At 43.4% G+C, this 249075-nt stretch overlaps 1 protein-coding gene across 8 annotated transcripts; it reads right to left on the bottom strand.

The window, feature by feature from the left end:
• Window positions 1–11155: 11155 nt before the first annotated feature.
• On the bottom strand, window positions 11156–224493 carry RBMS1 (RNA binding motif single stranded interacting protein 1). Of its 8 annotated transcripts, none has more exons than XM_075284498.1 (14): window positions 224366–224493; window positions 83012–83187; window positions 57578–57636; window positions 52571–52662; window positions 42077–42234; window positions 41838–41917; window positions 33467–33582; window positions 32832–32890; window positions 32081–32174; window positions 28225–28275; window positions 22903–23013; window positions 20833–20913; window positions 18943–19027; window positions 11156–14205 (listed from the first exon to the last, which is right to left on the bottom strand). In XM_075284498.1, exons 1-13 carry the CDS (start codon window positions 224438–224440, stop codon window positions 18950–18952), a joined length of 1230 nt encoding a protein of 409 aa, XP_075140599.1. In that variant the 5' UTR covers window positions 224441–224493; the 3' UTR covers window positions 11156–14205; window positions 18943–18949. The 8 variants fall into 8 exon arrangements, with proteins under 8 accessions (XP_075140599.1, XP_075140601.1, XP_075140603.1 ...); XM_075284500.1 differs by having other exon boundaries at window positions 11156–14201; XM_075284502.1 differs by having other exon boundaries at window positions 32844–32890.
• Between the last annotated feature and the right edge of the window lie 24582 nt (window positions 224494–249075).

Below are 249075 nucleotides of genomic sequence, written 5' to 3'. Positions count from 1 at the left end.
GTACAGGGATAATACACAGAGTGATGTCACAGTACAGGATAATACACACAGTGATGTCACAGTACAGAGATAATACACACAGTGATGTCACAGTACAGAGATAATACACACAGTGATGTCACAGTACAGGATAATACACACAGTGATGTCACAGTAGAGAGATAATACACACAGTGATGTCACAGTACAGGTATAATACACACAGTGATGTCACAGTACAGGGATAATACACACAGTGATGTCACAGTACAGGATAATACACACAGTGATGTCACAGTACAGACATAATACACACAGTGATGTCACAGTAGAGAGATAATACACACAGTGATGTCACAGTACAGGGATAATACACACAGTGATGTCACAGTACAGACATAATACACACAGTGATGTCACAGTACAGAGATAATACACACAGTGATGTCACAGTACAGAGATAATACACACAGTGATGTCACAGTACAGAGATAATACACACAGTGATGTCACAGTACAGGGATAATGCACACAGTGATGTCACAGTACAGGGATAATACACACAGTGATGTCACAGTACAGAGATAATACACACAGTGATGTCACAGTACAGGATAATACACACAGTGATGTCACAGTACAGGGATAATACACACTGTGATGTCACAGTACAGAATAATACACACAGTGATGTCACAGTACGGGGATAATACACACAGTGATGTCACAGTACAGATAATACACACAGTGATGTCACAGTACAGGGATAATACACACAGTGATGTCACAGTAGAGAGATAATACACACAGTGATGTCACAGTACAGGGATAATACACACAGTGATGTCACAGTACAGGATAATACACACAGTGATGTCACAGTACGGGGATAATACACACAGTGATGTCACAGTACAGATAATACACACAGTGATGTCACAGTACAGGGATAATACACACAGTGATGTCACAGTACAGGGATAATACACACAGTGATGTCACAGTACAGGATAATACACACAGTGATGTCACAGTAGAGAGATAATACTCACAGTGATGTCACAGTACAGGGATAATACACACAGTGATGTCACAGTACAGGGATAATACACACAGTGATGTCACAGTACAGGATAATACACACAGTGATGCCACAGTACAGGATAATACACACAGTGATGTCACAGTACAGGATAATACACACAGTGATGTCACAGTACGGGGATAATACACACAGTGATGTCACAGTACAGAGATAAAAAAAAGTTATGTCATAATACAAGAAAAACATTTCACTATGACATCATAGAACAGGCACAAAAAGATGTGACATCACAGCATATGAATAAAGTAATTATAATGATGTCACGTTCAGGTATTATGAAGTCTCAGTATAGTAATGGAGGCACATTCAGTTTTTCACATCCCCTTCATGAATTGCCCCCTCAGCCCCCCTTAGTTGTGGAGCTCCATAGCAGGCACTATTATCAGCCTGGTAGTTACACAGTTGATAGCAGATCCCTAAATCCAGTCTGCCCTGGTGACAGATTTCTTCTTTATACCCCGCGGCGGTTGCAGGATGTACAATCTGCTGTAGTAGAGATTTCCTCTTTATGCTGCACAGACTTGTGTCAGATCTCTCTACAGTTCAGCCATTGAGCAGTATACGATGCCTGTATCTGAGCAGATATCCCATATATTACCATACTTTATACTTTCCTACATAGTGTGTATCTGATACTGACCTATCCAGTATCCAATGTGTTATGATTAATAGTGCCGTATACAATGTACTATATAATGTGTGTCTGCACCGCAGCCCGGTGCACAACTGGAAGGATGTACAGTACATGAAATGTGCGCGGACACTTCAAATGAACATAGGAACAGCTGAACAAAAATGACACAAATAGCTGTCACGTCTGGAGCAATCCTCTTGTGTGAACTTATGTCTAGGTCTGATATGGGTCAAACATCAAAGTGCGGCAGGACATTAAAGCTTCACATATGTACAATAGGATTAGCTGCGGTGAGAAAGCAACTGCGACCAACATCTGAGAAGATCTGTATCGTAACGCAACGTTTAGGAAAAATACATCGAGCGCCCCCAAATATCAGGATCTAAGAGTCTTAGTCATTCCCCAGATTTTCTCTATGTCTCATCTATCATGGTCTTATAAGGAATGCGTCACCAATTTTTACATTTTTATAATTAACCCATCTTCTGATTGAAGATTTTTTATTCTATTTACTGCATATGATACTGGGGGCGGCCATCTTGCTTTCCCTGCTTTCTTTACAGCATTTAGTGATCTGCTTTGCAGCACAGTCATAGCCATAGGCAGCAATAGACTGGAGCTGACGCATTGAGGTCTACAGGATAGGTCTCTATACACACCGATGAGATGGTGGCCTCAGTCAGGCAGGTCTCAGCACACAGACATGATGGTGGCCTCAGTCAGGCAGGTCTCTGCACACACAGATGTGATGGTGGCCTCAGTCAGGCAGGTCTCTGCACACACAGATGTGATGGTGGCCTCAGTCAGGCAGGTCTCTGTACACACAGATGTGATGGTGGCCTCAGTCAGGCAGGTCTCTGCACACAGATGAGATGGTGGCCTCAGTCAGGCAGGTCTCTGCACACACAGATGAGATGGTGGCCTCAGTCAGGCAGGTCTCTGTACACACAGATGAGATGGTGGCCTCAGTCAGGCAGGTCTCTGTACACACAGATGTGATGGTGGCCTCAGTCAGGCAGGTCTCTGCACACACAGATGAGATGGTGGCCTCAGTCAGGCAGGTCTCTGTACACAGATGTGATGGTGGCCTCAGTCAGACAGGTCTCTGCACATAGATGTGATGGCGGACTCAGTCAGGCAGGTCTCTGCACACAGACATGATGGTGGCCTCAGTCAGACAGGTCTCTGCACATAGATGTGATGGCGGACTCAGTCAGGCAGGTCTCTGCACACAGACATGATGGTGGCCTCAGTCAGACAGGTCTCTGCACATAGATGTGATGGCGGACTCAGTCAGGCAGGTCTCTGCACACAGACATGATGGTGGCCTCAGTCAGGCAGGTCTCTGCACACACAGATGTGATGGTGGCCTCAGTCAGGCAGGTCTCTGCACACAGATGAGATGGTGGCCTCAGTCAGACAGGTCTCTGCACACACAGATGTGATGGTGGCCTCAGTCAGACAGTTCTCTGCACACACAGATGTGATGGTGGCCTCAGTCAGGCAGGTCTCTGCACATAGATGTGATGGCGGACTCAGTCAGGCAGGTCTCTGTACACAGATGTGATGGTGGCCTCAGTCAGGCAGGTCTCTGTACACAGATGTGATGGTGGCCTCAGTCAGGCAGGTCTCTGTACACAGATGTGATGGTGGCCTCAGTCGGACAGGTCTCTACACACAGATGTGATGGTGGCCTCAGTCAGGCAGGTCTCTGCACACACAGATGTGACGGTGGCCTCAGTCAGGCAGGTCTCTGCACACACAGATGTGATGGCGGCCTCAGTTAGACAGGTCTCTGTACACACAGATGAGATGGTGGCCTCAGTCAGACAGGTCTCTGTACACAGATGTGATGGTGGCCTCAGTCAGGCAGGTCTCTGTACACAGATGTGATGGTGGCCTCAGTCGGACAGGTCTCTACACACAGATGTGATGGTGGCCTCAGTCAGGCAGGTCTCTGCACACACAGATGTGACGGTGGCCTCAGTCAGGCAGGTCTCTGCACACACAGATGTGATGGTGGCCTCAGTCAGGCAGGTCTCTGCACACAGATGAGATGGTGGCCTCAGTCAGGCAGGTCTCTGCACACACAGATGAGATGGTGGCCTCAGTCAGGCAGGTCTCTGCACACACAGATGTGACGGTGGCCTCAGTCAGGCAGGTCTCTGCACACACAGATGAGATGGTGGCCTCAGTCAGGCAGGTCTCTGCACACAGATGTGATGGCGGCCTCAGTCAGGCAGGTCTCTGCACACAGATGAGATGGTGGCCTCAGTCAGGCAGGTCTCTGCACACATAGATGTGATGGCGGACTCAGTCAGACAGGTCTCTGCACACAGATGTGATGGCGGCCTCAGTTAGACAGGTCTCTGTACACACAGATGTGATGGTGGCCTCAGTTGGACAGGTCTCTGCACACAGATATGATGGTGGCCTCAGTCAGGCAGGTCTCTGCACACAGATGTGATGGTGGCCTCAGTCAGGCAGGTCTCCACACACACACAGATGTGATGGCGGACTCAGTCAGGCAGGTCTCTGCGCACACAGATGTGATGGTGGCCTCAGTCGGACAGGTCTCTGCACACAGATGTGATGGCGGCCTCAGTTAGACAGGTCTCTGTACACACAGATGTGATGGCGGACTCAGTCAGGCAGGTCTCTGCGCACACACAGATGTGATGGCGGACTCAGTCAGGCAGGTCTCTGCGCACACAGATGTGATGGTGGCCTCAGTCGGACAGGTCTCTGCACACAGATGTGATGGCGGCCTCAGTTAGACAGGTCTCTGTACACACAGATGTGATGGTGGCCTCAGTCAGACAGGTCTCTGCACACACAGATGTGATGGTGGCCTCAGTTGGACAGGTCTCTGCACACACAGATGTGATGGTGGCCTCAGTCAGACAGGTCTCTGCACACAGATATGATGGTGGCCTCAGTCAGGCAGGTCTCTGCGCACACACAGATGTGATGGCGGACTCAGTCAGGCAGGTCTCTGCGCACACAGATGTGATGGTGGCCTCAGTCGGACAGGTCTCTGCACACAGATATGATGGTGGCCTCAATCAGGCAGGTCTCTGCACAGTGTGTTCTATCTATAGATCTCCATTAACTGCACCTTTTACCTTACCTGGCCCTGCCGGGTTTGGTTTTAATGGTTTATGACTTGACCGCAGTTTCTTAGTATATTGGTATCATTGTGAAGGATTATACAAAAAGGAGTGGAAGAACCTCAGATATTCCTGTGATGGTGAAGTACGACGGTCATGATGAAGATGTCGTGTCCAGTGTCTGCACATCGTGTTATATCACAGGGTCATGTCCACAGGTCCTATATAGAGATGATCTGAAGCCATAGTGATTCATATGCGATGAACCACTAAAGTTTCAAATTTGCTCAAACATGAAATTTTTGGAAATTTTATAACAAATCTGGCTCATTCCGAACCATTTCTCTAATCTTCAGTCTCATCCAATTGGGTACAATTTTTTACTAAATGAACTGTAGCTGAATTGCCACCATAAGGTTATAGAATGCCAATCCCCAGCGGGTCACGACTCCCCCCCCCCCACCTCCATGGCTCCTTCTGTTCATTTTGATAACCCCTGACCATTGCCATCATTCTACTTTGCAGCTGATGTTACACATTGCACTGCATTCCTTCCATCCTGCAACTTTTTTCTTTGGTGTTATTTCACTTTCACTTTTTTTGTGCCACTTAATAAACTTTCATTTTTATTTTCCTAGTCCTAAAAGTGACAGAGTGAACTCCTAAGTGACCTCCAGATCTGCTGGTATTTTCGGCACAGCTCATGGGAGCACCTGTCATGTCATGTGTCCGCCTCATTCACTATAAAGTAGAAAGTCTCTTGCATCCCCCAGTGTCTAAAAAGTGTCATTACTCCTCCACCATCCGCCCCTGACGTGCTCAACTCCGGATATTACAGCAGTTTAATCCTTGCTCCTCGGTATAATACCAGACACCAGATCTTGCTCAAAAACTAAGACCTAAAGAAGATTACCGATCTCCACTGGAATTACATATTGAGGGTATTTCTAAGACTATATGTTTTTGAGATTTCTATCCTCTATTAAAAAACAAACAAACAAAAAAAACCCAAAACACAATTTGGGGCAAATATCCAAAAACATTGAAGAAAAGGGCAGAGTGGTTGTGTTAGATTATTACTCAGTGTAGAATAGATTTGATCAGAAATTTTTTTTAAATTTGGTGAGGTTTTTAAAAATGTTACATGTTTTTATCTATATTTTAAAATTTTTTAAAAAATTTGAAAAATCCAGCAGTTCTGACTCTGGCTACTAAGTCAAATAATATGTTGAGACAGCTTTGTTTGTGAAGGCGCATTAACTTTAGTAATTTTACCCTATAGAATATCTAAATGACTTTACAGTAGCACTCGGCTCAGATACAGAAGTCCGGCCATGATTATATCTGATATTTCTCTGTCAGGTTGGACAAAATAATTTTTCCTTTAAAAATATTTCTCCCATGTCCAGACAGGGCGCCTTGGAAACAGTCATGGGGCGCAACACTCTGAGTTAGGAAGATGACCGTGCGCATTCATGTATCAATATCTGCATCCTTGTCTTTTGGTAACGAATATTTGGTAGGGGTGCCCCAAGTCTGATAAGGAAGGGAAACACTGGCATAGATATTGCTTTCACACTGATTGTATATGGGCGGTGCAGTGATCTCCCCTATAGTGCTAGGCTATAAGCATCAGCTAGAAGCGGCTTCTTCTCACCAGCAGACGCGTGCTCACTATAGGAGCCCTAGGGACACATGGTCACATTTTTCATCGTGTTTGTAACGTGAGGTATAATAAAGCTCAGATTTATTACTAATATACAAGTATACATGGGAAGAATATGCAAATCTGACTTCCATGATGTAATTAGGAAGCCAGTGCCTCAAGTATGCACACCAATAGAGGGCGCTGACTGAGAATGTGCAAGTCTATCTTCCATGATGTAATTAGGAAGACAGAGTCTCAGTCAAGCAAACCAATAGAGGGCGCTCCCTTTAACATCATGCCGACCTTCTCAGAGGCCTTTGTTTGCAATGATGTTGGGATTATACCAGATACAGTCTTCTCAGCCAAGGACAGCCGTTTCGATGTTCTTGCGTCTCGTCAGCTTGGCGCAGAGAGGACTGACCTGGCAATATATAAGTAGGACTTCTTTAGCCCTGAGTACAGTGGGATGCCGGACTTGAGTGAGCGCGGCCTCATCGGCAGTCACTTTGACTCTAACATCACCGACTCTGCTGTACTCCAGCTGCAAGTCCATAGAGTAGAACAGAGATGGTCATATGACCGACAACTGGAGAGTAAGCAGGGGAACCAATGTTACACCCCTCTGGCTGCTGCAAAAGAAAACTTCAGGACTCTGGGGGACATATTATTAGAGAATGGCATGAGCATCTTTGACATCATCTGAAAATATCGTCTCCCAGTCTATATCCAGTCTTAGTAAGGCCCAGGAAAATTGGTCTTTTTGAAGTTGAGCGATTTTGCCCTTCTAACCTGTGTGTTTACTTCTTTTTTTTTTACAATTTAGGTGGAATTTGATATTGTAGTCGCCGTTACCAAGGTTTTCACAACAAGTCAGCAGATCTACACAGCATGGACTCTAGATGGATCTTCTACAACTAACTCTAGTCAATATCTCACCTGATCAGGAACATGTAAGATACTTAGTAACTATGTTGTATGAAGATTCTGCTGATAATTTACTGATATGTCTTATAAGTGAGACACCATCATTGCGTTATATGTAGGGTTGAGCAATCGGGATTGGAAAAGATCAGATTCTGATCGGTGATCGAGTAAATTTCACGATCGTGATCGGAATTCCGACCCGATCTTTTCCAGCGCGATCGAGATCGGAGGTTATCTCAAGATAGTCTCAACCCTAAAAGTGACTTTAGCATTGACTAGGGTTGAGAATCGGGATCAGAAAAGATCGGATTCCGATTGGCGATCGAGCAAATTTCAGGTTCGAGATCGGGATCTGCTGGAAAATGATCGGAAATTGGATTTTAAAAATCGATCTTGAAATCTCAAGATCGGCTCAACCCAGTTATATGTATCTGGATATGTAAGGTAAAACCAGGGGAAGACTCACAATGCACAAGAAGTAAAAATCTCTCCATTATACTCTGTTCTGGGGTACAAATACTGATTCGATATCCTGACCAAATACTGATCTTGTGAAAACGGCCTTAAGGATCTGTTTATTGTCATTGATATTTGGAATGTTATCCCAAATCCTCATGGAAAACTCTTTGAGGCCGGGGCCCCACAGGTCAGAAAGGCCAGGGGAAAAACTGCAGAGTTTTACAGTAACTGCAAAGTGGATGGGATTCTAGTGAAGCCCATGCCCACTTTGTGGTAAGAACAACTGTGCGGACACGCCACGATTTCCAAAACCAGCGTCGCTGTGGGAAGAACCACAATATGTTCCCGCTGCAGTTTCTCCTGCAATGCTTTATTGCTGCGGGACGTCCTGTAGGGTTATTATAAAGTGAACACCATTATATATAAGTAGGGGCTATTATTTTAAATCAGGATAGGGCATCACACTGGGGACCCCTGCTGATCAGCTCTTTGAAGGGACCTTGGTACTTGCACGAGCTCCATAACCCCTACACTATTTACATTGCACGCCATCTGTTCTATAGCAGCCGTCTAACATTACAGGTTGTAATAACATTGCACGCTCGCTATCAAAGAAATGTTGTGTGATGCAAATAGTGAAGGAGTCCTACAAAGAGCTGATCAGCAGAGGCCCTGGGTGTTAGACCCCCACTGATCTATTGGTGACCTACCCTGAGGATGGGTCATTAATACATAGGAACTGGAACACCATGTTGAAGGGCTTCGCCATCTTTTAAAAATTGATGGCACATAATTAAAGGGGCTCTGTCATTGGGAAAAGTCATTTTTAACTAATCACATCCTTGCATAGCCTTCAGAAAGTCTATTCCACACTTACCTTTAGTATGTAGATTGCCTCAGTGGTTTATGAATAAGTCCGTTTTTATTCATATGCTAATGAGCTTCCAGCCAGCACAGGAAGTTCCCAGCAGCACTCGTCTCTGCTATTGTCTCCTATGTGTGTGCAAACAGGAAGCTGAGTCATCATCATAATCATCAGCAGCCTGTGCCTAGGAAACAATAGCAAAGGGGGTGCACAATGTATCGTGCACCAGTCTAATTAGCATATGAATAAAAACTGACTTATTCAAAAACCGCTGAGGCAATCTACATACTAAAGGTAGGTGTGGAATAGACTTTCTAAAGGCTGTGCAAGGATGTGATTTGTAAAAAATTACTTTTCTCAATGAGAGAGCCCCTTTAATATAGGATACCAATTTTAAATCAGCCAGGGTCCGAAAGTTAGGACGCCACAGTTCAGCTTTTCTCCATAGCATGCAGCTCCCAGTATTGTTTACATGCTAGATACCACTGCAGTGCCAAGAAATGCTGTAAGGAAGAGAGTAGGGGGCTCCAGTCAAACTTTGCACCGGGTTACACCACTGGATGGACATCTCTGGTTTGACCGATGACTTTTAATGGGTTGGACTCTCTCTAGCCCCACCTACAGGCAGCTACTGCATCATTAACAAATGCACTCAGGTTACCCAAGTCTGAATACTTAAAGGGAATGTGTCAACAGAAAATGATTTACTTTAAAAATGTTAAACATAAAACTTAATTAAGAAAGAATTTTTGGTGAAGTCTTTTAAAATTTCCAAGTTATTAATTCTGCAGTCCTCTGTCAGGACTCAGTAGATCAGGGTAGGCAACCTTCGGCTCTCCAGTTGTTGTAAAACTACAACTCCCAGCATGCATACTTGCCCTGCCGTTCTTGGAACTGCCATGGAAGTGAATGGAGCATGTTGAGAGTTGGAGTGCCGAAGGTTGCTGATCTCTGGAGTAGCCCAATGGGGGCATGCAAGGAGGACCTGTAGATATGAGTGTGTCCATAATTCAAAAATAAATTCTAAAATGTTACAACAGTATCTCTTTTGAGTAAACTTACCTTCTACTTATGTTCATGAGCATGAAAGGAAATCTACTTAAGGACGTTCCACATTATTAAGCACTACACACGGTATGAAAGCATTAGATAAGTTATGAAAACTTAAGTGTGTTCATCATACTGTGAAGAGATTTCTGTTTGATTCAGAGCACAGATGGGTTCGTGCAGATAAAGGCAGAATGAAGATGATTTCTGCCAGACAAATTCATCAGATTAAGACAGCAACTGCTCAAATACCAAGCAGCAAACAGGGATTTGGGGGTGCTGGTGCGAACCTCAAGGTAAAGGATGTTACAAAGGCTTAGAGTTGTGCATGAACCTACTATGTAGCCACCCCTACACAGCGATCAGAAGCAGAAGCCCTTACTGTGGGCCCAGACATACATGAAGTTTACGGATGAGTGCCGAGCAACTCTGGATGGTTGAGATGGATTATCCAAAAACCAAGAAGTTCAATGCATGCAAGAACTGTGAAGATGATATTAAAGAAGGGCCCTATGTTATCAGGGAACGTGGCCTGTGCAGATGTTTTATCATAACCAGTAATCCGGGTTAGGAGCCTTTTACATCTCGTACGGGAGATTTCAGTCATGGACTTCATACTTCCAGATCACAAAGATGATCTGGCCCAGTTCACGGGATCGATGATGTGCTAGGTCATGACCTATTCATGTCTATAGGACTGTGAATTACAAGGTCACGTCTGCGGGCCAACAGTCCGCGCCGCAAAATATGGAACAGCTCCTATTCCTGTCCGAATTTGTGGCCCTACTTCCGTGGCTCCTATTCATTAAATGAAAGCATGCCCGGCACATGGAGGACATCCATGTCTCGCCTGCACGCCACCCGTGCAATTTGTTAACGGCTGCCGGTTAGCACACGACCGGAAGAATCCATCTTTCAATGTAAAACAATGGTGAAGCGGATCCCCTGTACGTGGGACACGTAACCCAGTTATATTTCATATTTTCACATTTGATTCCATTGAATACTTCATATATTTTCTTGGCGTTATATTTTATATGTATTTTTTTGCACAAGAAGCGACTTGTTCCGTAGAGTTCTGTAAACAAACAAGACACAGTTTTTTTTTCTTTTTGATCTTTTTTATTCAAAAGTTTTCAAAAGAAACAAAAAACAGAAAAAAAGCTAACAATCTAATCAAATTTACAGTTCAAAAATTTTATTTTGGCGTTTAACAATAACTACAGAGTTGTCTTGAACCGGACAAATAAGTTACCACTGGCAAGTTTGTGGCACTAGTAAAACAAAAATAAAAAATTAACTCTCTTGATCATATAGATATCTCTATGAAAATCTTTTTTTCAATCTGTACAAAAGGTCTTTCTTCATAAATTAATTTTTTATAATTTAATGGCTGTCTACTATGTGATGTTTAACTGATTATTTTTTTTTTTTTTATGTACAGAGGTTATGTTTTTTTTTTTTTTTTTACGTTCCAAATCTTACCCAGACACAAAGTATGGCACCTTGTTCAGACACTTGCAGCATTGTTTATTCCGTAGGATGGGACGACTTAGAATATTGCAATCAATTATCTTAGTTTTTATGATAAAAAAAAAAAAAAAAAAGCAAAAAAACTAAAAATTTTGAAATTTTGGAAAATAAAAATTGCTGCATGTCTGAACGTTCCTTCTTTACTGCTCCGGGGGGCAGGTTTAGCCTTCAGCACCCGAAGTAGCAAAGGTGTTTCTTTAAGGATGAAGCCCCACGTTGCAGAAACGCAGCTTTTTTTTGTTGTTGCAGATTTTGTTGCGTTTTTTTGAGCCAAAGCCAAGAATGGCTACAAAAGGAATGGGAAATATATAGGAAGTTCTTCACCTTCTACCTTCTGCTCAATTCACTCCTGTCTTTGGCTCAAAAAAAAAAAAAAAACGCAACAAAATCTACAACAAAAAAAAGCTGCATTTCCGCAACGTGGGGCCTCAGCCTAAAGCAATTTTCAACCAGGGAGCTTTGAACCAATTATACCACAACTTTTTTTTTTTCTATTATTTTTTTATTCCTCTGCAAAAAATAAAAATTAAGAAAAAAAAAATAATAATACACTTGTGAATATGTAATTTTTTTTTTTTTACTAAAATCTAAAACTTAGAGCAGCAATTGCTTTTGAAACTATGAAATGTCTCCACTGGCTAAAGTCAAATACATGCAGTTTTAATACTAAAAATACTTAAAATAATAAAAAAAATAAAATAAAATAAAAAAAAAATAAAAATGTCCTTAAAACTGCTTAGCCCTAGCTCCAGCTAGGAGGATTTGGTCAGTGGAAACAGGCAGTGCCAGCAACCTGTCCCAATAAAAAAAGGAAATAAAGTTTTTGAGGTAGATAACTGATCACACTGCTGACCAGGCAAGTACACAGTTTTGGAAGACAACATAATTTTTTTTTCCTTTACATATGCTATTAAAATAAAACCATAAGCGCCATAATATAAGCAGTGATCGATCTAATGTGTTACTAAAATGACGTGTGTATATATACATATATAGGTATAGAGTATATACAGATATATGTATAGCGTATATAACTAAAATGCAGTATTTGGCCAATTGGAAATTTCATAGTTTCAAAAATTTTATTTTATTTTTTTTAAATTTATTTTATCTTTACAATTAATACTTGTAGTGATGATGTGAAGTGTGGCACTGCTTGGATCCAAGTCTTCCTTCATGCTTTTATATTGTGTCCATACATCTACTAAAACGATTAAAAAAAATGCAAATGTACAAAAAAAGGCACATTCTCCTAACAGCAAACTGGTCCGGCAAAAATAAAGAGTACAGAAAAAAATTTCATGCTGAGAATAATCTGGAAGATTGGTTACTGGCTCTTTGTTCTTTGGTAAAGTTACCTTTAAAAGTGCCAAGTCTTTTTTTTTTATTTTTTATTTTTTTTAATTTTTTACTTATTTTCACCTAATAGAGAGCCGAGTACCCAATGCATTGACTATTCCGCTTATATCTCAGCTTTTTTTTTTTTTTTAAAGTCCTTTAGCTTTTTGCCACTTTTTTTTGTTTGCTTGGTTTGAGCACAATCAACTATCTAAAGCACTAATCATTAATCGTAAAAAGAAACAAAAAGAGCGAGAAAAGGAAAAAAAACAAACAAACAAAAAAAAAAACACATTCACTGACAAATCCCCATCCCATTTCCTATATTCTACCGACACTAAAACATCAAGTTATCTCGAAAAAAAAAAAATAAAAAGCAAAAATTTTTTACATTGCATCTTACAGCAGATTTCCTAAAATCGCATAGACTACCAGAGCAAATGATTGGCGTAAGGCCTTACAAACAATTGATTCTATTAAAACATCCCAGTCAGAAAAAAAATGTGTTTCACACAAAACATTATCCCTCCTCCCGGCCCACCCACAGCTTTTTTTTTTCCACATTACCATACATGTTACGTGAAAAAAAAAAAAAAGCCCAAAAAACATAATTAAAAACATCTACACATTAAAAAGCCAAATTTTCAGCAATTTTATTGACTACCTTTTTTAAAAGCCCTATGCTGCTGTTTTACAAGGCATAATTGACCAGCTTACTTGGTCAAAAGCGATCTACAATTTTTGAAATTTTTTTTGTAAATTTTTTTTTTGAATTTTTTTTTTACTAGTAATTACGAGGAAGGAAAAAAAAAAGCTACAGCATTAAAAGTTTTAAGGCAAATTGGAATTCATTGAAAAAAGATAAGACACTTCACGCTATGAGAAACAATTACAAGGAGTCGGAACGGACAGCAACTGCAACACTGCACTACAGCAACACTCACACTGCAAGCACAGAGGCATCGCCAAAGATGCCTTTTTTTTTTTTTATTGTAACCAACTGAAAATTTGAGAAACCAGGAATTTTTTAATTTTTTTTTTTTTTTAAGTTTTGCAATGACCTGCTTCGCTGGTTTCTTGCCAGTAAAATTGTTAACCTTCAGAAAAAAAAAAAAAAAAAAAAATCACAAACAGAAGAAAAAACATTCTTAAACGGTAAAAACAAAAAAAAATTCTCAAAAATTTTAAAAAAGGAAAATAAAATAAAAAAATAACACAAAAAAATTCTGTTATGCACACGTATTCAAAGCCATGGCCACCTGTGCATAGCCAGAGATAAACTCAGAGTCTGTCTCTTTTTGTGTTACGTTACTCGATAAAAAATCTCATAATAAAATAAACCTGTTCAGGGGAACAGCCACTAGATGAATTGAAGGATTTTTTTTATGCACCTCATAGAACTTATAGCAAAAATAGTTCGAGTTGATTTCATTATAAATAACAATTTTTTTTTTCCGAGAACCTGTGCAAAACTGTCAATTCATAAAGCTTGATTGTTCAGAAAAATCCGTGATTGTTTCAGCGTCTGAACCTCATTTCCCCCAATCAAGGTCTTCATTCTATCTGCAAGAGAAGAAGAGAACATGAATATAGATCATTCCATGGTGTCCGAATATACAGTGTGTACCAATGTGGCAAGTCATAGAGGTAGAGCAGACCTGGACAATGTACGAGCCGCGGGCCACATCTGGCCCTCTGATTGCTTCTGTCTGGTCCGCATAGCTAGAGGAAGTTTTTTCAAGGACCTGTGATGATGTGATCACAGCCTATCATCAGGATAGGCTATGACTCGTTAATGGGTGGAACCACATGGGACTATGCGCTTGATGCAAGCTGCCGGCAATGGGGGCTGCAGGATGATAAAGTGAGGAGACAGCATGTGTGAGCAAGAGGGGGGAACTAGGGGCAGATGTAGGGGGGCAGTTAAACTGAATGCACATGGAGGGGGGACATTAAACTAGTGGGCAGATGGAGGGTGACATTAAACTGGGGCAGCTGGAGGAAGATATTAAACCGTGGGGGGTAGCTGGAGGGGGACATGTCTGCCTCTAGTTGCCACCAGTTTAATGTCCCCCTCCGCTGCCCCAGTTTAATGTCCCCTCTAGTTTCTGCTAGCTTATATTGGGGCACCAGGAGAGGGACTTAATACTGTGGGACATTTGGAGGGAAACGTTATAATGTGGGGGTGTATAATGTTAGGGTGACTGTAGGAGGATTTTACTTTGTGGGGCACATGGAAAAATTCTTGAGAATGGGCGGAGTAAGCAGAGAAGTGGGTGGGGCTAAATTTGCCATGGCGCGCATGGCCCTCTAGAACCATTACAATTTCTCATGTGGCCCCATGGGAAAATTAATTGCCCACCCTTGGGGTAGAGGAAAGTCTATGTTACGGTTGCACCACTGAGACCCTTAGGCCGGGTTCACACGGGGTATTTTGGTTCGGAATTTGAGGTGGAGGTTGCCTCAGATTCCGGACCAAAATAACAGTAGCTGCAACTGGATGCCGATGCAGTGGAGCGGCATCCAGTCATGCACTCTGCTCCATATTAGGCCCAAATGAATGGGCCTAGTCGGGATGAGGGAGTGTCTTCAGGCGGATGTTGCGAGGCAAATCTGCCTGAAGAATGAGCATCTCGCTTCTTTTTTCCGGGAGCCGGAACAAACCGCTCCTGGAAAATTGAACTGACCGGACCCCATTGATTTCAATGGGAGCCATTTTTTTTTTGGTCAGGATAATGAGGCGGATTCCACCTCAAAATCCTGACCAAAATACCCCATGTGAACTCAGCCAAACCCAGCAAGCCCTCTTACTAACAGACTGGAAAGTAAAGAAAACCTTAGAACCAATGGTGCCCTCCTGTTATGGGTCCTCTAAAGTGAATCTAGATCATCACTGAAGGCAACAACCAAACTAGAGACTCCAAGAGCTGTAAAGGGGGCCTTTCACCAGACCACCTCTTTCCAATCTTCAATAGATGTAGATCCACTGAGTCCGGTGCACTTAGAATTTTTTTTTCAGCACCCAATATGCTAATTAGGTTCTGTACTCTCAGGTGGGCATCTCTGCTCCAATCAAGGACCGCCCACTTGACAGTAGAGAGTTTAATGAAGCCTATGGAGTGGTAAAACTAACAGCACCGATTGCTCAGGAATGGTGAGCGTAGAGAAACAAAGTCCAAGCAGTGGAGCCGTGCCTACTGAAGGATGCAAAGAGTATCTATGGAGGTGGTGAATGGTCCACTTTAAGGGCTCATCGGTATTTCATGCCAACTGTACTTTTGCAGTAAAAGTCTACAGATTGAAGCCGTTTGCAGATGACCGTGCTGCAACCAGCCGGTCGTGAATTATATGCAAGGGCTGCTCACGGGGGACACAGGGATGTCGCCATGTTGCCCATGCTTCCACATCCCCTTTCATTAAATGAACAGGAGCCACGGAAGCACGAGCCACAAAGTAGGACCTGTTCTATATTTTGCGGCCCGGACTGTCAGCCCGCACGAGGCCTTCAGCCCGGGTGTTCGGCTTGTAGGTCTACCTATCAGAGACTGATTCCCAAAAACTTTCCGAAATAGCTTTTATTACTAGATGCCACTATTGTTATATTAGTTATTAACTAGCGCCCCCTGCCTGTAGCCCAGGTATTACACCAAGCCATCATTTTATCACTAGGTGTATAGTCCTATACCGTATTCAGATTCGGTTTTATATAGATTTGTAAAGCTCCTGAAGGCACCAGCGATGTGAAGACATTTGCTTACACATTTATAATTATTTCATGTATAATCATTTCTAATTAATATAATTAGATATAATTATATACAGAACATAGAAAATACTAATTAACACCTATTTATTTGTAAATTATATTCAAGGTAAAATTCATCTATCTTGGACGTGTGAACGGGAGACACATCATTAACTACTACTTGCACTAGTGAGTAAGATCTTAAAGGCAATGTGTCACCAGAAAATCACCTATTTTTTAAAATTTTTTTCCCCTTTAAGGCGGCAGATGTAATAAACATGATGCAGCGATACGGACTGGCAGCTGGATCCACTGACGTCATTTACTGGAAATGGTTTCTGCTGCTGCAAAGTCCCCGTCCTGATAAATGGATTACTACACGTCTGAGAAGAGACAGACTATGGCGGCTCCAGCTCACATTATCCAGAGTAATACGGCTATTTACAGAGCGGCCGTGTTGAGTGTCTATGTACAGATGCCATTGTGACAAGAGCAGCGAGGGGATGGACGGCGGCTATCAAGTACAAGGCATCCTAACAATGCTGCTCACATAAGCCGTGTCTGAACTCACCTGACCTCTCATCCCTGTGTGAATATTTGGCTGACAATTACTACACGATACAACGAAGTCAGCGGAGCTACAACCAAGCAGCAGAAACGGCCTTAAAGTGGTATTCACCTTTTTTGTCACCAAATTAGCAGATTTTTGTGATATCATACAACAAAGTGATATGCTACCTTTCCCTTATTGCTCTGTGCAGCCACCCAGTGGCTGTGATGTGAATTGCATGGTGTGATACTGTATCGAATTGATTTGTGAGACCTCTAAGACTCCCACTAATCTAAAGAAAAATGGGGCAAAAGCCATTTCACCGTTTTCCTAACCATCCATTATGCAACCAGCGATGGATAAACTTTGCAAGATTTGTCTCTTCGATATTTGAGACGTTTGCCTGCAACAAGTTCGACCCTAATTGGGAATGCTGCTATAATACTTTGGGAACTCTTTAGACTCCTGTCTATTAGGCGAGGTGAGAAAAATTATTAACCAGCTCATTTTCCCTCACCAATCCCGATTTCTGCTGTGGTATCCGGTCTTCCCTACCGGCATCCTGTGGCCTCCAGAATGACATCAATGCAGGGGCGTAACTTGAGCGGGTGCAGTCGTACCGGGGCCCATAAGCACTGGCATCAGTATTGAGATTGTAACTTCCATCTGGCCATTAAACCAAGGAGACTCACCGATGACCCTAACCACACTAAGGTGGATTAAACTTCTTAGCATCCGTAACCATCACTATCAAGAATTCACTGTAGGGATGAGGTAGGGGGCCCCGGACAAAAGATTGCACCAGGGCCTACAAGGCTTTAGTTACGCCACTGCATCAGTGGCCCTCTGGGTCACTGCTGAGACTTGTTATTGGGCTCAATCAAAGGTGACCTGGGGCCGATCATGCAAAGACTGGGAGAGAAGACCAGACCGAGTATAATAATGATTTGCAAGCAGTGAACCCCAAAAATGTTGGGTCTGGCCAAACCAAAATTTTTGGTGAAGTCCTACTGAATCCTGCTCATTACGAGATGGTGCACTCATTCCTAAGTGAACGGGGTTGTGTTGGTTCCCTGCACAATTGGTGGCCAGGAGCAGTGCCCCTTCTTCAGGGGATCATTAAGTGATAGAATATCGACATTCTATCACTTGTAAGACTGGGAGAACCCCTTTAAGAAACGAGATGAAATACCGAGGTATTTGCTAAATCCCTATCATTAGCTCTAGTTTGGCTCCAGGGGGATTGTAGTTTCCCGTTCGGCTTCCCGAAGTGATGACATACCGGTAGGCTACGCCAACACTATACGCTTCTAACCACTCGCTATGACGTGGAATAGGCAATGCCGTGTTGTGGTGCTGACCCTAGTCTGTCATCCTTCAGACTCCTGACATGGCAGCAGAGCCCTGTTCTATGGACACCCTTGGTGTTAACGCAGACCAGAGCCAGCGCTGCAACATGGCATTGCACGCAAATTGTGCTATAATTGTTGCCCCGATGACTCCAATTGTTATATGGGGGGAATAAGACAAGATAGCTTGCAACCGTCTAACAAACAAATCAGCCATGTTGGATATTTTTTTTTTTACGATGGTCCCAATTGTTTTAGTTAAATCTTTTATTTGAAAAATTGTTAAATGTACAAAATCAAGTACAATAAAAAATTCCACATAACAAAAAAAAAAAAAAAAAAAAAAAAGGATGCAAGTTTGACTGTAACTTCTCTTACATAGAGAAACAATAGAACCAAGCTGCGGTGACAACACAATTCACCGCCTGTCCCAGGTAACGCCATGTTCCAAACCCCGGTATCCTTTCAGTAGGGTCGGCCTCAGACACACTGTACAAGTTTTAGAGTTTACGCCTTTGTACTTCCTATGACCCTTCCCCCACATCCCCTTTAAGGCAGGGTAAATTATTAGGAATCACCATAGACACAATAAATCTGTAACATGTCCAGCATTATACAGCGGTGTCAGCGTCATGGCACACTAGAGATCCTCTGACCTTAGAGTTACTTGTTTTGTTGATAGGTGTACTGAGAATGATCACTAGAGGTCTCTACTGTCACCGGCTGCTGACCGCTGGGCTCCTGCGGAGAGGAAGAATAGATTAGTGCCCGACTACAGAGGAGCGTCAGGTCAATGAGAGTGGAGGACACAAGCTCAGTGTAGGAACAAGAAACATAAAACGTTTAAGCAAGTAATTGTCCCCTGTTATCAACCAATCCAAGCAGGAATATTCAACCACAGACGTTACTAAAAGACATGAAAGACCTGATTGTTGGTCACTCCCCCAGCTCCTTTCATATATTCCGCCCTTATATCTCTACAATCCAGCTTCTCCCCACTCCTAATCAGACACCATTTTGGCTTTCATTTTTCTCTTTGCTCTGCTATCGATTCAATGAATGACAGCTAGAGACTGTACTATGTACCTGCTAAGGGCAGAGTCATTAGCTAGAGACAGTACTATATATACCTGCTGAGAGCAGTCATTATCTAGAGACTATACTATATGTACCTGCTGAGGGCACAGTCATTATCTAGAGACTGTACTATATGTACCTGCTGAGGGCACAGTCATTAGCTAGAGACTGTACTATATGTACCTGCTGATGGTAGAGTCATTAGCTAGAGACTGTACTATATGTACCTGCTGAGCGCAGAGTCATTAGCTAGAGACAGTACTATATATACCTGCTGAGGGCAGAGTTATTAGCTACAGACTGTACTATATATACCTGCTGAGGGCACAGTCATTAGCTAGAGACAGTACTATATATACCTGCTGAGGGCAGAGTTATTAGCTACAGACTGTACTATATATACCTGCAGAGGGCTCAGTCATTAGCTAGAGACTGTACTATATGTACCTGCTGAGGGCAGAGTCATGAGCTAGAGACTGTACTATGTGTACCTGCTGAGGGCAGAGACATTAGCTAGAGACAGTACTATATATACCTGCTGAGGGCAGAGTCAAGAGCTACAGACTGTACTATATGTACCTGCTGAGGGCAGAGTCATTATCTAGAGACTGTACTATATGTACCTGCAGAGGGCAGAGTCATTATCTAGAGACTGTACTATATGTACCTGCAGAGGGCAGAGTCATTATCTAGAGACTGTACTATATGTACCTGCAGAGGGCAGAGTCATTATCCTTCTCTCTAGATTCTCCTAAATTATCTAAGAGCCTATAACTATACAGGGAGGTTGAGCTGTGAGATCCTTCCATTATCGACCTGCCCCACCAAAGGATCTTCCAGTGGGCTTAGGATCTAACACAATAATAATCAACAGAAGACACGCACATTTTAAGGGTTATTATGATTTATTTCTTGTGTTGGGGGGTGGCCCCCAGAATAATTTTACCTGGTGGACCCAAAGAACCTCAGCCCAATACTGGCTCCTTCATTATAACTATGTGAAAGGAAGTGTCTGCTAATCAATAGTTAGATACAGAAATTTCTTTCCGCACTTCTGACCAGGTATAACCCTAAAAAAGTCTCTTTTAAAGGGGTTAACCAACAAAAATTTGGCCTAAAGCCGTAAATGGGACATAATAATAAATTCCTTGGTGCTTATGTGTGGCTGCAACGATGATGGTCATACATGTGCACATGACTACAGCGACCGATCCCTGGGCTCAGCAGTGGTCAAACGGGTCATGTGCGCCTATACATCACATCACTTCAAGATGAAAGCCAAGATCAGCAGTGCTGGATGTAAGAAGTAATTAGAAACATTTATTTTAACCCATACCCTTCTCTTCACATCCCCTTTAATGCTCATTTGCATAAGCCACGCCCCTATCAAGGCTCATCTCTCAGGATAAACAGGAGTCTTCTGCTCTTATAAATGCTGTGGATACAATTCCAATAATTCAGATACTGACCTCAACAGAAACTGCAGCTGTCTGGACGTGTGTGTACTGTGGGATGTACGCTCCTTGCATAGCTGTTGTTGCGGGCATATACTGGAAAAACACAATGGAGGAAAAATGATTTTCAGTTTAACACTTTTAATTTGTGCACAATTTTGCAATAAATTCAGGGATTCACATACATGTTTTTTAAATTGAAAATGGATATTAGAAACTTCCGCTATATAGGGCTGAAATATCTGTCTCATCATATAAGTCCAGGAATGATCTATGGTCAAGGCTTTGTAACTAATAGGGTTACTGTCACCCTAATAGTGTCCTGTTTCTACAGTACGATGAGGTCACCAGAGACGGGTTTGGTACAATGTTATTATAAGAGTCACACGGGGATACCTGTCCTATGCCTGGGTGTGGTATGATATAGTAGAGCTCCGCACCTCCACTGTATCACCCAAATCTTTTCTTAGAAAGGAGGAAAAAGCTGCAAAACCAGCTGAGATTTATGGAGACTCCTTGTGAGTGGCAGAAGATACAGATCACACTCCTCAGAGATTAGGGCTGACATTCAAAAATTGTAGAAAGTAGAAAAAGTTACAATGTATTTCCTTAGAATATTGTTTACAATTCATATTCTATTCATCATTATATCCTTTACTATGGACTGCATCCCTGTCCAAGCAAACCGATCACTCTAATGTCATTCTTAGGCTTCGTGCACGTCCGAGCCTGCCAACCAAGGGGGTGTCTGATGGCCTGTTCTGACCAAAATAGAGCAGGTCCTATTTTATTGGAACAGATGGAATCGGAAGCTCCCATAGAGGTAAATATATCACACACTCCAAGTGTCATCCAACTGTAAACTCAACCTCACATCGGATTCACACTCGGTCATGTGCATGGGGCCTTAAGGTGGCCATCCACCTACAATAGCTGTTGAAGCCAATAGCTATTCCTCTCAACCCTTCCATATACATGCATGCTCAGCCAAAAGTGTGTTTTCAATGAGGAGATGGGTGTAAGCCACTACCAGGCACCTCCATAAACCTCTTATCTTCCCTAAAATCAGGTGTTGAAATCTAACATGCCTCCTCTATCAGGGAAGAGTCAAAAAGAACCACCCATACACATGGGATAATTGGTCAGTGGGTCAGCCAACTTTGTTCTACTGTGTATCGTGCTTTTACTTTGATTTATTTATAGACAATTTAAAAAAAATTATATATATTAAACAGGTTTAAATTTTTCTTGCAAAACCGCACCGTGTCTGGTATTGCACTTTATTCCCCATAGGCAAAAAAGGATTAAAAAAACCAAAAACCTAAATAAAATTTGAAAATAAATCTCCATTTTACCATTAATGCACAATATTATCACATTAAGCTCCACCCATTCTGTGGCGTTTATGATTTCCCCCTTCCAGCCAGTAGGTGTCACTGCATGCAAAAACATCTATAAAAGATTTTTTGTGCCTTTCTCCATAGTGACACCTACAGGCTGGAGCAAGTATCAGCAGAACAATCACCTCTGATGCTATTGTATAGACATGCACCAGATATGACCATGTCACAACCTATAAGCTACTATTTATTCAGGCTTCTATAATAACCCCAGAACAACAGGTTCCCTTCTCTTACTATCGGCAGGATGAAATTTAGATGAACACGGGGGGATAACGCAACAGCTGAATAAATGATAAGTCTCAGATGGAGCTTGGAGCACAGGGTCTAATTTTGGAAGTTACAAGGAATTCAATCAGCCTCCCATTATCTGCTTCCCTCTCTGAATGTGCATTAAAAAGTAATAAAACACACAGGCGCGGTACGGCGTCTGCTCTGATCATTTCCGAGCCGACAGTTATTTTGGAAACAGTGAGCTCATGGATCTTTTTGCCACATAAATCCCACCTCTCCAAAACTTAAAATATGCATCAGATCCAGCATGGCTCAGAATCGGGCTGTGTGCGTCATGTGAATTACTACATGGAGAACTGGAGCCAGAAACATGTAACGGAGCCCATTATATACCGCCTGCATACAGATATAGAAAAGTGTCTGCCGTGCCGCTCCTCAGATGGACACTTACTGTTCCACTGCTGCTTAAGGACAGGTGACTCATCTGCTGGGTCAGAGGACTGATCATGGATGCCGGCTGTAGTGACATGGTATGGTCCATGGAGGGAGTTAACACGGCCCCCTAAACAAGAAAGTAACAAGGAATGAAACCGTGCAGAGAGATCCAGCACAAAATCAATATATAGTGAGGACTGTGTAGAGCAAAGTCAATATATCTTATCACAGTTCTACGCACAAAGAAAGGGTTAAACCCTAAACCGTAGTAACAATAGTATAACCATTATCTGAGAATAAAGCGCATGTTCACATTTGTACATCAGGTTACAATCTGCAGTAGGTGTAAATTTAATAAAACACTTTGGAAATATTTAGATGTGTCTTGTATAAATCTTGATACATAATATTTTATAGCAGAGAAAGAGATCTTGATGGTTGTTACTGGAATCTGCTGACATCTAAATTCTTAGCTGTAGTGTTCTACTACAATGCTCACTGTTGGCCCGCCGCGCTCACTGCTGTCCCGCTACACGCTCACTGTTGTCCCGCCGCGCTCACTGCTGTCCTGCTATGCTCACTGTTGTCCCGCCGCGCTCACTGCTGTCCTGCTATGCTCACTGTTGGCCCGCCGCGCTCACTGCTGTCCCGCCGTGCTCACTGCTGTCCTGCTATGCTCACTGTTGCCCCGCCGCGCTCACTGCTGTCCCGCTGTGCTCACTGCTGTCCTGCTATGCTCACTGTTGGCCCGCCGCGCTCACTGCTGTCCCGCCGTGCTCACTGCTGTCCTGCTATGCTCACTGTTGGCCCGCCGCGCTCACTGCTGTCCCGCCGTGCTCACTGCTGTCCTGCTATGCTCACTGTTGTCCCGCCGTGCTCACTGCTGTCCTGTATGCTCACTGTTGGCCCGCCGCGCTCACTGCTGTCCCGCCGCGCTCACTGCTGTCCCGCCGTGCTCACTGCTGTCCTGCTATGCTCACTGCTGTCCCGCCGCGCTCAAAGCTGTCCCGCCGCGCTCACTGTTGTTCTGCTGCCACCTACATGAGCTCGTTCTTAGTATCTTATTTTTTTAAGCTCTATTCACATCTGTGTCACGGTTTCTGTCGAGAGGGTCAGCACGCACCTAATAGACCCCAATGACTTAATATGGTCCCATCAAGCTGTGATGCAATCTGTGGCTCAGGCCTTTATTCATTCCTTCAACAAAGATGTGAACAAAGCCTAAGGGCCCTTTCATATAGGTGTGATCAGGTCACAAGATATGGCTCACATTGGCTGCATTTTCTGACCAGACTGTGATTTGTATGGAGGAACTCTCAGGAGGTAATACACCCAAAAATATTCGGTATACAGAGGCAGACCACATGCCAAGGCGATCATTCCCGCAGCAGCAGGGCTCATGTGCTGCCAAAACCGGGCGATCATCCAACGAGCGGGCAGACGATTGTCTGCTCTATTAGAACGATCGATTATCAGGATGAGCGCCTTCACGAGTGCCCATTCCCAATAACAGGGGCTTCATTTTTAGTAAAGTATGTAACAGATATCATCATGTGAAAGGGTGAAAGATTCCTTCAAAAATTCTTGGTTTTCCAGGTAAGGTTTTTCGCTCGGGAACTTGTCTGGCCCTTCAATCTATCGCATCAATATCTCTGTTGCAGGCGAGTGACTGTTCAGTGTTTGCTTCTCATTAGGAGAGCAGAGTCAGTCGATAAGATTTCGGAATACCATTCGGATGACATCAGTGAGCGCGCTCGTAGATGCCGGCATTAAAGTCTCTCGCAGCAGATATTACGGCTCTAAAAATGGAGACCAGTTCTCAGAATTGCCGTAACTCTCTTTATGAGAAATTCTTTCATCACCCATTACACATTCATGTCAATGAGCTCCTGGGATGGAAACCACAAGTTGGCAGGCAAATTTGTAACACCAGAAAGGAGGGGGGAGGGGAAGAAAAAAAAAGAAGATAAGAACTGGAGAAGATGGCCGGAGATGTCGTGTGCTCTTAAAGACTCCGAAGAAGGAAATTGCTGAAAGCCCGGTCTGTGGTTAGTGATGTAAGATGAAAGAGGGTTTATAGAGTGACAGGATCTCACAGTCAGAGGTTTTGAAAGGGGATTTAAAAAAAAAAAAATTTTTAATTACTAATGAATAACAAGAAGCAGAACGAGACATTGTGCAAGAATAAAACAATGTAACACAATGAAGGGAATGATTTTACAGATGAATTAAGGTTTATAGGAACCAGTTAAAGGGGAATTTTTGTGAAATCTCATCACTGGGACCTGAGGAGAAAACAAAGACTTTCCTCATTCAACCGAGTGCAGGAATTTCCACAATATGTAGATGCGCAGTGAATGTCATAGAAGCTCCTGGCAGTACAATCTGATCTTTTGAGGGGTCTTAAAGGTTTTTTTTTGGGACCTGCATATTGGTGACTTATTCTTAGGATAGATCATCAGTATGTGAATTCTGGGACCCCACCGATCTGTCCCCCACCCTTAGTACATGCACTTAAATGGGACTGAGCTGCAGCTGTATTATGTGACCTATGAACATGACGTCATCAGCTTTGGGAAGAGGCCAGAAGGCTCAGGAGATTAATTGGATCGTATCGAGCTCCACTTTCTTCATCACTTTCTTCATACCCATCGGTCACATCGCAATGTTACAGCTCAGCTCCATGTAAATGAATGGCACTGAGCTGCAATACCAAGCACAACCACTCTACAAAGTACGGCGCTATGCTTGGTATGTAGTGAAGACACTACAGCAACCGACATCAGAGTCCTGGAAAATCCCTTTACCACTTCACTAACTAACCTTAGCCATTGCAAACCTGATCAAGGATCCTGCCCTAGTAATGCGAATGTTACTAGACAACAGTGTGATAAAAAAACAGCCGCCCTCCCTGCAGGTCCAGTTCCTGGAAGCCGTATTGATCTGCTCTAATCACCAGGAGAAGCTCACCATGGCCATTCATCTTCCCTGCAGCCCATGTAGAATCACATTCTAGCAATGTAGCAGGCATTTACTTTATCATCATCTACGTACTTATTGCAGTCATTCAGATAGCACCAACATATGCCACAGCGCTGTATTCACACTGGGCAGTGCTATGCAGTCAGTAGCCCAATCCAACAACTCTACATCTTGACCGACTCTCATGGACATGACAGCTATGGTCAGATCCTCTAATTCATGAAAAATCTAGTGCTCAAATGATTCCTATGACCGTGATTATGTAACAAACAATGTATCTAATCAATTATATTATCAATAGTTGTATCATAGAATTAACAATCATTTTATTTTTACGCTAGACTTGGGGTTGGTATCTTTTCCAACTCAGACTCCACCTCCTTGATTATGACTATGAAGTTCTGCTTCTGGAGAAGAAACCAGACCATGCCGAAACACGAAGACCATACAAACTCCATGCAGATATTGGCCTTGGTTGGATATAAACCCAGGACATCAGTGCTGTAAGGCAATGATGCTACGACTTATAGAGGGGCCATATCATATAGGACCCTCCCGCTATATCATATAGGACCCTCCCGCTATATCATATCATATAGGACCCTCCCGCTAAGACATCTATTTGCCATGACACACTGCATGAGACAATTGAACATTGCTAGAGAATGAGGCAATTTGTGCCTGACGCCTCGGGCATGTTTTGTTCTTCCTACCCCAGGTCTATAGATCTACCCCTTCATTCAGGTAGGTGAGGTGCACTTTAAGAGTCTGAGCCCTAAGCCAAATCCATCCAGGATCGCTGTGCTCTAGTGAGCGAGTAGAACAGATGTGAGAAATGAACGGTCCCTAGGCTAAATGAATAAATATGGAGACGATGTTTACTCGGCGAGGTGCGGACGTGCGCAATACGAAAGAGCGAATGTATGAATGAGAGGTTGTGGGCAGGTAAAAGAATCGCCTCATTTACAGCACACTCCATTGCGGACGCCTCTGTATATCAGGTGGCGAGCTTATGGGTACTGGGTATTGTTAAGGGCGAGTCCGTCTTATGGTTTCTATTGTTGTAAGGCGCATGCTGGGAATTGTAGTTCACCTATGTCTGACCACAGGCTGCCAAAGCTGGCCTTAATAAGACACTGCAGTTAGTTTCAGAACCAATATGCTAGTTAGGCTCTCTACGGTCAGGTAGGCGGTCCCTGACAATCTGCTCCAACCCAGGACCGCCCAACTGACAGTAGAGAGCCTAATCAGCATATTGAGTGCAGAAAATAACAGCATGGATTTCTCAAGAATGGTGGGGACTAGAGAAAAAATTCCAACTGTGCAGGAATCAATGAATCAGAATCTATTGAAGTATGCAAAGGATTTTTGCACAGTCAACATTACATGTAGATTTCCACTGTAATATATTTAAAACCAGTGATCTATTCCATAGGACGTCAGGCTGCAGCAAATAGAGCAATATTAAATAAGTTAAAAATAAATAAATGTATTGAATGGATTATATGAAAATTAAAAAGATGGATTTTTTTCTTCTCCAGAAACAGCGCCATCTAAAGGCTGTGTCTGGTACTGCAGCTCTGCTCCATCTTGTGGTAAAGCAGTAATGTAGCACTAAATGTGGATGAGTCCATGTATTTACTGGCGTTGAATCCTTTGCTTGTGTGGAGTTGACCACATGCTTAGGTTGGGATCATTTATGGTCTACAGGACAAATACAGCCAAGTCAGTGACGGAGCAGATTTAGCAATTGCTCAATGAACGTCTTGTGTGTGACTTACGACTGCTGGCTTGTATTCAATTGGGTAGAGAACGAAACATAGACGTGTCCTCTCCGCTGACTATTTATATGGGTGGCTGCAATAGTCTGTGCACATTCATTTTGTAACAGATCTGCCCTCTACACAGCAGGACAAAATTCTGGTTGCCCGGAGCCACAGCTAGGGGGCGCTCACTGAGACAGATTTACTATTGAATGCACTGCATCAACTTAAAAGGGTTTCCTAGGCATACAAATGACCCATACATAGGATAGATCATCAGTATCTGATTAATAGGGGGCTCCGACACCTAGTGCCACACCGATTATATGATCCGATGATAATAGTGGAAGGAGTCGGAAGCAGCTATTCACCATGTGGTGGCGCTACTTGAATAGGAGCAGCGCTGTTTCTAGCTCCATGGGCGACGGGTCCCTCCTGAGTCAAGGTGTCGGACCCCCACTGATAACCCAGACCTACAAATGTACAACGTCCATAGAGATGTGTTACAATGTAACGAAAAAATAACAGTCTACACGTAAACGCATCGCAACATATGGCTGCTAAGTGACATAAGGAATATTAGAAGGACTTACAGCATGTTGCATGATATATGGCTGAGGCTGCATCCAGGAGGGACTTGGCACCTACAAAAACACAAAGGAAGAAAATCAGTGTTAAATCCAGTCTTCCAAGATAAAAACCATTCTGGATCCTGTCTCATTCCTTCCCTCCGAAAACACGTCCTTTTTAAGATTCACACCATTAGGCTCCGGTCACACGGTGGATTTGGTTACGGGACATGGAGATCACAATGCTGCATTACAATTACATCTAATAATTGACAACCTGATGTGACCGCAACGCAACGAACAAAAAAATCCAAATCTGTTGAGGAAGGGAGTAGATCAACATGCAACAACGTTTTGGTGAAAATTTGGGGATTAAGGTATATACCGAAACTAGACAGTCTGCACCATATTGATCATCCAGCCTCAGGCACTGTGATAAATCTGTCTGGTCTAAGTTTACGCTGTCTAAAACTTAGATAGGATTAATAAATCTGTCCCTGTGCGCTAGCACTGACAGCGTCCCATGGGTGATCCTCTTAAACCCCCACTGATATTCCAGACTTTGGATCTCACCTATTGGGATGATTTTAGGATTCATTTATTGACTTATATTTCCAAAATCAAAAGAAAAAAAGTGAAAGTTCCCAGCCAACAGTAGCAGTAAATATTTAATGTTGTCCCGGGGTTAAAGTCCGCACACTATACATTGTTTCTGCTCTGCCATCTGTTTTGGAGATCATATAGTGCAGGAGGAACAGAAGGAATCGAGTCTGCTCGGTGTCTAGACGCGGCAAACAGAACATTTTGTAATTCTGGAGCAAGGATGGTAAAAACATAGAGAACAAAATGAATATAAAAAGCAGAGCGTTTCTAACATCTGTATCAATGCCGTAAGAATGGGGTGAGGGCGGTGTTAAAGGGAAACAGGCACATGTTCTGTGAAAAATCAAAAAAAAAAATATCAAAAATTATATATATATATATATATATATATATATATATATATATATATATATATATATATATATCTCCGTGGTGTGGCCGGGTCGCAACCGTGGTCCGCAATATGTAGAACATGTCTGTAATGGCCGTGAATTGCGGCACTGCACGGACTCGCCCATAGAACTCTATGGGCCAGTGCGGAGTCTATGTTGCCGATCAGCAACTTGCGGACCGTACATTCAATACGGTCATGTAAGACCAGCCTAAGAACTACATGTACAATGTAACCACCGCATTGTCTCCTACTTCTTCCAGAGTTCTATATAGGTGTAGTGTATATACAATGGCCGTCTTCAATGGATATACAGCAGGTACCCCACATACTAGATCAAAAGGAGGAGTCACCAGTTTAAGGCAAACTCCCAGACTCCTTAGGAGAAATATGGCTGACCTCTGACCCGGCCCGCCTGCCCACATCACAGCTCAATATACACACATAACTGGTGGTCTGTGGCCAGTCCTCCGACCCGCATTTTAATTGGACTTGCACATACCCAAAATACCATGGAAGTTTTTAATCTAAAATTATAAATTGCCATTGTCCATAACCGGAGCCTTCAGTCAAGCTGTAACCACGCGTGTCCTAGGCCAAACCATGAGGTTGAAAGCACAACCCGACATCCCCATCCTTGCCAAGCGGAGAGAATAATGAGTTTCCAGTTTTATGAGCTGCTGTGGTATGGAAGCCCAGAATTTGCTCTAAAGAATTACCTTATTTTTTTTTTTATTTCTAAATTTCACAATTTTATTTGCACGATATTTCAAGATTTCAGTTGTAAAAAAAAAATTAAAAAAAAATTGTAAAACGTCTGTAAGTGCAATAACTGGCAGGACGAAATGTCTTTAAACTAGATACGACGGTTTCCTGGTTTGGCTTAAGGAGGAATTTTTGGGGCCCCGCTCGGTTTTCACAGCACTAATTTTTTTGGACTAATTTGTCTGTGTTGCATATTTTCAGCTAAGCAAATCTCATCCATTGTCTGCTGGAACTTGGAAATCTAAATAAAATGCAATTTTTTGGAAGTCGTGCATTGGGCTACACAAGTCTTGCCAGGACAGACTGAGCATCTATGTCATCACATCACTACATTGAATACTGTATGTCCTGCCAATTCACCAGTGTAATGTAGGAGGGGACGGGATTATCTGGAACTTTATAGAGGTTTCTTTTAGGAAAAACTACTCTGTGCTTGGGAGAGGTCACTGTGGTGTGATCAGTAGGGTCCGACCGTTGCCTGTGCCAGATTGGAGACCGTCCTGGCACAATCGTGCCATTATGTCTTTGAGTTAAAGGGGTTCTCCAAGTAGTTTTAAGCTTTAACTCCTCTGGGAGAGCTTAAGGTGCTGATTTTGCTTGGCTGGTTTCAACCCCAGGTGACTGGACTAAATGGAGCACCCAGTCCCATCTGCCTCCTCCATGTTCACCACCATCTTTACCATAGTCTTCCAACCCCCATAGCACAGGTAACTTGTGCACGTGGGAGAGAAGGAAGGAGATGAACGATGTGACCCAGGGGGAGTAAATCTAAAAAGAATCCCCTTTAAGTTTGCAAATTGGTGGATATCTTGGGGTCGGACCCTCAATCCCCATGGCCACAATCACACGTCTTAATTTAAGTTCATCAAGTCCTATAAACAAATCCCTTAAAGGGGTGGTCTCATCATAGAAATCCCCTTTTCAAAGCTTTGGAAAACTTTGAAAATTACATATTTTACATGTTTAAAGTTTACAATAACTTTCATTCTGCAATTTTCATTCATTCACAATCTGACAATCAGTTTGCAACCCGCTCCTTGTTTTACTTAAACCCATTCCCTCACAAATATTACACGATATAGGAGTCTTCACCCTGTGCCGATTAATCCTCCTCTGCAAAATTTGCCATTAGTTCTCTGCTTTTTTCACATCCTATGTGATTCACCTTCCTCCTCCTGAAAACTACCTTGGATGTGATTTCTTTTCTACAGTTATGTGATCTGCCCTGCCCTGATGACTTGGATGCTTTCCCTCTCCTACACACTACGATCTGCCATGTACCACCTACTCCTCTTCCCTGTTGCTATTTTTAACATAGATAAGAAAGCACAGGAGTCAACAGAGCCAATACAGCCAGGAGCAGTGAGCTATAGTACCAGATATAGCCGCACAGCCAGCTAGGTGAAGGAGTTATGCAAGGTTATGCAATTTTTTCATCTTAATAACATTTAGCAAAGTTGCCTAATTTTGCATTTAGGATGCAAATTAATAATAAAAACAAATTTCTGTTCAAAGTTGTTCATTGTCTGTACCCTGAGACCTGTGTAAATAGCTCTTTTTGTAGAGGGAATATTTAGCAGGTTGTCAATTGTGACTTCAGTAGCAGCTTCAGGGACAATGTCATCCTAGCAAGTAGAGATCGGCGCTTCAACACCCTGACAAATCTAACTTTTATGATGTGTCACCAAGTGATCAGAGAAAACCTTGTATACAGACAAGGCTCCATTATCCTTGTAGCGTTGCAATACAAATACTCTCCCAAAAATTAGCATTAGAGCTCGGAGACCATTAAATATAATAAAAAACAGATTTCCATGTAGGACAATAATAATAAGAATGACAAATTGGCCGCATGTAACAAGAGGCTGTCAGCCAGCACACTGCGGGTCCGAAAATAAAAACAGAAAGGCTCTGGAAGGCTGAAACTGGGGCATGTAATAGATCAAAGTGAACGGCTACAATGCACAAGACACGAATCTTTAATTATACCAATTTAAGTGATAATGGACTCCGTCCCGCAGCCTGGTCAGCCCTAATGAGAGTGATCTTTGTTATCACTGCTGAAATTAGCAATCTCATTCATTCAAGCAATTGGAGCCTCTCTGGTTCAGAGTAACTTACCTGGTACGTGGAGACAGGAGACGCAATATAGGGGGTGATGGACGTCTGGGTGATCATCCTGTTTGTGGCAATGCTGTATGGCTGGGGATAGAACCTGCAACAATACATAACCATGTCAAATAAAAGCCTAACGTGTCATCCTGTAAAAATAAAAACGGATACAGCACGAAGACCTCTGGGTCTCTAAAAGGGACACTATAGGTGAAACAGATACAATGGGGGGAATCCAACAACCCCTCTACGTCAGTTTTCCGCCATAAAGGCATGCTATTGTGGCTCTTACTTGTGCTAAAAGTGTGTCATTAGCCCCAATCCAACCTCGCTCGCCTCATCAAATAGCCAGAACAAGTTGGGGGTCGGGGCAGGGCACCTCGGCCCAACAGATTCATTTTAACTCATTCATCTACGCCATTTCCATTCCGGCGCAGGGAAGTTTGAATGATTTATGAAGAGGCTGCAACCTACTCCTAAATCACTCGGTCCCTGCGCCAGTTGAGCACATTGTTAAGACTGGCATATGTTTATCTACATCCATTGTGGGCTCTGAGGACGCAGTCCAGGACACAGGGGTTCTGTCCTTGGTGGATCACACCCTTTCCATACACATGGATAATCTCAAGTTGCAATAAGAGGAATGGGCTTCCTAAAGGGGGTGCAGGAATGAATTTTGTTCCTATTTTGTCTTATGATAGTAGTGCGCTACATGGACGAAACAAACATGAAATAATAAGTTTAGAGCTGGGAAAATCACCTTCTGACATACCCATTTTGAATAGCAGCAGTGGGATCATACGTCAGCGTCATTCCAGCCTGCGAAGAAGAAATACGTATGTGTGACAGTCTTATACAAAGTACAGAAAAAGATAACGAAAAACAGTGTTCTGTGTTTTGAGACGAGATCAGGGGGGCATCAGTCAAGTGAATTATATCTCAACCTATTCTGAGGCTTTCAAACTATTTTTCTCTATTAGACTGTAAGTTTCCTGTCTGTACAAGTGCATAGGGCTGTGAGGAGTAATACATCTACACTGCTGGGGAACCAAGACGAACTGCAATTCAGAACTTGCAACAATGTATCAGGACAATGCAAGGACCTATACATAAAATGCAACATGTAGCAGAAAAGGGGCATGCCCGGGAAGAGAGAACTCTGACCAGAACATTCACCTTTGTTTGCAGAGTTAAACTGCATTGGTGTGAAAAGGTCAGGGATGAGCATGGGAGCGAAGCGCAAGCAAATCTCCAGTGCGAGCAGCTGCAGAGAGGAGGGCACCAGCCTGTCACACACACCCAAGCCATGCTTACTCCAAGCCAAGAAGTCTTGTGAGTCATGTTTTTAAGCTACTCATTCATGCCCCCACCCTGAAATTTTATGGAAAGACTTACAAGTCTCACCTCGCCCTCTCTCGGCCAGGCTCTTCCATTCTGGACATATTTGTTCTGGGTCTGTCTCTTCTTCTGTCCTCCGTCAGCAAACTTGCACAGCAGGGCTTCTGTGGGAGCTGCAGGAAGGAGCAAGAGAAAGTAAGAGATAAGCCATCTATCTTGTGTCCCTAAGGAGAAAGGCACTAAGAGACTGCTCAAGATGTGAAATTGTAACCATTAAGTCATGGACATTCTTCTGTAACAAGACAAACCCAACTCCTGAGAATATCATAAAGTAGAGCTTATATAGAAACCCAGCCCTGTAATAGATAGGTCCTAATATATTCTGATGGGTTCACCAAAAAATTCTGGTAAAATCAAGTCTTCGAGAAACCAGTCTCTATGTGTTAAATTGGTGCAATGAGAACAATGGTGAAGTCCGCAATGCATCAAACAGCTTATTAGCAGATCAGGGGAAAAAAAGCAAAAAAAAACCCATTGAACACCCAATGCATATAGTCATATGTTACTGCAAATTAGGTAAGTCTTCCAAGTCATATTATAGGGCAGCTAGAAGTATGTGCTAAGCTTGAGAAAATATATTTTTTGAGATTTATTTCAGTGTTCACTTGTATAATTGCAACCGGGACTCTTATAGAAAGCCTGTGAGCCCTGCTGACCCCATAGTCATAGAGAAGCCTGTGCACCCTGCTTACCCCATAGTCATAGAGAAGCCTGTGCACCCTGCTTACCCCATAGTCATAGAGAAAGCCTGTGAGCCCTGCTGACCCCATAGTCATAGAGAAAGCCTGTGAGCCCTGCTTACCCCATAGTCATAGAGAAAGCCTGTGAGTCCTGCTTACCCCATAGTCATAGAGAAAGCCTGTGAGTCCTGATTACCCCATAGTCATAGAGAAAGCCTGTGAGCCCTGCTGACCCCATAGTCATAGAGAAAGCCTGTGAGCCCTGCTGACCCCATAGTCATAGAGAAAGCCTGTGAGCCCTGCTGACCCCATAGTCATAGAGAAAGCCTGTGAGTCCTGCTTACCCCATAGTCATAGAGAAAGCCTGTGAGTCCTGCTGACCCCATAGTCATAGAGAAAGCCTGTGAGCCCTGCTGACCCCATAGTCATAGAGAAAGCCTGTGAGTCCTGCTTACCCCATAGTCATAGAGAAAGCCTGTGAGCCCTGCTGACCCCATAGTCATAGAGAAAGCCTGTGAGCCCTGCTTACCCCATAGTCATAGAGAAGCCTGTGCACCCTGCTTACCCCATAGTCACAGAGAAAGCCTGTGAGCCCTGCTGACCCCATAGTCATAGAGAAAGCCTGTGAGTCCTGCTGACCCCATAGTCATAGAGAAAGCCTGTGAGCCCTGCTGACCCCATAGTCATAGAGAAAGCCTGTGAGTCCTGCTGACCCCATAGTCATAGAGAAAGCCTGTGAGTCCTGCTGACCCCATAGTCATAGAGAAAGCCTGTGAGTCCTGCTGACCCCATAGTCATAGAGAAAGCCTGTGAGTCCTGCTGACCCCATAGTCATAGAGAAAGCCTGTGAGTCCTGCTTACCCCATAGTCATAGAGAAAGCCTGTGAGCCCTGCTGACCCCATAGTCATAGAGAAAGCCTGTGAGTCCTGCTTACCCCATAGTCATAGAGAAAGCCTGTGAGTCCTGCTTACCCCATAGTCATAGAGAAAGCCTGTGAGCCCTGCTGACCCCATAGTCATAGAGAAAGCCTGTGAGTCCTGCTTACCCCATAGTCATAGAGAAAGCTTGTGAGTCCTGATTACCCCATAGTCATAGAGAAAGCCTGTGAGCCCTGCTGACCCCATAGTCATAGAGAAAGCCTGTGAGCCCTGCTGACCCCATAGTCATAGAGAAAGCCTGTGAGCCCTGCTGACCCCATAGTCATAGAGAAAGCCTGTGAGTCCTGCTTACCCCATAGTCATAGAGAAAGCCTGTGAGTCCTGCTGACCCCATAGTCATAGAGAAAGCCTGTGAGCCCTGCTGACCCCATAGTCATAGAGAAAGCCTGTGAGTCCTGCTTACCCCATAGTCATAGAGAAAGCCTGTGAGTCCTGCTGACCCCATAGTCATAGAGAAAGCCTGTGAGTCCTGCTGACCCCATAGTCATAGAGAAAGCCTGTGAGTCCTGCTGACCCCATAGTCATAGAGAAAGCCTGTGAGTCCTGCTGACCCCATAGTCATAGAGAAAGCCTGTGAGTCCTGCTTACCCCATAGTCATAGAGAAAGCCTGTGAGCCCTGCTGACCCCATAGTCATAGAGAAAGCCTGTGAGTCCTGCTTACCCCATAGTCATAGAGAAAGCTTGTGAGTCCTGATTACCCCATAGTCATAGAGAAAGCCTGTGAGCCCTGCTGACCCCATAGTCATAGAGAAAGCCTGTGAGCCCTGCTGACCCCATAGTCATAGAGAAAGCCTGTGAGCCCTGCTGACCCCATAGTCATAGAGAAAGCCTGTGAGTCCTGCTTACCCCATAGTCATAGAGAAAGCCTGTGAGTCCTGCTGACCCCATAGTCATAGAGAAAGCCTGTGAGCCCTGCTGACCCCATAGTCATAGAGAAAGCCTGTGAGTCCTGCTTACCCCATAGTCATAGAGAAAGCCTGTGAGCCTTGCTGGAATCCATGATACAGTTTATGCCATGTTACTGATGGGGCAATTGACTAGTTTTATTCGTCATGTGTCAGGGGATCCCTGCAGCATCTATGATGGATTGTTGGTGGATTGGAGACCTAATTTTTTTTTTTGGTTCGTTTATAACATTTTCTCCTGTTTTAGAGGTCAGAAAACAACCATAAAAGTACAAAAGCAATAACTAAAACACAACCAGACCCAATAACAGCGACTAGTCTACTATTGGGTCATCATTTTAAGACAACCGCTCTATAATGAAGCAAATCATATGGAGAGTCTACTGGTGCGGATTGAGGTCCTCAGGCCTTTGTGTCCCCGGGTAGATTTCTGCCACGACTGGCAAACACCTCATTTGTGGGAACCTTCAATCGGCTTGACTATACTTAATGTCTGTTTACAGTCAGTCAGCAGAGGCGTCCCTCACATCAGCCTTAAAAATGTTACAGAGTCAATTAACACATCAGTCCGTTCCCAGAGTTTGCAGTCGTGTTAGGACACATCTTGCCAAGTGATATGCAAAAAACGAAAAATATATCTCATAGTATCCTCAGGACTGGTGAGAAGCAAAGAGTCCTAGCTGGCAAAAAGCAACGTGGGCTTAAATCGCTGATGTTAAGAGGGCCGGTGTTACAGATGATTTCATAAAGCAGAATGCAGCTCTCTTTGGGGCTAATTTAGAGCTTGCGGCCCTGTACCCGAGCGTCCCTGTTCTCCAGTCTTTAGCTGACATCTACAGAACGCTCCCCGTATACCTGCTGAGTGCGGTGCCGAGGGGAGCGTACAGCAGCTCAGCCAGGCTTATTATTCCATTTTATCCCCTCTCAGTTCAGCCCCCGTGAACGTACCACAGCCTCCAGCAAGTTAATTTCCTAACAAAGGGCTGGAAGAGACGACATTTACATCCGGACTCAGATATAGCTTCACAATTAAAGCACTGCTAGATAGGACGGAAACAAAAAGCGGCGGCATTCTTATTAACAATGGCTTCCTAATGGCTATGCAGTCAGGGCCTGCTCATATTGGCAAAGGAGACAGCAAGGAATGAATTCAAGGTAGCGTCCAAATGTATTACTAGGCTGCGGTGCAATACAAAGCTGGGTCTATTACCAAGATGGCCGGGAAGGGGGGGAAAGGGGGCAATTTAGTCCATTATAATACAGTCCATTATATATCTATTTTATTACTATGTAAATGCAACAATAAAATGTTTTAACAATCACTTCCTTTCCGAATAGGAATCTGTATGGAAGTCTTGGGGGACATAGAACAGAGGCAACACCAAAGCAAAGGTCCAGATGGGCTCTCATGGTCTTTGGTTTCGCCACCCAGGACTGAAGGGCCCGCTTTTTTGCTTTTGCCCCCCATATTCTTTTGTCAAAGCCCTATACTCATGTACACTAGCAATGAAATTTGTCTGGAGTGAAAGTTCTGCACAGGTTGTCATCACCCAAAAGCAAAAAGAAGGAACCAGGGTCGAGGCCCCTCTCTCCCAGAGGTCTGCAGCAGCTCCACTGTCTGTCTCTATGGTGTGCACTGGTGCGGGTTACTGCAAATAAGTCAATGGGAGCTGAACTACAGTGATCTGGCTCAGAAATTACATAGAAAACAGAGAAGTCTGGGAAAACATGGTGGCTCAGTGGTTAGCACTGCAGCGCTGGAGTCCTGGGTTCAAATCCTGCCAAAGACAACTGCAAGGAGTTTGTATGTTCTCCCCGTGGATTTCCTCCCATACCCCAAAGACATACTGATAGGTAAAAATTTACATTGTGAGCCCTATATGGGGGTCACAATATACATTAAAAAAAGAGACAACCCCCCCCCCCTCCCAGAGGAGTCTGTTTTGTGTATGTTGTAGCACTGATGGCTGATGGGGATAACTCATGTCGGACCACCATGATCTGATGATCTAAAATTACATACTGGTTACTCAGACCATAAGATGGCAGAGAAAAGTCTAATATAGAGGGGGTTCCTATAGAAGGTTGACTATAATGTGCGTTGCGCCCTAGTAGGTCATATGGAGAAAGGTGGTGTTCTTGAAACAACCCCTTTAAGCGTTATACCTTCAAAGGGGTTGTCCAAGACTATATATATATATATATATATATATATATATATATATATATATATATATATATATATATATATGAGGTGTTGAGCTGTAGTAGCGTGGCACGGCCACTACACAGTATATGGAGCTGTCCGCTTCTGACTATGCGTTCTGCAGATATCAGCTGATCAATGGGGGTGCCAATAGCCGAACCCCAACCAATTTGGCACAGAGGACCTTTCCTAAGAATACATAGTCTTGGACAACCCCTTTTAGTTCTGTACCTTATACAATCTTCTCTAATATTGCATTTTATGGCCAATTACGAACAAACTTCACCCCTGCAAAAGGCTATAAAACTAGCTCTATAAAGCTTTGCTATATCCAACACGCCTCAGTATACACATCCACCTCATGAGAGGCGTGACCGCAAATACTCCGGCAGAAATAAAACATGAAAGGCCGTCCCGTGATAATTCTGATATAAATTACCCCTTATCAGTCTGACACGGTAACGCCAATAGTGATTCCAGGACTAATGTAATAATGTTTCATATCCTTTTTTTCCCTGCAAGTAGCTCATAAATCTTCCCCCGTCCTCGGCACGTTATAATTACTGGCGGCTCGGATTCTCTATCTGGGAGGTGCGCCCATTGATGGTGAATCATATATAGTTTCATTTACTTCGAGATCACTCATCCTTCTGATTCACAAAGCTGAGACATACTGTACACGATCAGAAGATCCCTGTCAATGACACCAGGAAGGTGTGCAAACAAAAAAACACAACACCATAAAAAAATAGAATCGATACAGATACGTCGTTGATATCTCCCGGAGCAGATGACGGTACGATCCGGAAACAATCCCAGGATCCAGTCATCAGCTCTTTGGATTAATATAGACTTTGTCCCGCTGACTCTTGTGCGTGGCATCTGTGGGATTTCCTGTTATGTCACGTTATCAAGGTTTTCTCTAAAAGGTCTGTCTGCCTGTACTGATGTTCCAACCCCCTGCATGTGCAACAGTAAATGTCCAATTTACCTACAGCGCCTCTAAAGGGGAAATGAAGTATTACACCGTTCCAATTGAAACCAATTGTATGGGAATGTAGTGCACACTCTTATTATTCCAGCTCCCACTCCGTCTAGTAGATGAAAGCCAGGACATAGCACCCCTAAATTTTTTTTGGAAATTGTAATCTAAATAGAAAATGCTCCCCCCATACACAACTTTGATGTGACTTCTCCCTTCCATTGCAATGTACCTGGACTCCAACCCCCATTTTAAGGGTGGATTCACATTGCTTCTTTTAGAGCTATTTTTAAAGATTTTCGGCCTCAAAACATTAAAATTTTCCTACTGAATTTGCTAGTTTTTTTTCTCTTTCTTATCTTTTCATATCTTAAGGAGAAAAATGCTCCAAATCATTCAGACGCTTCAATACAAGCACCAAAAACGGGCTGAATTTTTTTATTTTTTTTTTTTTGTTTTAAAACGGATCTGACGTCTTAAGCCGTTTTTGCAGTTTGCCATACGCAGCAGTGTGAACTCACCCCAAACATGGAGCCACTTTTCTTCAAACAGACAATTGTTACCATGTCAATTTCCACTAGATGCAAGTGTCTACTGACCATAAACCGAATGCAAAGAGTCCCCGAGCTGGGACCCCAAGCTCTAAACTATAATGTGTAGGGAAACCTGGTACTAAGCAATTCAATTCCTCTACAGCAGCACAACATGGAGAAAATAATGCATTACACTGCGTCTATTCACACCAGTGGGTGGCTCCATGCAGAACAGGACTGGCCCTTCAGAGGCGAGGGATGGTCCTTACAGCTGCTCTCTACTCTTCCAAGAAATCAGGACCCCAATCTATTAACTCAGAACATACACAGTGCCTTTACTGTACCGCCATATGAATCCAATGTCATAAAGAGGTATACAAAGGATGCTATGTAAATCTAACAGGAAAAAGTAATGGTATGTGATACTGCACGCCATGTGAACAGGGCTTTCCCTACTAAAAACATAGAGAATTGTATCGTGGCACATACTGTCCTATAGGGCTCTGTGGTATGGTGCCTTATGGGATTGCATATACTGCCGTCACCCTCTATGCCTTAGATCAGTGTCCTTGTTAGTGATACAGCAGAGTATAAAGAGTTAACACTTAAAGGAATGTGCAATATCAGCTTTACATTATAAACACTTGAATTCCTACGTTCCAGGAAAAGCGTGACATGTTGCGAATCGGCCTCAGAATTCATCGCTGGGGCTCATATTAAAAAGATATCATCTGTTTTATCGTCTTCCTAATCTACCGAGTGGAAAACATACAGTTAATGTGACTCCATGTATGTGGGGTTTGTTTGTAGTCTGTTATTATGGAAACATGTTTGCATAAACATAAAGATACAAAATCAGAGAGGAATTTTATGAATATTCTATGCAATGCAGATACATCTTAGGGGTATACAATACCTATATAGCATGGAAATATATATATATATATATATATATATATATATATATATATATACACACACACACACACACACTAGCATCTGCCTGCGACTTTGTCTGCGGGTTGGTGTTGGCGCTGAGCTGCTTATATTTAGCCAATTGCTGTTGTGGATGATCCGCCTGCTCCCGCGTCTCAGCTCTGCTGCATCGCAGCAAATGCGCAGCATACTCAGTTGTATGTACATCCCTGTATATGGACAGTGTACTCAGCTGTGCTACAGCGCTGCCTAAGCTCTGCTACATCTGGCCATTTGGATTAGAGGGGTGTTCTTATGTCAGTGTGAGAGCAACTTCTGTGTTGGAAATGGCTGAACAGATGTTGCAGAAATTTGCGACATTTCGATCAGCTTGCTCCCGCGTCTTGGCTCTGCTACATCGCTGCATATGCATAGGATACCCAGCTGTATGTACATGTTTGCATATAGAGAGCCTATAGAGGTGTGCTAAAGTGCTGCCTAAACTCTGCTACATCGAGCAATTGTGATTATAGGGGTTTGGTTATGTGACTGTCTGAGCAGCTTTTGTGTTACAAAGGGCTGAACAGATGTTGCTGAAATGTGCCAAAGTTCTCCCCCCTACCCCATCAGAGGCAGAACAACACATTCCCTGTAGTACTCACTGAAACTCTACACCCAATCTAGTCCTCTTGCCCACACACAGACTGCATGTTCTGTAGTCTCCTGAGCTTCTATGAGACTCCATTTTCTTCAACTTTCACACTGTCCAGCTTCATCCTATATAGCTCCGCCCGCAAAATAGCATGTAGCTCCGCCCACCGCCTAACATGATCCTATCTGAGAATGGCTCAAGGACCTGTGACCTGATGGCGTCATCACAGGTCCTTTCGTGTTGTGTGAACCTAAATTCCTTCACTGCGGTCGTGTAGTGACGTCATTTACTGGAATAAAAAGTAGCCTATGTGTTAAACGGGGTTCCTATCTATGTACGTGGCAAATTTCATGCAAATCCGTTCAGCCGTTTTTGCGTGATTGAGGAACAAACATCCAAACACACAAACTTTCACATTAGGATAGGATAGTAGGATAGGATATATCTTATATTATATATTATGCATATTATACACAAATTCAGTTACATTGAGCTACTTCTTGCGTTCGCCTCATAAAAGCCTCCAAAGTATCATTATTGATGGAGAATACAAACCTGATACACCAGGAAGTGTCTTAATAAACTTTCCATTAAAATGATTGATGACGGCTTCACATTTCTCCGTCGATTCCATCCTGATGGGGAAGAAATGGAAAAACTAATATCAAGTCGCGCAAAAAAATAAAATAAATCTAAAATCCTACAGCTCATGATAATAGCTCAATATTGAAATCTGTATCAATGTATTTTTACAGTATTTGATTTTTTTTTTTTAATTTTCCAAAAAGTCTCACCTTGCGAACCCAACTCCACGACTGGTGCCGCTGGAATCGCGAAGTATCCTTGTGGATATGACCTGCCCGAATGGCTTCAACATATTTTCAAGCTCTTGTTCGTCCATCGATAACGGCAGGTTGGATATATACAGGTTCGTTGGGTCTTGCTCTTGTTGCTAAAATAAGAAAAATACAGATTTAGAATGGATTGAATTTATCATTGGAGCAAAAGAAGATATTAGACATTCAGCCTATCTAGTATAGCCAATGGCATATCAAATAGAAACATGGCAGACGTTGGGCAACCAAGGGTTGGGTATATTACATGTCAATATGTCCTATCCTTTGTTCTGGTGAGAGATAAGCTATTGTCTAAGGTGTCTGACAGCAGCCTAATTCCTCTCTCTTTATGGAGAACACATGCATGCTTGGTCGGTATGATTGTGCGTGTGTATGGAGGGATCTGCACAAGCACATATGGCCAGTTTTCTATAGATTTGACTACTGGTGGTCCGTCACAGAACACGTTTATGATTTCCATGGGTCTGTTCTTGCATCAGATACATGGAGAGCGCCGTTGTACCATTATAAATATCTTCGAGATTGAGAATTTCTTCAGAACGATTGCTTTGTCTACTTTGACGTCAGGTCATATCTTCAGGTTCAGTATATGGAATCTATAGCATGTCAGCCATTTTCAGGCTTCTAGACGACACCTACCAGCATGTGAATATGAACAATCTCCACATATCAGGCTTGAAGCGTTCCAGCTAAATTTACGTTGCTGTACTCGGCCTTGTTTAGACTATGGATATTGGAGATGTATCTGACAGTAAGAGAGAGTATGTGAAACAATACTGCAGGAAACGTATTGAAACCTTTGCAATGGAAAAGCAAAATTGACCAAAATTTTGCAACGACATAACTTTGCCTTTGGAGTTGCGATGGGTTCAGCATGACTTTTCTTGGGTAGTCTGAGCCAGTGCTGGTCAATGTGGGCCAAAGGCAGATTTTGGACAAGAGTTAAAGCCTCTTCACCGCTCCCCTGGCACAGTGCCATACATTGTATAGTGGCTGTTCTTGGCATTGCAGCTCAGCCCTACTCATTTAAATGGGACTGAGCTGCAACATGAACATACTGTATGTCACGGCTCCGTAAAGCAGAAGTAACACTTGTCTGAATACCGCAGGCACTTCAATCAATTGATCATGGGGGTCCTGGGTATTGGGTCCCTTCTTACCCGATATTGATGATCTATTCTAAGAATGTCATCAATACTAAACTTCCTGATACATCAGAAGATCTGACATCTTGAACATACATTCTGCACACTTAATGCCTAAGGTCAGGTAACACCGGGGGATAGTTCCTGTACCTTTGTGTTTATGTTGCCCTTACAACCTGACAGGTATCTGGAATATTTGGACATAATTCAGATTACTTGTGAAATGTTTTCTGCGAGCATACATTCCTTAATTCTTCATTTTTACAACTATGTATGTCATGGCAGATACCAGAGAGAAGAGGAAGGATTTACACGAGTACCTGCTCTGAAAAGCCCAAAGACATCCATCATCTAATCGGCACTGGCACCCTGAGCATTGTTTTTAATTTATCCAAATCTGTTCAGCCATTCCTCAGATATAAGCCCCGTTAGTGTTGGTGTAAATTACAGTCTATTAGCCAAGTGGACAGTAATCATGCATGACATCAAGCACACAGAGACCCCGCCCCCAGAGTAACCACAGTGTTACCACCCACTTGTCCACTAGTTCCTAATTTACATTTACACTAACAGGGTTTATATCTGTGGAATGGCTGAACAGATTTGGATAAAGAAAACATCAAAATGCTCAGGGTGACAGCGCCAATCAGTAAAGTTGGTGATGTGAGGCAGGAGCGGGCAGGGGGACAAGAGTCACAGCACCACCCACTTGACATTAGAGAGCCCAGTGACCTATCAGGCAACAAAACTAACAGCATTGATTTCTCTTGAATGGCGGGGGCTAGAGAAAAAATTCCAACTATGCTGGAATCAGTAGAGCGGAGCCTGTTATAGAATGAAAAATTGGTGGAGGTGGTAAGAGGCCACTTTATTATTAAAGCAATTCTACCATTAAAAACCTTTTTTTTCTCCCTAACACGTTGGAATAGCCTTAAGAAAGGCTATTCTTCTCTTACCTTTTGTTGTCTTCTCCGCGCTGCTGTTCGGTTAAAATCCCGTTTTCCGCCGGTATGCAAATTAGTTATCTTGCAGCACTAGGGGCGGACCCCAGCGCTCAAACAGCACTGGGGGCGGGCCCCAGCACTCAAACAGCACTGGGGGCTCCCCAATGCTGCAAGAGAACTCTCCAGCGCCGCCTCCATATTCTTTAGGAACGGCCTCTCATTGCGTCTTCTTCCGGCGCTGGCTTCAAACTTCTAGGCCTCGGGCAGCCTACTGGTCATGCCTGCCGGCAATAAGGAGATGGCCGCTTACAATACTGTGTAAGCGGCCATTTTCTTGTGGCCGGTGGGCATGCGCAGTCGGCTTTACCCTAGGCCTAGAAGTTTGAAGCCAACCCCTGGAAGAAGACGCGGTGAAGACCCTGTTCCAGAAGATGGAGGCGGCGCTAGAGAGTTCTCTCGCGGCATTGGGGACACCCCCAATGCTGCGAGAGAACTAATTCGCATACCGGCGGAAAATGGAGTTTTAACTGAAGGGCGGTGCGGAGAAAACATCTAAAGGTAGGAGAAGAATAGCCTTTCTTAAGGCTATTCCGACGTGTTAGGGAGAAAAAAAAAAAGTTTTTAATGGTAGAATCCCTTTAAGTGAACATGGGTGGCTTAGTTTTTGGGTCCCTTAGCAGGTGCCATACCAGTTGTTTTGGTGGCTATACTCATGATTATAGGAAAAAGTTTAGCAAATAATAATAGCATAATAAAAAAAATTATTATTATTATTATTATTATTATTATTAATAATAATAATAATAATAATAATAATAATAAATTTACTTTCTCGGCCTTTAGTTAAATATTTGCAGGGTCTCATCCCATGTTCATCCATACACCAGCAGACAGTTACACGGTGTACGCCAGAGCGGGTGTTTTCTGAAGGAGCAGAGAACATAGGCAAAGAGGGGGGGAGACAAGTGACTCAGCCGAGTTCATATTCGGTTTCTCTCGCGTCCACTCCCTCCTCCGCTTTGAAGTTTTAAAGTGTTAAACTTTGTACGGAGACTTTTCAAAGAGCTGGCTCTGAACCCCTGCCAGTATGGGAGCCAAGCCACAAAAACATGACGGGCCCGGGGAGTCTCACCTCGGGAAAACATGCGAGGATTTAAAGAGCCTGACTCATTGCTCTTACACAAACGGCATTACTAAAACTTCCTGACCACACCCAGGACAGAAAAAATAAAAACGTAAAAAAAAAATAAAAAAAATTCATTGATCAGAATGCAATTTCCTCTACTGTGAGTGACACTTTACTGCTGCTGCAAAACGTGACCCCCTTGGGCATTCCTTGGAGGGAGGGGGAAACCAGGAGGACAAGGGCATATAATTGATTTTGTATATTTTACTCCACCCCCAGCGAGCTTTTAATTTACCCCAGAGAACCCCTTTATTTGTCATTTACAGAGGACCCATCAGATACCCTTTCTATTTTAGCAATTAATTCAACTCTACATTATGCCCCTCTGTTATTCCTCCTGGAAATCTAAGTAAATTGACAACTGGTGGTAAACTGATCACTGGTGACCGTTTCAGATTGTGCTGGACCCATCCTACTAAGAGGAGGTAAAGCCCTACTGTCACTTTGGTCATACAATTCCAAGAGGAGTAACAGAGGAATGCACAATGTAAACATCACAGTAATTGCCCCAGGATTGTTAGAAGTATTTGCTAAAACTAACATGTCTGGAGAAGTGTAGGACCCTTTTAAAAGGGATATTTATTCCATTTATTTTTTTACTGGAGGACATAACCGTGTCACTTTAAGAAAAATATACTAGTAAATATGATTTACTATAAGATGTTCACGGGCCCCACTAGTAAAATATATCATCCTAATTGATTTCCCATCAATGACAGAAAGAACCTGACATGGAAAACACATCAGCCATGGCCATACTCCCCTTACACTGGACCACACGTCATACCAGTAGGGGGCAGTATGTATTTACAAGTGATATTTTTATGCACAAGCCTCTACTATATGACCTATGTGCTGTGTATCATAGCTATGATCCTGCAGTGGGGTCACTGATTTACTACAGAAAATCACAGGAGGGTCTTGGAATTAAAGAGGTCGGAAAAACGTAGCAATCTCGGGGAGAGACATCTTCATGGACACACTGAAAAAAAACCGTGACCAGTGTCTGACAGTAGGAGTTATTGACTGATCGACAGTAATCGATGATGAACCTTGGCTGTAAGTGTTCAATTTCCCTGCAGCGCCACCACAGGGGAAACCAAGCATTACAATGTGCTCAGTTATATCAATGAGGTTGTTTGTGTAATTCAGGACAAGGCAGGTCCTCCAGAGAAGACCTCCTTAAAGATCCTCAATTAAACCCTTATTAATTCCTTAAAGGGATACATGAAATTGGTTTAATGATAGAGTGTTGCAAACACGGCGGTCTCTTAATAGCAAATGCAAATCAAAAAGGGACATGAATTGAATGCAAATTGGCCATTTAAAAAAATACAAAAAACTGACTAATGCATCAATTTTTTCACAGCTGAAAAATGGACATCCATGTGAATAAGGTCTTATAGGTAAAGGTTAATGAAACCAATGAAAAGCCAAAAGCTCCGCACACTGACAAGGTTACCATACTGCCATCTGTCAGCTAAGCATTATGGGAGATGTAGTTCACCGCTGACATGATAAACCACTTAGACCAATCCTAAATATAAGTAAGAACAAAAAAAAATCCCACACTGAGAATAGATCTTGTCATCCCTGGTTCAGAATAAGAAGCTGCAAGCCCTTGGCTCCGGTTACCGCACAGAGGAGGAACAAACATCTCTAAATGGATATAAAAAAAAAAACCTCAGTCATCTGAAAGAAATTAAGAAAACCTCCCTGTGCGTGTGGAACGGTTCCTAAAACACAGCGAAAGAAGAGGAGGAAGAAGAAGAAAAAAAAGAGAGACTTGGCATAAGCACAAAACATCTTATTTCTCTTGCTTGGAGAGTTCGCTCACCAGTAACAGATCGGTAGTGGCCCCTGTGCGGACCCCGTACGGGAAGACACAAGACAGATTGGAGACATGTCTCCTCTGAACGGGTCTGCTTCTAATTTATGTGTTGGTCATATCCTACATGCGAGACTAGATCGCTACGCTATGTATACAACTCACAAAACATTCATATTGTGCAATCGAACAAACCAGTTTGGATTCAATAAGTGCACCCAAAAATGGCCGAGTAACCCAGGAACACCAAGTCAACGGATGTGTCTGAGATTCCGTTCTTCTGGTCCATTGAATGATCAGAAGAACATTAAAACGGATGCAACAAATCCGTTCTATGGCAGACACAAATGATACTTGACTTCGTAACGAGTGTCCGTTTTTTTCGAGGTTTTTTTTTTTTTTACACGGATTGGTTTGGTGGATGTGCCCTTACCCAATAAGTCAAGGAGCCTAGAGTCTACAAAGATCCTGTATAATGGAGGGAGGAGAAGAAAGTCTATATTCAAGACTGTCCACTCCTTTGTTCTTTCAGACATAAGCGTCCTCTGAAGTACATGGCAGCCGCTGATCTCCGATTCCTACTGGAATAAACAGACACGCTCGTCCAACTGGGTCATGTAGATTAATGGAGGGGTCAGGAAGGAGGACTTCTCAGCCAATAGTTATCTGACGCTTCACACCATCTACAGTGCTGGATCCTGGAAGAACAATCTCATTGCATAACAAAATACTCGGCCATATTCTCGCTGGGAAGTTGTTCCTCCAGCCAAATTACAACACTGCAATGTTGTGTCTAAACTAAATGTTTACTGACCACTGATTCCCAGGACTTCACTGCCAATGGCAACAAGAATATCCTACATAACATGAACGATCCAGAATGCTGCAGACTACTGAATATGAAATACTGAAAAAAAATGGGAGACCGGTGAATTAGAGGTGACTTTCTCACCAGCAATGGAGGCATTTTAGATGTGGGGACTATGCATCACTTGGAGGTATATATGTGGCCCCCAATTATGTGATATTGAGAATTTAGGTGCAGAGGAGGGTACCATGAGAACCTCAGAGGCCAGGCCGTAGCTGTGAACACGCCCTCTACACCTTCTATGGTCCCACCCCTGCTTAGATAGAAGCAGCTCAGTACAGCAATCATGTCTCCAGACAGGCAGTAGATGCAGTTATAGACATTACTTATTTCCAGTTAGGCAGTGTAATACCGTAACTCTCTCGCAGATGCTATGGAGGACTCGTCGCCACGTCTGACAAATTGTTCTGTAACAGACTCATTTGTAGTTGTGAAATAATAGCCCTCGTGCACTTGAAAGGTGCGGCGCGCTGAAGTTGTTTTTTCTCTTTTCTGCTGTTTATCAGGCAATGACTTTGAAGCTGCTCCTTTGAAGCGACATATACGGTATATAATGAGAAGCGGCTTTGTACATGTGCATCTGTTGACTTATTTATGATGGCGTATACCAGCAGCCTCCAAACGACACTGGATTCCACTGAAGATGGAGATCTAAGGGCAGTCGGGAACAGGCAGATGTCTCACCCGCACCAATGGTTGTCAGGCCCATTCTCAAAACTCCCTTTTAACTCAGAGATCCCCAGTGATACTTGAGCAAACCCTCATAATCTACTCTGCCCCCATGCTTTATACTGCAGCCCAACTTCTGCATCTGATAAATTAGATGTATCTAGTCCTTTATTGTGAAATGTAATGTCTAATGTATATGCTAAATGCTACCGATGAGACTCCTCCAAGACATTTGGATACCTACTTATTACCCAACAATGTTCCTAAAAAACCTAGGAGATCCCTTTAATTTTTTTTCTTCTTTTGCAAAACCGCTACTTAAGAGGAAGGAAGTGATTGCGTATCCCAATGTCAACCTAATACAGTCATAGAGAAAGCGCTGACATGGGCAAAATCGCTTACATCATTCGTGGTCACTTGATCTAGGCACAGATTTGATTTCCGCAAATTGACCAGATGACATCATGATGGGGTAAAAGTCAATTATCTCCATTAAAGATGGCTTCACATTTATCAGTCTTGGTCAGATCCGTGTACTGTCTAATGTGAATGAGGCCGAACAGTTTTATTGTCCATCGGTCAAATTGCAAATATACAATGCTCCGCGGAAGAAGCGTAACCTACAGTAAAGGGAGAGATCCTACACTTTGTGCACGGGGCCCTTTTCGCTCTCCTCCAAAGGAGAAGCAAGAAGGAGGCATACCAAACCTCAATATGTTTGATCCTACCATCTGCCAGAAGTGTTGTCTCCTCAGAGCCAAGACATCAGGGAAGACATCTCCTACGTGCATGATCAGCACAAGGATGCATGCAAATTTCCCATAGATCAGTGGACAAAATCTGCTCCAAATTTTGCACAAGTTATATGAAAAAGTCACCCTGTGCACTGCAACAAAGGAAATCCCAGGTCTCCTTCTCTAAAGATGGTGATTTTTGCAGTAGGACCCACCATTCAAAATCCACCGTGAAAATATTCCTGAAAGATTTCCTGTTCCTGTTCACTTCGATGAGAGGTCCGGGTGGAGAACATGCGAAGACCAGGCAGGAGGCTTCTTAGAAAGTGAAACATTGGCCTTTTATTGACAGCAGAGTTTTTCCGCCATACTCTGGTATACTGCAGATTTTCTGCTAGATGGACAGGCATCCACCCCCAGTGCTTGTCAATGGGCCCATCTTCAAGTGTTACGATATTTTGTATTGACTTTGTCACATGTTCTTCATTTCAAACACAACATACACTTAGAAAACTGTCATTGTAGAAGAAATTGGTAACTTCTTATATGGCGCTATATACAGGGAGACTATAGATCTCACAGATGGATGGGCACCCACATCTCACAACTTTCCACACTTCTAAGTTAGGCCGCTGTCCAGGACAACAACCCCTGATTTATAACCCCCAGATGGTGGGTGTAAACTGCAGAATGCCGAGCTGAAGATTCACATCTGTAAGGTTCATGTATTCAGTCTATCTGTCTCGGCCTCCTCTCCCAGTGACTTACATATGGTTCTTTTTTTCTGCAGTCTTGGCCAATCTCCAAGGATGCCTCTTGTGGTAGAGGATTAACACTTTGTGCACCAAAAGAAGTGAATGACACAGACTTCAAATGAAAAGGAACAGCACGAAATAAAGAGAAAAAACCGTGAGTCATTCTCGAATTCTGCTGCAGGAATTGGAGCTTTTGTGACTTATTTCTGTTCTTGACTCCTCTAAGATCTTACAATAAAGTAAAATGATCTGAAGATCTAGAAGCGACATTGCTGACGGTGGTTTCGAGGCAAATGAGCGATTGTTTGGGAGCAACGTCTTGAGGAGCGTACTTCTCCTCATTAATACTCCATCGGTCTCTTACGTGTATCCCATGGGGTGGTGGTACGTGCAGGTGCATCACATTTCTTGTAGATAGTTGTTTTATCCTTGTACTATACATTATATAGGTATCGCCTTGGGAGCTACTTACGTGACTAAGGGGTACTTGGTTAGGGACGGTGTTACATTGTGACCTTGGTTTGGACAGACATTGAATAAACTCAACATGGATGTAGAAGTCATTGTACCAGACAATCGCCAACCATCTGTAGATACCTGGTCCAACCATCTGTAGATTTCTAGACCAACCCTTGTAACATTCAGAGCCAATGCCAGAATGTGATGGAGAGATATGGGAACCTGTTCCTGGCACCTACAGCAAACAGATGATTGAGCCGGGAGAAGACTCAGCCAGCCGGGCATTTGTCCTACAACGGCTGCTGAAGTATTCCAAGGTGGCCTTCCAGAGGACTATATGGTTCAGGTCCACCATAACTTACAGAGCAGTTCGCCTTTCTGGTTCATAAATATGAGTTCAGACTATAACTTCCATATGTCTTAATAATAGGTCATATGTACAGGGGTGGTCTTCACAAGACAATCCATTTCATAGTCTAGTTTCTACAAGACTCTCATGCCAAGAATAAATTAAGGAAGCATGGACTTCACACCACGTTGCGGAGATCTGATCTACCAGCTACTTTTAATCAAAAGGACCTCGACACAAGACTAACAGATTTCCCATGAAAATATTAGGGAGTGTTCCCCTTCCTTTGTGATGCAATCCAAAGGTACAAACCTTCTTTGATCCAAAAAAGACAGAGAAGAGCAGATTCCCCCATGGGATGTCCAGCTGGGAAAGGCTAAAAGCAGAAAAGAAGTCATCGCCTTATCAACCCCTTCAGTTTGTTACGTCCTTGCTGTCCCTCTTCGTACATGCCCAAAGCCCACTGAGCCAATCGCTGGCCACACGACTCAACCCAATGTCTCACCGACTTGGTGAGCATTTCTCAAGTGTCGAGATGGAACACATAGTAGCGACCAAGTAGGCATAAAAATAGGAGGAGAAGGGGTTGTTCACCGAGTTGATCATTATTTCTTTGGTTTTAACCCTCAAAAATATTCCCTCCATTAAACACCCCATTTGAAACCTTCTAAGACAGCAACTTAATGTTAAGAAAAATAAAAAGTCTTAGTCACACAAATGAACTGGGCAGTAATTCTGTCTGAAGAGACGATGGCCTAGTAGACACATGAACAGCAGACCCTACAACCTTGTGCTTTCCACCAAGCCTCATCTAATATTGGATATTATGGGATCCTTGGAGAGTATTGCACTTTTTGAGACGTCAGTGTGCAAACGGTTTGGGGAGCAGTAGGAGTTGCAGACTCTACTCCGTCCATTTTTTTCTTTGGAGGGGCACAAAACTATAGAGTGAGAAAAATGAACAACTGGGACAATAATCTATTGCTAACCATAGATTCCAATGTACTGGGCATTCACCATTGTTAAACCTACAGCAAGACATATGGTATAGGCCTGTGTCCATCAACTATGGGGCTGAAGGCTTTGAGCTTCTGGTTTATCGGATAGTTTACATACATACTAATGGTGTTTAATCCATTCTCCACTCCAGTTGACAAACTGATGTAGACCACAGGTGTTTAGAGAGCTACATTGCCGTCATTGATTTTCCCTACTTGACCTCCATGTTGGAGATGACGGCGGGGGAGAGAATGGATCTAACAATGCAAAAATCTGAAATCCTCTTTACCAGTAATAGATGGGGAAAGTCAGGGCAGTAAGAAGAACGACAGAGCCTCCACTCCAACAACTGGAGCTGCTCATTAACATCATTTAAGAAGGGCCGACTGGGAACAAAACACAAGGAAAGAGACATGTTTACAGAGAAAACAGAAGCGACTTCATCCCCTGACACCTCTCCTGCAGGAAAAGATCTCGACACTTATTGAAAGGTACCTTTGCCATCTGTGCTTGGACTCCAGTCGCCTTCAGAGCCGAGACCGCTTTCTGAGCAGCTGCCGGGCTGTCAAAGTCTACAAATCCATAACCTGCGGATCATAAACATGACAATTTATACACCTATCAAAGGAAGACGCCTGTGCACACAGATGCTCAATGCATCACAATTCTACTGGCTGACTGTGCTGGAATAAATGAATGCTAGTCAGCTATGGAATCTACTAAATAGATGACCCCGCTTCTCTTCCCAACCCGACACAGTGAGTGAAGCCAGAATGGAGGAGGTTGCGGCTGATAACCCTGGCCGGAATGTAGCTGGGTGGAAAAAAAGAGCCCCGGGAGGGTGTGGAGGGGCAGAAATTGCAAATGGAACTACGGAATTTGCACAAAAAGCTTCTAACTACAGTCCAATGGAGAACCTTCAAAATCGGCAGATGGCCGCCATGATGACATCCATTGAAACAAGTCATCAACAATGCACCGGAGGCTGCAGGATGTCCTTGTTTATGCTCAATATGCACTTCCCCATAAAAAATTAATTCTAGACAATTTTTCTTTAAAGAGGACCTGTCACCAAGTCTGGAAAGCCCTGGCCATCAACCTCAGCATTTGGGTATTTTAGTTACCCAAATCTGTTTTTCCAAAGATATAAGCCCTGCTATTGTTGATACACATCAAGGTCTTTTAGACAAGTGGGCGGTCCTACTGGGGTTTTTCTAGGCCTGTGTGTGCTATATTATAGGTCATGTAGTGTTACCGCCTACTCGGCTAGTGGACCCAAAGATTTTTTGATTTTCTGACCATGTTGAATATGGGGTAGGCGTTTGTCCAACTGCAGAGAAAGCGAGGTCTTTATAATATATCTAATATCGTATTTTAAACGAATCATTGAATGTAAATTTTTTTAATTTTTTTTTATTCGACTGACGCAGGTGGAGGTGAATCAGGACATGACCATGTCCATCAAGCTGTGGCCTCTCTGGGCACCCGCCATACATTTCCTTCTACCTTGCCATCATATAATGACCGTGCAAATGGTTAAAACACTAAATAATGGGAGGCGGCATAAGAGTCCTAAATCGGAGCACTAGCAACCATAATGAGCGGCTATGTATGTGACCATGATAAGCCACCGCGGAGGCGCTGTCAGGAATAATTGCAGGATCGGTGCTGACATGGTCAATTAAAGCCATAGTGCCAATTACTTGTCATTTCCAAGGACGGCAGCCAAGTCTATACGGCTGGGTAGAGCTGCAGCTTAATATTTAACATTCCTCTCAGAAAACGGACATGCTGCAATACATCTCAGCGCCGAGGAGGATTCTAATTAAAGGGAAAATTTACTGCAGAGTGAAGAGTAAATCCTGCGCCTCGGCTGTCACTCCCCAACAAGTTTTTTCATATAAAAAAGTGCAAACTATATTGGTGTCTGTGTGTCAGTCCTTGAAGGTGCTGAAATTTGTGGTTGTTTTTTACCATCCTCTATATCCCTTCAGTAAAGTTTAACAACCTGCCGCCTGCAGGAAGGACAAGTTGTATAAAAGACAAGTAATCTGCAAAAAATAATAATAAAAGTTGAAGGGAACTGACCCCTGTATAAAGATTACATTTGTAAGAGGACACGGGACTAGCAAGCCTCATTTGGTTACATAAATGGGTCCAACGTCACACCAGTTCGCACATCACGCCCAACTTATACTTAAAGGACATGTGTCACCAGAACCCCAGCCCTGCAGATAGGTTAGGGTCACCAGAATCATCTATCTATCTGGGGTGATATGCTGGGTCTGGTGACAGTAACCTATCTATCTTCAGGGCTGGAGTGATATGCTGGTTCAGGTGACAGTAACCTATCTATCTGCAGGGCTGGGGTGATATGCTGGTTCTGGTGACAGTAACCTATCTATCTGCAGGGCTGGGGTGATATGCTGGTTCTGGTGACACTAACCTATCTATCTGCAGTGCTGGGGTGATATGCTGGTTCTGGTGACACTAACCTATCTATCTGCAGGTCTGGGGTGATATGCTGGGTCTGGTGACAGTAACCTATCTATCTGCAGGGCTGGGCGATATGCTGGTTCTGGTGACACTAACCTATCTATCTGCAGGGCTGGGGTGATATGCTGGTTCTGGTGACAGTAACCTATCTATCTTCAGGGCTGGAGTGATATGCTGGTTCTGGTGACAGTAACCTATCTATCTGCAGGGCTGGGCTGATACGCTGGTTCTGGTGACAGTAACCTATCTATCTGCAGGGCTGGGCTGATACGCTGGTTCTGGTCACAGTAACCTATCTATCTGCAGGGGAGAGGAGTATAGGAAGAAGTATAGGAGGAAGTATAAGAGGAAGTATAAGTAGTATAGGCACTTATTTTATATTTCCCATTCCTTTTTCAAATCTTGGCTCTGGAAAACAAGGGAAGATCTGCAACTTTTCCACGATGTGTGGCTTTAGTCTAAAAGTATTTGCTGTACAAGAATATAATATATATATATATATATATATATATATATATATATATATATATATATATATATATATATTCTGACTCTGCGGAGCCACAAATGTATTAGTACAAGCAGGCCCGGGGACGGCTACAGCGCTCCAGAATGTGAAGATGCTGCCAAACAACTCGCCATATCTCGGCTTCCCGGACCTCAGTGAATGTGACATGGGGTAGTCATTTACTGAGGGTAACCGCTGTCAGACTTCTGACCGGTGTTCGATGATCAGTTGCCAAACTATGCACTTGCCTCCCACTAAAGGACTACTGGAGAATTTGTTGATGCCCCCCTCCCCAAAGTCCTGTGCTGCTTACTCATGGGTGAATAGTGAAATCAGGATCATCTGACCAAATTCTTTCCTTTGCCCAGTCATCATCCCCCTCCCGCCCCCACCTTAGTGACACAAATAGCCAGGAACATGACGCCTTAGTATGTAAGGTCTCTGCCTCCCACCCAGACAGGATCTGTTTAGATCCGTGGCGAGTAGGGGGTTAATGCAGAGGCTTCACGTGATATTGGGAATGAAGGCACTGCTGAGGAATAGGAGATACCCCCCTGCTTGCCTTATAAAGGACACACCATAATAGCGGTGGAGAGCCCGAGCATGTAATTACAAAGCGCTTAAACCGACCCCGGCCTAATTAGCCCAGCCAATTTGCACAATGTGTAATCCTGTCAGATTTCTAATACCGCTAAACGGTCGCCGTGACAGGGAGAGAAACTACGCCTCTCCTTAACAAGCAAAGCGCTCTCTGCCGGCGCCGCGTACTGTCAGCAGCTCTACAGGGCGAATTTCTGAATTATAATTAAATAAATAAAAAAAACCTACTGTGGATTTTTTCATCTTTTATTTCCCTTTATTGCAAAATAGACTTCTACAGCTCTGTTCACATTAGGCCGATTCTGATGCCTTGAGCACAAACACAACAGTAGACGGCAGTGCAGAAAGAATACTCTGGGTAATAGGTACCAAAATATGCTTTCAGGTGTTTAAAGGGGAACTCTAATGACATCCATCATCTGATCAGTAATGTCACCAGCCTAATGACATCCATCATCTGATGAGTAATGTCACCAGCCCAATGACATCCATCATCTGATCGGCGCTGTCATCCTGAGCATTTTCCTTTATCCAAATCTGTTCAGCCATTCCACAGATACAAGCCATGTTAGTGTTCATGTAAATTAGGATCAACTCTGCCAAGTGGGTGGTATCACTGCATGACATACAACACACCAGCCCACTTGGCTAGTAGACCTGAATTTGCATCAACACTAGCAGGACTTATATCTGTGGAATAGCTAAACGGATTCGCATATACAAAACATCATAATTAGGGTTGAGCGATCGGGATCGGAAAAGATCGGATTCCGACTGGCGATCGAGTAAATTTCACGATTGCGATCGGAAATTCCGACCCGATCTTTTCCAGCGGGATCGAGATCGTAGTTGTCTCAAGATCGGCTCAACCCTAAAAGTTTCCCATAGAGAAGCATTGACTAGGGTTGAGGATTGGGATTGGAAAAGATCAGATTCTGATAGGTGATCGAACAAATTTCACGATCGAGATCGGGATCAAGATCGGCTGGAAAATGATCAGAAATCGGATTTTAAAATTGATCTTGAAATCTCAAGATCGGCTCAACCCTAATCATAATGCTCAGGGTGATGGCGCTGATCTTTTGAGACCTTGTGACAGGTCCTCTAAGTATCTGAGAAATTTTTGGTACCTATTGGAGACCAAAGCGGGTCGGGGTGAGGATTCCTTGGACCAACAAACTTACTATAACTATAATCTGTTCCTGGCATAAATTTCGATCCTGGTGCATGGAGTACGCCAAAATGATTAAGAGGTTGGTGCATCTCACATCAATGCGGAAATAGACTAAGACTGGCGCACTAAATCCCGGCCTTAATAAGGACCCCCATTTTGGGTCAAACCCCTTATTCAGAGCCGAGTGTTCCTACCTAGCAAAACTAGACAGATGTATTCGACCATGGTCACTAAGCAATGACCCTTGTTGGAGCTGTAATCAAGGCTGTAATGGTCGCTCAGCTTTCCCAAAATTCATTTTGCATGACAAGGGCGGCTAAAGAATTTTTTATTTTTAGTTTAGTATAAAATATATTTTTATCTCTAATCCAATGCATGGAAAAATACCTGGCGTACATTTAGGGAAATGAGTATTCAGGTTTCATTGGTCTAGCGTTTTATGACCCCCCGGCCTCCTCCGTGCAGGTGGGTTGGCTGCTCGCCCCTTTGTGAGTCCATGTACCAACGCTCTAATGGCCCTATAACTCCGTATCACCTGGTACTGCCTGTAGACAAATGTCTGCAGCCAGCTGTAAAATTTACAAGATCTACATTTACATTCTATCTTTTATATGCAGCTTGTTCCGAGGTTGCGATTCCCGCTTGGCTTTCTATTCCCTTTTTTGACTAGTATAGAAGTAAAAGAAGAGCGTAAGAAGGAATCATTGCTATGGAGACGCCATACCTTTACACTTGTTTGTTGTCTTATCCAGAATCGCCTTTGTGGAAACAATCTTGCCATATCTGAAGAAACAAAATAAAGCCACGTTAGTATTGAGAAACGGCACGGGTGACTTAGAATGCGAGGTTAGAATAATACAGAACGTGAATAGGATCATAAACATGATCGTCCGCAGAAAGTTCTTCCACAGGACAACTCAGATGTACCACAACGTAGAGGTTTCTTGGATTTAGGCCCGGTTCACATCTGCGTTCGGGCCTCCTCTCTGCATGAAAAATGTGGAAAGAAAAACCCTGCAAGCAGCACTTTTCACTCTGCATTTTTTTTGCATTATAGTCTATGGCAGGGGTAGGGAACGTACGGCTCTCCAGCTGTTGCAAAACTACAACTCCCAGCATGCATACTTGCTCTGCTGTTCTTGGAACTCCCATGGAAGTGAATGGAGCATGATGGGAGTTGTAGTTTCACAGCAGCTGGAGAGCTGAAGGTTCCTTACCCCTGGTCTATGGGGTCCATGGGTTTACTTAGGGCTAGTTCACACGTGAGTATAAGGGGAGGTTTTTGACAGCGGATTTCGCGTCCAAAACCTCCCCTTATAATGGTGGTCTATGGAGACCGCCGGGCTTCTGTTCTCCGCTAGCGGCGAGCTGCTGCTAGCGCAGAAAAGAAAGGACATGTCCTTTCTTCAGGCGGAAGCCGCGCAGGCTCAGCCGTGCGGCTTCCGCCCCCGGCAGCTCCCTCCTATGTCGGCTCATTCATTTGAGCCGACAGCAGAGGGTTAAGCCGCGACAGCGATGGTCGCGGCGGGCGGGTTTTGACAAGAGAGAGACGCGGCTCGCCGCGTCTCTCTCTGTGTCAAAACCCACGCGGGCAGTTCACGTGTGAACTAGCCCTTAGTTTACTTAGGTAAGTGTTTTGTTTTTTTTATACGGATTAGGTTTCCGTTTGTGGCATAGGGTCCCCAAGCGGACTCCCAGGCCTTAGAACATGAGGATGCTAGGGGTTCACGCACATCTATGTTGCAACTCTCACATAATTGGACCAAAAAAATTCACATTTTCCGAGATGTTCTGCAATGGTTTCTAAAATCCCATAAAAAAACATATTGGAACTAAAAATTAACGTAAGGGTATAGCTAACTGTACACATACCATAGCTGGCTCAGTTGACCGGTATCTCACCCGATTCCCACATAGACGTGCAGACTCGGCTATGCATCTACGTGCCCTGAACAGGGAGAGAGGAGGAAGACTCTGCCTAACTCCTCTGGCATTGACTGATCTCCTCGGGATAAAAAGAGCTGATGGCTGAAATCCAACTGCTGGATCCTTATCTAGAAAGCTGATGTCAAGGAACAGTCAGGAGGCCCCTATACACATAAGATGGCCAGCCAGTCTGGAGGCAGCTTAATCCCCTCTCCCAGCTGAGTGTGCATATGTATGGGGGAGTTGGAAGGGTCTGCTTGACAGTTGTCTTACGGGTATGGTCATCTGTAAGGCCGCCGATTAACAAACTATCCTCAGGAAGGGTCATTCATTTGAGTTCAGTAGGAGGGGGTGGTAGCAATCTCATAGCTCATGGGGTGTTGGACCCCAGGGATAGGTCATTAATGGCGAGTCTTGGAAAATTCCTCTAAACTTTGTGACTACACAATGACATTTGGCTGCACTCGACTCAAAGTTAAATTACGGATTATCAATCTAAGTGTTTCTCTATGGGAAAACAAGATCTCGTTGACCTTTTGACTATTACAAAATCCTGTTTATCCCGATTGTCTCAGATATGGAATCATGGAGAACAATAATCCCAAGATATTAACTTGTGTGTAACTAAATGACGGTCAGGCACGGTCTACGAGAAAACCAATAGTCATGAAGAGATTACGGTATGTTGGCATTTGCCGATCCTCATCACCTGGCCAAAGCCCAAAGGCATAAAATAGAATTTAGGACATAACTTTACAACATTGATCGGTGTCCATCATGACACCTAAGACTATGTTCACATCACTTTAGCATCTATGCTTGGAAAACCGCGGACATATATGATGAATATATCCATAGGATTACATCATCTGAATGGAGGCCAAAAGACTATGAACATGAATGGAGTAGAATTAGACCACACTACAATGGTTTCCTAACCGAGATGCCACTGTATGGCTTCCATCATAGGCGTATACACCCTGGTGTATATGTTAGATGAAGGCCATAAACATGATGTGAATGGATCCAAAGTTTACGACGGCCATGAAAACCATTAACCACAAAGCTAAATTGTATTTCTCCAGCATGGAGGAGCGACCACACATTGTAAGAAATACGGCCCTATACTGTGGAAATTCTTCCATCAAATGGTTAAATCTGAGAACAATGCCCTTTGTAGGTTTCATTTCCTCTTATTACCCCTCCTCAGCAAGATAGCAGTTTGTGAGAAGGCCCGGCCCTACATTCCACGGCACGTCGCCCAACCCACGTCCGCCGCTTCGCTGGATTATATCACTGACAGGAACATGGCTTGTACACTGATGTACTTGTCCGCACTCAGAATAATCCTAAGAAACCAATAGTGATTCATGTTTGCTTTAAAGACAATGAGAGAGGCGATTCGCCATGTTTACACGGCTTCGGTATCTGCCCCTACGAATAAGCCGGGCGAGCATCGCATTCCTTTCTTCTAGAAGGATGCCACAAAGTAGAAGATTGTGACATCCTTGTGTGCAGAAGGATGGGAGATGGTCGCTGACTACCACTGTTAACACAGAAGTGTGCTTAGAGCAGTTGTCACTTCTCTCTCCGACATGAGGCCTGGAAGACGCTCAGACTGTTCCATCCTGGCACTCCAGTAGCCAAAACCAGTCAAACTCATCACTTGGTGGGCCCTCAAAGGTGTCCAGGCTACCTGAACGCAAGCCATGTGTTATTCTCCATTCACAGCCAACATAATCTCCGTAAAAAATGGACGTGGCCAAAAATATTAACAATTAATATCGATATGATATTGGCAGGGTTCTGACCACCGGCACCCCCATCGATCGGCAATTCACTACATCCGATCTACATAGCGTGCAGCGGGAAGCAGGCAGCGCCATTCACTGTGTAGTGGCTGAAGCGTGTCACTACAATTTAGCTCCCACTAAATGCAAGCCGATCACTACAATTTAGCTCCCACTAAATGCAAGCCGATCTGTAATACCCGGTCTGGCCACGACACAAAGGACAGCGCTGTTTGCTTCCCGCTGCACTCTATGTTGTGAATTGCTGAATGATGGGGGTGTTGGGGGTCAGAACCCTGCCAATCTCATATTGATATCAATTGTTAATATTTTTGTTTATATTTCTGTTCTTTTACAAATTTTGGGATTATTGAATTTCCTGGACTTTTACCATTTTAATTGCAGGAAAGGCTAGTAATTGATGCAGACTGTAAGGCGCTGCAGAATAGGTTGGTGCTATACAAGTAAGAGGAATAATATTTAGGCAGTTTCGAGTTTGCACACCATGGCATCTGGATCATGGACTGCTGGGCCCACCTGCCTCCTGTTTCCAGGCCACAAGGACCAACGAGATAACACAGACAGGAAGCAGCCACCTCTTCCTTCCTCCAGGGATAACATGACAGTAAGGGCCGGACATAGTGGATGCAACGGCCAATCTCACGGATGACCCAGCTCTACAGCTTTTTGGATGAACAGACTAGAAAGCAACAAGCAAAACTAGCAAGTAACAATCGCAGGCAGGATACAGCCCTGGGAGACATATACGGCACATTTAATGGAAGGAGGGTGGATCCTACACCCCAGTACCAATAGATATGGCCTCTCCTTTTATGCTGTGTATTGTAGAAATACTGCAGTGTAGCCCGGAACGCGTCTGCAGTGAGTTACGAGTAAGTTTTAAGACATGAACATTGCTAAGATATTGATCGGAGGTGGCTCAGAAGAGAGAAGCTGCCACTAGCCGCAAAAAGATCGATAACCGTAAATTTGTAGGCGACTTCCACCAACTACCAAAAAATTATAACCAATAGGTAAAAGACTGTTACTTGTAAGGTCATATCGGTAACATCATAGACCTTCTCAAGACCTCTTTGTACCCCAAAAATATATCCAATGATTAAGGGATCACATACAGATCACCCTTTACAAGCCTCTATGCAGCCCACCCACCCACCCAAAAACGCATCCATTGACAAACAGTACAATTTATATGATGAATCCTGTAGATTTCCCCGGGCGTTGGACCTACTAAATCTCTTTACAGACCCTCTTTCCACCCAAAAATCTATTCACTGAAGTGTATGTGTTGTACATGAGTGATCCTATGGGGAGTGGGTACCCCAGAACTTTACAGGGCATTGCATCCCCCCAACCAAAAAACAATCACCCCAGTTTTCTGGTGCACACATTTTGCCATGATCGTTTCGGTCAAAAAATGTGCAACACTTTAGAAAAAACTGTGCTAGCGGTGTGTGGATCAAGGTGTGCCAGGATGGGGACATCTCAGCCCAACAGATTTACTATGACTTGTGCCAAAAAAATGTGAGCGTTACAGCTAAAATCTAAACTAGTCCCTAAATGGTCCCCCGAGATGTGCCGGAGCTTCTTTGTAATTCTGGACCGTTTTGAGCCAGTGGGGACATTTATAATGTAGACAGCGCCCCGGGACTTATCCAGGGTCTCTCGGCCCCTCACCCATTACCTTTATATGAGCATACATATCTAAATAAAAGCAGAAGGTTAATAAATGCGCTCCATACAAGCTTCAATGGAGGACAGAAAATTAGGGACATGCAGGATACCCTGTTCAGTGCAAGGACCATATGGGGTTCCCCCCCAGTACTGGTATCAGGGGCCTCTCACTCATAAGGATAGCTTCACCAAAGCAAGCAAAAATCTGCTTTCCACTTGCATACAAAAAAAAAAAAAAAATCTAGACCATATTTAGGTTCGTGTTCCCACCAGACACATCATGAACTACTTTTTAACACCTGTCCAATACACATTCTGGCCCGGGGCTGTGCATTAGATCCTCCTCCGGTCATATGCACAAGTTTGCGGTTTTGATCTCCCCTCAGGCAGGAAACGTGACAGATTTGTTTACATTACATCTCCACGCCGTATCTCGCCAACAATGGCATCTGTGTGCAGAAAATTCTAGGAAATGACAGAAATCGTGTCAAGGTATAGAGACAAAAAAAAAAAGAGAATAACAACATGAGAAGGGAATTCTAAACAGGCACGAAAAAAATCTCGGCAAAAGTTTAGCTTCTGGCTTGGGCGTGCCTTTGCTCGGACATGCACCTGATCAGCCATAACATTAAAACCACTCAGTGATATCACACATTTTCTCGATGGGTGGTAATAGTTTGCATTGTTGTTTTGCAGCACTGGAGTCATGGGTTCGAATCCTGCAAAAAGGACAACATCTGCAAGGAGTTGGTGGGTCTCCTCCAGGTACTCCGGTTTCCTCCCAAACTCCAAAAACATACTGATAGGGAATGTAGGTTGTGAGCCCTATATGGGACAGCGGCTGATATATGTAAAGTGCTGCGGAATATAATGGCGCTAGAAGATAAAGAACTAAAAACAGGAAAGGTGGGCAAGTATAAGGACTGGAGCAAATTTGTCAGGGGCCAAATTGTGATGGTGAGACGACGGGATCAAAGCATTTGGTGTGTTCCCATTATCCCAACGGAGTGGTTCTTGAATACAGAAATGTTGCATAAGGTAGCACACAGGAATATGGTGTACCCGTGCCCACCGATTGGTCCCAGGAGAGGTGTCCTTGTGTACCCTACAGCGCTTCCTACTCAACTTGTTGGCCCACCAGTGCTTTTTGGGCTCAGCTTTGTCTTGGGCCAATCTCGTACCTCTCCTTTACACGCGTTTGCGGAGACCTCGCTTGAATCTCCGTGCAAGACATAATATTCTTCCTATGTGTCTGATGAAGATTTTTTCGAAGCATAACCATTATTGGAGTGCCGTTCAATTCTAATTTTTGGTACAGTTCTTGGATACAGAAACCTGGGACCTGTAAGCCAATGAGCAAGCAGCTTCTTTTGCCTCTTAAACATTAGTATCAGACGGGTTCCTTGCAATGGGAACCAAAGGGATGTTGGCAGTCCTGCAAAAATTGGCCAAAAACTGCAGCCCAACAGTTACCCTCAGAGTTCCCTCCTTGGATTTTAACCTGTCTAATCCAATGTGATGAGCAGCGTCCGAGGGGTCCGGCAGCCCCTCCATAGCAATAACTCGCTATCTGGGAGGGATCTGCGGATGACAACAAGCAGGTAAACAATAGCTCAACCGACAACTTATCTTCTGTTTATGTCCAGCTAAGAAAAGCCTCAGCATGAAGACAGGGAGGATTTAACGCTGGGTTCCTGTTCTCAGTACGGGTTTGTTTGCCTTGTTACACCACAGCAAGAGACAATACTACAAAAGGCAAACACCCAGATGACTCTCCTAAGGGCAATGTTGCTTGGCAAGCGCAGATAATTAAGAAACATTATTCTGCTGTCATCTTAATGGGGCTCGCCCATCGGACCTCCAAGTAGCTCATGGCTTCTCCTCGTAAATCCAGAGATATTGGTAAGGGAGGGTGCTTAGTAATTAACTGGTTAAAGAAATCCTGGGATAAAAACGAAAAAAAGAAAAGAAAAAAAGCAGGCGTGGAAAAATACAAGAGCCATTCCACATCGGTATGGATCACCACAAGAGAATGTTTTCACTCAAGTTTTTCCCAGAACAGGAAACAGTTTGAGGCCTACGTAGTCTGCAGAGAGATGAGTAACGTCATGTGATGTGCGGACCCTCAAAGGGGAGAGAGGGGGCAAAGAGGAAGCCAAAAATATTACCTATTAGGACCATTCAGTTCTGAATCAGTTTGAGTGGCCAGAAGGGACACAGGGGTCCTCATGTGAGCCGTTTCCAGTCCCCAGAGTCTGAACAAGCGGAATGTGTCAAGCAAGATGTCCAAAAGCCCACATATGCCTATACCATGGAGAATCACACTGGGTTTCCACCCTAAATGGGCAATCCCGAGAATTTTTTTTTTTTGCCTTTCTCAAGACCTTGTGAATCACTGCAGAATTCTTAAGAAACTACACGAAAGTCACAAAATAGGAAGTCGGTGGTATAAAAGTGCTCGTGAATCCGCCGTGCTATATTTAACAGTCTGAACAATCCGAGGGTGCCTTGTGCAACCACACCCATAACCGTACAAAGATGCCAAGCTCAAGTGCACGGGCGGGACAGTGGAGTGAAAGTGAAGGGTGTTTGTGCTCTCTGGTGCAATCCTTGTAGGATACAAGAAGTGCATTGTTTCCCAACCCAACGCGTCTCCATGCACAATATCCTTCATTAGGAAACATTTGTGCCATTCTTGCATGTAACCGCTGCGGGGAGGAGGAAGGGCTGCGTAGCCGCTCTGTCTCTGGTGCTCAGACAGTAAACAGACTGACTCCTTTGCTCTCGAGTACAAACAGTAAAGAACATCTGAGCATGTAAGCAAGTCATTTAGAGAACATGAAATGTGGAATCATGTAAATGCCACCTGCTCCATGGCAATTAAAATGGGGAAAAAAAAAGTTTGCAAAATAGACCTTTTTCTGCTACGAAATGTGGTGAAGGAGAGTTGGAAAGAATCAGAAAACCACATTTGCACTTAGAGCGGTTGCTAAATGCGGTGATCGCAATGGGGGAGGGGGGGGGGGTAAAAGAAAAAAGAAAAAAAAAATGTAAATGAAATATGATAGCGATGGAGGGGGAAACGAAAAAAAAAAAAAAAAAGAATGGAGAAGACAAAAAAAAATTAAAATATGAACGAAAATTTTTTTAAATAAAATACGAAGGCAAAGGAGGGGAGAAAATAAATTGAAAAACGTAACAAATATGACAACAATGGAGAGAGAGGGGCAAGTAAAAAAAATAAGAAAAAATGTAAGTAAAATATATAATGGCGTGTGACAAAATAAAAAAAAAAAAAAAAAAGTAACAATAACCCCAAGCAAATAAAAAAATAAAAATAAAAATGTATAGGATATATCGAATTTTGTCTAGATAATTTTAGCACTAGACAAGGCCAAGAATAGACACATAGTTTTACAGGGTGTTCCATGGTTTTAAAGATTTATGACTTGTCCCTAGGGTAAGTCAACAATGTGTAATGGTTGGGAGTGGGGGGGGGGGGCACAAATAATTACAAAACAACAAAACTCAGCCCCGTTCCCTTGAATATTACTGGCTTACGGCACCAAACACAGTAACCATGAACGGGCCCGTGGTGCAGTCTTTTCCCATTGTCACCCATAATTGCCCAAACACCCTTAAAAATAACTATAAAACGGAGTTGTAACATACGATTGTGGGAGGTCGCTGCTGCTACGGCACTGTACACACCAGGTAGGATATACACAGAGACTATATTGTGCCAAAGGGCTCTATTAGGGCGGAAGAGATCAAGAAATGCCCTTCTGGTCTCTGCATGATGGACATCCGCACTAAGGTAACAGATAAAGCATATACTACGCAGTCTAGTTATATTCACAATGGCGGCCATCTAAAGGAACATAAAAATAAGAAATGAATGCTGAAATTATTAAACAAGAAAATATAATCGTCCCCAATGTTTGTCATCTGGAGCAGGTTCTGTTTGATCCTGGCACAAAAAGTCTTATAGAAATGGTGCCAGGAATAAAAGGTGATAAATCTACTAATCGGCTCAACGGGATGGACAGTGACACAGAAGGAAGATAGTTTTTTTTATACATTTTTGTAATAGGTGACAAACTTGGACCAAGCAATGGGATTTGTTTTGTGTGTTTTTTTTTTTGTTCCTTTAATTTACAGCCAAACATCGCCTTGAAAGAAGGAGCGAGGAATGACTGCGCTCGGGACACATACTGGAACGCTAGATCGTCTGCCTGCAGAATGAGGCCCCACGCTGCAGAAAAGCAGCTTTTTTTGTTGCAGATTTTGCTGCAGTTTTTTGGAGCCAAAGTCAAGAGTAGATTGAGCAGAAGGGAGAAGTAGAAGAACTTCCTAAATATTTCTCTTTCCTTTTGCAGCCATTCTTACAGCAAAAAAATCTGTGTTTCCGCAATGTCCGCAGGGTCACACCTTGTGTTTTTGCTAAGTTTTTTGAGCCAAATACCAAGAATATAAAGAAAGCGCTTATACGTCTCCTCTAAATGCACTGGCTTTGGCTAAAAAATGCAGCAACCTGTGTGCTCAGCCTTAAAGACAACGTACTGCCACTCCTGACAGGTCTTACCTACATTTCTATAAAGTGACAAGTCTGGAGCATTTTAGCATTTAACAAGAGGAATGGTAACACCCATGTCAATTTATTCAGAAATATTCAGGAGGAATAACAGAGGAACAGTACAATATCGGAAATGTCCCCACTGTGGGACTATTAAAGGATCTTATTTACAGCAAGCTCATGGCCAAGAATAGCAATATAGTCTTGGGTGGACTCGTTGAGATCTATGGGAAAGTTTTCTAGATGTGCTCGGTTCAGGAAGTAGGTGGAGATAGGCTGTGACATCATCTATTGTCAGTAGTGATGTAATGACGGCTCAGTAGTGTTATCCATCGATGTGTTATCTCTGGTAATCCTGCGATGTAAATTAGGTGAGTATTGCAATGAAAAGTGTCAGCCTATTATTAGGTCTAGTAGCTAGAGTGAAAATTGCAGGTTTTTTTTTCTTTTCATTTTTTATTAAAGAGTAGGAAAATGAAAAATACAAATATTCTTAAAAATGTTTCCCGTAAAAAAAAGAGATTTTGTATTTGTGCACATTTTGTACATTTCAATGCTGAATTTTTACGACTTTTTGGACAGTACAAGAATTAACTTTATATAGCAGGGCGATTATTCCTGTTTTCTCAGCTAGACCCGGTTTTAGGACACGTCCAATTTGCCAGAACTTCAAGAAAAATGACATCCAACCACTCCAGAAACATAACAGCGAAGGTCTTTCTGCAGCTGGTGACAGCAGAGTAAATTAGCTATTTAATTTCTTTTAAGGCGATCACGTTGAAAGGGTTACAGAACATCGCCAGTACCAAAGCTCTTTGTCAATCAAACACAAACACTGCAAAATAGGCCTATTCAGGCCTCGAGTGTGTATTTAGTGAGCCACCGAAGTGTACACATTTAACACACTGAATGGTTTCAATGACACAAATGTGTCAGCTCGCCGTACAATGAATAACAAAAGCGTTCAATACCCTGAACATGGACAACAAACTGTACAATTGCACATCTATAGAAAGCTTTGTGCAGCGGGTCTGCCGCTCATTACATATTGGAAACTGTTTAATCCAGGAGTGCCAGGGCTGCTCTTTTTGGCATTCTGGTAAAATGCAGACAGCGCTGGCATCGGAGACGGAAAAAACGTACAAACCAAAAGATGAAAAACAGGTGAAGAAATAGAAATGATGTCCTAATAATTCAAGGAAAAATAACAAGGTTTGAGATTTTATTTTATTTTCTCTTCTTTTTTATGGGGAGAGAAAAAAAGAAATCTCATCACAAAGGCCCGAAGGACAAGACTATAGGACTAAGGCAAGGATAGGGAACCTTCGGCTCTCCAGCTGCTGTGAAACTACAACTCCCATCATGCTCCATTAACTTCCATGGGAGTTCCAAGAACAGCAAAGCAAGTATGCATGCTGGGAGTTGTAGTTTTGCAACAGCTGGAGAGTTGTACGTTCCCTACCCCTGGACTATAGGATGCCCGTGCTTTATAGGGAGCTATAATATGTGTGCAAGGTGCAGAGAAAATACAGAGGTCGCCTTCCGTTGGATTCCGTGTGAATTAGACAGGAAAAAATACTGAATACATCATTGCTTTGTTGTATTGAGGGGGGATCTCCCCCCCCCCCCCAACATGGCACATGGGGTAAAATATATTAAACTATAGTCTCAATTTTTGACCCATTCAATTTTGCTCAATAAATGGCAAAGGTTTGTCTTTTTATACCCGATTTGCCGCTTTTCCAAAAAGTTATCAAGTCACAGCCTAACAGGTTGGGGGTCATGGCCCAGCAGAGTCACGATTTTCACCAGAAGTTGGCATTACCTATAACTTATAAAAGTTTTTGTCTAAAAATGTATCTAATTTATTAACAGGACTCATAAACCTTCCCCAGCACAGAGAGAATTAAGTCTTCAATGCCCAAGATTCTCCGAGCCTCCTACATCAGGCCTTGTTGGGTATGATGGGTTTTTCCGATACGGTACATTCACATGACCCCCTAATTTGCATATTGCACATCCCACACTAAGATATTGCTCAGATTTCTGTCATGGATATGTAATGTGATATGCCACAGCTTATAGCTAACCATGAGCAAAAAGAAAAGGGCTGAACACATGGAGCTACATACTACAAAAAACTCTTTAGACTGAGGCTCCACATTGCGGAAACGCAGCTTTTTTTGTTGCAGATTTTGCTTTGATTTTAGAACCAAAACCAGGAGAGGATTGAGCAGAAGGAAGTATAAGAACTTTCTATATACTTCCCGACTCATTCTTGGCTTCGACTCAAAAAAACTGCAGCAAAATCTGCAACAAAAAAAAATGCATTTCCGCAACGTGGGGCCTCAGCTTCACTGTGCCTTGTAGGACTAACTCTGGGCCGGTCAGTAATAAAACATCAGTAAGATAATATACATGTAAACAATGAATCAATAATATGGATAATCCATTGGACGTAACTTCCATAAATCGGAATCAGTGGAGCCGCGCCTAATGAAGGGAGGAGGTGGAGAAAGGTCGTCGACAAGTACCTCATACTAGATCTTTATGTTTAAGCTGAGGCCCCACGTTGCAGAAACGCAGTTTCTTTTGTTGCAGATTTTGCTGCGTTTTTTTGAGCTAAAGCCAAGAATGGCTACAAATGTAATGGGAAATATATAGGAAGTTCTTATACTTCTCCCTTCTGTTCAATCAACTCTTGGCTTTGGCTCAAAAAAAAAAAAAAAAAAAAAAAAATCGCAATAAAATCTGCAACAAAAAAGCTGCAAAGTGGGGCCTCAGCCTGGAAGGATTTTTCCCATAGGAACTTGTACATCATTGGGACTCGAATGATCACATCCCCAATGAACAGGGAATGGGACGTTTCTCCCCCCTCCCATTCTGAATGGAGTGGTTGTTGGACTGCCATTCATTTCAATGGAAGTGCTGGAGATGGCATCCCCCATTCTCCTGATCTGTGGCAGTCTTAGCAGCCGGACCCTCACTGATCTGTAAGTTACGGAACAGGGGATAACTTGCATTTGTGGGAAAACCCCTTTAAATAGTAACGGGGCAGATTTATTCGTACAGGCCCAACAGGCAGATGATATTCGTGAGTTATCAAGAGCCTCCGGCGCCCTAATAAATAAGGTGTACGCCCCTGCGCCACAACGGAAATCTAAGACAGTCAGCAATCATACTGTTTTGTCTACGCAGATACGGAAAGCCCTGGTTAATATTACACATTACGGATAGCCATATCTTCAGCCCCATGGAACATGTCTGTGTATGGCTGCAGGTGACAGTAATGCAAACAAGGGAATGAATGAATGAATGAATGAATGACTGGAAGGAGATGAACAAATTAATGAATGACTTCAATAGACTGGATAAAAACATGTCCTCCCCCCCATCATCTGGAGAACAACCACGAGGATGTGTCACGAATCCTCCCATTTCTTTATTATATCTGATTACTCTAATTAGAAATCTTCGGCTCTAGGTTATTTATGTTCCCATCTTCCTTCCATGTAGTTTTTTACGCCTGGGATGTGAATCATCGAGAGCAAAATTTAATTTACAGCGCAGCTCGCTTTCCGTGGGCCGCACACAAAGCAAACACCAGGCTGGGTACACACAAGGCTTCTCCGCTGACAAAGCTTTTCACCAGGTTTTCAGGTAGATCTTTGGCCCAGATATTGACATCTGGAGACATTAAAGGGGGAGGAGGGATATCTATCTAATATCTATCTATCTATCTATCCATCTCCTATCTATCTATCTATCTATCTATCTATCTATCTATCTATCCATCTATCTATCTAATATCTATCATCTCTCTCATCTCTATCTAATCTATCTATCTCTCCTATCTATCTCCTATCTATCTATCTATCTATCTATCTATCTATCTATCTATCTATCTATCACACTGTCTCTACGTTGTTCAAAATTGTTGGGGAACCCAAACAACCGAGGCGGACCCCTAAATGGCGGTAACCCTCGGAGTCCATCGGATCTCATTGACTATAATGGGGTCTGTCGGGTGTCACTCATGAATGACTCGATCCAAACAATTTTTCTACTCCATTAAAACGGATTTATTTTCATAGTTCATCCATTTTTTTTTTTTTAGTGACCATCGCAGTAACAGATTTACTTTTTTCCTATGGATTTAAACAAATGGGCGACTCTGATCGGAAAATCAATATATTCACTTTAAATAATGCAACAAAGCTCCGGGTCGTCCAGTAAAGTGGTGAATAATATATGAGGATAATAGTCAGAGACGGGGGAGCTGGGGGTGTCGGGGGCTTCCATTAATAACTAAGCACAGGCGCTGGTGGGGGCAGCTCGGGTAAGGAACAGTCTCAGCAGATAGCGCCGAATTTAATTGTCCCTGAAGAAACATTACTAAATGTCATTGAATATCACATCGGTAATTCGGGGCCTTTTATGCAAACAATATTTACTCAAGACGTTCCTTCATTATGATGGGGGGGTGGTATATCATATACACAAGTCACTATATACTGCATTCAGGCAATACGGATACTGCTGAGGAATCGTACAAAGCTCTATAGGTGATGGAGACGTTATTAAGGAATTCCCTTGATCCTACCAAATACGGGACACCAACCCTGCAGATTTCTAGCTCAACATACAGGATTGGGTCGTATTCACTAAACATAATGCAACAAATGAAGAGCCCTTCCTTCATTAAAGGGGTTACTATAGGTTAGAGGGTAAATTGGTGATTGGTGCGGGTCCAATCACTAAGACCCCGATCGTTCCTGAAAACGAGTAGTGTTTTATCCACCCACTGTGAACACATTCACGTAATGTTGGCAACCCTTGTTCAGCCAGTAGCTAGTCCTTGTGACCGATCCCTACACATGCTCCTTTGGCCAAGTGTGCATGTACTTATTATACGCAGAGGAGATACCAGACACCTACGGCGATGGCTTATGTCCATAAGTAACAGGGTTGCCAAAATTCAATACGTTCACCCTTTTTATTCCAAACATCTGTTGTCAGGGCGCCACCGTGGACACTAGATGGTGGCCCACTTGTACCAAAATTAGCAGATTCAACCAATACTCATTCCTAAGTCCTGGTATTAAAGGGGAACTCTCCTTATCTGTTCATGACATGTTCCTCTAGGTTAATTATCATATTGACAAACACAACATGGAGAGCCCACCGCCTGATTCAGGTGACCCTAAACCTAACCTATCTATCTGCAGGGTCGAGATACTTTCCGTAAAGCCAAAAACGTGCCGACCATAGCAGGATAGGTGGTACCAAGGGCAGATGTTTCTGCTCTATTTTCAATCCACCCCTGGTTTTGGTATCAAAAACCTGCCCTAAAAACCCAACACGATCTCCCCCTGAGCTATACACGGTCTATGCACATCTAATGTATATATCTATGTATATCTAACAAAACAGCTTCCACCGCTATGAAATCTATATCAGAGATGGGCAGATGTTACCAGTTTTTTTTTTTTCTTTCTACAGATATTTGCCGTAATTTAGTCTTAATTTCCAGCAACAAGTCGTCAGGATGATCTATGACAAATCACAGCGAAACGCCGCAAATGTATTATGCAAATCTCACAGTATGGAGGAGACATGAACTTCGACAGCAAACATTACCACTGAGAGACCTTTATTCCTATAATATAGTGAAATCCAATAACCAGGCAAGACTTTTGTTGCATTATGAAGATTCAATGTTCCATCCTAAAACAGCACAATGGTCTGCAGGGGTAATTATAGCTCTAATTGTATTACTTTCTACCAGCAGCTGTCCTAGTTTAATCCAATTAAATGACTATCTTCTACCCGCCGCAGTGATAAAGCAACATGCAAAAAACATCGGCTCAGGCAAAGTATCGGCCATGAGACCACTTTATTGGAAAACACAATATCCAGCAATATTATATCATTGTAACTGATCACACAGCACAATCCATAGACAAATCACATTACATAAAGGGCGTACACGTTTAGTACAGAGACATCGGGAAATCTGGGGTACTCTGCAAGCTCCAGCAACCTTTATGGCCGAATCCCCGGCCACCGAAGACCTGGAACTGGAAAGTAATCCCTCAAGTGTTGGGATAGGTTACTGTGGGTGCCCTGTGGATTTGACCACTCACAGTTATCGTGACGTCTGACCGTATCCTTACAGTAGTGATCTATGAAGAAACCCCCCTCCCCCGCCAATGTATCACAATGAATGTCACTCAATGCAACAGTGGAACCGCCGCTGTCTGCAACTTATGTGTGGGCGATCTGCTGCACTTGGGGAGGAGAATAAAAATTGAGATCCGCTTTATATGGGAAAATTAAGGGAGTCTGCCAAGCAAATGGGATTGTCCTCATGGCGATTCCAACCAAGTTGGCATAATGGATTAAAGGAGACCTTTAACCACTTCCAAATCTTTCTATCCTTAAAGGGATCCTATCATTAAAACTCAATTTTTCTGCCTATCACGTAGGAATAGCCTTGAGAAAGGCTATTCTTCTCCTATCTTTATGTGTCTTCTCTGCACCGCCGTTCGGTATATAATCTGGTTTTCGCCGGTAAGCAAATGAGTCATCTCACAGCACTGGGGGTGGTGCCAAGCACTCAAACAGCACTGGGGGCATCCCCAATGCTGTGAGAGAACTCTCCAGCGCCGCCTCCATCTTCTTCAGGAACAGCCTCTTCATACGTCTTCTTCCGGCGGTGGCTTCAAACATTTAGGCCTAGGTCAAAGCCGACTGCTCATGCTCGTCGGCCACAAGAAAATGGCCGCTTACACAGTATTGTAAGCGGCCATTTTCTTGTGGCTGGTAGGCATGCGCAGTCAGCTGCCCGAGGCCTATAAGTTTGAAGACACTGCTGGAAGAAGACGCGACGAAGACTCGTTCCTGAGGAAGATGGAGGCGGCGCTGGAGAGTTCTCTCGCAGCATTGGGGACACCAACGCAGAGAAGACATCTAAAGGTAGGAGAAGAATAAGGCTATTCCTACATGGTAGGCAGAAAAATTGAGTTTTAACGATAGGATCCCTTTAAATAGTCCCTGCTCCACTGTTTCTAGTGGGAATTGTAAATTTTTCTTTATACCCCTCCATTCCTGAGCAATTAGTGCAGTTAGTTTCAGCCCCCAATATGATAATTAGACTACCTACGGGTGACCATCAATGCTCCATAGACATTGAGTTGAAGAAAACACCATTGTATGTAGGGGAGCACCACTAGTGGGGGCTAATGAGCATATTGCATACTGAGTATACATGATACAACTTTATGGCTATAGGCCTCGAAAGTCCTTAATATAAGTACATGACAGTCCTAAATGCAGGCAACATGAATGTTATGGCCTTGGATTATTCTAGGGAATACAAAAAGTACGACTTTGCAAACCCATATCCTCTTCCTTATCAAGGGCTGGCAAGGATCGGTCCCTCAAGGAGGATTTTGATTACTCTCAAGAAAGTTGGATCGTGACCGTCTAAGATAATTGTTCCGCCGATCCCCGCTTGGCCTGGTAGAATTATATTCATGTCTAGCTCCACTTTAGGCAACGCAGAAGGAAGCCGGGAAGATAAAGCGGCGCGTTCTGTAACCTTTACCGTGAAGCGTCCACTCTGAGCAATCTCATGAATATACCTGAAAGACCAAAGACAGCGCCGTAACAGTGCGAGAGATTGACAGTCGCTTTTTATGTGAACAAAAGCATAATAAAGTGTAGCGGGACTGTGCCGGGGGAAGCCGTGAATGTGCGGGTCAGAGCCGGCATTTTATTCAGCTGAGCAAACACTGGGATGAATAGGGAAGCTTTAAAGCGACAGCGAGTCAGACAAGAGCTTCACGGTCAGGTCACAAGTGATGGCCCCCCCCTCTTCAATACCCAGCCATGCTTTCCCGGGGGCTGCAATATACAAGCAGTGCGGAACATCTACATGGCTGACCTCAGAGTAAATATGGGGAAGACAAGGAAATTCTCCAAACAGAGAAACATCTGTGTAGGTAGAAAAGCTAAGCCATTGGTAAAGGAGCACATAGGGTAAAGTTCATCGTAGGGTAAGTATCTCGATATTCCGAGAACCACCAAAGCAAGGTACGGGACTGTGCAAAAGATTTAGCCAGGTATGGAAAAAATGCGGTACATCTAGAATGGTTTCAGATATAAAAGGGTTAATGGTTTATTTTAGAACGTTAAAGAAAATAGAAATGTAAATGGCATCAGTATTTGGTGTGACCTTTACCCTTTGGCTTCTTCTTGATACAGAGTTTTCGGCAGAACTGGACATGGAGGTTGTTCCCGCCACCATCTTGGAGAACTAAGCCCAGATCTTCTGTGGATATAGGCTTGCTCCAATCCGTCTGTCTCTTTAGGTCATCCCAGACAGACTGGATGATGTTGAGATCAGGGCTCTGTGGGGGCCGTATCATCTCTTCCAGGACTCCTCCTCCAAAGGGTAAAGGTCACACCAAATATTGAGGACTTTTTTTTCTTCATTCTCAATAACCAACTATTAACCATTCTATTTCTGAAAGCACTCTCACTGAGCAGCATTATTTCAACATCTGCCTAAAACTTTTGCAGAGTACCATTTGCCAAAGATATTGTTAAAGATACAAGAGGTTCAGACTACCTTGTTCTGGCAGATGGTCTTGGTGTTTCAATCACATTCGCAAAAAGGGCTTTTGGGACTTCCAAACCCAGTAGAGGGGCTTTCAGCACTTACAATACAAGCAACAATGCAAAGGAGGGAAGTGGTCGGGGGCCATCATTGATTTTGGCTTTCAATTTGCAGGGTGAAAACTGATGCCGTGGAAATTTTTTGTCTTCCTTCATGCAAATTCTGTGAAGGTCTGGGGGTCTATATTAATATCTACTACCAAAATCTATCCTTTTTGGGAACAAATCATTGACTAGAGGAGATCAACAACTTGGAAACCAAATTCACCACTTGGGTCTTCGATGTGGCCTAGTCTAAAAATAGTGCAGAGCGGGGTGGTCAAAACACTATACAATGAGTGCTTGTGCTGGATTTAGAAATTTTTTGCAAGGGATGGTTTTCCAAAAACAAGTCTGCCTTTGATGTGTTCAGGTGAGACATCTGCCAGGGGTTAATGGCTGCCCGGCTGTGTGGCCATATGCTCACCCTAATGTTACAGGAGCCGCATTTTGCGGCTTTAATAAAACAATTAGATGACCATCGTATTGTTAGGTTGTATTACAGGAAAGCATCGTAGACAATGGCAGCTCTGGATGACCCTGGTAAGAACCCAAGGGAAAGAGACCTGTCTCACGACATACCAGATGGGCCAGAAGTTCTCGACTACCATCATATGGAAATGCTTCAAGGCAAGAGCTTTCTTGCAGATTTTGTAGGAAAATGTGAAAGGGATGGGGGTGTAACAAAAACATACATTAACTTTTTAATCAAATTAAGTAAATTATACTGAAGACTGCCATCACCATCGAATGAGAGGCTACGAAGAGCTCCCAACACCCTGGATGACCCAATGCGTCTAAGTTATATGGGCAGTCCACTGAAGGAATGACGTAATTTGCTTTCCACCCCCCTCCCCGGTAGGAATCTGTATACAGAAATGTAATATTTTTCCAGGTTCATCCACAGTTTAAAGGATTTTCCGTTGTCCGATCCGTTGGGGTACAGCACCTAGGACCTGCCCAGATCAGCTGCTGCAGTAGCCTCTGGGTGCCTGCTCCTACTACGTTTACATCTGTGGCACAGTCTCAATTAGAGACCCCATCACGATGTCCACCAAAAATCAGTTTAAGGTTAAAGCCCTACGTTGCGGACATGCAGCTTTTTTGTTGCGGTTTATGAGTCAAAGCCAGGAGTGGATTGAGCAGAGGGGAGAAGTAAAGGAACTTCCTAGATATTTCCCATTCCTTTTGTAGCCAATCCTGGCTTTGGCTCAAAAAACCGCAACCAAAAAAAGCCGATTCTCCGCAAAAAAGGTGAACACCTAAAGGATCCCATTATAGTCAATTGAACTCCATGTCTTATCCTAGGTTCACACCTATGTTGCGGTTTCCGTCCTTCAAGTCCACCTGACCCGAAAAAAATGGAAACCCAATCTGCTGAAAAAGCGGCTACCCCTGGATCCCATATAAAGGGGTCCGTCTGAAAAACGTGTCCTTTTTCAATCAGAGTGGGGGACGGGAACCCCCGGACGGCGATGAAACGCAAAACGGACCCAGCGTAAACGCTATTTTAGCAGCCTGAACAACGCTAGCTTAACAGGAGCAGCACCGCAGCCCTCGCCACTGCACAGTGGTGGTACTTGAATGGGCGCAGACTGCACAATGTCCCCAAAATTGCAGCAGCTTCAGACCCCCACAGATCAGACACCACATGGACCCTTTGGAGAAAATTTTCATAAAGTTCAAAAACATTATCCTCTCTCAGTTTCTGTGTTTAGGTCAATTAATGTTGAATAATTATGTCATAAAAGTAATAAAAATTTACAATATTATAAATTGATTTCCCATTTTTCGTATTACAATACATTTTTTTTAGTCTTCCCTCAAACTGACACCTCCATTTGCATTCCCTCCCAATGACTTTGTACCTTTACAAAAGGGATGAAACATTTTTTTTGTACCTGACTGATTAAACAGTCACAGAGAGAATTCACATTTGGGTCGTATATTATGCACCTGACTGTATCGGCCATAATTTGAGAAAACTAATTTTCTTTTATTGTCATTTCGGTCTATGGTGGATTTATTGTTTGCTTTAGTGAAGTGCGGCAGAGGGGGCAGCGCCAGGAGTTTCTGATCCTTTAATCATAAGCCCTTACGATGTCGTAATTACCAATGAAAAATTTGCCATTATTTTTGCAACGGAAAGACAGGGAAAAAAAAAATTAATTTGCAAATGTTAGCAAGGATGTAACGTCGTATTTATCTGTCTAGACGAACTGCAAGGTCACCCGTTGTAGACGGTCTATGAGGTCATTTTTCATGATTCCCAATTGTTTCGGACTTTGACGAATGGGAAAGAAGGTCAAATTCAGCAAAAAATTGCAAATTTGGAAAAGACGACATTTATAACCTGTATTGATATTTTAGAAAACAGAAGGGTGGCTCAGTGGTTAGAACAGCTGCCTCGGAATAATGAGGTTGTGGGCTCGTATCGGCGGCCGTAGACAACGCCTTAATGGGTTTTGGATTCCTTTAGGGTATTTCAATTTATTCCTCGCTCCAAAAGGTTAAACGACTTTCTATAAAATTTGGCAAGAGGAGTGTAGAATAGACAGGGACTGATATGACATGGCTATACGCCCACCATACCACGGGATTTATGGGCGTTGCAGACCGAATATTGTTGCACTTGGCCCATCTAGAGTGGGATTCCATGCAGGGGGCCCTGTTCTTCAAAAAGGTCCCCTTGATAAACAGGGCTATGGAGTTGGTCACAGCACCGACTCGTACTCCTCCATTTTTCCACAGCCCGACTCCAACTCCTTCGTAAACGACTGACGACCACGGTCGACTTGATACCTACCATATATGTAAATAAGTAGTACGGTATACATCTAATTAATTCTATAATATTAAAATTGCAGAATGTAATTTAAAGCAATTAATACATTTATTATATAAGTCGGTCATTTTTCCCCCCGACTCTACCAAAACTGATTCCGACTCCACAGCCTTGTTAGCAGGCCCCAAAGGGTGAAATAATTTTGGTCGTGGACTGTAAGCCCTGACAGAGCCATGTAACCTACGGACCGGGACAGTTTATTGACATAGGACTTATTAAAAGAGAAGTGAAACTGTAAAAGTGTATCAGGGAGGGAAACATCAGTTTTGGTTCTTTGAAGGATGTATAGTTTTCACATAGATGTGATGGACAGGAGAGGGAAGAAATTGCTAAGAAGCATGCAAAATGGCCGCCTCCTCTGCTATATGAGTAAATTGAAAGGAAATAAATTCAACTTCATCTGACAAGAAGCTCAATACAAGTATTCGTCTCTTACCTTTAGACGTGGTCTCCGCCGCGCCGTTGCTTAGAAATACCGGTTTTTACTGGTATACAAATTAGATGGGGGTGTCCCCACTGTTGCTCAAAAATACGCTCCAACGATGCCTCTATCTTCGACTGGATCATCCCCTTCTTTCGTCTTCTTCCTTTGCGTTACCTCCGACGCCTGCGCAGTTGGCTCTGCCAGTGAGACACCAGCAGAGCCGAGTGTGCATGCCGGCCGGCGACCATTTTTGGGAGGCTGCTCCTGTATTGAACTACAAGAGCAAGAGCGGCCTCCCAAAAATGGCCGCCGGCCGGCATGCGCACTCAGCTCTGCTGGTGTTTCACTGACAGAGCCAAATGCGCAGCCGTCGGAGGTGATGCAAAGGAAGACGACAAAAGAAGGGGAGGATCCAGTCGGATAGAGGCGTTGCTAGAGCGTGTTTTCAAACAGCAGTGGGGATGCCCTCATCACATTTTCAGCGCTGGGGCCTGCCCCCATCACTGTGAGAACTAATTTGCATACTAGTAAAAACTGGTATTTCTAAGGAACGGCGCAGCGAAGACCACGTCTAAAGGTAAGAGACGAATAGCCTTTCTAAAGGCTATTCTGACGTGTGATCGCCAAAAAAAATTCATTTCAATGGTAGAATCCCTTTAAAAAAAATTCACTGTAAAATTTCAATTAATTAAAAAAAATAAATCACTTACCAAAAATAACAAATCTATCCAACTTCTCTCAAACACTCCAATTCTTCATAAGATCACCAAAATATATTTCAGTCAAAAAAAATTATTTTTGGCTACTGGAAAACGCTCTACAAGGGAATTTAGAATGATCCAGAAATCTATTTCTTCAGCGATTGATCCCTTGTAAATAAGGCCAGTTTGCAATATATTATAGAAACAAACAAAGCTCAGAATTTTGCTGCAATTTTTCTTATTTCCTGACAATTTGATTATTTTCCAACATCTGCGCAGATACACACAAATGGGGAAATGTGAAACACTCAGGATGTACGGAGATGTAGAAGACAGACCACACACGTTCCCATAGAAGAGTATTAGCCAGCGTTTCAATGATCCGGCATATAAACCAGTTGTCTGGATTAGTAAACCCACTTTCAATTATTATCCCTATTATTCGGAGCTGGTGGGGTAGGGGTTAATTGTCCAATACGTCCATCATTTACCCATGTTGGACAAAGAATATCTCTGACTGGAGGACGAGGACACAGCAAGATTATGTTTTACATGACAAATCCACTAACATGACAACATGTAATGCTTCAATCTCCCTCTGGAGGTGCTATCAGGAAATTGAGCACTTGCTGTCAGGTTCACATCAGAGGGCAGCTTGTGATCAGCTTCTTTTTGGGTCCTTTAAGGGTTATTTAAATAGAAAGTGACACCAGAAAATGACCTATTGTTTAAATTTTCTTTTTGATGAGGTTTTTAATTTTTCATATTACCATCTACATTTTAAAAAATCCTAAGACTCTTGCAATTCCAACTCTTGCCACCAAGCTCAAACAATTTATGGCTTCCTGTTCCTGGAGCTGGACCATGGGTCATAGACACAATGCTCTGAAGCAGACCCTATTGACTTCTATGGGAGTTTTTAGGCATACTCTGTGACCTGTGAAGAGAGGGGGGTAGATGAGATGTGACATCCCCTATTGTGACTGCTGGATTCTGTGTCTTATCTACATAGACATGATAGCCGTGATCATCAGTGTGCTGTAAGTGAGATGACTGCTGCAAAGAAAGTTCCTACAAAAAAAACAGGAAGTATCAGCATATTATATTGCTTAGTGGCCAGAGTCAGAATTGCAGGATTTTTAGAATTTAAAAAAAAAAAAAAAGATAATATGAAACATTTTAAAAACCAAAAACTGTTTAAAGTACGTTGAACATAAAACTTAATTGAAAAATAGGTAATTTTATGGCGACCCAATGCCTTTAAGAATTCGGAGAATGTATCACTAACTGGCTGTGTAGGACAATCTGTTTGAGACCTTTGACTTATTTTTGTTTTGCTTGCCAAGTGAAGGGTGAACTAAACCACAACAAACAACGGTTCTCCTTAACAAATTACAGGTTCAGCTTCACTTAACCATAGGTTTCTAAAATCTGCCACCATTATGTATGTGAAGTTTTTTTTTTTTTTTTTTTTTTTTTTTCAGGTCCACAATAAAGATTCCAGAAGAACAAAAGCAATCACCTTCCATTCCTCCTTGAAGTTACCAAATTTTTTTTTTTTTTTCTTCAAATTGTTTCACCTTCCCTGGCCTCTTGCCATATGCTGTAATTCCTGGACAACCCCTTTAAAGGGATTCTACCATTGAAATGAATTTTTTTGGCGATCACATATAGGAATAGCCTTTAGAAAGGCTATTCATCTCTTACCTTTAGACGTGATCTCCGCTGCGCCGTTCCTTAGAAATACCGTTTTTACCAGTATGCAAATGAGTTCTCTCGCAGTAATGGGGGCGGGCCCCAGGGCTGAAAATGTGATGGGGGCATCCCCACTGCTGGTCGAAAACACGCTCCAGCGACGCCCCTATCTTCGTCGTCTTCCTTTGCGTCACCTCCGCCGCCTGCTCAGTTGGCTCTGCCAGTGAGACACCAGCAGAGTCGACTATGCATGCTGGCCGGCGGCCATTTTTAGGAGGCCGATCTTGCTCTTGTAGTTCAATACAGGAGTGGCCTCCCAAAAATGGCCGCCGGCCGGCATACGCACTCGGCTCTGCTGGTGTCTCACTGGCAGAGCAGACTGCGCAGGCGTCAGAGGTGACGCAAAGGAAGACGACGAAAGAAGGGGAGGATCCAGTCGAAGATAGAGGCATAGCTGGAGCACGTTTTCGAGCAGCAGTGGGGACGCCCCCATCGCATTTTCAATGCTGGGGGCCGCCCCCATCGCTGCGAGAGAACCAATTTGCATACCGGTAAAAAACGGTATTTCTAAGGAACGGCGCAGTGGAGACCACGTCTAAAGGTAAGAGACGAATAGCCTTTCTAAAGGCTATTCCAACGTGTGATCGCCCAAAAAATTCATTTCAATGGTAGAATCCCTTTAATGACTAAGGGTCAAGGAAGCCAAACTAAAAAGGTGGTAAAGGGAATATGTCTGGGTGGTAGAAGATGCTCCAGCAACGGCAGATGGTTTGTTTCGGTTAGTAGTATCACTGGAGTCTTCACATTCATAATCATCACATTTCTATAGTCTTAAAACTATATCTTTCTAAGATATCCACTCACAGAGTAGAAGTGTGCAAAGCTCCTTCACCAACTCAAGACATATTTCCTTTAACTGGTTTCGTATTTATGTAGTAAAAGATATTCGGTACATGACATCATCAGACTGGGAATAAAACATAAAAATTCACACAAACAAATCCGAAAGAATATTTGAAACTCCAAGGAAGGGTCTACAAACACAATAAATTCTGAGAACCAACCTCTGACTCAGAGAAAGTTTTTCCAGAGCTGGCAGACTGGAAAAATACACGATTTACACATAAGTAAAACTCGGCATGGGATTAGGGTTAGGGTAGTGATGGATTCTTGTAATGTGGTCATAAAGGTCTATGTCAGGGTGACCAATGCCAAATTAAATTTTCAAGACCACTGGAAGAGTAGAACGAAGCTAAGATAAGTCGAGAAGACCCGGGGCAAAGACTCAACCCCATTCCAGGTCTTCAATTCACACCAACAATTCCACCATTCTCTTTCAGAAAGAGCAGGGAGATGCCATCAAAAACACTTTGGACATTACTCTTGCAAGAATATAATTGGGGAACAAGTTCAAGCTGTGTCAAGTCCAAGAGATCCTGTTGCCATTGACCCAACACACCCAAATGTTCCTCAAGTTCAACCTATCTACGTTCACCCTTGCGTTGTGGCGTAATAAAAGACGATCAAATGCTCTACCAAATCTACTGTACGTTGGATCCCAACAGAGCCAGATGACTTACGATTTGGTCCATCAGGTTCTAGAATGATGTTGTCAACAGTAAACAGAGGCGCAAAAAGAGTGGCCCAATACATGTAACACAATGCCAATGTTGAGACACGCTAAGAACGAGCTAATGGCTAGAGTTGAAGTATCAAACAGAACACCCAACGTGTCCATTTCTGAAACCTGGACTTGAGCAGAGGCTAAGATAAGGTGGTACTTACGGCTGGCAGAGCTTCACTAGGTCCTGGTCTGTGGTGTTTGGAAGAAGTCCTCTAATATACAGGTTTGTTTTGCTTAATTGGTCCCAACCAGAACTGCTACTGCTACTGCTGCTGTTGTTGTTGCTGGTCGTGCTTGGACTTGGAGGAGCCATGGGGTGAGCAGGCACAATGGGTTGCTATAAAAAAAAATAAGACAAAACCAATATTAAATCAAAGGACGACAAATTTATCAGATTAACCATTTGTTATCCCAAATGAAAAAAATCGAAAAAGGTTCTGAATTTACAGTGGAGGAGTATATATAATATATACCATTTGAGGTTACAGGTCACCCCCTTATATCTTGAATTATAGGTCATTTTGTTATCCTTGTAGGATATTTGCAATTACTTTAGTAACAGATTAAAAGAAGCTGTGCAATGGTAGGGTTAGGGCTCGTTCACACGGGACAAGAGGGGGCGGATTCTGAAGCCGAATCCGCCGCTTCACAATGGAGGTGTATGTAGTCCGCTACCTTCCTTTTTTCCGTGAGCGGTATTTTCCGGCTAACGGAAAAAAGAAACGAGCTGCCCTTTCTGAATCAGCCCCGGCATCCGCCTCGTGACAGCACCCCCCAGACTAGGCTCATTCATTTGGGCCTACTCCGGAGGGGGAAGCCACGACTGTCAGAAGCTGTGACAGTCGTGGCAGGCGCATTTTGGTCCAATTCTGATGCGGCTTCCCGTATCAGAATCAGGACCAAAATATTCCATTCCATAACCAGTGTGATCTAGCCCTTATAGAGAGTGGGAACATGACCACCTACATGTGTAGGCAATAGAACAAAGACAAGTACAGCCCTGTACAAATAACAATAAGGAGTCGGACAGTTTTGGCCAAAAACTGGACCTGACTACGACTACACAGCCCTGATTATGAAAGCCTACAGAACACCAACTGAAGACTACTTTAGGCCACAAAATGGCTGCCACTGCCTTTTATATTACCACACCCATGATGATTTTTATTCACCCTCTAAAGCTCTATATGAGCTCGATGGATAAGGAGAGAACCCGAATGAGTCACGCACCATTTTTAGTAGAGGAGAAGAAGAAAATGATATACGATCGGCGATCCAACGTGACGTGTATAAAAACACCGTGTACCACTCTATAAAGGCAATGCCCTTCTCACGGCTAAAGAGAGCGAGCACGTAATATAAAGGTTTCCAAATACAGAAATAACGTGCAATGGATGCTGGGTTACGAGAAGTGGATCTCTGTCCTAACATGAGCTAAGTGAATGAGCCAGACGCGGAGGGTCCTTCATTAGACCAGACAATGTCACAGATACAAGGAAAGGACTATGTATAGCAAAGGGAAGAAAAGGCCTGGAAATTGAAATAAATTCAATAAGTGACTCCTGCAAGCCATGTGTCATAGGTACTAAGTCATTGCTACGTGAGCGCAAAGCAAAACCTATGGTAAATAGGCTACTGGAAGCTGATCATGAACAATGTGGCCATTACTGCGTATATATTATGTATTCGAGGTCTTATCGAGTGGAGAAAGATGGGATATTATAGAGGTTAGAAGTGGTGTGTGCTTAAGATGGCGGCTAATGGATGGGCATCATTCATTTGGCGACCCTTTGTTAGAACCTATAGGCCTTCATGGGTTCCTTGGCCACTTTCAGGTCTATCGAGATGGTGGGACTACCACCTTCAATCTACGAGCAACCAAATGGACAACCCAAACCTACTCCACTGGTTAATGGTCCAAGGTTCACCTGCCTCAGATGTATTAGAAGGTAAATGTGATTTCACCAGCACCGCCCAACCATCTAGCGTGTACGGACGGGGGGGTTGCATCCTCTAGAGCTTGCTCTGCTGTTCTTGGAGCTCCCATGGAAGTGAATGGAACATGTTGGGAGTTGCAGTTTCACAGCAGCTGGAGAGCCGAAGGTTCCCTACCCCTGCTCTAGACTTTCCAATGATGGCAGATGTCGGGGAGGATAAGATTTCGGCATTTGGATTTTGACTGCCTGATCCTTTAGTTCTCAGGGAGATAAGACAAGCTTGCATGTGTATGGGAAGATCGAACAGAAAAACAGACTTCATAGCATAGATGTGAACAGATCCTAAACCCCACTCCATAAAGCTCAACAGTGAGACGTTTCTTCTTTTTGACCAACAATCCAATAGGTCTTCTCCATTACATACAAAAAAGTGAAGAACCAAAAAACTGGGGCTTGGATTATCCACACAGAAATTCGTTGGCCACCCACATAAAAGCATCTTCTAATATCACGAAATACATTTTTGCCAATGCTAGATACTTGGAACTTTTACAAAAATTTTTTGATATAGAATGGTCTTATGAGCGGAATTATCTGCAAGTCTTTAGTCATCTGAAAGATTCTTCAGCTTGGGAGTCACCTAATAGATTATTAAGATCTACCAAAAGCTGTATGGGTTTGGTATCTACAATCCCACCAAGGTTGGAGGTCCTTATTCCAGGATTCATCGATAAACTGGATTGCAAATTGGCAAAAACGCTCTCTCTCTCTAACACAAATGAATTCAGTGTATTCTATACAACAACCCCGATGACTATCCATGAATATTAAACTTTCCTCTGCCCAGTTTGCACTCCTCAGATCACATGTTTCTCATGAGAAGGATTCATTCAATACGCTGACGTGTCACACTTTACCATAAGCCAGAAGCATCGCGGCCGGAGGCCATCCAGACCAGCTGACAATTATGATGATCCCAACAAATTAGACTTGACTTAGAAATGTACAAAGCAAAGGCCTGGATAATAAATGCAAAAATACTGATAGAAACGTAAAGAGGTCAGAAAAGGTGGAGCCGTGATGGCCAACCCGTACTGCGGCCGCCACAAAATAAGGAAATTGGATGACACGCCAAGTATGAAGAATGGCGTCAGCCAGGAATGTAACAAGACTACAGGAAGGTCAATGAACCTTTTGCAGAGTCTTAATCTTAATTTACTTAAGAGTAAGAAGACTTGGCATCCAGGCGGTTTAATGTGGTTTTACAGTACTGTGCAAAAATTTCAGGCAGGCTTAATAAAAATGCTTCAAAGTAACAGAACGTTCACAACAGCGTCTTATAGTGGAGCATTATATTAGGAGAGGGATTCCCCCTACAATCAAATGATTAGGGATTATGAAGTCTTCCTTCTTCTGTTCCTTAGCTGCTATGGACTCCTAGTATATCTTCTCTTCTCAGTTTATGTGTGTCTACGTCTGTATTATATTACTGTGTATTATCCTGTATCTGTATTACTATGCTGCTGTAACATACTGAAATTTCCCCACTGTGGGACTATTAGAGGATTATCTTATCTTATCTCTTACAAGCAGTGCTCCTGTGCGGAGTCTCTCTGTAATATGGCACCCTATGGCATACAGAATTGGACAATAGACTTCTATACGGCCCCCGGCCCGCACACAATCTTGGACAGAAACACAACAAACCCCTCTTCCTAATCGTTGCATGATGGTTCCATTTCCTTCATATCGTCTTCTAGTTGATGGGTGGAGCTTACTGTACTGCTGTTCTACTGTAGTCAGAGGGGGAGGGGCTCCTTTGAGTATTAGTTGCTTTACAAAAAGACCCCGGTTTACGAGAAGGAGTTGTGGAAACCTATGTAAGAACCTTTCTATAGGGCCCGGTACCTCTAAATATGATAACCAAGAGTCATGATCACCAACAAAACCTCTACATTGTAATTTATATTAACATTGCTGAGGTACAGAAATTGTCAGTTCTCCAAGACAATTGTTTTTTTCCTTTACAATCCTCTGGGAAAACAAACTCCAAAATCTAATGAGATAAAACATAGAAAACCGGAGAAAAGGCGACTGATAGAAGCATAATCCTATATAAATTCAATGGGAGCTCAGACTACTACTCAGCATGTGCGAACGTTAATCACAAGCAGGATCGGGAGGAGGCTTTTGTACTGCAGTTATCAGCCAGTTCTACAGACGGTAATTACAAGAGAAGACGACACGGAACAAGCCCCTGAACGCAACAACCAAGAAAAAGAGAGAAGGCTTCGGATCCTCGGAGTAGAGCGGATTACAAGCACAACATGACGAGCCCCAAGGGGTGACACGACAGCCTGGGGCTCTTCCATTTTTAGGAATGTCTTTCCTTGTTTAATGCAGATCAGCGAGGCTATTACGGGACGTGATCTAGGATAGATTTCTCCATTGTTAGCATCTACAGACGTCTAGAATTTTACACGGCATGACATTCAACAAAAGATTAGAGAAAGCCAAGGCCGCGGCAGATACGTCATGTTACCGATATATAATGTCCACCTCGGTGGAGAGGTCTAATATTTCTACAGCTTACCATAGGTAGGACAGGGTGGAGAGCATTCCCAAACTTCAGATGTCCTTCTGTCTGTGCAATATTTTGGAGACAAATTGTGACACCGTAGACATCAGAAGCTCAGCGACAGATTCAGATTAGGTGGAATCTGGTGACAACCTAAAGCTGGCCACTCACCAGGAGACCTTCAAAGACGTTACATCTTCTACAGATCCTTCCAAATTTGCGAATCTGGACAATTTTTATTGCATATAGACAATTATGGTCAAGGTTTTTGAGGGTGGGATCCATCAACTAATGGTCACCATGCACCGTCAATAGATCCAATGGCGGACAGCCATTTGTCCTGTTCCCTCCATACACATGCAGGCCCAGCTGAGTCTGCATGTGTTCTCAACGGGAAGAGGGTTATAAGCTACCAATCGCCACGGGCAGCAGCTAATCTCCCCTATAAACAAAAGAATGGGGGGTTTGCACTGCACTGTATAGTAAACTTATACAAATCAAAATTACGGAATCGAGCGATTTCCTGCAGACTCGCCGCCCTCTGTACAGATTCTAAAGCTTCTTGTCTATTGATTTCCATCCTGAGGCTATAGATACATCCTGAGCGTCTTCCATTCTACTTGACTTATAGTTCCATGCCTAAGACGGGATCTAAAGTAGGGATCAATGGTTCCTACTGGGAGGCTATTTGCAAATTTTTGAAGGTTTAACGTAGGGAGGATGCACAGGATATCGAGTATTGTCCTCACCATAGGAAGAGGATCGCTTTTGGGTAAGGATTAAAAAATATCTTAATTTACTCCACACAAGGCTGGATGAATGGGAATACCCTTGTGATGGGGGGGGGGGGGGGGAGGGTCACCCCGCAAACACGACTAGATCGACAGGGATGTTACTGAGGTTTATAAAGCCTTTGGATTGGTCACACCTGTATACAAGTGACTCTTCCTCGAGGACTCCAGTAGTCACGGTTTTATACGGCCTGATGTGTGAGTATGCCGAGGGTGTATATCACAAATGCATGAGATTTCAAGGTGTGTTTCTAGGTGTGTGCAACATAAAACATGACAGATGTCATTGTCCATATCAATAGATGCCTTGGAGTCTTCTCCAACCATAAAATTAAGCCATGACTAAATGCCTGAACCTGACCTATTTACTGAGGACTTGTCTAGGTCGGACCACAAAGACAACTATATATACTGTGAAAGCGTATATGGTCAGGAAGAGAATGGGTGCAAGCGTGAGCAATATATAAGGGTTCACTGCTGGTCATTAATACAAGAACGCAGGGCAAAGTCAGCAAACAACTGTTCTCAGCAGTCAATAGACAGAAAATGGAGAAGGAAGCAGACAACACCGTTCTATGTGTAGTGGCTGAGCCGTGTCAGTGCAGCTTAGCTGCCATTGATGTGAATAAGAGCTGATCTGCAGTACTCTGGTCTGGCCACTACACAGAGAATGGCGCTGTCTGCTTCCTGCTCCATTCTCTGTATCAGCTGCTGACAATAGCGAATCAATACAGTTGAAGCGGGTGGTGGTGGTGGAGACCAAAGAGCATGGACTCTCTAAGAGCACGGACTTATGACTCTCTCTGTCTTTGACACGACTTTGGTGGCCTATTCAAACTGCTTTACATACTTGGCACTATACCCTGCTCTACCAAGAAATAGCAATATACACCTTGAGCATTTTGCTCCCACGCAGGCAGGCGCAACCCTTGCACAGACAAGTAGGAAAAAGAGTCGCTCCAAACCAAATAGCAATAATAAACTACACTGATATTAAGTCCAAGGATTAAATCCACGACTGGTATACAAAAAGTTTTTGATAAAAAGAAAAATCTAAACTGAGATACAGCCCATAATATTTTTTTTGCATTGAATGTGATTATAGAATCTTCTACAGCCAGAACATAAAAGTATAAAATTAAGGTCACACTTTGAGTCTTGCATACAAGAATATGTTTGCAGGAAATATTGTGCCACTGAAGACTGGCCATATACTTGGATCTCTATGGATTTCCCACGGACATGCCCAGCGTGCATAGCTTCTGAATTGGGAGAGATGAGTAAGTCGCCTCTGGCGTCAGAAAAACAAAAAGATGGGGAATGTTGATATCCAACAGCCTGATCCTTTTTTCCCCTGATACCGGTCTTTGTTGGAAAAATCAGGGACAACCCAAACACAATAGAATTGTGCCAAAATTGAAAATGCAAGGATAGGTCATCAATACCAGATAGTAAAGGATCTTAAACCCGACACCCCTATCAGTTACCTATTCTCAGGAGTCGATACACAGATAATGGAACAGGAAGCAGACAGTGCTGTTCTCTGTAGTGGACAGATCAGGTACTGCAGATCAGCCTGTATGTTCTCCCTGTGTTTGGTGGGTCTCTTCCGGGTACTCCAGTTTCCTCCCACATTCCAAAGACATACTGATAGGGAATGTAGATTGTGAACCCTACACGGGAAAGTGACTGTCAAGGTCTGTAAAGTGATGTGGAATATGATGGGCTATACAAGTAAGCATAAATAAATTCACTAGTATAGGAGCTAACCTGCAGTGCCTCCGTTCCGCCACTACACAGAGAACAGTGCTATCTGCTTCCTGCTCCGTTCTCTGCGTCTCAGCTGTTGAGAACAGCTCATCAATGGGGGTGATGAATGACAGACCCACACAAATCCCATATGAGTGACCTATGATTAGGATAGGTCATTAATATTGTCCCTTTAATGTAATTAGTGGGCACTGAAGAATATGGGGTCAAGATGGCCGATCTCATTCCAAAGTTAAATTAGCCACTGGTTTGGTCTACAAGTCCACCGACCACCCAGGACCCTTCGAAATAATAGAGAGAGCGTAGAATGAAGATCTGAATATTGACCATAGATGAAATGATCGCCATCAATCCATGCATCAATTATCTCCAATGATCGAGTGGTCGCATTCTGCACGCCGCCGCGACTTGCTCTGATGTATACATTAAAGCAATTCCATTCTTGGGAGACATCAGAGTCTTTGTAAAGGACATTCTCTGGGGTCCAAGAAAGGCTATAGACGAACGCGAGAGAGATCGCACATCACAGACGACAACATGTCCCTCAACAGGGCAAAGGAAAAAAAAATTAGATTGACACAATCCATTAACCCGCTTCAATGTCTACGGATGAGTGCCATATTAATTTTCACTTCGTGTCATGGAATAGCAAGTGTTGGCTTCATATAACTAAAAATAAAACGGATAAATACGAAAAAGTAATTGAAAATCGTGCGATAATAATTAAGTGTAATTAAAATATATTATTATACATGATAACCAATTAGCCAGCAAAAGCATAAAAATAAAACAAATTAAATTAATAGACTATAAAAAGCTAATTATTCTAATCTGAGATACCCATGTTCTTTATTCTGGACCAAAATCCAACAAAGAGCAGATAAAAACACCCCAAAATCCTCCCGGTCTATCGCCTGCCCACCATCAGGGTATGATTGACAGCATGACGGCCCGATTACAAAGCATCTGTTCTCCGTTAACAAGGACCTAGTTTGGCAATAATGAAATCCACCTCCAACGCCAGAGCTTTGTTACCGCGCAGACTAAATACTCTCTGCAAGTGCAATTATTCCCAAAGAATTTTTTTTAATGACTCACTTCCATCAAGAGAATCTCGGGCGTCATAGGACTCAATTACTCAGAGTAAAATATACAGGATACAATTAGAATAGCACACAAGTTGGTTTCCCGTAACAAGTAATGCACATAGGGTTCTAATTTACCGTAGGTTATATAACGTTATCCAGTTACCGACACCTCCGCAACAGAAGCGGAATGTGATACACCTATAGATAATATAGTGGAAGAGCCTCATGGACAATCCATAACATCATAGACATTTCCAGGACTGGACTGGGCCTTACTAGAGATGAGCGAGTAGTGTTCGATCGAATACTACAGTATTCGAAATACTCATACTCGATCGAACACTACTAGCTGTTCGAAGTTTAAGGTTCGATGCAGAACCAGCAGTGATTGGCAGAATGCTATACATTGCCAATCAACGCTGGTTCTTCTCTTACCTCCAGAAGTCTTCTCCGTGCAGCATCCCCGCGGCGTCTTCCAGCTGGAATTCACTCTGCCTAGGCATCCGGCCTAGGCATCGTCGACTGCGCATGCGCGGGCATGCCCTCACATGCGCAGTCGGCTCTGCTCAGGCGTCGAGCCGGGCAGAGCCGACTGCGCATGACCGCGCATGCGCAGTCGGCTCTGCCGAGGCCCCGATGCCTAGGCAGAGTGAATTCCAGCCGGAAGGAGACGCGGGGATGCTGCGCCAGGAGAAGACTTCAAGGAGAATCCAGCCCGACCGTCACTCGTGGACTTGGTAAGTATAATTTTGCGTACCCCTGAAACGAGCATTTCCCCCCATAGACTATAATGGGGTTCGAAATCCGTTCGAACAGTCGAACAGTGTGCGGCTGTTCGAATCGGATTTTGAACCTTGGACATTTTAGTGTTCGCTCATCTCTAGACCTTACATTGCTGAAAGAAACTGAAAACTAGTGGGTATTAGGACTCTGGAGAAGGAAATCATATGTGGCCCCCAAATGGAGGGAGAGCAACTTATCTCAACATCATCCAATCTGTCTGGGATGACATAAAGAGACAGACGGATTGGAGCAAGCCTACATCCATAGAAGATCTGTGCTTAGTTCTCCAAGATGGCGGCAGGAACAACCTCCCGGCCCAGTTCTGCCAAAAACCTGTCTGTACTGAGAAGGCAAAGGGCAAAGGTCACACCAAATATTGAGAGGATTTACACTTCTCTTTTCTTTATTCAGTAAAATAAATTATTGATCCTTTTACCTGTAACTGTGCAACCTCCCCTGCCTAAAGCTTTTGCACAATACTACCTATGTATTCCACATACATATATTTTAATGGAATGTGATTGACCCAACCGTACCAGGACAACTCGTCCCTTCTTATACAAATGACGAAGGTCACGTCATAAAGTTGTTAGCCGGATCTTAAGAAAATGCTCTCCTGAAAAACTGAATTGACTGGCACAAATCCTACCTACAGGGCCCATGAAGCGTTCCGTCCTTCTGCCTCCACAAATGCTGGCCGTGGCCTTAAGAAGAGCTCGATTAATTCTCTCTCCAGATAAGTGGCTGCGGGTGAACAGGATTATGATCCCATTGATGTGCGGCCATGCCTTCCTCTACACTGTTTAGCCTTCAAACATACAATGGACAAAGGACAAATGACAACTTGTTTAAAAGGTCCGAAAAGATCAATGGGGAGATGAAACGCTAAGCTGGCACCGAATCAATTAAGACGGATGCAAAAAAAAGCATTTCAATCGGTATGTTCCTACGAACACATAAAACAATAAAGATATCAAGTGCAGCACAAAAACTAAAATAACCCACTGGTCTCCAAATAGTACCGAGAGGTAAAAATATATATAACATGTAATTCTCACTATTAGACTCCGTTCACACCAAAGGAATACAAAACTTTTTAGCTACCCCCATGGACTGCACCCACAGATACAATATTGCTCTTTTTCTATATCCTCCTCCAACTCCATGAATTGCATCATGCTCCATCTGGTGTGGATCACCGAGGCTCCAGGTCCATGAATAGAATGCCAGAAATGCCATACTGCCAGACTCACTGATACACACATGCCGGTAGGGGAGCGGACGCACAACAATGCAGAATTGTATGTCAATCAGCATTTGTCGAGAGACGGGCGACTTAAGCAAGGGTCATTAATATTGATAGATTCTGTGCAGGACCCTCTTGGTGGTAACGTCGTACCCCATCGCAACATAAAAGGCAGGTCCTGCGGCGCTCTATGAATATTAATGGGCTGCATCCTCTGTGTGGCCATCACTAGGAGGAACAAGTCTGAGGAACTTCGGAGACCTACACTGGGGGTGTTTTTTAGGAGCCATCGTGTAACCCAATATACAAATCGGACAACATCCAACCCTCAGATAACAAAGTTTTGTCTATTTTTTGGGCCCTTATATATGAACAAAAAGTGAGATTTTACCATCTAGTTCTAATAAATAAAAATATTGGCGATCCATTCCTTTTAAGACCATACATAGCGTTGAAGTCCATATCAATCTAACGAAAGTGCGACCCACAAAATATAAAGGATCGCCCATTGATTCGCCTATTGTTTGCTCTTCCTTGCCAAGTATGATGTGAAAGGAGAAGACTTGACCCTCCTCTGTCCTTCCGATGTTCGAGCCCTTTCCACTCTAATTTTATGTCCAAAAATTCCTGGTGGGACAGTCTGCCAAAATGAAAAGCTAAAGGGACAAGACTCCGCAAGATTGACAGGATCATTTGGAATCCTCATTGTATCTGTTGTCAAAAAGTCTACAATTTGACACGGACCACAGAAGACTGACACTTCCTGTTCTATAGAGAGTACATATACATAATATAGAATCCACCCTTCACAATAGGTGAGGTCACCAATCACCCCCTCCTCCCTCCCTGCCTAGTTTCCCAGTATACGGACAACACCCTCCCAGTCAAGTCCATGACCCACCTCCATTCTACAAGTTCCTATAGTCCGGGCAATTGCTGCAAAGCAAAAGCATTAACTGCTCTGATCGGTTGCTTGGTCCAGATGGCCGCCCCCTGTGATCATGTACAGAAAGAAAAATACAATACGAAAATTAAAAAACAAAATTTAAACACCAAAAAACACTAAACTGTGATAACAGTCATTCATTCTATCTGGTTCATGTATCTTCTCCTCTGTTATTAGAGGCTTGCTATATAAAAATCGGGTCTTTATGAGTCCCGTGTGACCCTACCTGTTCAACCATGACCTTTCAATGACCATGTACAGACCCTGACTTTAATGGCTCCAATGTCCAGATTGGGAATTTCTAGCTGAGCAAGAAAACGTCAGTGTCTTTAACAAGTCATAAAGCAAAAAGGACATGGACATTCACCAGGAAAGGCGAGGATCTGGTGCAAAGACAGCACATATTACAATTTGCTCTGGGAACAGGGACCCTTTCTTGTGACTGGTGGACACCCCAAAGGTCAGACACTTACCACCTATCAAATGATGATGGCCTAATCCAAGGAAAACCACAGAAGACAAAGTCTTGGATCCCGTTTTCCCTATACCTCCAATCTTGTGTAGGCTCCCCCCATTGAGAGGGAACCATAGCCATATACAAGATGCTATACCTTTACTATAGCACCAGGTCCTCAGTAGGGTGCACAGTGTCTACAACTCTGTTGGAACCCAACTTTATCACCCTATGGAGCTCCAGGTCTTTGTCCCATTCCTTCCAAACATACAGAATTTCAATGAACCCCACAAAAAGCAGAAGTTTTCCAGCACATTTGCCATTCTCCGTGTGCTATAATGATCCCTTCAATTCTCGTACACGGCCCACAATATAGGAAGTATAAACTCAAGCCTGGTAGAATCTAAAAAACAGCAACATTTTGCTTGTCGAGAAACACAGAATCGTTGCAAACGAATCCCAGTGTAATTGTTCCGAATGTCGACCTTGCAAACCTGCTATTGACCGAACTGGAAGACAATGTTAGCGCGAGGATGGCTGCAATCTATGGTGCCATTCCAACCCATCCATATCCTCCTCCTCCTCATACACTGCGAATATCAGAAGCAGAACAAGCGTACTGATGAACAAGATCTCCCTCAGACATAGCATCTGGTTCTTTGGCAAGCGCCCGTGAGCTGGTGTCACAGTAATTGTTGATGGTTGTTTGTCATAGGGTTAGGCCACAGATGGGTTTTCTGGCTGACTATATTTCCGGGAATTTATTTGCTACTCGTTCAATCATCTTCAAAAAAATATTTTCATGCCAATCTGAGGGATCTGATCTCCAACAGGGGGGACACAGAGCGGCAGGTTCGCTTCTGTACGATTTAGTTCCAGCACTATTCCCACTGGTGTCATGGCTTCCGTATTCTAGATGGTGACCGCTCAACCCAGAGGGGTAATTTAGGACTCAATCGACGGTCCCAATGTTTTGCACGAAGCGCTATTCTTACCATCAAATATGTTGGTATATAAGATGTAAATAGAAGCTAACAGAAATTTTCAGATTTTACAAAAATTTGCTAAACAATTTTGGAAATTGAGCGGTGGAGACTTGCCCGGTGTGTCGCTCATATTGGAGAGCATCGTGACGTGACTTGTGTCGTACAGAGAACGCTGTGGTCACAACGGATTTTGTTTCCTTGACTAACAAAAGGGTGGTTCTAAAGGGTTAATGAATCATTTTGACTCCGATGAGCATTTGCTAGGTTGGTGAACCCTTCATGTCATAGACAGTCTATCGTGAAGATCTCAGTAAATGGTTCCCAAATTTTGCTGGCGGCTTTGTAGAGCAATACAGAAATAACTTAAAAATGGGAAATTTTTGTAATGGGGTAAAATGGATAATAAATTTCCATCACCCATCCCCTGCTGCGCCCAGCAAAGGAAATGCCCACTCAATGGTGACCTATCTAAACCAGTGACTAAGTGGGTATTCCAGCGTATTGAGGGGGAACCGGAAGGCCGACCTTGTAAGCGTCAAAACAGTAGTGGCAGGGATTCAGAGAGGTGAGTAATGCTCATTTTATTTTTAACCCATTCTGTACTTTGCAAAAAAAAAATTCCTTTTTAATACAACTTAAATTGTAGCTGAATATCTATATCTTATATCAATATACGTGCACATCTGCAAAAGGAGAATAAGTCACAACCAAGCAACTCTAGCAATGACAAAAGATTGGGCATGCAAAAATCCAACATGCCCAATCCCTCTTTCCGTTCGTCAACATCTGTCTCCATATAATAGTCTGGACATTAGATCACATTAGATCGCCATGCAACTTTGCAGTCTTGGCTGATATTCCCCTAATGTGTATGGCCACTAGTGATAGGATACGTGAAATGAAGAGTTCTCGCCGACAGACATTTTTTTTCCTGGACTTCCTATCAGTAATCCCTGCAGTCAGCCGCTCACCGGCTTGAATGGGTTGATAACGGGGAACAACAGACCATAATCTCCTTCTGTTGTGTGGTCGACTATCAGGGACTTATCACATTCTCCTCATGTATGGACAGATATACGCCACTGGTTTACGATCCAAAAAGAAACCCACAATATCTTGGGATACTACCACACGGACTTCGTGTTTTTCCTTATTTGTAGACATCGCATGGAAGCCGCCGTTCCTATATTGGCATTTGACTGCATATGTAAGTGGAGGAGAAAACATAAAACAGCCGACAACATCATCTGTTATGAGAATACATGAAAACACCAAGAGCCAAGAAAAGAGCCAAGCCGAGAGACTAATTAGTGAGATTCGCGGGCGAGCGCCAATGGATCGCTTCTGACGGAACAGATACGTTTAGATAACAACATGCCAGGACTGAGCCACTCGCACTGACTAGAAAGGCTCATCTCAGGTCCCACATCAAGAAGGATTTTTTCACGATTCTTCTGTAATAAGGCAAAGTATATTAATCTGCTATTTCTAGGTAGCCAAATCAAAAACATTCGTTATATGGCCCCATTATATCGCCTACGTCACAGCTGGAACTCCATAGACCCAACCAAAGGTCACAATGCGACATCTAAGTCCAATCTGATATAGTCACTGTGGGTCCGGGGATGACGAAAACAGCCCTAGAAACCTAAAAAGTTGGCTACAAATTTCTTGGCCCATTGGCCGTCTGGGTTATTGGATGAGTTCATCTTATTTTCAATGGTACCAGCCTTTAGCTATGCTCAACTAGTGAGTCCATCTTGGTTCTTGATGGGTTGGTGTTCAGAATATGATCACATATGTATTTGTTGCAGAAATTTTTTAGGCTAAAAAATCCTTTGGGGTTGTTAAAGCGCAGCCTCGAACCTCTTTACAACGCAACGCTAGCATAGCCATCTATGCACATGGCAAAAATTGAAGACATTCACCCTTATTTTTCACCCTCACAATTGCATTGAATCGATCAGTCATGGAGGTGGAACATGAAGTAACACGAACGTATCGATGTAGCATCAACGTGGGTAGACTCCATAGGTTCTTCATATCCTCATCTTTCAATGTTGTGGTTTTTTTTCTGGAAATATCAATGATGATCTATCCTACGAATAGGGACCCAACACCTGCAATCTCCATTGTGCTTAAGCTGCCGAGTTGATCAATGGGGGGTTCTGGGGGTTTGTCCCCACCAGTCTGATATGGGTGACCAACTGTTAGGATCAGTCATCTCCTTGGGGATCCCCTGAATAGAAACAATCCGCATAATAAAGCAGTTACCTTAGGAAACCGGCAGACCCCGTAGACTATAATGGGGTCCATGTGGTTTCCGCACGAAGAATGCTGCCCGAACGCAGATGTGAACCAGGCCTTAGATAGCTCTCTTTAGGGCTTATCTACCGTAAAAACAAGAGGACTGTATATGTTTAAATTCAACAGTCCAATCCTTGTTTTCCTGACATGACAGTCAAGAAGCCCCCACACAGAATTGGCCGCTATTAAGGTATATGGCCAGCCACGCGAAGATATCTTCAATAGTAAGGCTAAAAACATACAAGAAAATGTAGAGAAAAAAAAAACATTTCTTGTTTTTCCACAACGCAATTGTGAACGGACTGAAACCTCCAGAAACCCGCGGGGCGGTCAGCAGGCTACGGGTTCTACTTCTACAGGACAAGCACTTTACGGTCAGTCTAATACGCCACAGTGTGAGTCCATTTACTCGAGCGCTCAGCAGAACAGTCAGGAAACAAGCTGGAAAGCTTTATTCTTTTAAGATCTCGCAACATGGAACGACTGTCAAAGAATCTGCGACCGGAGACCAGGAATAAATTGTCTCCTAATGATTTGTTTCTTCAATAACACAAAATTTCAGCTACTGATAGTTTAGATGAAAAGCCGGGACGGAGCGAGTTAGGTTAGAGATCTCCCGCGTGTCTGAATTGAGAGGCCAAACTGAGCTAAATATAGTGGGATGGTTAGTAATTGCTAGTTCGCAAAAATAACCAACGTGTCCAAAAAAACCTCTTTAAAGGGACTTGTATAAAAAAAATTGACGTTTTTTTTTTTTTTTTTTTTAAACTTTTCCATATTATCTAAATTTTAAAAGATTCCAACCAATCCTGTAGTTCTGACTCCAGCCACTAAACTAAATCATATGCTGAGAATTCCTATTTTCTTTGGAGTTGCCAACTCTCCTATAGAAATCTATAAGGTCTGCTCCAGACCATTGTGTCTATGGCCTATAGCGCATCTCCAAGGGGAGGAACCATGTTGAAGCCCAACAGGCCAATCATTTTCCCAGATGAGAATTAGGAGACCCTCATAAACATTACATTTGTCTGGCGTTACCCATGTGTGTATGACCAGCTTACGCTCCTCACGTGACATGGTATATTTCGTCTTTAGTGTCCTGGACCGTCTGTATAGACTGAAATCAATAGCAAGAACAGATTGGGCACCAGAGAAATGGCCCACAGACCCAAGGGGCCCTCTAGTATGTCAGCCCTAAAGTTGGCCATAGAGCTATACAGTATTGATGCCAATGGCTAACTCTATAATCTGCGAGTCTACGGTAAAAAAAACGAACATTGATAGAAACTTATCAGACAAGACATTTATCTCCAGATTATCAGTAACTCCACATTCACTATACAATTTCCTTTGCAGAAGTGATATTGTGAGATATTGTGATATCGTCACATATTGTGTTATCACAATCACAGTATATCATATGGGAAAGTTTTTTGGGCCAGGGACAAATACACATTGTGGTAAAGAGGAAAAGAAAAAAACAAGCTTGGAGATTCAGGACCAACAGATCGCTGTCCCGGACGGATCCCAGAATATTAATTCCAGGGGGATTCCGGAACACTGAGGCTTGCTGGGCTTTCCAGAACCACTCGTGTATAGACCGGTTCTGGTGGCCATATACCTTCAATATCTATCTGCTGAACACTGGTTCCGTCAACAGCTATTCCCTGCAACCCCTCCATGCACATGCATGCTCAGTGAGGTTACTGCTGCAGTACAAATAGAGCTTGCAGCGGTAATGGCCGCCCAGCACAGGAACAGGGGAGGGCAAATCCACTTTTATGTTATAGGCCCCCCATCTGCGTGTAATTTTTTTTTAGTCCTGGACAACACCATCAATCATTTCCATGTAAACATGTCCATATTGACTAACAATATGGATTTGCTATATCTATAATCGATAATTCATCTGCCCTGGCGGAGAACCCTTCCCATTAAAAAGCATGCACATTCAGCTGAGGATACTTATTTTATAGCCCTCTACTACAGACTGCATGACCCATGGGGTGATAACCAATCTAAATCGAAAATAAAATCACCAAACTGGGTCCTCCAGAGCAGGAAAAGTTCTTTGCCGCCAAACTCTACCCTAATAGATAAGACCCTGAAGGGAAAGGTTTTTTGTTTGCACCTTTTTGATGCACAAGCATTGTAATACCAACCAGGCCACCAGCGTACAAAGGGTTACACCAGTGTATGTAATGGACTTTAACCATTAAACAACTTACAATTCCTGGAACTCTCCATAGGCAGCCCTGGAGATCGTTGTGCTGCCCAGAACCCCTTTACTACCAGCAATCCACCCCATTTATTTACCAGCAAAGTGGATGACGCAAGCAATGTTAAAAATAGCTTGAATAGCAAGCAAAGCCCAAGCCAGGAATGTAGCGTCAGTAATGGCGTGCACACATAGCTGTTGTTAAGCATTATATACAATGTGTGACGTCAGAGGGCTCTGCAGAGAAAGGTGACCTGTTACGTCCCCGGCCTCGGGATTATCTATAATGAGTAACCAATTGTGAACAGTTACCATTACTGGGTCATTCTTAGTGTCATCGTAAATGTCCAGGCGTTCCTCAAGTGCTTAAAATAAAAGGTCATACAAAGTAGAGAAAAAAAAATAATACAAAAATAAAAGCCAAAAACAACCAATAGAGCGCTCTATACAGGGGTAGAAAGGTCAAAAACAACCAATGGAGAGCTCTATATAGGGGTAGAAAAGCCAAAATCAACCAATGGAGCGCTCTATATAGGGGTAGAAAGGTCAAAAACAACCAATGGAGCGCTCTATACAGGGGTAGAAAGGTCAAAAACAACCAATGGAGCGCTCTATATAGGGGTAGAAAAGCCAAAAACATCCAATGGAGCGCTCTATACTGAGGAAGAACTGAATAAATGTATACTATAATAACTAGCACTAAGCAACTGATATACAGGACTAGAAACGTCACAATGGGTCAATGATCAAAATAACACATACCACTAGAAACGTTACAATGGGAACCAATACACAGGACTAGAAACGTCACAATGGGGACTAATACACAGGACTAGAAAAGTCACAACGGGGACTAATACACAGGACTAGAAATGTCACGATGGGAACCAATACACAGGACTAGAAATGTCACAATGGGTCAATGATCAAACTAATACACAGGACTTGAAACGTCACAATGGGGACTAATACACAGGACTAGAAATGTCACAATGGGTCAATGATCAAACTAATGCATAGGACTAGAAACGTCACAAAGGGGTCAATGATCAAACTAATACACAGGACTAGAAACGTCACAATGGGTCAATGTTTTATTGAGATACCAATATAGTGGAGTACGAAGTTGGATTATTATGAAGGCAAAATGACAATTACTTACTTATGGGCCGCCTTGCAGCCTTGGGTCCCAGGAAACCATTTTAGCATCCAGGTTTAGCTCTCCTATAGGAGGTCCATATGCCATACTCAGACATATAGATATGTGATTGTTTTAATGAGATATTATAGAGGACTTGTCAACTACTCTGCCTAATGCAGTTTTTTTTCCTAGAAATTTTTTAATAAATCGACTACTGGGTGTTACCTGTTGGAGCGTGTCCCTGGATAGTCTGAATTTGTCTAAACCGTGTTGCCAGTTTCAGATAATGGAGAGACACAGCCCTTCGACAAGAGAATGGTTCCACCCAGTTGTTAATTCATTCATTAACATTCTGAAGAGTAGGGTGTTGGGTTGACCTCCAGCACCCCCATTTTATTAAAGGGAGGGATTCCAATCATCAATCTCTTAAGACATGGCCGCTTTAGACTCTACTATTAACACCATTCTACATCTTACGGGTCAAGATGATGTGTTTCTTTTATGAAGGTTACAGGACCCCTTGTACAAGCTTTTTTTCTTGTTCTTTTCGAGCTCAACGGTAAATGTAGACAAGGCTTCTCCGGTAAAGTTCACAAGGTAAGGCCAAACGTATAATAAATCTGTGCTTACAAAGTCTGTACAATAGACCCGAGGCCGAGATTCTCCAAGAACCCGAGAGGCATAGAAGAATTGTGGACCATCACGGCATGACAGATCTCCTCAGCCGGATTAACAATAAGAACACGAGACGTATTCGCGGCTGACGGCACAGACAGGCACCACTGCTCCGTTAAGGAAGAAACACGATCGAAAACCCAAGAGCTGGGGCTGAATCACTTCAATTCACATGATTTTCCGACATCCTATTCACATCAAATCTCCAATCAAAATCTCTCGAGTCCGGACTCTGCACCGACCACTCAGCAGAAGGCGAACTGTAAGGAGGCGAAATAAAATAAATAGCTCTAAAAGGCTTTCAGATCTGTTAAAAGGGACGCGGCTCCAACATAATAGTCCTCAGACAACAAAAAAACCCCTAAGGACAGCCACAACAACCAAAACAGGACATCAATCACCACATGCTGGGGCCGACTCTGACCACCCATAATCATTCTGAATGGAAAATATGACTGTCAACATGGCCCGTATCCAAAGAGGTGACACCTACAGTGCACAATCCCTGAATAGGACCAATGGCCTACAGCAAAGCAAGAGAGGATTGTCGAGAATTCCCCTGAGGATAAAACAAGTGGCAAAAAAAAAAAGAAAATTGTAGACTTGGGGTAGAGATGGCGTCCTTGTAGAACCTCATACAGATCACGTTGTCAATGGCACATCCCAACCAACAATGATTTGTGGGACCTTAAAGGGGCTAAACAGCTTTTAAAAACGGATAGCCTATCCTTAACGTTGGCGGGAGTTTGATGGTTGAGACCCCGCAGATCAGCTGTTTCCCAAAGCATTGTGGCAGTGTCCCATAGACTATAACAGGACACCGCTCAAGTACCGATGACCACTGCACCATAAAGGGACAGCAAATGAGCCACCAAGAAACAGCTGATCTGCCTAGGTCCTGGCAGTCACACCCCTGCTGATCTAAAACTGGTGGTGTACCAATTTTTCATTCCACATGGGGTAGATCTTTCCACTACCAATCTCATTGACTTGTAGACTACAGTGCGAAACACAGGTATGGATTTCCAGGGTCTTATAAGGTTGATCCCTACCCAGCTATGACCCAGGTTAAGTAACCACGTCATGACCTCAAAATCTCTACGTGACCCTCTTACATAGATGAAGAAGGTATTAAGATAAACGGCTCTAGACAGGAGGTGACTTGGGGAGATGAGATTTTCTATAGGCCTATATACATTTACACACAAAGTTCAATACCTTTGGCCGCCTGCACTGCATTGACGTTGGTCGCGTTCCAAGCTCATTTCCCCATCTATCACCGTAAGGTCATAGGAGGTCAATTAACCAAAATCTAAAGCTAAATACCCAATGTAACCCATGTGAAGATAAGGAGAGCGTACAACCGCCATGCCCAGGGTCCCAGTGCTGCAATGAGCCGCAATATAGTCATATATTATATATCTAGGGAAAGTTTCCATGCTTGCCTAAAATTTTCTCATAGTGCGGTTTTGGAGGCCACTAAACTACAGATAGATATCGGCATGTCCTGGAGCTTGAACCACAATGTCCTCCCCTTATTCCTTTGTTATCAGTAATAGTTTCCATGCTCGGCAGTGAACACGATTCTACATGACGTAATCGTACAAAAAGAAAAAAAAATAAATTTATGTATGAACCATCCTTGGAAAATCAATAGCTGAAGCAGCAGCACGAACTTAACCTTGTCATCGCCTCGGCCCTGCACAAAGGAAGAGATGACACAGATGACATCACCCTGTACACACGGATATCAATGACATCATCGTAGCAGAAGACTAAGCAATTAGTGCGGGGCCGATGCAGATCTGTCTCATTCTCCTACCTCGGCTATGACATGTTCTGCGAGGGTGTGGGTGTGGAGCAGATCGGGTTATGATAGAAACGTCTCTATGTTTTGCCAACTTGTTCTTCGTGCAACAATTATCCAATCAACGGGGGAACGTCGGCGTCTCGTGGACATCTCTCTGCTGCGGACGACTTCTGCTTGCACAAATCATAGGCAGGAAGGAAGCTGGGAGTTTCCAGGACACTTTGTGCTTTCGACAATTCAAAATGAAACCTTGGTGACGTAGAAGGGCCAGAAATTTATGAGAAGATTTCATTTTATGACATGAACAGGGGCAAAATAATAAAAGCGCCGTGACGCATCAGAAATAGAACACAGATAGCGAATCGTAACAGTGTTTAACCCTGGATGCAATGCCCAGATATGCATAAATTCAGCCCAATAGAACTGCCCAAAAGTTACATCGGAAATATGGGCACACCGCGCCAATCTGAAAGAGGTCTTACACTAGCGAATACGCCCGAGATGTCGCTTAAGGCTGAAGCCCCACGTTGTGGAAACGCAGCTTTTTTGTTGCAGATTTTGTTGCGTTTTTTTGAGCCAAAGCCAGGAGTGGATTGAGCAGAAGGGAGAAGTATAAGAACTTTCTAGATATTCCCATTCCTATTGTAGCCATTCTTGTCTTTGGCTCAAAGAACCACAGCAAAATCTGCAACAAAAAAAGCTGCGTTCCCGCAACGTGAGCCAAGTCGGCAGAAAGAAAGGTATAAAATAGTCGGAACTCAGCAGACCCCATTATTATTATTCTGTGGGTAACTGCGGAAGGGGTTTCTGGCCTTTGGATCCCCATGTGGACCCCAAGGACAGAAACCAAGCGCTAGTGCCTTAGAGGGGTTTCAATGGAGTTGACCTATGACACCAAGCACAAGCATTATAAATTATATCGCAGGAGCCTTGTTTTATATAAAGAGGCTGCACCACCCAAAATTTGAAGTCTCTATAAACAGCTGATCAGCAAGGACCTTGGGTGTTGAAGCCCCTGCCAATCTTCAATTAATGACTTATTCCTACACCTGGACATAGTCTCGATAGTGCCCACACCCCTTAAATAATGGTTGTCGGAAAGCTGTTCTATCCGACTCCTCTCCATATGAAGAGCGTCGCATAAATGATCTGTAATATGGTGTCCTTGGACTGTTACCGATCCATACTGTACCTCAGGCCTGACCCAGGTCATTTGGCAAAATGGAGGTCATCGCTTTTGGGGAAGAATATCTTGCCCCAATACCACACCTGGGCTTGTGGATTCCCTACAAACGCATAATTTGACTGTACGGGGTCCATAGATCACATGTATTAGCCTTTCACCTCATCTTTTTGGGAACACTGTTCCGATACCCACACCCAACATATTACAGGTGCCCGTACACAGTCTAGGAGTTCATGTATGTTCGCTGGACTGGTGTAGGGAGACGTTAGGACTCTCCCTCTATGGCAGGAGAAAGAAGGATGGGCCATGTTGGAAGGGTCTGATGGCCAACTCTGCTCCTATTGAAAACTGAGCCAAGTGTGCATGTGTTGAGGAGGGGATTAGAAAAATAGATGCTGAAGGAATGAAGGCTTGGTCCATCACTATCATGGGACTGTCCAATGTTTACAGACTGTATAGTTTTGCCTATGCACGTACCAAATTCTTCCCAATATTTAAGTACTTCCCTTAGATATATTTCTTAGACATCCTTGCAGATACAAACGTTACTCCCAAGGCCACATTATTATAATGTCAGACCTGAATCCAGGGGTCGATATCTGTCCAGTGTCCACCCTAACCGGATACTACATCCGTACCGGTCACATGACTGCAGGGCTTATTATATCCTGTTACCTGGGATGAAGATGGCCTCAAGCTGCGCTCTTCAAGGGCCGCCATAGATCATCTTGTGATTGCATTTTTCCTCCTGCCTATACAGGATCATCAATCTGAGAGACAAGGTATCCGTTGTATATACGGCCATATACATCCACGTTGTGTCTATAGCACACTCTTAATGGATACCTTGATGTATTAAGAAAAACAACAACGCCCTGATCCGAGTCGTAGAAGACTCCTTATTGTGGAAATCATCTTAGACGTAGCGGTAAACATTTCCGGAGACAACGTAATTGTCTCGACCAGACTCTAAAGATGTCAGAGTCATTTTCCCCTAATGCAATTCCAAGAATATCAAAAATCTCTGATTATGAAGGTTTCACCATCAGGGCTGAGCAGATTCCCACAAGGGAACCGATAGACTGATCCTCGATGGAAGACAACTCTGGATTTGACTTGCAGCAGCATAGGATGTAGCGCTGTACAAAAAACCAAGCGCATCTCTACCCTAATAATACCGCTATACACACAAAGACTCTATTCTTTGCAGCAACAGATATCTTAAAAGCAATGTGCTGACAGCTATTTTTTAATCTAGTTTATGTTACATATATTTTTCAAGAATTTGTGGGGTTTTTTCCCCCTATTAACCACATTTTATGCACAAAAATCCTGCAGCTCTGACCACCAAGCCAAATAATATGCTAAGATTACCCGTTTTCTGTAGACTTCTTTGCAGCAGTGACCTCATTTACAGCACGCTGATGATCACAGCGATCATGTCTATGTAGATAATACACAGAATCCATGAGTCATGATAGGTGATGCCACATCTTATCTACTCCCCTCCGTCTGAACAGGTCACAGAGCAGGCCTAGAAAACTCATAGAAGTCAATAGGGTCTGTCCCAGACCATGGTCCATCTCCAAGAGACAGAAAGTCGCAGTCTATTTTAGGCTTAGTGGTAAGAGTTGGAATTGCAAAATTGAGGATTTAAAAAAAAAAAATATATAGATAAATAAAATATGTTTAAAATAAAATATAGGTCACATTCCCTTTAACACGATTTTGTTCTTTAGAACCAGAGATACAAAGTTGCAACCTTATCAGCCTATGGGCAGCTGGTTTTGGTCACGTTGCTTGTTCAAAGCTCAGTCCCATTCAAGTGAATGAGGTTGAGCTGCAATACCGAGCACCGCCACTATACACATGAGAACTCTTGTAAAGGAAATATAGGGAGTCCGATATTCCCTGCAGGTTCTCATTTCAGGAACAGAATATTGTACAGTATTAATCTCGTCAATACAACCTCTAATATAAGGCAGACATACATACAGAAGGGCTGATTAATTAGTAATCCAAGTAGCCCATCATTGATGCCAGCTTTAGGTGGATAGGTGTCGTATGCAGTATTTTAAAACCATATCGTGCTATAAAAATAATATCGCCATAGGCCTTCAAGAAGGAGTGCGGGATTGCAGGTACAAGCATTGGGTGTCCAGACTACCAGAGCCAGTAGCGCCCCCTTCAGGTGATACTACCAGATGCCTATTAGTAGGTTTTCAAGGCGGAGATGCATAACAATTAGGGTTGAGCGATCGGGATCGGCTGGAAAATGATCGGAAATCGGATTTTGAAATCTCAAGATCGGCTCAACCCTTAAAGCGACTTTTCCCATAGAGAAGCATTGACTAGGGTTGAGCGATCAGGAAAGATCGGATCCCAATCGGCGATCGAGCAAATTTTATGATCCCTATTGGCTGGAAAATGATCAGAAATCTAATTTTAAAATCGATCCTGGAATCTCAACCCTAATAACAATATATATATATAGAGAGATTCCAGCTCTGGTCCTGGCGGTTATTAATACCATTCCACCTGTGTGTTTCTCTTACGTTGCCGTCTGCTAGTTGCCAATGTAAACCGTTCTGTATGTCACATCATTCGCTCTGATCATATGTTTTTTCACATAGAAAATGAAACTTCTTACAGGTGCATTTTTCGCTGCCAAGTATCTCTTATTTCAGGCATTATTTACAAAACCATCTCGTCCGTTTCTGAATCGCTGCCAAGGCAGATTCACGGGTGACACCGTATACAATCTGCTACATCTGTAATCCTAAATTGAAAAGGATTGCCAAGAACGAGACAGACGTCCTCTTTATCCGAAAACCTGATTAGTCATTATTTTGTTCCTGTCGTCCAGTACGGTGCAGATGCAGACACTTATTGAACACAAAAGATTGATAATATGGCGGCGAACGTTCCATCCATCCAGACAATGCCCTTCTGGACACCAGGAATCAATACATGTAGCGTCTGATAATCTGGCATATTAGAGCGCTGGTAGGTGCCCAGGCCATCGCAACCACAAGAACTAATGTGGCTCCAAAAATTTGAGCTCAACGTGGAAGAGGTTGCTTCAAATTACAAAAACTAAGAATTTTTTTCTAAAAACAATTCTACACCGATACTGGTGTGACTGGTACTCAAGCTCTGCTCCACTGCGATGAAGAAGACTAAGCAAACAACCAGTTTATAGAAGCAGCCATGTTTTTGTAATCCTGGACAACACCTTTAAATTTATGCACAACATCCTCTAGGCATCGGCTCTCGAACGCGTTCTACCACTGAATTCTAAACAAGACGTAAGAGCTTTGATTTCAAGTCTTCTTCAACCAGGCCATCAAGTTCCTTGACAGACAGAAGACGCCGCCGCCACATCAGGAAACACATCTGTACCATCCAAAAAAAATCCATCCTCCTAGAGGGCACCCAACGTCCTGGGTTTGACAAATTCAAGGAGCCTGGTAGACAACGGCCTAAGAATTTTTTTGCAGGTGCCTAACATTTTGAGTTGACTCCGATAGCTACGGCAGTAACAATTGAATCGGTTCTTACCATGGTCTACCTGACTTCTAAGTCTTCAGTAAGTTGCCTGTCCCGTCTACCATAGATACTCCCATAAAGACATGATTGCTTCTGAGAACCCCATGGTATGACTCCGCCCAGATGGACCATAAACCGTGAACACTTAAGACATGGCGTGCATTTGGAACACGATGTTGATAACTTAAGATGTAAATGAGTTAAAGGGATGTTCCAATATTACGCTGCAGAGGCTTAAAATAATAGTATTAAAAAAATAAAAAAATAAAACTATGCATACTCCTCCTTTGGCCAGGGATCCAACAGAGAGTCTCCGTTTAACCCTCTGCAGGTTGAAATGACTTGGAATACCAGTTTCAGCTGGATATACAGTTGGCCAAATGTGTGATTGAGCATCAGCTACTTGACGTGACTCCCCTATACACAAGCACACTTGGCTTGGCTGAGGGGTGCAAGTCCTTGGAGCTGGGAGAAAGCCCTAACCAGACTCTCTGGCAGTGGCTCATCTTCCCAAGAACAAAATAATTGGGCAACTGAAATCCAACGACCTGATCCCCATCTCCCCTAACATCTTCCGTGGGGGTAGAATTGGGAAGTCCATATACACACACACTACATGGTCAACCAACAAATTTAGAGGATACCCATCTATTATGTATGGCCAACTCTACTACTGACTCCAGGAGCCACTCCCATGGCTATCCATACAAAAATATCCAAAAAGTTGCATATCAATTTCATTGGCGACCTAGCCATCTGCAATTTACTTAGTCTTGTGCTAATGGCAAGGGAAATGTGGAAAATTTACCATGTGCTCATGAACCTAGGAGTAGAAGAACTGGAGAAAGTGATCAGTCAACATCCATTAGAAATGGCCCACGTCTAAGACATTTGGCCCACTGTACAACTGTTTTTGGGACACTTTTGAAGTTGGTATAAAAAGTATCAAAATGGGGGACAATATAAGTGAGGGTCACCTCATTGAGAAGACTAAGCCCTCGATCCAGACCCCATACACGGTGACAATATATTACGTTGTGGCCATCTTCTTAGTGAAGACCAAGGTTGGGTCTTCACTTAAAGAAGTCTTACTACATCGTATTATTTTAGGGTTACTTTTTTCATTTCGTGCGGCAAATGTTTTTCAGGACTTAGTTTTTTTTTTTTTTATTAGACCTTTCCAGACAATAATCCAGAAGAACTTTGAGATTCCAGAACTCTAAGTATGACATATTACGCACATTATCCAGATTTCCAAAGACAAAAAACATCTTCATACATTTTTTTTTTTTTTTTGCACAGTCACCGACAAAGACTTCCTTTCACAGTCTAGAAGAAACAGTAGGAACCTTCACAATCAAGAAAAAAAAATAAAATATGTGGCACTGTATCTACCCACGGCGTCATAAATCATTGTCACGGAGGGCTCTGTACTTCAATGTGCAGCAAGTATCTGAGAAAGCCATGATCCTCTCTCTCTGCTTCACAAGGCAAATTGGAAGAAAAAAAAAAATATCTTGTTCCGGGAAGGGCTGCTGCATATGAGAACATTTTAGCCTGGTCCTATGGGAATTCTACAAACAATCCTCTGTACACTGCAGGTCTTCTTGACCGGAACGACTTCCATGATCTGCACTGGGTGGGAACTCCAGCTGCTTTGAAGAGAGATTTCCAACATCTGTTCCACAATTACACAACATAAGAGAGAACAGAGCTCTGGAGTCAGAACCTTCGGACACTATTTTTTCCTTTGCCAAGGGGACAAAACGCTTAAATTAAAAAAAAAAAAAAAAAAAAATCCTTTACTGCAAATCTATAGACTGAGTTTATTTCTTGGGACACAACTTAAAAATTCCCCTTCCTCCTCGATACGTAGATCGTACCAGGCATTCCCATCACCACATAATGAACCCATTTTCTCTTACGATTTTTTTTTTTTTTTCGGCGGTTTAACGTCACGTGCTGTAAAGGACTTCACAGGAATCCTTGTCACTCGTTTTAGGAAATCTTACTTGACACTTCCCCTGAGGAAGCCAACGATTAGGTAAATCAATATTTTACGAAATTCCATCATAAAGTTTCCAGTAATGGGTCGAAAAGGTTACAAAAAAAAAGCAATAACATTCTTAGAGTGTAAATGGTAGAACTCCCTGTATACTTTGTTTTATGTTAATATCTATGTCACGGGATGGTTAGAGTCCGGCAATAGGCAATGTGTAATATATATTTCATGTGGAATGTATTCTCTAACCTGTTATATACATCAGTGTGTAGTTGGCTGATTAGGGTCTAGTGTGTTAGCACATTGTATGCAAATACCTCTAACTAGTGAGGACAATGGGTGGAGATAATCTGATCAGTGTCTCCAAGAAGATGTTGGATGGTGCATTGTCCATAGTAGACAGGGAGTCTGCTCTCCTTGGTATAGGTGAGGGGGGAAGGATCTGTGACTCAGCCCTTCCCACCCCCAGATATAGGAAGTAACAGTTTAGTATATAGATGTAGCTAGCAGTTAGTATGTGTTAGCCGGCCTGTGCACAGCTCTGCAGAGAGCCAGGATTTAGTTACAGGACCAAGGAGCCAAAGCTATCATTGGATTGTGACTTCTGTGGACTTATTGTTATTACGGTTGATGTGACCGCCGCCGGCTACTAACTTTGTGGATTACAATAAATTGCTGTTGTCTCCCGACCTCTTGCGTCCGTGTTGATTCAAAAGACCATCCGGAGGAAGACGTATACCTTTCCTCCGTGACAACTGGTTGGCAGCGGTGGGATCAACAGCGGACAGCGAGATGGACTACAGCAGCTCAGCGATTAATGGAGCCACAACCTCAGAATACAGGAACTGGACTATGGCAAGTCTACAAGTAAGGGCCCGGGAACTAAACCTGAGTTACCAGGGAAGAACGAAAGAGCAACTGATCGAGGCACTGGAGGAGATGACCCTGCAAAGCGACCATGAGGAGGGCTGCCCCCAGGAGACTGGAGAGATACGGGAGTGGCAGGTACAGACCCAAAAGAGCAGATGGGTTGTTTTGTATGAGGAGGAATTGGCAGTGCTGGGGCTAGGAGCAACTGCAGAGCAAAGGAGTAGAGCATTACAGAGGGCTCAGGAAACGGAGAAGGAGGAACAGAGAATGGCGCATGAAAAGGAAAGAATGGCGCATGAAATGCGAATGGCTGAGATAACTATGAGGAATTATAATCAAACGTCGACCCCCAGCCCAACAGTGAGAGAACCACCATATGTCTCCCATAAACACTTCAAGACCTTTGATGAAGCGGCTGGGGATGTTGATGGATATTTTCAGGACTTCGAACACCAGTGCCACCTGATGGAAGTCCCAGAGAAGGATTGGGTCCGGTATCTGGTGGGGCACCTACGAGATGGGGCTGCGGAAGCTCTCAGAGCCATGGACCCTAGTGATCAGCGGGACTATGAGGCCATTAAAAGAGCGGTGCAGAAGTATTATGCAGTCACTCCAGAGACCTACCGAGTTCAGTTCCGCTCTTTGTCTTACAATGGGGGAAGCTCCTTCCACATGTTCGCCCACAAGTTGAAGCAAGCATGCAAGCGCTGGCTAGGAGGAGAGGAGGCTGTCACAGTCGATAAGATCCTCCAAGTCATACTTAAGGAACAGTTCTTTTCCCAGTGCCCCGCTGAGATCCGTGAGTGGGTGCTGGAACGGAACCCAGCCACAGTGGAGCAAGCTGCTTCCCTTGCAGATGAGGGCCTGACCATCAAGCCGCAGTGGAAGAGGTTGTTTGCAGAGGAGCGGAAAACTACCACAGTCCGCCAGACACCCTTCAGCCAGCCACCCACCTTTCGTGTCCGGCCTCAGGATTACAATTCCCCCTCTACCCCTGCCCCAGCCCATCGGCCTCCAGCTATGAACAACCCTGTCCCTAGACAACGACCCACTGGAAGAATGCTAGAGCGCAGATGTTTTGGGTGCGGGCGGCCTGGACATTTGCAAGCTAGTTGCCCTGCTAACATGGGGGCATGGGCCACCGTGGCATCCCGGCCTATTCACTACCTGGGAACCACCCCTAGGACAGAAAGTTTGGCCCCATTTCCAGATGACTCCATGAATGACCCATCTGTTCCACCTCCAGGGGTCTATGGGATTCAGCCTTCCACCACACATCCCGCAAACCTTCAGCGGAAACACTTGCAGGAGGTCCTACTGGATGGCCGAACAGTTGTTGGATTCCGGGACTCGGGAGCTTTCCTAACGGTAGCGGACCCCCGAGTGGTTCGACCCGAGGCCCTAGAGGAGGGCCCTGGCATTTCTATCAAGTTGGCAGGGGGTACTCAAAGACGTATTCCTAAAGCTACCGTGGAACTCGACTATGGTTATGGACCAAAACGATGCACAATTGGTGTGATGAGCGGGCTGCCGGCCGATGTTCTGTTAGGCAACGATGTTGGAAATCTACAGTGCCACTTTGTGGGAGCAGTGACCCGAAGCCAAGCTCAGGGAGAAGCCAACATGGATCCACCGGATTTTCTGCCAGATGCCAGCCCTTCAACTCTACAACTTTACCATTCAGTACCGCCGAGGGAACCAACACCAGAACGCAGATGGGTTATCCCGGCAGGAGGACATATGAGCTATAGAGACTGATGTGCATTCCCCAATTTACCTGTGTAGGCCAATTGTGTCATGCACATGTTTTGAGAGGGGGAGAGGTTGTCACGGGATGGTTAGAGTCCGGCAATAGGCAATGTGTAATATATATTTCATGTGGAATGTATTCTCTAACCTGTTATATACATCAGTGTGTAGTTGGCTGATTAGGGTCTAGTGTGTTAGCACATTGTATGCAAATACCTCTAACTAGTGAGGACAATGGGTGGAGATAATCTGATCAGTGTCTCCAAGAAGATGTTGGATGGTGCATTGTCCATAGTAGACAGGGAGTCTGCTCTCCTTGGTATAGGTGAGGGGGGAAGGATCTGTGACTCAGCCCTTCCCACCCACAGATATAGGTGTAACAGTTTTAGTATATAGTATATAGCTAGCAGTTAGTATGTGTTAGCCGGCCTGTGCACAGCTCTGCAGAGAGCCAGGATTTAGTTACAGGACCAAGGAGCCAAAGCTATCATTGGATTGTGACTTCTGTGGACTTATTGTTATTACGGTTGATGTGACCGCCGCCGGCTACTAACTTTGTGGATTACAATAAATTGCTGTTGTCTCCCGACCTCTTGCGTCCGTGTTGATTCAAAAGACCATCCGGAGGAAGACGTATACCTTTCCTCCGTGACAATCTATCTATCTATCTATCTATCTATCTATCTATCTATCTATCTATCTATCTATCTAGTGGTTAGCACTGCAGCCTTGCAGCGCTGGAGTCCTGGTGTTCAAATCCCACCAAGGGCAAAAAACCATCTGCAAGGAGTTTGTATGTTCTCCCCGTGTTTGCATGGATTTCCATCCCATATGCCAAAGACATACTGATAGGAAAAAAATTTGCATTGTGATCTCTATGTGGGGCTCACAATCTACATAAAAAAAAAAAAAAAAATAAAAAAAAATATAATTCTGCTATTTATACGGCTAAAACTCCCTTTGTCAAAGGGGTGTGTCTGTGCAAAGGCTGATACAGTGAGCCCTGATTGGATAGAGTCATATAGAGAGACGCCCCCTATTGGTAACACCCACCTTTATACATTTCTAGCAGGAATAGCACTGCACAGATTTATGAGAAAAGAACGCCGAGATCGGTTATGTGGTGTATTTTACTACGGTAGATGGGTCGGGAGAAGTGACGGATCCTCCTTAAATTTATTGAATTTAAAAAAAAAAAAATAAAAAAATAAATAAAAAAATAAATAAATAAAAAAAATTTTTTTCAAAATGTATCTATTTCCGAATGAAGCAAGAAATTTTTTAAACCTAAATTTTTGAATTCTCTGTATAAAGCTACAATGTAACAATTTGTAGCCATTTCCTGTATAACCAATACACGAGACCGCGTCATACACCTCCTACCTGACTGCAGGACACCGATAATAATCTAGTCAGATGTGAGGCATCCGTACCCTATAAATACCCCTAAAAGCTCTTATCTGGTTAACACATATGTCAGGGTCCTGCCCCGAGTATTTCCTGCTGCCTGCCTCTTTAAATGTTATGGTTTCGGTGTTACAAATCATTTTTATTCTCTGCTGCCCCGGGTTACCATAGGAACTACAAATTGCATCGGGCACTGGGGAGGCATCCATTATATCTACCCGGGAATTTAATATTTCAAATACACACAAAGCCAAGCAAACTATTGGATAACCATTCTGTTTGGCTTTTAAACAAATTGCACAAAGGGCCAGAAGACCATAAAAAATTTTTAAAAAAAATATTTAAAAAATCCCCAACCTATAAAGGTTTGTTCCAATTTAGCGAGTCATCTCTGCTACAGGACAAATTTCCGATAAAAATTATAGGATCTTGTTCCTTAGTTTTTATTTTCATCATGCTAAAATAGTCCATTAAAAAAAAACAAAAAAAACATACATGTCCTGAACATATATAAATTTTTAAGGGCAAAAAAAACAAAAAACACAAAAATAGTTAGAAATGGAAATATTAAAAAAATGGAATTTAGAAATGGAATATAAAAATTTCTAGGAAAATATGATTTTTTTACATAAATTTTTTAAAATCGTCTATTGTGTCTTGACGTGAAAAAAATTCATCAAAAAAATCTTAATACAACTACAAAGTAGTACCCCCCCCCCAAAAAATAAATAAAAAATATATAGTAAAAAAATAAATAAAATAAATCGCTATTTAATTGTACATACATAGCACAAACATATTCCGCAGTGCTGTACACCAAACAAAAAATTTAAAAAAAAATAAAAAATTTCACTACTAATACTGGTTTCTATAAAAGGATATAACCCCTACAGTAACAGCCATGACATCATCCATCTCAAGAACACTTCCAGTGTGCCTCGAGAGCATAAAGACAAACCCACTTCTACGCTAAGGGACAGATTTAGCTATGAATTGGGTGGGGGGGGGGGGAGTGTGAAAGGCTTAATTCAGCAGTTTAGTGCATCAGTTTCTATCAAGGCCAAACACTAGAAGATACTGCTAAATTCCACACGTGCGGTAACACCCAGTTAATCTGCTTGAAAGCCAGGCTAAAAAAAAACAAAACAAAAAAAAAAAGAAAAACAAAATAAAACTATAAATATATAAAATTTAAAACAAAAAAAACAAAAACATTCTGCAAAATGAAAAAAAAAAGTGAATTGAACTGAGGATTTTTCTTTTCGCCTTTATTTTGCAACCCAGACTTGCTCACCTCTTCATCGCCTCTTTTGAACCCTCCCCACCCCCCAACATGGGGTCAGCAACAAAGCAAACAGATTACAGAGCAAAGAAAATCCAGTGCAACAGTGAATGTTTGCAGGGCGACAAAAGGGCTAAGGATATATTAGTAAAAAAACAGATGGGGGGCCGACCTTATTCCGCCTGTTTGCAAAAGTTTTAGAACCCACAAAGCCCTAATTGGATTTCCTGTAGATCTCACAGCTATGAATGGCGAGTGATGGGTTCGGAGTATGGGGCAGACTTGTATTCTGTGCATGTATAGGAAGTCAATGTTTACTGCCAAACAAAATGTTCCCGCCAGTCCTCCCTGCTGGGATGGGATTATGGACAGTGAATATTTTGTCTATTAAGTGGAGTACAGTGCCGCTGGGAGACTGAATAGGGGGTGTGGTGGGAGTAGACGCCTCGCGCTGTCACCCTGGATGTCACCCCCATGATATACTGGAGATTTTCACGCCCTTTAGGGCAATTCACAGAATGGGATGTTTAGGACACAGAAGTGCAATTACATTTGTCACTCTTTGTACATTACTGAAATATTCCAATGACAGAGTCAGCTATGCCAGAACAGACTATTGCAGAATGTTGGGTTTTTACTTGTTTTTTTTCATATTTGGGAACTGCAAATGAGTTTAGAATTTTTAAGAGAGTTAAAAAAAAAAAATCCCTAAAAGTTTGCGTTCACCAAGTCGATGAAAACCAGTATACACTTTATACACTTGATAGAACTCCTCTACTTATTGTATACATATGATATGATGCTGCTATACTTATGGCATAGATTCGATATGACTCCGCTATACACTTGATATAACGCCTCTTTACTTTTGGTATAGATTTGATAAGAGTCCGTATTACTTATGTAATACATTTCATATGATTCAATATTACTCATGGGATATATTTGATATGACTCCGCTATACTTATGATATTCATTTGATAAGACTCCGTATTAGTTATGTAATATATTTGATAAGACTCCATATTACTTAGTTCACTTTGAGCTTGCCAAATTTTGCCTAAAAATTAAACCTCAATTATATTCAACCTTATATACAATTCTCAAAAAGTTCAGTGAGCAGTCTATACGGGAAGGAGTCGGATATCTCTGATGCATCTGATGCGTCCTACCCCCATCTCTCTCTCCTATATATATATATATATATATATATATATATATATATATATATATATATATATTTATATTATGTAGATTGTGAGACCCATTTAGGAATCACAATGTACATTTTTTTTCTCCTATCAGTATGTCTTTGTAGAATGGGAGGAAATCCACGCAGACACAGGGAGAACATACAAACTCCTTGCAGATGTTGTTCCTGGCAGGATTCGAATCCAGGACTCCAGCGCTGCAAGTCTGCAGTGCTACCCACTGAGCCACCACGTTGCCCCTTCCTACTCCCCAACTATTGACCATAGTCCGCAGTGGGAAGAGAAAGCGGGCACGGAATATATTGGACTCCAGGCAACAATTTCATGATTCTGCTCAAAATCAGAATCCCGATTCTTAAATTTGATCAAATTTCTGTTTTAATTAGATTACATGTCTGGCCCTAGTGTACGTAATTTTTTTTTTTTTTTTTTTGCAAAAGCACAGAACAGATCCCAAAAAGGGAAATTTATAAAAGGAAAGGCCTATACTTGTGTTAAAAAATTAAATATATATATATATATATATATATATATATATATATATATATATTACACACATATCTAAATAAAATATATAACATATATATATATATATATATATATATATATATATATATATATATATATATAATATGTACCGTAACTACACTGTGTAAACCTGGCCTAAAGGGGAGGGGTGGGGCTATAATATATATATATATATATATATATATATATATATATATATATATATGATACATTTTTACAAAGAGCTTAAACAAAAACATTTTGAAATATTGCAGAAATGGAATAACCTTTAATAAAACTTTCCGCCAATTATTTCACTTTTCCTGTAAGTTACAGCAGAGCAGCGGTTACAATTGGTATAAGGAAAATTCATTCTCTTTGATGCCAAAGATTTTAAGATTTTAGCAAAAATAGACACAAAAAGATACAAAACAAATCTCAAAAATATATTCCCTGATATTACTAATATGATAAAAAAAAATGGCCGCTTTAGCCAATATGGCTCCTAGGATACATTCACATGTCATAGTTATATAGATTTTTCCTTCTTGTTGCCTAGTTTTTTTGGGGGTTGTATTTAAGCATATGTTGCTACCAATGAGAAAGACAGGAAATCCTACAGAACTGAAAGGACTCCAGGGGTCAAAGTGTCTTTGGCAATGAAGAGCCTTCCAGGAATGGCTCCTGTCTGTTCCCATCACAAGCCGCACTCTGGGACTTTAGACTCGGCCTCACTACACTTTGTCATGTATAAAAGTAAAAAAATAAATAAAAAAAGTTGCATTTCACAAAAAAATACCCAATCCTTAAGTGAAATGCACAAGTTTATTTACCCTTTATCTCAATGATATTCTAAAATTTTACAATAGAAGAAGCAAATCTGTTACAGATAACAAGTTATTAAGTCCTAAAACCGTTTGACACCTCCGGAGGAAGCGCAGCACCTGTCGTGGCCCAGGGCACCTTATCCATCAAGATCCTAAGCGATGCACAACATAAAGCGGCCACATACAAGACGACAAAAACACCGCTATATTATAATTATGAAGCAACCAGATACCTAGTGCAGGACCTGCATGATGTAAAGAAGGTCCTGCCTCTAATGCACTCACATTAATATGTGATAGGTAACCGCCAAAACGCGTCAGCACCTTCATACCACCCACAATATTGCAGCTATTTAATGATTCTGTCCTGTATTTGTTAATTGCGCCTGTTACATTCTCCAGCAGGTATGGCTTTAATTTGAACAGTCACCTAAAAAAAAAAAAAGCAGTCACGAGAGACCTCCCCACTATTCCCAGGCTATGTGCACAGGGCTAAGCTGTCACTTCTCTCTCCCTGAATGATGAAACACATGCACAGAGACTTCAAGGAGAGCTCTAAAATAAACTACAATTAAACATTTGCTTTAATGGTATTTAAGTACACATTAGCCCGCTCGCCATTATTCTGTCAGTGCTATAGGGAAGTTTTTATTTCTATTTTTTTTTTATATATGCAGGCAATACTTAGGCTGACTTGTCACTGAATCCTTTATTTCTGTAATATCTAATATAACAACATTGTCAATATAAAAAAATAAAAAAAGTGACGTTGGAGTCAGAATCACCCGTGTGGTGTGACCAATTGTGCAAATACTGTATGTCTAGTGGCTTGGCTAAAGCAAATGCAGGCCATAATGATACAGTGGTGTGGCTACCCATCTGACCCCTGCTATATATATATATATATATATATATATATATATATATATATATATATATATATATATATATATATATACACACACACACACACACGTTTATTCCTTCTATAGGGACTGCAAGACACATATATATATTATATATATATATTCCTTGTACAGGGACTGATAACCACATATATATTCCATGTATAGGGACTGCTAACCACATATATATTCCTTGTATAGGGGCTGCTAAGCATATATATATATATATATATATATATATATATATATATATATATATATATATATATATATACATACATATATATTCCTTGTACAGGAGCTGCTAACTACATATATATTCCATGCATAGGGGTTGCTAGGCACATATATATTCCTTGTATGGGGACTGATAACCATATGGTAACAAAAAGGAGCTTTGAGACAAATGTCACCAGTACCCTGACAGTAAAACGTACATTGTACCCGCTGCAATGAATGAAAAAAGGGAAGTGTGTAAATATATATATATATGATATGATACGTGTGTGTGTGACAGTATACAGTATATGTGTGCGCTGCTGATTCATAGAGCCTCTATGTAAGCTCTGAGTCTTATCTGCATACACAAGACTAGGCAGAGGACTCACATCCGCACACCACGGTACAGCCCTTCCAGTAAGAGGCCTCACCCTCAGCAGTTTTTTTTTTCTTTGCATCTCAATGCTAACACCCTGTGGTGCACCGACAACAAACACAACCTAAAGGGTGCACCACTTAATTAAGAGTTACAGGTGGAGTGAGAAAACCCCATACACCCTGACTAACAATTTGGCCTTTACGGTGTAGCTACAGAGGGCAGGGTGTGTTCATACAATGTCATTTTATGGGTTTTCTTTGTTGAACTGAATGGAGCAAAGGAAGAAAAAAAAAAGAAACAAAAATGGGAAAATAAATAAGAAGGCGGACAAAAATACTAAATATAAATCATAGTAAATATGTATCTACCATACACCTGGCGGGAAAGACCTACTGATGTGTCTCCAGGGCTGGCAAAGGTAAGAAAACATCTGGGGCAATAATCTTACAAAGTATCCCTGGAGTGACGAGACACAACGCTAATCCCACTCCTATTATTGTCCTATAAGGCGGCAACTTTGTATCACACTTTAGTATAAAGCAAATATCAGCCAGATGGGATTACAATATTGACTGGATGGAATCAGATTGCATTGGATCTGGCCGGATAGATTCAGCAATGACAGCAGCCTAGAATACCCATCAATGTAATAAAAGACAAGGTGACCGCGGCATACGTCCTGGAAATATAATGAGGCATATACATCAGTCCCTGCCCATATACATCAGTCCCTGCCCATATACATCAGATCACTTACAACCTAGAAGGAAGATAGCAGCCGCCGGCCGGACACTGGGTCACAAGGATTTCCAATGACTCAGAACAACCAGGCGCCCCCCAAGAAGAGATCATATAGACCTGGCTCGGAACCACTATAGATGGTGATTGTATATAGTCCAATGCAGCATATTATATATACTTGTATAAGATGTGATGGACCTTCTATAGTCCCAGCGTCCATATACAGTCAGAACACTATAGACACATGGTAGCCACATTCTTATTACCAATATATGCAGAAAGTTGGAGTCTATATAAGAAGTGCCTTATATCCAGCGGCCCCTATATAATGAGGGAAGCAGAACTGCACCAGACCCATCCCCCAGACATATGCTACATGACCCCAAAAAGCTAAAGGATTGCAGGAAGAGCTCACTATACCGAATATATCATGTATAGTATATACTGTCCACATACATTGTAACAAACAGCTCATATTATATAGCCTATGACGTTATACAACACTTATAGCAATGTATATATTCCACATCACACTTTATAAAATCAAATCTCATAAGATCACATCTGTACAATGAGGACATCCACAAGACTATGTTAATCTCATTTATATCAATCAGATCTGCAACATGATCCCATCTTACATCAGAACTCCAGATCTGTACAATAAGATCTGCATTACATTCCTGCCTACAACCTGATCTGTATAAGATGTGCAACAGATCAACCTATACTATCAGATCTGCAACAGATTACAATCAGATCTGCAACACATCTACTCCATATAACATATCTGTACAATAATACTTTCAGTAGATCACAATGTACTATCAGATCTGCAATAGATCACACTCTAGCATCAGATCTGCAATAGATCACACTCTAGCATCAGATCTGCAATAGATCACACTCTAGCATCAGATCTGCAATAGATCACACTCTAGCATCAGATCTGCAATAGATCACACTCTAGCATCAGATCTGCAATAGATCACACTCTAGCATCAGATCTGCAATAGATCACACTCTAGCATCAGATCTGCAATAGATCACACTCTACCATCAGATCTGCAATAGATCACACTCTACCATCAGATCTACAACACATCTACTTTTTAACAAAATGTACAATCAGACCTGCAATAGGTCACCTTACAATGAGATCTGCAACACGAGTCTAACCAGATCTGCCAAATATCACTCTGTGCAAATATATCGATCCTACAACACATCTGTACAAGTAGATCTGCAATAGATCGTTCTCCACAGCCAGATCTGCAACCTATCGACCCTATAACACATCTGTACAATGAGATCTACAAGAGATCACTGTATAAAACCAGATCTGCCTCCCTGCCAGCAGGATATCCCTTCTGCACAACGAGGTTAACAGCAGATCTCATCCTGTGCAACCAGATCTGCACCCTGCATGTACAATCAGGACGGCAGATGGATCGGTACGACCAGCTCGGCAGATCTTTGTCTCACCTGCTTCCTATACGGGGTTCTCACAGGGTTACTGCTACTTGGAAAAATCATTCCTGGTCCGTGCTCGGCTCCGGTAACCTTGCTGTGCCCGTGTCTATCCTCCAGCACAAATAAAGGCAACTTTGTCGGTAAGTTTCCCCAAGTCCGTGCAGCCTGGGCTACAGGGCGGCCACCACACCCGGCTGTGTCCCCCTCACAGCACGTTACACCGCCCGGCCGGGTGACTAATGGAAGCCCCTGTGATGATGATGATGAAGAAGATGATGATGATGATTATTGTGTGCCCCTGGCGCTCCGCTCAATTGGCCGACACTGCCATCAAAGCGACTTCATTGATCTGCCAGAGACTTCCCCGCAGAGCCGATCCCACCTACCACGGGACGTACCAACACACAGCGACGGGGGGAGCTCCCTCACAACGGCGCCTAGTCTTCACCGGGTAATCGCTCACTCCGTACATTTATCAACCCGGGACATAGAGAGTATGGACGAGTGACATGAAACGTGAATAACCGCTGACTGCCAGTGCCAGAGCCGTGTAATGGGTCAGCGGGCAGCGCCGGGCACCCCCGTGGCAGAGAATGGAGTGTCCCGGCAGGCATACCACACATTCCTCAGAGCAGCCATCACCTCCTTCCTGTAGTCAGCAGTGAGAGCGCGGCGGCGGCCGGGTGTGAGGGGGCAAGAGCTGGGGCTGGGGGCTCACCCTGCTCCCTACTCCGGCCTCCTGCTCCTCAGCTGCTGCAGAACCTCTTCACTCAGTCAACTCATTAAAGGCTTTCTGTGACTCTTATGACTTGTAAAGTTGTTTTGTGGGTGTTTAGGAGGAGCCCTGTATACACCCGGGGCCCCTCATGTCCAGCCTAGCTATAGTGGGGCCCCTGAACCTCAGGGGGCTCTGAAGGGCCCTATGTCACATAAAATACACTATTGTAATTATGGCTAGGGGCCCCATTAAAGATATTGCATTGGGCCCCTGAAGTGTAACAATAGGGGGTGCTGAGACAGTAGACACTACCGGGCCCCGGACCCTGCCAGGGCCCCAAAGGACCCTCCGCCACATAAAATATACCACTATTGTAAATAGACACAGCAAATTGGGGCCCTATGACAGATTTTGCATTAGGGCCCAAGAGTGTAACTATAGGGGGTGTAAAGGAAGCAGTCACAATCGGGCCTCGGACCCTGAGAGCGCCCCAAAAGACCTTCTCCCGCATACAAATATACCATTATTGTAAATGGACACCGGAAGTTGGGGCCCTTTTAAAGAGTTTGCATTGAGTCCCAGGAGCGTAAATATAGTGGGTGCAGAGGTAATAGTCACTACTGGGTCCTGGACCCCGAGAGATCCCCAAAGGACCCTCTGCTACATAAAATATACCACTATTGTAAATCTACACCGCAAGTTGGTGCCCAATTACAGATTTTGCATTGGAGCCCAAGAGTGTAACTATAGGGGGTGCTGAACTTGTAGTCACTCCTGGGTTCTGAACCCTGAGAGGACCCTCTACCACAGGGGTAGGGAACCTTGGCTCTCCAGCTGTTGCAAAACTACAATTCCCAGCATGCATACTTGCTCTGCTGTTCTTGGAACTCCCATGGAAGTGAATGAAGCATGCTGGGAGTTGTAGTTTCACAGCAGCTGGAGAGCCGAAGGTTCCCTACCCCTGCTCTACCACATAAAATACACCACTATTATAAATGCACACAATATATTGGGGCCCTATTACAGATTTTGCATTGGGGCCCAGGAGAATAAATATAAGGGATGCAGAGGTAGCAGTCACAACTGGACTTTGAGAGGGCCCCAAAGGACCTTCTGCCACATAAAATATACCACTATTGTAAATGTACACAGTAAGTAGGGGCCCCATTACAGATTTTGATTTGGGGCCCAGGAGTTTCAAGTTGGGCTTTTACATAAAACCTATCAATTGAAGTCTGCAAGAGTTCATTTACATACTTGTTCCCAGGGTGCATTGCTTGTAAAATTGATCATACATTTTGGCTGACTCCCCCATACATATACACAAGTCCATAAACATTGTGCCTCGGGTAATGTCAGAGATGAGCTCCGCTAGAAGAGAGAAAGGACCTTTCACCACCTCCACCAATACCAGTTCTTAGTATCCGTTAATATTTGTCCCTCCATAGCTTCCGGTACAGTTGAAATTATTTCCTCTGTCCCCCGCCATTCCGGAGCAATCAGTGCTGTTAGTTTTGGTGCCTGATGTGGTATTTCAAGGTACAGAGAATAAATAGTATATCAGACAACAAAACTAACAGCACAGATTGCTCAGGAACGGGGGGGGCTAGAGAAAAAATTCCAAGTGTGCCAGAATCAGTGGAGCGGGGGCTATTAATAGATGTAAAGCACTGGACTTTCTGGAGGCAGTGAAAGATCCTTTTAGTTTAGGGTGGTAGACCTCAGTTGATCTTTAACGGACAACCTTTCCTTTATAAACTGATACGTCCCACTGAACCCCTTTAAGACCCCATGACAGCTGACACCTCCACCAAGAGCTGTGGACGCACAGCAGTCTCATATAGCGATGGCGAATCCTGAAATTTCCAATTGACTCCCCAAAATATGAATCAGTTTTCCTATTCAAACAAATTCTACCTCCTTATTGAAAGCTTAAATGTAGGGATCACAGCCCCAAACACTTGTCTCATAGATTTGGGAGGGTTGTCGGGTGCCGACTTGCTAAAGACGCTACCCATATACCGTACTCTTTTATATATGGTGCTCTGCTGGAGACTGTCATGAACTTTGTAGGTTTCCATAAGGCGATCCTCCACAAATTTTTGCAATAAAAAGCCTTAAGAATTCCTGAATTGTTGCGATTTTTATTTATTTTTTTGCTTTTTTTAGGCCTTTTTTTTTTGTTCACACAGTATTTCAAGATTTATTTTCTATAACCTATAAAGAAGTCTATAGGAAAACACTTGAAAAAATTCCAGGAAAGCAAAAAACTGCAGAAATTTTACAAAAAACTCCAAGACAAAAGCACACAAAAAGCATGCTTTTCCTCAGGAGTTCCCATGAGATTTCCAAAATTAAAATTTCAGCTATAACCGAACTCGGTTTTCAGTGATGTTTACTGAGTAGATCAGAAAAGATGCAAAGTGTCGCATTTTTGGCACAATTCATGACTCTGCACCAAAGATGCATCACTACAATAGTTTTTTGTCTTGTATCCCTTAGTAAATACCCCAATGTTTGCAGGACTTTTCATACATTTTTTATTGACTAACCGGTAACATCTGGACGCTTAAAACATGGCAAAATTGTCAAGACAATGTAGTGTGCAAACAGCCCCAGGTAGTGAGCCGCAGCCCAAAAACGCTGCAGAACAGACCGCAACAGAAACACATTGCAGTTTTTTCCGCAGCATTTTTCACAGAAAGTCCGCAGAGTTTTCCTGTGCAGACTTTCTGCCCCTGTTATAGCTATAGGGAATATGGCAGCGTTCCCGTACGTATAATTGACATGCTGCAGTTTACAAACACATAATTTCCACTGCGGATTTTTTTCTGCAATGTATGCATGGGATTAGCCAGAATCCTGTCCGCTTTGCAGGTAATGCAACACAGTGTTTTTTTCCCGAAGCGTTTCCGCCGCAACCAAAATGCATTTTCATAACATGGGGTCCCGGCCTTAAAGGGGTTTTCCACATCATAGGTGATGACTGTATGTTAAGGGTCAGTTCAAACGGGGTTTTTTGGACTAGAACCTGATTTCAATGGGAGCCGTCTTTTTGGTCAGGATTTTGAAACCGTTACGGCCTCAAAATCCTGACCAAAAACCCCTGTGTGAACTTACCCTAATATATTTGTATCATTAGGGGTCTGACCACCTGATCCCCCGTGTGAATGAGGGTTAGTCCACATGTGTGACCATCACTCCGGTCACTTTGATGGGACTAACAAAGCACTGTCTGTGTCAGGTTCCTAGAAGTGAGTGGAGCAGTTGTCAGACATGTGCCCCTCCTCTCTATTTACACAGGGGAACCCGTTCTGATCGGCAGGGGGTCCCAGCGGCCATACATAACATTGGAGATTTTAGTGTTTCTTTAACCCCCATCTGAAAACAGTGACAATGTTCAGTTCTACGTCCTAGAAGTTCAGCAGCAGCTGCGGCTATCTGCCTGGTGCACCGGCATGGTGGGCTAATTGTTAAAAATCACACTTGCTTAGCTGGGGAGGGGACAGTGACCACCAAGGACAGTCTGCCCTTGGTCACCCAGAGCTGGTCTGTTTAGTTTACATGGATGCCACCCACCATATGTTAGGGACTTACCTGCCATTAAACATAATGCCTTTGCTGCCAGTAGAAAAATTTAACCCTTTCTTGTCAGAGAAAAAAATTGTCAAGGATGAAACCAATTGCAATCTGCCGGCCTGCTGCCTACTGCTACAGATCTATTATTTAATTTGCATAGGGGATAGACTAGATAAAATGGATTTATGGGATCAGTTGTCAAGGGCATGCTATCCCTACTAGAGGTCATATGGATTGCTGGGCTTTAAAATCCACTGACAAAAAGGATTTTCATTTCTTCTCTTGTGAAATCCAAAACCAGCCTGAAGCTCACGGCCGAGGAAACAGCAACAAAGCTCGCCGTATTTATAAGTTAAAGAAATGTTGTTGCGAATTCTACAACTACAAGCGCAGAAAAAAAACAGTATGAAAAACAGACACAATGAGCAGGCGGGTAAGAAGACCTAGTGGAGCTTATAAGGTCACTGAAGCTGGAAATTAGATTAGTTTCAATACAGCGTGATATGAATGGTACAGTATGGCCATACACAGGCAGGTATTAATAATATGCTAATAACAATACCTGGGGTTTTGCATGCTAAAAGGAAATCTGTTTGCAACTATTAATCTTCCGGCTCTGCAGCTAAAACCCTGGACTCATTTTTATAGGGTACATAAAAGTGTGCTGCAGGGGATTGCACCTGTCATAGAATTGGGAAAAAACCCATAGCTAGGTCTGCAGTATTATCATATCTATATTTTATCTGCAGATTGAGGGTCCCTGATAACAAATAATTCACTACTTGTGCAAAAGTGAAGCTGTAGGGAAGCTATAGATTTATAGTAGGGCTCATGCACATGGGGTAGCCCCCGAGCCGAGCCTCAGTTTTTCGAACGATCGTGTGTTCTGGTACAGGTTGTGAAAAACTCTAGAAGTTTAGTAAGCAAAATGTGTCAGAATTCTGGCATAATGTGCGACAAGAAACTGTCTAACACCGGAAACGCCGCAGGAAAAATTGCAGGGTTTTACAGTACTTGCAAAGTGGATGGGATTCATGCGAATCCTATCCCCACTTTGCGGAAAAAATTGCAGCTCGAATTGCATGCTGCAATTTCCAAAACCGTTGCCGTTTTGAAAATCACAGAACTTTCTGTTCAAAGCGCTGCGGGATCAACCGCGGCTTTAGTGCGGTGTTTCCGGTCCGTGGGGCCTGGGTTTACACAGGGTTTTTTGGACCAGATTTTGACGTAGGAATCCGTCTCAGAATCCGGTCCAAAAAACGTCTCCCTCGGCTAGCGAGACTATTGCGGCCTAGTCGGGAAGGGAGTGTCGCGCCGCATCCGTCTGTGGCTAATCCAGCCTCGCAATCTGCAGCAAGAAAGGACAGCTCGCTTCTTTTTTTCTGTGAGCGAGAAGAAACTGCTCGCGGAAAAAGGAAGTGAATGGCTTCCATCGAAGTCAATGAAAGGCGGTTTTTCTTAGGCGGATTCCGCGTCAAAATTCGGTATGTGAACCCAGCCTAACGTGCCTTGGGCTGCATATATCAAGTGTTTTAGACACTTTATGACATACAATAAAGAGGTGTCACATCACGGGAAAGTGGGCGTGATCTAAACTGTGACACTGTGCGCCAAAATTTGGTGTGTTTTTTTGGTGTAAACTAAGCCAATTAAGACTAGAGAATCTTAGCTTACATGCACACAAACATGTTCATCGTAGGGTATGTGGGTAAGTGGCCCATGGATGATATCCCTGTGCTGTCTGTGCCCACAATCCATTCCAGTAGTAGCCCAGGCTATAAAACAGGACCTGTGCTGAGTTTTGGCCCAGGTTCAGGGACCTGAAATTGTTTACATGGATTAGTAGAGATTTCCGCAATTCTGCATATACCTAAAGAATATTGTAGTAACCGCTGAACAGCAGACAAAGAGAAAAGACAAGGTCAAAAAGACGTAAAAGAAGAGATAAAACAATTGTCATTGGCGCATTTATCATCGAGCAAAACACCTGTTTATGGGTTATGGATGATGAAACAGCGATAGGGGGAACGGCTGCACCTAACAATTAGTGCCCACTAAGTTTAGCTCCTACTCCCTAGGATATAATGCTGCAACAAGCCATCTCCTTAGAGACACTCTCCTTAGTAAGCTGTGCTCAAGTGATCTGTGAGTGTGAGGATATAATACTGCAAATATACTAGTGCACTGAACGTCTATGGAACAAATATGTACAGACGCAATAGCTTTATATACATACTGTATATATATTTATTCTATATATTTGAATGGGACTGAGCTGCTGCTGTACCCTGTGACTGATCAACGCGATTTCACTGACCTGAGAAAAGGAAATCAAGCTCTCCCAGGTACTGCAAGGTCTTCAAACAGCTGATCAGTGGGGGTACTAGGAGTTACTGACACAGTATAACACTACAGTACCTGCAAAGGGGCTAATCCCATCTGTTCACAAAATCTGCAGCGGAAATGCTGTGATTTCAAAAATGCGTCTCAGCACGTCTATTCTATCTATGGAAAAGTTGGTGTGTTGGTGTGCAGGGTTGTCTTTGAGAGTGTATCAGAGATTTTGGTGTTAAAATAAAAAAATTCTAGTAAAAAGCAGTAATGGCAGTGGAGAGGAAGAGCAAAAAGATTCTACTAAAAAATTTCTATTCACTGCTGACTGTTTGGCCATTTTGATTCATTCAGTTTGGCGAAACTCCAAGTTCTTCGTTATTGTTTTATAGAACATGTTCTGAAACTAATTTATAAAAAAAACAAAAAAAAACACCTTTTCAATAAATCCCTGTTTTTGACTGGTCGGTTTTTAGATTCTAACAAGTCTTTAGAAGTGTTCTAAACACAGGATACAACAAGTGATGGAATAAGCGAGAACATTATAGGAACCGTCTCTGGCAGAAACAAACTGCGCAGAATCTATAAGGCAATATTTTCACCACCGTGCCCGATTTTACCAGCCATAGTGCATCCATTCTGCATCTGCTCCATGTCAGTTTGTCTACCTTGATGACCCGGGGTCATCTGTTTTGCATCCATTTTTAATAGACTCTTTTTTTTGTTATTGCCCAACCTAGTGATCAATTTTTAATGGCCATCACTTCGATGCCAATTTATTGTGACAGCTGTAGGGTTGAGCCAATCTTGAGATTTCAGGATCGATTTTAAAATCCGATTTCAGATCATTTTCCAGCCGATCCCAATCGTGAAATGTGCTCCATCGCCGATCGGAATCCGATCTTTTCCGATCCCGATCGCTCAACCCTAGTCAACGCTTCTCTATGGGAAAAGTCACTTTCAGGGTTGAGCCGATCTTGAGATTTCAAAATCCCATTTCCGATTATTTTCCAGCCGATCGTGAAATTTACTCGATCGCTGATCGGGATGCAATCTTTTCCAATCCTGATCGCTCAACCCTAGACAACTGTTAAAAATTCACCCATTGCCTTTATGGCTTAGGCCCAGTTCATATCTACATTTGGGATTCCGTTTGCGGATTCCAATTGGGAACGGAAACCCATACACATAGAAAAGGGGTTACCTGGGAAAGCACGTGGACCCCATAGAGTATAATGAGGTCCGTGTGGTTTTTGCTCAGTTTCCACATGAAACATGCGGAAAGAAAGGTCCTGCAAGCAGGACTTTTCTCTCCACATGATTCATGCGGAAACCACATGGACCCCATTATAGTTTATTGGCTCCATGTGGTTTCCTTTGGTAACCTCTTTCTAATACATATAGGTTTCCATTCGGGGGGTCCTCAAATGGATTCCCTAAACAGAATCCAAAACGCAGATGTGCACCAGGCCTAAGGTCTCATGTAGCGGGCCACAGCAATAAACCGTGGTGGCAATACAATTTTTACCCGCGGTGCGTTTCACAGAACGTCTGCAGAGGTTTCCTCTGCCGTCACAGGTACAATTGACCTGTGACCCCTCTTGGACAAGCCCCAGGATCTGGTCGTTTAAAACCTGCAATAGACGCGACTATATCAATACTATGCAAAATTCTGAGAAGCGATTTTCCCTTGTAGTTTCGGGTCTTCCCTGCAGAACACCACAGTCATTTATCAACATCATCCCAGTAGCGTGCATTGGGCTGAACTCCCCGAGGTTCTGCAGCAGTTGTGATGTATAATGAATGACTCATTAGTATAACCCAAGGGTAGGCGGTGGTGTAATCGCAGGGCAGAGTTTCTCCACCTTTCCCCAGGAATCCCCCTGCAATCTCTATAATGAAGAGTAGTTTGTCAGGTTATTGGTTCTGCCTCAGTCCCATTTTCTTATATGGAAGAGGCGGCCATGCATTTAGCAAATCATGTGTAGCAGAGCTGCATCAGTCATTTAACCCTTTGGGACTGTATCGTTTGTGTATTATTTTAGGAGTTCTGACAATCTGAGCTCTGCTACATGTATAGCATGTGGCGTTTCAGTGCACACCTATCCATCTAATGATGCAGTTACCTGTATAGATAATGGTGAATTCAATTCTTCTGGTCTAGGGTAGAAATACAGTATATCACTATTCGGATCCAAAAGGTTTTTCAGCTCACATTGATGTTTACTGTGGTTTCAATCCTCAAGCAGATAATGGCGATTCTCAGATATTTGCCATTGCCCAAATTATAGAGTGAGTCAAATATAGGGCGAGACCTTAATATCTGTCAGACTATCTGTCAGACAAAGGCTATCATCTGGAGCCATTTATTTATTATTAATACACAAGTATTTTGCAATAGATTTTTATTAAAATGTTGCCTTATATTGGCTTCTGCAGCTGCTATATTTTATGCTGCACAGCCCGCTGCAGAGCGGCGTTCATAAGCAAATCCATCAGACTTCAGCAGGCTATACACATCAGATTGTGATGGCCTTCATGCATCCATTCATGGTCACATATGATCCCACCATCAACATTAAAGGGATCCATCACCCTGGCGTCACGGCTAAAGTCTTGTGGTCAGTATTATATTGAAGACTGAGGATGAAGAGTCAGGATAAGTTCACACTGAGTTTTTTTGTCAGGATATCCGCCTCAAAATCCTGACCAGAAAGACGGCTCCCATTTAAATCAATGGGAGCCGGTTCGTTCTTTTTTCTGGGAGCCGGAAAAAGAAGCGAGATGCTCATTCTTTCAGGCGGATTCGCTTTGCAACATCTTCTTGAATACACTCCCTCCTAGTAATCCGGAGCGGCACTGGCCTCCAGTCGCAGCTACCTGTATTTTGGACCGGAACCTGAGGCGGCCTCCGTCTCATGTTCCTGTCCAAAAAACCACGTGTGAACGTGTGAATCCCGAACGGATTACCAAATGCAGATGTGAATAAGGGGTTAAAAGGGTTTCCCCATCTCAGGGTTTCTCCTCTTCTTCTGTCTCCTCTCCTCTTCCCGATTTTATTGACAAGTGGATGGGCGGTCTGAGTTTAGACAAGCTTCTCTCTGGATAACAGAGGCCATGATCAGCAATGTCCTACCCTTATCACACTGCGGAGCAGACATCAGGCTCCATCAGCCATCAATCACATTGGTGGTCATCACCAGCCTGACCACTGCAGCTAAATAGCAGAGGTGGTCTGTAACCAACATCTGTAACCAGATAGGAATACTTTAACTGTCTGGTGTCTCATTGTGGGTACTGGGTGTTACCAGTCGGGGGTGTTTATCCTTACAATCTCACAATGTCCCGTCAGTACTTTGACCCTGGGAATGGCGACACCCAGTTGTCAATTTATTTATACATTTCTAGAAGAAAGAACAGAGGAACGACACAAAGCTCTAAGGAAAGATTCTCCAAAATAGTTTTTCATTTCATGGGGAGCTCAAGAATCTACTCACCAGCCATGTCAGAGGAGGTGACGGTTTTTCTAAGAAAACATGACTATGTTGATGATGTCGGGCACGGAATTACCATTACATAATAGCCATTTTTTAATACTTTGGTGTAAATAGCAGCACTGACTTTCACTGACACTTCCTAATTCTATGACTGGTTAAGCAGATAAGCCTACAGCGTTGCGTTCATCCAATTACATGAATTCTCATTTCCTTTCACTTCCTTCACTAACACATACATAAGAAAAGCAGAAGTGTTACCCAACAAACACAGAATATTGGAGATATTGCCAAATCTGATTTTATTGTATACATCAGTCACATTCACAAATACAAAGTTCTTGGTGAGCCGCACAAAGTGATGCAAATCACAGGCCAACCATTACGCTTCAGTACGGTAAGCTCTGAACCAACCTGTTCAGACCAGGCATGAGGCCAAACACTACGATCCTATAATTGGCGCACAACACCGAGTGTATACATCGAGCCAAGTTTTTATATTGCTCTGTGTTATCTTAAAACACATAAAAATACCAATAAACACTTTAAGGCTATATCCACACAGGACTGCTCCACTGCTGACTTTTCATCATGGAAATTCAGCATCAGGTTTTCTTGAAAGCTGCTGCTGCAGAAACCCTCTGGAATGGGGTGGTTGTTGCATTGGCAAACCTTCTGGAATCACAGCTGCTTCCAACCTGACTACAAAGCCTACATTGACCGTGTCCTTTTTGGACCCGCTCTACAATGTATAAATGCTTTTGTACCCTTTGTTATTGCTCTATGCATCTAAAACGAAAACTGTAGTAATATTGCAACTCATAATAATAATATTTGGTGCAGACCTGTGTTTCTCTATGGTTACAGACTACAAACAAACCCTGAGTGTAGTCTGATCTCACAGTCATGCGTTACTACCTTCATTCATTTTCTGCCTGACTCCCAACAGTTGTCTGGGGACATGAGGCTAGGGCATGCTGAATTTCAACACCAGTCTTTTTGTACCTGGGGGAGTACATGTGGAGGTGTCAACACATGTAGGCTCGACCATGTAGGACATACATGTTGTGAGAAGATGAATCCCGCTATATCAGCCTCAGATTCCTGATTTATGTGTGGTCCGGGGGGGGGGGGGGTCTGCAAAAGGTTACAGCCCCAGGTGTGGGTCATGGGCTTGTTACTGGCCCATAAAAGGGTGCAGATCCTGGGAGGAGAGGAAGTACCTGGGTCTGTCCTGACACTGAGAGCCTTGTGGTTTTTTTGGTTGATTCATGTGGCTGGCAGTAAACCACACGTACAGTTAGTATTTTCTGTTTAGTTAGTGCTCAGACGAGCAGGATTTTGTTTGATGTTATTTTGCCTGACGTTAAGGCTGTATTTTGTTTTGCTTATTTTTGTGCCTGATGTAAAGGTTTATTTATTTTGCTGTTTTTCTTAAATAAACTGTTTTTTGCTGCAATATTTGTGTCCCTGTCTCTGACTGATTGTATCTGCACCACTGCTTCTATCGAGTTACCTTCCCTACCTTCAATGCGTATGGGTGACTCAGGAAGAATAGCCGTCAGCCGAATGTAAAATGATGTGACATAAACCCTATAAAAAAATCACTAATGTCAAAGGTCCATCATTCTGTAGTGAGTCCACAAGATATTGGAGCTTCTTCAAGGATTCCAGCACTGGAGGTCTCCAAGTCAACATCATGATAGAGCACCACTATTGTTATAGGTACAACCCAGCCAGTGGTGCAACCCATTCATAATGGGACAAGTCATAAGATAACTTTAAGCAGAACCTATAGAATTCCAAGAACTACTGTCTACGTAAAGTGACATTTTGGGCGAATATCCGCTGAATTATACTTAGATTACAATGAAGCGATATAAGAAAGTCCTGTTCCATTTTATGAAGTAAAAGAGAATTAGTAATATGTCTAATTATAATGTATATTGAATCCTGTTCTCAGTTCACTGCACATTTTACCATAATGGTTTGGAGGAGTGTGTGATCTACAGATTCGGGGTTATTTTTAGCCACTTTATTCCCCGTACAATGAATGGAATTACTCGACTCCAGATTGCAATTATTGTAAACTGCAGAACTTTTTTAATGAGCCAATAAAATCAGGACATCCTCTAAGTGCTTTGTTATGGAAATCAGAATATATTTTATGCAAAGGCATTTCCAATATCTGTCTAACAAGGTTTGGGAGGTTCGGACAGATTTGCATATCCCATCGTTCTGCACAGGGGACGTCAATGTGTTGCTCTCAGTGGCCTGCGGCGGTAAGAAAAATAACATTACCTTGGTGCATGGAGTAAGGTCACTTTCAACAGGGGTTATACTGTAATCCTCCAGAATGGTTTCTATTGTTACGCCCCTTTCCTCCTTTGGACATTAGTGGTCCACACCCTGCTGACATCACCCTACTACCACCTCCATAGGGAATAATGTGCTTATTCTTGCCACATAACCGTGCACTGCCTCCCTCAAGATCAGCACACTCCTCTCCTGGTGCTGTCGTCACCTCTTTATTGGCTACAGCTTGCTCTTTCCTTGCCTATGTGATTGTTCTGTCTGTCACCTGCAGCCCTGTCGTCAACTACGTTATTCTCATAAGTTGCCTACAATAAGATCAGCACACACCTCTCCTGCTGATGTCATCATTACGATCATTTGGCCACAGTATGTTCTATCTCCGCTTATTGGATGGTATTGTCTGTCACTTGTAACAATGTTATCGCTAACACAAACACATAAGTGGACAAGGCACTGCAATAACAAAATCAGCACCCATCTCCGCTGCTGATGTCATCACTGACATCATCTAGCTACAGAATATACTATATTCACTACCTCTCATAATATCAGTACACATCTCCCCTGCTGATGTCATCACTGACATCATCTGGCTACAGAATATACTATATTCACTACCTCTCATAATATCAGCACACGTCTTCTCTGCTGATGTGATCACTGCCATCATCTGGCTACAGTATGTTCTACATTCACTACCTCCATACGTGTGCTCGCTTCGGCAGCACATATACTAAAATTGGAACGATACAGAGAAGATTCACTACCTCGCACAAGATCAACACATGCCTCCCCTACTGATGTCATCAGTGCCATCCACTGGCTACAGTATATTCTGTATCTGCTCATTTGAGGGAGTTATTTATCATATGCAGCCATATCATCATCAACATCCTATCCTACTAATATTATAAGGGTCAGTTCACACGTGAACTGCCCGCGCGGGTTTTGACACGGAAAGAGACGCGGTGAGCCGCGTCTCTCTCTTGTCAAAACCCGCCTGCCGCGACCATCGTGGTCACGGCTTTCCCCTCCGCTGTCGGCTCAAATGAATGAGCCGACATAGGAGGGAGCTGCCGGGGGCGGAAGCCGCGCGGTTGAGCCCGCGCGGCTTCCGCCTGAAGAGAGGGCATGTCCTTTCTTTTCTCCGCTAGCGTCAGCCCGCCGCTAGCGGAAAAAAAAAGCCCAGTGGTCTACATAGACCACCATTGTAAAGGGGCAGATTTTGAAGCGAAATCCGCTGTCAAAATCCGCCCCTTTGTTCACGTGAAAGTGCATGTGAAAGTTGTTGTTTTTTTTTGTGTGTTAGCATGTTTGTTACTCAATCAGGCAAAAACCCTGGAATGGATTTGAATGAAACTCGGAACATAGATAGTTTGTAACCTCAATTAAAACATAGGCTACTTTTTATTCCGGTAAATGACATGGCTTCACGACTGTTATGAATTTATGTTCACTATATTACACTGCTCTTGCAGCACCTTATCACAGCCAGGGCTGTTATCTCTCTGTGTAAACACACAGCTAACCCTCAGTTGATTGTGTACATGCATGTGCATATTATCTGATCAGCTCCAGGCAACATGCTGACATATTGGATGGGAAAACACCTTTCATACAAATTGGCAGTTTGCTACTTTTAAATATGCTGGGAAAAAGAAAATCTAATTTGTTGCAAAATTCAAAAACAAAGACAGCTAAGAAGGAAGCCAGAAGTCACAGAGTTCTCCTCTAGCGGAGCACAGGGTGGATCATCAACGCCAATAACATGCTCATTATATGACGTCCCAGTGAGTTGCTGAGATGCCGGAACAATCACAGGCACGGTGTAAGGAATGAGTTCAGCAGCAGGACAGCTTAAGAGCTGCCGAAACGCAGCAGCAGGCAAACCATCGATGGCAGCAAATTCCTGAATATAGGCGGATCATCGACGCCAACAACCCACAGAGGCTAGTAAATATATAAGTGAATAGGTCACTGCCTCCCACAAGATCAACACACTCCTCTGCTGCTGCTGTCATCATTCCCATCATCAGATTGGCTACAGTGTCTTCTATCCCCATCTAATATGTATGTCACCTGGAGCCCGGCCATCTAATCTAATCCCATAAGTGACTGTGTCATAGCCTCTCATATAGGCTTGGACATCCACAGATCCCATAGATTCCGCCAGCTATTCGTTGGGTTTCCGCCATTTTTATACTGACATAGTCGGAAAGAAAAGTCTCCCGTGTATGCCTTTTCTTTCCGCCAATATTCTTCGGATTCTGATACGGAGACTCTGACGCAAATGTGAACCCAATACTCTCCTCTCCTACTGCTGTCATCAATCCATAAGCCATGGAATCAATCACTGGATTATTACTGAATTACTGCTTCTGCCTGACCATGGTTGTCAGCTATATATATATATATATATATATATATATATATATATATATATATATGTACCGGAGTTGGGCTGTGGGAAAATAGAAGAGTTGGAGTCAGTACTTTGACCTACCGACTCCTACAGCCCTGGTGCAAGCCATATATAGATTTAATAGCATGGACAGTAATGAAGCGGAATCAACCACCTCTATATGAAACAAAACTGGATTCTTAGTTAAGTGGTTGGCAGGGCATTCTGGGACCTTTAGTTGCCCAGCTACAATACTTATTGAGGATGCCTTTAATAAGACCTTAATAAGATATGTTGGAACTGTTGCTAAATCAGGAATGTCTCATTTTCATCCATATGATGTATGATATAGTATTGCTGTCATCCGCAGATATGGACTCCGGTCACAGGGAGCGCCTTCTACCACAGCGTGATGTAACTGTTAATTATGGTTCACCGGCTCCGATCCCGAGCTTTACTACAACTCAGCAGTCATCTCCATTTGATTAAATTACAATCAACTATAGCAGCCGCTTCATGTATAGAAACCAACATCAGCCCTGCTGTCAAAATGTCAAGGAAAATATATAGCACCAAAACTAAGCGGATTGTTTATTTATGACACTGACATTAATTAATGGAAGAAGAAAATCTGGAAAGATGTATATACGTGTCACAGAGTACTGCAAGGATAGGTAGGTGTACCGCAAATACAGTATACAGGCAGCAATAACAATAGCACAAGGGTGGTTACAATAGTAAATGTATAATAACATGTAGGATACTAAATATATAACGTGTAGGATACTAAATATAATGTAACATGTAGGATACTAAACATATAGCAGATGATATATAGTGTCCTATCTGCAGGTTATAGAGCAGGAGGAGCAGACTGTATATAGTGTCCTATCTGCAGGTTATAGAGCAGGAGGAGCTGATTGTATATAGTGTCCTATCTGTAGGTTATAGAGCAGGAGGAGCAGATGATATATAGTGTCCTATCTGCAGGTTATAGAGCAGATTGTATATAGTGTCCTATCTGCAGGTTATAGAGCAGGAGGAGCAGACTGTATATAGTGTCCTATCTGCAGGTTATAGAGCAGGAGGAGCAGATTGTATATAGTGTCCTATCTGCAGGTTATAGAGCAGGAGGAGCAGATTGTATATAGTGTCCTATCTGTAGGTTATAGAGCAGGAGGAGCAGATTGTATATAGTGTCCTATCTGCAGGTTATAGAGCAGGAGGAGCAGATTGTATATAGTGTCCTATCTGCAGGATATAGAGCAGGAGGAGCAGATTGTATATAGTGTCCTATCTGCAGGTTATAGAGCAGGAGGATCAGATTGTATATAGTGTCCTATCTGCAGGTTATAGAGCAGGAGGAGCAGACTGTATATAGTGTCCTATCTGCAGGTTATAGAGCAGGAGGATCAGATTGTATATAGTGCCCTATCTGCAGGTTATAGAGCAGGAGGAGCAGATGATATATAGTGTCCTATCTGCAGGTTATAGAGCAGGAGGAACAGATTATATATAGTGTCCTATCTACAGGTTATAGAGCAGGAGAAGCAGATTGTATATAGTGTCCTATCTGCAGGTTATAGAGCAGGAGGATCAGATTGTATATAGTGTCCTATCTGCAGGTTATAGAGCAGGGGGAGCAGATTGTATATAGTGTCTTATCTGCAGGTTATAGAGCAGGAGGAGCAGATTGTATATAGTGTCCTATCTGCAGGTTATAGAGCAGGAGGAGCAGATTGTATATAGTGTCCTATCTGCAGGTTATAGAGCAGGAGGAGCAGATTGTATATAGTGTCCTATCTGTAAGTTATAGAGCAGGAGGAGCAGATTGTATATAGTGTCCTATCTGCAGGTTATAGAGCAGGAGGAGCAGATTGTATATAGTGTTCTATCTGCAGGTTATAGAGCAGGAGGATCAGATTGTATATAGTGTCCTATCTGCAGGTTATAGAGCAGGAGGAGCAGATTGTATATAGTGTTATATCTGCAGGTTATAGAGCAGAAGGAGCAGATTGTATATAGTGTCCTATCTGTAGGTTATAGAGCAGGAGGAGCAGATTGTATATAGTGTCCTATCTGCAGGTTATAGAGCAGGAGAAGCAGATTGTATATAGTGTCCTATCTGCAGGTTATAGAGCAGGAGGAGCAGATTGTATATAGTGTCCTATCTACAGGTTATAGAGCAGGAGGAGCAGATTGTATATAGTGTCCTATCTACAGGTTATAGAGCAGGAGGAGCAGATTGTATATAGTGTCCTATCTGCAGGTTATAGAGCAGGAGGAGCAGATTGTATATATTGTCCTATCTGCAGGTTATAGAGCAGGAGGAGCTGAGCAGATTGTATATAGTGTCCTATCTGCAGGTTATAGAGCAGGAGGAGCAGATTGTATATAGTGTCCTATCTACAGGTTATAGAGCAGGAGGAGCAGATTGTATATAGTGTCCTATCTACAGGTTATAGAGCAGGAGGAGCAGATTGTATATAGTGTCCTATCTACAGGTTATAGAGCAGGAGGAGCAGATTGTATATAGTGTCCTATCTGCAGGTTATAGAGCAGGAGGAGCAGATTGTATATAGTGTCCTATCTGCAGGTTATAGAGCAGGAGGAGCTGAGCAGATTGTATATAGTGTCCTATCTACAGGTTATAGAGCAGGAGGAGCAGATTGTATATAGTGTCCTATCTGCAGGTTATAGAGCAGGAGGAGCAGATTGTATATAGTGTCCTATCTGCAGGTTATAGAGCAGGAGGAGTGGATTGTATATAGTGTCCTATCTGCAGGTTATAGAGCAGGAGGAGCAGATTGTATATAGTGTCCTATCTGCAGGTTATAGAGCAGGAGGAGCTGAGCAGATTGATGTATATTGTAGTTATGTGGGAAAAGATTCAGTATAACCTGTACTTTACTTGTATATACAAGCGCATCTCAATAAATTAGAATATGATCAAAAACAATTTTTTTCCTTCCTAAGTGTTTAAAAAGGTCCCTTAGTCTGATTCAGTAGACAACACAATCATAGGGAAGGCTTCTGACTTGACAGTTGTCTAGAAGGCAGTCATTAATACGCTCCACAAGGATGGTAAGCCACAAAAGGTCGCCTCTGTCTACCGCCCAACCCGTGTTCTCCGTTCACTCAATGACCTAACACTTACATCCTCTATTATCAGAACCTCCCACGCTCGTATACAAGACTTCTCCCGAGTTGCACCACTTCTCTGGAATGCTCTATCCCAGACAGTCAGATTAACTCCCAATTTTTGCAGCTTCAAGCGCAAACTAAAGACACATCTTTTCCGTTCCATAATTAGAATCCCTAAAACTGACCCTCCTCTGTTCACACTCAGAGATGGATTCCACCTCACAAAATCCGCCTGCAAAAAGCTGTGTGTGAACTTACCCTTATAGGTTTTTTTGATACGATACCTGGGGGTAATGGTCTGGTTCCTACACCAGGTCACATGATCAGAACATGCCTCCGGGTCACTCCGCCTGCAGTAGTTATCTATGTTCTGGGAGCTGGCAGACTATAATAAAGCAAGGCCTCATAGCCACAGGTAACTACTTGTGAAAACTGGAGAGGAAGAAGGAGGTCAGAGCGAATCAGAGCCGGGTGCTCATGTGAATCGAGGCCAGGACCAGCCTGGAACCCCCAAGTACCGCGTCCAAAAATTTCGACAGAATGAAGTAAAATAAGACTTCACCAAAAACTTTTTATTCTTTATCATAACCTGGATAAACCTTTTAAAAATGGCCGAAAAACCATAGAAAATTCATGTTTTGTAGCTTCCACAAATTCTCTCGAGTCAGACACTCTAAGATATAGATTTTATATCACCGGCCACCTACTGAGTCGCGACTGTGCAGACAACAAAGACCACTTACAGATATTCTGTCACTTTTGAGAATGCATTTTGCAGGTAATTTTCAAAAAGCGTCAACATCTTCAATAAAGCATCGACTTGCATAACTGGAGCCAATTTTAGTGTCCTGGAATAACATTGTGTATGCAAATTAGACAATTGTTAAGTCGTCCAGGGTCGTCCATTGTGGTTTATCAGAATTTCCAATTTGCCCCCTTGTTTTACCCCCAATGGAAAAGCGATAAAGTACAGAATTCAGAATAGGTTATCGGTCCATATTACAGAGTCAGAGCCAAACTACGTGCTGCCCTATGGTGCCCATGTTAAAGGTATGGGCCCATGTGTTTTGTTTAGCAGACTAAAAGTCAAAAACTTAACCAAAATGTTGTGTTATAGATTGCTTAGATGGTAGCGCCTACAACATGAAGTTTACATGTTCTCTTTAAACTTCCCGAGAAATGAGAGAGCAACATGAGAGATTTTGTTCCATTACCCATAGCGCCACTCACCCCAATATTGCTGTCAACCTGGAGGCCTGGAGGCCATCTGCATGATGTCAACAGCAATGACATGTTTCATCCATGAAACCACTATAGCGGCTGAAAGAAGAGGTTTAATGATCCTTCCTCCACCACTTGTTGAAATCTGAAAGTAATTATATGACTAATGGGAAGCAAAAACATAAATACAGACATTTTCAGAGAGAGCTTTGAGCTATTCCTCGGTGTTACCCCGGGCCATTATCAGCGGCTCAGCCTCCTCTCTTATCTTTGGAACACTTCATAGCATTTAGTTCAGAACATACAAAGTTTTGGATTATTTTGGTCTCTGACCTCATCATTTGTTTTATACTTGTCCCACATCAGGGCATATACATTAGGGGCATATTGACCAAACCCTTGCATACATACATGCATACATACATACATACATGCATGCATAGAGTCAGGTCACCATGCCACCATTACCTTTCCCAGCAGTTGGTGCAGCTTCAAGGACCTTTTTTAACATCATCCAACATCATCTCATAGTCTAAGGTTCTGGAAGGTGCATTGCAGCATTAGCTCTGCAGTCTTTTTCCAAAACAGGATATAAACATGGCTACAGGTCCTAGACATGGGTCACAGCATCAGCAATGGACGATTTTTAATCTACTTCGATGGCTACCTTCCATAGCTATAAAATTAATTTCTGGACGGTCACTTTAATCTGCCCTATCCATTAAGAATATATGCATGCTCGGCAGACATCTAAAGTGTATGGCCGCTTTAAGACTAAATCCTCACGCAGTAATGCAGCTTTTTTTGTTGCAGGTTTTTTGAGCCAAAGCCAGGACTAGATTGAACAGAAGTTAGAAGTTTAAGAGCTTTCTATATATTTACGATTCCATTTGTAATCATTCTTGGCTTCAGCTCAAAAAAAACGCAGCAAAATCTGCACCAAATTCGCTGCCTTTCCACAACGTGGAGCTTCGGCCTTAAAGTGTTTTTCTGAGATAGCAACTTGTCACCTATCTAGAAGATCAGTGAGGGTTTGACTGTGGAGACCCCCCACTAAATGATAAGAATATCACTTGTCCCCTTGTGTAAATGGATCAGTGACTGAACGTGTATGTTGCATTTATCATTTACACTGTATGGGATTATCGTAGTATCCGAGTGTTGTACTTCCTTGGCAGTCTCATAAACCTTGAAGGAATCAGTTGAAGGAAGAGACCCCTTCTCATGAACTGTGGTATAATACATTGCTATCTTGGTAACATGTAATTGATTTCAGATAAAGGATAAGACACATGCTTTTATGTCAGATAGTCTTTTCCTGCAATAAAGCGAACATCCATACAATATAGTATATAGGAAAGGGAAGACGACCCTTGTTAACGTATCTGTAAAGGATCTTGTAATCCACACCTACTGATAGAAATCAATCTGTCTAGATTAGGAAATACAAGAAAACAAAAAATGACAAGGGCCCAACCAATTCCTCCCTTGAGCTAGAAGCCGCCATTCTGTGCATAAGGTCATCAATTGGACATGACCTCTGTTCTTCTAGATCTCACACGAGCTGCCATAAGGTGACCGTGGAGCGACCTCATTACTCTCCGGAATTAGAATCCAAATAAGAAATGGACAGTTTTGAGACTTTTTATTTTGACCCATTGCTTCTCATTTTGTTATAGTTTTTTGCTGTATTTTTTGGTATAAGGCTGTATTAGGTCACACTGGGGTCATGAGTTCCATGAAGTGATGACGGATCAGTTCAGATCTGTTTTGTACTGGATCATATCAGATCCCATAACTTATAATGGACAGAATAATTCAGATTATGCTATTCTGCCCATGACAGAGAACAGAAACCTGATGAAAGAGAACCATAAAGTCAGTGTGAACAGATCTCAATACTGCAGGTCCTTCTAAAAACAGAACAAACTACCTTAGTTCAGTTTCATCCCATACCCCAAACCAAGAGGCAAGCAAATCTAGATGGGTCCTGTATGCTCCTGAGACATAAAGAACCACTGGTATATAGTAGAGAACCAACCTTTAAAGGGGCTCGGTCTAGGCCCCCAACATCTCCTTTATCTGCGGAATAAAGGGACAGAGATGTCCACATGTATGTAGATGTGACTACTGTGGGTGCCCAGTCCCAGGGACCATAACCAATTACATACCATAAGGGAACAAACCATGTGGATCTGGTTGTATTATGCCTAGTGTGTGCAGTGTGCTTGTATCTGTATTGGCTTGGCCTGGAGTGACTCCTTAATGTTTGAAGGAAATTTAGAGCAATCCATAGACTAGGAATGTGTACATAGAGGTTTGTGTTAAGCGAGAAGACAATGCAAACAATAGTCTATAAGGCAGGGGTCCTCAAACTACAGCTCGTGGGCCACATGTGGCCCACTGAGAACATTTGTCTGGCCCGCCACATGGGACCAGAGTGCCGTCGCCAGGATCGCTCACTAACGGGGAATCCAATACAGGATTTCCCATCAGTAAGCTTTTGCTGCTTTCAGTTGTTGGATGACCCCAGAACCATTTTCTTTAGTGGTACCAAGGTGTCCCTGGCCAATACTGACCACTATGGCACTGAAAGCTACAGCAATGGAGAGGGAGAGGAAACAGCTTTGCTCCTTGTCAAGTAATGGAGCTGGAGCTACAACCCCGTCCTCTGTATAGCGGTGGTGCCAGGTAATGCACCTCTGTGCCTATTACTTGAAAAGAAGCCAAGACTGCCTCTACACCTAGATCACCGGATCTGTGTTGGGTCCAGGTACTGGATGACCTGTGGATAGATCTTCAGTATCAAATCAAATCAAAAAAGCTTTATCGGCATGTCCGAATACACATTTGGCATTGCCATAGCAAAAAGAGTGATTGGGGGTGGGCGTGGATGGGTTTGGGGGTACAATAGTCCTTGGGGTCTCGTCGTTCTCCTCGTTTGGTGGCAGGTGGACGATGCACATGTGGGTATGGGTGGGCGGAGAGTGGATGGATGATTAGATGGGGTGATAATGGGGTATAAGTTTCAAAAATGCATTTAGTGCCAGATCACCCCTTTAACTTTTTAACCCTTATGTGCCGGAACCATGAGCGACACAAATCGCTTTGATACTGAATGGTCTCCTTTGGCTCATGGTGCACATTAAATCAGAATTCCTATAGAAATTGCTCCTTAACCCCATGTATTCTGCACAATAGAATCACGCCAATGTGGTTGACCCCTTGTATAAATTGACAATGAATGTGCAACATCAGTAATTGTGCTTCATATTGTATGCAGAGGGGCTACTGAGTCCACTTTCATTAGTATCTTCAGCCTTCACGCTGCAATGTCATTATATGTTGGAGAACATCTGTAAGACAGCTTCTTATGCAAATAAGGATGTAGAAGAGCAGGAATGCTTGTAGTGCTGCTGGCAGCTAGATTGATTGAGGAAAGTATCCCCCCCTCCTCCCCGAAAGGGGTCTCTTCCCAGGCAACATCCTGTTCATGAGAGATTCCCGGGGGACAGTTGCAGCTGTGTTACGAAATAGAACACAAAACTGGCCGCATAGTTTACACATATGGTACCGCGCACAGTGGGAGCTTAGGGCTCAAATTCGAGGTTTTATGCCATATTATACGCGTTTGGAGATAGTTTACCAAGAACCTTTAATAACCATAGGGTGCTAAAAGTCGCCCGAGAATAAAGAGCCGATAAAAAGCACTGCAACAAACTTAAGATAAAAAAACAACCCTCAGACCTCTTAGTCTGTGAATGATAGAGCTAAATAATAAGACGTCCGATAAAGAAATCAAACAATTCTATAATATCTCGGAGAATAAATCGGTAATATAAGATCGGCCTCAATGTAAAAAGTTCTACAATATGGGAAGTGTTACTGTCCGGCCAATGTGTAGACAGCTGTGCTTGTGTATACAGAGATGTCCACATATAGAAATACTTAGAAGCATCTTATACGCCAACATCTGCTACATGATCCGGGGTCCATGTTCTTAGCATAATAGATGTTTCCTTAGAGGTGATAAAACTCCTGACATTTTACATTATGTCAGTGGTGCAGTCCCTGCTGATGTGCGGCCGGACACTGCGCGTCTTTAATGTGGCATAAACAATGCGAACGAGTGTTTGGTCGATCGTCAGCTGAATAGGACAAAAACGCACGAGTATCTAAATAGAAAACTTAGCATTTAATAAATATACTTGGGAATCCCAAGGAAAAGATCTAAGACCAAGGCTACACTTAGTGGGCCACAGCAAAAATTGGGCTACGAGAAAAACCGCAACAGCCCATTGCGGTTTTTCCCGCAGCACTTTTCACGGAAAGACGTAAGGGCTCGTTCGCACGGGGCAAGAGGAGGCGGATTTTGACGCCAAATCCCCTCACAATGGAGGTCTGTGTAGACTGCTAGATTCCTTTTTTCCGTAAGCGATATGTTCCGGCTCACGGATAAAAGAAGCGAGCTGCCCTTTCTTCAGGCGGATTCCGTGGCTGAGTCAGCTGAGGCGTCCACCTCACGACAGCACCGTCCGGACTAGGCTCATTCATTTGGGCCTACTCCGGAGCGCGAAGCTGCGACTGTCGGAAGCCGCGACAGTCTTGGCAGGCGCATTTTGGTTCTATTCTGGCATGGCTTCCTGAATCAAAATCAGGACCAAAATACGCGGTCCCATGCCCCGTGTGAACTAGCCCTAAGAGGTTTCCTCTGCGGACTTTCTGCTTCCATTATACCTATAGAAAAACTGCCGGCGTTTCCGTAGGTATAATTGACATTCTGAGCTTTCCAAAATCACAAGGCTGCGATGGGATGCGTCCTGCTAGAATCCCATCCACCGTGCAGTTAGTGTAAGTTGTGTTTCCACCCCAGCCTAAAAGATAAAAATTCGTAGAAAAAAATTATAGAAAAAAATGGAATGGACTTATCAATTGGGTTGTCAATGCTATAGAGGGATGTGGGAACCAATCAATTTAGGGAGTCAAAGTGGAAGTCTCAGTATAGGAAATCATTGTATAAATACTCTGCCACCCCAAAATAAGACCTTACAAGGACCGTCCCAATACTATCCCTACAAATGCTGTAAAGTGTCTCCCTGGCCTGATGCGTTTCAGAAGGAGACACTTTAGGGAATTTGTAGGGATTGTCTTGGTAAGGGTGGGAGTCTTGTTTTGGGGTGCCAGAGTATTTATAGAGTGATTCCCCATTTTTGGGGCGAAAGGCTCCTGATTTCCTGTACTGGGCCTTCCACTTTGACCGATGAATTGATTGGTTCCCGCATCCCTGTATATCATTGACACCCTAATTGGTTAGATGGTTCCATTTTTTAATGAATATTGTCTATGAAAAGGAGCAGTATCGGAGATCCTTCCTCCCAACCACGGGTACACCGTACAATCGTACAATCAACACCGGGCTAATAGTAGAGCACTCCGCACAGAGAACTAAATGTTCCTGAATTTTTTTCTTGGTTATGGGTCCTACTATCTTTTTTATCTTCTGTTCTGGGCTTTGTATGTGTTTTTCTTGTACTATTATTGTATTATCTATATTGCTGTAACACACTGAATTTCCCCATGGTGAGAATATTAAAGGATTATCTTATTTTATATCCCATAGATTGTTGTACATATCTAGGTCTGTAGATCCTTGAACTGTTGAACTCATGTCTCAGGCTTGGTGCTACCAAGTAAGGATCACTCCAAATGGCTATGTACGTTACATAAAAGTTGTCCAATTCCTTCAATCATGGCAGGATAGATCTAGTACGAGAATGAGTAAGTTGGCCTGGCCGAGGTAGAGCATTCTAGAGAAAATAACTTGGGTTCAGCATAAACCTCTGACATGGAGGGGAAGAGTCCAGCTCTAAGCTCTTATCCAGATTGAAGGCCATTGTTGGACATCTGAACTAAGCTAAGTACAGTCTGCATGTCTGACATTTTCTGCATCATATAAAGGAGTCTTCCTCTTCTCAGGCCAGTGACATCACGTCCATTGGTGATATAGCCAAGCAGCTGCTCATTCCCAACTCATTCCCTACATGTAAAAGGCCGTCTTCGTGATACCTATCAGATCTTCCTTGGATTCTATGTGGTAGGAACATACATCCAAACTGCTTTATTTTTCACAAGATTGTCTCAAGGGTTGGGGCAACATGGTGGCTCAGTGGTTAGCCTTGCAGCGCTAGAGTCCTGAGTTCGAATCCCGCCAGGAACAACATCTGCAAGGAGTTTGTATGTTCTCCCCGTGTTTGTGTGGATTTCCTCCCATTCTACAAAAACATACTGATAGGCAAAAAAAAGTACATTGTGATCCCTATATGGGGCTTACAATCTACATTTTTAAAAAAAGATTGTCTCAAGGGTCAGGTCACAAGGGTCCAGGCCGATGCAAAAGTGCCTAAAAGTTGGCATTCCTGGGATATTTTGTGGATGGTCAAAGGAGGGGGTGGCTTCAATGTCCCATGTATGGGGATCAAATGTTGGGAGAGATTACAAACCCTAATAGTGACCTAAGTAAAATGCTCAGATTGTACATTGTTGCGGGATCTGATTTATTGAATAGGGTTTATTGCATTGGATCATGTATTTAGGAAGTAACCAGGAATACTAAATATACTACTAATGTATCTCGTAAGGCTGAATTCAGATTTTGGCCAAAGAAATGTCTCTGACCGAACATCGGTTCTATTTGTCTGAATGGGGTTTTTCTGTCCATGGATTTTCTGCAATCCCTGTTCAGATGAATGGAACGGGATTTGGAGTAAGAAAAATTTGCAGGATGTGACAGCACCCGAATTCAACAAAAGCAATACAAAATGTTCTAAGTGAAAAAAGTACAATCTGCTGTAAAAGTAGTCAAGAACACGGATTGGTGCAGTTGCATAAAACAGACATGCAATCTATTAGTGATGCATGTTAACCCTTGTAACAGGAACCCAGTCCCAAAAAAAAAAGGATCCTAATTGCTCCCAAATACGAGCAGACTGTAACTTGACTCGTATGAGAATTGCTCACATTATGTCAGTGGGAAAATATGTTCACGTCAAACACTTTCACTGAGTGCCTCCTCTCAAATCTTGCTGGATATTTTCTGATGTGATGCAGGCCCCAAACGCGAGTCATACAGATCAGAAGAGATCAAGTCCAGTGGGTTACCCTATACCTTAATAACAGACCTTCACGGCTGTGAGCAGAGGAGACCCCTCCAGCGCAAGAGGGGAAAGTTTGGTGCCGATTACATTTAAACACTTCCAGCCCACCTCGGCTTAACTCGCTACAAAGTTGTCAATGTTCTCCAAAGTTTTTGAAACTTCTTATGAATGAGCATTGAGTCGATTTTAGCCGGCTGGAGGGGTGAGGTCACCCTCTAGAACTAGTTATTTGAAGTGTATGAGGGCAAAGGAGCCTTGGAAGAAAAAAGGATTATAGAAATATAGACTAACTAAAAACAGCAACAATTATGGTGCGGTTGGGTAGAAGTTCAGATCACAAAATGAGGGAAATGCCTGAATATGGCCAACAATTTCCTAGAGCTCATAGAAAAATTAACTCCAGAGAAAACCTAAAAAAAGCCCTGCCCACCCCTCCGAGTCTACAAATCTTACAAGACATCCCAGAACTAGGATTCTCCCTTTTTTTTTTTTTCTTACAGGACTTTTTCTTAATTCTTCTTTAAAAAATAAAAATTTGAATGATGAAAAAAAGTTCCAAGGAAATCTTCATAAAGTAACATAGTCCAGATCACATATGGCCTGTTATACTGACCCATGAGAGACTTACTCTTGTGTGGTCCTACAATGGAAATTTTGAGGGTTTACCTGAATTGCTTGATCTGGAACATGACAACCAAGGGACACGCACCAAGGGGCTGAGGAGTTGTCTCCAGTGCTCTTTAGATCCCATAATTTAATAGAATGGGGTGCAAGATACAGCTGTAACCTGTCAGGGGGCCTATCTGGATGTGCTCATTTGCCCTACAGCACCACCACAGGGGGAAGTGGAGCATTACACAATTCTCACCGAAAGCAATAGATCATAGGTCATTTTGTTTGTTGCTTTTAAAACTTTAGACCAGCCTATGCTCATGTATCTTAAAGAAGACCTTTCATATCCTCGGGCACATGCGGTTTCATAAACCGCTAGAAAGCAGACAGTGCGCTGAATTCAGTTGGCTTTCCCGTTATGTGACCCGGGGCAAGAGATATCGGTGCAGTTACTGATATATCTCTTCACTGTCACAAGGGCCTTTCTGACAGTCTAGTCGGGCTGTGAGGAACGCACCTCATAACAGTACTCATCCATAGCTTTGTACTGTCAGAGGGGCCATTCCTTACCTACCAGCGATGGTGGTGAATTGTGAATAACACTGCCCAATACTGGTTTATGGACGAGTACAGCTGGGGAAGGGGCATTCCTCACAGGTTAGCGTCATGGCTGGACAATAAGGGACGTCCCCTCTGACAGTACAGCGCTATGGACAGTACTGTTGGGGGGAGGGTTCTTTACAGCCCAGCTAGACTGCCAGGAATGCCCTTCTGACAGTGAAGAGATATCGGTAACTGCACTGATATCTCTTGTCCAGGGGCCCAGAACGGAAAAGCCAAATTCAGCTCACTGTCGGCATTCTAGCGGTATATAAAACCGTGTGTGTCCGAGGACATGAAAGGTCCTCTTAAGTTGTCATGAGGTCGGGGAGCAGGTTCATCTAGTCCTGCACAGTTTTTGTTACCAGTACTGTATTGTGTAATGATGCAATGGGCTTCCTTTAGTTACTATAGTACTAGCCAAACACCCCCAAGCTTGTGTCTACTGTACAATGACTAATAGTCAATCCAGGTCCTGTCTACACCTACAACTCTAAGATCTAAAGAAAACAAAAAAATGCAAAAAATAGTTTCCTTTGTACAAATACAAAAGAGGTGAAACTGATGCACAAGGATCCATCGTCGTGTCTAACTTATAAGGAAATCTTCATAGGCAAAGGTTGGCTGTAAATGGATTGTCCCGAAGAGCTCGACAGCACGGTCATGGGATGCCACCTTTCCAAAAAGTGAATTTTGACTAATGTCCTGCTAGTCCTACATCAAACGACTTGAAGAGTTGTTATTGTGAAGTGAAACCATGTAGGAGAAAAGCAGCTGAGCCGTGAAGCAGTCAAGCACACAAACCCACAGGATAAATCTGGGGAGCGCAGGGGAGCAGCAGGGAAAATAGTGGGTGGCAGGAGCTCCATGGACTGGGTTCTCTTGGCCGAGCAGCTGCTCACAAGCATTAGATCACTATGCACTATACTGGGCATTGTCCAGAGCCGGGTGAAGCACGCCATTATTAGGCTCTGCCGTGATGGCTTAAGCTGCACCATCTGGCACACTGATGACTGAATCTGGGTTGGATGCCAGGAAGGCCTGTTTTCTGAATGTACAGTAGCCTGCGGCGGACTGACGGTAATCTTGGCCCCTAGGCTTTAAAGGTCATGGACTTAAAGGTGTTTTCTGGAACTTCCATATTGATAACCTATCCTTAGGTCATCCATATATGATCAGGGGAGTCTGATACCCAGAACACCACCAGCTAGCTGAAAAGGCTGCAATGCATTGGGGTCTTCCCTTTGCCAGTGAAGTCATTTATGTCAATCACATTGTAGAGCTGCAGTTCAGTCAGGGCTGAGTTGCAGTACCAAACACAGCCACTACAATATGTATGGCACTGTGCTTGGTATTCAGTGCAGAGGCCACATGCATGCTGTCGAACTTGGATGCCCCCCCATCATATATTGATAGGTGACATAGGTAGCAATTACATTTTCATTCTTGACTGTTTATAGACAAATTTGGTAAATAAAGCTCCGCCCCTGGTGCACTTGCCGGCTGATTTACATTATCTATGCATTGCTTAAACGGTTTGTGACCATAAGACCTATAAAAGTGCCAATATGGTGCTATTATTGGTCTGGGAGTCAACCTGGATCTGATAGACTCTTTAATAAATTACACTAAAGCTGTCCGAAACCACCAGTGTGCTCCTACAGAAAATAGGATGTCTCAGCATATTATTTGGCTTAGTGGTCAGAGCCAGAACTGTAGGTATTTTTTTTTTTTTAAATATCAATAATAACATGGAATTTATAACATAAACTGATCACTGGTGTAGTGTATAGCTATCCGTCCCTTGGTCCCCTCCCATACACAAACATTCTCATATGGTAATGGGTCACTTTAAGATATGTGACAATAAAGGATCAGGCATGTTGAAATGTCCAACATGTTCAATACTTCTTTCTCCTGCTGTCATGGTCACCCCCATACAGAATATATTAGAAAACCAGCAGGTTGATCTACTGTCACCTAAGGGAAGAGGCAGAATATGACATTTGTAACTCTAAGACGCAACACCTTACCGTTCAGCCCTACAAGGCTTCGTCACCATGTTTGCTTAATTTCAATACTAAAGATATAATTAAGAGTAAGCAGAGCTCTTAAGCCGGGTGTGACATCCTATGTACTCATTTTTACAAGCAGAATATCCTAATAAAAATCGCCTTTAATTAAATATAATAAATCATATTGGTTTAATCCCGACAAATGATATTACAAGTTAGAAGTTCAGCATATAGTCAATTTCCTGCACTAATTTATAAGGTATCCAGAACTTGTACAGGACTACGGAGTAACAGGTACAACGATAGTCGGGGGAGATCATGTTTATCATAGTTGCATAGTAGATGAGGTTGGATAAAGACATTAGTCCATCAAGTCCAACCTATAACCCTACAATCCCTACAGTGTTATCTACATAGACATGATCACTGCAATCATCAGTGTGCTGTAAGTGAGAAGACTGCTGCAAAGAAATCTCCTACAAAAAAAGGAAGTCTCAGCATAGTCTTTGGCTTAGTGGTCAGAGCCAGAACTGTAGGAATTTTTATTATGTTAATATGATTAGAAATAAATAGGTCATTTCCTGGTGATAAAATCGGGGAGGGGGGGGGGGGAGAGAATTGCAGATGTCAATTTTCAGCACACCAAATCCCTCTTTCCTCTAGGAGATGAGCCCTGCCTTAGGCTGGTCTTACACGCCCGTAATGTAAGTCCGCAAATGGTCCGCAATTGAGGGTTTTCAATTGTGGACCATTTGCAGGTACATTATATTCAATGTGGCCTCTTACACCACCGGATATTTTATCCGTGGTGTGGCCGGGCCGCAACCGTGGTCCACAATTTATAGAACATGTCCGTAATGGCCGTGAATTGCGGCACTGCACAGACTCGCCCATAGAACTCTATGGGCGAATGCGGCAGTACACGGACGTCTGCGGAATCTATGTTGCCGATCTTCAACTAGTGTTGCTGATCAGCAACTTGCGGACCGTACATTCAATACGGTCGTGTAAGACCAGCCTTAGGTGTCTCGCGCTGATTTGGAGAGGTCGTGAGTCGTGGCTATTCAATCGACAGGTATCACGTCTGTGGCCAATATAATAGGATAAGTTTTCCAAACCTCAGATCTCCCAGTCAAGCTGAGGAGGTGTCTAGAAAATTTCATCAGGTGAAGATTTATGTTTTCTCGTTGTTTATGCGCATGACCGGGTGCACTAATTGCAGCGATTAAGGTGCAACACCCTTCTCTGGGGCTTGCTGATTCCGCCTGTAAGAACTAGTGTGGTTGTTGTTACTTGTTACAGCTCTGGATGCAATTAAAAATCAGATGAACAATACATGACCCATGCGGAAAATCAGCTCAATAGGCAGAAGGTAAAGCGCAGATCTCTCCAGTGTCTTCAGAGGAAAAGCTCCGCAGCTCCACCAGCAAAATTAAAAAAAGCTTTGCAAAAAGTCTACTATTAGCTGGAGCCCCACATGGCGTAAACACTACGGGATTTTACAGCACAAAATGCAGCATTTTACAGTCTCTACAAGGTGGATGGGACCTTGGCGGTCTCCCTATAGGCATAATTGTTGCAGAGGAAACCTCTACAGACTTTCTGTGAAAGCAACATGGGAAAAACCACAATGCGTTTCTGCTGTGGTTTTACCCGCAGGTGGTGCTTTTTTGCTGTGTCTCGCTGCATGGGGCCATAGTCATAGGCTGTGCCCCCACATTGAGGAAATGCAGCGTTTTTTGTTGCGACAAAAAAAATACAGTGTTTGGAAGTGGATTTCGTCCCGAATCTGCTTCCTATTGAACACAGATATCGCAGCAGGACGCGGAAAAAAATCAGCATCTTGCTCAATCTTGCCCTGGATTCTACGGCTCGGGAGTCCCTGCAGATTAGGCCCATTCATCCAAGCCGAATTGCGGAAAGCCGCGATGGAATACGGTAGTGGAAAATGAAGAGGAATTTATTTTCATTCTCCACTGCGTGAACGTAGCCTAAGGCCGGCTGCAGATGACAGTGCTGCAACCAGGATGCGTGAGTGACACACGGGGGTCACGGGGATGTGCACAGGCCGTGCTTCTGCAACTCCTTTCATTAAATGGTCATTTGTACAAGTTCAAGAGGGACCTGGATGAATTTATTGAAATTAAAAATATCACAAGTTATGGGAACTTTGGGGATAGGATGCTGATACAGTAACTTTTGGATTTAGGAAGGAATCTTTGTCCCTGATGGAGCAATTGGCATCCGCCTCATGTAGTCTTTGCCTTCCTCTGGATCAAAGTGGAAAGTTTCTAGGTTGGACTTGATGCACTTATGACTTTATTTACAGTCAGTCCCAAAATTGCAAACATATGGACGCAACGCAGGCTGAGACACAGTGCAATAAATATCTCTGTCATACTATATAGCACAGAAGCGCAACATACAGTAAAGGCGGAGATCTTACCTATGTATACATTACACTCCGCACTACTTCTACACTCCAAGAAAGCTTCATACATCCATCAATAGGCAAGGGATTGACTGCTAATTTTTATAAGACAATCAGACAAGCTTGGAGAGGCGGATAGATGTCGCAGGGTTTCGGTAATACTTGCATGCACTGAACATCTGTCTGTCAGTGACACACAACATAGCGATGGAGGGCCAGTCAGTACAGGAGCTCCTCTGCTGTCTGCGAAAAGGAACTCCGAAGTGCTACTTTTGGTGCACCTGGATGCAGCAGACTGTAAAGTTCTTATCTCATTGTAAAGATAACTGTAATCACACTAAGTAGTTTCCTGCAGAAATTGTGTACACAGAGAAGAAGCTCCTATCAGCCAGAACAGGAGAACAGGGCTCGTAAAAGTGCCAGAGAGGCTCCTCATACACTGGTTTATAACCTGCACGCTGCAAAACTGTAGCATATGACTGGTGCCATGTTGCCTATTAGTGTTATCTGGCACCATAGAACTATAGCCAGATGGTATTAGTTTCAGCCACCAAGATCTCTGCCAGTTTAACTGTTTGAGGGTATGCCCCTATTTAAAGTGCATTTACCTCTATCTTTAAAGCCACTTAATAATTCATATGCTGTTGCAGGGGATGTTACTGACATAGTGAATAGACATGTTTGTGTCACAGTACACTCTTGCTAACCAAGAAACTCCACTTTATTCTGTATGTAAATAAGCTGTTCCAGGGATATGGCGGTGTCTACCTAAGCACCCCTTTATCTTGTGGTTGCCACCCAGCACCATACCCAACATAAAGATTGACAGGTCCTCATGTGCAGCAACTACTGATCAAAATGGGTGCTCCAGGATATGCCACCAGCTCTGAGGAGGAGTCAGAGTGCGGCTAAGGCCCTATGGGACGTCCCTGCGGGGAGGGGGGGGGGGGGACACAGCGGGAACACATTGCGGTTCTTCCTGCAGCACTCTAAACAGAAAGTTTGCAGAGTTTTCCTCCATGGACTTTCTGTTACAATTATACCTATAGGGAAACCGCCGGCATTTCCGTAGATATAATTGATATGCTGCGATTTCCAAAACCGCATCGGTTTTGAAAATTGCGGCGTGTCCGCTTGGCAGTTTTTACCGGAAAGTGGGCATGGGATTCGCTAGATTCCCATTCAATTTGTCTGTATTAGTAGCGGAAAAAAGAAGCGAGCTACCCTATGTTGGCGCAGATTCCGCGGCTGAATCAGTCGTGGCGTCCGCAGCGCGAGGCTCCCTCCTGATTAGGCCCATTCCATTGGGCCTAATCCGGAGCGGAAAGCCGGCATCGGCATCCCGTCGCGGCTAGCCGCGCGGAATGTTCACACATACAATGCAAATTCTGCCGTGTGCACATACCCTAAGGTGGATATACTATGGCCAGGCATGTCTACTCTCCTCTCCCATGACTTCACAACAGCTATTGAAGATAAATGGGAACCATTAGGAAAAATGTTGCCATAAAAAAGTTGAATACATTTTTGAAAAAACCCACTCTTGTACATCACAACTATGCTTCCGTCCTGCGTATAAGTCTCTTCCATCGTGTGTATGGACTGCTTTTACTTGATGGATACACTAACAATAGGAGCTCAGTATGTCACCCTGCACATAACACAAGTGCTTGATTTGTGAGTCAGTCCTGGGCAGCAAAGCATGAAATCTCAGAAAGTAATGGCTTAGTGACAGCCCGGAGTGTAGGTTACCTTATCTGCCTGACTACTGTGAGCGACACACACACATACAACAATGCAACATTATGTTAGAAATGCAAACAGCTATGCAAGCCCAGGTCGCCTGTGCAGTTTACAAATTCCCCGGAGAGTGACAGCGAGCCTGTTCTGCAGGGTACATGCCTCAGTTCCTCTCAGCTTCCGTTTTAGTCATTTCCTTGATTAAAACCATTTTACTGAGAAGAGACGCTGCAAAAACAGCGTGACGGCAGAGAAGAAAAACTTAGGAGCGACCAAATTTTGACCAAATAACACAAGTAAAGTAATGGGGCAGACAAAGCCAGGGCCGCCTTACAGGGAATTGGTTTTTGGAATAAGTGGGGAGGGGGCAAAGAATTGATGCAGGGACATCCACGTCAGGGACAGCAATGGTCTCAGACTAAGCCCCCTTGTACACGACCGTATGAATGGTCAGCTGCTATGCAGTTTTATCCCAAATAGCACACTGACCCATTCATTTCTATGGGCCCTTATGCATGACTGAGTTACACGGTCCCGTGTGTGGGCCAACAGTCCGGGCTGAAAAATTTGGAACAGGTCCTATTTTGGTCCAATTTTGTGGCCCTGCTTCCACGGCTCCTATTCATTGAATGAAAGAGGCCATTACCGCTCATGCCGCTCATTTACGGCAGCCGGTTAGCACATGGTCGTGTGAAACCGGCTTTAGGAGGAGACACCGATATTTCCAAGATGGGATGGAAGGGAAGCCAGCTTGAAAGGTTTTATCAGGGAGAACGGCCTCTGTGAACCCTTCCTGGTTCATATTCGCTCTATTGTAACCATAAGCTGGCCATATACGTAGGTTAAAGGCCAAACCTGATTTTGGCAGGACCGGTGTTCCATATAATGTGTATGGTTGCTGACTCTGCCCCGATTGCAGATATCTGGGAAAGTAGGGTTGGCCATATTGGTTTCAGGGAGAGTAGTCTACAAATGGCTCCATCACTTCTCATAATGGGTTATCCAATAATAGAATGTTATAGGCTGAAAGGGGTTATCCTGGAAAAATTAAAACTCCATTATTGGGGCCGGGGTCATGAATTGTGGCGGTGCTGTCACTACTCATAGGTCATTGGTACCCACCATGTAACAGTTGAGGTCAGTGATTGGCCACAGCGGTCACCTGATCCTCTGCGCCTCTGGCCCTGGCAGTCAGTACAAAGTACAACATTCTGCAATTTTTACACTGGCCACTAAGCCTAATAATTGTCTGACAATTGCCAATTCTGTAGGGATTTTCATTGCAACAGTCACCTCATTTACATCACAGACAGGATTATAATACATGACAACACCATAGATAACATCCACTACTGACAATAGTTGATGCCACATCTTATCTCCTCCACCTCCTTGCACAGAGAATATCTAGAAAACTCTGCCAGAAAGTAATCAACACTGTTAGTTTTGGTGCCTGATATGCCATTTAGTCTCTGTACTGTCAGGAGGGCGGTGTCAGGCAGGAACAGACAAGGGGGTGTGATTCTGCACATCAGGCACCAAAACTAACTGCCCTTGTTACTCAGGAATGGTGGGGGCTAGAGAGGAAATTCCAATCGCACTGGAATTGGTAAAGGGGGACTATTGACTGATGGTAAGTACTTGATTTGGTGGAGGAGGTGAAAGGTTCTCACTACATGACATTATCAGTAAATCAGCCCCCATATGAATCCTTATACACCCAGAAGCATATGGCGGTACAGTATGGACCCTCAATAATCTCATCAGTGCCATATAATGTAATAATACACCCCATATCTGTAATATAGTATATCCGTGATACTGCACACAAGGCCTTTTCAGTTTGATATAAATCAGCACAAACAATTTGTTTTTGGAAGAAAAGACGTCTAGAGGAAAACATAACAGAAGCGAGTATGGACAGAACGTGTAATTAGGGGGCCCCTATAATGACACTTGGATCGGGGCCCGCTCCGCAGCCTGGACTCAATCAATGCTCACGGCAATAGAAAGAAAAAAAAACTTTGGATGCTGGAGAGGAAAGGAAGGAGACGCGGTGTGGATTTGGGGCCCGGCTCTTCCTGCTTCATTGCCGGCCACATAGATTACTAGTAGTTAGTCCAATCTAGTGACTGTGTGTGCACGTTCATGTTGAGCGCCCCCTTCAGTAATGCTAACACATCTCCGTGCCTGAAGCTTATTGGGATGGTAATGGACTAAATACTGGGGCAGCTTTTTTTTTCCAATGTGCTTTCGCAGTAGCCAAAAAGGTTCCATTTCTGCAACGTGGAGATTTAGCCTAAATCCGACGAGTTGAGGTGTCCTCGTCCCAGCCCGCCTTGATCCCGCTCCATGGTGTCTTAAAAAGTGGAGAGTGGGCGAAAAAAGGGACACAGTGGGACAATGTTGGTGCAAATTTTGGTAGTGTGCCCATTTCTATACCAGTGTTCTGGTATGAGTTTGGCTGAAGTCTTTGCATTCACTCTGCTGCTACTGTACAACGCAGCAGATTATCCGACAGCAAATCCATTGTGTGTATGGCCTGTGTGAACATAGCTTTACAGTAACAGGGGTCTAGGGAACAACTTGTAAAATGGCCCACACAATCTGCCAGACTTTCACGGGCTGTGTGATGGCTTCCTGCTATTGCTTGCTAAATCTAACCCTGAGCATTGTTGTGCAAGGTCTACACCACTTGGTTTCACACATTTCCTGGATACACAGCACCGTTTACATACTACAATGAGTTACTATTTACCTTGTACAAGACGCGCGCACACAACGGCCATTTATGAGTACATGGGACTGCTCATTAAAGGTTTCACACATGTAGAGTAGGAGGGATATAGGAGGATGTGAACCAGGTGGAAGATTTATTGCAACCAGTTAAGTTATTCTTGAGGTCTGAGCTAATGGACGGAACAGAAACTTCAAAGCAACAAACTGTAGAAATACATGGACAGGAGCGGACGTGAGATATCAGGTTATCAGTGCAACGACGCCAGAGCGGCCACAGTGGCGGCCATGTTTAAGTCATCATGTCCCAGACACTACTTTTTGTTTTTTTTAATACAGACTGTCGAAATTTTCCACCATGGGTGGGTCAGCCGCAGACATACCGTCGGAGGCCTGACACGTGTGGCCTTATCCTAAAGGGGATCTTGATGGCCTATCCAAGGGAATGGGCGTGGAGCTACACTAACCCAGTGCGACCCCGACAGATTGGATGGAGCTGGCGATTGGCGATTCTCAGAGATATCGGTATGGGCTTTACTAGGTTTGGTTATCCACATATTGGTATAGTTTGTAGCTGGACACATGCATGCAGGTGTATTTAGGTGTCGTGTGGTATAGATCATAACCTGCAGAGCCGGTCCATTTGGGAAGGTTTCTGGAAGGGATCTACATGACTGTGGTGTTGACATATGTCGCAGTCCATGTGAATATGGGCATTGTATGTGTAATGTAGAGTCCAAACTCCCAGGCTTCTACGGGGCGATGGACTCATCCCTGTGGTTGCACTCATAGGTGCGGGAACCGGAGAGGATAAAAACCTGGCTGTTTGTGAGCAGTTTGTAAGCCGAAAATTCTCACCAGTTCGGGAAGACAGGCTGAGGAGAAGCCAAACACTGGTGCCCAAGGATGGTTTGGTTGGTTCCCATTCCCATGAAGACGTCTCCACAAGGTTACAACATACCCCATGTGAGAAGAGGGAAATTCCCTTTGCACTGCTCAGACAACTGAACTGATTTTCATTCACAGAAATTTCTGCAACATATCTGCCACGTGGGAATATACCCTAAGGCAATACTGACACGACAAGGGTTGCATCAGGTGAAGTCATCTAGATCTGCATGACCTTTTGCGGGAGTAGAATCCACACCCGAGCCTCCTAAGGCCACACATTGCAGTGTTTGTGCAATTTTTTTGCCTAGGTTGACATCTAAGAGTAGATTCTAAAGGTATAAAACAAACATAAAAGGAATTAGGTGAATGAGGCCTAAAGCATCTGTTGCAGTGTGCAAGACACATAAAGATCAAACAGGAGAAAACCACAGACAAGGATGTTCTTCACTTGATATGACCGCTCTGTCTCCTCCATGGACAACTCCTCCGTGTGACTACTAAACAGACAGAGGTCACAATGTCATCCCTTTAATTAGTGTCTACCAGCTGGAGGGGGGGTGTAGTGGAACCACCACAGTGGGGGGAGGGCACAAGACCATAAGGAATGCAAAGCTTTGCAGAAAACCCTACCCCTAACAATTTTATCATGGAATGCCAAAAATGTGCACTTCAACCGGAAAAGCAGAAACATGCAATGCGACCCCATTGCCTCCTTGTGTCTTATCCGGAGTTCGCGCAATAGGGAACCATTAAAGCCTCTCATTTTTTCATGATTGTCGCCTCGCGCCTTCTTATTCAATGTTTGTACAAATAAAATGCTGAAGACGGCAATTATACACATCAAAGAGAATGACAGCGAGACAGGTCTGGCATTATGGTAATGAAGACTCACTCAATTACTAGAGATTCGCCTTAAAGGGGTCTCATACACGAGAACAAGAAGACCAAAAATGTTCATCTTATTCTTGAACAAAAAGGGCATTCCAGTGCTAGCCGTACATGGGGCAGGGGATGGGGGGGAGTCACTTTTATGACTATTAATAATGTTTTCATCATCATCATCATCATCATTGCTATTACTGTGGTTCATCCACACAATGTGACCAATGCACGTGGATTAGCGCTATCTGGCTACATCATAGTGATAATTCTCAACCAGAGTAAGGCTCAACCATACCACGTCCAGGTGTAAGATGGTGAAACCACTCCTTGTTTTTTGCCTTGAGTTGGTGGGATTTGTGCCTTGTTAGGGCAACACATAACAGGTGGCAACCACTTGGGTCAAACGTTACATGGCAACTTTATATGGTATACTGTATAAGAATTCCATGACACCTTGTATATGGCGTTGCTGATTGTACCTTTAGCTGTTTTGCAGAAGAGGAACCTCTGTGATGGCCCAGTATTGTACCATAGGCAAGGTTTGTCTGAGCACCCTGTATCAAGACCCTCCATAGCCACGGCCTTACTCTGGGTACTCTATAAGTCGGAGTGCTTTGGGACTGCAGGTCCGAGTTTTGTTACAATTCACAACCCTGTGTGCCATCTTCAGAGGTAAAATTGGAGGCCAGGGGAGTGTGAAATGTTTTTTAAAAAATCACCATTTTTGGGCTCCACCACAGCATTCAATGGCATTTAAGTATTCATCCCTAAGCACCCATGATGTCTTCAGGCTCTCTCCCTGACGTCATTGACCTTAGGTCACCCAGACCCGTGCTTTGGACTCTGCGGTCTTGTAGGGGAATCAGTAACACTTTGGCAATGATTAGTCCTTAGTGGTCAATTTGGTGGTCCTGGCACCAATGGCAATGGCCTAGGAGACATTAAGGATGCTCAATGAAGAAGACCAGAAATTCAGTATGATTTTTTTATTTAGTCCGAAAAATTCTTCCTGGCGAACCTTGTGAAAAATCTTGCAAGGTGAGCCAATCACGAATGGCTGATAAGCAGAGGGTAAAGTGGTCTTCTTTGTGTGGGTGTCAAGGCTAAAACATGTTCTTGGATTTCTGTGAAGGCATCCTTGCCCTTAAAGCCATAAAGTGGCAACAACCCCTAATAAAGGGATCAACACTCAGAGGGTCTTCCACCAAATTCTAACAAACATTCATGGTTCCCGACCATACATCCCTACTCTTGGAAGCTACACCAAGGCTTCTAATGAAACATCCAAATGGCCCTTTTATACTGTTTACCTAAATACTCTAAGCAGGTCAAATAATTAATGGCGCTAATTCAGACTTGTCAACATGACATTTCCCATGGGAGAGTCTGAAAGCACAAAGAAAGCTTTGAAAAGCAGGGACAAGCCGTGGACCTGGTAATATAGACAGAGCATAAGTTAGGAACTAATAAAAAGATGGCGAGGAATTGCCCGGTCTTGTGTTGGTGCCTGTTGGCCAAAAACTGGGGTGTTATGTAGGGGGCAGGGAAAATTCCAACTAAGTGGGGCCAATGTACCAAATGTGCCAGAATTATCACCAGGGCTACTGAATGGCCGCTGTGGTCATGTGAGAGTATGGCAAACTGCAGGAACTTACTCAAAGATGTTTGAGGATCACCAAGTTAGTATCAGCAAACTCTTGTACAAGGCCAAGGTCAATTTTAGTCTTAAAGGTGTTGTCAAGGCAAAATGTTTAAATTTAAATACTGTAGGTCGGGGCAGGTGACAATTTTTTTTAAGAAACCATGGTCACTAGAGATGAGCGAGTAGTATTCGATCGAGTAGGTATTCGATCGAATACTACAGTATTCGAAATACTCGTACTCGATCGAGTACCACTCGCTGTTCGAATGGAAAAGTTCGATGCAGAACCAGCATTGATTGGCCGAATGCTATACAGTCGGCCAATCAATGCTGGTTCTTCTCCTACCTTTAGAAGTCTTCTCCGCGCAGCTTCCCCGCGGCGTCTTCCGGCTCTGAATTCACTCTGCCAGGCATCGGGCCTGGGCAGAGCCGACTGCGCATGCCCGCACTACAAGCGGACATGCGCAGTCGGCTCTGCCCAGGCCCGATGCCTGGCAGAGTGAATTCAGAGCCGGAAGATGCCACGGGGACGCTGTACGGAGAAGACTTCTCAGAGGATCCAGCCCGACCCTCACTCGTGGACTTGGTAAGTATAATTTGATCGAATGTTGCCTACCCCTGAAACGAGCATTTCCCCCCATAGAGTATAATAGGGTTGGATATTCGATAGTAGTCGAATATTGAGGGGCTACTCGAAACGAATATCGAACCTCGAACATTTTACTGTTCGCTCATCTCTAGTGGTCACCTTTTCTGGTTCTCTGATGCCTCCCAGGCCATTGCGCTCTTCTGGCAAAAGTCACCATTACACATGACCACTGGGCCAATCAGTGGCATTAGCAAAGGACACTTAACATCACAACCTGTGACGTCCTGTGTTCCGGAGGCCGCTGATTGTAACAGAATATATATGTATATATGCAATAGAAATGCATCACAGAAAGTTCACCGTTTTCCTCTGCAGACTTTCTGCCTCTGTTAGGGTCTGTTCACATGGTGGGAAATGAAGAGGAATTGCTCTTCATTTTCAGCTGCCATCATTTTCTAACCGCGACGCAATGCCGATCCAGTGGATCAGTATTCCACTCCTGATTAGGCCTGGATGAATGGACCTAGTCCGGAGGGAGTCTCGAGACGCAGATCCTACGGTTCAATCAGCTTCGTTGTCCGCGGCAAGATGGAGCAGGACACTTCTCTTTTCCATGTTTTGTTGCGATCTCTGTCCCAATTGAAAAAAATGGGAGGTGGATTCCAGGAGGAATCTGCTCCAGATTCGGGGACGAAATCCACCACCAAATTTCTCCATGTGAACACAGCCTTCTACCTATACGGAAACCTCACGCATTTCCATAGGTATAATTGACATGCTGTTATTTGGACACTTACTCACTTCCTTTAGGTCAGGGGCCTCTGGCATGGTTTGGTTGTGGCAGGAACGTGGCAGAAAAAAAAAAAGCAGTGTTTTATAGTCCATTTTTTTGTTCTGTCTCGTTTTTTATTAGAATGGGGGAGGTGAAAATAAAATCAAGCAACATACTCTCCTGTCCCCGATGCTCTGGTGTCCGCCGGAAGATCGAATCGTGCAGCTACAGGACTGGATCGTGCTTGGAGACACAGGAGCACCTGAAACGCGTGAGTATATTTTTATATTTTTTCACCTCCCCCAGCATAATTAAGATATTTTTTATAGCCTGGACAACCCTTTTATAGAAGAATGGGGACCTCTATCTATTTCTGGTAGCTCTTAGCACATTCACCGGGCTCTAGTGGCGATTTCCATTCTCTTTTGTTTTAGCAGAACTAAACCCAGGATCACGTTCCCCCTTCCCCGACCAATTAACAAAATGGAGCAGTAATGGCCGCGGCACTTACGCCGACTCTTTTATTTGAACACATGTGTGGATATTGGTGCATTAAGTCACAAACTCAGAAAATAGTTCAGGAAATTAATTATGGACTATTAGAGAGAAATTAACTCAGCGGGGGGGGTCTCGGTAATCAGACGCCTAATTATTTGCTGGTTGAATTAACAGTTTTCTTATTAACCCCTCCCAATCCCCCCCATTTTGAAGAAGAAAAAAAAACTTTTGAAGTGTTTTGTATCTTAATTTCGTTTATAGGCAGAATCTTAGCGCTAAAATGATAAAACCGCAGGCTCACAGTTTGGTGCTTTACATGCATTGTTATGCGGCACAACAAAACTCAGTGTAGCGTGTTACCCAAAGAGCTGGAGTTTAATTAAATTGGGTGGTTGGGGGGTAGAATGAACAAAATAGCACAAATATCCGTGCGATGACATGTGAGGAAGGGTTTAGTGACTGGGTATTGAGTGTGGCGTATTCACAATTACAGAGAAGGGGAAACTCCTGGGTGATATGGAGCCCAACAGAGCAAATGAGCCCCATTGATTGAGACCCCACTCTATGAACCAAAAAAGGAGAGCTGCCCTGTATAGCTAACCCTATACATTATATCACCTCAACTCCCCAATTCATAGAGAACTTTCCACCAACTCCATCTAGTAATAAGCGCTGCTCCACGGAATCTGGCACAGCTGGGATTTTTTCTATTGCCCCCAATCTTCCCGAGAAATTGGTTACCTGCTGAGTTCCGCCAAAAATTATCTGTACCCAGAAGAAGGCGAAGGGTAAAGGTCACACCAAATATTGATTCCATTTCCATTTCTCTGTTCTTCATTCACTTTATAAAGTAAAGTATTAACCCTTGTATTTCCAAAAGCATTCTTAACGTGGGTTCACAGGCTAAATCGCGCTTTTTCCCGTAGCACTTTTTACAGAAAGTCTGCAGAGGGGGCTCAGTGGTTAGCACTGTAGCCTTGCAGCGCTGGAGTCCTGGGTTCGAATCCCAACCAGAACAACTTCTGCAAGGAGTTTTTATGTTCTCCCCGTGTCTGTGTGGATTTCCTTCCATTCTACAAAGACATACTGATAGGTTAAAAAAAATGTACGTTGTGATCCCAATATGGGGCTCACAATCTACATTTAAAAAAAAAAAAAAAAAAAGTCCACAGAGGTTTCCTCTGTGGAGTTTCTGCTTAAGTTATACCTATAGGAAAACAGCCATCATTTCCATAGGTATAATTGACATGCTGTGATTTCTAAAACCGCAATGGTTTTGGAAATCACAGCGTTTCCACTGCACATATTTATTTGCAATGTGTGACTGTGAAAGTGGGGCCCAGCCTAAATGTCCATTGCTCTCATCCGTCAGCCCCTTCCCTCTGGTCTGGTGTTCATCTCTATTCTCCCCCATTTATGGTTGGACACTTTCTTCTATCATGTTTTTTTTACTTTTCTGATGGAAAAAAAAAAATCTGCATGCAGGAAAGCTTCCATCGTGTTTTTTTTTTTTTACATTAAAGTCAATGGAACCAGACGATGGAGCAGGCTCCTTCTGTATCTATTACTACTACTGTGAATGTGTATTTCCACACCTGGCTAAAACTTTTGCACATCACTGTAATGTTATATTTTCTTGGCCTTGTTGGCCGCAGCTTTGCTAGGCTCCCTCATGAGACAACCCCTTGAAGGGACTTTCCACTTTTCTGTCATCCGTAATGTCTATTTAGCAGAACACGAATGGGACACAGATCATTGCTCCTAACAGTTTTAGGATGGTGAACAGCAACTAAAAACAGTTGTTCCAAAAATTTCATCTATCGATCAAAACACTAAATGGATCGGGAGCTTCTTCTAGGTGATTAGTGGCAAATGCTACAATTGTATCATGTAGAAGACGACACGTGGGGCGATGCCAATACATAATAACCCCCACAACACAAATTTTTATCAGGATTCTGATTTGCAAAATGTCACCGCAGCAAGAAGGGGATTGGTGAGAAGTTATAAAGTCATCAAAATAAGCCGAAGTTTTTCATTTTTATACTTTAGGTTGATTGAGCTCATTTTTTATACTCTTAATAAATCTCCCCGACTGCGCTTTCTTTAGTCCCCTGGGGTGTAATTATGACAGACAGAACGCGGGCGGCTTTCTCAGCATGTCCTATTAAGAAGGAAGACACCTGATGAGGATCTGCACGTGTCAAAGGCCATAGCTCAAAACCGTGCCAAGCGGCAGGCGAAAGATTCTTCACAATATCAAAGTCGCATTTACATGGACAATTTTTTAATCCAAATAAAATATTTTACAAAAATTGCTGCAAAAACAGTGTATGTGATGGCAATGCAAATAGTGGGGCAGATGAACTAATACTGGGTAACTTTTAGGGCAAGACCCCACATAGGGGGCCACTGCAAAAAAGTGCTGCAGGAAAAACCGCCCCGGCAATGCAAGGGCATAGGGTTCATCATAAAAGAATCCAGGACTTAAATGTAACAGCGTACGCTATACGTGTGCCAAACTTCTGGGGCAATGTTCTGCTGCAAAGTAAGCCAACTAATAGGTGGTATAAATATAGACTGGACAGCCCAAAGATGTGCCAGATATAGCATCCAGCATCAGCCATTGTCATAAATCTGGACTGTAAGAGTGTCTAGTCTAGACTTTACACTGTCTAAAAATGACACTGAATTAGAAAAGGAATGTTCACACTACCATTGTGATTGTCCATTGTTCTCATCTGTCATAGGATGAGAGCAACGGACTTTAACAGTGATAGAGTGATGGGCACAGACAGAGCCCCCTGCCTTCCCATTGACTCTAATGTTGAGCTTTCTTCCGCATGTTCTTTCTGCAGCGCTTTAAACAGAAAGTTTGCAGAGTTTTCCTCCATGGACTTTCGGTTACAATTATATCTACCAGGAAAGCACCAGCCATCGTAGATATTAGAGATGAGCGAGTAGTATTCGATCGAGTAGGTATTCGATCGAATACTATGGTATTCGAAATACTCGTACTCGATCGAGTACCACTCGCTATTAGAATGGAAAAGTTCGATGCAGAACCAGCATTGATTGGCCGAATGCTATACAGTTGGCCAATCAACACTGGTTCTTCTCCTACCTTTAGAAGTCTTCTCCGTGCAGCTTCCCCGCGGCGTCTTACGGCTCTGAATTCACTCTGCCAGGCATCGCGCCTGGGCAGAGCCGACTGCGCATGCCCGCTTGTAGTGCGGACATGCGCAGTCGGCTCTGCCCAGGCCCGATGCCTGGCAGAGTGAATTCAGAGCCGGAAGATGCCGCGGGGACGCTGCACGGAGAAGACTGCTCGGAGGATCCAGCCCGACCCTCATTCGTGGACTTGGTAAGTATAATTTGATCGAATGTTGCCTACCCCTGAAACGAGCATTTTCCCCCCATAGACTATAATAGGGTTCGATATTTGATTCGAGTAGTCGCATATTGAGGGGCTACTTGAAACGAATATCGAATCTCGAACATTTTACTGTTCGCTCATCTCTAGTAGATATAATTGACATGCTGCAATTTCCAAAACCACACCAATTTTGGAAATTGTGGCATCCTCATGCTCCGGTTTTTACCGCAAAGCGGGCATGGGATTCATAAGAATCCCTTCCACTTTTCAGTTACTGTAAATCACTGCGTTTCTGGCCTGTGGAGCCCCGGCCTAAAGGGGTTGTGCTACTAATAACACTTATCTCCGACTCATAGAACAGGACATTGGTGTCCACCCACCGAACAGGAGAATGAGAGTCTGAATGTTCCCTTGGATGCTCCATGTGAGTGGATTGGTGGTGACCTGTGCTCTATTCACTTCTATGGGACTGCTGGACTGTCAGTCACTTAATCAGTCACACTACACATGGACTCATTTGATGACAAAGTGGACAATGTGTTTTTGTTTTTTTTACAGCAGTTATTAGAAAAATTTGCTGAGCCATGGATGCTTTTAACGTGACTCCATGTTCTAAGTGCCATGGATCCCAGTCCAGGTTACTGCCTACACTCCTCTGTTTTTCCCTTGTCAAACTGCAGCTGCATCCCCTTCCTTCCCCTCTTCTATTTACTGTCTATAATTGAATGGATTTTTTTGAAAATTGAGGATCTGAGCAAAAGCAGAGAGCCTGCAGTCAGAAACTACTGGAAACCATGGGCTGGTTACACATAGCACATTCAACATATACAGTTTCATGTATTGGCAGTCACTTCTGATTCATACAGCTCAATCTGGCCATCCATGTTTTCTTTCGGCAGAGTACAACTGTTGGCAAAACCGATCCCATCATTTCTTATGGCATCAGGTTTGCATCTGATGGCAAAATTTTAGATGCTTCGTGTCTCCGCATGGAGAAATGTTTCAAGCAATGTCCAGATAGAATCCAAAAAAGTGCACAAATGTGTCAAAATCAGGCAAAAAAACAAAGTAGCACTGTATGAAAGCACTGACCCTTCTGCCCATGTGGGAGATTTGTCTGCTCTGCTGAGAGTCTCCCGAATGTAGCGGGAGACTTGGCAAAATGGAATTTCAAAAGCTTTCAACCTGTGGCTTTTTTTTTTTACCACCACAAAATTCTTTGGCCAATTTTTACTATTCTCACGTTACCAATATCTTCTAGACTAAATTAGTTTTATAAACACATTTGTGGATCAACAACCGAAAGCAAGAAAGAAAGTCCTCGGAAAAAGATCCTTTCATAGTCCATCGCGAAAAAGTGCAAACTAATACGTTACATGAAATCTATTTGAGTAAGGAAGGAAAATGTCTAGTTGTAAATTACATTCGGTTGTAATTTCCAAGCTCCAAACCAAGCAACTCCTGCCCACTAAATGTCAAGCGTTCCCAAATAATGAGGGTTCCAAGACAGCTTTTCAGAACATATGTTCAAAATATTTCTACTCAAAACACACAAAAAAAAATGTTTCACAATTACGGAATCAGGTTTCGCTTTGAAAATCTTTCCAGTCTCCGTTGCTGAATCACATGTGGTTTCGTAAAAGTAAATTTTTCCTGAAATAAAAAATATACTGAATCACGAAAATTGTGCTATTTTATACCCGCTGAAAGGCGCTCGTTATTATTATTGTTATTCTGGGTTATTGGCAGAGTTAAGCAGATAAATCTGTCCAGGTATCGGTCACATTCTTCACTCTCGACTCGTGTATCTCGCTGGACTAGGAACGCTCTCTCACATTGCTATGCATTTTGAAGAAGGGAACGGGGCCTCTGCAGAGGAAATGCCACAAGCTAAAATCACAGGAAGTAATCAAGACCACAAGAGACATATACACCAGAATATACATCAAGGGGTTTAGGAAGAGGAGAAAAAAAGAAACAAAAAGTTCAATTATTTACCGGGTTATCCATTGTATTGGCCAAAGGTCTTGCCCCCCGCTACATGGGCAATCTAAATTCTCCTTAAAGTTTTCTTAAAATTGCAAATTGGGGTAAATCTACAAAGAAACAATTCCAATAACCGATAGACAATGCACATAAGAATGGGCGCAGAAAGAACATGTCCACAAAAAAATAAGTCTCTTCTTACCAAGTTGATAGAACTTGTCTTCCGATTTTTCTTAAATTGATTGAAATTTAAAATTGTCTTCCGATTTTTCTTAAATTGATTGAAATTTAAAATTATCTTCAGATTTTTCTTAAATCGATTGAAATAAAAAATTGTCTTTAGATTTGTCTTGACTTTAGGCATTCATTATATATTCCAAGCCCAAAACTTGTGCCCCAACCAATTTGGAGAATGGGGATCCCCCACAAGCCAAAATGTCTTGACCAGCCAAATTTTATAACTTCCAGTCCTCTTGGCTCGTAGATCCTGGGGACATGGGTGTTGATCTTGTGAGGTTTCCACCCATGAGATATTTTCACAAGTGAAGGCAATAGACAAGATTTGAGTTGAATCAAGGTTTGTGGAGGTCTTTGGGCAAAAAAATTGGAGGAGACCTCCCTGGGAAGACTGACACGTAAGGTGTGGTTGACTTATATGCATTAAATAGCTAGGCCAACAGGCCAGCTGTCCATCATTGTTTCTTATTTTAACATGGTTGACCATCTATTGCCCAGAGGTAAGGAGAGCTGGATGTGTATGGTGGCCTCCTATCATGAATTCTTGACCATTGAATACCTTCAAGTTGGTAAACAGTTGGGGGCATCAGAGCTCTGAACAAAGTATTAGGAGACCCGATCTTGTTGCTAAAATTACAAATGGAGATCCATGGGTTAGTGTCCCCTTTGACCCATTATAAATCTGGTCCGAGAAAATATAATTGCCAGTAAAAGTCATTGGACCTCTGACCTAGATGGTGACCATCATATGAAAAAGTGCTTACAATAAAGAAAAAACTGAAAAAAACATAACAAAAACACTGTATAAGAGAATAACATTGTTCAATATTGTGGGAAAGTAGGACAAAGGTAAAATTAGGAGACTGTACAACACTATCACATGGGCTTCGTAGGAAGTTCTGACGTCACAGTATCCTGACAACTCACATTCACTAGTAATTACTGAAAACCACTTATTGCAAAACATTTCCCTGAACTTCAGCATCTGTCCAACGATGATGCAAAAAATATGCCAAAAAGTATTCAATAATAATGTCTGAAATGATCTCTGAAACAGGAGAGCCAAACAGGAGAGGTTTGCTCTGATTTCTGTGCACTTGGCTTTCACCACCTCCACCAAGTCTAGTTCACCGCTCCTCTGATTCTGGTACAGGGAATTTTCTCTTTAGCCCCCACCATTCCTAAGCAAAAAGTGCAGGTAGTTTTGGTGCCTCATGTGTTATTTCAGGTCTGTAATGTCAGGTGGGCGGTGTCAGGCATCGGGCATCATTCAGAGCTCCAATCAGAGACAGCCAGTGTCAGAGCCCAGAATCACACCCCCTTGTCTGCTCCTGCCTGACACCGCCCTCCTGACAGTACAGAGACTAAATAGTATATCAGGCACCAAAACTAATAGCAACGACCGAGCTGCAAACAGGTCATTTGACTGGTGAACGGATGTCACTGGTCTGTGATCCGGATGTGAGTCATTTTAAACTTCTGTTCTATGGGGATTCTGGGCATGGGACTCGATTGGGGTACCGAACCTGTTGCCAAAGTTTTCCTACCATTTACCAGCAGGATTGTGTATACTGATGTTTAATTACAGACCAGTAACAATGAGGAGACATTGCAGTGATTTATCTGCGCATTTACTAGGACTAGCCACGCTCATCTACATTAATGCCTGGTTGCTTCCTATGAGTAACAGCTCATTTGTGCTACAATTTATAATGTTCCCTCCCCTCCCCCACACCTAATTACATCCATTAATTCTATTTATTTGTGAGAGTTTGGCGGCTGCACCTGACTCCGAAGCAAAGCTGTAGCCCAAAACTCAGACTTGCTCTCCTGAGTTGTCTCTTTCACATAATTTGGTTAAATCCATTTTAGGAGATGAAGGGAATTTTTGATTGATAAATTTAATATTCCACAGGTTGACATTGCAGCGCTGTTGGCAAATGCAGATTTATATTCAGTGTTTAATAAAATCCCAGTAAGAAAAAAAAAATGTTATAGGAGTTTAATCGGGTCCAGTTAGTACATAGGTCTAAACTAGACCATATCGGCCCTATGGGGTAGATCAGGGATACGTAATGCAAGAAGTCTGAGGCAATATCTGTTACCCGGGTCTGTGGCAGCCGCAGGCCTGAGCAGAAGAGAAAGTTCTATATACTTTGTAGAACCGTTTATAAAAAATATATAAAACTTGATACCCCAGATCCAACCACTGAACTTGTTCACACCCCAGATCAGATCTTTAAACTCGTTGAGACCTCAGAACAGACCCCTAAACTAATTCAGATTGCAGATCTGACACTAAATTCATTGAGACCCCAGATCAGATCAGACCCTTAAACTCATTCACACCCTAGATCAGACCCCTAAACTAATTCAGACCCCAGATCAGACCCCTAAACTCATTCAGACCCCCAAACTCATTCAGACCCCCGATCAGAACCCTGAACTCATTGACAGCCCAGATCAGACCCCTAAACAAATTCAGAAATCGGGTCAGACACCTAAATTCATTTAGACCTCAAATCACATCAGACCCTGAAACTCATTCACACCCCAGATCAGACCCCTAAACTAATTCAGATTGCAGATCTGACACTACATTCATTGAGACCCCAGATCAGACCCCGAAACTCATTCACACCCTAGATCAGACCCCTAAATGAATTCAGACTCCAAATCAGACCCCTAAACTAATTCAGACCCCAGATCAGACCCCTAAACTAATTCAGATTGCAGATCTGACACTAAATTCATTGAGACCCCAGATCAGATCAGACCCCGAAACTCATTCACACCCTTATTCAGACCCCAGATCAGACCCCAAAACTCATCCAGACCCCCTAATCTCATTTAAACTCTAGATCTCATTCAGACCCCAAATCAGAGCCCTAAACATATTCACACCCCAGATCAAACCCCTGATCTCATTCAGACCCTTGAAAACACTTAAACCCCACACCAAAGCCCCTAAAATTAATTCAGACCCCAGACCAGATAGCTAAAATGAATCAGACTACAAAATTAACTACCACTCCCGGGTCTTCCTAACTCTCAGGTGCCCCTGCATACAAGGTCCTGACCCCGGCTATTATCAGGACCTGCCCGGGGCCCTGCAGTTTTGCTTCTGATGGCGGCCGTGCTGTCATTCATGTATCGTAGTAGACGCCGTACCCTTCCAATGCATCTATGATGGGTATATTGTGCATTTTGTATAGGAGTTTGGGAAGTTTTGTATTCTCGTCTTGCTTGCTCTGAGATTTGCTGACACCAGATTTTACTATATACACATATATAAACCATTTCACACCTACGCGCCTATTTATGTACACCCATAAACCACTACATATATAAATACACATCCTCCACAACCACACATACTGTATATCCACAAATGGCTTCTTCTTAGTTGTTTTCCCTCCTCTACAGTTCTGGCTCCTGCAGTAAATAACAGCTGCAGGGGCTTCCTCTAGAACTTGTCATAGCGCCCCCTATATGTCAATATCACAGTATGAGATGACCTCAGTCTTAACTCCCTTCTGTGGCAGCAGTAACTGTACATGCACCCCTGGCTGTGACATTACAGGAATAACCCAATCTAAGCCAATAATCTTCATCTATATCCCATGACGTTGCCGGCTCCCACTATTGCTTGGTCCTCCGTTCCGTCACCAGCAATGCCGTCTTGTAACTTATCCCCCATGCTTAGCGAATAATCTGCGCTAATATCTTCTGGGGTTAAGATTTGATTAATATAAGTAAAAAAGAGAAGAGAAAAGTGTAACGTGTAATGACCTAGATAGAGAATTAGAATCAGCCGTAATGAGGATTCTAGGTTAATATTACATTATCGTAATGGATTTTGTGATGTTCGGTCCCATTAAAATTAAATCCTCATTCAGCGTTGAAACCTTTTTTTTCTTACTTGCGGTTCATGGAGAAGTCACATTAGGTAAACGATGGAAATGAGTATGACATCATAGTCCATGGTTTTTAAAGGGTAAGCATTAAATGAAAAAAAAAGAGCTGAATATTTCTATTCAGCCAATTCTTATTAATAATCTGATCCTTATTTCTTCATAATCAGATCACAGGGTCTGTCACAGGGTGTCCTGCTGGTGGGATCATCAGGGATTAGCTGTAATCTGTGGGAGTAATCCAGCAACAGGTGTTTGATTTCCCTGCAGTGCCACCGCAGGACAGATGAAGCATTACACTGTTTCACAAGTAATGTGCCAAGTCTTCTGTGTTCTTTGCAGCCACTCTGGGTTAGGGATGAAAATCCTAAACCTTATAATTACCGAGTACGGTATATAAAAATTGGACAAAATATTCTGTATGTGATATAATCACAGGAAAGTTGCCTGGTATATAAGGCATATTTGGACACCTTCTGATATATATCTGCTGAGGCCCAATCACAGCCATTAGAGAGGACCTGGGGTAAAAACAAGATTGAGGACCAGAATGCCAGAAGATGCTGCTGCGGGGCCCAGGAAAAGTAAACTTTTTTTTTTGCACACCTTCCTTGGCCTCCAAACAGGGTCATAGGCATAGAGAATGCAGAGGTAGCAATTACTACTAAGCCCTGGAGCTCCACAACATAAAAAGTAAAAAGTGAAGACCCCATTACAGATTTTGCATTGAGGCCCAGGAACGTCAAGTTGTACCCCACCTCCAAATATTATACCTGAGGAGACCCCATATATAATAGTCAACTTTACCCTGCTCTTCCGGTTCACATGGAACAACTTTGACCTGTAACTAATTTTCCTGGCGAATATCCGTGAAATGAATCTCCCAATTTTCCCCCATTTCTAGTCGAATATAGAGAAACCACAGATGCAAATGCATGTTCTTACAGACACAATCACACCCCAAACTTCTGATTTGCAAACAGATTAGAATCTCCTCTTTCATATGAAACAAAAAGCAAGTTTGGACGTTTTATAATCTCCGAGATACAGAAACAAGGGGAAGAATGAAAAAAATGCAGGATTTCACACAAAGGAGACAACATTTGTTAATATAATATATTACAACATTTATTTATGACACAAATACTGCCAGGAAATCAAAAGTTGTCGGAAAGTTTAGTTAGTTTTAAGAAAGTTTGTTCCTTTGGTGTCATTAAAAATGTATGGCCAGATGAAAAAACCGTCATTGCCAATATGAGCTGAGGGCGGGTTCACACCTGCGCCCGGTCTCCGCTTTGTGGGTTTCTGCCTGAGAAACTGGACAGGAGACGGAAACTCGGCAGTCAGTGTCCGCCCGTGAGGGTCTTCTGGTTTCCACAGCGAAACAGTTTCCTTTTAACCGGACACAAAGTCCTGCATGTCCGACTTTGTGTCCGGTTAAAAAAATGGTTTCGCCGCGGAGAGGCAGAAGATGCTCACGGGCGGTCGCTTTGCAAACCCATTCAAATGAATGGGTTTGAAAACTGACTGCTGGGTTTCCGTCTCCTGTCCAGTGTCTCGGGCAGAAGAAAGAAACCTGCAAAGCGGAGACCGGGTGCAGGTGTGAACCCGCCATTACATGTATATGGCCAAGTGGCCAAAACAATTGTTCACCAATCATGCACTTAGAATTGTAGAAAACCTTCCACATTAGGGTCCATTCACACGGAGGAATTTGGCGCTGATTCTGGGGCAGAACTCGCGTCAGAATCAGCGCTGAAAAAAAGACTCCCATTGACTTCAATGGGTTCCGTTGTCCACTTGGAACCCATTGAAAACAATGGGAAAAAAAAGCCTCCCATTGATTTCAATGGGTTCTGCAGGGAAAACGGAGCCCATTGAAGTCAATGGGAGTCTTATTTTTCAGCGCTGATTCTGATGCGGGTTCCGTGCCAGAATCAGCACCAACTTCCTCCGTGTAAATGGACCCTTAATGTAACTATTCTATATAGCATAACTTTCAGTATCAGAAGCCCCATTCTTGGTATATTTAATCTCACCCGATACACCGAAATGTGGCCAGTAGGCACAAGGTGTGGAGACATCATACATTCATGAATCTGTATACAGGCGCAGAGCTTGTGTGTAAGGCAGATTGCATCTCCAGGTTGTAAAGATCCGTAAACCCCTGAGATTCTTCTTGCTGAGTCATACTGGAGAAGTGAGATTAATCCGAAAACGTAGTCACTTAGCATTTGTCCCTTTGCCTCTATACAGTACACCTTTGTATTTCTCCAAGGAAACATATGGCCCCCGCTCTGTACTTAATTAATGCTGCTAACTGCAGGGTCACTACAGGTTGGGGAGGGTTAGACATTGACGTGCCAACTCCTTGTATTAGACATCAAAGACTTCTCCAAGACATTTGGATTTCCAGTAAGTGTTGTTTTTGTAAACACTAAAATGTGTTGCCGACCCCTCAAGACACAAAGTAATAAAAGGGGATTTACAAACCATTTACAGCGAGCAGTTATCATTAACACTCAATAATCTCTTTACAGCGGTCACTGCTGGACATGTTCTCTTCACTTCTGTCCCCGAGATGCAATTTAGATCGGAATTAAAAAGAATCTGTCACCACTTTCCTTCTAAGAAATAAACTAAGGAAAGTCTACACATCCTCTAGACCAAAGGTGGTCCTTCCGACATACTGTGGGGTCCTCAAAGGCAGCCCTTGGCTGCATATCAGATTTAGCCAGGGATGGGTCAAAGGGTAGACGCACACAAGTTTTTGTTTTCTTTTTTACCTAGCTTTTTTGTGCCGGGGTCTTGACAATTCTTGGATTGTTTCTTGATGTTTTATAGAGTAGAAAGCCGTGAAATCTTCAATGCCTGCAAAAATACAAGAGGGGCCCCAATTTCCTTGTAAAGGGCAGATTATCCATAGTATTATTTCATAGTCACATCCCACGAGGCACCAAACAGGTAATTTACATACCAAGTATTAGGCTGGTCTTACACGACCGTAGTTTAAGACCGCAAATGGTCCGCAATTGCGGGTTTTAAATTGTGGACCATTTGCGGACCCACTGTTTTCTATGCGGCCTCTTACACCACCGTAGATTTTGTCCGTGGTGTGGCGTGCCGTAACCGTGGTCCGGACAGTATACCGCATGTCCGTAATGGCCGTGTTTTTACGGCACGAACTGTCCCATACAAGTCTATGGGCGCGTGCAGTTATGCGGATATACACTGAACATACATGAGTGTATATCCGCAATTGCGGATGTCAACATGTGTGTTTTGTGGTGTGTTTTGTTTTTTGCAGATCCGCATAATACTGATACACACGGACCGTTGCGGATGCACTTTGCGGTTGGGCACAGATGTCTGCGGAATGAGTTTTTAGAGGGAAATTTGTGTTGCTTATCTGCAAATTGTGGACCGCAAAAACCACTACAGTCGTGTAAGACCAGCCTTAGGGGGCATTCACACGGAGTAACGCCGGGCGTGTATCACAGCCGTACACGCCGGCGTTACGGCAGACTGCCGAACACTTCCCATTCACTTCAATGGGAGCGCTCGTAAACGCCGCTGTTACGAGCGCTCCCATTGAAGTGAATAGGAAGTGTTCGGCAGTCTGCTGTAACGCCGGTGTGTACGGCTGTGATACACGCCCGGCGTTACTCCGTGTGAATGCCCCCTTAGGGTGATGTTTTTTCTGGCATGTATTCAGGTATGTTCCAGTGTCTAATCCTGAAGAGGAGGGAACCAAGGGCGCAAACCAGTACCCGAAGTATGACATGCCCCCTCTATTTTTGCCTAAAAATGCAAAAACTATTCATATGCAAATGCTGAGCTTATTGACCAAATATCTTAAGAAAGTTGCTAAAGACTAATGTTGCTCCCAGTGACTTCCCATTATGATGCATGATTGGGCAAGGGAGGGGGGAATAAAGGTCATATTAGACTGCCAAAATGTAAGTGTAGGATAAGCACCGATCAACACCAGATGGGTCCATTACATTAATAGGTCCATTGGGTTATTATTCTGGCTGGTGCAGAGTCCTTTGGTAACAATTGTTCCTCTCCCATTCAGCTCTCTGGATTATTGGTGGTCTTTGCTGCCCATAACCCTTTGTTGGCTCCCCAGTTAGTTGGGTTAGTTTATCGGGAATGACTGTTCCATGGTGTCCTTTTACCCAATAACTGACCTGATATTGGGACCATGTGTAAAATGTGAGAGGTAAGTAACGCGTCTTACTGAATGAGACCACACCACGTAGTCGTAGCCAGGGAGTGGTTGCCAATTAGAACAAGAACTCATGATAGCCAAGATTACACACAGTTCTAAAATCCAACAACCCAATTGGAAATGTACCGCTGCAATATACAAGTTTTTCATAAGAGCAGATCTCTCGGATGTAGGGATCAGTCCCTCCTCAGATCAGACAGGATGGAGCCGTAAATGATCTGCTTAGCTGACTGGTTGGAATACAAGTGACCGACTACTTGGCACAAATGCACCTCCCTATATAGATCACCCCTAAGTGTACGGATATACATCATGCTGCTATTGCACAGGGACATATTCTGGACTGAGTCCACAAATGACTCTGTCCCTGGGAGACCCGTACTATGAACAATGGTTATGGAGAGATGCCAAGGCCCACACAACCAGGTGAACCGTCCACTATGTGTTGGTCAGCAAACATTTCTGGGCACTACATGGACAATCCTGGGCACCTAAAAAGATCCACTCACCCAAACCCAACCCAACCTATAGACAAGGGAGTTATTTTTTCAGGTTATACTGGGGACATGGGATCCCTATTCTCGTGACCATTGCAGAGACACCAGTGGCAGGATACTCAGTGATAGCCCATAGCACGAATAGGTGATATGTTACTATAGGACAACCCCTTTAAGATCTTGATTTGAGCCTAGTTGCATTTAGCAAATTGCACAGAATTCTGGGCTTATGACCTACAATATGATGGAAATGCTTGCGAGCAGAGACTGCAAGGTTGCACAGTAAAGCTCTGTTTTCTGGGTTGCTGGGTAATAGGTCTTCAAGCAGCTAGAAAAGGGCTCTCCAGTGTTTACTTAGCTTTTGGCAGGCATGAGGTTGCTATTTTTAAGATTACATTTTTTTTTTGCACCAAGTCTTCAGGCTAATACACAGTTGCTACCTATAGAAGTGCAGACTGACCAGGGAAAGGGAAAAGATGCAGCAGTGATTTTGTGGCAGGTTGAGTGATTACAGCTTCAATGAGAGATTCTCCATGATTACATTTCACTGTATAAGCCAATACATAATGCAATCAGAAAATACAAGTGGATAACACAGCTGTGGAGTGAATGCGGCAATTATAATGCTTAGTAATGACAACAGTACACACAGGCTCCGGCGCCCGCCACACGCGCCAACGCGGCTTTGCCAACAAATGCTATTTTATTGCTCTCCCTAAGTGGATTTTATATTAATATTGTACATTGTACACAGAAATATTCAAAATGGCGCCCCCTCCTGGTCCATCCCTCAGCACTAGAGATGAGCGATTACTGTTCGGATCAGCCGATCCGAACAGCACGCTCGCATACAAATGAATGGACGTAGTCGGCACGCGCGGGGTTAAGCGGCCGGCCGCCATCAAAGCGGAAGTATCAGGTGCTTCCATTCATTTCTGTGGAGCGTTCTGTTCGGATCGGCTGATCCAAACAGTACTCGCTCATCTCTACTCAGAACCCCTTCCAACTGGCATAGACATTCCTTGTATCCGCGCCTTTCCAATCCAAAGGACATGAGATGGAATCTTTCTAGTAACTGTGGCGGAGAATCCTGTGCAGATTCACAATGGAAATTATCAACCGGTTTGCCTGATCAGTGGCCATTTATTGACCACATGGTCACGGACTCGCAAACAGTATTATATTGGACCCCAAAACGGTAACTTTTTATGCTAATTTTGCTGATGTTTTTGGAGGTATTCTCAAGTGAAATGAGAGGTGGTGTCAGTGACGTAAATCCTACTGTGCCCTGTTTATGATACAGTTTGTTAGACATGCCCCGTATGCTAGGTTCACTCTAGCGTTTCAGTTTCCATCTTTCGGGTCCACATGGGCACGCAAAAGATGGAAACGCTGTCTGCATAAAAAGCGGTCACACATTAAAATGTATGGGGTCTGGCTGGTTTCCACCAGCGGAGAATAAAGATCTCCTTGCATCTGATTGTAAGTGGAATCTGTGGCGGAGTCTTGTACATAGATCCTAGCCTTACCCTGTAAGGACGTCAATAACCCTTGAATTGAAAAAAACCATTGGTAAATGGAGAAAATGTAACTGGAAAGGGTTAATGCCTATCGGCTGGACTAGTGGATTCCATAGTCAGAGGTGAGGGCACCAAGTGGATCTCAGTCTATTGGTTCCCAGGCTGAAATCCAGACCTGGTTTAGTTGAAAATGGGATTGTCTTGAGAAGTCCATCACTTTAACTATGAAAGGTGTTAACATTATACTGCTGTTGGCCAGTTAGTTAGGTGGCCATTTAGTGCTCACGTGTCGGCCACATACAGAGGACCACCATGAGTTGGGAACCCTCATAATGGCGCCTCCATAGGCTGGTTCTACACTATGTATGACCATGGCCAAGAAATATCAGGAGACAAAGTCCTTGTCATTTATAGTCTGTTTTTCTATCCTTTGACCAACACTGAAAATTAATCTTCATTTCCCTGACTTGGCTAATAATATACACGCCAAGTAACGTTTCTAGGAATATGTCATCCCCAGGGGTGATGTCTCTGGCAGTCAGTACACTGCGGGGACAGAGGGGTCTTCTGCCTACATGTATTTGTAGAAAAATGGATTCCGCATAAAATGTATGATATCGCGGATATAATGTAATTTATAGGGTGAATGGAGTTGTCGGGGGTCAGGTGGTTCCTCAGTCCGGCTGGAATAAGGGTAGAATGGTGGCATTGTAGTGCTGATATATCTTTGCATAGTCCATATTAATTTTGCTTAAAGGGGTTAAAGATCATCATTGTTACAGTTCTGTAAACCCCTTTAAGGCTGGGTTCATACCAGAATATTGATACATGCCACAATATTTTTTCCTTTGCTCCATAGACTTCTATAGGTGACATAGTCCTATTCCCAATGACTTGATCTTTCTACTATATTATATGACAGGCACATATAATACCAGATGACCGCGGCTTGGAGCGACCGTCTGCTTTAAGATGAAGTTTATGAATACTGCCTTATAAACAATGGTACAGTCCTTCCCGTGATTTGATGCTACTTAGACTCACTGCGAGTCTATCCATACTCATTACTGGAATAATATGTTCTCTTAGCCGCGTTTCATCTGCATTCTGTCTGTCTAATGAGTATAGATTTCCTGCTGCTAATAAAACACTTCCTACTGCGTTTTCTAATCATAATCAGATTTTCAACCAATTTCCGGCCTTCACAAATATCAGTGTTGGTGGTTAAACAAGTATTAGAATTTAGGAGTTTATGGAGCCATGTTTTATGGAGCCGCAGTTTATATTTTTTACAGTAACAGATTTGGGTTATTTATGGGTCATTTGGATAAGGCCTCGGTCAGTCTAGGATAGGGTGGCGGCATTGTGGGATTTTGAAAAGAGGTTACTAGTAGAGATGAGCGAGTACTATTCAGAACTCCAGTTTCGAATAGCACGCACCCATAGGAATGAATGGACGTAGCTGGCACACAGGGGGTTAAGCGGCCGGCCGCCGGCAAAGTCTGTGTGCCGGCTGCTTCCATTCATTCCTATGGGTGTGTGCTGTTCGAAGGGGCCGTTTCGAATAGTACTCACTCATCTCTAGTTACTAGAGATGAGCAAATACTATTCGAAACTCTAGTTTTGAATACCTCGCTCCATAGGAATTAATGGAAGCTTAACCCCTTGTTGTTCAGCAGCTGGCGCTTAACCCCTTGCTGTTCAGCCGCTCCCTTTCATTCCTATGGGAGCGAGGTATTCGAATCTATGTTTCCAATACTATTCCAATCAACTCTAGTTGTTACGTGTGGGAACCAATGAATCTCATAGACTATAATGGGATCCACTAGGTTTCCACCTGAAAAATGCAGGACATTTGTCAAGCAGGATAGGAGACGGAATCCCTAATGTACCCATGTCAAAAGTTGGCCATTCCTAGTTCCAGCACTGGCCTCATAGATTACTGTGGGGCCCTGCAGAGAGGACTCCATGGCCATGCTGGCTGCTTCTCTATTTGTATCAATTTCTATCTTTCTCTGTTCATTTATTGTGTTGAAATTGACAATTCTATCACCGTATTTAGGATCCCAGAGTTTAATGAATATCAATGAAATGAATAGTTTTATTTCGCTATTTATAGGTTTACATTTCTAGTTGAGTCAGTATTCATAAAATACCAGTGGCAGCTATGACGACATGACAAGGCTGCTGACATCACACATTCCGCATGACATCACAATCAGAATGGAGTGTGTAACGTTGTGCACTGACACCATCTTGGGTCACTTGAGCTTGATAGCTTGAAGAGGACAGTATGAGCAGGTAGACCAGGCTGAGGCTTGCGTGGTGCGGCACAGAACTGAACCATTAGCCCCCCAAAATCTTGCTGACATTAGGTTCATACAAGCGTTGTTCTCTTCGTTACTCAGGAGGCCGGGGGACCTGAACAACAGAGGCCGGATCACTGATTCTATGGTAACAAAGGTACATGGGCAGACCCCATTGACTATAATGGAGTCCACTGGGTGTCTGTCAGGTGACCATGCGGACCCCATTATAGTCTTTGGGGTCTTAATGCCTGCCAGCGCTGTGTGATTGTGATTAACCACTTCAGTACCGGGCCAATTCGTGGTCCAGGCCAGACACATTTTTATTTTTTTTTTTGTATGTGCGGTTTTGAGGGCTGTAACATTTTTCTCGTATGTCTCTTTCAGCTAATTTTTGCGTCTTTTTTTTCGGGGACACATAGGGCTTTATTTTTATGTTGTTTTTATTTTCGAATGTGTTTTAATTTTTTTTATATCCGGGAAAATATAAACAAAATCGGAGGGAAATTGTGTCTGGTTTTCACTTTATTATTATTTTTAATTTAATAAGTAAAAAGTACTACTGAAAAACTTTATTAAATAGTTTTTCCTCTCCATTACGGTAATTTTTATTTTGTATGGTGTTGTCGGGGGTGGGGCTATAACCTTTCATAACGGTGTTATATAGTGGCTATATAGTCATATAGTCTATGGGCGGTCTGGAAGTGGTTAACATAATTAATATCATATCATTGTGCATTGTATTAGATTGTAAGCTCTTAAGGGCAGAATGTGTATTATATTAGATTGTAAGCTCCTAGGAGCAGGATGTCTCTTTCTTTCCTTACAGGGTCAGATCTCCAGAACAAGTAAAAATATGCAAATATAAAGCAGTATGCAGCAGGACAGTTTGGATCCAGGGAGATATCCGATCGCCACACTTGGGGTCAGGAAGGAATTTTTTGCCCCCCTGAGGTATAACGCTCCGGGGAGTTCGTTTCGCCTTCCTCTGGATCCTTTGGGTCAGATGGCTTTCATCTCAGGACATGGTGGTCAGAATGCAGCGAGCTCCATGGTATCCGCCGGCCTGACCTCTCAGTCACTGACCCATTTATTCTATGTTAAAGGTCCAGTAATAATTTTATTACAATGTTGCTACTCAATAAAAAAAAAACAAAAAAAAAAATCTATATGGTGTTTTTTGTCTTTTATTTGGATCTGTCTTTACATACCAGCCATGATGAGAGTGGTCGCCACCGCTAAGTAATCCAGAACTAGATTCAGCTGCTGATCCAAGTGTACATGGTGGCAGGATTGGGGACTATGGGAGGTGCCATATACCAAGAGTACATCACACATAAATCCTGTCCTAAGTGTTATGGGGGTCAGTCTCTGTGATGGGGACAATAACATTGCGCGGCCTCTCTTCTATACACAACATATTACTTCAAAGAAGACTGAAGACTGGGTCATCAAAAGCCACCGAATATAGAAGACACCAGGGGTCATATCTTGAATCTCAAGTACTTTTGGTATAAGTAATGGGGACTGAGTTTGTAGCAGGGGCGTAACTACCGGGGTAGCAATGGTAGCAACTGCCACAGGGCCCGGCCTCAGATAATGATTGGAGGCCCAGGAGAGATGAGGGAGCATAAAAATCACTGTTACTCACTTCTTCTGGCTCCAGAAGGCTTTGGGCCTACTCGTGGCATACTTATGCATTGCGATGCAAGCCGCAGCTCAAGTGATGTCTGTTCCATCATTGAAGATGGCCGACATCAGGCGGGGGTGTGCTGGAGCTCAGGAGAGGAAAGTAACAGCGTTTTTTATGTTTGTATCCTCCCCTGGGTTTCTGATTATTATAATCTGGGGTCTGAAAAGACTGTGTACAGGGGCCACTATGGGGCATAATACTGTGTACAGGGGCCACTATAGGGCATAATACTGTGTACAGGGGCCACTATGGGGATAATACTGTGTGCAGGGGCCACTATGGGGCATAATACTGTGTACAGGGGCCACTATAGGGCATAATACTGTGTACAGGGGCCACTATGGGGCATAATACTGTGTACAGGGGCCACTATGGGGAATAATACTGTGTGCAGGGGCCACTATGAGACATAATACTGTGTACAGGGGCCACTATGGGGAATAATACTGTGTGCAGGGGCCACTATGGGGCATAATACTGTGTACAGGGGCCACTATGGGGCATAATACTGTGTACAGGGGCCACTATGGGGTATAATACTGTGTACAGGGGACACTAAGGGACATAATACTGTGTACAGGGGCAACTATGGGGCAAAATACTGTGTGCAGGGGCCACTATGGGGGATAATACTGTATGCACAGGTCACTATGGGGCATAATACTGTGTACAGGGGCCACTATGGGACATAATACTGTATACAGGGGCCATTATGGGGAATAATACTGTGTACAGTGGCCACTATGGGGAATAATACTGTGTACAGGGGCCATTATGGGGAATAATGCTGTGTACAGGGGCCACTATGGGGAATAATGCTGTGTACAAGGGAAACTATGGGATATAATACTGTGTACAGGGGCCACTAAGGGACATAATATTGTGTACAGGGGCCACTATGGGGAATAATACTGTGTACAGGGGCCACTAAGGGACATAATACTGTGTACAGGGGCTACTATGGGGAATAAGACCGTGTACAGGGGCCACTATGGAGCATAATACTGTGTGCAGGGGCCACTATGGTGCATAATACTATATACAGGGGCCACTATGGGGCACAATACTGAATACAAGGGCCACTATGGGTCATAATACTGTGTGCAGGGGCCACTATGGGGAATAATACTGTGTGCAGGGGCCAGTATGGGGAATAATACTGTGTGCAGGGGCCAGTATGGGGCATAATACTGTGTACAGGGGCCACTATGGGGAATAATATTGTGTGCAGGGGCCACTATGGGTCATAATACTGGGTGCAGGGGCCACTATGGGGAATAATACTGTGTGCAGGGGCCACTATGGGGCATAATACTGTGTACAGGGGCCATTATGGGGCATAATATTGTGTGCACGGGCCACTGTGGTATTCCCCATAGTGTACAGGGGCCACTATGGGACAAAATACTGTGTGCAGAGGCCACTATGGAGAATAATACTGTGTACAGGGGTCACTATGGGACATAATACTGTGTCATGGGGCCACTATGGGACATAATACTGTGTGCAGGGGCCACTATGGGGCATAATACTGTCTACAGGGGTCACTATGGGGCAAAATATTGTGTACAGGGGCCACTATGGGGAATAATACTGTGTACAGGGGCCACTAAGGGACATAATACTGTGTACAGGGGCTACTATGGGGGATAAGACCGTGTGCAGGGGCCACTATGGAACATAATACTGTGTGCAGGGGCCACTATGGGGCATAATACTGTATACAGGGGCCACTATGGGGCACAATACTGAATACAAGGGCCACTATGGGGCATAATACTGTGTGCAGGGGCCACTATGGGTCATAATACTGGGTGCAGGGGCCACTATGGGTCATAATACTGTGTGCAGGGGCCACTATGGGTCATAATACTGGGTGCAGGGGCCACTATGGGGCATAATACTGTGTACAGGGCCCACTATGGGGCACAATATTGTGTGCACGGGCCACTATGGTATTCCCCATAGTGTACAGGGGCCACTATGGGGCACAATACTGAGTACAAGGGCCACTATGTGGCATAATACTGTGTACAGGGGCCACTATGGGGAATAATACTGTGGTCAGGGGCCACTATGTGGCATAATACTGTGTACAGGGGCCACTATGGGGCATAATACTGTGTACAGGGGCCACTATGGGACATAATACTGTGCACAGGGGCCACTATGGGGAATAATGCTGTGTACAGGGGAATCTATGGGATATAATACTGTGTGCAGAGGTCACTATGGGGCATAATACAGTGTACAGGGGTCACTATGGGAGATAATACTGTGTGCAGGGGCCACTTTGGGACATAATACTGTGTGCAGGGGCCACTATGGGACATAATACTGTGTGCAGGGGCCACTATGGGGCATAATACTGTGTACAGGGGCCACTAAGGGACATAATACTGTGTACAGGGGCCACTATGGGAGATAATACTGTGTGCAGGGGCCACTGTGGGGAATAATACTGTGTGCAGGGGCCACTATGGGGCATAATACTGTGTACAGGGGCCACTATGAGGAATAATACTGTGTGCAGGGGCCACTATGGGGCATAATACTGTGTGCAGAGGTCACTATGGGGCATAATACTGTGTAGAGGGGCCACTATGGGGCATAATACTGTGTGAAGGGCCAATTTGGAACATAATACTGTGTACAGGGGCCACTATGGGGAATAATACTGTGTACAGGGGCCACTATGGGATATAATACTGTGTAGAGGGGCCACTATGGGGCATAATACTGTGTACAGGGGCCACTATGGGGAATAATACTGTGTACAGGGGCCACTATGGGATATAATACTGTGTAGAGGGGCCACTATGGGGCATAATACTGTGTACAGGGGCCACTATTGGGCATAATACTGTGTGCAGAGGTCACTATGGGGCATAATACTGTGTAGAGGGGCCACTATGGGGCATAATACTGTGTGTAGGGGCCACTTTGGGACATAATACTGTGTACAGGGGCCACTATGGGACATAATACTGTGTACAGGGGCCACTATGGGTCATAATACTGTGTGCTGAGGCCACTATAGGGAATAATACTGTGTGCAGGGGCCACTTTGGGGCATAATAGTGCGTGCAGGAATACGGGGAAAGGTGGGGATTGATCGGTCAGGGTCTTCGGGAGGAAGGGGGGGCATGTCAAAAGTTCTCCAAGGGGCCCCGTCATACCTAGTTACGCTATTGACAAGGGGGCAGCCATTAGTCATTCATTGCACTCCCAACGTGTGCTAGCCTAATGATTTCACCCCCATGTGCTGCCCCTGATAGTATTAGATGAAGCACATGTGGGGGTGGCAGAGGTAAACATAAAAAACTTATGCACATCTGTTAATGGATTAGTTTTTTGATGCATGAATTATTATTTTTTAATTAAAAAAAGGATCCGTTAAAGTGACATGAGCCTAATACTGCGTCTGATGTATATAAAAAGTTGGCAAGTTTAGTTATCGCTGGGTTCACACCAGCGTTCGGTCTCTGTTATCAGGTTTCCATCTTGTGCTGGCAGAAGACGGAAACCTGTCAGACAGTGTCCGGCCGTGAGCTCCGGTGAGCGTTTTATGCTCTCTGCGGCGAAACCATTTTATTTAAACACAAAGTCCTGTATGTTCGACTTTGTGTCCGGTTAAAAAAATAAACGGTTTCGCCGCGGAGAACATAAAACGCTCACCGGCGCTCACACCCGGACACTTTTCAAACCCATTCAAATGAATGGGTTTGAAACATGTCTGCAGGTTTCCGTCTCCTACCCAGTTTCGTGCAGGAAACAGAAACCTGTATAACGGAGACTTCAGGCGCAGATGTGAACGAGCCCTAAGTTGGGTTTAATTTGCGGGTCGACCATCGCAGAGAGAGCAGTGGAAAATCTTTCTGCTGCTGGAAATTTCTCCCAACTAAGTAAAGAGCAGCCTAAGGTCTATTCATTTTGCAACTGCAAGAAACTACTCTGTGCCATGACTGAAGTTGCTTCAGGGATGCAGAGGAGTCCTGCACGTCTTATAAGGGTCCATTCACACTGAGTTTTTTTTGGCGAGGATTTTGAAGCTGTATTCGCCTCCAAATCCTGACCAAATAGACGGCTCACATTGAAATCAATGGCTGCGGGTCAGGTGTTTTTTCCGGGAGCCAGTTTGTGCCGTTTCCTGGAAAAAGAAGCGAGGTGCTCATTCTTCAGGCCGTTTTGCCTCGCGATCCGGCCTGAAGACACTCCCTCCTCCCGACTAGGCCCATTCATTGGGCCTAATCTGGTGCGGAGTGCGCAACTGGATGCTGGTACAAAAAATCCCATGTGAACTTACCCTTAGACTCCTTAGAATTTAGGAGTTTATGGAGCCATGTTTTATTTAGCCGCAGTTTATATTTTTTACAATAACAGATTTGGGTTATTTATGGGTCATTTGGATAAGGCCTCGGTCAGTCTAGGATAGGGTGGCGGCATTGTGGGATTTTGAAAAGTGGTTACTAGTAGAGATGAGCGAGTACTATTTGAAACTCCAGTTTTGAATAGTACGCACCCATAGGAATGAATGGACGTGGCCGGCATGCAGGGGGTTAAGCGGCCGGCAAAGTCAGCGCCGGCTGTTTGTAATAGTACTCGCTCATCTCTAGTTACTGGAGATGAGCGAATAGTATTCGAAACTCTAGTTTCAAATACCTCGCTCCATAGGAATGAATGGAGGCTGGCGGCCGGCGCTTAACCCCTCGCTGTTCAGCCACTCCCTTTCATTCCTATGGGAGCGAGGTATTCGAATCTATGTTTCCAATACTATTCCAATCAACTCTAGTTGTTACGTGTGGGAACCAATGAATCTCATAGACTATAATGGGATCCACTAGGTTTCCACCTGAAAAACGCAGGACATTTGTCAAGCAGGATAGGAGACGGAATCCCTGACGAACCCATGTCAAAAGTTGGCCATTCCTAGTTCCAGCACTGGCCTCATAGATTACTGTGGGGCCCTGCAGAGAGGACTCCATGGCCATGCTGGCTGCTTCTCTATTTGTATCTATTTCTATCTTTCTCTGTTCATTTATTGTGTTGAAATTGATAATTCTATCACCGTATTTAGGATCCCAGAGTTTAATGAATATCAATAAAATGTAGTTTTATTTAGCTATTTATAGGTTTACATTTCTAGTTGAGTCAGTATTCATAAAATAACAGTGGCAGCTATGACGACATGACAAGGCTGCTGACATCACACATTCCGCATGACATCACAATCAGAATGGAGTGTGTAACGTTGTGCACTGACACCATCTTGGGTCACTTGAGCTTGATAGCTTGAAGAGGACAGTATGAGCAGGTAGACCAGGCTGAGGCTTGCGTGGTGCGGCACAGAACTGAACCATTAGCCCCCCAAAATCTTGCTGACATTAGGTTCATACAAGCGTTGTTCTCTTCGTTACTCAGGACGCCGGGGGACCTGAACAACAGAGGCCGGATCACTGATTCTATGGTAACAAAGGTACATGGGCAGACCCCATTGACTATAATGGAGTCCACTGGGTGTCTGTCAGGTGACCATGCGGACCCCATTATAGTCTTTGGGGTCTTAATGCCTGCCAGCGCTGTGTGATTGTGATTAACCACTTCAGTACTGGGCCAATTTGTGGTGCAGGACCAGACACATTTTCGGGTTTTTTTGTATGTGCGGTTTTGAGGGCTGTAACACTTTTCTCGTATGTCTCCTTCAGCTAATTTTTGCGTCATTTTCCGGGTCACATAGGGCTTTATTTTGATTCTGTTTTTATTTTCGAATGTGGTTTAATTTTTTTTATATCCGGGAAAATATAATCAAAATAGGAGGGAGATTGTGTCTGGTTTTCACTTTATTATTATTTTTTATTTAATAACACAAAATACTATTATATAAATATAATTATTTTGTTTTAATGTTTTTTTACTACTTCAATATATATATATATATATATATATATATATATATATATATATATATTTTTTTTTTTTTTCAGATTGTGTGCCCATAAGGTCATAAGAGATCTTTGGGGACATCTGATCACTTTTTTTTGTTAGGGAGGCTGATTTCCCCTATAACTGGGGCTGCTACATTTAGCCTCAATTGCAGGAAGAATCCAGCCTCCTGCACACTGATTTTTACACTTACAGAGCTGATCTGGGTTCTGTAGGACCCATCAGCTCTTGTAAGACACTGAGCCCCACCCACATCATGGCGGCACCCATAGCCGTGTGTACAGCGTTCATTGAGTGCTGTATACAGAGCGATCGAGAATGCAGGGAAGTGGTTATATAGTCATATAGTCTACGGGCGGTCCAGAAGTGGTTATCATAATTAATATCATATCATTGTGTATTGTATTAGATTGTAAGCTCTTAAGGGCAGAATGTGTATTGTATTAGATTGTAAGCTCCTAGGAGCAGGATGTCTCTTTCTTTCCTTACAGGGTCAGATCTCCAGAACAAATAAAAATCTACAAATATAAAGCAGTATGCAGCAGGACAGTTTGGATCCAGGGAGATATCCGATCGCCACACGTGGGGTCAGGAAGGAATTTTTTGCCCCCCTGAGGTATAACGCTCTGGGGAGTTCGTTTCGCCTTCCTCTGGATCCTTTGGGTCAGATGGCTTTCATCTCAGGACATGGTGGTCAGAATGCAGCGAGCTCCATGGTATCCGCCGGCCTGACCTCTCAGTCACTGACCCATTTATTCTATGTTAAAGGTCCAGTAATAACTTTATTACAATGTTGCTACTCAATAAAAAAATAAATAAAAAAAATCTATATGGTGTTTTTTGTCTTTTATTTGGATCTGTCTTTACATACCAGCCATGATGAGAGTGGTCGCCGCCGCTAAGTAATCCAGAACTAGATTCAGCTGCTGATCCAAGTGTACATGGTGGCAGGATTGGGGACTATGGGAGGTGCCATATACCAAGAGTACATCACACATAAATCCTGTCCTAAGTGTTATGGGGGTCAGTCTCTGTGATGGGGACAATAACATTGCGCGGCCTCTCTTCTATACACAACATATTACCTCAAAGAAGACTGAAGACTGGGTCATCAAAAGCCACCGAATATAGAAGACACCAGGGGTCATATCTTGAATCTCAAGTACTTTTGGTGTAAGTAAAGGGGACTGAGCTTGTAGCAGGGGCGTAACTACAGGGGTAGCAATGGTGGCAACTGCCACAGGGCCCGGCCTCAGATAATGATTGGAGGCCCAGGAGAGATGAGGGAGCATAAAAATCACTGTTACTCACTTCTTCTGGCTCCAGAAGGCTTTGGGCCTACTCATGGCATACTTATGCATTGCGATGCAAGCCCCAGCTCAAGTGATGTCTCTTCCATCATTGTAGATGGCCGACATCAGGCGGGGGTGTGCTGGAGCTCAGGAGAGGAAAGTAACAGCGTTTTTTATGTTTGTATCCTCCCCTGGGTTTCTGATTATTATAATCTGGGGTCTGAAAAGACTGTGTGAAGGGGCCACTATGGGGCATAATACTGTGTGCAGGGGCCACTATAGGGCATAATACTGTGTACAGGGGCCAATATGGGACATAATACTGTGTGCTGAGGCCACTATAGGGAATAATACTGTGTGCAGGGGCCACTTGGTGGCATAATAGTGCATGCAGTAATGCGGGGTAAGGTGGGGATTGATCGGTCAGGGTCTTCGGGAGGAAGGGGGGGCATGTCATAAGTTCTCCAAGGGGCCCCGTCATACTTAGTTACGCTATTGACAAGGGGGGCAGCCATTAGCGATTCATTGCACCCCCATCGTGTGCTAGCCTAATGATTGCACCCCCATGTGCTGCTCCTGATAGTATTAGATGAAGCACATGTGGGGGTGGCAGAGGTAAACATAAAATACTGATGCACATCTGTTAACGGATCAGTTTTTTTGATGCATGAATTGACATCAGTTTTTTTTTTTATTAAAGAAAAGGATCCGTTAAATTGACATGAGCCTAATACTGCGTCTGACGTATACGAAAAGTTGGCAAGTTTAGTTGACGCTGGGTTCACACCAGCGTTGGTCTCCGTTATCAAGTTTCCATCTTCTGCCGGCACTAGACGGAAACCTGTCAGACAGTGTTCGGCTGCGAGCTCCGGTGAGCGTTTTATGCTCTCTGCGGCGAAACCGTTTTATTTAAACACAAAGTCCTGCGGTTTCAAGGCGGAGAGTATAAAACGCTCACTGGCGCTTGCGGACGGACACTTTATTTGAATGGGTTTGAAACATGTCTGCAGGTTTCCGTCTCCTGCCCAGCTTCGTGCAGGAAACAGAAACCTGCATAACGGAGACCTTGGGCACAGATGTGAACGAGCCCTAAGTTGGGTTTAGTTTGCGGGTCGACCATCGCAGAGAGAGCAGTGGAAAATCTTTCTGCTGCTGGAAATTTCTCCCAACTAAGTAAAGAGCAGCCTAAGGTCTATTCATTTTGCAACTGCAAGAAACTACTCTGTGCCGTGACTGAAGTTGCTTCAGGGATGCAGAGGAGTCCTGCACGTCTTATAAGGGTCCATTCACACTGAGTTTTTTGGCGAGGCTTTTGAGGCAGTATTCGCCTCCAAATCCTGACCAAAAAGACGGCTCACATTGAAATCAATGGGTGCGGGTCAGGTGTTTTTTCCTGGAAAAAGAAGCGAGGTGCTCATTCTTCAGGCCGTTTCGCCTCGCGATTCGGCCTGAAGACACTCCCTCCTCCCGACTAGGCCCATTCATTGGGCATAATCTGGTGCGTAGTGCGCAACTGGATGCCGATGCAAAAAATCCCATGTGAACTTACCCTTAGACGCCTTCCTTACACCTTTATGGCTCTCTCCTTAAGGAGAAACAATATCTCCAAATAATTCAAGGGCTGCAGTTTTAGGCCCGGTTCACATCTGTGTTCGGTATTCCGTTTGAAGAGTCTGCTTGGAGACCCCCCGAACGCAATACCGAACACGTTGACGAGCGGTGAGCTACAATGACTATAGCGAGGTCCATTGGGTATCTCATAGGAGGTCCATCATTTTGGCTGATGATAAGATCCCGCTTGTAGAACTTTTTAGTTTACAATTCACGCTAGTCTTATTGCCTGTATACAGTCATCATATGATACACATTTCTGTGGTATATCATACACTGTCTACAGAGTGTATACGGTATATCGATAGCTAGGATCTATATGTATCTCTATGTATCTTCAGATGGAACCCAATAAAGTCTTATGTGTAGTTCACAAAGTGACAAATGATAATATACAGCGAGCGGCGTCAGTTGTGCGATCTCAGCGTTTGTTGCTCGCTAGCTGCCACAATAATCTTCGTAATCACGAGCGCGACTGTGCTGTCTGTGCCCAGAGCAAAAGAAGTCCTATGAAAATGGAAAAGCTTTGTTGTAATTTTCTTTCTTTTTTTGCCTTTAAACATGATATGTGACAGGTAAAGAAGATATAAAATCCACTGTGGGGTGCGGAGTACAGAGATCTGATGAACAAGTCATCAAAATTTTAGCTCCGAGGCTAAAGCGAGGATGAATCAGTAATAGGGGGATGGGGAGATGTAGTGGAGTTTAAAGAGGAACTCTAACAAGGAATTCTCATTCTCGTGCTGTAACAGTGGCTGCATTAAAGGGGATGCAAGGGTTAAAGATTGTATAAAGAGGGCCTTTCCCCTCCAAATCCAACTCTTTCCATTCCTCAATAGGCTTCGATTCACTGATACCGGAATACTTACAATTTTATCTCTAGTCCCCGCCATTCCCAAGCAATCACCCAATATGCTAATTACTGGCATTGTCACACTCCTAGAATTTTTCATTATACAGACAAGAACGTTTATTTCCTGAAACTGGACAATCCCTATAAGCAGAGCATCAATAGCACGGACGTACAGTAAGGGACACAACTGGACTGCTGTATCTGCAGCCGAAGCCTCAACAATGGATATACCCACAAAGCAAACCCTATACTGTATGTAGGTCTGTGGTGAGAGCTAAACATGATATTCTGCACTTAAAGAATACAACGTGGTGCAGCAGCAAGAAAACCAAAGCTGTGAGTCCCGAGGGAAACGCTGGAAAAGCAAACACAATCTTATCATCAGTGCCACCATATCACATCTTATACTAAAGTCTTTTATCCGAATCACAGCAGTATTATAATATAGAGAATATAAGTGTATGATATAGAATGTAATGGTGTATAATATAGAATATACCGTAAGTGTATAATATAGAATGTAATGGTGTATACTACTGTATAAGACATAAAGGTGTATAATATAGTGTATATGTATAATATAGAACATATAAATGTATATTATATACAATATAATGGTATATGGTGTAGAATAGAATGGTGTATAATATAGAATATAAGTGTATAATATAGAATATAATGGTGTATGATATAGAATCGAATGGTGTATAATATAGAATATAAGTGTATAATATTAAATATAATGGTGTATAATATAGAATAGAATGGTGTATAATGTAGTATAGTAGTAAACAAGGGTTCATTTCACTTTTGGTTGGTGAACAGGTGTGGGTGGGGATTAACTAATGGGTGATGCTTAATCTTTGTGTCTTACGGCATGGGGGGAGGCTCCTGCTGCAGATATGGCATGGGTGGAGGCTCCTGCTGCAGATATGGTATGGGGGGGAGGCTCTTGCTGCAGACATGGTATGGGGAGGCTCCTGCTGCAGACATGGTATGGGGGGAGGCTCCTGCTGCAGACATGTTATGGTGGGGAGGCTCCTGCTGCAGACATGGTATGGGGGGAGGCTCCTGCAGTTATTTTCAAGGTTGTAATTGTAATATGAAAAAATAAGATAAAAAAGGGAATGGTGGGGGGAGGGATTTGGGATATTATATATTATACATATATCACATATAGTGAATTTTCAACCTGTAATGACCAACTTATGTCCCATCATAAATAAAGTAACAGTTTACTATAATGCAGTTATTTGCAAACCATATTGTATAGCATTTAAGTGGACACTGTACTTTATGGCACTGTATGACCCTATAAAACATAGAGGGGGCACACAGACAACATACTGCCTATGGCATCATTCAGTGTAAACTATCCCTACATGCCCCAGTGGCCACCTTGATAGCATCACTATTCTGCAGGCTCACAGATACCCATATAGCACACGTATCCCATCACGCACATGCTTATAACATATAGTCTTATAATGAGGATATAAACCTGTGTGCAGGAGCCGACAGTGCAGGTAATGGAGGTGTTCTCCTTGTTCGCTTCATAACTAATATAGTAGCTTTATTTTTTGGTTCACGGTTAATGTGTGTAAATATTGGAACAGCGGCTGCTCACGCTGTCAGGTTAATGTGTAAAGAAGGTTTACGATGACTTTTATTAACCTCATGATGTATGATGGATTCAATAAAATGTATAATGATATTTCTTTCAGGGGACCACCCAAAATGACAACGACGAGTATCTTCTAATGATCAGATCCTAACAGAGGGCCAATATCCATAGGATATTAAAAATCTGATACAAACATGTCTAGTGTATACCAGGGATGGCCTTGTGAAGCAGCTTCTCTCCTGGCATCGGGGGTCAACACCAAACAGGGCTGCTATGATCGGGGGTCAACACCAAACAGGGCTGCTATGATCGGGGGTCAACACCAAACAGGGCTGCTATGATCGGGGGTCAACACCAAACAGGGCTGCTATGATCGGGGGGTCAACGCCAAACAGGGCTGCTATGATCAGGGGTCAACACCAAACAGGGCTGCTATGATCGGGGGTCAACACCAAACAGGGCTGCTATGATCGGGGGGTCAACACCAAACAGGGCTGCTATGATCGGGGGTCAACACCAAACAGGGATGCTATAATCGGGGGTCAACACCAAACAGGGATGCTATGATCGGGGGTCAACACCAAACAGGGCTGCTATGATCAGGGGTCAACACCAAATAGGGCTGCTATGATCGGGGGTCAACACCAAACAAGGCTGCTATGATCGGGGGTCAACACCAAACAGGGGAAGAAGACACAAGCCCATCCAATCCAATATATGACCCTACAGTGTTAATCCAGAAGAAGGCAAAAAAAAAACACAAAGCTGATGCCAATTGCCCATGTCAGGAGGAAAAATTCCTTTCTGATTCCTGGTCCGAATTTCTGCACAAGTTGAGATCCTCAAGCTCGGTTAAGGACCGCACTGTAGGGCTGTGCCATGCAAAGATCATAAATTGGTTTAATTTTAATATCTGTGTCTTACTATGGATCCCCTCTCAGACATATAGTATTTCTCTTGATGGACACCTGAATACGACATTCATGTAGACCAGGGGTAGGGAACCTTCGGCTCTCCAGCTGCTGTGAAACTACAACTCCCAGCATGCTCCATTCACTTCCATGGGAGTTCCAAGAACAACAGAGCAAGTATGCATGCTGGGAGTTGTAGTTTTGCAACAGCTGGAGAGCTGTACGTTCCCTACCCCTGATGTAGACAGTCATGGACAGTAATATGGAGTTGTTTCCAGCGGCCCAAACTTTTTGTGACAAGACTGTTCAATAGATATAGAAAATATTCCGGTCAATATTTTTCCTGAGACTTTTCCTATATTGGGCAGTCTGACCCCAGATGGAGTCACGTCGGTGGAGGTAAGGTCAAGCCTTCGTGGAGACGAGGCAGATGTGTCCATAGCAAACTCTACCAACCACTTATTGTCTGGTGGATGCCAGAAGACCAAGAAGTCCATCGAAGAGCCAAACCTCCAACCTGCCCTGAGATGACCTAGATCAGGGATAGGGAACCTTCGGCTCTCCAGCTGCTGTGAAACTACAACTCCCAACATGCTCCATTCACTTCCATGGGAGTTCCAAGAACAGCAAAGCAAGCATGCATGCTGGGAGTTGTAGTTTTGCAACAGCTGGAGAGCCGTACGTTCCTTACCCCTGACCTAGATTGTATTATGGCTGACCTTTCGGCCACAAGGATAGAAGTGGCCTCAAAGTGCTTGACAGCTGTTTCCTCCCATCTTCTTATGGCGGTAAACATGCTTGCTGTTTAAGGGGGTCTTTGAAGACGATAGTGGTCCCGAAAAAGTGCTAAGCACAAGTATCACATGTCATTGCTTCACTAAAGCTTCTGGCTAAATAGACTCAAATCCCGACATTTTCTAAAATCCAGTGGATGAGGTTACTGATGCAAGATACCGAACTATCAGCTGTGAGCAGGAGATCTCACCACCTACCAAAGGAACTACCACATGTTATGATGATAGCTGCATATGTCCCCCACCTCTGCAAAAATGTTTTTCTGCCTGTTATATCTACATGCTGTGACCCCTCCTTGTGTCCTCCAACCACATTCGGCTGTATTATTGTTATTATTATTATTATTATTAACATCACTCCACACAGAGAACTAAATGATCCTGCAGTGTGTCTGTGTTTCTTTCGTTTTAGTTGCTATGATTCCTAGGATTTCTCTATCTGCCATGAGCTGTATGTGTTTCTCTCTTGTTCTATACTACTGTAGCATCTATGTAACTGTATCACTGAAATTTCCCCATTGTGGGACTATTAAAGGAATATCTTATCTTATCTTACTAGAGGAGAGGATCTCCATACTACTAGTGGGTAGCCCCATATTGTGTCCATGGTGTTTTTTGTGTATATTTTGTACATCTTGATATTTCCTTGCGTCATCTTATGTAATACTTCACAGTAATACTATTGTGCATTGTGGGAAATGACAGATTCTGCACTTTTACCTGTTTATGTTGTGTATACGTCTCTGTACACATGGGTACATTTTATTACCAGCCACAGGCATACATCTGGGACGCCTTATTTTATGCTTAGTGTTAGAGCCACCCCCGGAGAACACACGGCTACCTAGTATATCATTTTTATTGCAATGAACAAGGTCTGTTCTAAGCATTTGCAAAGTGCAGCCTCACCCATATTAATTGGTCATTGCTGATATCTGCCGAGAGTGCGGCTCCCTGAAGACAAGTGCAAAAAGCTATTAGTGCACATTATATGGCGGACACTCCTCAGCCCTAATAAATGGATACAGGTCTGACAATACATCATGGATCAGACGGTGTATGGCTGTTTTTTTTTTATATAAATCGGATTTACTGATGTAGCACAGCTGAATATGGTATGTCAGTGCTGTATATAGAATAACCAGTGGTGTACATGGAATACGGAGGACATCGTAGTACAGATCAAAACAGACCCTTCCCCATTGTGGGGTCAGATTATACCACTTAAGGTAATAGAGCCAGGGGTTTGGTTTACCCTCCATGGGTTTCAAGAGTAGGGGACCAGCTAGGTCTGGCCTCCCTCTTAGTAGCGGCTCGGTCTGTCTCTATGGTGTGTATGCCTTTGTTTTTTTTTACATAGGACTGCAGATATAAACCCTAAGTAAGTAAAGAAGCATTGAAATTCACATCACTATAGAGAAAAGCCTCTAGCTTTAACTAGTACTCCAGTCTTTACTTCACATCTGATTCATTCTGTCCTTATTCCGTACACAAGCAGTGTCAGTTTACAATGCAGTCTATGGAGGGGGGAGGGGAGAGAAGAAGAAGACACAAAGATATGAGGTCTCTACAGCATTAAATGAGTCATTTCTGTCCAGAAAAGACTGGATAGTAATTCTTAATAATCCATCTGTGTTGTGAATGAGAACTGTCTCTATAGTACAGAGGTCTCTCTGCTTGGAGGAGCTCTCTTTCTCCTCCCCTCTCCATAGACTTCTACTGTACTGATTTAGTTAGTGGCAAAAAGAGGCAAATACATATATAAGGTATATTACAAAGTGCGTAAAGTATTTCTAACAAATATAAAGTTTACTTATACTTGTGCTCAGGCACCTTCCTGTGGGTGAAAGTGCATTATATAACCGAGGAACTACATATAACAGGGCCATTAAATGCTAACGAGAGAGCAAGAAGAGCAAGGACCGACATCCACAACCGGCAGAGGTGCTAGTGGTTGCATTGGCTATTTTTGTGGGGTCCCACCCAAAAATGTATTCCATTTGGAATATGTTATATACAAGTTCATGGGTGAAGTATGCAAATGTACAGCATATAGCTGAATGCATCTGGGCGATACACTTGGTAGACTACTTCTTATCTTGTGTCTGAATGTATTAAATACAATGAGATGTAATCGGAGCTGGATTCATATGGAATATTTGTAGGGAAACCCATAGCTGATAGAAGAAGTGAATGGAATATGAAGGACCACCTATGATTATTACCAAGCCCATATAATCAACCCGTCCGCTCAGTACGTTATAACAAAGCCGATAGAGATTAAGTGTACCTGGAAGATAACAAGGCAGCGGGCAGGACTCCGCGCTAAGAGCAGAAATCTTATTTTATGTTGCGTTATATTGATTTTTTGATGCTCTCATATAACAATATTATTGCAAAACTAAATTGAATCGCATCTTTTTTTCTGCCCGTAAAATATAACAGCGAAACAATCATGCCGATAAGAAACATAAAACCGATATAAACAAGAACAATGGCGGCATCCCATAAACGTATACAGGTCTCTATTCCTGAATGCTCTATTGATAAAACAATATTTTAATCTCAGGCTCTCGCCAGTTTATCGCATGATAGACTAGGCCGGTTATACAAGTATTGGAGAAGTGATAGAAACTGGGCTGGACTGTAGGGGAGGTCTGAGATGAATAAATAGGGTCTGGTTTTAGCCCAGAATCAGCCCCACTCCAGTCCTAGTTAAGTTAAAGGGGTTGTCCAGTCTCTTACATTCTTTGGATAGGTCATCAATATGAGATCTGCAGCGGTCCAACAGCTGGGACCCCCACCGATCAGCGGTCCAAGGACAGCCCATAGACAACACTGTTTCTGTTGAAATATGGGTGCAATATGGCAATATTGGGGGTGTCCTTCGTGCAATGGATATGACTATTCTTTTTCTGTTATAAATAGAAACTGCAAAGTAAATGTGAACAGAGCCGTAGCCTCAGCTGTGCAAACTTCAAAAAATTGTTGGGTACTTAAAGGACAATCAGCTGCCTAATAAATATGGAGCTTCCCCAATATTCCTTCCCTAAAAACTTATGAGCTAGTGGGAGGCTTGGTAAATAGGACCCACTTGACCCATATTGCACAACAATGTTTTTCTGTCATTTGTATAAAATATGCCAAAATCTGTCAAAAATACACAATGTCTAAATATATCCTAAAAGTATAAAAATATGTTAATGATAATAGATATTAGATCCCCATTTGAGGTGTGAAACACTTGCTCCTATATGCACCAAAGGAAGCAAAAGGGATTAAGAAAACGGTTTGGATCTTTATGTTGCTTCTTCCATTTATTTTATAACTGTTCTGCTTGTTTAGCGGGTAACAAGTTATAACAACAGTAGGGAGATGATAATAAGCTGTAACAATACTGCCAAATCCTCTAGGGGGCAGCACAGCAACTCAGGGGTATGCACTTGTGCCTTAAAGCAGCTCTGTCTTGTATGTGTGTCTTGTCAGCTTGTATGTTCTTCCCATGTTTGTGGGGTCTCCAGTTTCCTCCTAGTTACTGATAGGTGAATTGGCTTTCTATAAAATTGGTTATAGTGAATGTGTATGAAATATCAGAATTCGATTGTGAGCTCTATGAGGGACAGGGACTGATGTGAATGCTGAAATCCTCTGTACAGCAGTGTGAAATAGGTGAGTGTGCTATAAATCTGATGTTGGACTTCCCAGTAGCACCTATCATAGCGGGGGTCCCGCAGGTTCACCTTCTTGTTGCACCAATTACACCTTGCCTTAGTTGTTACTGTACTGAGCCAAAGAATAGGGACATTTTCGTAATGAATCCCCAATGACTATTACGTTTTTTCAGTATTTGATTTACGAGAACTCAATCCTCTTTACATTTTCGGTCCAAAATGTCTAGCCCCTGAACACTCTTCTCAGAGAAAGTTCTCCAAAAAATGATCATGCTTGCCCTGTGTCACTTATATGTGTAACATGTATCGCAGGGAACAAAAGAGATGGAAATCCCCAAAAAAACAGAGGAGTCCGCACTTACCAATAGAAGATCCTTATATATCCAAACACACAACGCGTTTCAGTTGTTTGTTCCTACACTTGGCAGATGCCATTTATACACTTGAATATGGGGAATACCACGAAACCCGTCGTGTGTTTGGATATAAATAAAAGGATCTGTTGCCATTTATATGCTTGGTATAGGGGGAATAACCTGAAACGCGTTGTGTCAGATATAAATAAAAGGATCTTCTACTGGTAAGCACGGACGCCTCAGTTTTTTGGGGGATTTCCATCTCCTTTTTTCTCTGTGATGCATTCCCATCTGGAACTTTGATATCTTGAGTCGCTGTGTTGTTGCTGCTACCCTACAAATGTAGTTATGGTTTGACACAACACAACCAGGTGAGAGTACATCTAGACCACATTTCTGTGTGAGTGCACTCTCTCTCCTGCTCTGGATCTCTCTTTTCCTTTACTGTAATTCACCTTCTTGTACGGTTTTCCGCGATGTGCGCTCGGATTTATTCACATTTACGGTATCACTAAACATGTATGGCCAATTTCAAGGACTACAACGGGCAATATGGACTACCATGTATTCGACTGAACCCAGTGGTGTAACTAACGTCTTGTGGGCCCCGGTGCAATCTTTTGTCCGGGACCCCCTACCACATCTCTACAGTGAATTCTTGATAGTGATGGTTATGGGTGCTAAGGAGTTCAATCCACCTTAATGTGGTTTGGGTAATCTGTGGGTCTCCTTGGCTTATGGGCCAGATAGAAGCTGAAAACTCAATACTGATGACAGTGCTTATGGGCCCCCTAAGACGCTAGATAGAGCCCCACATATGTGTGAATAGCCTTTAAAAAGGCTATTCAGGCACCGTAAATGTTATATTAAACCCCGGTCCCGTTTTTAAATAAAAGTATTAAAGCATATATGCTAATCATAACTGAACGTGCACCATGGGCAGGGATGCACGGTGCGACGTCAGCTTCGGGCACACCTGCCTCTTCTGTCTTCTTGTAGTGATGCCCTCTGGTTCCGTGTCTTCTTCCGTCTTTTTGTCTTCAAATCTGTGTACTATGCACTACTGCGCAGGCTCACTTGCCAGTCCCCGTAGAACTACACGAGCGTACTGCACGCTTGCGAACTGCCATTAAGTAAAATGGCGAGTGAGCCTGCGCAGTAGCGCTCCGGAGGGAAGCGCTACTACGCAGGCGCAGGATTGGAAGACCTCAAGCTGGAAGAAGACCAATAGGAAGCCGGCAGAAGAGACGGGACCAGAGGGCGTCGCTCCAAGAAGAAAGAAGAGATAGGCGTGCCCGAAGATGACGCGGCATCGTGCATCACCGCCCCCGATGCACATTCAGTAAGATTTGCATATATGTTTTTATGCTTTTATTTTAAAACAGGATGGGGGCTTAAAATTACATTTACGGTGCCTGAATAGCCTTTTTAAAGGGTACTCAGGCATATGTGGGGCTCTATTAGCATAATTTTGCTGATAGAGTCCCTTTACGTTCCTGACTGAACCTGTTGGTCTTAGACTTCATGCACATGTCCAGGTGTGCCATCTGAGCGGGTCCGATGGTCCGTTCCAATCTGCTGAAAATAAGGCAGGACCTATCCTCCTCCGTTTCATCAGAACAGATCACGCCATGCACTCCAATTGCCATCTGACTCCATACCACTGCATACTCAGCCCCACTCGGTCGTGGGTTCTAATCCTTCACCATTCAATGGTCGTCCAGCCACCAACCTACTTCTGTTTAATGCGTACGGTCACTTTTTGACTTGTCCCAACCGGAAAAAACATCAAACGTGCTCACATAATAATTCATAGAGAACGCATGAGCCCGCGCTGCTGCCATTTGACTTACGAGAACATTTTTCCATATTAGTGAAAACTAAGAACTTTATTACCTGATAGCAAGTTCCACTTTGCAGATAAAGTAAAGTAAGAATGGAGGTCTTAAGTCATACAAATGAGGCGGTAATTGCTTGGCCTAATTCATGAATGTCTTCTAGCAGAATTGGCTGATTTTCCATCAAGTTCAGTGTGAGAATTGGCCGTGTCTGCAGCCTCAGACACAACGGTATACAGTTACTAATGTATGTGCCCCCACATTGTTTATATTAAAACTTTCAGGACTGACTAGGGCCGGGGTACAATGGGGGCCTTTTAACATCACGCTGACTTGAAAGAGCATTTGAGCATTGCAGTTTAATTGTGTGTTCTCCGATGCTAGGCAACGGTCCAAGATGTATTGTAAACATTGTGAGCTCTGTCAAGTGCAGCCGCCGTACGGCGGCGGCGGCAGCGGCGGGGTGGAAATTCTCCATTTTCATTTGTCAGCACAATTTATTGACAATTATTTACACTTAAACACATTTTTTTTTTTCATGAACAAATGAGGTAGAACAGGAGCGGACCATACAATATCTTTTATACGCCGTCTTCGCATTTTCCCGGATATAGATTGCATAATTCAGTATGTAAATCGTCTGTGGCTTCTAGTCATTATGGAAATTCTACTCCCAGCATGATATGGCGGCTCTTATTTATATACCTGTGCTTGACTGAGCATGCTGGGAATTCTAGTTCTCTGCTGGAGAAGGAAAGGTTACGGAAATTAGGACCTGAACCAATTCATTTTAATTAATATATAGTATAAAATGGCGGCCCGACCACCCCGTCCCCAGTATGTGGCCAGCTTTAGTTATCCCATGGCTGTGATATTATTGAGGTGCTCTACGGAGTAGTTATTTAGGTGCTGTTTGGGCTAGTTCACATGGAGTTTTTTGGCACTCCGGAATCCGCCTCCAAATTCGCTGCCAAAAACGGCTCCCATTGACTTCAATGGGAGCCGCTTGCTTCTTTATTCCGCTAGCTAGTAGCGGAAATAACAAGCGACATGACCCTTCTTCCCGTAGACTTCGCAGCTGACTCATCTGCGGTGTCCATGGCGCAGGACTCCCTCCCAGTTAGGCCCATTCATTCGGGCTTAATCCGGAGCGGAATGCCGTGACGGGATGCCGATGCACTGCTGGCGCCAAAAAGCCACATGGCGGAAACATTTTCCACCATGTGAACAAGCCTTTATATAGGAATTGCTAGGTGGACATTCCATGGTATCGCTCTATGGCTCAATATACATGTCCTGTATGTGTCCGGTCCAAAAAAACAGAGAGGCCAGAGGCGGACATTAGCGGTCACCTTTAAAAACCCATTCGGGTTTTAAAGCAGCCCGCTGGGTTTCAGTCCCCTGTCCAGTTTCTCGGGGCTGAGGATGGAAACCCTTGGAATGGCACAAGGGCGCCTTCTAAGTAAAATTTTGGTTCCAGTAACTAATGTGGTTGGTGGTTTGGCTCAACAACATAACACAAGGCTCCCTGTGTGGTGGAGCTAAACTGTCAATAAGTATTTGGACACCCAGTAAAGTTCTGCGGAGGTGGAGTTATGGTCTGGGGGTGTGGACTGGGACCCTTGGTCCTAGTGCATGGTAAACTCACCGCCGACACCTATTGTACTATTTTAGATAACAGTGTGCTTCCTACATGATGACGATTCTATAGGTCGGACCAATGTTACTTCCAGGATGACAAGGCCAGCTGTCATGTAGCAAGGTCTACCATGGCTTGGTACAGTGACAATCAGGTTAACCGACTGGACTGGCTTGCCCATAGCCCAGACCTGAATCCTATCGAGCACCCCTGGGACAAGTTGGATGGCTGAACTAAGGGGTACAGCAGCCGACCGAAATCGGTGAAAGAACTTACCTGTCTTCTCCAAGCCGAATCAAATAAAATACCAGGACTTGTGGAAAGCCCCGCAGGGTTGAGGCTGTAATTGCCGCTCGGACCACAGGTGTCCAAATACTTACTGGTAGACAGTGTATAAGGTGTAGTAGTAGAGATTAGACCGCGCTACACGTGAAGGACCACATGACCTTTGGCCAAGGTCTGACTATGACCGCCACCTCGATGGACAATGCCCGTTGACATCTATTAACCACCGCTATACAACGACACAACGAGCCAAACCTTACACCGTGGAGAACATTTTCTATTTTCAAAAACATCTGCTGATATTTCCACCGAATCAACGCCATACACAAAAGGGAATTCAGGAAACGTCAAACAATCTGGACGCTTGTTATCAGCAAGCCGCGAAGCTGAACATTACAAAGGAGGCCTTATTTAAGGACATCACTTGAGTAGCTGCTCTTTAAAGCGTTGAGATTTGGACATTTTTACAGTTTCTTTGGATTTTTTTTTTTATTTCTATAAATCTCTGTTCATAGCGCCGGGCCCTTTTTATGCGGCAATGGAATGTTTAAAGATGGCCTTTCAAAGCCGAGTGCTAATTGCAAGAACTCTTATCAATGGAATGCAAAGTAGCATTAGCTGAACTCCATCCCTCTGAATTCTAGACCGGGGTAAAAGGGCAAACAGTTGAGACTCTTGCATATTTGGCGAGCTGCCTGCTTATTGGGAAACCTAATTGGACGCTGGTGAGCATCGTGCTTGTGGGTTTTTTCGGACTGGAAAAATGCCTACATTGCACAAGGAATAAAAATACAACCTATTGGAGATAAAATAAGAGGAAAGATCCGGTGTCCAAAAATATACATAATAGCTAATGAGGACAGACATTCGGGCTCCATTATCACATGTTCCATCGTACCCTCCGCGGAGGAGCGTACAGGACTTGCCATTTCAGATAGATTCAACTGCAAATTAAAGCGGACCTGTCAGCCCTCCTGATGCGTCTGGTTTGCTAGAGATTTGGCTGCACAGTGAACGCCGTAAAACCGAAAACCCATAAGAAATTGGCGCGCAGGCAGTTTTTCTCTAATTCCGTGCAGTTCTGATTTTTTTTTTCCAGCTTTCCAGTACATCCTATGGAATATTAAACGTTACTGTTATGAAGTTCTGCAAAAATGAAGCCTGTGCGAAAAGAGACATAAAAAAAAGTTATGGCTTTTGGAAGGTCAAAAAAAAGTCAAAAATTGTTGCAGGGGAAAGGGTTAAAGAGACTGCGGTGTCTGGCTGAGCGTTAGAGCACAGCGCCGCCATATAGTGTGTTGTTATTACACCGCAGGTCCAGTCACTTCAATGGGAGAGATCTGTAGTTGTACCATGTGCCCAATGAACGTGATGTCATCAGTACAGAGTATAGGATGCAGAGCTGATGTGCATAGTCCAAGGGAGAGGACTGCATTCATGCTCATCCTGATCTTCCTGGTTCATGAACAGAATACTAGAATTATATAAGTTTGCACAGGTCAAGCAGTAGGACAGATGGGCAATGTCACTGCATAGTAAGGGTGAATTCACACTGAGTAAACGCTAGCTTATTCTGAACGTAAAACACGTTCAGAATAAGCGGCGTCTAAAGCAGCTCCATTCATTTCTATGGGAGCGGGGATACGAGCGCTCCCCATAGAAATGAATGGGCTGCTTCTTTCACTCCGTGCAGTCCCATTGAAGTGAATGGGGAGTGCCGGCGTATACGGCAAGCTCTGCTCATGCCGGAGCGTACACGCCGGCACTCCCCATTCACTTCAATGGGACTGCACGGAGTGAAAGAAGCAGCCCATTCATTTCTATGGGGAGCGCTCGTATCCCCGCTCCCATAGAAATGAATGGAGCTGCTTTAGACGCCGCTTATTCTGAACGTGTTTTACGTTCAGAATAAGCTAGCGTTTACTCAGTGTGAATTCACCCTAAGACCTATATGACATATACAGTCTGCCCCAAAGGGCGCTGCAATAGTTACCTGTTATAGCATCTGATTTTTATCAGACTACCCAAAAATGGCTTCTCTTTCAAGGAAATGTTTCATAAAAAAATGACCCATTGTTTAAATCACATTTTTTGTGATGTTTTTAATTTTCCATATTATTATCTACATTTTTTTTTAAAAAAAATCCTATTAATCTTACAATACCAACTCTTACCACTAAGCCTAAAATAGTGTGTGACTTCCTGTCTTCTGGAGATGGACCATGGGCCGTAGACACAATGATCAGGAGAAGAACCTATTGATTTCTATGGGAGAGTTTCCTAGGCCTGCTCTGTGACCTGTGCATAGAGGTGAGTAGATAAGATGTAACATCTCCTATTCCAATTGGTAGATTCTGTGTGCTATTTACATATACATGATCGCTGTGATCATCAGTGTGCGGTAAGTGAGGTGACTGCTGCAAAATAAATCTACAACAGAAAACAGGAATTTGCAACATATTATTTGGCTTAGTGGCCAGAGTTGTAACTGTAGGATTTTTACGAATTTCTCAAAATAGAATACGTGTAGAAAGTGACACGTTCCCTTTAAGATGCCATTATCTCAGTTTAGCTGGTTCCAGTTTATTTCACATTTCTTGCATTTACATTTCAAAGCCTACAATTAGTCAGAGGATGAAGCCGCCAGGTCATGGATTATAATAATTTCCCCCTTAACACTACACTATATGATTTATGCAGAAGCTTTATGAATCTTAATGTACAAGAGGAGACGGGTCGGATGGGGGGATATGGGGAATCCCTTTTATGTGTAATGTGTATAATAAGACCACACCAACAATTTTAAACAAATAAAGACGCCGCCGCAGCGTGAGGTCTTGTTAGGAGTCTTCAAGGATCGGAGCCTGAATAATTACTGGAGCCGCATAATTGTCTCATTCTAGAGGAAATATTCATCGCCCAAGACAAGTGGAATTAAATTCTTCAGACGACATTTGGGATTCAAGTGTGTGTTGAATAACGTCCCTTATAGTCAGGAGGTGGCTCGCTCATCAGATATTTTCAGGGCCACTTCAAAATGCAATTTTGGATGGAAAAATCCTAATTTTGCTGTATCTTAGACTATTTGGATTCACTCGTGATAAAAGACAATGATATGAGCAGAGACGGGAGAGTCGCCGTTCTATTGTGTCCATGGACAATATCCATTCCTTCCTGATGCTCTCTGCATTTAAAGGGAATGTGTCACCAAAAATGTCTTATTATTGGGCAACACGGTGGCTCAGTGGTTAGCCTTGCAGCCCTGGGTTCGAATCCTGAAAAGGACATCATCTGCAAGGAGTTTGTATGTTCTCCCCATGTTTGCGTGGATTTCCACCCATAGCCCAAAGACATACTGATAGGGAAATACTGTATATACACTGTGAGCCCTATATGAGGCTTACTATATATATATATATATATATGTATATATATATATATATATATATATATATATATATATATATAAAATGGCCTATTATTTAATCCAAGCTTTTACGTGAAACATGTTTTTTTAAGAATATTTGATGATTTTATTTTCAATTTTTCATATTTAAAAACTATTATACCCTGCAATTTTCACTCTGGCCACTAAAACTAATAATAGATGACACTTGCCAATTCATTCCTCCACTGGGTTACTGTAAAATGTCCTTATAGCCCATTCATATGATTGCAATATTGACCCTGTCTATGACCGCCCACTCCAGCTTCTTCCTTCTCCATCCTTAAGGAGGAAGGGAACGGACTTAGTACTAGAATGATCAAAGTCAAGGACTTTACTATCTGTCTTTCTCCATATAAAGTTACTACAGTGTCCATAGACATGTCTTACAGTGCAAACTCTCTTAACCCCGTGTTCCACCGGGACACTACAATCCCTTAATAATTTACACCTCCCCCTACAGAAAGCGATATAGCAGCAAAATCCAGGAGTCTGCTCTAGATCCCTCTCTCTATAAATAAAGCATAAAGATCGGCGCTTAGGGTTTTCTTTCCATCTATCTAGATAATCCTCAGTGACTATGCAGAAAGAACGTGGATGAGGAACGCCAAGTAATAGTGCTGCAGCCCCCATGACATGTATACATTTGTACGCACAGTGGCTGCTCTCCAGGCATTAATAATGGTGCATTTACTGTTCTCTGCTCTTACACAACCGGTATATAGTTTGGTTTTAGCGCCCTGTGTTTAACGTCCCTGTCATAACCCGCAGAGGCGCTTCACACGAACAGGGACCAGCAGCCTGAATAAAGAGTGTTCAAGAAATGTGCAATGCTATGGGGTGCGGAGAAGTGTGCAGAAAGTCACAGAACTCTCTAGGTATGGGGGAGGGGGGCAAGAGTATTATAGGGGGAGTCCTGATGGAAATGCATCTTTGTTTCCCATAAATGGCAAATCCACTTAGTTAAGCTGAAACAGGAGCTTAAAGAGTAATCTGCCTGTCATCCCATAGTGTTGTCAGCCAACCATACCATATTGTAGACCCCAGTCATCCCATAGGATAGATGGCAATCATCCCATAGTGTAGGTACCAATTATGCAATACTGTAGACTCCAATCATCTGATATTGTAGATGCCGATCATACCATAAGTTTAGACTCCAATCATCCTATACTGTAGGCGCCTGTCACCCCATAGTGTTGTCTGCCAATCCTCTCATGGTATAGATTCCAATTGTCCCATAGTGCTGTTTGGTAATCATCCCATAGTGTAGACACCAATCATCCCATAGTGTAGACACCAATCGTCCCATAGTGTAGGTACCAATTATGCAATACTGTAGACTACAATCATCTGATATTGTAGATGCCGATCATACCATAAGTTTAGACTCCAATCATCCTATATTGTAGACTTCTATCACCCCATAGTGTTGTCTGCCAATCATCTCATGGTGTAGACGCCAATCATCCCACCGTGTTGTCTGCCAATCATCCCATACTGTTGATGACAGTCATCCCATATTATTGTCTGCCAATCATCCCATAGCGTAAACGCCAATCGTTCCAGTGTTGTCCACCAATCATCCCATACTGCTGATGACAATCATCCCGTATTATTGTCTGCCAATCATCCCATGGTATAGACGCCAACCATCCCATAGTATAGACGCCAATCATCCCATAGTGTAGGTACCAATTATGCGATACTGTAGACTATCAATCATCTGATACTGTAGATACCAATCATCCCATAATGTTGTCCATCAATCATCCTATAGTGTTGTCACCACTGTCTAGTGATGCTGCTGTTACTATGTATCCCTGAATTATGCTTCAACAAAGTGCAAGGGATTGGCACTGAATTTAAAGGGGTCCTCCAGTCAGTAGAAGTAACCACTAATCTATAGAATAGGGGGTACCTTATTAATGGGCATAAAAAATAAATAAATATAATTGTAGCCCTGACAACCCCTTTAATGTATAGCATGGTTATTTTTAAAACTAGACCTCCCCTTTAAGAACAAAACGGTTTAAAATCCCAGAAGCGAAGGGTTTCCGCATTCACCAGCTGACGATAGGAACACGACTGCGATGTCCTAGTTATTGAGCGGCGGTGGCCCTGTGCCGGAGTGGTGGAACATCACGGTCATGGGTGCTGAAATCACATTTGCAGGGAGGAAATTCTCCTGTTTACATTGAAGTTATTCAAATAGACAGGGGTAATTTGCTTAGCCTTTCATTTTAAAGAGGATGTTTAAGAAGGTAGAGGAGTGTAAAATTGCGGATAATGTTACTTGCACTTGTTAAACATTTTGAACATAATCTAATTTGGCAGCATGAAAAGAAATGACTGCATTAAATGATACATCTATATAAATGAAGACATGGCGCGGCGCGAAGGGTTATCAGGACGCCGCGCGCTCAGCCATCGCCGCTAGATTTATGTTGGCAGCAGACGGTTTAGCTTATGAGAGGGAACCATTTCTGATTACACAATATTCAATTGTGAGATGTAAAAATAAGGACATGAAATTAACGGAAAAGCAAATTAACCTGAACTAAAGCAAAAGTAATGCTGGGATATAATGTACTGTCTGTAGGAAGCAGGAAAGGAGATGAGCGTGGCTAGAAACAGCGCCACACATGTCTATAGACTAGTATTGCAGGTGAATTGGGAATTAGCTGCAATACCTGACACGGTCCATAGACAAGAGTGGCGCTGTTTCTGGAAGTAAAACCATTTTTGTAATTGTGAATGGCCTTTTACTAGGATATTGGCCATGATGTTTTTTAAATCCATCGAAGGAAAAATGTAATGCTTCAAGAGATTTTAGATAATTGCTTCCAATTCTGTGACAACGGTTTGGGAAAAACTTATTTTCGGTCCCAGCATGACCAAAGCAAGGTCTATAAAGAAAAATGTGACTGGTCACAAGAGCCCTGACCTCAACATTATCCAAAACCATTGGGAAATAGAATTAGAGATAGGGGCAACATGGTTAGCATTGCAGCGCTAGAGTCCTGGGTTCGAATCCTGCCAAGGACAACATCTGCAAGGAGTTTGTATGTTCTCCCCATGTTTGTGTGGATTTCCTCCTGTACTCCAAAGACATAGTGATGGGGAAAAATGTACATTGTGAGCCCTGTATGAGAAAGGAATAGAATGGCGATACAAGCCAAGCCCCCAGCATCAGTGTCTGACTTCACAAATGGACGAAGTAGCAAAAATTGCTACAGACTCTTCTAGTAAAGTTGAAACTGTTTTACCCATAAAGGAAAGACCAATATTAATGTCTATGGATTTAGAATAGAATTTAGAAAGGCTCCTGTAGGCGGTCTCTGGTTTTATCCGTATATTGACTATATGTCCTATACCTGCCGTATGTATAAGTGCAATGTGTTGTGAAGAGATCATTAAAATGTACATTATTTTCATTCAATTTGTCTTCTTTGGAGTCTAACGCTACAGTATACAGCATTTAATCTTACCCGCTGTAGCAAAGCTATACAGTAATGTAATTTAAGAAATCCTAATTGCAGTAAAAAAGTGCAAGATCTGTTTTCTGAATGCCATTGACTGTAATAAGGATCAATAGTAAATACTTTACACAGGAAGTAGACCTTCAGAAATGGCCCGTAAACCTTTCTGCGAATCCGAGCGTCATTATCGGTGCGTGCTATTAGGGACTATCTCCCTTTTCAATTATTTACACAACACATAAGCCAATTGCCAATGCATTAGATAGAAACCAAGGCAAAGATGGAAGAGGAGGAGGAAGAGGAAGAGGAGGAAGAGGATAACCAACTTCATAACTGCTGGGGAAGGGATCAAAGATGCAAATGTGCATCTACGTACGATGTATAAGCTGTATTCTATGATCGTGTCACAAGAACCAGCATATCACCCAGCCCTGCAGATAGATAGGTTAGTGTCACCAGAATCAGCATATCACCCCAGCCCTGCAGATAGATAGGTTAGTGTCACCAGACCCAGCATATCACCCTAGTCCTGCAGATAGATAGGTTACTGTCACCAGGACCAGCATATCACCCCAGCCCTGCAGATAGATAGGTTAGTGTCACCAGACCCAGCATATCACCCCAGCCCTGCAGATAGATAGGTTAGTGTCACCAGAACCAGCATATCACCTCAGCCCTGCAGATAGATAGGTTAGTGTCACCAGACCCAGCATATCACCCCAGCCCTGCAGATAGATAGGTTAGTGTCACCAGAACCAGTATATCACCCCAGCCCTGCAGATAGATAGGTTACTGTCACCAGAACCAGTATATCACCCCAGCCCTGCAGATAGATAGGTTAGTGTCACCAGAACCAGCATATCACCCCAGCCCTGCAGATAGATAGGTTAGTGTCACCAGAACCAGCATATCACCCCAGCCCTGCAGATAGATAGGTTACTGTCACCAGAACCAGCATATCACCCCAGCCCTGCAGATAGATAGGTTAGTGTCACCAGACCCAGCATATCACCCCAGCCCTGCAGATAGATAGGTTAGTGTCACCAGACCCAGCATATCACCCCAGCCCTGCAGATAGATAGGTTAGTGTAATCAGAACCGGAATATCACCCCACGCTAGCAGATAGATAGGTTAGTGTCACAGACCCAGCATATCACCCCAGCCCTGCAGATAGATAGGTTAGTGTCACCAGAACCAGCATATCACCCCAGTCCTGCAGATAGATAGGTTAGTGTCACAGAACCAGCATATCACTCCAGTCCTGCAGATAGATAGGTTAGTGTCACCAGACCCCAGCATATGACCCCAGCCCTGCAGATAGATAGGTTAGTGTCATCAGAACCAGCATATCACCAAGCCATGCAGATAGATAGGTTACTGTCACCAGAACCAGCATATCACCCCAGCCCTGCAGATAGATAGGTTAGTGTCACCAGAACCAGCATATCACCCAGCCCTGCAGATAGATAGGTTAGTGTCACCAGAACCAGCATATCACCCCAGCCCTGCAGATAGATAGGTTAGTGTCACCAGACCCCGCATATCACCCCAGCCCTGCAGATAGATAGGTTAGTGTCACATTACCACATAGCTCATTTGCAATGGTTACAGACTCACTTTAATTTTTCTGGACTAGACCTTGTTACCCCTTCCTCCCCTTCTCTACAAGGTCACTGTGGGTTTCTTCTGATTGTCACAACCCAGAGCCTAGGACCTGCTTTTACTATGTGAAAGGTCCTGGAGGGGCTCTAGTGAATCTTCTCTCAAGTGTGTACACTTACTCCTTAGCCTTTCCACTTGCTGGCTCATTATAGCATGATATTCTCCCCAAGGTCAATACATTGGAATATAGCTTCTTTTTTTTTTGTAATATACGCCTTGGTGTGCATTGGTACAGTATGGGTCCATTATGACTGCTGCATTACGGATCTTTACAACAGAGAACCAAAATACTGGCATATATTCAACTCTACGAGAGGCTTGGGTAACGTATGGGTCAAATACACCATAAGGGTCAAGGCTTCGAAAATTCCTTGGAAGGAACACACCAATTTTCAAGGCCTTTTGTTTAATGGAGCCATAGTAGAAAAATACACTTAAGTAATTCAATACCATAAAAGAAAACGAGGAAGACAATTATGCTTAAATCACGGACTTAGAAGCAAAGGTTCATTGTTGAAATAAGGATCTTTTCAGTCCCATTACGGGAAAGTAGAGTAATATTATTCTACGCGGTTCCAAGAAAGGTGTTAACATAAAGACTTTTCTTGGAGTGAAACATTGAGCGAGATGGTTTCCTAGTCAAATAAACTGTATTAAGCTCAGAACAGGCCCTGACTAAGAAAGAGTGGCCGGCGACCAAAAGCCTCCTCACTATTCTTCTCTGTATACTGCAAGCCAAAAGAACGCCGAAGACTACAAATGCATCGGGGTTATTATGCAGTTGGCTGATAGTCAGCTGTAGAAATTGCGGGAGTTTTATGTGTGTCGATAAAAGCAATACAGGAAATCAATTCCATATTAGAATGCCGAAAACGCGAGGGATTGAACATTTGGTTCAAATGAGATTTTACAAAAAAAAAAAAGAACATATTCTAGAATATAAAGTAAAAACATAAAACCCTAAAAGTTAGGGGTGGGTCTCCTACAGAGAGGTGAAACTTGAAGCTCCGAGGCCCCACTTTATGTCTTCTGAAGGGCCACAGGGGGCCATAGGGCACAAGGACTTGGCTTCTAATGTTACCCCCCGCAATGCTACATCCCTGTACCCTATTAGGTATAACCTCAATATGTACAGCCACCCTAAACAATCAGCATTATATTATCCATAGTGAATGGAGACAGCACCAGATCACAATCCATCCAATATAATCCACTCTGTTATGGTGCGGGTGGGATTGCTCCTATGAGATGATCAGGTAAATTCTGGTCTATCGTATGATTCCATGTATGATACAAAAGGAAAGCGGCATATACTGTTGCACAAAGAATCAACAAGTCTCAATGTACAGCTGGTGAGCATGAGCAACGTTTTGGGCACGTAAGCCCTTCATCAGGCCAGGTCTCAGGGCTTATATTGAGAGATAGATGGAGGGGTCCTGGGTAGGTGACCCAGTAAGGGTGGGATGTTGGTGGCTGGATCATATATTTGAGTAGAAGCAGTCCAGAGTAGGGTTGAGCCCATCTTGAGATTTCAGGATTGATTTTGAAAATTTGATTTCCGATCATTTTCCAGCTGATCCCGATCGTGAAATTTACTCGATCGCTAATCAGGATCTGATCTTTCCCGATCTCTCAACCCTAATTGTATATTATTCAGTAGGGTTGAGCAGATCTTGAGATTTCAAAATCCGATTTTCGATCATTTTAAAGCCGATCCCAATCGTGAAATTTTCTCAATCGCCGATCGGGATCTGATCTTTCCCGATCGCTCAACCCTAGTCCAGAGACAACACATCCATGCATCCAGCTATCAATTTTTTTTTTTGGTATATTGCGCCCATATCCATCTACCTCTGCTCCTTATCACACCCTAGATTTCCCTTTCTTAATGATCTGCTATCAATCCCATAATGCCTCAGCAAAGCATCACATTGGACAGCTAGAGACAGCACCATCTTTGTCTACCTTTTCTTTATATTCTCCAGCATTGTCATCTCCTTCATGACAGCTCTGTAACAGCAGCCTGTCTATTCATCAGCAGTAACTGTGATAGGAGTCTGTGTCCACCCCTGCGGAGGGCCTATATGGGACGGTCCATCATACTGGATGTGAGATTGTGACTTTTCGACTACACAGAGGGCACGCACTTGTCATCAGGTCAGAGTGGTCTAACTAGAGGATAGAAAGCAATAGCTAAACTAGGTGATAATATCAGATTGTAGGGTGTAGGTAAGTCATAACAATAATGATAAAAAGTTACTGTTACTACTTCGGCAAACACTTCTGAAAGTGACCCTGGCTTGTCTCTGGTGTTTGGGTGTGTTTGGCCACATAAGCAGTGCTGGGACTGAGTACTCGCTGCCACACACTGAGTCATTTTGTAGTTTTGTTGCTGTTGGAAAGCCGAAAATGTCACAATGGAAATCTGCACAGTCTAAACAGCGCCGATAGCACCGGAGCAAATATCCTTAAAATGAACATAGTTTTTATTAGAGCAGATCTCATGTGCAAATGTAAAGGCGCCGCACCTGTCAGACATTTTATTATACAGACAAGATATTTTTCAACAATCAATCACCTTTGTGAGCAATATAAGGAATGCACTGGCCAAAATAAAAACAGGGGCACCAGTATGAATAGTAGTCTACATGGCGTCCTGCACCAGGCAAACAGATACCAAACAGATACTGTGACTTTGTCTTCCAAGAGCCAACTGGAAACTAGGCGTGGTACTGTGGGATATGTCACAGGTAGGGTTGAGCGATCGGGATCATAAAAGATCGGATTCCGATCGGCGATCGAGAAAATTTCACGATTGCGATCGGAATTCTAACCCAATCTTTTCCAGTGGGATCGAGATCGGAGGTTATCTCAAGATCGGCTCAACCCTAAAAGTGACTTTTCCCATAGAAAAGCATTGACTAGGGTTGAAGATCGGGATCGGAAAAGATCGGCCTTTACAGCATCCCCATCAATAATGACAACCAATCCAATCTGTTGTGACCCCCAAAGTCTCCAGTTGTACAAACTGACCCCTGACTGCCCCTCATCAGTGGACACTCCTGGTAGTTGCACCCTTGCTTACGTTCGGTATTTTCACTCAGTGAACCCAGTGCACAACACTAAAGTGTTAAATACGAGACTTGGGAAGTGCGACATACTTTCCCTGACCTATCATAACATGTACTAGACATGGTGGAGAAGAACTATGGAGAGCGCTTCTTAGTTGACACAGCTGTTTTGTCAGTCAGCTCAGGAAAGATGAGGTCATGCATTTTACAACACATGGAGAGCATTTTTGGAAGCTTTATCTCCCCTTTAATGTCTGTGAATATCGCCATCAGCAAGCCGACGTGCCATAAAGCTCATCTGTATCAATGCAATGAATTCTAATCACGACCACAGCCATGATCCCATGCAGAAGATGCAATAGGTTTAGATTTACTGGATATTGTTATCTCTTCATCTCGGAATCCCATTATATCTGCGGCTTTAAAGGCAACCAAACCTGGATAAACATATATGAAAACTAATACAAAGAAAATACGGAGGGGCCCGGGGTCCTCAGCACAACCAGATGCCACATACTTCTAGTGTAGGTTATAAAATGCTTTACACACCTGGTACCTTCATACGGCACCATATTTTCCACTTATTGGGGGCACACCCATGGGCAGTATGGGCCCATAGATTTCTATGTAATAAAACATGGATGCATATTGCAGTTGGGTGCACATAATGGTCCTAGCACCAGAGGGATGGACACAAGATGGTGTCACCTCTAGAGCCGCAGTGAGCTCAGGGAGAAGATGCCCCCTTTTCGCAGGTCAACTATCTGAGCTCTTCGCTAGTGAAGGACATCAGGGCCTCGCTGTAGAGTCCTTTACTAGTTGACAGAGGAATGACAACTCTTGGCACCAGTAATAAGTGGTTCTCCAGCCCTGGCCACAGATACCGCGCTTCCACCGACACTGGGAATGTAATGCATGCTTCCTAGAACCCGTGTCCCTTCTAAGCAGAATCTGGCTAGTGCCCCAATTACAGGAACCCCTGCCAGGTCACGGGTGCTAATGTGTCTCAATGTCACAAGCTGACTAGTCCAAATGTGCAGCCATCCAAGCAGTAAGCCATTCCTCTCCTGGCATGCCCCTTCCCACCATGGGTATTATGAGCATCCCCTAACATTAGTGGGTTACATTGCACAATTCCATTCTGCCTGTCAATAGCCATTGTGTGATCTGGCTTCTAGAAACCATCGAGGGCATGATCTTTGCATCCTTCACTAGGCTCCGCTCCACTGATTCTGGCACAGCTGGATATTCTTCTCTAGATCCCACCATTCCTGAGCAATCCCTTCTTTTAGTTTTGCCATAGTTATGCTCCCTACAGTCATGTAGGCAGTTCTGAGTTGGAGCAGAAACCGGAACTCCCCATTTAACAGTTGAGAGTGCAACTGTGCTGAAACTAACCGCAATTGTACAGGAATTGCACCAGGAGCGGATCCTATAGTAGATGCAGAGAGTTGGAGTTGGTGCAAGGACATACATGTAAACAAGAATATATTGGTAGGTCAGTGTGGGGCCCAACCACTGAGACCTCACTATAAAGGTCCCTAGGTAGGACCCCAAACCCAGTGGGATTATTTTAGATAGGTTCTGGAGGCGGGAGCGTATAAATGTCTTTTGTGGGAAGATCCCTTTAAGGCCGCAGTGTTTTCCAGACCGTCATATATGCCATGTAGTCTTATATAACCAGATAGTCTTTGACTCATTCAAAGTAAACATAAGGACAGATCTTTGTCAGTATAATGGAGTTTACAGGGTGTGCGTACGTTTGCTGGAAGGATTAGGAGCTGTTGCTTGTATACGGAGGATGCCTTATCCTTATACCTGTCCAAACATCATCCTTAAAGAGGTCGTATGGGCAAAAAAAAATAATTTTTTAATAGGGCGGGGGAGGTGAAATTTTTTTTTAAAAAATTAAATACTCCTGTCCCTGGTCTGCGTTAGAATCAGCACTTAAAAAAAGCCTCCCGCTTTTCCGCGTGGAACCCATTGAATTCAATGGGAAAAAAAGCCTCCCATTGATTTCAATGGGTTTCGCGTGGAAATCGGAACCCATTGAAGTCAATGGGAGGATTTTTTTTCAGCACTGATTCTGACGCAGATTCCGCGCCAGAATCAGCGCCAACTTCCTCCGTGTGAATGGACCTAAAAGTGAAACTCCTCACTGGCCGTGGCATCCCAGAACAGCGCCACACCTGTCCGTAGGCTGTGACTGTTATTCCAGTGTCACTCCATCGCAGTAAATGGTACGGAGCTGCAATACCACACCCAACCTGCGGACAGGTGTGGCGCTGTTCTTCCAATCCCGTAATGATTTCCATGAATTTCCATGTGACTTAGTGATAGGTAAATTAGCGCTCCCTGACAATCCTAATCTTCCCTCGCCATTAGAGCGCAGTTACATTTCAAGGACGTCTACTTAGCGATGCATCACGTAGCAGGCGATTCCCATTTCCCGCACTTTCCCTCAGTATACAAGTAATTATGTAAAGCGCCGGGGGCAATGTTCTATCATCTCGCCTTCTTTATTAACTGTGATATGATTAAGATCTGAGGATAAAGAAATGAGCGACATATGCTCTCCAATACAGCGCCGCGTTGTTGAATTGTAAATTTCTGCTCGGCGACTAGGTGCGCGCTGAAAGTCCCCCATGCATGTCGGTGAAATATTAAAACACGCGGGGATCAGATACACAGCCCTCATTACACGCTAACAAAGAATATTCTGCCTTTCTCAGCAAAACGCCACCTATCTCCCCGGCACCACATATGAATGCCAATATGCTGATACTGAGAGCATGCAGAGGCATATCTAATGGCGGCACGACGCCGCCACCGCAACGCTCACAGGCCGCATCTCCAGCCCCCATTAATAAATGCTCGCTGTGGACCCATTACATTGCCTTCAGATCTGATGAATATCTGCACGCGCCATTTTTGGCAGGCTTTGTAATCGGATGATTGTTGCTTTTAGTATAAAATATTCCGTTTCTGAGTCGATTGAAGGAATATTCTAGTAATCGACTGAGATCTACTGCAAAAATGGCAGGAAAACCCTGAAATCATCGTGGTAATGCTCGCCTGAGATTCCTGCTTCCATAACTAGATCTCTCCTGCATGAAATAAAAAGTCATTGTTCCGTCCCTCTGTTATTCCTCCTGGAAAACAATAAATAAATTGATAACTGGATGTTATGTTACCGTTCCTGCCCGTGGGAGCTCAGACTGGACCAGGAATTAAATGGAACGACACACTTTTCTGTGCGAAGTGACAATGTGTTTATTCTGTAGAGCAGAGTAAAACGTTTTTCTGCTCTACAGAATAAACACATTGTCACTTCGCACAGAAAAGTGTGTCGTTCCATTTACTTCCTTATATCGGGTTGGGACCCTACGACCACGCTATATTTGGACCTTGCATCCCTTTACTTCAGACTGGACCAGGTTACACCCCATTCTGTGCATTTACCCAAGGAGTAACGGAGGAATGTTAAAGGGAGTCTGTCAGCAAGTAAATCGGTATCAGGATAAGGCCCCACGTTGCATAAATGCGTTTTTTGTTGCAGATTTGGCCAAAGTAGAAGGGAAATGTTTAAGAGCATCCAATATATTTTGCATTCCCTTTCAAGCCCCTCCTAATTTGGATCAAAAAATTTGCACCAAAAAAGCTGCGTTTCCGCAACGTGGGGCCTCAGCCTAATGACGGCGCCTTGTTTTGCACTTTCCAGAAATGTCTTTCTCATTCCGCAATGCAGCTCCATTTATATGAAAATCAGGATTACATTTTTTGGGGAAACACAGTGGCTCAGTGGTTAGCACTGCAGCCTTGCAATGCAGGAGTCCTGGGTTTGCATCCCGCCAGGAACAACATCTATAAGGAGTTTGTATGTTCTCCCCGTGTTTGCATGGATTTCCTCCCATTCTACAAAGACATACGTTGTGATCCCTATATGGGGCTCACAATCTACAATAAAAAAAAAAAAGCTAATTATGTGACAACGGCTTTAAGGGCGTGTCCTCTGATTCTGGGGTTCACCGCTCTAGATTACCACTCTTAACCTCAGGCAAGCAATGGAGACAGAGCTAGGAGGCAGTTAGAGGTGGAGAGCAAAGCCCTGGCAGTTAAGGACACACCCTTGAATAAAAACCTGATTTTCATGAAAATGGAGCCACAATGCAAAATAAGAAAGGTATCTTTGGAAAATGTAGAAGCAATCTATGAGGGTTTGCATTCACTGACCGAAAGCAGAGATCTGGTCCTTGTGGTCTTCTTCGGAGCTCCATTCTACCGCCGTAGACCTCCAGTTTCACTCCAGGTTTTTTCTGCCTGACGCCATAACACATAGGTATCCTGCCCTACAATGATGGCTTCTGTAATCTGCCATATGCCGCCATATAGGGGCGGCATATAGCGGATCTATGACCCCATGGACTCTGCACATGACCTAATGAAGCTCATCAATGTTGTTCAAACAGGTTTCTGCTAATTTACCCTAAAGGTCAGCGGGTCATCCTCGGCTTAAATGTCCCAATTTTTGGAATTTAATTGATGGTAAAAATGTACCCTTAAGATTTGAGGCCGCACGTCAGCCTCGCGCCCTCCTCTTTCTTCCATCCTATATATCCGGCGGAGACTTTTTGATGCTTTATAAATAAACAATGAAATATTTTCACCCATTTTAAATATTAAAAGCGTCCACTTAGCTCAGGCCTTCAAAAGAACCTCATGAAAATTTGATTCCTCTGGACTGGACAGGACAAGGTCTGCGTGCAGTGAAAGGGTTACAGCCGTTCCATACGGCATATTCACTCTCAGAGCAGCCTTCATGGACACCCCAATGGATGGGGGGGTCAGTTCTATGACCTTCATATTGGTGGACTGTCCTTATATTTGATCAGTGGTGGTCCAAACACCCTGTAAATGGGAATGAGCTGTAGTACCAGACGCGGCCACAACCATGTGTGGCGCTGTGCCAGTGCAAACAAAGAAGGGATCAATGGCCGCGACACTAAACTTTTAGAATAGATTGCAAAGGCTGCCAGTTTCATTCTGCTGACTTCTCCATCCTTGCTGGTGATCTCCGACCCCCACTGTTTAGGAGAATGGAACCCATGTCCCCATTTAGTGGAGCGGTGGTCGTTCCATTTATTTCTATGGCAGTGTCAACGATAGCTGAAGTACAATGCTTAGCTATTTCTGAGGCTCCCATTGTAATGAATGGCACGGTGCGCTCTAAATATAATGGGGGCTTACTCCGATCTGGGGGGGTTTAACCAGATTATTGACCCTGAACTCTCACCGCTCTGCAAGCGGACACCTTAAAATGGACATATTCTTTTAACACATAGGACTGTAGTGTAATCTGTCCCACTGCATTATAGAAGAAGCTGAAGTTTTTAGGGGCGTGTCTGTCAACCACCATGTTGACTGTTTCCAGTTACAATTATCAGAAATCTAAGATACGGTCTTTAAAGTCTGTATAAGATGTTTAACAACTTTTAAAATCCATTGTATTACTTATCTTATACTGACCCCAAGTTACAGCCTGTCAAGAGATGACTTCAGATTTCTCCTAATTGTACTTGAAAACAGTCAGCATGGTTGTTGATGGACACGCCCCTAAAAACTGTCATAAGTTCAATAATGCAGTAAGAAGTGGATTATAGAATTCAATAAAAAGTTGAGTAACTTTTTAAATACTTTGTATTGAATTCTAGAATTGAGGTCCCGCTGCATTATAGGAGCTCGTCAAAATTTTTAGGGGCGTGTCTGTCAACCATGTCAACCATCATGCTGACTGTTTCCAATTACAGCTTGCAGAAATCTGAAGTCAGCTCTTGACAGACTGTAACTCGGGGTCAGTACAAGATAAGTAATGTAATGTATTTCAAAAGTGACTCGCCTTTTTTGTGTGAATTCTATAGACGTGTTTCTACATTGTACAAACCCTTTAAGCGACTGCGGGCCCTACAATGTGTCTTTGTGAGCACAGACAAAAAAGGAAGCGATTGTATTGTTGGAAGTAGCTGATATGAACAATACTCCCGGGTGCTGCATTAGCCAAAATCCAAGAGTGGATGAGAGAGGCCCCTGCAGTGTGAGCGGGGCGAGACTGCCCTGATGCCCCATGAGCACCGGTATACAGTATATACAGCACTGTATACAAGAATTCAGCCATTCTAAGTGCAGACTTAGGTCATCCCCAGTACTGAGCACCATCTCATCCCGCAGAAGTCATGGAGCGGAGCTGAAGGTCAGGAAAGCTTGAATCATCAGTCTCTGAATAATTTCATTTTGGGTACGAAAACTGGGCCAGGACTGTTGAGAGAGCAAAAAAAAAAAAGCCGGGGGTGCACCTACTGGTTAAGGGTCCCAATGTAATAGATCATATGCCATTTATAAGACTCGTACTTTATTAGCGGCACTGGGCCCCCAAGGTTCCGGGGCCCACCTCTGCTACTACCCGCTATAGCTCCGACCCTGCAAGAAATACAACTAATAAGATTGAATGAATACAGCCCAGACAGTGAAAGAGTTGCAGAAAGTTTGCATTCACATGTGGGTTGTGTCAGGGCGGACTGTGACCTGACGGTGCTGACGGACCACATGATCATGGATTTGGGTTATTTAAAGGGAAAGTGTGTATGTGTGTGCATGTATGTGTATGTATGCGTGTGTGTATGTATGTATGAGTGCACATAAGTGTATGTATGCGTGTGTTTATGTGTGTGCATGTAAGTGTATGTGTGTGCATTTATGTGTGTGTGCGCATATATGTGTGTGTATGCAAGTGTATGTATGCGCGTGTGTATATGTGTGCATGTATGTATATGTGTGTGCATGTAAGTATATGTATGCATGTGTGTGCATGTGTCTGCATGTATGTGCATGTATGTATATGTATTCATGTGTGTGCATGTATGTGTGTGCATGTATGTGTATGTATGGGTGTGTGTATGTGTGCATATACACACACCCATGTAAGTATATGTATGCATGTGTGTATGTGTGTGCATGTACGTGTATGTGTGTGCATGTATGTGTGTCCATGTAAGTATATGTGTGTGCATGTACCTGTATGTGTGTGCATGTAAGTATATGTGTGTGCATGTACCTGTATGTGTGTGCATGTAAGTGTATGTGTACAGGGGAATAGTTAAAGATTACCCCAGAGACCTGCACACATAGCAATTCCATAAGATCCTGATATTATTCGGCATGTTCAAGTGACAGCTCTGATGGCATATAGGACAAGAATGTTCGGCTAGTATGGGTCAGAGGCCACTACAACTCCCACCCAGCTTTTCCAGATACCTGCAGGTCAAATGTGTCTGCTGTGATAACCCCCCCCCCCCATTGTCTGATCCCATATTTGCCATTTGGAAGATTTTGCATACCTGTTGACGCCCCCAGGCTTGTAGATAGGAAGGCAGGTGCCAAGGTGGTAGGTACCATGGGATTGTCACCCAGCTTTTCCACCTGTCTGAAGGTCAAATGTTTCTGCTGTGAAACAACCCCCCCCCCCCCATTGTCTGCTCCACTATTTGTCATTTGAAGCCTGTAGACAACCAGAGACTTGTAGATAGTAAGGTAGGTACCACAGGGGTAAGTGTCATGAGGTTATCACCCAGCTTTCTCAGATACCTGAAGGTCAAATGTTTCTGCTGTGATACAACCCCAATATTTGCTCCTATATTCGCCGTTCAGGAGTGTGAACATATCTGTACAGGACCTCAGGCTTGTAACTAGTAAGGTAGATACCAAGGGAGTAAGTGTCATGGGGTAGGCGCCATGGGGTTATCACCCAGCTTTCTCAGCTACCTAAAGGTCAAATGTGTCTGCTGTGATACAACCCTAATACTTGCGCATACCTCAGGCCTGTAGCTAGTAAGGTAGGTGCCGAGGTGGTAGATACCAGGGGGCATCAACCAGCCACTATGACCCAGACATGGTAAGACTCAGGATGACTCCCCTAAATCTGCGATGATACCCCCTGTAAAAGCTCTTACGACAACCACACCGGTTTGCCACCCAGCTTTCCCAGAAATGGATACAATAACAGAAGACGCTTCAAGGACTTATATTTACATCACTCCTGAACATGCAAGCTGAGTCGTCTCATCCTGACAGCGTTATACATGACGTCTCTCATCTCCGAGAAGAAGTTCTGCAGCAGCTAACGGATCAGAACCCTCCTGTCTCCTGGGCAGCCTCCATGAGTCAGATACTTTTACTGACATGGGCACGCCGCTCTCCTAAAGCCCCTGACAATAGCCCTGTGACTTCCCGGGGACCACATAAATCCCATGTTTGTCACATTGCACGCCAAAGCATTTTTATCTGGGTTTCCAGACGCCCTCCCCATTTCCCACCCCCTTGTACGGGCTCCAGGCGCTGGAGGAGACATCACTGGCACAAATGTCATCTTCCTGAAGGCGGCTGGTAGTGTAAGGGTGATGGTAAGAAGGTGTCCTACCTTAGCCTGCAGATATTGGGGGTAGTAGTAGGTGGTGTACTGAGGGTACATCTGCTGTTTCCACACTTTTCCCATGTAGATGGAAAGCTAGCGGTGCAGTGCAGATCCCAAATCCCAAGTTGTGTCTCCTGTGTGGCTGTCCTAGTGCAGCAGCTGCTGGTTGGTATATGCAGGGCTGCCAACACAAACCTCACCCAAGGAGAAGGGCTCTGTGACCCCCTCCCTCCCTGGCAGGCAGCAGCAGCAGCTCCAGAGGGCAGGTAATGCAGCAGCAAACCCCGGGAAACAATCAATAAAGTCTGCAGCTTTCTGTTCAGTGACAGGACTGGGGAGGGAAGAGGAGGGGCCGCCTTCATTATAAAGCCAGAGGTGTGCGGCGCCCCCCAGCAGCCAGTGCACGGAGGGGATGATGGAGCAGAGACGAGTTTGTCCTGAGCCACAATAATATGCTGGGCTGTCTGTGCGGGGACGTGATGGGGCTGCAGGTGACACAAGAGGAGCCGACATGTTATCAGGGCCACAGACCCCCCCCCCCCGGGGTTTATTGTTCCCCTTTCTCCCTGTGTTACATTCTGGATACTATGTTACCTGTCATAGACGTCACCTCAGTATAAGAGAGAGGTTGTCAGTGTGACAGAGGCGACAACCTGAGGGAAAGGGGTGTGGCCTCTAAAGGGGTGTGGTCTGTAAAGGGGTGTGGCCTTTATAAAAAGGGATTAGGTGTATCATATACCCAGAGCCCATGTGAGAATATTACACCCCGGACAGTAACTGGTTAATAAAAAACAACAACAATAGCAACAGTTAGTAATGACATTAAATATTTTAGGTGACATCTATCTATTATCTATCTATCTATCTATTATCTATCTATCTATCTATCTATCTATCTATCTATCTATCTATCTATCTATCTATCTCCTATCTATTATCTATCTATCTTCTATCTATCTATCTATCTATCTATCTATCTATCTATCTATCTATCTATCTAATATCTATCTATCTCCTATCTATCTATCTATCTATCTATCTATCTATCTCCTATCTATCTATCTATCTATCTATCTATCTATCTATCTATCTATCTCCTATCTATCTATCTATCTATCTATCTATCTATCTATCTATCTATCTATCTCTCATATCTATCTATCTATCTATCTATCTATCTATCTATCTATCTATCTATCTCTCATATCTATCTATTATCTATCCCATTCACACATTGTAGAAAAATATCCGCAGTGGAAATGCTCAGATGTTTTTTGCACATCACAGCATGTCACTTATACCTTTGGGATTGCCTGTGTTTTCCGTATAGGTATAATAGAGGCAGACAATTTTCAGATTAAACCTTGAGGTGAATTTTTCACAACATTTCTGGTACAATTGCGCCATTTTAGTAAATTAGGAACACTGAGGAATAACAAATGTAACATTTATACTGCAACATTCATTTAGAATAAACATTTGGTGATCGGTTGATCGGCCGCAAGGGCCAAACAAATAAACAACAACAAACGTCCACTGGAATGTTCTACCACCCCAAACACTGCACCCCAAAATTAACGGGTCAAAGTTTATCAATGCAGAGGAAAACAGGAAATAACCTAAACACGTCCAAGACTAAACCTGCCCATAATGGCCAGTCCAGCGTGTACACCAAAAGTCAGACCCAAAAAATTCTGCATCACTAATAGGATGAGCCGATCTGGAGATTTCAGGATCGATTTTAAAATCCGATTTCCGATCATTTTCCAGCCGATCGCGATCATGAAATTTGCTTGATCGCCGATTGGGATCCGATCTTTCCCGATCCCGATCGCTCAACCCTAATCAATAATTTTGATGGAGACCAACTATAGTTGATGATTGGTTTGTAGGGTTATTGCCTTCTCCGTCAGTATGAAATCTAATGTTTTCGGACATCCTTAATCCTGTCATATCCATGTGATTGGGACGATTTTGACATGTAAGTGTCATGTCATTCACAGCTGGCCCATGGTTGACTTGAGGTCGGCCATGCTGGAAATTTTCAGATGGATATTGGAAGAAGATTCCGCTGTTATGTTTGGCCCCTTGTAGGTCAGCAGACAACTAATCCCTGAAACCCCCGACCCACCCGATTTTATAATCCACCCCATGATCAGTCGGTCGCCCTATTGGCCAACTAGATACAGAAATGACAAGTCCAGCTCTGCTACATCCGTCTGTTATGATAATTCCTATAGTTCCCTGTAAATGAGATTTTTCCGATGTTTGTTTGGGGAAGTTCTCTGACTGACATAACTTGTGCTAAATTGACAGAATACATTTAAAGAGGAATTAGCATATAAAACTGAAATGCAAATGATGTGTGCAGAACCGGCCCGTGCATGCATTTCAGTAATGCGGAGGAAGCCGTTCCGTGGAATTTATTTACACATTCCCTAATATATAGCGAGGGGGTTACCACGCTTCTGGCCCAGATTTTTAGACTTTTTTTTAATGTGAATGTCGACGACCGGGAGCAGGAAATAGAAGAAAACTGTGGATTAGTAACTACATCAAAGAGCGAGTCCATGGAAGACAGAACGGTAAATGGATACAATGTGGAGATCTGTAGAAGAGCGGGAATTAGGAAAAAATGTAAAAAAAAACTGCCCAAGATTTTAAAACTGATGACCTTATGATAGATTGATATCAGATCACTGGGGGCCAACACCTCCTTAAAGAAGCGGAAGACTTAGTCTTGCACAAATTCTGCTATGTGAACACACCCTAAAAAAATACCTTCTACCCCTCCATCAATTCTAGTTCTTACCATCTGTTAATACCTCCCTCCATTGATTCCAGCGCAGTTGGCATTTTCTCTCTAACTCCCACCGTTCCTGAGGAATAAGTGCAGGTAGTTTTGGTGTCTGATGTGCAATATAAGTTTCATAATGTTAAGTGGGTGGTATTAGGCAGGGGTGTGTGATACAGAGCTTCAATCAGAGGCAGTCAGTATCAGAGCTCAGACTCCCCCCCTCCATGTCTGCTCCCACCTGACAGTACACAAACTTTATATCATATCAGGGACCAAAACTAACAGCATTGATTGCTCAGGAACGGTGGGGGCTAGAGATAAAACTCCAACTGTTCCAAAACCAGTGGAGCAGCAGCAACTAAAATATGTGAAGACTTATTGGAGATAGTAAGAGGTCCTTTTTAAGGATGTGTTTGCATTTAGGGATATAGAGAGAAGTATAAGGTGGTTTTCTGCCTCAGATTCCTCTCCAAATCCTGACCCTGTGGATTCCGCATTGGAAAGCCAAAACAGACCTTTGCTTGCTTATTAGCCCCCGACACAATGGTCTACCTGTCCTGAGCTTTGTGCTGTGGATCCTGTAGCTGAATCAGTCTTGGAATTTCAAGGAAGATCGTGCAGGACCCTCCTATTTTTAGTGTCCTGGGGTCTGTCGCTGCCCCTCATTGACATCAATGGGGCAGATTCTGGACAAAATGTGGAGCAGATTTTGAGGCAGAATCCTATTGTGTGAAACCAGACGGACTCTCCCAGAATTTTTCGAAAGCCTCAGGTTTAGGTTGCTTGTCTTCCACGTTCTGATTTTTCTTGGTGGTGCTTGCGTTGGACTTTTGGGTAGGTGGTGGTGGTGGGGGATCATTCTTACAGCATTAGTAAGCCATGGTATCTTGCTCGTAACAGAATATTCCTTACGGTATGGGATTGTACATGATGTGGGGTCTCAGCTGTTGTGGGGATTTTTGTCAGCACGGTGCTAATGGTTTCAAGTTGTAAGTGCAGCATTGGGTGTGAATGGAGTATAAGATTACGGTGTTACAATAGTAGGCTGAGGAATATCTCAGCTTCCCTGACATGTCGGGTTTGGTGTATATATGTGATACCTACGACCATCCCTGATAGATGGCGGCCGCGGTCTGGGTTTGGACCATGATCTGCCAGTTGACTATCCCGATATAGGGTATTCCAGACAATGGGACCCCCTATGACATCCATGGTCCCTAATGGGGCGTAGTGAAGGAGGTCATCCAGAAGTTTCTCACCATAAACATTCAATGAGCCATTGCAACGCATGAACTTTTATCAGTTCCACAGCTCGATATGACAGGAACACAAGATAATATTAAATGAGACCCAGCGGACGGCATTTATAAGAACCAGCGCTGTGCTATAGGGCAATGACTTATTTATGTGGTAATAATGCGCCTTTGTAGCACTGGGCGCCGCGCCATCTTACCCATATCCCACTATTCCTGAACTTGTCTGTTCTCTAATGTTCCCTAATGGAGCGATTGTAATGGGCACTGCCGTGTTGTGTAAATGTTCAGGATATCCAATTAGTTCTCAACTTCTGGAACGGCTCGGCGTCCGCGGCAGGGAAATGTCCAAATAGCTGTCACATTACGAGAGCATTGCACTGCCGAATGTCAGCATCTCTGTATCAGGGATATCAGTCCTTAGCATGTAACCGTTGCCAGGTCATATATATTGTATACAGCTTGTATATACATGGTATCTGTAAGGCCACACACAGCTAACACGCCATGGTCTATGGTAGTAGCTAACACGCCACGGTCTATGGTAACAGCATTATGGCAGAATTTGGCATTGTAAGATGGTACCATTACAGCACTATTTTGTGTTATTACTTCAACACTATATGGCGGTATCATTACAGCACTTTATCAATGATATATTTCAGCATTATATGGCGGTGTAACTTCACCACTGTATGGTGATATAATTCAGCATGATATGGCGGTATGACTTCACCACTGTATGTGATATAATTCAGCATTATATGGCGGTATGACTTCACAACTGTATAGTGATATAATTCAGCACTATATGGCGGTATCGTTACAGCATTGTATCAATTATATATTTCAGCAATATATGGCAGCATGATTTCAGCACTGTATCAATATTCTATTTCAGCACCGTATGGCGGTATCATTTCAGCACTATATGGTGACATACTGTAATACAGTACTATATGGCAGTATAATTTCAGCATTGTATGGTGCTATAATTCAGCACTATATGGCGGTACAATTTCCGCACTGTATGGTTATATTACGTAAGCACTTGATTACAATTTTGATTTACATTTTAAAAGTGAAATTTCAGCGTTTCGAAGTTACCATCCGACATTACAACGCTTTCATCTTCCACTGGTCATCCCAGAACCAACTACTATTGTAAGTTGAGTGTGAACAGAGCCTTACACTGCAGTATTGATACTGTAACCTATTTCTGACACCTTGTTCTATTTTTTTTCCCACTGCCAGGCCATACAAACATTTCTAGTTACAAGTCATCAGATATCCCAATTTCTTTCAATTTCCACTTTTTCCACAGCAGCGTTTTGATCAGTTCATAGACATGTCCGCTCAGCCGGGTCCTTTGTTTAGTGACAGGTCCCGAACAATGAACTCTCCTGTTTGACACGTCCATCCGAACACACAAAGCGGAGCGCACATTGTAACGGGTTCATCATCACCCTTTGGAGCCGTCAGCCCGCCGACAATGACAGGACAGATGGGAGATAGGAGTCTTCTATTTTTATAGGATCTCGCCAAAGCCTGATTGTGTTTCCCGGAACATCTGAAGGCAGGAGACCTGCTGGTTTTGTCACAACTCCACCTCCAGGTTTGTAAAGTTTATGTTTTTTTTTTTTTTTTTTCCCCAAACCATGAGTTGAATCGTAGCTCTGAGTCACGGATAAAGACTTTATTCAAAGAACATGTTCCGAGGGCTCAAAAATATTTTCTTTCTTAATGTTCTCCTCACTTCTAAGGTAGGTCGCTGCAGGTCAACAAGAAGAAAAAATAACCTGAGCCCCGCACAGTAAGTTATTGTAAGGTAGGACTCGCGTAAACCGTTATCTGTAACAAATCACAAATAAATTGTCTTTATTATACTTATTTATCTGCAAAATTGGGTTTATTCAACCCGTCTTATCTGCAACATGGGGCTTGGTATTTGCTTTACTTTCCGAGTTTTTGTGGGCTTCCTTTTGCCCTATTATCGTCTTTACCGAAGATCCCGGATGAACGGCGAATGCTCCAGTTGCATTTTAATGGCGATATTGTATACATTGTGACCAAATGTTTGAAGGGTTGCCTTAGGGTGATTTCACACGCAGCATTTTTTTGGAAAAAAGCCAGGTAGATTTTTGAGCCACAGCCAGGAGTGGATTCTAAAGGACTGGGAAATATAAAGGAGGGATTTATAATCCTCCTTCCTGCTGGATTCCTATTTGGATTTGGCTCAAAAAACTGCAGTGGATTTTTTTTTTTTTTTTTAAATTCTGAGTGTGGAACCAACTGCATGTTGCAGAGATGCCATAGTGCAGGGGTAGGTAACCTTCGGCACTCCAGCTGCTGCTGCTCTCTGCCTGCGAACGGCGCTAAGCCCCGCCCCCTTCACGCCGCCACGCCCTTCGCTCCGCCCCCTCCTCCCGGGGGGGGGGCGGCTTTCTGTAGTTAGCCTCGGGCGGCGAAAGGGGTAGGTTCACCCCTGCCGCCGCTGTTTCCGTAGGTAGAATTGTCATGCTGTGATTTCCAAAAACACACCAGTTTTGGAAATCGCAGTATTTTCACTGCATGTATTTTTTTGCACTGTGTGGATGGGATTTGATAGATTCACCACTTTGCAAGGACTGCTGCAAAAACCGCAGTGAAATGTGGTGCGGGAAAAAATGCAACACATTGCTGCAGCACTTTTCTGCTGCAGCCCGCTACGTGAGGTGTTCACATTTTCAACCCTGTGTCATTCTGCCGGGTTTCTGTCCCATACCCCAGGGAAACTGCATAGGGAACAGCGGTCAATTTTAAAATCCATTCATTTGAATGAGTTTTTAATGCAAACCTCCGATGTCCGTATGCAGCCTCTCTGTGGGGACGGATACAAAGTACTGCATGTCCGACTTTGTGTCCATGCAAAAAAAACCCAACAATACTAAGTGTCACTCATCCTGTGCAATAAGTGTTTTAGGCACTTAGACTGGAGCCCCACATGGTGTAAGCAACGCAATCTGGCCGTCACGGCAACTCTTAGTCAAAATCCGCTGCTTTTTTCTGTCCCTGCAAAGTGGATGAAGTAGAAAAATGTACATTGTGGGGCTTGCAATCTACATTTAAAAAAAAAAAATCTGCCCAATATTCAGTATTTTCCATGTTTTAAAACATACAAAAAAACATGAATTTCAATTGTTGCATTTTTTAAAACTTCTTTTCCCATGATTTTGAAACTATATGTTTAATTTGTCCTATTAAATTCGAGGGTGAAATAGTTAATGATCTGTGACTCCAATAGAAAGAATTGCGCATAAAATACTCTCCGCTCTCGTTCAACTAACATCGCCGGCGCTTGGGAATGCGGCGATTATTCACATCTGAATTACTTCCATCATCTCAGCGTTAAATCCGTGTTAGTTTTGCATTATCTTTTTAAATGGGAGACACAAATCAGGCGAATATTGCCGCATCTTTCTTAATAAAAAGGAATAAAAATACAGGACTTTAACATGAAATCTTTCTGCGTGACTCAATTCAGACTGATAGGGAGGATTTTTAGGTCATTCATTTGCATTGGATGTCTTGGAATTGCTGCATATTGAAAATCATATTGTGCGAGACCATATGAAATATACATTTAGCACCTGGAATAAAGTCTCTGTGTTAGAGAATTGTTCATTATCGTAGAACATTAACATCAAATGAGAAGTATCATTATGGCGGGTGAACATCATAGAAGAGTCCAGTGTTGGATTGAGGATCCTAGGGGTTACAGTTAAAAAAGATTCTGAGGGTCCAACCTGTAATAATCCTTGCAACTCTCCAGATCCTACAACAATCCCTGCAACATAGACCCTGGAACCCTCCAGATCCTACAACAATCCCTGCAACGTAGACCGTAGAACCCTCCAGATCCTACAACAATCCCTGCAACGTAGACCGTAGAACCCTCCAGATCCTGCAACAATCCCTGCAACATAGACCATAGAACCCTTCAGATCCTGCAACAATCCCTGCAACATAGACCATAGAACCCTCCAGATCCTACAACAAGCCCTGCAACATAGACCGTAGAACCCTCCAGATCCTACAACAATCCTTGCAACATAGACCATAGAACCCCTGCAGATCCTGCAACAATCCCTGCAACATAGACCATAGAAGCCTCCAGATCCTACAACAATCTCTGCAACATAGACCATAGAACCTCCAGATCCTACAACCATCCCTGCAACATAGACCATAGAACCCTCCAGATCCTACAACAATCCCTGCAACATAGACCATAGAAGCCTCCAGATCCTACAACAATCTCTGCAACATAGACCATAGAACCCTCCAGATCCTACAACAATCCCTGCAACATAGACCATAGAAGCCTCCAGATCCTACAACAATCTCTGCAACATAGACCATAGAACCCTCCAGATCCTACAACCATCCCTGCAACATAGACCATAGAACCCTCCAGATCCTACAACAATCTCTGCAACATAGACCATAGAACCCTCCAGATCCTACAACAATCCCTGCAACATAGACCATAGAACCCTCCAGATCCTACAACAATCCCTGCAACATAGACCATAGAACCCTCCAGATCCTACAACAATCCCTGCAACATAGACCATAGAACCCTCCAGATCCTACAACAATCCCTGCAACATAGACCATAGAACCCTCCAGATCCTATAACAATCCCTGCAACATAGACCATAGAACCCTCCAGATCCCACAACAATCCCTGCAACATAGACCGTAGAACCTTCCAGATCCTTCAACAATCCCTGCACCAAAAACCGTAGCATCCTCCAGATCCTCCAACAATCCTTGCAACATAGACCATACAACCCTCCAGATCATACAACAAGACCTGCAACATAGACCTTAGAACCCTCCAGATCCTACAATCCCTGCAACATAGACCGTAGAACCCTCCAGATCTGGTTGTCTTCTGTCCAAAATTCTTATTTTAAGGGAAATACAAATAAAAATACACCAAAAAAAATGCCCATAAAATGAAAAATAGAAATTCACAGAATATTTTATTAGTCATCTAATGGAATATTAGTAGGCGAGTAATAACTAACATTATGGACATGTCGTGATTTATTCACGTCTTATAAACTTTGTATCCACAAGAAGAATTTTTGCTTTTTCTCGTCATCCAGATAGTCGGAGCTGGTGTATTTCTAGCTATATAGTAACACAGTGCAGCTATGGTTTATAGAAGGGAGAGGTTGGCAGGGCGCTCACATTCTTTGGACTGATTTCTCCTAAGTTTGGACAACCTTATTCCAAACAGCTGGATCCCTTATTCTTCATTTCAAGCCTGGGAAAATACACTAGATATCGGGTTTGCCTGGAATAGCGTATCTGGCCACCTGGAAGGTGAAGGCCATTCTCATTCTCCTGCTGAAAAACAAGCAAAAGTATTCTTTCACATAGGAATACCTCCAATTAGCCATCCTTAAAGGGGAAAACATTGGCTTGTAATTATTTATTGGGCAAATATTTTATTAAAATGTTACTTTAGTTTTGTTCCCTCTTTAATCATTTCTTCTATTGTTGTAGTTTGTGTATCATGGTGTTAAGTTCAAGTGGCTCCAGGTTGGCTTCAGCCATGGGCTCTGAATACTGTCGCTCAGTGGATCAATCTTATACAGGAGAATGGACCCCAAAAGTTCAAGCAGACCATCCCATTGGAGGTCACTTTGGAGCAAACACAGTCAAGTCAGGTCTATGTCTCATTGAGATAATTCACCAGTTTGTAACAAACCAGATTCTGAACTTTAGAACAATTTTGCGTTCCATTAAACACAAAATTTGGGGGGTACATCACCCATCAATTACACCCTTTTTTGGGCTCCCTCATGGTCTACTATGGTCATCTTTAAGTCTCCTGGGTGATGTCATGGGGCCCCTGAGGAACCACTAAGGCCTGTGACTGGGCATCAGTGTTCACATAAGATGCGCCATGTGTTAAAGCAACAAAAATATCAGCACTCGCCATTGAAAGTTGAGCCTTAAATGCAGGAAAGGTGAGGGAAGGTGTTTAGTGTTTATTATGTTTTCGCACCCTCCCCAGACCCTTTGTTATACTCTATGGTCTCTGATGGTTAGGGGAAACCATATGTGTCTATATATTTTCCTAGTAGGGGCTGCAATGGGCAAAATATAGTCATGTGACATACTGGCATCCATTTAAGTTCATGGGCTTTCATATAATTCAGGGACAGAATGGGTCCGCCAAAGGAAGAAGCTCTGACATGCTGGCCCAAGCTGGAGGCTACCCTGTATGATGTCCATATACTGTAAGAGAGCATATAGCCAGTGATTGTCTGGATGGGTCTCCCAATGTAGCTGGATGGTGATATCATATTGTGAAGGCAACCAGTACACAAAGCTGTCATAGGTTCCTTGCCTATCGATTGTGGTCTTTTTCTTTTCCTAACACTGAACACTACTGATCCTTACTCCTAATCTTGACCTTGGGATTATTTGCTGTTCTTCTCCTAGCTCTGACTCTTGGCTTCCATCTTGGGACTGTGACCTGGGAATCTGACCAGAAATGTCCATGCCTCCCGTCCTTACTTCTTCTATTCCAAATCCCAGTTGAGCCAGAACCCAACTGCAGTTTACAGAATCCACGTTTCCTTCACGAGAAGTTGTAGCGCATTAGTAGGACCAAACCTCTCTAGTTTGTAACCATCTATCCGGATAAAAATTTCATTACATTGTAAATTGATGCAGAATCTGTAGTGGTTTTAACTTCTTGTAAGGTTCCTAATAGAACACTTCAAGAGCGGTCTACTGGGAATGGTACTTCAACATGAGGATCATGAATAGTGGATGAAGAGTAGGGAAGACGTTGGTTAGACCCTAATTTCCAAATACTCTACTAGCCTATTCCATGGGCATTAGAGGATATCCATAATGCCTGAGGGATATTCCCAATGAAGACCTCATACTGTTTCCCATCAAGTTCACTACATGAGTCGATTGCCTTTGCAGATAGCGGCGCCATTTGCCTACACAAGCCATCTAGAGTTACTTAAATTTTCACACATGGCTTCTCCACGTTGACTTGCGTTGAATAAGCAATGAACAAGTTAACTCTCATCTACGAACCCATTTTCCTACGTGAGATTCCACTTACTTAATATAAGGACTTGGCAAAGACGGAATGTGGTTAATAATGTTATGGCTTGTAGGCTCAAAAATTTTACAAAAATATTCACATCTCAGTACACAGACGCAGAATTTATTCAGGAACTCTCACTGAATACATTGACTCGCATCGACTTGTTCTTGGTCTAAATACACACAGCTGTTTATTCAATGAAGAAAATACTTTTACCTGGCAGTCGACTGGATTTTTTTAGAGCTGGCAGTTTTCGGGTTCAGAATTACGTGCTGTTTAAGTCAATAACCCGGTTGTAAAAGTCACATGGACGGGGTCCAGAACCAAAACATTTCAGAATAATTTTTGCAATGACTTAGTCACATGGAGTCTGAAAAATAAGGAAGCGACTGGCAGGGGAAGCAGTAAGAGGAGCGCATGGAGCTGGCTTTTTAATTTCCTGAGACTTGTTTCCAGTAAATGTGTGAATCCCATTATAACATCATCATAAGCAAGAAACAAATGCCATTGCCATCCCGGCTTTGTGTAAAATTTGATGGAAAAGTCAAGACCTTGGTTTACATATTTATTATTTAGTCTGTTAGATTGCAACGTATCAGCGGAGGGATCTCTGGAGCTGACTATAGGTATACAATATATACACATGTGTCCACTCTTAATTTTTCCCCAGATTTTATTAAGGCAGAAGCCCCACCAGTGGCGTAACTAGGAATGGCGGGGCCCCGTGGCGAACCTTTGACATGGGCCCCCCTTGACCGATGCCGAAGACCCCGACCAACACCCCCCCGGACGCATTCCTACGCGCACTATTATGCCCCATAGTTGCCCCTGCACACAGCATTATACCCCATAGTGGACCCTTCACCCAGTATTATGCCCCATAGTTGCCCCTGCACACAGTATTATGCCCCATAGTGGCCCCTGCACACAGTATTATCCCCCATAGTGGCCCCATCACCCAGTATTATGCCCCATAGTGTCCCCATCACCCAGTATTATGCCCCATAGTTGCCCCATCACCCAGTATTATGCCCCATAGTGTCCCCATCACCCAGTATTATGCCCCATAGTTGCCCCATCACCCAGTATTATGCCCCATAGTGTCCCCATCACCCAGTATTATGCTCCATTGTGGACACCCATTAACAATTATTATTCTCTGGCGTCTTTTCAGACCTCAGAGTATAATAATCGGAGACCGAGAGGGGGATACAAACACATACCTCCCAACCGTCCCGATTTCCGCGGGACATTCACGATTTGGGTGACATGTCCCGCGGTCCCGGTTGGAGGGAGGTATGTCCCGATTTCAACTCAGATCAACTCAGACACAGGTCAGCTCCTCGCTTCGCCGCTGCGCTGTGCCACATCGCGACACATCGCATCTACAAGCCAGGAGCCGGCAGCAGCGGCGAAGCGAGGAGCTGACACAGGTCAGCTCCTCGCTTCAGCCGCATATGTGTCAGCGAGAGAGACACGCAGCGGCGAAGCGAGGAGCTGACCCGTGTCAGCTCCTTCCTTCAGCCGCATGTGTTAGCGAGAGAGGCGCGCAGGGAGCGGAGGAGAAGGTAAGTTTAATGTGGAGGTGGAACGTGAATTTGGGGGCAGATGAAGGAGAGGACGGCATGACACTGGGGGCAGAGCTGTGGGGACATGTATCTGGGGGCAGAGATGGGGGGGGCATGAATCTGGGGGCAGAGATGTGGGGACATGAATCTGGGGACAGAGATGGAGGGGGGACATGAATCTGGGGGCAGATACAGTCCTATGAAAAAGTTTGGGCACCCCTATTAATCTTAATCATTTTTAGTTCTAAATATTTTGGTGTTTGCAGCAGCCATTTCACTTTGATATATCTAATAACTGATGGACACAGTAATATTTCAGGATTGAAATGAGGTTTATTGTACTAACAGAAAATGCGCAATATGCATTAAACCAAAATTTGACTGGTGCAAAAGTATGGGCACCTCAACAGAAAAGTTAAATTAATATTTAGTAGATCCTCCTTTTGCAAAGATAACAGCCTCTAGTCGCTTCCTGTAGCTTTTAATCAGTTCCTGGATCCTGGATAAAGGTATTTTGGACCATTTCTTTCTACAAAACAATTCAAGTTCAGTTAAGTTTGATGGTCGCCGAACATGGACAGCCCGCTCTCAAATGATCTGAAAACAAAGATTGTTCAACATAGTTGTTCAGGGGAAGGATACAAAAAGTTGTCTCAGAGATTTAACCTGTCAGTTTCCACTGTGAGGAACATAGTAAGGAAATGGAAGACCACAGGGACAGTTCTTGTTAAGCCCAGAAGTGGCAGGCCAAGAAAAATATCAGAAAGGCAGAGAAGAAGAATGGTGAGAACAGTCAAGGACAATCCACAGACCACCTCCAAAGAGCTGCAGCATCATCTTGCTGCAGATGGTGTCACTGTGCATCGGTCAACTATACAGCGCACTTTGCACAAGGAGAAGCTGTATGGGAGAGTGATGAGAAAGAAGCCGTTTCTGCACGTACGCCACAAATAGAGTTGCCTGAGGTATGAAAAAGCACATTTGGAGAAGCCAACTTCATTTTGGAAACAAAGATTGAGTTGTTTGGTTATAAAAAAAGGCGTTATGCATGGTGTCCAAAAAGAAACAGCATTCCAAGAAAAACACTTGCTACCCACTGTAAAATTTGGTGGAGGTTCCATCATGCTTTGGGGCTGTGTGGCCAATGCCGGCACCGGGAATCTTGTTAAAGTTGAGGGTCGCATGGATTCCACTCAGTATCAGCAGATTCTTGAGAATAATGTTCAAGAATCAGTGATGAAGTTGAAGTTACGCCGGGGATGGATATTTCAGCAAGACAATGATCCAAAACACCGCTCCAAATCCTCAGGCATTCATGCAGAGGAACAATTACAATGTTCTGGAATGGCCATCCCAGTCCCCACACCTGAATATCATTGAACATCTGTGGGATGATTTGAAGCAGGCTGTCCATGCTCGGCGACCATCTAACTTAACTGAACTTGAATTGTTTGTCCAAAATACCTTTATCCAGGATCCAGGAACTGATTAAAAGCTACAGGAAGCGACTAGAGGCTGTTATCTTTGCAAAAGGAGGATGTACTAAATATTAATGTCACTTTTCTGTTGAGGTGCCCATACTTTTGCACCGGTCAAATTTTGGTTTAATGCATATTGCGCATTTTCTGTTAGTACAATAAACCTCATTTCAATCCTGAAATATTACTGTGTCCATCAGTTATTAGATATATCAAACTGAAATGGCTGCTGCAAACACCAAAATATTTAGAACTAAAAATGATTAAGATTAATAGGGGTGCCCAAACTTTTTCATAGGACTGTATGTGGGGACATGAAACTGGGGTCAGATGAAGGGTGTATATGAAACTGGGGGAGAGATAGAGGGGGGACATATAATTTACGGGTGACTGTAGGAGGATTATACTGTTTGCGGGCACATGAAAAATTAATGAGTGGGCGGAGTCAACACAAAAGTGGGCGGGGCTAAATTTGCGCGCCGCACATTTTGTCCCTCTTTCGGTTCTTCAAAAGTTGGGAGGTATGCAAACATAAACACTGTTACTTACCTATCCCTGCGCTCCCCGCTGTCTGCTGTCTTCAATGACATCAGGGATGTCATGTGACCGGGGGCCTGCATCGCGACGCATAAGGACGCAGGCCCCAGTCTGAGACGTCACACAAGTAGGCCCTGAAGCCTTCGTGGAGCGTGGAGAGGTAAGTAACACTGTTTGTTATGTTCGCTTACCTCTCCCGGGCCTCCCATCATTATACTCGGGGGTCTGAAAAGACCCCTGAGTATAATAATGATGTTTGCGGGGCCCGCAGTGTCACTTACCGATCCCGGCCCCTGCCAGGATCAGTAAGTAAGTAGGGCCCTTTACCGGCTGGAGTAACTCCAGCCGGTAACGGCCTATTAAAAAAAAAAAATGCAGCGGCAGCGGCTGTCGCCAGGCAGCTGCCTCCGCTGCCTTCCCGGTAGTTACGCCACTGAGCCCCACGTAGCATTTTCCATTACCTGGAAAGTCAATGGGATTCGGGCTAGTTGCATCCACACACTGGAGGAAAGAATCTGCAGCAGAAAAGATGCAATACCAACTGTCATGTTTATGGTAAATCGCAACATGTCAATTATACCTGTGGAAATGCTGGGGTTTTCTGTATATTTATTATGCTTACTGATATAGCGCCATCATATTCTGCAGCGCTTTACAGACATTGTCAGATACTGTCCTATATAGGGCTCACTACCTACATCAGTATGTCTTTGTAGTATGGGAGGAAATCCATGCAAACACAGGGAGAACATACAAACTCCTTGCAGATGTTGTCTTTGGCAGTATTCGAACCCAGGACTCCAGCATTGCAAGGCTCTAATCCTAAACACTGAGCATGATGCCCCAAGTGTAGGTATAATAGGAACAGAAAGTCCACAGAGGAAAATTGTGAAAATACAATGAAAAACGCTGTGGAACAAAGCACGATGCATTTCTGCTCTGGTTCTTTTCGCCACTTTTTTTGTTGCGTTTCGCTACGCGAGGCTTTAATCTAAAAGGTTTTTTGAGGATTTAGAGAAAATTTAGTAGAAAATTCTCATCTATTCTAGGAATTGTTTTGTCCTGGTCTCCTTTCTGTCCCATCCCGGAACATCATGCCGGATGCAGTGAGGCTCTCATGGTTGGTCCCAGTGGTCACTGGTAAGGAATCGGTGATGTCTCTCTGGCTACCAATGAGGCCAATGATTGGTTTTAGTGGATCTGACCACTGACATGGCTAGAGAAAGGGGACCAGAGCAGGACAATGGAGTACTGCGGATAGTTGATAGTCTTTTTGGTTTCTTTGTTTGTTTGTTTGTTTTATACCTACTCCAGCCCTATTTGAGTTTTCCCTAAATCCTGACTAACCACTTTAAGAACTCCAATTTCTCATTATACAAATTCAATACATTATCATAACATGCCAACAAACCTTTGAGAGGCTGCAATTCTTAACATTACCACTAGATGCCACTTATAGACACTCATCGTATAAACAACTCTTGGCAGAGTATCACAAAATTATGTTGTTTTTTTTTTCAAAGCCGGTCATCTTACTCCATTCATCTCAGGATATGCTGAAAGATAAGGAATGCTTTATCTCTACCACTGTTGAACATCAAATATTTAGTTATATTTTCTAGATTTGGCAATGGGTTGTCCTACTTCTATACAGCTCCACCACAGGTGAGACTAGGCATTACACAGTTTTCCCTGAAATCACTTGGATGTCTGAGTAATATTTGGACAGGTCCTTTATAGGAAGGTCACATTGCTGATATTTCAGAATCTCCTGGGTTAAATTTATTCTCCCAAATAGCCTCCATGTTGTTCTTGGAATTGCGACCTGGTATATAGTTTAATGTCTTTAAGAGTTTACTAACAACTTATAAGAGTCGCCATCAAACTTATTGTATATACAGAGTATCATATCCATTTTTATTGTATTTTGCAGAGTTACAACCAGAACTGGGCAAGGAGGTGGTTCCTACATCTTGGAGAACTAAGCCCAGATCTTCTGTGGATGTAGGCTTGCTCCAATCCGTCTCTCTCTTCATGATGTCCTGGACAGACTGGATGATCTTGAGATCAGGGCTCTGTGGGGGCCGTATCATCACTTCCAGGACTCCTCCTGCTCACACCAAATATTGATGAGATTTACATTTCTCCATCTGGCGGGACGTCCTGATATCACGCTATAACTGATGAGCTTTTCTTACCGCCGTTACTTACTCATTCTAATGGCCAAATATTAACCCACCATTTACATACTTCCGCGTCGCGCTCTCTATGTAAATCCTCGTCTCCCCCCGCAGTAAACATTGCGCTGTGTATTATATATACAGTCGATTCGGATCAGTGAGTATTATTTTATTACATTTAAAGGTCAAGTACTGTGAGTAATATACGTTAGTGGTGGAGGAAATGCCAGGCCGGGTTTGCAGGTCTTTAATAGAGCAATCCCGTTATTATCTGAGAAGAAGCGCAATAGTAAACGGATAGAGAATAATTTACAGGCTGATAAATATTCGGCGGCTGCGGCTTCGTTCCTTTCCATACTAATTACACATGTAATTTACAGAGGAGAGCTCCGCTAATTTCATTTCTCCATCTCATAACACATATTCTCTGGATTGTCAATGGAGAGCAGAAGGCGATACGCAAATGAGGCGGCGCGTTCGGGAACGGAAAGGTCTTCTGTCGTCTATTATTCACTTTGGTGCCCGGTAAAGCCGTGCAAAATAAATAGTCGTAAAGGAGGAAGGAAAATGTCTTCATTGAGGGTCCTATTGGTTTGAGGACATTGCGTATGGTTTGGGAATAGGTTGCTAACATTGTGGTGTCCTACATAGGGTCATACATCTCAGGGAGTTGTGGGCGTAGCAGATATAGCAGCTCCAAGTAAGGTGGCCATTTCTACTGAGGCCTTTGCAAGATGGAAGGAGAAGCCTAAGAGTCCACCAATAGCAATAGGACTTGTACCTTGTTACTGTCATCTATACAGACATATCCATATCAGTAAATACTTGTAATAACTAGAGATGAGCGAGTAGTGAAATATTCGAGATTCAATATTCGTTTCAAGTAGAGCCTCAATAGTCGAGTACTCGATTGAATCCCATTACAGTCTATGGGAAAAAATGCTCGTGTCCAGGGAAACCACTATTCTACTAAAGGAGAGTCACCAAGCCCACGAGTAGCAGGAGGAGAGTGTTTAGGAGAAGCGCTGTGCAGTTAAAGCGCACGGACCCCATAGACTATAACAGGTCTGTGCGCTTTAACTGCACAGCGCTGATATTCCATTCGGGGAGGTCCTCCTGCGGACTCCTTCCGGAGGGGAAGCAAGCACTAATGTGAACTTACTCGTCCTGCAGAACCAGCATTGATTGGCTGAATGCTATACAGTGTATAGCATTCAGCCAATCAACGCTGGTTCTGGCCGGAGGCTCGTCTGTAAGGAGGCGGAGTCTAAGATCCTACCACAGCAGTCCCCATTCTGGTCCAATCTTAGACTCCGCCTCGTCACAGACGAGCTTCCGGCAGAACCATCGTTGATTGGCCGAATGCTGTACACTGTATAGCATTCGGCCAATCAATGCTGGTCAATGCATTCCTATGAGAAAAAGTCAGCTCCTGCATAACCGAAATCTGCCAGCTCTCCCGACTAGTAAAGACGAGTCTGCTGCAGAACCAGCGTTGATTTGCTGAATGCTATACAATGTATAGCATTCGGCCAATCAATGCTGGTTCTGAATCGAATCTTTACTGCGAATAGTGAGTGGTATTCGATCGAGTACGAGTATTTCGAATACCGTATTATTCTATCAAATACCTACTCGATCGAATACTACTTCCTCATCTTTAATAATAACATCTGGGATATCTTTTCATAGAACTCAACTTTTCATCGTCCCTCTGTTATTCCTCCTAGAAATTTATGAACGATTTACCAGCTGGGTGTTGGTGCTCATATTCAGGAATAGTAACAGAAGAACAGGTCAGCACAAAGCTATAATGAAAGATGATCTAGTAGTGCCATGTAAAGAATATAAGTGTATACAGCGTGTTCCCTCGCAGCTTGGCTTGATTGACAGGTTGTACCCGACATAGGAAGAGAACCTAGCAAAGCTACATCATAGGGCGAGACCTGTCAATGTGGTGGAGCGGACATGAGATGGCGGGAAGTTCTCTAGATGACTTGTCACCGACTCAACTTCACCAGCTTAGGGGGCGTTCACACTACATTTTTATATAAGATTGCAGCATATTACAGCTCTGTATGCCATGAGTAAGGGTCTATCCCGAAACGCGTAGGCTTCTGCTACTCCTATTGCTGCACACAGATTTTTTAATGTAGCAACTACAAGTCAATAAAAGTTAAGTTTTATTTTATACGGATACCTGACTGCAGTGCTGGATTTTCTTCAAATTTGCTTCCATTTGACCTCATCTCAGCCGAGAGAGATTTCCTGGCACCGGTCTTGAGGTTCCACGATTTACAGCAACCAGCAAACGGACAGAGTGAGTGCACAAGGTTTTTTACCTATTTTTGAATTGTATGTCACTTTGGATGAGGGCTGTAGCTATTTTTCTAGTTTTGGCGTTCACACTACCGTCGGTGTCCGACATGTAGTGTCCGCTCCTAGTGTCCGCTCAAAATCTGTCACGGACACTAGGAGCGGACACTAGATGTGTCCGTGACACCTGTCATTCACTTTAATGGGCATCGGGTGCGTTCTTTTGCACTCCGTGCCCGTCCTTCCCTGTCCACAAGAGAAGATGTCCGACTTCTCAAGCGGACAGAAGAACCCTGCATGCAACGCTCGCATGCCGGCTCCCATAGAAATGAATAGGAAGTGTCCGGCAGCCCTGCTGTAAGGGCCGGCATGTACGGCTGTGATACACGCCGGCGTTCCGTAGTGTGAATGCCCCCTTACGGTGCCTTTTATGTATGTATGGAAGCGGCACGCAGACTTTGCCGCCGCTTCCATCCATATATAAGGCGCACCGGACTATAAGCCGCACTTACGATTTCTGAGGAAATCGTAGGTTTTTATGTGCACCTTATAGTCTGGAAAATACGGTATATCTAAATTTTGCACAAAAGTAACCGTAGAGATGAGCGAGTACTATTCGAAACGGCCGTTTTGGATAGCACACATCCATAGGAATGAATGGAAGCGGCCGGCACGCAGACTTTGCCAGCGGCCAGCTACTTAACCCCCTGCGTACCGGCTGTGTCCATTCATTCCTATGGGTGCGTGCTATTCGAAACGGGAGTACTCCACGAACAGATAAAAAATTACATAGAAGAATAGATATTGCACCTTGATGTGACTGATGCTCTTTAGCTTCTTGGCCGTTGAAAAATAAATAGTTCAGGGAACACGTAATTTACTTTTTCCAAGCCATAGGTGTAGTACAGCAGAGTTTGGCTCAGGATCTGACACACTTAACAGAACATATCATTTACACCTTAAATATACATCCATAAAAACACATAAATATAAATCTAAAAACATATACATCTAAAAAATTTATAAATATACATCTAAAAAAACCAGATAAATATAAACCTAAAAAATATATAAATATACATCTAAAAAATGCACAAATAAACCAACTTTCCATTTACCTTGGGCAGTCCTGGACTCACCTGTTGCTCAGTAGTTTATTTTGTTTCCCCTCGCTATATGATAACATTAGGCTCCGTTCCCACGGAGTAACGCGCCGCGCATTCAGACACGTATACACGTGTCAGAGTGTGAGCGCTCAAAACAGATCCCATTCACTTCAATGGGTGTCGGCTCACACACGCTACACCAGGCATGTCAAACTCAGGGTATCCCGAGGGCCACATGAGTAACAAGAGGTTGTTGCGAGGGCCGCACACAGCAGCTAATGGCTAATGGGTGCGAGCCTGATTATGTGGCCACGTCACCTGGCGTGTGGGGAGGAGGGGGCAGAGAGGAGGGAGGAGGGGGCGGAGTGGAGCAGGCAGAGAGCAGGCAGGGAGACCTGCTCTCTGCGAAGGGTGAGGGGTGGCCGCTGGAGCAGCGCTGCGTCCAGCAGGATCGCCCCAATCCACCGCTCACTTTCCCTGTCGAGACGGTGACACTAAGCCAGTCCAGGACAGTTTGTCCTGGATTGGCTTAGGTCAAAAAATGCCGTCCCACCCGGGGCCCCGGCATAGCGCCGCCTGAAGCGGTCGCTTCATGAGAGGTGCGGCGCTGCATATCCCTGCATATGACCTGCTTACGTGAACAGCAGCCGCTGATCACGTAAGCAGGTCATACGCAGGGATATGGGCCAATGAATGAAGAGCCGGAAGTGCTGATTGTGAGTTTTGTACATCTGCGGCCCGCACAAAAGTCTCAAACTTTGAGACAAAGTTTGAGACTTTTGTGAGGGCCGAAGATATGCCTGTAAAGGGCCGCATGCGGCCCTCGGGACGCATGTTTGACATGCCTGCGCTACACATTGAAATCAATGGGTTAAAAAGCCTCCCAATGATTTCAATGTGTAGCGCGCGTGAGCTGGAACACATTGAAGTGAATTTTTTACTCCCCACCTTCCGAAACCCCATAGTTTTTATTTTGCTCAGTTCTCAGTTCATAGAGCCATATGTGGGCTTAATATTTGCTTAATATTTGCAAATTGTTCTTTATATTAGTACCATTTATAAAATACCCGGCGGCTTCGCTCAGGAAAAAATGCTAAATTGTTGGTTATGTTAGCTAAAATCATCCATTTCTTTTCGAGTTGTTCTCTTGTCTCAGCTCTGTGACACAATTTTACGTTCTTTGCTTTTGGATTAACTTGCCCAATAGATGGTCGTTTTTTGGGCGCCATTTTAAAACACAGTCCTTAGTATTGTGACCCTTTAGTATTCACGTGACACTGATAAGAGATGTAATAGGATGAATCGTAATACAGAGCGGCCATCACAGTATTACTAGGCCCTGAAGGAGCCGCCTCACAGGCAGACTTGTGGAGTTGCCCAAAACAACCAGTCAGAGCTCAGCTTTCACTTTACCTCAGCAGCTTCAGTGATGAAAGCTCCTGTATAGTCAGCAATAATGACAATCTTACTATCAGGCAGTGTTCACCTGACCAATATTGCTGCTCGGTAAGACTGCTTTCACATTACAATAACACTACAGTCTCCGGGCTGTGGATTCTATATCTCCATAGACTTCTATGGAGCCTGCAAAATTCACAGCTTTGAGCACAAAGAAGTCTATGGAACTGTCAAGTCCATAGCCTGGAAGTCCATGCAAATTACTGTAGTTTGCAATTAGCCACTAAAGATACCAGACGTGTTTTATCAGTGCGTGTGTGTATGTGTGTGCGTATGTGTGCACACCTGTGATCCGTGTATGGTCCGTGTGTATGTATACTTGTATGTATGCACACATGTGATCCGTATGTATGCATGTGTGCATGTACGTGTGTGGTCCGTGTATATGTATGCATGAGTGCGCACATTTGTGATGTGTATGAATGCGTGTGTGTGCATGTACGTATATGGTCCGTGTATATGTATGCATGTGTGTGCGTGTGTGTTATCCATGTGTATGTATGCATGCATGTGTGCGGGGGGGGGGGGGGGGGTGCTACTGAGATTTAACGTGCGCAGTATTCTGCTCCTGTGGTTGGAGAGGGGCCGTGCCAAATTTCACCCAGATCGGGCGAGAACTGTGGATTTGTATAGAGCGGACTACTACAGATTTTGAATTTTATATATATAGATTAAGATGTGCAATGGTTGATTTTGTTATAGACTACAAATCCAATGGAAAGTGGCCTTAATCTCATTATAATATATATATATATTTGATAAATATAAATAAATAGAGAAATTGACTTCCTGTCCAAATATATCACACTGCCAATATATATACTGCCCTAAGGCATGGATGTGCAGGGACTACTCAGTATACTGCAATAGTAATGCAGTATATTGTCGAAAAGATCAGATAAAAAAGTAAAACAAAAAAAAAAAGATAAGTTCAAATCACACCTTTCTCTAAATAAATTAACAAAAACAAACAGGCACATTGAGCAAAGGAATTGCTAGACGTGCAATTCCCCAGTAGCTGCTGGTGAACCCTGGGGGAGGGGAACGACAAGACAATGATCCCTTACTGCCCCTGCCTATTTGCCTGTCCTGTCCTAAGCGACAGGCGACAACTGGTCGACAAGCCCTTCGTAGATATAACTGACGACACAGAACGCAGACAAGAAAACAACAATAAAGGAAGGTCAGCTAGCCAAGGCTCCGGTAACAGTCAAGCAATGCAGTACTGAAGCATAATCCAAGAGAATAGTCAAAGGTAAAGCCAGAGGTCTAGAATAAGAATACAGATAAGAAGACAACGAAAGTAAATAGCCAGCATGCACAAAGCAATAGCAAGCACTAATGTGAATGTGAGCCAAGAATAAATAGGGACGAAGAACCCGCCCCAGACCTGTTAAGAAGATTGGCTGTCAATCACACAGGTAAGGCTAAAATTAACTATTAGAGGAGCAGAAGGACACCAAGGTGAAGGAGATGGGTGTGACGGTAAGTCAGTTACCAAGGAGAGGGAATAGGGCAGTGTTCAGACAATACAAGAAGAACCCAAAAGAAGAAAGAGTCGGACACGTCTCCTGTGTGCTCATGGCTTTGGCTGACAACATGGCTTTGTAATACGAAGAACAACTCGTAGACTTTCTGCTGTATTTGTGACGCCTCCTATTTATGGTTAGTTACCATTCCGCTTTCCTTGTATTGCAGCCCCTGCACAGCTCCATTTCTTTCCATGTTACAGTAAACATCCTCCGTCCAAGATTTCCTGCAGCAAAGCTCTGATGAGTAATTCACAAATGAATGACTCACATCTACTTGAGACCCACCTAACCTTTCCCTCCGCCGAGAGAAAAATTGTGGCGGTCACTTGACACATCGGTTTTATTTTTGCAGCAAAGTAAATGGGATCCACCAACCTCCCATAATAAATCAGAAAGTCGTATTTAATATTATTAATTAACCTCCCTCTATTGAATTTTAATTAATATGTGACCATAAATAACAGGCAGCTGCGATTAGACAGGAATTTATTATTGCCGCACATGCGGGGGCAACGCTAGGATTGGAGACTTAGTATTCATGCTGGTAGCAACTCAATAAAGAGATGTATCGAAATTAATGTATAAGACATGCGGTGGCCCCTGGCAACCAATTAGGGAACTTCATTCATTGTGCAGAGCGCCGCTGGATTCTGATTGGTTGTTATGGGCAAATGCTCCACTTTTTCTTGGCGCCATTTTTGATTCATTCCTCCATTGTCCATGTTGCGTTCATTGTTTTTGGGATTTTCATAATTTTTGTAATTTTTCACTTGACGTACAAGGACCACGTGATCAGAATCTTGAGTCTTGTGGATTGGCAGTCTCCCAGTCGCCGACTTGTTGTAAGCATTGGTAATCACTGGATCAAGCCAACCCCTTGTGGGTCTAGATTTGTGTTCATGATATTTCCGTAGCTCACGAGTTCCTTTCGCCAGCATCCATCTTTATGATGTTTACATGAGCTACATAAGGCTTTACAAGGCAAACAGATCTTCAATATTTAATATCGCAGACATGTGTAGACTTCCTCACTGTGCGGACTGGATGTTTGTTCCGCGGGTTATTTTCAGGAATCAGGCGTGATTTATCAAGTTTATGATGAGAGGTGTTGACTTGTGTTGACAAGGCTATAGACGTGTGCGGCCAAATGCTTCACATTTATTTCACTTGACACATAACAAGCCAAGTTTTAAAATATCCAATCTGATGGCGCTCCCCAACCTGTGGCTTTCTAGCTATTGAAAAACTACAATTCCCAGCATGTCCTGATGGCCTGGAGCCACTAGCATCATAGACGATGAGGTTGGATGAAGACACAGATACCTCCAGGACAATGTATAACCCTACAGGAAGGCTAAGAAC

Source organism: Leptodactylus fuscus, chromosome 8 (genome assembly GCF_031893055.1).
Source record: "Leptodactylus fuscus isolate aLepFus1 chromosome 8, aLepFus1.hap2, whole genome shotgun sequence".
In the NCBI taxonomy this organism is placed as follows: domain Eukaryota; kingdom Metazoa; phylum Chordata; class Amphibia; order Anura; family Leptodactylidae; genus Leptodactylus; species Leptodactylus fuscus.
This window is presented reverse-complemented; position numbering and strand designations above follow the sequence as displayed.

Excerpts from the sequence above, each read along its gene's own strand:
- RBMS1 (XM_075284498.1), bottom strand. The coding sequence starts at position 224,440 with ATGGGAAAAGTGTGGAAACAGCAGATGTACCCTCAGTACACCACCTAC. Across the intron at positions 57,637-83,011 it reads CTAGTGAAGCTCTGCCAGCC|ATATGGCAAGATTGTTTCCA; the intron begins GTAAGTACCACC and ends TTGTTTCTTCAG. Across the intron at positions 32,891-33,466 it reads GAGAGGGCGAGGTGAGACTT|GCTGGAATGACGCTGACGTA; the intron begins GTAAGTCTTTCC and ends TCTTCTTCGCAG.